The sequence below is a fragment of the Miniopterus schreibersii genome (assembly GCF_964146895.1).
Source record: "Miniopterus schreibersii genome assembly, chromosome: 4".
Classification (NCBI taxonomy): Eukaryota; Metazoa; Chordata; class Mammalia; order Chiroptera; family Miniopteridae; genus Miniopterus; species Miniopterus schreibersii.
This window is the reverse complement of record NC_138105.1, coordinates 20,005,728-20,290,188: the sequence shown is the minus strand read 5'-3', so window position 1 is coordinate 20,290,188 and position 284,461 is coordinate 20,005,728. Positions and strand designations below refer to the sequence as shown.

Sequence of the window (284,461 nt, the reverse complement as noted above, 5' to 3'; positions counted from 1 at the left end):
TTGTAATTAACCTAGTTATTAATGACAGGGAAGAAACAAAGGGAAGATAGACACATGCCTGGTAAAGTTGGGGGGCCTAGCGAAGGTGCTTGGCTGTCAGTCACACCTGGGAAGGAGTCATTGGCCAGAATAGGCGTGGCCACAGCAAAGGCACAAAATTTGGGATATTTAATCCCCTAGACACAGGAGTTTACTCTCTTGGTTTCTCTTGGTTGCTCTTGGTGTGTTGCACATGACTCCTGGCTTGCAGGGCTCTCTCGCTCCTGCTCCCCTGGATGCGCCCACATGGCCTATGGCCAAGTGGGCCCCTATACACAACGGACTAATGGACTAGCTAGCCTGATGCTGAATCGGACCTGGCTGCAACATGAAACAGAAACTCTGGACACTGGCTTTGCTTTTAGCTCTACTGAAGGGATATAATTCCACAGAAATTACGCTTTCTACCATAGCTCATCCTCCCGTGGGGGCCTCCGGAAATGCTTTCTCCAGCATTACCCCAAGAACCCCCACTCCCACTCACAACGGGGAAGGACCACCCACACTTTTCTCCGATATCATTTGGAACAAAAAAAATATTCTGTGTTAAAGTCCACAAAATGTTTTGCATTTTACCTTTCGGTGGCCTACAGGGAAGACCCAGGGCTCCAATGGTGTTCTGGGAGGTGGCTTCTGGCTTAGAGGACCGATTGTTAAATTTTCAGGAATTTTGCAAACTGGTTGTTAAACACAGTCATTATTAAAAATTAAATTGTAGTGGCGGGGGCTGTGTGGAGGGAGGCAAAGGGGTAAAATGGGGGACATCTGTAATACTGTCAACAATTTTAAAAAGCTGGAAAAAATTAAATTGTATAAACTTACAATTAAACAAATTATATTAAAAACAAAGATAACAAGTACTCAAAATTCATCACTTTCTAATTATTTTACATTTTACTTTATCTGTACTCGAGGCCAGTTACATCTATTGTTTCTATTATATGATAGAAATACTACATAGTGATGTGCTATTGTTCATCTCTTCCCAAGTCCATGTTGGTAGTTTAAAATCAGCCACAGTGAGAGTGTACCATGAAAATCAGCAAACACTACCAATCACGGCTTCTGTAACACCAAAGCCGGTGGTTAAACATCTACCACCACACCACTGGTTCAGAGACCCTATTCTGTCTGTCTTGTCATAGGCCCCCTCTATCTCTACTGCCATCTTCCGCTCTAGTCTTTATTCCAGATTTCCATTCCAGAAAGAGAGAAACCAAGAGTTGGATCATCACTTAAAAACTAATGAGATAATAGAGCTGGGGTTAAGGAAATGAAGGCACAGGTTGGCTGCAAATGATTTGTAGACTCTAGAGTGAAGTGCCTGTCTCTGGCTCTCCTCTCCTTCCAGGAAGCCCTCTGTCCACAATGAAGGGCTTTGACATTCAGCACAGAAGTCTCATGTAGACAGAGCCCTAAAGGACCTGAAGAAGGCATCCGTTGTCCTCCAGGTGTCTATCTTACAGGTCTATCTTGGTGGCCAACTGAAGGATTCACGGATAACTGAGATGATTCCCATGCTGACAGTTAGAAAAGACAATACTTCCCCCTTCCTGGAAATCTTAAAATTAGCATTAAAGCAAGCAGGAGAGCAGGGAAAATCTTTAGAGGTCGTTCAACATTCAACATTTCCCTACTCTCTCGTTTTTACGGATGAAGAGACTGAGTCCACACAGTAGTTAATAGCTTGCCCAAAGTCACACAAGAGATTAGTGGCCAAAGCCCAGGGCTCCCAACACCTGAAGCACAGGCCTTTCCTTAACATCTTAAATTCCTTTTAAAGAATTCATATGATCTCTAGAGAATCTGAGCAGGAGCGAGCAAGCACAAAGTTTGCGCACAAAAAGCACACTAACTTCCCCTCTGCTTCCTAGGAAACAAAGGAGTATCTTTATAGAACACCAGCTGAATGCCAGGGGCTAAGGGGGGACAAAGAAAAATAAGACCCAGTCGATCAAACACGGGAAGTGAATTTGGAGTCACCCCTAAAACTCTTTCAAGGTGTGTGAGGGGACCCCCTCAGAGCTACTGCTAACCCTGAGCTGACCCCACAGTAAGGGGCATGGAAATCAACCCTGCTGTCTTAAGAAGTGAGAGTAAGACACTAGAATCTCGATTGGGAATAGTAGGAAACGGGGGGAAGGGCACCAAGGCAAACTCAGGGGGCTTTTCCCAAGTGACGCAAGTCTCCCAACCTCTTCACCCCAAGGAGAGAAGCCCACAAGCAAGCAGAGGAAGAGCTTGCTGGGCTGAGGCAGAACTTTAGTCCATTAAGGACATTTTGCATTTTGTGATATTTGTACCCATCCTTCTAAAAAAAAAAAAAAAAAAAGAATACATAAAAACAGGAGTCCAAATTTCTTATTAGAGTCAACATATCTAAAATTACTCCATCAAATAACTATAAAAATTCCTAAATGCTTTTATTTCTGTACTTACCTTCTCAGAAGGATAACAGCTTGCAGACTGACACCAATCCTAACCCATACTTTGAGTGCATTGCCCTAAAAAGGTCTGAGGGCCCTGGCCAAGCAGCTCAGCTGTTTATGGAGTGTCATCCTGATACACCAGTATTGCAGGTTCTATCCCTAGTCAGGGGACATACAAGAATCAGTCAGTGAGCCCTGGCCAGGGTGGCTCAGGTGGTTGGAGCACCGTCCCATACACTAAAAGGTGGCAGGTTCGATTCCCAATCAGGGCACATACCCAGGTTGAGGGTTTGACCCCCGGTCGGGGCATGTACAAGAAGCAACTGAAGGATGTTGCACTCTCACATCAATGTTTCCCTCTATCCCTCCCTCTCTCTCTCTCAAATCAATAAGAAAAAATCATTTCCTCAGGTGAGGGTTTAAAAAATGACTACAAGAAAGAAAGAATCAATCAATGAATGCACAAATAAGTGGAGCAACGGGTCAATGTTTCTCTGTCTCTAAAATCAATCAATTAATGAATAAAATTTTAAAATTCAATTAAATTAAAAGCCAGCTCATGCAATGTTCTGGAAAAGAACATAATAAGTGTAGAAATGGATCCAAATTTTAAAAATAAAAAGGCCTGGGGACTCCCCGAGACTCCTTTGGTGAGGGGATGTCTGAGCTGCTTTTCTTACCCAGTCAGGTCTGGGAGCTGGGGAGTGGTCTGGGTGTCCACAGTCATGGGGCAAGGAGTCAGGACTGTGACTTCTTATTTGTATTTCTTCTGAATCTCTCTAGTCTGCCTTCCCCAGCCTTAGGAAAGTGCTTCACCAACCAAGGAAAAACTACCCTTCACTGTAATCCCCAGTTCTACCTAATGGTGCCTCCAGTCCTTATTAGAGGGGCCAAAATCTTTCATTCGGTCATTCATTCATTCATTCATTCATCCAGACATCTTCTTAAGCACTAAGAATACAAAGTGAATCTAAAAGACAGATTCCTGACTAAGGGGCTGATGTCCGTGAAACAAAGTGGTATCAGAAAGAAAGCCATCAGTCTTTTCAAATACAGCCCTGGGTGGTCCAAAGGTTGATTCCCACACATACAAACAGCTAACAGACTGGAGATCTAACCCTCAAATACAAAATGACAGACCTGTTGAGAATGAAAGAAATTCATCAGAGCTTACTTTGGAAGAATGTGCTAGAAGGGACTGTCGCAAAGATGATCTCTGCAGAGTTTCTGCTTCCTGGTCCCACAATTCCATGACTTTACAGTCACTAAGGGAGAAGGTAGGAATAGTGTACCCCCTCATTTGGGTAAAGCACAAAATTATTAACACCTTAGAGAGGAAGGCAGGGCAAGCGGTAGGGTCTTATTGACAGATAAGGGCACTGTAGCTCCAAGGGATAGGTGACCTACCTTCAGGGTTAGGAACCTCGCCTGCTCCAGGCTACAAGATTCTGAGAAATGAGCCCTCAAGCAGGAAGAGACATAAGTGACTTACAGAAGAAAGATACTTCCAGGGTATGGAAAGACTATCAGCAGGGAGGGAAGGGCTGGAGGGGCTAGAGGGGCGGGGTGGGGTGGAGCAGGGCGGGGTGGGGCGGCGCTTTCCTTGAGGCTTTGGGCTGAGTCCCTCCTCCCTGGTCCCCCATTGGGTCAGTGGTTCCAGCAGCTCTGCCAGTGAGGGACAAATGGGAAGAGCTGTTGATTTCCCCCTCTTGGTCATTCAGAATTTCCCCACATATATACTGAGAAAGACCCTGCCCTCTCTTCACTTTTTCTCTGGACTTGTCCCTGGGTTGAATCTGGTCCCCTAGGTGTGGGCAGGGCCATGGGGGACCTGTTCATGCTCAGGGTGGCTATGGGCATATGCTATGCCACCTTCAGTGCCTCTGCCTGGTAAGTCCTCTCCCCCACCCCTCACTCTCTGCCAGGGAAGCTCCCTTCTCTCAGCCCTGTTCACCAATGCCTCAATTTTTCTCCGTTTGGTAGGTCAGTGAACAATTTCCTGATAACAGGTCCCAAGGTAGGATGGCCTCTGGCTTCTGTTTTTACCCATTCAGCTCCCTACGTGAACTCTTGTGGGGAAGGAAAAGAGGGGAGGGGAGAGAGTGCCCAGAAGACCCTCACCCAGAGAAACCCATGACTGCTCCTTAATGGAGAGCTAACCCGTTTGAGTCCTGCCTGCCCCCCACACCCCAGATGACCTGATCTGAGCCAGGGCTGAAGCTCATGGCCCTTTTCCCTTTGCAAGGCCTATCTGACCTACACTACCAGTGTGGCCCTGGGTGCCCAGAGTGGCATTGAAGAGTGTAAGTTCCAATTTGCTTGGGAACGCTGGAACTGCCCTGAAAACGCTCTTCAGCTCTCTACTCACAACAGGCTGAGAGGTGGTAAGTTTGCGCACCTGTACAAGGAGGTATGTGTGCATGGAGGTGGGCTGGCAGTGTGTGTGTGTGCATAGCATATATGTGCACAGTGAAATGAAAAAGTTATCAGTGATCTGCTGACCTGCCACTTCCTGGCTGTGTGACCTTGAGCGAGTCACTTACCCTCTCTCAACCCCAAATTTGTTATTTTATCATAAGGCCATCTCTGTTCAGCTGACCAGGAGTACTGTAAGGTTTGAATGAGGTGAATACAAAGATATTTCTATACAAATGTATAAATTACTCTATTTTTTTAATGCATGCCTATATTTGTGTGTTTGTACACACTTATTTTACACTGATTTGAATGAAATAAAAATGGGGGGAAAGCGCCTGAGGGAGTTTCCCATCTTCCCAGTTGTCATAAAATCCCAACAGCAGAGAAGCTGAGAGGTCACATTGAGCTGTGCTTCGGGTGGGGGTGTATGCGTGTGTGTGTACCTGTGCAGCTGTTTGTAACTGTGCGTAGTAGTTTGCGGCATTTACATAGGAACTATAAAGAGTTGCCTGAGAAGAGTTGGAGAAAGAAGTAAAGAAGATGAAGACAGAAAGAAATATCTCCCGGGGGGTACACAGAAAGAATGGGGAGTATATGGAAATGAAATGGGACAGTATTTATAGAGTTAATAAGATACAAGCTCAGTAAGTGGTAGCCATGATCATTATGATTATTACATAGCTCTAGTTTTATGACAGAAAGAAGAAAAGGTCCTTCTGTTTTTCCTAAGACAGCCTCATGGCCCTGAGTCCTCACTGCCCGAGGACCAAAAGCAGTGGCTAATGCTCAGAGGCCTAGGCTGGACTTCAGGAGAGAAGAGCCCTGGTCCCAACACCACAGCTGGTGAGGAAAGTGGCCTTGGTCTCAGCACCCTTTTATCTCTGGGTTTTACTTTCCCTGTCTGTGGCATGGGGATGCTCATTCCTGCCTGAATGAAGTATAGATGAAGTAGAAGGGCATCCTCTTAAACCCAAAGCAGGCAGGGGACAAGAGAGAGAAACAGCATTGCTTTTCCAAAGCCTCTGATTTGGGTCATCAGAGTCCAAGTTTCCAGTCCCTTTTCTCTCTCCAAAGCCACCAGGGAGACTTCATTTATTCATGCTATCAGCTCTGCGGGAGTCACGCACACAATCACCAAGAACTGTAGCATGGGTGACTTTGAAAACTGCGGCTGTGATGAGTCAAAAAATGGAAAAACAGGTAAGCTGGGCTCTCTCGTGAGAGGTGAGGGGTGCAAGCTAAAGCCTTCTAAGGAAAGTCTAAGGGACACAGCTCCAGCTCCCTCAAAACCTGAGACTCCAACAGCAACTTTGTGGGTGGGATCTCTTGGACCTAGACTCTCCTGAGAGTTGAGCCTGGGTCCATGATTCCAGGAACAGCATGTAGCACAGAGCTCTAAAACTAATCTATGATGAAGAAGCCAAAGAGAGTTTAAAGCTGACCCTCCTATGTGAGGTTTAGAATGGCTCATCCATAATCCAGAGCACTCAATTATTTGTCACCTAAGAAACGCAGATTTGTCACTAATGAGGGAAGAGGTGACTCTAACAAGACTATTGTAGGATAAAAGTGGAGAATTCCAGAATGTTTGACCATTGATGAACCTTTGAGGTCATCTAGGCCATCCTCAGTATGCCTAATTTTACTGTGGGTATGGAGACTAATTCCCTAGATCTGGGAAGTACCTGGAGGGTCAACAGTTGGCTTTGGGAACAGAACTTCCTCCCACCTGCCTCAAGTACCTCCATTTTCCTGTCTCGCCTTCAGCTACAGCTGCACATGCTTCTAGGCTCTTGGAGGTGGCCTGGCTGTGTCAGCCAAGATGACCAGGACTCTTCTCCTGGAACTTAGTAGGAAACTGTATGCAGAACTTATTCTTTTCTCATGTGTAGGAGGCCATGGCTGGATCTGGGGAGGCTGCAGTGACAATGTGGAATTCGGGGAAAGGATCTCCAAACTCTTTGTGGACAGCCTGGAGAAGGGAAAGGATGCCAGAGCCCTGATGAATCTTCACAACAACAGGGCAGGCAGGCTGGTGGGTATAGGAGCTGGCCAGTCAGCCGTCAGGCTTGGTATTGGCAACAGCTTCATATCTGTACAGCCCTTCACAACTTACCAAGAGCTGTCTCCTATCCATGTTTCACCCTCACACCACCCAGCAGGTCTGGGATGGCTACTCCCATTCTCTCACCAATACCAAGGCCCTTAAACCCTTGAACATTCTAACTGATAAGATCTGAAGTAGGACCCAGGAAAAAATATTTTTTATGGGCTCCCCCAAGTAATTCCGAGGCTCTTCTATAATTTGATCTCTGTCCAGAGCAATTCTCTCATCTCTCTCCCTCTCTCTCTCTGAAGGCAGTGAGAGCCACCATGAAAAAGACGTGCAAATGCCACGGCATCTCAGGGAGCTGTAGCATCCAGACATGCTGGCTGCAGCTGGCTGACCTCCGGGAGATAGGAGACTATCTAAAGGCCAAGTATGACCGGGCACTGAAAATTGAGATGGATAAGCGGCAGCTAAGGGCTGGGAACAGTGCCGAGGGCCGCTGGGCACCCAACGACGCCTTCCTTCCTAGTGCGGAGGCTGAGCTGATGTTTTTAGAGGACTCACCAGATTACTGTATCCGCAATTCCAGCCTGGGCGTCTATGGCACAGAGGGTCGCGAATGTCTGCAGAACAGCCACAACACATCCAGGTGGGAACAACAGAGCTGCAGGCGCCTGTGCACTGAGTGTGGCCTGCGGGTGGAAGAGAGGAGAACTGAGGCCATCAGCAGCTGTAACTGCAAATTCCAGTGGTGCTGTGTAGTCAAGTGTGACCAGTGTAGGCATGTGGTGAACAAGTACTATTGCTCACGCTCCCCAGGCAGTACTTGGTCCCGAGGCAAGGGCAGCCCCCGATAACAGTCCACACAAACTTGCTTAATTGAATGATAATGGAGGGGGACACAGCTTCTTTCTTGGAGAGAGTAGATTGGAAAACAATTGGAAAATCACAGGATTGGTCTATAGTCCTCTTGCTATCTGCTACACATGGGACAATTAAGGCTCAAGATTATACAACATACTCTTGACAGAGCTGAAATTGGAGCCTGGGCCTCCTAATTTGGACAGACCCCATTTCATCTTCCTACAAGTGACTTCCCGGTCTTCGTGTCCGTACTTTTGCAGCTTCTTTGGTTTGGGATCCATGTCCACATAGACCTTCAAAGTACTTTTCCCTGTTAAGTTTCAGGCCACCTCCAACCTAGCTGTGCTGCTGAGAATCAGAGGGGATGGAAGCAAAAAATGAAAGAGTTCTGTCTGGACTCCTGAAGGAGCAGCCGTCCCCTACTGTGGCTAGCTCCAAAAAGACCAGCTAAAAGTTCATGCAGATGAGTGGGGCAGAGACCATATACCTTCCTAGTGGGAGGCTTTTAGGGTGTTGAATTTTTCACCTGACTATGCACTTTTGAGAAATTCTTCCCACCCAACCCTGGGGAAACCAGGACCCAACACAACCTGAGGACTTTTCCAGTTCAGAAACCATCTCTGGAGCCATGGAGAAGTAATAATGATCCCAGTAAGTGGACAGGTGACTACAGCTTATCCAGACAACCGCCAGCCCCCAAGAGAGATGTCCCCCCAAAGGGCTGTATAATGACTCTGTTTTGTTATTTTCCCAGATTGGGAACTCAACTTTATTTTGCAATAAATGCTTCTAGAATATATATCCAGCTGAGACCTTTTATCTCTCTCCTTGGAAAACTCAGGATCAGGCCTGGCTGGGCATGGCTCAGCGGTTGAGCGTTGACCTGGGATCCAGGCGATCTGGGTTCGATTCTCGGTCAGGGCATATGCCCCGGTTGCGGGCTCCATCCCCAGTCGGGGGTGTGCAGGAGGCTTCTCATCACTGATGTTTCTCTCTCTCTCCCTTCCTCTCTCTGAAATCAATAAAGATATATTTTAAAAAAAAAGAAAAGAAAACTCAGGATCAGAAAGGGAATGATGTGTTCCAATTATGCACAAGGCTAAGGGAGAAACTAGAACTATCCAATCACCTTGTTATCAGTGTTTGACTGATAATAATAAATAAATAATAAATAAATAATAAAACTGAGACTGAGGACCTAGCCAAGAGAAAAACAACCCAGACTCCCAGATTAAAAAGGTGTTATTTTAATGCAATCTAAGCAACTTGAGGAACAAGGAAGCCCTTTGAACTTGAACTATATTCAAAGTGTGTTTACTCTCTTAACTTGGGCTTCCTGGGGTGTCTGTACACCAAGGACCTGGGCCCCAGGGCAAGAGACTAGGAAAGTTGTGGATTCTACATTCCTCATTTGCACTTCTACATCTTCCCTTGGCAATCTTTGGGGGAGGAGGAGTTTCCCTAAAAGAGCCGCTGGTCTCCTAAATATGAGCATCTCAGCCTTGGGGGAGTCTCTCCTCTCTGCAAAGGCCAAGCATAAGTTATTGTTTAAAATGCCAACAGGATGTTGAGCCACTGTTGTCATGCCAGCCAGGGCTGAAAGCAGTTTAGCTACCGAGGGATTGAATGTTCTGAGGACATTCTCGACAATAGCTTAGTTCCTTTTTCAGGCTCATTTGCTTTTGCTTTTTTGTTGAATGATTCCAATCGTAAATAAAGCTTTTAATAATTTTGTGGGAAAATAAATAAATAAATGAATAAAATGCCAACAGGAAATAACGAAGTTTTTTTTTTTTTGAGTGAAAAGGAAGGTGAAATGTTCATTAAGGAAGTTGGCATCTCAGGAGAAACCATAAGCAGGTGCCTTGAGAGTCCACTCTGGTGCATTTAAAACTACCACAGATGCCAGAGACCAGAGACAAGAAGTCCATAAAAATTTACCCTACGTCAAGAAAAGGAGAAACATTTCCTCTACCTCCCTTTTTCTAAGGAAGGTCAAAAACTATAGTTAGCTACAGAGAAAGGAAGTGGCATGTGTGTGTTTGTAGAGGAGTGGAAGGGGGATTGGAAGAGATAGTAGCTAAGCACAAAATTGTGGTGAAGCAATAGGCAACCAAAAGATTATTTCCCCATGACTCAGAGAAAAACAAAGCAAAATTATCTGGTCTTGAGGTTAAACCTTCAATAAACATAGATGCCAAAGTACCCGTCATGAAGCCTGAGCTGTGATGCTGTGTAGGAAAGTGAACAACCTGGATTTTCTCCCTTTAATCCGAACTAAATCTCCATCCAAAGAACCCAGATACCAGATGCTTTGACATTTTCCTCTTGCTGACATTCCCAAATGATCTTAGGCGGGATTTTCAGAAACAAAACCACCCCTGCTACGCTGTACAAGCTGTCATTCTGTGTTTTCTGTGGGTTTATATCTGAGGTTTTCACTCATGAAACCCAGAGCAATTGGAAATTCCATGAAAAGTTTGTCAACTTCCCCCAAAAGCGCACAGTCCCACTCCTCCCAAGCCTCTTCCATCCTCATTCATCTTACCCTCGTGGCAATCAATCACATCGACCAATCTTCCCACATAGACCCTGGGCCAGAAACGAAAGGAATTCGAATTTCGCTACATCCATCACCTTCCTGTCAGGGATTTATCCCAAGGCATTGCAGTGTCATTCAGATTCATTAGTTACCGCCCTACACCCCTTCCCTTTTGGCTCATCCTTAACAAGCTGGCTATCATTAAGGTGACGAACAGTGAAACCCCCATGTTCAACAGGTTCAGGATCCATGACAGGAAGACTGGCCACCATCTGGTGACGGATTTGAAATGCTGCAGAAAACGGAATCAACTCAGTGGTGGAGACCTATCCCTGAGTCTATTCTCCTATCTCAGGAAACCCAGGCACTGTGCTTCACATCACCTGCAGAATAGGAGCCTGTACTTTCTCGGTCTAAGTTAAAGAGGAAAATATGTGTATGCTTGTCAGGCCCCTCCAGAGGCTGTCCGCCCTCGCCCCCTCCCCTTCTTCCTTTGTCCCATCTGACTCTTGCTGTGAGTAGAATGAGAGACTCCTAGGAAAATCCCGAGGCCTTTCCCGGCGTTTCCTATCGCCCCCTGCCAATCGCCTCAGGGCTTGCTGGTGGATTATCATACAGGTAAGGGTTAAAAGGGAGTAACTGAACACCTACTAAGTGCCACGTGCTTAATATATATTATCTCCTTTAGTCCTCACAACTATCCAATTAAAATGTTACAGTTATTCCCCTCTTACTACTGAGGAAACTGGCTCAGAGAAGTTAAGCACCCAACGTAAAATTAAACACAGGGAGAGGGATTTGAATTCAGACCTGCTGCCAACACTGCGTATGACTCCACTGACACTCTGGGAGCCCAGATAACCTTAACTGTCTTGACAGCTTTGTAGAGTGACTGCCATTCATATGCAGTGAAAGGTGTCCTCTTCCTCCCTCTTCTGCAAATAGAAGAGTCACGTTTCCCAGCCCTTCTCCAGAAGGAAGAAACCTAACTTTTGACTTGCAAAGGCCTTCCTTAGAATGATAAAGCAGATAGCCTGACTCCTGCTGACTTGGGAGGGCAGAATCCTGGTTCTCAGAGGATACTCAATGAAAAAGGCTAACCATTACGGTCTATATTGGAGGTCAAAGTTTCAAAAGGAATGTCAAAGGAGGGGTGTTTGTTTTAGAGAATAAAGGAAGAAAAAACAGGATCCAGAGAAAGACAAATTTCTAGCCTCAGATCACAAACTACTTATAATTCGTGGTCACAAAAGACAGTGACTTAGAGCCCAGATAAAGATGTTTGGGTTGGGAGAAAATGAAATGAAAGCAAGGACCAGAGCAAAGACTTCCTGAAGAGGTTAAAGACATTTGGGTAGGACTCGAGCTCTAAACCACCTAATTCTGGGGCATTCCCTACCACAGGAGGAAAGCTGGGTTTAGAGGAGGAAAGTACCCCACTCAGTATCACCAAGTGAAATAACTGAGGACATAATACTAGACTCAGGGGCCTGAACACTCTCCATGACTGGTGCTCTGTCCACCCTGTCAGGCTGCCCTTTTCATCAGGAAAAGGATGCACTGGGACCAATGGGAAGCATTAAGGAAATTAGGCCAGGGCTATAGGAAGCTTCAGACTCTACTTGGCCACTGAGGGAATAGGGAAGCTTTGGGTAATGAAAGAGAGGATGTGGGTCTGAGGTGGGTGGGATGTGGGTATGGGAAACGTCCAGTGGTACACCAGGAACTCAGCGATCCTGAGAGCTCTTGTCATTTCTTCACCAAGAACCTCCTTTTTTTTCTTTTAGGGGATCCAGCCTGCAACCTAGGTATACGCATGCGCCCTTGGTCAGAATCAAACCTGGGACCCTTCAGTCCATGGGCCGACCCTCTAACCACTGAGCCAAAAATGGCTAGGGCACCAAGAACCTCTTGCAGTCTATGCCAGATCACTTGATTCCATCACCCGGTCCTTAACAGGAGGGTTCCTAAGTCAAGGCTGAAGGAAGAGAAGCACATTGTACATGTTCTGAAAGACTGTCAGAAAGACTGTCGGGGAGAAGGAAGCCAGTCCTTCCGGACTTGGGAGCGCTTATTAGGATATTTGCTGCATGTCTAACTGCAGTCAGCACTGCTATATTTTTAAGCCTAACAAATCTTCTAGGACCTTTCATGGGTTCAGGCCTTCAAACACTTCTTTTCTCCAAGCTAAGTAACTCTAATTACTCCACTTTTTCACTAGTTCTCTCTCATATTCTCTTTCTTAGGCTGTCTTCAATGCACCTACTTTGAGTTTCTATACGGAGTTAAGTGGGGTGTGTACGCTTCTCAAGCCTCCACTGCCATAGCCTCTTTGCCCTCAAGGGTCTGAAGAATCTACCTACGCTTGACTGTCATAGAATTTTGATTGCCCTATCAGGCTCCAGTTGCATTTCTCCCTTGTTCAGGTTCATTTCTAACCTGTAAGAATTTTTATGAGTTTACTTGAGCCAAATTGACAACAATTGCTGGGAAGCAAAACCTCAATGGATTGAGAAAAATGCTCTAGAGAATGGCAGTTTTGTGCCTTATTTTATAGATTACAATCAAAGGAGAAGGCATACGAAGGGTTCCGTGAAGTTCATTAGTGATAGATGCGGAGGCTGTGCCCTGAGGGGCCTGGAGGAGGACAGTACTCTGACATTTCAAAGGTACGTTATCAGGTAAGTTACCTTAGATGCAACAAGTCAACAGGCAGGCTCAGTTAAGGTAAAGAATGACCTTTGGCAAGGAACATACCATCCTAGGATATGACTACTTGCCATCACTCGCTTTTAGTTAAGAAGTTTTCACTTCAGACCATCTATGTGGTTACTTTTGGTCTGTCATGCAGGCTTCCCCTGAGCTTGTCAGGTTTAGAATGCAGCTCCTTTTTCTTCCACACTTTCCCCTTATGGTCATAAATCAATCCAAAGGACGAATTGGTGACCAACCTTTTGGTTGGATAATGTGATCCCACGGTGCTAGGAAGGCTCACTCCTAGGAAGTCTTAGTGTCAGCATATGTCTTACTGAACAATGGACCATAGGGATGGGACAAGACCATAACCTTGGGTGGAATTCAAAGCCGAAGTTTTCTCAAAAATGAAAAGCAGGCAAATGGGAGGCAGTGAGGTCTTACGGGCCTTCACTAAGAAAAACACTTTGGGTCATTCTAACCTATAAGCTATCATGCTCCAATTATTGTTGTTTGTCTCACGTTTCTATATTTTGTATCTAGTATAATATTTACTTATAGTTTGAGGGCATACTATACACCTCTTCAGTTTTCATAATCTGACCATGAGATGAGTTCCCATTTACTATGGTCCATCTACTTCCCATTGGAAGCAGCACTCAAGTGCTATTATTAATCTGGTTCCCATTAATTATGCAATTGGAAGCTGTAACCTTAAGGTTTCATTAGGGCCGAGGCCATAAGAACACAATGCTATAATACATTTACCATCTAAAATTCGAGGGGCCAGCTCTGCTGGTGTGGTTCAGTGGTTGAGCACTGACCCATGAACCTGGCGGTCACAGTTGGATTCCTGGTCAGGGCACATGCTCAGGTTGTGGGGTTGCAGGCTTGATCGTGCAGAAGGCAGCCAATAGATGTTTCTCTCTCTCCCTCTCCCTTCCCCTCTCTGAAATCAATAAAAACATATTTTTAAAAAATGTTTAAAAATAAATAAAAGCCCTGGCTGGTTTGGCTCAGTGGCTAGAAAGTCAGTCTGTGGCTGAAGGGTCCCAGGTTCGATTCCAGCCAAGGGCACGTACCTCAGTTGCAGGCTCGATCCTCAGCCCCACTGGGGGGTGTGCAGGAGGCAACCAATCGATGTCTCTCTCTCACATTGATGTTTCTCTCTCTCTCTCTCTCTAAAAAGCAATGGAAAAATATCCTCTGGTGAGGATTTAAAAATAAAACAAAAAAAATGTGTCATAATAAATAATAAATAAATAAATAAATAAATAAATAAATAAATAAATAAATAAATAAATAAAAATAAAATAAAATTCCAGAGGCCAGAAGGACAGTGAGTTTTATAAGTAAATTTCCTGTGCTTCAGCAGCAGTTATAGAGGGACATATCTTTATAGCCATTTCAGCTTCCATCTGAATTAATATAGTTAGGAGTCCTTGTTGGGGTAAGTGCAGTCCCATAATTATGTTCTGGTGTTTATAGATACAATTTATTTCTTTTTTCTTCTTTTGTTTTTTCCATCTATATCTTCTCCCACCTACACCCACCCCCGCCCATAAAATTCCTTTCTTAATATTCCTTGTCCACTAACTTTCTACAACTTCCCTGTTCTTCTTAATGTGTCTCTTTTTACTCATTCAGAAATAACCAACTTATTAGGGCTAATTACTTCCTTTTAACTTCTCTTAATACACACAACCCTTTCCTTCCTTTTGCAATAGCATTTCTTCTAAATTTCAAAGTAGACTTTGGGTGGGGAGCAGATGTGGGGTGGAGGGGATCAAAGGGGTGGGAAATAGGGACATCTGTAATACTTTCAACAATAAAGATAAATTAAAAAAAATAAATTTCAAAAGAGAAAACATAAAAAGAGTATTATTGATAATACAATAGTTATTTTATGTACCTTCAGCAATTAACTATTGGGTTATACACACAAGGTTTGAGAAAGCTTAAAGAACAAGTATAATTATTATTATTATTAATATTAGCAGACAGGTAAAGACAATCAAACAAATAAAGTTCAACATTAATTTATAGGTATACAGGCCTTGTCAATAACTTACGGTAGCTATCTATCTCTGATGTAGGAGGGCTTCTCATCTTTGAGAAGTCTTTGATCTCCGCTGTAGGTGGAGGCAAGTATCAGAGACAGGGGCAGATGTCCATTCACAGTTAGGCATCTGATAAGGTCCTTTCCAATAATGTTGGAGGGAGTCTTTATTTTATTGTTATTATTATTATTAATCCTCACCCGAGGATATTTCTTTTCCATTGCTTTTCAGAGAGAGTAGAAGGGAAGGGGAGAGAAACATCATTGTGAGAGAGACACATCGATTGGTTGCCTCTTGCATGCCTGAACCTTGGCTGGAATTGAACCCGGGACTCTCCAGTCTGCAGACTGACGCTCTAACCACTGAACCAAATTGGCTAGGGCAAGAAATTCTTTAATTAATGTCTTTTTCAATGGACAAAATTCTCCTGGTTGTAAGTTGTGGTCTTTGGAGTCTTAGTCTCCCGGGAACACACTGTGAAATCAGTGTTACTAATTTATCAGTCCCTATAAGCTGGTTTTTAAGTCCTTGATAATAATGCAGAATTTCATCCAGCTGGTGTGCCTCAGCGGTTGAGCATCAACCTATGATCCAGGAGATCAAGGTTTGATTCTTGGTCAGGGCACATGCCCAAGTTGCAGGTTAGATCCCCAGTAGGGGGCGTGCAGGAGGCAGCCAGTCAATGACTCTCATCCTTGATGCTTCTATCTCTCTCCCTCTCCCTTCCTCTCTCTGAAATCAGTAAAAACATATTTTCTTAAATCTCTTAGATACTTTAAAATAATAATAATAGTGATGATGATGCAGAATTTCTCCTTTTAGTAAGGTTGGTTGATATGCCCCTTCATCCAGATTCATAGGGCAGCTGGTGACTATTTCATAGGAAAAAAGCTTTGTCTACCAAAAGAGGTACATTTCAGGTTGAGGATCAGTATATGGAGAGCTTTTGGCCAAGCGAGATTAAAAGCTTCTGAAAATCTACTTAGTTGAGTTTTAATTATACCATTTGTATGTTCCACCAGTCCAGAGAACTGGGGTACAACAAAAATACTATAGAATAGGCAAAATATTACAAATGGATTTACCCAGTAAAATGAGTCCCTCAGTCACCGTAACTCAGAGGGAATTTCCCAATTGGGACTTAATTTTTTTCTTTTTTCTTTTCTTTTTTTTTTTTAATATATCTTTATTGATTTCAGAGAGAGGAAAGGAGAGGAAGAAAGAGAGATAGAAACATCAATGATGAGAGGGTCATTGATCGGCTGCCTCCTGCACGCCCCCGACTGGGAACCGAGCCCGCAACCCAGGCATGTGCCCTGACCGGGAATCGAACCCCGATCGCCTGGATCCTAGGTCTAGGTCGATGCTCAACCTCTGAGCCATGCCCGGCAGGGCAAGACTTAATTTTTTTTCTAATAACTTACCTACCTGCAAGGGAATGCCCCAATCCATACAAATCATAGCTAACACATATTTGTATTCTTGAGATGGTGGCATAAAACCCAATTACCATACCTCAAATGGATCTAAAGGAAGTGGGAAATGTCCTGGGGACCCATGGAATGATTTTCCAAGGTTGTATTTAGACAGATAGAACATCTAGCTATACACTTTATGAGCTACAGTAGCAATACTATTGTTTACTCCATGAAATCATCTTTTAGGACTCTAATGTTTTAGCTCATATACATGTTAAAGTATAGGCAATTAAGCCCTATAAGTAAAATTGGTTTCTGATTGGGTCCAAGCCATATCTGTTCTCCTGAGAATAAGATTTCCCCTTTTTGTTGCCATATCCTCTTTTAATCTGCAGCTGTCCATTGAAACTATAAAAGAAAGTTTTTTAAGTAATTCAGTAGGAAGTAAGAAGCATTCTCAGGTCTGGATAATTTGGCTGTTTAATGTTGCCTGTCTAGCTGCAGCATTGGCTAAATAATTTTCCTTGGCCTCCATAATGGCAGCTTTATAGTGTCCTGGAATCTTTAGAATTGCCAACTGTTTCAATTTTTGTATGACATCTAATAACTCTGCAACCTATTTTCCATTCTTTATCGGCTGCTCTGAAAAAATCAAGAGGCCTTGCTACTTCAAAAACATTCTAGAGCCTCACCAAAGGCATAGCTATTATCAGTGTAAATTTTGGCTATTTGGTCTTTGACCAATTGACAAGCCCAAGTTAGAACAATTAATTTGGCTTGTTGGGCAGATCTTTAGAATCTTCAGTTATGTCCACCATGGAGATAATTGCATATCCAGCTCTGTAACATTCCTGTTCATCTTTCAAAGATGCATCTGTAAACCAAATTAAGTCAGCATTATCAATAGGAATTTCTAGTAAACTAGGAAAAAGAAAGTGGTCAGTAAGCAAAACACAATCGTGGATGTCTTCATCCTGCAAAGAAAGTAGCAAAGTTGCTGGGTTAAAACTGCTATGTGGGCCTGGCCCGGTAGCTCAGCTGACTAGAGCATCCTTCCGATATGCCAAGGTTGCAGATTCATCTCTGGTCAGGGCACATACAAGAATCAACCAAAGGGAATTCCATGATAGGTGGAACCACAAATTGATCTCTTTCTCTTTCCCTCTCTCTCTCTCTCTCTCTTTCCCTTCCTCTCTCTTTCTAGAAATAATAATAATAAAAACAACAAAAAACTGTTACATCAAGTTCAAGTAATATTAGGTGCAGAAGGCAAGAGCGAGTTGACTGACAGAAGTGTTGAATGTGATGAGATTTCAGTGGAGATTCAATAGAATGAGGAACATAAACAAAGGAAAGCCCACAGTTACCTTTTCTGTTTGTTTGCATAACACAGCTATAGCAGAGATGGCTATCATGCAGGGAGGGAGCTCTTTGGCTACTGAGTCTAGTTGCTGACTATAATAGCCTCTAGGTCTATGATGATCTCTATGTTTCTGAGTTAAAACTTCTAAAAGTATTTCCTTTATTTATTTATTTTAATATATGTTTAGTGATTTTTAGAGAGAAAGGAAGGGAGAGGGATAGAGAGATAGAAACATCAATGAAAGAGAACATCATCAATTGGTTGCCTCCTCCACACCCCTACTGGGGATTGAGCTCATAACCCGGGCATGTGCCCTGACCGGGAATCAAACGGTGACCGTCTGGTTCATGGGTCAACCCTCAATTACTGAGCGACACCAGGCCGGGCATCCTTTATTTTTAAGTATAAGAAGTTAAAAAGGTTATAATTAAGGTGTCCCAGAGTGGGAGCTTTAGTTAATTCTTTAGAGATTTTATAGCTTGGTTCCCTTCTGGGTTCCATTGAATTGGATCAGGTCAATTTGATTTTAATAAGACATATTGAGGATGGGCCATTAATAAAATTTGGAATCCAGTTGTGACAATATCCAGTCAAACCCAGAAACCCTTCAAGGTTTGTTGTTGTTTTTCAGGTTCTCAGAAAGCAATTCCAAAGTTAAAAACCAGCCACCCATTTTTCCTCCTGCCCTGCCACAGCCTGGGTTCTCTCAACCTTTAAAGTGCCTTTGGTTCCACCTTGAGGACTTTTTAAAAACAGCTCAAATAAAATCATGGCTTCTTACCTTAAAACAGGGAAGTCCAGAAATGCAAGCCAACCTACCCAAGTTCACCCAGTGCAAAATGAGGAGCTGGTGGGGCACAATGGGCCCCTGCTGGCACCTAGCACGGGTCCAGGTCTTGCAAGTGGGCCCTGGGTGGGCTTCTTTGGAGTCCTGCCACAGTCGCCAAGTAAATGCCAACATAAGAAACATCCAAACCTAAGAATTTTTATGAGTTTATTTGAGCCAAATTGACGACAATTGCCGGAAAGCAAACTCTCAACGGACTGAGAAACTGCTCCAGAGAATGGCAATTTTGCACCTTATTTTATACATTACAGTCAAAGGGGGAGGCAGAAGAAGGGTTACATGAAATGCATTCGTGATAGATTAGGGAGGCAGGAGAAAGCAAAGCAGGGAAACCTCTGGGACTGGATAACGAGTAAAATGAAGAAGTTGGCCTGGCCAGTTTGGCTCAGTGGTTAGAGCATCGGCCCGTGGACTGAAGGGTCCTGGTTCGATTTCCGCCAAGGGCACGGAGCTTGGTTGCAGGCTTGATCCCTGGCCCGGGTCAGGGTGCATTCAAGAGACAACCAATCAATGTCTTTTTCTCTCACATTGATGTTTCTCTTTCTCTCTCTTCGAAAAGCAATGGAAAAAATATCCTCAGGTGAGGATTAAAAATTTTTTTTAATTAAAAAACTTAATTTAATTTAATTTTTAAAGAGAGTAAAATGAAGGGACAAATACTTCTTCTACATTGATGAGTATAGGACAGTGAACAATTAACATTGACAGCACATAGAGATGGTGTTCGGGAAACAAGATAGCAATGGGGGGTCCATGGACTCCCGTTCTGTGTGGAGATTGTGCCCTGAGGGGTCTGGACGACGACAGCACTCTGCCATTTCAAAGGTATGTTGTCACTTATGTTGCCTTAGATGCTAACAGACAGGCTCAGTTAAGGCAAAGATTGACCTTTGTCAAGGAAGATACTGGCCTAGGACATGACTACCTGCCATGACTCGCTTTTACTTAAGAAGTTTTCATTTCAGACCATCTATGTGGTTATTGAGTATGTAAGGCCATCATGCAGGCCTCCCCTGAGCTTGTCAGGTTTCGTATGTGGCCCCTTTTTTGCCCACGCTAACCCCCCACCCCCCCTTTTCAGCCCAGCAGTCTTGATTCTCAGCTCCACTATCTGGGACCTCAGTCATCAAGGTCCTCCTGTGCTAGGGGCTTGAGGTGCTGTGGGGGCAAGAATATGAACCTGACAGTCAGGACACTCTTTCTTCTCTGCTCTCACCTGTGGAGAAGTTACATACTCTGAAATTCCAGTTTTATTTCTCCGCTGCTGACTCCCAAATCCCCATCCCTATGCAGGCTCTAAGCACCACACCCCTCATGTTTCGCTGGCCATTTCTACTCAAGTGACAGAACTGATTTTCTCTTATGACTTCTCTGCTTCCACCAGTGGTTTAACGAAGCTTTCAGCAACTGAGGCTTACTTCTGAGTCATCCCTGATTCCTCCCGCTGCTCTACTTTTCATATTTAGTCATTTCTTTGATTTGTTCTGCAAACCTATCCCCTCCCTCCATTACCTCTGCCTCCACTCTGAACTGACTACTGTACCTTATACCTGAATTTCGCACTAACTCAATAACTGGTATTTTGCCTCTCAACTCTCCACCTAACAGTGTTACCACACTTATCTGACTAATCTTGAAATGCCCTGGAGAATAAAATCCTAATTCTTTGGCCAGACATTTAAAGTGTCCTAAGCTTGATACTATCCTACAGTAAACATTAAAAAATGTTGTTCTATCAATATATGTTCTCATAAAAATTCAAACAATTTAGAAGAAAACAGACCAAAAAGTGAATCATCATCTTCATTCCACCCTTCCTGCAGCCCACTAGCCTTTCCAGAGGTAACTGCTCCTTGCTTGCTCTTCCGACTTTATTTCTTGCCGCCTTGGCTCCAGGCAGACCAGGTTACGACAGTTCCTTGCATACACCATTCCCACATAACTTCTGGAACCCACTTGAGACCGTTTCCCTCTCTGAAACATCTTTGCCCTACCTACCACCTCTCCAGCTCCAAACACCTCCTCCTTGAGGTCTATCTACTACTCCTTGACATTGCCTCTCTTTTGTTTGATAGAATACAACTATCACTGCCTTTGATCTCTAGGCATTATGCATTTTTCTGTCTCAACAATAGGGCTGACAGGTCTCCTCCTTGGAGGTAGGGCCACGTTACCCCTCTTGGTGCCTCTGCAAGCCTCTTACAACACTCTGCAGGTGGTGGATGATTAGTGGTCTCCTGACATTAAAGTCTTGCCCAAAGGTGGTGTGAGTGTACAAGTCATGAAATCTCAGAGAAGAAGGAAGCCTTAGAAATCATCTCCTACAATCTTCTCACCTTACAGAAGAGGGAAAACAATTTGCCCAAGGTCATTTGACTAGTTAAAGGTTAAGTTGAGGACAGATTTCAGGTTTCCTAATTCCAAGTTCAAGCAACCCCTAGGTCCTCTGCTTTGGGGGCTCCATACTACTCGTAGGACCAGCCAGCTGGGCAGTAACTCAGACAGGTACCTGATGGGGGAGGGCTTGGATGTGTTATATTAATAAAAAAAAATTTTAAAAAGGAAGAAAAGAGAAGAATATATGAGGTTCCCAAACACACCATTACCATTTAAGCCCTAGGCAAAGGAAAAGGTCTGCGCATTCCCCCAACTACACTACTCTTCACTGCATGTATCCATTTTTCCCTTCCTTGATGTACACCTTAACTTGGCTTCACCTGAAAAAAATGTTGTAGGGCACAAAGTCAGAGTCACCTTGACTTCTGATATCTCTGGAAACCCAGTGTTCTTTCTATTACTTCATGGTTTATGCCTGTTGTCCAAGTAGAACTGTAATTGTGCCTCCTTCCATTGTGAAAGTTGATAGCTATATGGTCCCCCTATTTATAACCTAATTCATCATCCATATATTTAATAAATATTTATTGAGAATCTGCTCAATAAATAGGCATAGAGATATATAGGCATAGATAGCTCTAATGTAAGGGGTGAGGAAGTTCATGACATACATAAGGTTTCTTCCCTCATGAAGGACATATACAAGTAAAAAAATAAGTTATTGCCTGCCCGGGTGTAGCTCAGCGGTTGAGCGTCAACCTAGGATCCAGGCAATCCAGGTTCGATTCCAGGTCAGGGCACATGCCCAGGTTTCGGGCTTAATTCCCAGTTGGGGGCGTGCAGGAGGCAGCCGATCAATGACTCTCTCATCACTGATGTTTCTCTCTCTCTCTCCCCCTCTCCCTTTCTCTCTCTGAAATCAATGAAGATATATTTTTAAAAATAATAATAAAATAAATTGTTGCCTGGCTGGACGTCGCTCAGTGGTTGAGCATCGACCTAAGATCTAGGAGATCGCGGTTTGATTCCTGGGCAGGGCATATGCCCAGGTTGCGGGCTCAATTCCCAGTCGAGGGCGTGCAGGAGGCAGCCGATCAATGACTCTCATCATTGATGTTTCCATCTCTCTCTCCCTCTCCCTTTCTCTCTCTGAAATCAATAAAGAGATATATATATATATTTTTAAATTATTACAGACTGAGTTAAGTGTCATGACAAAATAAGTGGGGTTCTTATAATAAGGCAGCAGCATCTTTTTTTTGTTTGTTTTTAATCCTCCCTCGAGGATATTTTTTTCCATTGCACTTCAGAGAGAGAGGGGGAGGGAGAGAGAGAGAGAGAGAGAGAGAAACACCAATGTGAGAGAGACACAGCAACTGGTTGCCTCCCACACCCTCCCCGACCGGGGCCTGGGATTGAGCCTGCAACTGAGCTACATGCCCTTGGCTGGAATAAAACCTAGGACCCTTCAGTCTGAGGGTCAGTCCTCTAATCACTGAGCCAAACAGGCTAGGGCAGCAATATCTTTAGAAAAAGTAGTCAGGGGCTCTCTGTAAAGTTGACACCCAAAGGATGAACAGAAACCAGTTACAAGAGCTGCAGGGAAGCATATTACAGAGAGAAGCATTAATAAGCAATAAGGCCCAAAGCAGAAAAGAGCTTGGAAAATTCCAGGAAATGATCAAAGTCTGATGTCACTGGAGCATGGTTTGCAAGTGGTGGCATGAGATGAACTTAGAAAATAAAGCAGGGCCAGGTTATGCAAGATCCAGTAGGTCACAGTAAAAAGTCAGAATTTTGTTGTAGAGAAATGGGAAGCAATTAAAGGATTTTAAACAGAGTAGTGATAGGATCCTATTTATTTGTAAGAAAACTCATACTGGCTGCTTTATGGAAAATGGACTGGAGAGAGGCAAGTGTGGAGACCTGAAGACAAAGATGCTATTGTATTAGGCCAGGCAAGAGCTGATGGTGGCTTAGACTAAGGTAGAGACAGTGAATGGAGAGAAGAGGAAAGATGAACAGTATGTATGTATAAAGTAGGTGGAACCAATAAAATTTGTTGATGGATTGGATGTGGTGGTTGAGAGGAGAGGGATCTAGGGTGACTTCCAGTTCCTAGCTTTAGTAACTGAATGGCAGGTGGTACCATTTATGGACATAGGCAAAATGAGAGAGGACCAGGGTAGGAACAATGGAAAGAAGGGAATCAAGAGTTCCATTTTAAGCATATTAATCTGGAAATTTTTCTGAGACATGCAAGTGAAGATATCAAGCAGGCACTTGGTTATAAAGTTTGGGAAAGCTGGATAACAAATTAGAGAAGAGCTTTGAGATGGAGATGCAAATTTAGGAGTCACTAATATAGAGACAATTTCTGAAGCCATGGTAGTAAATGAAATTCCCTAAGAAGAGTAGGGAGTAAAAGGAAGAGGGCACAGGTCCAAGGCTTTAGAAACACCGCACCTCTCTCATTAATATCCACAAGTGCCCAATGAGGAAGCTGAGCAACTGAACCTCAGTTTGATTGTGGGAATCGATAGGTACAGACTTCTGGCAGGTAGGGAAATAGATGAGCTAAGCGTTGGGGGGGCGCTCCACCATTCTATTCATTCAATGAATGCCTTCGATGGGTCAGGGACTATGCTAGGTTCCTGCTGGGGACATAAAGATGAAGGGACATAGGCCTCCCAATCAAGAAGGAAAGCACGCCTGTGCCCATAAGTATGTGGTGTGATAAACGTTCTGATGAAGGTAGGTATACAGGGGCAGTGGTAACACAGGGATCAAAGCAACCAGTGTCTGTCTGGCCCAGAGCTGAAGCGAACCTCATCCAAGTAGTGAGAGGAGCTGAACATTACAAGGGTGCTCTGAAGCCAGAATGGCTCCTCTCCACACACACTCTTGTTTGTTTGTTTCTGTTTTGTTTAAACAGAACTAGAATTACTGTAAAACCATGACAGATTGGTGGGGATAAAAATGAAGGCTTTGGTTTTCTGGCCATTGACAATAGAGAACTACCCTTTCCAATGAGCCTCAATCAGGGATGGGGTGGGAATGGGGGTTAGAGGAAACCATAGAAGAGAGTGGTTTACTGCTGTTCACACACACACAAAAAAGGCAATAAAATACTTTGTCCTGAGCTGCATAAGGGTCCTATGCAGTCAGTATGATAAACTATTATGTAACATGAGGAGGAAATGGAAGTTTCATTTCCTTGCCTTTGTGGCACCCCTTGAGTTGGGTTGATGACACTATTCAGTCAGCCAGCATGAGGCCTGCCTTACCAATTTTGTTTTGCAAAACAAAGCCAGTCACGGTCAAACTCAGTTGGTCAATTCCATAGATTAACAGGGTAGCAAGACAGCTGGGATAGCTCTGGCTGGGAAACGATGGGGTTAATCCTAGGCCAGCTTGGCAGGGAGCTGCATAAGATCTTTCAGGCCCCTGGCACCCTCCCTCCCACTCCTCGTGAGCTTCCCACACTCACCAGTGTCCTGGGATTGACTCTATTTTATTTCCAGAGTTTGAAGGACAGGGCTGGGCTGAGGGTATGGATGCATTTCCCCATGGTGCCATACACTCCTCCTTCTCAGCCTGATTTCTTTAGACCCAGTATATGGTGTTGTAGAAAAATCTGGCAGGAATCTATAGAAACACAAACTGGAAAGAATAAATTTTCTTTAGAAAATAATAATAATACAAACTTTTCCTTAAACCCTGGGCTCCAGTAGGTATACCTACACAACCCACAGCCTAAAGAAAACAGTGAGGATGGAAATATTGTTAAAGCTCTACTGAATCGCTAAGGATTTTTTGTTGCCTCTATGGCTAAGATATTAGAAAACTGATTTTCTTAGCAGATGATCCAAGTCCATTCTGATTCCTCTCCATGCCCAGAAAGGTCTGAGTGACTTGGGAAGGTGCTTACCTGTCAATCACACCTGGGAACAGGTCATTGGCCAGAATAGGTGTGGCTACTGCAAGGGCTTGAAACCTGAATATTTCAGTTTCTGAACAAAGGGAGTTTGCCCCCTCTTGCCTCTCCTGCTTGTCTGCGCTCCAGTGACTGCTGTTGCAGGGGGCATGCTCCCTTGTGCCCATGTGGCTCACGGCCATGTGGGACCCACACAATGGACTGATGGATTTTAATTAGCCTGAAAGCTGAACTGGACCCAGCTGCAACATGGAACGAAAGCTCTGGACACTGGCCCTCCTTTTGGCTCTATTGGAAACCCAGCTGCACCTTTTCTAGGACTGGTTTAAGGGGCATGGGACTTTACAACTCAAGGAATATAACTCCACGCCAATAAAAACCATTCATTCTCCCGTGCAAGTCTTAGAAAATTCATTTTATAAAGATGTTGTAAAAACCCCACTCCGATGACCAATGGAGAAGTTCGATTCTCTGGTAACAGTATTAGATATTTACAATTATTTCCCCCAAATTTTAAAATTATATTCTGAGACTCCTGACAGGCCTGGCCTTCAAATTATGTCCCATGCCAACTGCCATACAGAATAAATTAGAACTACTTTTGGTTTCTAGAAACAACGCCTGTAAAATAGCAACAGTCAAATGTTCCTCATGTACATATAGTCTTATGATTAGGTTTCACTAATTTGAACTTTGTGCTGAAGGAAGCTTATTTGTATATTTTAAAAGGGTTTACTATTTTATTAACCCCACAAATAAGACTGCAGGTTGAGTGGTTTTTTGTTTGTTTTTAAATATATCTTTATTGATTTGAGAGAGAGAGGAAGGGAGAGGGAGAGAGCGATAGAAACATCAATGATGAGAGTCATTGATCGGCCGCCTCCTTCACGCCCCCTGCTGGGGATGGAGCCCAAAACCCAGGCCTGTGCTCTGACCCGGAATGAACCACGGTGCTCAACCGCTGAGCCACGCCCGGCCAGGTGCAGGGTGAAGTTTTAACTGCTTCTCAAGGGGCTCCTGGCACAGTGAGTAGCATTCTGGATGTGAGCCAGGGACCTGGATCATCAGCCATTAGTTTGATGTGTGACTTGGGCATGTCTCAGCTACCCTGAGCCTTATTTGCTTCAAGTATAAATAAAAGGCTTGAATTAGGTGGTTTAAAATTAATTGGCAAAGCTTTTTTTTTAAAGTAGATGGGCAAGAGCAAGTAGTGATTAGGTGTAAAAGGCATCAATGCCTTTAGTAATACGGAGAATGAAAGGGATTTGGTGGAGCTTTCTAGTGATGAAGGAAGAGAACCTGTGGTTATTAGCCACAAAAAGCAGTAGCATAAACCGAGAAAAGCTCCCAGTTTACTCCGTTAATTTATACACAATAAATCCACGAAGTAAATAAACTCAATTTCTACACAACACTAAGTTGGCCCTATGAGGAAAGGGCCAACTTTCCCATGTCTGTGAAAAGTTTCCCATGTCCGTGAAAAAGCACCATGGAAATCATGGAAAGGCTTTAGGGCCAAGTATAATTAGTTGGAAACCCTGGCTCTAGCCCTAGCTGGTGTTGTTCAGTGGTTAGGGCATCGGCCCGTGCACCAAAGGGTTGCAGGTTCGATCCCTGGCCCAGGGTTCGCAGACGCAACCAATCAATGTGTCTCTCTCGAATCCATGTTTCTCTCTCTCCCTCCCTCCCTCCCTCCCTCCCTCCCTCCCTCCCTCCCTCCCTCCCTCCCTCCCTCCCTCCCTCTCCCTGTAAAAAAAAAAAAAGCAATGGGAAAAATATCCTTGGCTGAGGGTTAACAAAACAAAACAAAAAACCCTGGCTCTAATAATTCCTAGATATAAGCTCTACATCAAGCCACTTTAACCCCAAGGTTGTTTTGAGAATTAAGTAAGATAGCAGGTGAAAGTGCCTAACATAGTGCTTGGCACATAATAGATAATAACAGATAGTAATACTTCCATTAGTTATGGGAATATAACCCATATGTAAATAAGTTAAAAACAACTTATTGAGGTAAACAATTATAGCTAACATTGACCGAGAGCTTACTCTGTGCCACCGGACACTGTCAGGTACCCTTACGTTTATCATCACATTTAACTCTCCCAACCACCCCATGAGGTAGGCACTATCATTATACTCAGTTTATAGAGAAAGAAACAGAATGAGTAAGATTACGTAACTTTTCCCTGGTCACAGAGCCAGGAAGTCAGAGTTATGATACAAAACTGCTTTGCTGTTTCCAAAGCCCATTTCACCATATCGTCCACTACATTATGCCAAAGGAGTATATTATTAAGCCCTGAAGAAGTCAGAAATTAAGCACGAGGAATTCATAGGCACAAGAGATAGTCATGTATTAGAGCAAAAATACAGGAAATTATCTTCTAGGCTAGGGATAGTATAAACATAAAAGAGTAGGAAAGTCTTCCAGTGTTTGTGATGTGGGGAGGAGTAAGGAAAGAATGACTTTAGCAAGTGTGCAGAGGTAGAAATGAGCAAGGTGTGCATAGACCACTCGAGCTACAGCAGTGTCCGTAAAAGCAGGTTCTGCGGAGGTAAGTTTGGAAAGATAAGCACTGGCCATTCTGTGGGAGTCCTGAAAGCCAGGCTAACAAATACAAAATATTTTTTCACCATATTAGCTATACACTAGATACTCAGTAAGTATTTGTTGATTGTCACAAAGTAGAGAATTAATTTCAAACCTAGCTACCAAATGGAAGTAGGAAACCTGTTTTTGATACAGGCATTGTCCATTCAACTTGAGTCCCCTGGCCAACCAGAACATGAAGAAAGCATGCTAGCACACTCTGCGATGCGTTTCATAATTTTAAAATCTTTATAGCAGCTTATGTGGTCAAGCATACCGAACTTACCTGAAAGTAATATAATATTGTATGTCAATTATACTTAATTAAAAAATTGAACTAGTACAGTTTACGATTAATAAATGCAAACAAAAATGTAATGGTCTTAGAAAAAAAGATAAAGGGAAATGATCACGAAGAGGGCAGAAAAAGGTGAAGAGACTTGCAAAATAATAGAGCTGTAAAGAGGAAGAAAAGTATTATGAAAAGATGCAAGGGCATGGAATCCAGTGAAAAGGCCAGCTCGATGGCTCAGAAGAGCCCAGGGTCAAGCCTCAGAGGAGGAGCAGAGAGGAGGGCCTATAGGAAGGTGAAACAAAGGGTTTGGCTTCCTACATACAAGGAAGTGTCCAGGTTGGGGCCTACCGTATTAGCAACAGAAGAGGGGTGTAACAATGTGATTTCACCAAGAGGAAAATGCCCTAACAATATTACATTTTTACTTGATTTAGCAGATTGTTTTTCACCACAAAGATCACAGTGGTTTCAAATACTCCGTTTTCTCCCACATCCCTGAGAGGCATGAAGGAACTCATGGTGGTTTGCCATTTATGTGTTGAACCTGTGACTCTGAAAGGTGCAAATGAGTTAAACTGGACTCGAACTTGGGAATCCCATTAAATATAGTATTTTCCTTTCATTGAACTTTTGAAAGAATGAAGCTTTAAAGTCAAAAATTTCATGTGGGATGTTTAGTCTGTAGCCAGTCATCGGATGGTGAAAAGTTTGGCATGACCAATTCTTCACCGTCCATTTGCTAAATGACGCATTATAAAAACAAGCACCACCAAAAAGGATGTGCTTCTTTCCAAAGCTTCACCTTCTCTGTAGGCTGATTGTTTTATACTGGTCCTTGTCTAACCATTTTATGGGGCAAGAGGCTCTAAACCACATATATATGTTAAAGACTCCTTGAAACGTTCTCACACTGGCAAGGACCAGAAACACTAGATAAAGTCTAGAAAGGTTGTCATTTTGGCCCCAACATAAAGGCCACCCAGAAGGACCAGGATCTTACAATCCTGATTAAGATTTATTAGCCCCCAGATGCTTATTCTTATAAAATAGCCTAACTCTCTCCAACCCACAATTTAAACATTTGTGCCCAGATCCTATTAGAAGAGTTGAGAGTGCTGATTAAGTAAGCTCAGTACATATGCTCCAAAATAAAAGAGCTGAACATTGAAAGAGATCCACACTGATGACAGACAGTTTAAAGAAGGATCCAGAAATTGTAGTTTAGGTTAACATATTGTTGGTAGTTTGTGTCTTTCAAGGGCTTTGTCTATTTCATCTAATTTGTCAAAATTATTGGCATAAAGTTGTTGATAATATTTCCTTATTGTGCTTTTAATATCTGTAAAATCTGTAATGATTTGACAATATTGGGTTGAATGAGCTGAATTGGTTTGAGGAAAAAAAGGGAGTGGGGCATTTGAGGCTGCTTTGATAGACCACATGAAGCCATAATTTTCCAAGGAGCATTCCCCCCACTTCAGCCAAGAAATGCAGATGAGGCTAGTAAAAAAGGGGGGGATTTTTTTTTTTTTTTTTTTTTTATGATTCTAGCGACAGGGCTGTTGGTTTGATTAGCTTCCCATTTGTCTGCAAGCTGCTTTCTCCTCCCATTCCTTGCTCCCTGTCATCACCGCGCAGCTGCTGACCAGGAAGCCTGAGGAAGGGGCTCCCCCTGGAGCTGATGGCAGTGGCACTTTGGAAAGTGCTGGCAGGGGGTGGGCTATAAAAAACAATTTGGTCTGGCAACAAAAGTCATCAATCACAGCAGTGTCATCAACTCTCGATTTGGATGAGGGAGAGTACTTTCTGGGTCACCTGGAAAGCAGGAAAGGAAGAGACAAGATCATTTTACTTAGTCATCTCCCCTTTCCAATGGTCTAAAGGGTCTAGTTAATTCAATAGGAAAGCTATGCATGACGACTCCACAAGGATCTTTTTCTTCAGTCATGTGCTTTGGTGAGGTGAGAGAAAGCTATCTCATTTACAGTCTCTGTGTGAAGATGCCAGAAACCACTGGACTCTACCTTTAGTTAGTAAACTTCTCTGTAAGCCTGGGAGTTTCTGAGATTTAATTAACTTTTGGGAAGTAATTATGGATCTTCAGTGAAAGGTGCAAAGGAATGTCATTAGTGAGGGGACTAACAAAAATAAAGAACCCTGGAGAAGCGCCTGAAGTCACAGAAATAGTAAGAGAATTGAGCCATCTCTGAATCAAAAATCAAAGCTTAATCTAAATACTTCTTATAGGGAACTGCATAAGACAAACTGCAGTATTTCTGAGCTGGGAAAGTATTTCTCAAAAGTTATCTGACTCTTTCAAATCAAGCTAATCTGTGGCACACTTAAACCAGGGTAGACAGACTATGGCCCCGGGTTCTCTTCTTCAAGCATGACTCTACCCTTCAGAACCCCCAAACAGAAGCTGAGGTACAAACGCCCGGCTTAATCATATTCTGTATTTCTTTCTTTTTTTCTTTTTTTTATATATCTTTATTGATTTCAGAGAGAGGGCAGCAGAGGGAGAGGGAGACAGAAACACCAATGATGAGAGACTCATTGGGGATCAAGCCCGCAACCGGGGCATGTGCCCTCACTGGGAATCGAACCTCGATCTCCTGGATCCTAGGTCGATGCTCAACCGCTGAGCCACGCCCAGCTTGGCGATATTCTGTATTTCTTAGCTAAGTATAAGAAGACTGACAAGAGGCCTGGGAAGAGGGAGGCTTCACCCCAATCTAAACTTCTAAAGAAGTAAAGAAAAATCTAAATTTCTGCTTAGTTTCAAGTCATAAGAGAGCTGCATACTTGATTTCTTCTTTGAGTTCTTTGAGTACTGGAGAAAGGAGCTAAATAAAGTGATACATCTGCATTAACTAGTATACAACACCCAGTGTGAAAGAAACGCACTAAATCACCAGCATTTAACGACGACAAATGTGTGTACAGTACGGCTTTATGTCAGGAAGTAGTCTTCTCCCCTTTCTTGTTACCTAGTAAGTAAACAAGAAGGCAGTCTTCTCGTTTTCTTATGCACCATATGCTACACTTTTCAGTTCTGACCCATGAAATAATAACCTCAAATGTGTCCAAAATTAAATAATCCTGTGGCTAACTACATTATTTTCCATTTCCATGTATTTTTGTCTGTTCTAATTCCAAAATATATCTCAAATTAGTCTTCTTTCTCTATTTTTCCCTCCATTAAAAAACAAAACAAAACACAAATGGCAGAGATGACTTCCAGTATGGAATTTTTCTGCTATATACAATGCTACCTCTTTTTGCCATGAGAGGAGGCTCTTGTGGTGAAAGTGGCCTCCCATTGTAAATGGGAAATCCCATTGTAAAAACGATTTGCTTTTTCCTATAAGTTCTTGGCCATTGCTCAAAAAATAGCAATCTACTATTTATTGTTAAGATTTCAGTAACACTGGGGGAGGGTTAGCACTCTCTTTGACAAGGATGGAAGAGGCCTTTGGGCCTGACAACATGAATACTGTTGGTTTTTTGCAGGTTAATATTTTATAGATCTTCTCAAATCTAGCTTTTGGTTTCATTGATTTTCTCTGTTATTTAGCTGTTCTCATTTTTTGTCTTTATTACTTCCTCCCTTTGTGCTTACTTTGGGTTTAATTTTCTCTTATTTTTCCTAGTTTATGAAAGTGGAAGCTTAAAACATTAAAAGATTTCAGTTTGTCTTTTCCACACTGAAGCTGAAAGTGTTTTGAAATACAGCAGGCAGGCACACCAGTCTTAGGAGGATTATGTCCAAATATTCATATAAACGTTTTGGCCATAGAGAGCTTAAAGAGAGTCTATTAAAAAAAAAAGTGTTGACAGTCCTTTAGAAATGTACGTCTAGCCCGGCCAGTGTGGCTCAGCAGTTGAGCATTGGCCTATGACCCAGGAGATTGTGGTTCAATTCCTGGTCAGGGCACATGCCGGGGTTGAGGGCTCGGTCCCCAATAGGGGGCGAGCAGGAGGCAGCCTATCGAAGACTCTCATCGTTGATGTTTCTCTCTCTTTCTCTCCCTCTCCCTTCCTCTCTCCGAAATCAATAAAGACATATTAAAAATAAATTAAAAAAAAAAAAGTACATCTATTAGGACGTTTATCTTTTTAATCCTTAAAAAAACTACAAAAGCAGTAACACACCACGTATTTGATCAAAGCAAGAACACACTGTAAACATTCTTCATAATATGCTTTTTTCACTTAACACTATTTACCTTCCAAGGCAATACATTTTCATCTCATCTAGATTCAAATCTTCCCAGTTGTCTCAAAAATGTCTTTTGCAGCTTGTCTGCCTGAACCAGCATCCAATCTAGAAACAGGTATTGATTCTGATTATATATCTTGTCTCTTTTTAAAATTTATTAATTATTGTATTATTTTCTTTTTTACTGTTGACTCTTTTACAGATGTCCCCCATTTCCCCTTACCTCCCACCACCCTGCCCCCCCCTCCCCGGGCCTTCACCACATTATTGTCTCTGTCCGTGGGCTATGCATATATGCATACATAGCCTTGGGTTGATCTCTTCTTGCAGTCCCAACCCTCCTCCCCTCTGAGACCTGTCAGTCTGTTCCATTTATCCATGCCTCTGGTCCTAGTGTTACTTTGTTCATCAGCTTATTTTGTTCTTTTTTTTTTAATCCTCACCAGCGGATATTTTTTCCATTGCTTTTCAGAGAGAGAGAGAGAGAGAGAGAGGGAGGGAGGAAGGGAGAGAAACATTGATGTGAGAGAGGTACATCGATTGGTTGCTTCCCACACTTGCACCAATCAGAGCTGAGCCTGCAACGGAGGTACGTGCCCTTGGCCAGAATCAAACCCGGGACCCTTCAGTAGCTGGCTGATGCCCTAACCACTGAGACAAATAGGTAGGGCTATTTTGTTCTTTAGATTCCACGTATAACTGAAACCATGTGATACTTGTCTTTCTCTGACTGCCTTATTTGACTTAGCATAATAATCTCCAGGTCCATCCATGCTGTTGCAGAGTAAGAGTTGCTTCTTTTTTATGGCCATGTAGTATCCCATGGCGTAAATGTACCACAGCTTTTTTATCCACTCCTCTACTGATGGGCATTTGGGCTGTTTCCAGATTTTGGTTATTGTAAGTAATGCTGCTGTGAACATAGAGGTGACTAAGTTCTTTCTGATTGGTGTTTTGGGATGCTTAGGATATATTCCCAGAAGGATCTCTGGGTCAAAAGCCAGTTCCATTTTTAATTTTTGTAGGAACCTCCATACTGTTTTCCACAGTGGCTGCACCAGTCTGCATTCCCACCAGCAGTGTACCAGGGTTCCCCTTTCTCCACACCCTCACCAATCTCTTTTCTCATGATGCCAATTTGTTGAAAAGACCAGGGCAGCTGTCCTGCAGAACATCCTCTTCTGAATTTTTCTGGTTGCTTCTTTATGGTGTCCGTTAAGTGTGGTCACTGTACCTCCTATATGAAGGTAAACTGAAAGTTTTGCCTAATGGTTTGATAATTTTGAGGTATGCATTTTTTTGCTAGGACACATCAGTTTGTATCAAATCAAGAGCTATATGATATCTGTATATCTCCTGTCGTGAAAATTTGACCACTAAAGTTATAGTGATTATAGTCAAATCTTCACACCTTTTTTTTTTTAAAACATATCTTTATTGATTTCAGAGAGAGGAAGGGAGAGGGAGAGAGAGAGAGAGATAGAAACATCGATGATGAGAGAGTGTCATTGATCGGCTGCCTCCTGCGCACCCCCTGCTGGGGATCGAGCCCACAACCCGGGCATGTGCCCTGACCGGGAATCGAACTGCAGTCTCCTGGATCCTAGGTAGATGCTCAACTGCTGAGCCACGCCTGGCTGGGCTCTTTACGCTTTCCCCCCCAACTTCATTTATAAATAGTTTGAAAGTACAGCAAAATTGAAAGAATAGTACAATGAACATTCAGGTACCCTAGAATGAACAACTGTTAATATTTTGCTATCTTTACCTATACATGTATAAAAATATTTCTCACTGAACCATTTGAATGTAAGTTGCAAATATCAACAACTTTACCCCTAAATGTTTCAGAATGCATCACATTAACATAATGACATTCTCCTTTTATGGCCATATCATTTTGACCCTATGAAATTGAGCAATTATTCCAAAATATCATCTAATATTGAGTCCATATCTAAATTCCCTTAATTGTCCCCCAAACTTCTTTTAAGATTTTTTAAAACCGCCCAGCAGTGCGTGGCTCAGCGGTTGAGTGTCGACCTAGGATCCCAGCGATCAGGGTTCGATTCCCGGTCAGGGCACATGCCTGGGTTTCGGGCTCGATCCCCAGTCGGGGCTGTGCAGGAGGCAGCCGATCAATGACTCTCTCATCATTGATCTCTCTCTCTCTCTCTCCTTCTCCTTTTCTCTCTCTGAAATCAATAAAGATATATTTAATAAAAAAAAAAATTTTTTAAAACCAAGATTCAATCAAGATCTAATCATTGCATTTGGTTAAGATGTCTCTTTAGCCTCTTTTTTTAAAATGATTTTTTAATTTTTCAATTACAGTTGAAATACATTATTATATTAGTTTCGGGTGTATACTCAGGTGACTAGACATTACATAACTTAGTGATCATCCTGACAAATCTTGCACCCATCTGACACCATACATAGCTATTAGAATATTATTGACTATATTCCCTATTCTGTACTTTACATTCCCATGACTATTCTATAAACAACTAATTTGTATTTTTACTCCCTTCACCCTTTTCACCCACCCCCAATCCCCTCACATCTGTCAATCATCAAAATGGTCTCTGTATCTATGAGTCTGTTTCTGTTCTGCTTGTTCATTTTGTTTTTTAGTTTCAATTGTTGATAGATATGTATTTAATGCCATTTTATTGTTCATATTTTTATCTTTTTTTCTTCTTCTTCTTAAAGAAGATCCTTCAACATTTCATGTAATACTGGTTTGGTGGTGATGAACTCCTTTAGCTTTTTCTTATTATTTTAATCCTCACCTGAGGATATTTTTCTATTGATTTTCAGAGAGAGTGGAAAGGAGAGAGAGAGAGAGAGAGAGAGAGAGAGAGAAACATCAATGTGAGACACATCAATTAGTTGCCTCCCACACGCACTCCAATCTGAGGCTGGGGATCGAGCCTGCAACCAAGGTATGTGCCCTTGGCCGGAACTGAACCCAGGACCTTTCAGTCCACAGGCCGACACTCTAAGCATTGAACAAAACTGCCTAGGGCTCCTTTAGTTTTTTCTTATCTGGGAAGCTCTTTATCTGTCTTTTGCTGGGTAGAGTAATCTTGGTTGTAGGTCCTTGCTCTTCATCACTTTTAATATTTCTTGTCACTCCCTTCAGGCTGCCAAGTTTCTGTTGAGAAATCAACTGACAGTCGTATGGGTGCTCCCTTGTAGGTAACTAATTGCTTTTCTCTTGCTGCTTTTAAGATTCTCTCTGTGTCTTTAACCTTTGGCATTTTAATTATGATGTGTCTTGGTGTGGGCCTCTTTGAGTTCATCTTGTATGAGACTTTCTGTGCATCCTGGACTTTAATGTCTTTTTCCTTCACCAAGTTAAGGAAGTTTGCTGCCATTATTTTTTCAAATAGGTTTTCAATTTCTTGCTTTCTCTCTTTTTCCACATCACTATGATGTGAATGTTGGTACACTTGAAGTTGTCCCAGAGACTCCTTACACTATCCAAAATTTTTTTGGATTTTTTATTTTTGCTGTTCTGATTGGGTGTTTTTTGTTTCCTTACATATCAAATCACTGATTTGATTCTTGGTGTCATCTACTCTACTGTTGATTCTAAATTATTCTTCATTTCTGACTGGCCCTTTTTTATGCTGTTGAGGTTCTCACTAAGTTCATTGAGTATCCTTAGTTAAGTGTTTTGAACTCTGCATCTAGTAGATTGCTTGTCTTCATTTTGTTTATTTTTTTCTGGAGTTTTGTTCTGTTCTTTCATTTGGGACATATTTCTTTGTCTCCTCATTTTGGCAGCCTCCCTGTGTCTGTTTCTATGTATTAGGTGAAGTTGGTATGTCTTGGTAGAGAGGCCTAATGCAATAGGTGTTCTGTAGGGTCCAATGGCACAGCCTCCCAGATCACCCAAGCTGGGGACTTGTGGTACGCCTCCCCAGGTGGGCTGTTTGCACCATTCCCTTGTAGTTGAAGCTTGATTGCTATTGGCACATCAATGGGAGGGATTTATCCCCAGGCTGATCAGCTGCCAGGACTGGCTACAACCAACAACCATTGACCTCCAACCACTGTGGAGGATCAGCTGTGCAGGTGCCTGCCCCACAGAGCAGGACTTACTTCAGTGGGGTTCTGGTGCCCTCCGAGTCTGCCCCTTGAGTGTGTCATTTGTGGAGGTGGTTGGGTGGTGGTGCTTCGATGTGATCTGAAACTGTCATCAGGTGTGCTGGCTCTGTGGCTTCCCAGGAGGTGCAGGCCAAGGTCAGCCACTGCCTGTATTCTGCCTGAGGGCCACCTGGCATGAACTATGAAGCCATCTATAGATGGTTGCTACTTGTGTTGGACTTGGATGTGCCCAGGAGAGTCCAAGCTGTGAACCAAGGCCAGCTGCTGCTAGTGCTGGACCTGGGGCCACATAGTGAGTGGTAGGGGACATGCTGAGGACAGATGCTGCTTGTTTGAGAGATTTTAGGAAAATCTGAAGCATGAGCCAAGACAGGCCATTTGTATAGAAAAGACACCGGAAACAGCTTGGGTGGACCAAAAAGTTAGATGGGGAGGGCCCTCAGGGAGTCACCAGGATGGAGCAAACAGTGGCCAGGTTGATGGAGTCTCAGATATGGCACCAGTCTGATGGCTCTGTCGGGGGACGGCTTATCAAAGAAACAATGACCTCTGCCAGCACTTCTGTGAGAGAAAGCTGCCCTCCAAGCTCTTGCCCTGATGCCAGACAATTCAGTTCCTCTTGTCAATGTAAGAAACATTCAAAACTGTAGAGAATTTTTGTGAGTCTATTTGAGCCAAACTTATGATAACTGCCAGGAAGCAAAATCTCAACAGAGTGAAAAAATGCTCCAGAAAAATGGCAGTTTTGCACCCTATGTTATACATTACAATCAAAAGAGAAGATGTAAGTTGATTATGTGAAATCTATTGGTGATAGATTAGGGAAGCACGAGAAAGCAAAGCAGGGGAACCTCTGGGTTTGGATAAAAAGTAAAATTATAGACATATGCTTCTTTTATATAGGTGGGTACAGGATAGTTAACAGTCAACAGTTAACATGATAATAATAACAATGAGGGAATTTGTGGTCTTCGCTCTGGTGCAGAGCCTGTGCTTTGAGGGGCCCAAAAAAGGAAACTAGTTTGACATTCCACAGGTATGTTATTGTAGATGCAAAAAGACAATAATTTTTTTTTTTTTAAATATATCTTTATTGATTTCAGAGAGAGAAAGGGAGAGAGAGAGAAACATCAATGATGAGAGAGTCATTGATTGGCTGCCTCCTGCACGCCCCCAACTAGGGATCAAGCCCGCAACCCGGGCATGTGCCCTGACCGGGAATCGAACCCTGATAGCCTGGATCCTAGGTCGATGCTCAACCACTGAGCCACGCCTGGCCGGGCAATAATCTTAAATAATGTAAAGATTGACTTTTGTCAGGGAAGATTCTAGACCAGGACAGGACTATCTGCCATAAACTGCTTTTAGTTAAAAAGTTTTAATTGTAGACCATCCTATGTGGTTAATAATTTATTAATTTCTTTAATAAATAATTTCACAACATTTTTTTAAAACTACTACCTTGTCACCCTGGCTGGTGTGGCTCACTTCGTTGAGCATCATCCCATTTACCGAGAAGTCACTGGTTTGATTCCCAGTCAGGGCACATGCCCCAGTTGCAGGCTTGAGTCCCGGTAGGGGGTGTGCAGGAGGCAGCTGATCAATATTTATCTCTCTCATTGATGCTGTTCTCTCTCTTCCTCTCCCTTTCTCTCTCCCTAAAATCAATAAAAACATATCAAATAAATAAATAAATAAATAAAATTAGTACCTCGTCACAAAAACATAATTGGGAAACACTAATATAAGGTCTATTTGATAGAGTGACCAATCATTCCATGTTGCCCAGGAGTGAGGGGGTCCTCTGATGTAGGACTTTCAACCAGCAAAATACCATGCAAATAAGAATCAGTGACTGGTCACCCCTGGAGAGCTATTAATAATGTGGAGGAAATAGTTGTATAAATGATTGATTAAAATCATAACCTGGTTCTGCCCATTTTCATTATATCAAGTAATTGTTTATATACTTATACTTTTAAAACTAAACTGTCTGAACTGTACATTTATTATGCATCTAAATATAAGATGCATGCTTGGGAAAATATCGTAACTAAAATCCCATGTCTTAACTCCTCCAACTTAAAAAAATAATAATAGAGCAACATCTTACATCAGCCTTCTATTACTTAATGTTACATCATTGTAAAAAATCATACCCTAAACTGACAACCACTGCAATACATGAGCTATATAGAGACAGCACCAGGGCAAGTGAGGCCAAGACAGGTACTGGGTGATTTTGTGCCTCACTGAGGAAAAAGAAAACTAAAAATGGACAAAGGAGATCCTAAGAATCCGAGGAACAAAATGTCATTATATGCATTCTTTGTGCAAACCTGCTGGAGGAGCACAAGAAAAAGCACTTATGCCCGGCTGGGCGTGGCTCAGCAGTTGAGCATTGACCTAGGATCCAGGAGATCAGGGTTCGATTCCCGGTCAGGGCACATGCCCTGGTTGCTGGCTAGGCAGCTGATCAGTGACTCATCATTGATGTTTCTATCTCTCTCTCTCTCCCTCCTTTCCTCTCTCTGAAATCAATAAAGATATGTTAAAAAAAACACACAAAAAACCCCCCCAAAAAACCACTTAGATGCTTCATTTACCTTCTGAGCTTTCCGAAAAGTGCTAAGAGGTAAAAGACTATGTCTGCTAGAAAAAGGAAACTTTGAAGATATGTCAAAGGCAGACAAGACCCATTATAAAAGAGAAATGAAAACCCATAATCTTTCTAAAGGGTAAACAAAAAAGAAGTTCAAAGATCCCAATGCACCCAAGAGGCCTCCTTAAATCTTTTCATTGTTCTGACTATTGCCCCCAATTCAAAGAACATCCAGTTTATACATGGTGTCCCAAAAAATGTATACACACTGTAACAGCTGAGAGCTCAATTTTGAAAATAAAATGTATTTAATAAACACTGCTTTTATAATTACTCAAAGTGTGTGTATACATTTTTTTGGGACATCCTATGTATTGGTGATGCTGCAAAGAAACTGGGAGACATGTGGACTAACACTGCTGCAGATGACAAGCCATGTTCATAAGGCTGCTAAGCTGAAGGAAAAACATATTCTTGCATAAGGCTATGTGGCTAAAAAGGGAGTCATTAAGGCTGAAAAAAAGCAAGAAAAAGGAGGAAAAGAAGAAAGATGAAGAGACAGAAGAGATAAATAAGTTAGTTCTAATTTTTTGGTCTGTAAAGCACTTAACCTCCCTTTACACAACTCACTCCTTTTAAAGAAAAATAATGAAATGTAAGGCTACGCAAAATTTGTTTTTAAACTGTACAGTATCTTTTTTGGTATAGTTAACATACTACCAAATGAGTTCAATGCTAGCTAGCCCTGTCCTGGTGGTATTTTCAATAGCCACTCACCTTGCGTGTGGTATGGGGGCTGTAAACTGGCATTGAAGTTTAAAGCAGGTTCTTGTTGGTGCACAGGACAAATTAGTTATGTAAGGATGGTAGTTTTTCACCTTTATTTGTCTCTGATGCCTCTTATACGAATTAATTGCTGCTCTGTTAACTGTAATCCACCCCAAAAAAGTTGCAGTTGTTTTGACATTCTAAATGCCTATAAATAAATACAATTTTGTTATTTTAAAAAAAATCATACTCTAAATCTATATTTTTCCTTAGATAATCTTATCTGCTGCACAAAACACAATTATTCTTTTAAAATGTATCTTTAAGAAATAATTTATTTCACATGTAGTTACTTAAGCCTTTAGGAATTACAGTTTATTTGTTTTGAAGTAGAAGGTTGTTAGGAATTACAGTTTATTTGTTTTGAAGTAGAAGGTTAGAAGCATGCCTCTTACAATGAGACCTTTCGTGACTTGTTCTTTGGAGGAGTTTATTTTACTAAGGCTCTTCTACAGTTGGATGGTGACAAAGTTTAGGTTTGTTGGGATTATTTTTCAGCAGCCAATCGGCTAGCCAAATCTATGGAAAAAAGAAAAAAACCTTAACTTAGTAAACATTTAATATTTTCTTCAATATATAGTATATCAATTTAAAACTTAAACAGTTTTCAAAATCACTCTAAGAATAATGGGGGGAAAATGACCATGAAAAACTGAAACACTAAAGTTTACAGTATGCAAGGCTGTCAGGTACAGATCCAAACTGAAAGGAAGAAGTAAAACTATCTCCACTCACAAAGGACATGATCTATATACAGAAAACCCTAAAGGGTCCACAAGAAAGCTGCTAGAGCTAATAAATGAATTGGGCAAAGTTGTAGGTTACAAGGTCAACACATAAAAATCAGTTGTTTCTATACATTGGTAAGGAACAATCCAAAAAGGAAATTAAGAAATCACTTTCATTTATAATAGCACTGAAAAACAAGTATCTAGGAGTAAATTTAACCAACTTTATAACTGAAAACTATTAAACATAGCTGAAAGAAATTTAAAGACCTAAATAACTAAAGACATCCTGCGTTAATGGATAGAAAGACTTACAGCTGTTAAGATGTTAAGATAGCAATACTACCCAAAGTGCTATGCAGATTCAACACAATCTCTAGAAAATTTCCAGGTAATTTTTGCAGAAGTGGAAAAGTCAATACTCAAATTTACATAGAATTTCAAGGGGACTTTGAATAGCCAAAACAATCGTGAAAAAGAACAAAGTTGGAGTATTTTCTGACTTTGTTCTTTCTAACTTCCAAATCTTCCAGTTTGGATCTGTACCTGACAGCCTTGCATACTGTAAATCCAAGCAGTGTAGTTCTGCCATATAGATAGACCAGTGGAATAGAATTGAGAGTCCAGAAGTAATGGATCAACAACTGAAATATAAGAGCTAAAACCATTAAAATCTTAACACATTGTTTGTGGGTAGTTTTTATCGCGCGCTCTACTACCAGTCAACGTAAAACGTATAAATACGTTTCCCGTATACAATGTGTTAAAAGAAAACATAGGAACAAATCATCATGACCGTGGATTTGGCAACAGATTCTCAGATATGACATCAAAAGCATAAGCAATAAAATAAAAAAATAAATCGGCTTTCATCAATATTTTATTTTATTTTTATTTTATTTTAAATATGTCTTTATTGATGTCAGAGAAAGGAAAGGAGAGGGAGACATAGAAACATCAATGATAAAAGAGTCATTGATTGGCTGCCTCCTGCATGCCCCCTGCTGGGGGGATCGAGCCTGCAACCCTGGGCATGCACCCTGACCAGGAATCAAACCTCCATTTCCTGGATCATAGGTAGATGCTCAACCACTGAGCCATGCTGGCCAGGCTGAAGTGGAATTTTAAATCTGTGAGGAAAATATGGATTGTTCAATAAATAATTTTGGTTAACTGGGTAACCAAATGGAAAATAATATGTGGCTTCTTCTCTCATTCCCTATGGCAAAATAAACTCCAGATGATCAAAGATATATGTAAAATAAAGGAGACATAAAAAGTACTAGAAGGCAACATGAGAAAACGTTATTTATAACCTTAGAGCAGGAAATCTTCTTTAAATATGACTAGAAACCTAGAAGCCATAAAAGAGCTCCACTAATTCAGCTAAATTATAATTAAAATATATCATGAAAATAGTCAGACAAGTGATAAATTGAAAAAGTCTACTAAACCACAAAAGGTTAAATTTCTAAACATAGAGTTCCTACACAATAAGGATAAGATCTAGGAATTGCTCCCCCCCCCAAAAAAAATTGACAAAGAGCATGAGGAGGAAGTTCATAGGAAAGGAAATGCAAATGTCTTTAAGAAGCATATATGAAGACACACAGACTCACCCATAACAAAACAAATACAAATTAAACTATGAGGTACCATTTTTAACCTATTAGAATGGTAAAAAAATCCCACAAAGCATGAAAAAACATCAGGTACTCTCAATTATTTTTGGTAAGCATATAAAATGGTATGACCACTACAAAAGGTAATTTGGCAATATTTATCCAAGCTAGAAATGTACATATCAAAAACCATCAAAATAACATTCTTTTTGACTCAGTATTTCCATTTGTACAAATTTATTATGAATGAGGATATTCACTATAGCTGTTTGTAATAACAAAAGAGTATAAACACCCTAAACGACCATCTTTATGTGACTAATAAATTGTACAACATTCATACAACAGAATGTCATGAGCTGTTCTTTTAAAATAGGGCAATTTTGTTTGTGGAGCTATCTAATAATTTATTATATATTAAGTAAATAAAGTAAAAAGTTTCAAATAGTATGTTTAGGAGCTAGCATTTGTATGTGTATTTTTAAGTACACATAGATATATATGCTTAAACAGGGGTGGGCAAAAGTAGGTTCATAGTTGTAAGCGAAACACAGAGTTTATTCTTGTATTATTATTTATTCTTCTATGATATATTTTTCCATATGAACAACTGTAAGCCTACTTTTGCCCACTCTGTATATGCATAGGTTTCCTTATAAAGGTTATACTAGAGGCTGGTAACAGTGATTTACTTCAAGGAGCACAATCGGAACAGGAATGGCAAGGAGAGTTACTTTTCATTACATACCTTTTTGTGACTTTTGAATTATACTATATTCAAATATTACTTATTAAAAATTAATAACAATTAAAAAATAAAGCAAGTTCTTTAAAGGCCAACTTTTAAAATTTTTTTATGTTTTAAATTATAATTCTACTTTGTGATTTATTTCCAAATGAAATGGTCTCAATGTGTGAAAAGCTCAGATGTTTACTGGTACAGTATTTATAACAGCAAACAACTCTAACAGCAAAAAAGAATGAAAAAGGTAATAAAAGAAAAATTATGTAACTATTTAAATAATCTCTATAAAATATATATTTAAATATAGTGACATTTATGGGGTATATATTTTTATATAGTCATATTAAAAATCTGAGCAAAGGACTGGAAAAATTAGCAATACCAGCAGCTAATATTTGAGCATTTATGCACCAGATACTTTGACTAAGAATTCTGCATGCATTTATACATTTAATCCTAACAATATTGCTACAACGGATGAAGGTACTAAAATATCTACATTTTACTGATGAGAACAGAGAGACTCAGAGAGAGGTTCGGTTTCTGGAGTCACAGTTGAATCTAGGCAAAATAACTTCAAAAACCATGTTTAAGAAATAGAACCAAGGGTAGCTTTTTCCTCTCTTCTTTACATTTTTCAGTAGTTTTGGGTTTTTTACTAAATAAACATATTTTCACAATGAAAAAGTTGTTAAAGAAATAACTTATCTTTTCTTTTTGAAAGTGACAAAGTTGGTAGGAGAGATTAAATCTTTTGTTTTCCAAAGAATAGTAACAGAAGTTAGAGAAACTATTTTGGTAGGGCTTTACTAAAATAACCTACCCTAATTATCTCTGAGAATCTTCAAATGGGTGGGAGTACCTGTAAAGAAGGGACCAGGATAACATTCGGCCCTGGACAACCATCTTAGTTCCTCCTACCCAATCATTCTCCCCCTGACTAAGCAATGTTGAGGCACCTAGAGGTGCAAATAAATGTAAGTTTTCTATTTTAAAAATTTAGATATCATGAGAAACAAAAATGTTGAACAAAATTTAAGTAGATATGCTTTTATTATTTGATTATATAAATTATACAGAAAACAATGCTCAGCAACTGAAGAATGCAATAATTTAAAGTATATTTAGGAATAATGCTCTTAGAGTTAAAACACAGCAAGAAGAGAAGTAAGCCTGGCTGGGCGTGGCTCAGTGGTTGAGTATCAACCTAGGATCCAGGTGATCAGGGTTCGATTCCCAGTCAGGGCACATGCCCGGGCTACGGGCTCTATCCCCAGTTGGGGGGATGCAGGAGGCAGCCAATCAATGACTCTCTCTCAGCATTGATGTTTCTATCTCTCCCTCTCCTTTCCTCTCTGAAATCAATAAAGATATATTTTTTTTAAAAAAGAAAAGTAATCAAAAGTTATACACACAGAAGTATCTAAACTCTATATAAAAGTTTTAAAAAATGACTCTCAGTACTTACGCTGTTTCAAAGACTACAATGTTTGAGATATGAAAGCTATAGTCAATATTCTCTAGTGTGAATAAAAAGATTTCTTACACAAGGATCTGCTGGTTTTTGCTTACAAAGCTCTGTGAGTCCTTTAAGCAGAGTTGGTGTTACATGTAAATTTAAATAGTCCTTAGCAGCTTGTCCAACTGGAATAGGCTCAACAATCACTGCAAATACAAATGCATCCCCATTAAAGCCAACATAAATGATGAAATATTATACAGTCATTAAAAGGGATACCGTCAAAGAAATTTTAATGGCTTGAGAAATACTTCTAAAGTTTTTTAAGGGAACAGAACTAGATACATAGCATAACAGTTGATTCAAAAACACACAAGCACACATTAAAAAAATAAGACTACGTAAGACTGGCAAGAAACATCAAAATGCTAATAGGAATCATGTGTAAGATTCTGATTATGTTTTCAACTCTATCCTTTTCTGCATTCTCACTTCCATGTTTTTTACAGTAAATGTTATAACACACAATGTTATGAAAAAGAAAAATATGGTGCTCGTTTCGGCAGCACATATACTAAAATTGGAATGAAACAGAGAAGATTAGCATGGTACCTGCACAAGGATGACATGCAAATTCATGAAGTGTTCCATATTTATTAAAAAAAGAAAGAAAAATATGAAGAACATGTAAAATCAAGGAGATTAATTCATTCCAAAAATTCCTGCCAACAAAATGGCAGGCACTTTGCAAAGTGGTAGATACAACAATGAATAATAGTACATGTAGTTCTTGCTCTCTTGTAGACTACTGAATATATACATAAAACCTATGTCTGTCTATATAAAATGTATTCATATTCCTGCTCTTATTTTTTCAGGCTTTTAAAGAAATTGTTTTAAAACTTGGGGAAATTTTAATCTTTTCAGCCTTATTTGAACACTATGGAGGTGAATCAGACTTGCAATACAACAAAAAATATATTTATACAAGAAAGAATATGTTTTATAAGTCTTAGTAGGTCTTTTGAGGTTGATCTCCATCAAAGTGCCACTTAAAAATTTATTGACTTAAGAGAGGAAGGGGGAAAAAGAGAGAAACATCAGTTTGTTGTTCCACTCATCCATTGACTCATTGGTTGAGTCTTGTATGTACCCTGACCAAGGATCGAACCCGCAATCTTGGTGTACTGGGATGACGCTCTAACCAACTGAGCTACCCAGCCAGGGTTTCAGGCCCTATTTTAAAAATAAAAATCTAATTATGTCACTCCCATCCTTAAAATGCTTCGTTGGCTCTTCCTTCCATATATAGTCAAGACAGAACTCCATTATCGTGGCCCATAACTCTATAACATGTGATTTCTACCTACTTCTCCAACCTCATATTGTTTCTCTTACCAGGATCTTCTTTGTTTATAGTGTGTACCATGTTCTTTCCTGCTCATGATTTGAGCACATGCTACTCCTTCTGCTAGAACATTCTTCCCTTTACTCTGATTAACCACTACTTATTCCTTGGATCTCAACTAAAAAGTCACTTCCTCAGACAGACCTTTCTTACAGTCTCTCATCATATTCTATAATTGCCTGTATAGCACTTATCACAATAACTACACAATTATTTGGGTAAATCTTGTTTAATGGCTATCTTTTTTTAAAAAAATATATATCTTCATTGATTTCAGAGAGAGTAAGGAAGAGGGAGAGAGAGAGAGAGAGAGAGAAACATCAATGACGAGAGTTATTGATCGCTGCCTCCTGCACCCCCCCAACTGGGGATCGAGCCCACAACCTGGGCATGTGCCCTGACAGGGAATCGAACCTCAATCTCCTGGATCCTAGGTCAATGCTCAACTGCTGAGTGATGTCTAGCTAGGCAATAGCTATCTTTTAAACACTAGACTATAAACTCCATGGGAGCACAGACCTCATCTATGTTTTTATAATTTTAAAAAGTTTTATTGAGGTATAATTTACATATGATAAAAAGAGAAATATGGTGCTCACTTTGGCAGCACATATAAATCCACCAATGTATACAACTGATTTTTAATAAACTTAGTTGTACGATCATCACCACAATCATTTTAGAACACTTTGATCACTTGAAAATGTTTCCTTGTGCCCATTTGCAATTTCCCACTCCCACTCCTACCCCTGGAATTACTGAGCTTCTTTCTGTTTCTAAAAATTTGTCTTTTCTATACATTTCATATAAATGGATCATATAATATGTGGTCTTCTGTGCCTGGATTTTTTCACTTGGCATAATGTTTTGAGGTTCATCCATGTTGTAGCATGTATCAGCAATCAGTTCCTTTAATTGAGTAGTATTCCATTGTATAGCTATACTACATTTTGTTAATCCATTGATAGACAGTTGGATTGTTTCCAATTTGGGTTACATTAAATAAAGCTGATATAAAGATGCACATGTGTCTTTACGTAGATGGATATTTTCATTTCTCTTGGGTGGGTAGATTCTGCTAGGAGTGGAATTGCTAACAGAGTTACCTGGTAAGTTAAATATTTTAAGAAACCACCGAACTGTTTTTCAAAAGTGGCTGTGAACCCTGGCTGGGTAGCTCCATTGGTTAGAGCCTTGTACTGATACACCAAGGTTGCGGGTTCAACCCCCAGTCAGGGCACATACAAGAATCAACTGATGAATGCATAACTAAGTGGAACAACAAATCAATGTTTCTCTCTCTCTACAAATGAATAAATAAAATTTAAAAAATACAAAAGTGGCTCTAACATTTTACAATAATGTATGAGGATCCCAGCATTGCTATATCCTTACCATTGATTACAGCTATTCTAGTGGGTATGACATGATATCTCATCGTGGTTTTATTTTGCATTTCTCCAATGATTACGTTGAGCACTTTTTCATGTGCATATTAGCCATTCATATGTCTTTTGTGAAATGCTTATTCAAATCTCTTACCCAGTTTTTAACTGGGTTGTCTGTCTTATTATTGAGTTGTAAGAGTTCTTTATAAAGGATGGAGCAAAAGTAGGTTTACAGTTGTGAGTACATGAAACAGAGTTTATTCTTGTATTATTATTTATTAACTATTGTATTATTTTCCACATGAACAGTAAAGCTACTCTTGCCCCACCCTGTATTCCAGATACAAGTTCTTTATCTGATACATGATTTGTAAATATTTTCTCCCAGTCTGTGGCTCATCTTTTCATATTCTTTTTTTTTTAATCCTACCTCAAGGATATTTTTTCCATTGCTTTTCATAGAGTGGAAGAGAGAGAGAAAGAGAAACATCTATGTGAGAGAGACACATCGATTGATTGCCTCCTGCACTCTCCCTGACCGGGACCAGGGATCAAGCCTGCAACCAAAGTACATGCCCTTGGCCGGAATCTAACCCAGGACCCTTCAGTCCCAGGGCTGATGCTCTAACCACTGAGCAAAAACAGCTAGGGCTCTTTTCATATTCTTAATGATGGTTTTTGAAACACAAAAGCTTCTAATTTTGATGTAGTTCCATTTATCAATATTTTCTTTTATGGACCATGCTTTTGATGTCATATATAAGAACTCTTTATTCAACTTAAGGTCATGAAGATTTTCTCCTGTTTTCTTCTAGATGTTTTTAGCTCTTACATTTAGGTCTATGAAACAAGTGTCTAAGTTTTTGTTTGTTTGTTTGCATGTGGACATCCAGTTGCCATCTTGACAATACTGACTCTCCTGATCCATGAACATGGAATGTCTATTTAGATATTCTTTGATTTCTCTCAGCAATGTTTTGTGCCTTTCAGTGCACAAGAATTGCACTCCTTTAAAAAATGTATTCCTGCCCGGCTGGGCGTGGCTTAGTGGTTGAGCATCAACCTAGGATCCAGGCGATCAGGGTTCGATTTCCGGTCAGAGCACATGCCCGGGTTGCAGACTTGATCAATGACTCTCTCAACATTGATGTTTCTGTCTCTCTCTCCCCCTCTTCTGTTCTCTCTTTGAAATCAATAAAGATATATTTTTAAAAAAATAAAAAATAAAAAATGTATTCCTAAGTATTTTATTATTCTTGATGCTATTGAATGAAATTATTTCCTTAACTTCATTTTTGGATTATTTCTACCTCATCTATTTTTGCTGACCATTTATTATTTGTCTCTGGCACCTAGGGATGGATGAATTCATGAGAAAATAAAAGATTTTTTCATGTTTCTTATGTTGATAAACTTTCATTGCACTTTTTAATGACATTTATAATTTATATGTTGCATTGTAAATTTTCATAGACTTTTAAAATAAGATCATTTTGAGAACAGGGACATCTTACTTGACTTTATATTGATTAAGTTGGTAACTCAACGAATTTGTTGAATAAATAGAAGACAGCAAAGATTTACCAGCCATCCCTCTTAAAAGGGAAAGGGAAGAGCACTAATTTTTTCAAGTGTTTGGAATATGTATTTGAATATCTTTATAACTCGCTTTAGTCACTCATAATATAGGGTTGTGCACATAGTTATTGAATGACTGCTAAACAAGATGGAGCTCATACCACAGACTCTGAGAACTTACTCCAAAGAACTCCATATTCCCACAGCAAAAGATCTGCAGTGTGGTAGGTAATTAATCACTTATATTTATCCTACAACTGCTGCTTCTAACTATATCTCTTAAATTCATTAATGGGTAAAATAAAAGGCAATCTAAAATAACAGTTTAGGGATATAACCCTATGAGTAAGAAGAGCTTCCAAATACATCTTCTACTTAAGATAAAGTGAGTTTTTGAGTTTTTATCCTATTTTAGTTAAAAGCTAAAGAGGAAAAGTCTAATTCACTAGTAGGACTAAACCTAAAGTACTACCACATTTAAAAAAATCTGATGTTCATGATATGCTTCAAAATAATATGGTAGCAGAAGAAGTGGGAGCAGGGGTTATAGATGAAATAAGACTGACTACAATTGTTAAAACTGGGTGATGGGCTCATTAGGGCTTTGTTAGAGTATTCTACTTATGTGTATCTTTGAAATTTTACACAATAAACAGTTCTGAAGAAAAAGATACCTTAATACAATGGATATGTGACAGAAATTAGATCAGTAAGAATAAGTATGCAATGTTTCTGTGTGTACAAAATATCTATAAAAGTTTTTGTTTTAAATCAGGACTTTTAAATATCCAAGATAATTTTCAGTTTTCTTTGAATAATCTTCAGTATAAAATACTGAGGAATGTCTAAATGAGTTAGAAATAACATGCCAAATAAATAAATAAATTTAAAACTACCTGATGCTTTGCATTTTTTCCTTATAATGAAAATCACCAAATTTCCTTTGTTCTAAAATTATTGAAAACAAACTAAAAACCTCAGTGTTGTCCTCATTGTGCCCACTTCTAAAAGATGTATAACCTCCATAACAGGATGGAAACAAACAAAAAAGGCCGAGAATTATTAATTTCACAATTGCATGTTTGTTAGGCACACAGTAAACTGTTAGAGAAAATGGTAAATTGATCCTAATTTCCAAGGGAGATTCTTTTTTTTCATGTGTAACAAACCACACTGATACATTAGGGATAAATAAAAGGAATTACAACACAGAAGGAGAGAAACCCTAAATATATCTAGTCCAATAAAAAAGAAAGAAAAAAGTAAACTCTTCTCAAAAGATTTCCTAGAGGGCACAATTTAGTTTTGAGAATAATGTTGAGTTTTTCATTCTTGGCTTTAAGTTTTAAGTAACTACAACTTGAAAATATGACAAAATATATTGGAAGAAAAAACATTATCTTTTTCCCCAGTTACATCCCAAAATAAAACAAAAAGCAAACAATAAGGAAATGCAATTGACTGATTACTCATCTGTAACTCACCTTTGGGAAACATGAATCGAATTTCTCTTTCTGCTGCAGCAAAATCATTACTCCCATGAAGTGCATTCCTTAGGTCATCTGTGCCATAAATTGCCCTTAGACTAAAAGCAAGTTAGAGATGATGACCATCCAGCCTGACATCCTTCTTCTTACTTTTCACATATGCATTCTACTTAGATATTTTATAAAAGCTTTGCCACTTCTCACATATGGAGGTTTTAAGCTTGAACTTAAGCTTCAATCTGTCTAGCTGAGGGTCAAATATCTTTAAATCTTCAGGGGGGATACACTGGGAAAATAGGAGTTCTCTGGATGAAAAACAGGTGTTGTTTTGTGAGAAGTGAAAAAGCAATATATATTCAAAAGTGCAAGAACTCAATGTCTGCTGGTTTCCAGACATTAATGATAATGCTGAAAATCTGGATTTCTGGTCTTGTGTTATCAATATTCTTTTAAAATGTCACACCAATTTCCCATGAAAAATCCTACTTCAGTGGTAGTTTAATTCCAGGATGAGAGAATAAGGCTAATCAACCAAAAAGCAGACATTCCCTGAGGCCTTTTGTGCTATTTGCTATTTGGTATTAAGATAGAGATTTAAGTAGTTAGAATGTAAAATGGACCTCCTTGCCACCCAAAAAACCAAACAACAAAAAAACAGTTAAACTTAGGAAAACTTTCAAATAAAATTCCTATTACAATGAAATCAGGGGGTTTTTCCTTCATTTTCATAGTTGGATTGCATTTTTCCCTAGAAAAGTTACCTGTCTGGGTGTGTCTCCTTAGCTACTAAGCTATTAGTTGGTCCCAAAAGTTCTTTCCAGTAAGAGATGGCTTTATGTCTAGCTAATATCATGGTAACAAGTGGTCCAGAACTCATGTAAGCTGTTAAATTGGGAAAAAACATTTTCCCATACTGTTCCACATAAAAGTTACTACATTGCTCAGGGCTGAGACGTAGTTTTCTTCTCTATAAAAGAAACAAAATCAACAAAAGCATTTAAAATGACAGTTCAAGAATACCTCATTAAGTCATTAATAACCTGAAATTAGTACCAATCTGACTAAAACTTTGAGCTTTATTTTTGTAATATGAAAAAAGACAAGAAAATTAAATGTAGGTTGTAAATAAAATTGTAAGAATTATTTAACCTACTTAAGAAAAACTATTCCTAATGTTTAACAGTCTCCATCAACATATTCTTTGTTAATGACAAATTCATCATATCTCCTTAAAGTAAAAACATTCCAATCATCAGTATTTTGTTGATGTATACTTTGTATACATTAAAGTAACAAAATTGGACTTTGACTATTCAAATTCATTTTTCCTATTTGTGGCATTTTCCTATTTCTTCAGAAATTTCCCTATATTGTTTTAGGGAGTTGGTCTCATTGTGGTACTTAGAAATAACATGCTGCCCTAGCTGGTTTTGCTCAATGGTTAGAGCGTCAGTCTCTAACCGATGGTTAGAGGGAAGAATTGGAGGGGAGACATGGAAAAGTGGCAGACTGAGGGTCCCGGGTTCGACTGCCACCAAGGGCACATATCTCTGCTGCAGGCTCGATCCCCCACCCTGGGGCGTGCGGGGGAGGCAACCAGTCAATGTCTCTCTCTCTCTCACACTAATGTTTCTCTCCCCTCTCTTCCCCCTTCTACTGTCTCTGAAAAGCAATGGAAAAAATATCCTTGGGTGAGGATTAAAAAAAATAACATGCAGTGGTTTCAAGATGGCAGTGGAGTAGGTGGGTCTTTCTTGCACCTCCTCCCAGAACCAAACTGGAAATAAAATTAAATTGGGGAACATTCATCTGTGTTTACCAACTGAAGACCTGCTGAAGAGACTTTTTTTTTTTTTTTAATATATCTTTATTGATTTCAGAGAGAGGAAGGGAGAGGGAGAGAGAGAGAGAAACGTCAATTAAGTGTTTGCAGTAACTGAAAAAAAATACCAACAGTCTCAAAGTTCACTGATAGGGAACCAAGTAAATAAATTGTGGGTCATCCACACAGGGGGATATTACTCACAAGTTAGGAAGAATGAGCTAGATTCAGATGTAATGATCTGAAATGCGATCTGAGGAACTTTGTAAAGGTGGTCAAGGAAAGGGGATTGTCCTATTTTAAGGTGGGGGAGGGGAATGTTTGTGAATGCATAGAAAATCCTGGAAGAACAAAAAGTGTTCAGTGTTTGCCTCTCTCTGGAGACTGGGTCTTGGAGTGGAAAAGGAGGTAAAATAATTTCACTTCTCATTTTACATATTTTGAAATGTGAAAAAACTTTTTAAAACTATTGCATATAACTTTTATAGTTAGAAGAATAAACCTAAATTTAATGCTAAATACTATGAATCTAAATAGGTTAACACATTTACATAAACATGAAAAACAATGATCAATGAAAGAAAAGAACACAATCATTGTGCCCAGAAGTTACCTGAACAATGGTGAATCCAGATCTGAGAATAATATCTTGTATCTCCTCCTCTTTGTCAACAATATCTGGTTTGATAATGGCCAGGGTTCTTTCTACATATATCTGAGGTGGGTGCATTGATATTTCCATTCTGGCTTTTCCAGGTAGAATGTAAGAGACTCTTGACAGGTATCAACTGCAATAACACGCATCCCGCCCCCCCAATTAAATGTAATTGTGATTAAGAATGGCATTATTAGGCACTTGATTTTATTAATTTATAAAGTTAGAAACTGCAATATCTTTTTCTGTAAGCATGTACAGGCATACCTGGGAGATACTGCAGGTTCTGTCTCCAGTATCGCAATAGAGGGAGCAATAATTTTTTTTCCTGGTGTAGGGTGTTGCCTTCAGTTTGTAAAACACGGGATACCTGTGAAGCGCAGAAAGCGAAGTGCAATAAAATGAGGTATGCCTGCAATATGATTTCTACTCTGGGGTTGTGCTTTGGGCTTTCCTAAACACTTTTTGTAGAATTTATTTTTTCTATCACCATTTATTCCCTCTATGCCCCCTTCCACCTCTACCCACCCCTCCTCCCCGCAATCACCACACTGTTGTCCATGTCCCTGAGGACTGAGCAAAAAAGAAAAAAAGAGAGAGAGAGAATTCCTAAATACTTTCAACGAGGTAGAGGCCACAGGCGATCTGAAGGCCTGGGACTGGCGCAGACCCTCGGTGGTAGCAACAGGAGAGTGGGTGGGCAACTCTCAGGCTGAGCGACCCCGGCCCGCCAGGATGACTACACATAGGGTCAGGCCTGGTTGGAAAGTAGGATTCCCAGGTTCCTTGCACCTCTCCCAGCTGCATCCACCATTCCTACACGGGTCTGGGAATTTACCTCAGCGCTACTCCTCCAGTGCGTCCACAGCTTGTTGCTAGGAGACCCGAAGCCCAGGTTAGGGACGGTGGCTGCAGAGGGCCAATCCCAGCTGCTTGCTTCAAAGCCCAGGGAGAGCTCCTCTTAACCAAGAAAGGGAGCCAGCCGCCAGCATTTTTATTCCCGTTATGAATCTTAGCGCACTAGACGTTTTCTTACATTTTCCTCACAATTTATCTAATTTATCCTCCTACTCATTTGAAGTATGCTTCAATGATCTCCATTTCATAAATGATGATACAAAGTATAAACACTCTCCCTTCATCCCACCCCACCCCCCTTCCATGTCAAATACCTTCTTCATTTCACCAAATGATGCTGCCCCTCTATTCCCAGCTTCTGTAATCATTAAAAGGCAATGTCTCGCCCTGGCCGGTGTTCTCAATGGTTAGTGTTGGCCTGCGCCCCCCTGGTCAGGCGCATTGGGGAGGCAAACAATGTGTCTCTTTCACATTGATGTTTCTCTTTCTCTCCCCACACCTCTCTCCCTGTCCCCCTCTCCCTTCCACTCTCTGTAAAAATCATTAGAAAAAATATCCTCTGGTGAGAATTAACAACAATTTTGTGGTGACTCGGTTGACCATCGTCCCCAGCACCATGAGGTTGCCCCTGCCATTACAGGTCAAGGGCAGTTGCTGGGTGTGGGGTAGGGTGCACCATCCTCAGTAGGGGGTGTGCAGGAGGCAGCTCTCACATGGATGTTTCTCACTCCCTCCCCCTTTCCGTCTCTCTAAAAATCAATAAACTACTCTTAAAAAGAAAGGGGAAAAAGCAATCTTTGACTTGTGAATTAACATTTATTTATAGAGCAGTAATAAGAGGTTTAATCCAGTTACCTTTAAATTAAGCCTATGGAACAAAGATATGGGCAACATTTATGGCATTATCCCAAATCTCACTTTTCCCCTTCTTCTTTATATTAAGTCCACAGGCATCTTTAACTCCTTGGCTGTGAGCTAAGGTATTATTCTTATTAAAAAAGACAAGAGAAGTGGTAAACAAGTACTGGGTTAGAGTCTCAATAAGAGGTCCAAATTCCAGAAAAGGTCAGGGAGCAGCTCCAGGTTAACAAAACAGGTTTTCCATCATGCACTGGGTTTGTTGGTTGGTTCTCATTCCAGACTATTTAAGTTTCTTCTTTTGTCTAACCAAATACTCAGCACCTACAGAGTCAAGGCAGATAGTAAGTTATGAATCTTAAAAGCCAGAGGTTTGAATGCATTTTTATTTATTTTTCCACAATGCAATATAACTATCCTTTTTTCTTTAAAATACAATGTTTCCCAGAAAATAAACCCTCAAATGTCATCTTCTGGTTATATCTTATCCCCTATAGATGGGATAGTGTAAACATACATTAATATTAACATTAAAATGGCCAGTGACTCCAGCCTCTGCTTTGCATGGTTAGCCCTCTGGTTTGAGGCTCTGGAAGCAAGAGCTCCCATTACCATTACAGCTCTCTTAAGAGCCCTTCAGTGCTGTCTGCCTTCCTAGACTACTTTACTTCACTATTAAAACTGGTCCTACTGAGGCTCAGGATTTTCCAAACCAGCAGGTAAAAAAAAGTCAATCCTTGAGTCATCTCTAAATATAAACTCTGGAAACACTTCAACACTGCCCACCCTTATTCTCACAGACTTTCTAAAATCTCATTCCAGAGATTACACTCCTTTTTCTTGCAACTGTCTACATACAGTACCTGAATCTGCTCCAGGACTTCCCGCTGCATCTCCACAGCCATATGGTACACATGATGATCAGAGTCATTGTACATCACAGCATTTTGGAACATCAGCATCAGGTCCCGCTGGAACTGTGCCATGGTACGAATCCGTCCCTTAGACAGATTCCTTTTCAGGGTAGTTAAGTCCATGGGCCTACAGGTGGCCAAGAGAAACCAGAGGAAATCTAACCTTCATGTGGAAAATCTGGTGACATAACATGCTCTCTTGGAGAACTAATCAGCTTTTTTTTTTTTAATTGATTTTTAGAGAAAGAGGAAGGGAGAGGGAGAAAAAGAATCATGGATTCGAAAGTGAAACACTGATCTGCTGCCCCCTACCGGGGATAGAGCCCAAAACCCAGGCATGTATCCTGACAGGGAACTGACCTGTCAACCCTTTGGTGCATGGGACCATGCCCAACCCACTGAGCCACACCAGCCGGGGCAGTAACCAGCTCTTAATGAAAACGGTAGTAAATATAACAATCCTCATCAGATAATAAAATAACAACAGCAGTTAACGTTTGACTGCTACTACTTAAAACAGGCCAAGTGCTATGTTAGGTACTTTCTATATTAACTCAGTTAAACCTCCCAATAAACGTATAAGGTAGGTACCATTATTATAACCAACTGGCAATGAGCAAACTGAGATCTGAAGAGGTTAAGCACTTGCTCAAAGTCACACAGATTGGATTCCAATTCAGAGGCAGCCTGATTTCAGAACCTATATGTCCAGCCACTATACTATGGTAGGAGGAATGCTGGCCCCAGGTACCAAAGTTGTAAAGAACTCTAATGATCAGTTTGTCATATGGTAGTTATCGACTGATTGTTTACAATGTGTAGTCATATGTTAAGTATTTAATCTACTATTATTATTGCATAATCAAAAGCTAAGAATTTTTTTCTCCTTTCATGGAGATGAAAAGAGAATCAAGTGACTATTAAGACAAATAAATTATTAATGGGACACAGAGAGTGGGTATATATAAGAGAAGGAACAGCAGTATAAAAAGAGGACTGAAGTGAGAGGTAAGAATCTGGGGTTTAGTTCCAGCTCTGCTATTCACTGTTGATCACAGGCAAGTCAAGACCACCTCTGAGACTTAGTTTCCTTATCTATAGAATGAAGGAGTCTGTCTCCAAAGGTACTTTCCTGATCTTTCATACTCCATTAACACACTGGTTTCTGACAGCATTTTAGATGAAACATGCTATAAAAATCTAAAATACTGCAATCAACCAATATTTGTAACATCTTTGCCTGAGCATACCTATAACTGTTAGAATGAATACAGTGTTCCTTTTAAAATTTTGCTCCAAAAGAACAATGTCAAAAACTACTGAAGGCTAACGTAAGATCATAATAAATGGATCATATTACCTAAAATTTAACAATGAAAAAAAAGCCTATTTGTTCCCTCATTCCTTCTCAAATAAGGACTGAGCTCACCATAACTTTATAAACTTGTTCACTTGCAAAGTATATCTTAAGCTTGTAAGTAATATAAATGAAATAAATAATCTAATAGATGGAAAATAAAGTATGAAAAGACAGATATAAAAGCAACCAACCTTTCTTGACCCCTTTTCCACTGACCTTTTCACCACATCCTTGTATCCTGGTGCCTGCCTTTCTGACACAGGCTTCAGAAATGGACTGCTGAACCTGTTAGGGGCCAAATCCAGAATGGGTGATGAAACCATGGAAAGTCACTCTAAATGAGAAGAGTGGCTATGAATACCAAGAGTGGCTTGGAGACCTACCTGTGACTAGCAATCATCTTCCATACTGGCAGGAGAGTCTTCTTAAATAGTAAGTGATCCTGAACAGGGTCACTTTGGCTTAGATCAGACCTATGGGATAAAAAAATGACAGAAAAGAAACAGTAACTTCACAAATGGCATTCTGTCTCCCCTAGGTGGTAATGAGGTTTTCTCAAATAGTGCTCCTACTTAATATCTGAAGGAATATAAAACCATAAGAATGAAAACATGTTTAATGCTTCCATAAGGGACCACAAACTCTATAAATATTGTTTTACTAATCACTATTACCCAATGAAGTAGTTACCGTCTCATGAAGTATACTACAAATCTACAATTGCCCGTGCCTTTTGGTCTCTTTGCTGATTTGCTCTTTAGCACCTGTGACTCTAAAATACTGGTCTATGAAAGTAGTCTTTGTTCACTGATGTTTCCCAAGTGTCTGGCACATAGTTAGTGCTCAATTAAGTATTTGATAACTGAATCTGGTCCATTTTTATGTAGAAATATGCCACATTGTTAAGTACCTCTCCCATGTTTCCACATAAGTAAATACCTGGTTTCACATCCCAAAGAATTCTCACATTTCATCTGATTGCTGCACAACTTAAATATATTTCCAGCCCGGCCAGGCGTGGCTCAGCAATTGAGTGTCGACCTAGTATCTAGGAGATCAAGGTTCGATTCCTGGTCAGGGCACATGCCCGGGTTGCAGGCTCAATCCCTGGTGGGGGATGTGCGGGAGGCAGCTGATCAATGACTCTCTCATTATTGATGTTTCTATCTCTCTCTCTCTCTCCCTCCCTCTCCCTTCCTCTCTGAAATCAATAAAGATGCATTTAAAAATAAACATATTTCCTTTTCACTCTCTATATAGTAATCCTTAAAATACCTAACAAAAATTTATTTATTCTCATGGCCATTCCTTCTCTGGACTAAACTAATTTACTTAGTTTTTCTTCAGAGATGCAACTGTTCAATGTTTTATTTCTTTTTTTTAATATGATAGCTAACAGCAGTCACTTTTTTTAAAATATGCCTTTATTGATTTCAGAGAGAGGCAGGGAGAGGGAGAGAGAGAGTTGAAACATCAATGATGAGTCATCATTGATCTGCTGCTTCCTGCAGGCCCCCGACTGGGGACTGAGCCCTCAAACTGGGCATGTGCCCTGACCGGGAATCGAACCGCGATCTCCTGGATCCTAGGTCGATGCTCAATCACTGAGCCACACTCAGCTGGGCTCAATGATTTTTCTTTTCTCTTTTCTTTTCTATTCTTTTTTTCTTTTCTTCTTTTCTCTTTTATTTTCTTTCTTTTTCTTTCTTTCCTTTCTTTCTCTCTCTCTCTTTTTTTTTTTTTAAGAGAGAGAGAAACACCTATCTGTTGTTCCACTTACTTATGCATTCATTGGTTGCCTCTTGCACGTGCCCTGGCCGAGGATTGAACTGGCAACCTTAACGAATAGGGACAATACCAACTGAGCTACCCGGCCAGGGCTATTTCTTTTTATAATTTTCCAGGTTGGCAAGTTTTCTATTTACTCCAAAGTTAAACATCATGTTATACTTCCCACTTTATTCACTGTAGTATTTTCTCTAAATGAGTTCTCTTCACACCTGTTTTCACACCCTCATTTTGCTTTATGTAACTTATTGTATGCATCCATTTGAGTACAATTAACATCTCATGTTATCTTTCTCCAATTTGAGCAGCTTCACATAACTATTCATTTTCATGATGCAATAATATCTTACCTGCATCTAAATTATGTACCACAAAAATCAACTTATCCTTAAACACAGAACCCTATCAGAACAAGGCATTTAAAGACCTGTAAACAAGCCTCTACCTGTGTTTCTGATCAGTCAACCAGAATGAATAACTCCTCCTTGGTACTGGTGCAATTTTATTCACACATCCACACAACAGATATTTATTAAGTTTCCATTATAAGAAAGGTACTGCACTAGGTTCTATAACCTCATAATCAACTGCCTTTGCAATATTTTAAGAAACAACCCCTTGCTTATCTTTATTTCCATTTATTTAGAAATGCACGCCAAGCACTACAAGTAAAAGTGTGGGAGTGGGAAGGAGCTGCAGACTGGTAGTGATGCTCCAAAGGCTCTACTTCTCTTTACTCCTAAGAGTCAGTATAGACTAAGGGTGAAGCCAGAAAAGAGGGGCCTGGAGAATGTCTCTCTAAGTAGTTTTAAGCTTCCCAATGATATAGCACAAAAACTCATCTTTCTAGCTCCCCTTAAACTATCTGACCAAGCAAACTCAATTACTAGTATCTATTGCTTTCTAATAAAGATTTCATGTTTAACCTAAATCCTAAGATGAGTATAGAGTATGCCATGCAGGACACTGAAATGTCTTGAGATAAAATGTTCCAGAGTAGAGATTTCCTGGTATTTAGATAGTTATCACATGCCATCTGCCTGGTATGATAGTAGTTATCAAACTTACACAGGGAGTTACAGAAAAGCAAAGGAAGCAATTCTTCAACAACCTACGTTTTAAGCTGTATTCTTCTTCTTTAATATATTTTTTATTTTTATTTTTTTAAATAGATTTTTCAGAGAGAGGAAGGGAAAGGGAGAGAAACAGAAACATCAATGATGAGGAAGATTCATTGATCGGCTGCCACCTGCAGGCCCCTTGCTGGGGATGGAGCTGGCAACCCAGGCATGTGCTCTGACCAGGAATTGAACCTCGATCTCCTGGATCATAGGTCGATGCTCAACTGCTGAGCCATGCTGGCCAGGCATAAGCTCTATTCTGCTTGTATAATAAAAATTTGAAATCTTCTATTTAAAAAATATATATGCATGGTTCAGTTGTATACCTTAAATTTAAAAAGGCTAAAATAATTATTGGTTTGCCTTTCCAAAGACATATGGGTGGATCAGGAATGCAGTGAAGAAAAACACACACACAGTTCATGTTATCTTCTCTCAATAGATAGATAAAAGACCAAGCCTAGAAAAGGAACTATTTATTTATTATCATAACAAAACTAACTTTGTTTCTCTGATTTAGAAAAAATGCACTTTACTGAAAAAAAATCTAAAATATGCTCTTTCACCCCATAATTATTTATAAAAACATGAGACAATTATATAAACAATTTCCTAAGGTTTGTGAAAAAGGAACAAGGGAGATCATAACTTCAAAATATTTTTTACTTCAAGTTCATAGGAGCTTACTATTTTTAAATTTTTATCTATTTATTGATTGATTTGAGAGAGATCGATCAATTTGTTGTTCCACATATTTATGCATTCATTGGTTGATTCTTGTATGTGCCCTGACCAAGGATCAAACCCACAACCTTTGTTTATCAGGACAGTGCTCTAACCAATGGAGCTACCCGGCTAGGGCCTGTCTTACTTAATATTTTTAAAAGAAGTATAGTTTGTATAACATTAGATATGAGGGACAATCTGAATTAGCAATGCTTCCTTGATAAAAATCGTACTTAGAGAGAAGTGTGATTTATGAAAGAGATTCTTAATGTTGATAAAACAGACTTGTCTTACAGGAGGAAAACATATAGACTTCTATTTATACAGTGAAATTATATTTAATTCTATTTCTAGTGCATTCCAACTTTAATTTCCTTTTTTTTAATTTACAGAAGTAATGCATGTTCATGCTAACAATTCAAATAGGCATAAACAGAAGTAAAAGCATACATCTTAACAACCTTGGATAAACATCTATACTTACAGCTTTGAGGAAGTAGCATGGTTGAAAAGGATATCCACCAGAGGAGCCTCCTGAATGCTAGAGCCATCATCACACTCACCTGAGGAGGGCTGGTCTTCCATCTCTGACACATACCCTTCACCCTGGTCCTCCTCTTTGGATTCTTGCTGAACCTCTCCCTGAGAATGCCAGGAAACAAAGGAAACTTTAGAAAGAGATTTACTATGTGCAAGGTAATTTTAATGTTTTTTTATTGCTGAGAGAGAGGGAGAGATCGATTTATTGTTCTACTTATGTATGCATTCATTGGTTGTTTCTTGTATGTGCCCTAACCAGGAATTGAATCCACAACATTGGAGTATTGGGTTAACATTCTACCCAACTGAGCTACATGGCCAGGACCTCTGCATGTAATTTTACATGCATGGAGTAAATGAAAGCTGACCTTAAGGTGGGAAAAGGCCAATTATAAAAAGCTATAAAAAAAATTAGAGAAATGTGACTTAACTAGACCTAAGTCAATGAATTCTTGTTAATAATTTTGCTGGAGAACTTTGACTCTGTACTCCAGGAAAAAAATGCAAAAAGGCAATATACTCAGTTCTAGATGGATGCTGTTTTCTTTTAAAATTTTCATTATCATTTGTGGCCCTGGAGCTAACTAGTCTAGCTGGTCATATAATATTAATGATATTATAAATTCTGAATTTTACCAATTGCTTACTATGAGCTAGGCCCTATGCTAAATGCTTTCTATGAATTCTCATTTAATCTCACAACAAAACTATAAGGTAGAGAACTAATTCCATTTACAACAGAGAAAACTGTGGTTCTAAACTGTTCACTAACATGCTTAAGGTCACACAACTAATTGGTGCTAAAATCAAGATTTGGGCCCAGGTGGTTTAACCCTATGGAGTTGGCCTATGTGCTCTCACCACTCTGCTCTGCCTCCCTGTGCAGAGGACCAGACAGCTGGCTTAAGTTATTCACTTACCTCTTCACTATCTGTGGGTAGTCCCTGAGCTGCACAAATATCTGAGAGAGCTGAAGCCACCTCTGGCCTTCCATTTTCTCCCAGTGACTTCTCAGCTACCAATGGTTCTACCTTAGCTGAAAGCTCTTCAGGCTCTCTGCAGGGTTGCTCTTCTCCTTCAGTAGCTTCAATTTCCCTTTCCTTTTGTCTGGTATCAGATGAAGGGCAGCAGCCTTCACTTGATTCTTTGCTGCTAATGCACAATGGCTCCATTAAATAAGCTACCTGCAATCATAGTCTATTGTTAGATGCATAGGAACACCAATGGAAATCATCTACGTATCAATAATGCCACATGATTACATTTCCACTGTGACTAAGCCTGAGATGGCAAAAAGGTTAATTAACTCCATCAATCATTTAAAATTTATTAAATATCTTATATACACAGGCACTGTAATAGTTGTTAGGGTCCTACCAGTAAACAAGATACATATTGCTCTCGCCTCTTCAAAGAGCTTATGGTCTACATTTTCATCTCAAGTGTCAACTCTGATCAATTGGGATTGGCTAGCAAACTGCTGAAAATTTTGTCTGCCACAGACAGAAGTGGCAACATTTGGATTCTTGCTGATCTTGACCTAGGTTCACCTGAATATGTATAGTTGCTGCATAAGTATAAACTCTGTCCAATTCTGTTTATTTCTGGTCCTCAGCCTTTAACCAGGGTAATAACAATACTATAAAAATACTGCCTTAAAGTCAAAACATTATAAGCTTCAAGGAGAGTCTGGGCAAGTATGACCTTTCATGACTGAAAGAATAAATTGCAAGGATACTTTTATGGGGCAGTCCTGCATACAGGAAGTTCACTTCCTTTGACTCAGGGTCCTAATGACTGGGATTTTAGAATAGTCAATCAAAAAGTACACATTTGGAGCATATTTTGTGTTAGCACCAAGTGCTTAAGACACAGCAATGAACTTAGTCCCTGCCACCGTGCTTATATTTTAGTAAACAATATTAAGAATGGTAAAAATATATACTGGTAAGCATTCTCTTACAGAGTTGAGACTCTTCCAACTTTGGGAATGACTCCCCATTACCTCAGAGAGAAAGTGGAGGTGGTTCTGGTGGCTGACTTGCTCTGCCTCTTCCTGAGATTCCTCACTGCCTCCGTCCCCCATAAGCAGCTCACTAGATTCTGTCCCTGGGCTGCTTTCCTCTAGTTCCTCAGTCCCTGGCTCCTCAGTTTCCCTCCAGCTGCCCACATCAAGATCCAGACTGGAGTCCCATGAGCTGAAGAGGGACCTGCAGTTGTTGCTCAACTCAGAGTCATTGGGATAGTCTTGTTCAGAATCCAACCAAACCCACTCACGCCCCATCTGTAAATACACAGAAAAAAAAATGCATTAAATTCGCTCAAATCAATATTCCTAAGGCATTTGCACCTCCCAAGTTCAGTAGAAAGGGATCAAAAATTTCCTTCTACTCATCATTAGGAACAGTAAAAAGATAGCTGAAGTGAGACACCAGGAGACAAAATGACCTCTCTCACTGGGAATAAAGAAAAAGTTCCATGTCAAACAATATAATAAAGATATAACCAAATAAGTATTTTTTCCTTGGACTTCCTCATACTCCAAAAGAGAAAGAACTGGAGCATAAGTACAGCAAAGGAAATATAGTCAATAATACTGTAATAAATATGGTACCAGGTGGGTACTGGAAATATCAGGGGGAACACTGCAAGTATGATTGTCAAACCACTATGATGTACACCTGAAACTAATACAAAATAATAGATTGTAAACTGTAATTGAAAAATTAAAATAAAGAACTGGACCATAGTTAGCCAGACAGAACTCCTCTATCCCAAATCACTCTTAAAAATCAACTGCAAAGGCAATAAATTTCAGGGTTAAGTGTTATTTTCCTCAGTGTATAGACATTAACCTATCAATCATTAAATCCTCAAAGCACACTTTATCTGTGGTATCCTTCTGGTCATATCCAACTCACTTCTCAGAATGAGAACTGCAACATCAAGTTTTAAAAATACCTTCCTTTCCTTTTCATTAGAGTACTACGCTATCCTGATTCTTACCCCTTAGTCTTCTCCCTTTACAATTTTCAATAAACCCTTGCTATCTATGTGCTTGCTTGGTCCTCTGCTTCCTCATTAATAAAAAACAACATATATACTTTGAGGTTTCAACTCTGATGTCTTTTCAGGTGGCTCCCAAATCTCTTTATTTCTGATATGCACTCTGGTCTCAGTCTCCATGTACCCACAGGTCAATTCCCTTTTGGTGTCCTACCATCTGTTTCAACTGAGCATTTCAAAAACTACAATCACTTACCTTCCTGATTATTTCCAAAATCACTTGCTCTCCCCAATTTCATCATCCCCATGAATACTTGTTTTCTTGACACTGTTTTAACTCCTCTCCTGTATTTGGTAAGCATGTCTACTTCCCAATTTTCTTCCACAATATTTCTCAATGCCCATCCTTTGCTCCTCAGTAAATGCTATAGCCCCCTGTTCAGTTTCTGTCCTTAATCCAGTCTGCTCTCAACAATGTTCATGGCTTTACTATAACTATCCCTTCAATATAAATTTCTCAATCTGCCAAAGTCCTCCATAAATTGAGCCCTATTTTGTTCCCGTGGCCTGGCACCTGTACTTCATTATTCCTTAGTATGATGCCTGTTCTAATTACATGTCTCCTTATCTAATTATATGTCCCCACCTTCAACATCATCCCAAAATCTAGGTCCCTTTAATTGACTTCTTTGTCCACATTTTTCCAATTTTTACAGCTTCATTGCTTATATTACATGCATGCTCGTGCATTGCTTTGGGGATATACTGCCAGTTATTTTCCTGGATTGATTAAACACCTTTCCATCACCTCATAAAGAAGTATTCTTTTACTTTGTTAACATCCTAACAAGCTTTTAGTTTTATTTAAACCAAAAAGATCTGACTTCTAATTATCTTTCTTAAACCCAACTTTTCAAGACTCAAAGTACTAAGCAATACCCTATTAATCTCCATTTCTTTATAATAAAAGGCTCATAACTGCTTTCCAATGCATTAATGTTTATTTAGTAAGAGAAGCTGGAATAAACTCAGGTGATAAATTTGACAACTTTTAAACTCAGTTTAGCCTTCAAACATCAATGTTATGAATTCTAAAAAACTTAGAATCCTACATGTAGAAATAGATAAGGAAATAGTAATACGCTATCCTACAAATACCTTCTGCAAAGATAGTTTTAAGTACAAATGAATGAAATAAAGGTCAGCACTACCTATATCCATGCTCTAATCTTAGGATGATGCCATGAACAAAACTTAAAACCCGTTTTTCCAAACATTCAAAAAGCTGAATGAGTCCTTAATGCAACACTTTAAAACATTAATTATAAATTCAACCCAGGTTATTTACTTTCTCTGAGCTGTAGTAGAATAATTCATTTCATAAGACCACCTTCCCTCTCTAACAAATGACCTAAGTTATCATGCAGAAGAAATCACAGGTTTCATACACACACATACACACGCACACAGAACACACCAAAGACTAGAGTTTTCTTTCAGAGTTTATTGTGAACACACACACTTCACAGATTTTTTTTTTAAAGTCTGTACACTTCACAAGACAGTACAAATTAGCTACAATCTGCTAGTTACACATCAGGACATTAACAAAGCCCATGATTTCTGCCCTAAAACAGGCAATTGTGCTACTCCAACTCTCTGAGAAATTTTCCCAGCTCATGTCACATGGCCCAGGCACCTTCTCTTCTGTAACTCCCACTTCTGGAACTGGGCCCACAAGCCCAAGCTCTATCTTGTTTACTTCTTTTTCAGGTTCAGCTCAATGAGGGTTCTTTGAGACTTCACTTTTTCATCTTCATATCCGCTTCAATGGCACAGCGGCGCCCCCTGGTGCCCCCATCCTAAATGACAGGCAGACAAAGAAAGGGAGTATGAGTGAAGATGGTTAAAAGATAAGATAAAGTACAAGAATGCTGGGGATTTGGTTTCTTGGGGGAGAGGGGAATCAGCAGAAAAATCCAGGAAATGAGAAGCATATATGTCTTCCCATAGAGTGTGGTAAAAATCACTGGTAGCAGTTTGTGAGAGAATATACAGTACAGAGTATCTTGCTCCTGCCGACCAGAGAGGTTGCTGGAGTTCATCTGGGGGTCCCACAAAATGACTTTTTGTCATCCCACCCAGCCCCCGAATTATGTGCAAAGGAACAGGAAGAGTAAAAGAAAGGTGGGAGAGTCAGAAAGGGCAGTGGATAGTGAGATTCTTGGCTAACATACCTGTCCAGCTGTTTGTTGGTCCCTATAAGAAAGGCCTTTCCTGCAGACTGACCCTGGCACTAGTTCCCTAGCACCTCCTGACAGTTGTTTTCCATGAGATCAGGACAATCAGAAGGCTTCTTTCCATCTGCTGCTCTCTCCCTGCAGCCCAGATCCTTCCTCTTGTGCAATACACTGCTGTCTTCAATAGATAAAAGATCCTATTAACCAGCCTTGTAACAGCCAGCCAATTGCTTGGGGATCCAGAGTCACTGTTGCAGGCCAATAAAAAGAATGGAGATTACAGTGTTCTGTCTGTGGTACAGGCTGAGGCCTGTAGGCAAGATGAATGAACACTTTTGCTTGGCCAAGCCATTTTTACATTTCTAACATGCAAGAACTTTAAAATTTTTAGAGCTCATGAACACAAGTTGCCTTTGAGGCAACAGTAAAAATAGAAATACCATCTTGCATTTGTATAACACTTTAATTTTTTTCCCATACCTATTATTTCATTTTATATCCTCACAACATCCCTGTGAGGTAGGCTGGACAGGTACTTCATTATATTAGCTCCATCAGTCAGATGAGGAAAACAAGGCTCCAAGAAATAATCCAGTCAATTTAAGATCATGTTGTTTTTCTATCTACCCTGATGCCCTTTCCATTACATCATGTCTCAGTGCCCCAAAAGGAATAACACAGAGTCAAAGGTGTTTGATTCATGGAGGAAGGAACAAGTCTTTAGATTAGCTTTACTAAGCGTATCTCTAATTCCACAAGCCACTACTGTCTACAGTGGTCAGTTATTGAGATCTCTTATATTTTACTGAATGTCTGTGCATCAGGCATCAGTCTTGCAACTTCATATTAAGGGAAAAGATAAAAACTCTGTGCTGAGTATCCAGTACGAGGAACACTTTTTAAAAGCCAGCCAGCAGCTGCTGCTCTGAATAATCTTGTTTGTAAGAAAAGAATTGGCAAAAGGTGGAGTCAAGAAATGAGGAGCGGGTACATCCTAGATCCTTACCAATACCTCATTTCACACCAGTGAACTCATAAAAAGGTCCCTACCCAGCCCACACACACACACATGCAGAAAGACAGGAATGCAGAAAAAGAGACAGTTTCTTATTCAATGACTTGAATAAACAGAAGTTTGACACATTGATACAGTCTGCATGTTGGATTTCCCTCTGCCACCCACCCCCAGCGGGAGCAGAGAATCTTTGTGGCAACACCACCCCTTGCAGCCATTCAATACTTACAAAGAGAGAGAGAAGGAAGGCAGGAGAGCCCATGGGGACACTGTCCTGTTAGAGGACAAACAAACACTGATCAGGTTCCACAGAAACTCTCAGCCATAAGCACCCCAAACCTCAGGACAGAGACATAAGCACCACACACACAAAGACAAAATTTAAAAACTCAAGAACAAGAAGAAAGAGATGCAAAAGCAAACTGGCCATTATGCCTCTGGAACAGGAACTCATGGTCTGCAATTGCTGCGAGCTGTCATTTCTCCCACCTTGCTGAGCACCGAGTCCTCTCCCAGAGAAATTAGTAATTTGCTCATTCAGCTCTTAATTTCTCCCATGTGACTAGGCCTTCCAGTCACAGCAAGTTTCTTCTGTTTGGATGGGAGCCACCAACCACCAATCTAAGATTTGTATGTACACCACTGGAATATAGAAGCCCAACAATACCAAGCAGTACCAGAAGATTCTTTGGATGCTTCAGACTTCTACCACTGGAACAATGGCAAACAGGCTCTTTCGTGGTCTCCTCACCTTCTCTGAGGCATCCTGTTTGCGGGTAGAATCTCTCCCTCGAAGACTTTTAGCACTGATCCCAGACTCAGATGTTTGCATAATCAACTGTGTGGCCAGGAATTGCTGTAGAGAAAAGAAACACAGTTGGCCCCAGAGACCTGATCCAGTAGGGAAGAATTAGACACCTTAGCCCTAACCCGCTGCTCAGTGGTTAGAGCATCGGCCTGTGGACTGAAGGGTCCTGGGTTCGATTCCAGCCACAGGGCATATACCTCGGTTGCAGGCTCGATCCCAGCCCCAGCTGGGGTGAGTGCGGGAGGCAACCAGTCGATGTATGTCTCTCACATCGATGTCTCTCTCTTTCTCCCCCTTCCACGCTCTCTGAAAAGCAATGGAAAAAATATCCTCGGGTGAGGATTGAAAAATAAAAATTAAAAAAAAATAAAGACACTTAGACTTTGTAAATAGAATTTCATATAATACCCTTCTGCAATCAGCATTCAAATACAGTGGTACCTCAGTTTTCAAATGTAATCCGTTCCAGAAGACTGTTCGAGTTCTCAAACATTCAAAAGTCGAAGGATCAACAGCTGACAGCTAGGCCTCAGGATCTTGCACTCAGTGGAAGCTGTGTGGCATGTTCGACTTCCAAGGCATGTTTGAAAACCAGAGCATTTACTTCCGGGTTTATGGCGTTCATAAATTGAAATGTTCGTCAACAGAGACGTTCAAAACCTGAGGTACCACTGTACTTGACTGATTGTAAGTTTAGCACACCCTTTTAAAATACGTCTTTATTGATTTTAGAGTGGGGGGAGGGAGGGAGAGAGAGGGGGGGGGAGAGAGAGAGAGAGAGAGAAAAAGAAACATCAATGATGAGAGAGAGTCATTGACTGGCTGCCTCCTGCATGCCCCCTACTGGGGATCAAGCCCGAAACCCAGGCATGTGCCCTGACTGGGAATTAAACCACGGTCTCCCGGATCGTAGGTTGATGCTCAACCACTGAGTCACGCCAGCTGGGCTAGAACACTCAGTTTCAATTTTTGTTGTGCATTCTCAAGAATCTGAAAATGTCAAATGGCTCTAATTTTTTTGCTATAACAAAGGTTCAAAATCTCTATACTCCGAGAAAGAGAACAAAACTAGATGAACCAAAGATCATCAAGCAATTTAAGTAATTTGGCAGACTCTGCAGAGAGAGACCACATCCCTTAAAGTTCAATATCTCAGAGAGCCTGGTAATGCAATTATAGGTTAGAAATAGATTATCTGTAATGAAAAAGGGAGAAAGCTATTTGTTGAATTGTCTACTATATATATATGTACACACACACACCACACACCCCCCCTAACATAATCAAAACTATACACTCATCATTTTATAAGAATTTTATTTAAAAACTTCAGGAAAGCCCTAGATGGTTTGCTCATTGGTTAGAGAGTCGGCCCAAGGACTGAAGGATCCTGGGTTCAACTCTGACCAAGAGCACGTACCTGGGTTGCAGGCACAATCCCCCGCCCAGGTTGAGACATGCACTCGGGAAGCAACCAATTGATGTGTCTCTCACCATTGATGTTTCTCTCTCTCTCCCTCCCTCCCACTATTCTCTCACACTTCGTTTACCAAACCAACATGAAAAAAATAACATGAATCCAGCAAGAATAAAAAAAATTTTTTTTGTTAATTCTCACCCGAGGGTATTTTTTCCATTGATTTTCAGAGTGGAAGGAAGGGAGCAAGGGGGAGAGAAAGAGAGAGAAACATCAATGTGAGAGAGACACATGGATTGGCTGCCTCCTGAACTCACCCCCAAGGGCCAGGAATTGAACCTGCAACCCAGGTACATGCCCTTGACTGGGAATCAAACCCGAGACCCTTTGGTGCACGAATGGTGCTCTAACCACTGAGCAACACTAGCCAGGGCAAGAATAAAATTTTATGTTCCTGTGTCTCTGATAGCTCTCCCAAGTAAAAAAACAGCACCCCTTCCTGACTTCAATGTGAATCATTCCCTTGAGTATTTTCATTTCATCCTTGATAAAACACTGCGGGTCCTCAAAGTACCTGGATCTGCTCCAGGACATCTCGCTGCATCTCTACTGCCATGTGATAGACATCATGATCCGAGCTATTATACATTACAGCATTCTGGAACATCAACATAATGTCACGCTGAAATTCAGCTGTGCTGCGGATCAGTCCATTTTCAATGTTTTTCTTAATAGTTGACAAATCCATTGGCCTAAAAAACAAGACAAAACAAACGGGGGTGAACGGCAGCAGAGAGAAAAGGACTCAAATGGAGCCCTGAATGTATTACCACTACATACACACACTCATGCCCTCACCCAAGGATATTTTTTCCATTGCTTTTCAGAAAGTGGAGGAGGGGAGAGGGAGGGAGGAACATCAATGTGAGAGAGGCACATCAATTGGTTGCCTCCTGCATGCGCCCCGACCAGGACTGGGGAGGAGCCTGCAACCAAGGTACATGCCCTTGGCCCTTCAGTCTGCAGGCTGACACTCCAACCACCGAGCCAAATTAGCCAGGGCTATTACCACCATATATATCTTCTCACACATCCCTTCAATCCCAGATTCCAGGACCTAAATGCCAACCCCTCACCCTGAAATATGCACTGAACCCAAAAACCAGTCAGTCTGTATAATAAGCATTGAGAAAGGTAATAAAACGGTTTAATTCTTTTAGACTATCATTGGTGATCCAGCTGCTTAAGTAATTAGTTTAGCGGTTGGTCACCTTTACTCATATCAAAAACATTTCTTTTAAACTTACTGTCTAAAGCAAAAATCCACTAAGAATGGACAACTTGCAATGCAGGGAAGTTGGCATGCCGAATGGATTAAGGCTTACCTCTGCACAATGCTGTGGTAGCCAGGTGCTATGTCATCTGTAACAGGCTGCAGAAAGACATTGGCATACCTGTCCAAAGAGAATAAGGTGCAATTACTGGTTTACCCTCTGGAAGCACGAGTGAGAGAACTTGATCTAAGTGGCTGAAGGTTTAAGAGCCAATGCCTCCAGTCCCAAATAAGCCTACTCAATTTTTTTTCTAGCCACCAACCATGAGGAGGAGCAGGAGAAAATGTTCCTACTACTGGTAAAGCCCCCACTCACCTATGATTAGCTGCAGCTCTCCATACAAGCATGATGGCTTTCTTCCAGATTTTCTGTGCCTGAATAGCTTCCTGATCCTCACTACAGACAGAGCTAAAATAAAAGAAACACAGAAGTTCCACTAGGCATAAAAAGATAAAATTAAATTTAAAAGTCCTAATTACTTCTTGTCAATTACAGGCATACCTTGTTTTATTGCGCTTTGCTTTACTGAGCTTCACAGATGTTACATTTTTTAGAAACTGAAGGCAAAACCCTCCACCAGCAAAAAGATTATGACTCGCTTTACTGCGATACTCAGTTTATTGTGGTGGTCTGGAACCAAAACCGCAGTATCTCCGAGGTATGCCTGTATTTGTTCCAGGCCAAGAAAGGGAAGATGAAAAAGTAAGATTAAAGAAAAGATCCTCTCCTACTTCTCACCTTCACTGCCTTGACCTCAAAGGAAGAATCTTAGATACTCACAACTGTGAAGAAGCAGGACTGCTGGGAATGGAGTCTGCCAGTGTGTGCGACTGCAGCGTAGCATTGTGTATACTAAAGCCATCATCACTCTCGCTCACAGGGGGTTCATTATCCATTTCTGACAAATAGCCTTCTCCTTGATCTTCTTCCTTAGGCTCCTCAAGGCTGGCTGCTTCACTGACTCCATCTTCCTCCTCATCCTCACCTGGGGCATCCTTAGACACAGTGTGCTCATTAGCAAATGCAAGCAAAATTATCATGCAAAGCATCATTAAACATGATCTGCCTTTGGGTTAGATCAATTCTAGAAAATGACCTCACACTGCTTCCTGACTAAGCCCTCTAGCACTTAGACTACCATCTACCTACAGACACTGACTGATCAAGTAATTTAGAACCTGGGCAAAGCCAGGATCTTTTTAAAAGGAAGAAAAAAAAAAGCTACTTACTTAAGACTAAGCTAAGAGGCGTTCCTTCTTTCCCCTTGCTCTTGAGAGGAACTCTGACCCTGGGTACAAAGTTATCAAAAATAGTTTTTATTTTGTGTCTCATCTGATGGAGCAAGCTCACATCGTTTTAAGTCTGTTTGTTACTACTACTTTAGTAATTCTAAAAAGAAAACTCTGGTTAATTTTCTCTAGGTAGTGTAATTTAATATATGTTCTATGTTCTCCCTGGCTCTAGTATCCCCTCATTTAAAATCACCTTGGACATATCAAAAGCTTCTTTGTGCATCATATGCAAAGAAAGGTCTGTGTGATGTTCACTAACTTTCAGATGGGACGCACATGTTGCCATAGTACTCCCATATACCTAACTGTCCACTGAAGCTTTTCCCCATGCAACTCCTTAATCAGTCTCATCTCAGAGAATAAAAATACAAGTTTACTGAAATTCATTAAAAAGGTAGTGCTATAGGGAAATCTAGTCACACACCAAGAGGAATAAAGAAAAGTCTGAAATACCTTTATCTGGCTTCCAAAAATAGTCCCTGATTCTTCTTTCAATGAGTCTGCAGAGGAGAGAAAGACTACCTGAAGATTTTTCCGCCTTAGCCTTCCCCTTCTTATGGACAATAATTCCCTGCAGCTCTCCTTTCCATGCTGACCTATTCTACCTCTTCTACTTGCCCACAACCCACAATCCCTCAGAAGCCAAAGAAAATGATTTCAAGTTAGTTACAGAATACATATTTCCTGGCCAAATTATTTACCTGACATTTCAAATTTGTGCTGAGTCTCTGCCTCTAAAGAATCTTCAATGGGATTTGAGCCATGTGATGGAGATAGCATGCTTTCGGGGGATGCCTGAAGACCAAAAAGAACAAACACCCTAAGTATTGGTAAATCACTACTGCCTACACAATTTTATTCTTCAATGATAATGAGGTTATAGAAGCAATTCTAAGGCCTATCCATGTAATTTGATTCTGATATATACTTTAACAAAAATAGAATAAATATATATGTATAGAACTGATCACACCTTTATGCTTTAGACACATCAAACATGTTAGAACTTAGGAATGCAAAAAACCAGAGGCCTAAACTTTCACTTGTTTTGTTAATCTTTACCCAAGGATATTTTTTCCATTGATATTCAGAGAGGAAGGGAGGAAGGGAGGGGGAGAGAAAGACAGAAACATCGATGTGAGAGAGACACAATGATTGGCTGCCTCCTGCACATGCCTAAACCTGCAACCCAGGTATATGCCCTGGACCAGGAATCGAACCTGTGACCCTTCAGTCCATGGGCCAACACTGAGCCAGGGCCTAAACTTTCACTTCTTACCTAAGGTATAACCCTCCATTCTCCCAGGCCCTTATCTTAAATACCTCTGCCTTTACAGTTGTAAGTGAAGTCTCATCGCCTTTCCCAATGGCAACATCTACTTCAGCAATCTCTCCAGTTGCAGTACTTCTGGGTTCCTCATCTAAGTCCTGACTCCTGAGTTCTGGTGGCTCCATACATGTGGGTGGAACAACTCCAGTGACTATTTCGGCCCCTGAAATGCCTTGTTCTGGTTCTGCAGGTTCCATTTTGATCTCAACACTGGATTCCCTGATGTCTACCAGTTCATGGATTCCTTTGTTTTCGGATTCCTCAAAGTCCAACCTCTCTTGCTTGACTGTCAACTCTGGTGCAGAGAGAGGTACTGGCTTGTCCCGTTCCTGCTGCATAGGGTGCTCCCATGGGCCAGGCAGAGACTGAGGATCATCGTTCTCTTCACAGAACGACAATGCTGCTTCCACTGCTGCCACATCCAGCACTTCAGGATGATCATCTACCTGTCCCACAAAACATAAACTGTTGAGGTTGCAGAAAAAAGCCTAATTACCTCAATTTCTTAGCACCAAATGAGATGGCATAAATCTGCAGCTTCTCTCTCCATCTTCTCCACATAGTAGAAGCTACCAATGGACAGGCACCTGTCCTGTGCAAACCAGTAACATTGGGATGGCTGGGGAGATGACCAGTACGTCAGCACCAAAGGGCTCTGGGGCTACAGAGGTGGGTAGAAGCAGGAAAGCTGTTTATGTAATTGTTACAAGAAGCAAGGAGAGGCTGAGGAGAAAAAGCATGTAAGACCCATGAGATTCTTTTGGGATTTGCTAAATAGCTACCTTGTCCTCAATGATGGCAATGATGTCTCCAACAGTCTCAAAGTCCAGCTCTTCACCTGTGTAAGACACAGCAATATCCATCTTCTCAGCCAGATCTAAATCTTCTTTCCCATCTATGCTGGGAGCCTTTGAACCTCCAGAAGCCTCTGCTACCCCTGATCGGAAACACTCTTCTTTGATAGAATTGATGATCATGGAGATTTCACTGCTATCCATGGAAACAGTCACAGTATGTGGATCCCCCACAGCCTCCATGGGAACACAGGTGTCAGGCTGACTCACTGAATAACAGGAAGAGAAAAGCATCTCAGAAACTTGTTTAGAACCAAGTGACCACCTGGAGATCACACCAAGGATGTAGACAGAGGTCAAGAACCCATACACTAAAGCTCAGAAAAAGTTATCTTATATCTGCCTATGTTTTCTTCTCCCCAGTTTTATCTAGAAAGTAAGGTGAGAACATATTCTCAAGCCCGCTCCTATGTGTACACTTGGCCTTTCCCCCCAACAGATAAATGCCCACCCACCTCTTCTCACATTCTTGTTTTTCTAAGGATAAAGATGGCAAATGTCCATGGAGAACAGAACAAAAGCATCTGAACTGGAGCTGATGTTCCTGATAACCTTTCTCTAACTGAAGCTCAAGATGAAATTTTTTATCTAGCGGCTGCTCAGGGCGTGGGTCAGGGACGCACCTGGAGCTACACTCTCAGGAGTGGAGACAGCCGGAGCAGAGGATGGTGCTGGTAGCGCAGGCATCATGACAATGGTAGCCTGGGACACAGACTCTACAGGGGGTGGCACAAGTTTAACTGGAGGCTCACTGGCAACAGTAGTGAAGGAAGCAAGAGGTGTGGTGAACTGTGTAGGACCAGCTTCTAAAAGCCGGGAAAGAGTGGGAGCACCTAACAGACAAAGAGGTATACAAAATGAGGTAAGAAGGAAGCACGTGAACAGGGAGCAATAGCCACTTTAAGACGCAACCAAGAAAACTTTTAGTCTCAAAGGATGAAAGCAACTCCAGCTGAATAAGCTCATCACTTATACCCTTACTTTCTCCAAACTTAAGATCTTCTGCCAAGTTAAGAATGACCCAAAGCACTAGAACACACAACGTATATGAAAATGGGTGGTAATTTTTCCTCAGAAAAAAATTAAACGTCACTTTTGCTGAACTTAAGTGTGGAATAAATCACCAAAATTCAACACCAAATGCCTGTATCTAATGTCTGTTTGATACTTTGTAAAGGGCTTTTTTCTCCCTTACATTTTCTACTTCATTAAATTCTCACTACATTTTTATATATACATTGCAATTAATAAAAGAGGAAACTGAGGCTCAAGAGTTAAGTTACCGCCCAGACAGCATGGCTCAGTGGTTGAGCATTGGAGGTGATGGTTTACAACAATCTTAAATGTACTAAATGCCACTTAATTGTACCCTTTAAGGTGGTTAATTTTATGTTGCATGAATTTTATTTCAGTGAAAGTTTTCCAACCTAAAAATTTTAATTAAAAAATGTGGCTGCGCTCGGCCAGCATGGCTCAGTGGTTGAGCATTGACCTATAATCCAGGAGATCAAGGTTAGATTCCTGGTCAAGGCACATGCCTGGGTTGCAGGCTTGATCCTCAGTAGGGGGTGTGCAGGAGGTAGCCAATCAATGACTCATCACTGACGTTTCTCTCTCTCTCTCTCCCCTCCCCTCTCTGAAATCAACAGACCAAAAAAAGAAGTTACCTACCAAGGTCACAAAACACAAAACCAAAGGAGGTGTGGTAGGCCTGAAACTCAAGTCCAGTTCCCTGGATGTAAATCTCAACCCCCTATTCTATAAACTCAGGTATCCGATTTGCAAGCTCCAGAGAAACATCTTCACTATCAACTTCTCTATTCCTCTCATTAATATCTATGCTGTGGTCACCAGGGTAACCAATATTTTGAAGATGAAATAGATTTAAAGTCTGGGGCACTACAGGGTTTAATAGGTAAATAGCTCTAAGGCTGAGCTTTAAATCTAGGGTTAACAATTGCTTAGTAACAAAGGCTGGAAATCAAGGACCATCAATGACAAGTTCAACATCTCTAAAGCAAAGTAGATAATGGAAAAGTGGTGACTTACCTGAGGCAGCAGGGGAGGCTGCAACAGTGTTGGGTGTTTGCTGCATCTCCCCACCATGTATCATGGGAAGGACCCCGCCTACCTCCAGGAGGACACCTGTACTGTTCAGGTGGCCAGAAGCCACAGCCATTTCACTCTCATTGACCTACCAGGGAAGAATAAAGGTGAAGGCTACACTCAAGCTTACCTTTATTACCACTTCCCAAAAAAAACTCCAGCAGTTGACCAAACTTTACAAAACTAAAAGTTAACATCCAAAGAGAATTTCAGACCCAAGGGAAACTCTGTAATTTTCAAAACTTATTTAACAAGAGTTCTCTGGAGAAGAGAACCAAAATAATTATGGTTTCAAATACCTCAGGACCCAAGAAAACTATCAACTTACTGTGTTGGGTATTTTTTTTTCTTAATTAACATTTAACTAGGAAATCTCTTCCTCTTTTGAACCTTTTTTTTTTCCGTATTTTAGGTCCCAGGCACTCCCTTCCAAAGTACTAAATCACCACAGCTCTCAAACACCCACAGAAGTCTCCATACCAGTCTGGGGCTAGTAGGCAGGAGGCTGCCCTTCTTCAAGAGCTCTGACAGCAGAGGGGAGGGGGGTGGAGTTGCTTTCTGTCCAAGCATCTTTTTCTGGGGTGAATCATCTGTTACTGGGGTCATGGGGGCTTCTAAGGGTGCAGAGCCTGGAGGAAGGGTGTCAGGAATCCCAGGAAACGAGGTGACTGGGGTACTCGGCAAAGTCCCAGGGGTTACCTAAGAGACAACAGAGAACCTTTATCTGACTTCTCAAACTCTGAAAGGTTCCCTATTAATCTGGGTGGGTTAGTGTGTCTAACTATTACTTTATTAGTCCTGAGTGGAACTGCCCAGAAACCCTCCACCTTCCTGCTCTCAGCCACAACTTTCTTCCCAACAAATTTTTCTCTTACATCTACTCAAACCCACAATGACCCAACCCCATTCCACCCAACCTACCTTTTACAAACTCCTTACCCACTACCAATATTATATTTACAAAATAATTGTCTCTTATTTCAGCAGGAATTTCATAGGACTAATACACTTACAAACAATTCCTTGACATAGTCTTTTACCTATCTCTCAAAAGGTCAAAAGCCTCCATTTTTAGGTCCATCCTTATCTTAGAGCACAGAACAAGGTAAACTAAGTCTTCAGTATTCAGACCAAGAGAGGAAGTTGCCTCCAGGCCAAAAGTGGTTTCCTCATCACTCAGCTCTCTGCTGGCTTATTGCCCCTTTCCTGATTCATTCCTGCAAATAGAAATATACTCACCCCAGAGGTGGCCTCTTCCATAGTGGTTGCAGTCAAGTCCCCAAGTGGATAATCACTTCCAGGGGAGGCAGAATCTATAGGAGATCGAACCATCACAGTAGGCAACCTCCGAGGGGGTGTTTTTACTGCTTGACGAGCTAGAACATATAAGAGAACAATTTCTAAGTCTTCAAGATTAAGTAAATGAATCTAGACACTACTTGGCCATTATAAAGGACTAAGAGGGATATTGCATTACTAAAACAGCATTATGAGTTTGGATTAGAAAGCTTTCTTTAACACTTCTGGGAAATAAGAAAGCTTACCTAAGAGAAATCCTTACATTAAGCAAACATTTTTTTCTTAATTAAAAAAACTTTTTTGGGGGTGGGTGGAGGGGGAGAGAATCATCAAAGAATTTACATGCATATATGCACAACCCAAGGACACGGACAATGGTGGGGAGAGGGACTGGGGAGGGGGGTGGGACGGGTCATTGAGGAGAAAAAGAGACATCTGTAATACTTTAAACAAAATAAAAATTAACAACAAAAAATTTTTTTAATGTTTTTATTGATTTTAGAGAGGAAGGGAAAGGGAGAGATAGAAACATCAATAAGCTGCCTCTTCCATGCCCCCCACCAGGGATTGAGCCCACAACCTGGGCATTTGCCCTGACTAGGAATCAAACTAGCAACCCTCTTGGTGCATGGGTGGATGCTCAACCACTGAAACACACTGGCCAGACACATTAAGCTAACATTTAAACTATTCAATTACCCCAAAGATCCTTGGAGTAGGAAAGTGGTTTAAATATCCCTCAATATCCTCCTCAAAAGCTTGTTAAGATTCTACTTTTAACAAGAGGAAAAGACCTCATTGGCTCAGAGCATGTATTCTTAGAGTTGCAAATGCTTAAGTTCCTCTCCTTATCCAGTGACTGGATTGGTTATTCTCAATCTTTTTATAGGCCTTTGACTTCTAAAACCTTAATTATGTTCAATGTCTTTATTATCAAGCCTTTGTATCCTAAAAGGACATAAGATCTAGTGAGATCTGAGCAGAGCTAATTTTCTAAGAGTTCCTCTCTGGAAACAAAGGAATGTTTTTATTTTGGTAAAAGAAAAGATGACAAAGGAAAGTGTGCAAGTAAATCAGAATCAGTGGATTCTACATTACAAAATAGTTATCAGCTGCCATTAACATGCAATACTGTATAATCAATTGCTAAATAGTGATTAGGCTCAGCTTACCTTGATATGCAGCATCTGTAGCCTTCCTCTTTACTTCAGCCTCCTCTTCCTCCAATTTCTTTTTCCTAAAGAGTAAATGAAAGGTTAGATCCTAGCCAGCTCCAGCTCCTCCACAGTTCAAAATGCCTCACAAGGAAATTTTTGCCAGGCTAGTAGTTTCTGGAGTAAGGCCCTAAAAAGGAACCCTTAATCAGCAAAACAGCGAAATTTGAGTGTACTGCCTACTAGTTCTTCACCCACACAAACTAAAGCCACTTTTAAGTTAAAACTAAGTTATGGCCCTAGTCGGTTTGGCTCAGTGGTTAGAGCATCGGCCCTCGGACTGAAGGGTACCAGGTTCGATTCTAGCCAAGGGCACGTACCTTGGTTGCAGGCTCAACCCCCTGCCCCGGTCAGGTAGTGTGGGGAAGGTAACCAACTGATGTGTCTCTCCCATACTAGTGTTCTCTCTCTCCCTCCCTCCCTTCCACTCTCTCTGAAAAGCAATGGAAAAAATACCCAAATATCCTTGGGTGAGGATAAAAAAAACACAAAAAACTAAGTTATTTTTTCACGTTGAAATGTCTATCTCATTACCTTCTAGGACCCACCCCCTCAACCCTCCGCCCTCCAGTACCAGGCCACTCTGTAGCTTTCCCCTTCCAAAATCTCTCAAGTCTAAAGGAATGACAGATAGAGGAAATAAGCCAGATTACTTGAGGAGAAAAGAGGGTAAAAAGAGATAAAGGAGTATAGACAGAATAATAATATAACCCACATTGCAATGTCATTGCAAAGTTCATCCAGCCTGCTGTCCATGTGCCCAGCTTGAATTAGTTCTGCATCTCTTTTCAGTCGTCTGTAGGAAGAAAGAGAGGTAAGTAGACTGGGCTTTTTCATCTGCTACTTAAAATATTCTGACCAGCACTAGAAGTTAGCCCCTTTTGTGTCTCCAACCATTTGGCATCTCTCTGGTAAGTACCTATATTTTTCCTGGGTTTCCTTTATCACTTTCTTTAGTTCTTCAACTCGTTCAGCGGTCAGTTTCCGAACAATGACATCTTCAACAGTTTCTACCACTTCTCCCTTTTCACCTCGTTTCCGTCTGTGGAAAATTAAAACACGAATACATTTGAATAAGAGAACATTTGTTCCCACTCCCACTTGCTTTTTTTGAGCCTAACCACAGAAAACTTTTCCTATACTTTTATCACCCAATTATATAAATAGATATATACCAGGCTTCCTCAATAAACACTCTCCATTCAAGAGATTTAGCTTGAATGCCTGGCTTTATACTCACTTTGGGGTCTCAGTGGTTTCTAGAAGCTCGGAGTACTGAGAAGCACAGTGCTATGGGAAAAAAGTGAAAATATGATAAGCAAGCTGGTAAAGGAATGACCTTTCAAAGTTTCAACATATTAAACTAAGGTTTAGAGAGGGGAGACATGAGTGTTTCTATGAAAGCAAATTATTTAGCATGAAATCAGTTCAAGATAATCAATACTAAAACACTGAAATGGAAGTCTTCTGGCCTGAAGTTTGAGTATTTGAAAAAGACAACCTAAAAGGCAATATTTATAGCTAATATCTACTGAGCAGTTACCATATGCAAGGCACTCTGCTAAATGCTTTATAGTATTACCTCAACTGAATCTTCAAAACAATTCTGAAGCAACTTTTATGTCTATCTTACAAACAAGAAAACCAAGGATCACTGTACAAAGTTTTTAAGTGGAGTCATATTAAACCCAGATCTATTTAATTCCCAAGCTTGGGCTCTTAACTGTTATACCACGCTGACAATAAAAGTTTGTAAAATGAACATACATGGATGGATTAGCAAACAGCAGATAAAGAAAAGGTATTCTCAACTACTCTCTCCCCTCATGGTATGAAAGCCGTGTGATTAAAAGGCACAGAACCCACTTCACATCTCAAAGACTGCTCTAAAATAGCACTTGGCCCCGCCAGGCATGGCTCAGCAGTTGAGCATCAACCTAGGATCCAGGAGATCATGGTTCAATGCCTGGGTTGCGGGCTCTATCCCCAGTGGGGGACATGCAGGAGGCAACCGATCAATGACTCTCTCTCATCATTGATATTTCTACCTCTCTCTCTCCCTCTCCCTTCCTCTCTCTTAAATCAATAAAGATACATTTAAAAAAATTAAAATAAAAAACAAAACAAAACAAAATAAAATAATAAAATAAAATAATAAAATAATAAAATAAAATAATAAAATAAAATATAAAATAATAAAATAAAATAAATAAAATAAAATAATAAAATAAAATAAAATAAAATAAAATAATAAAATAAAATAGCACTTGCTTGGGAACTTACTTTTTGAGAGAACCAGTCTGGAGGACGGCCGGGTTCTGCAAATGGCTTGATTGCTCTACTAACTGATACCCTACAAAATGAGAAAAGTCTTATTACACACCAAATAAAAGAAAAAGAAAGAGAAAAAAAAAAAAAAGAGGAAAAGTATGCTGAGAGTTCAATGTTTGGAGTACAAACCTTGGAATAAAAAACTGCCACTGGAAAGTATAATATATGACTATAGAAAATGACATGGCTTGAAAGTCATTTAAAAGGAGTCTTCCTAGGTGATATATTTCTTGGGTGAAGTGAAGGTATTAGAACCTAATAAAGTATCATTACGGTTCATTTGGGGAAATATTTTTATGTTGAATTTGGTTTCTTCGGAAAGATTTGCCTTTTGAAAAGCAACCTGTAATATATTACAGGTCCCCAAATGTTCTTTTGACCCACTAATATAAATATAGCTCCTAAAAATGTAACATAATAATTTGCCTGGCCAATATGGCTCAATGGTTGGGTGTTGGCCCATGAACCAAGAGTTCATAGGTTCAATTCTGGGTCAAGGCACATGCCTGGGTTGCGGGCTTGATCCCCAGTAGGGGACGTGCAGGAGGCAGCCAATAGATGTTTCTCTCTCATCGATGTTTCTACCTCTCTATCCCTCTCCCTTTCTCTAAAAAATCAATAAAAATATATTTTTTTAAAAAAGAAAATAATTTAACAAAAGAAATAAGCACCAAGAAGAAAGTACCATGTAGATTTGATTAGACTGGTGAACAGTTAAGATTTTTCCTAAATGCCTGCAAGAGGATATTTAACTTATGGCACTTCAACTCTATAAAATATTAAACAGTCCATAAAAATAACTATGAAATATATGTGGTGATATGGAATATACTCATAACAATAATATTAACTAAAAAAGATGACACAATTTTCTGCCATGATGCAATTACACAACCTTTTAAAAAGTTGTAGGTATAAAGACAAAGAAACAGGCAAAATGAAAATAGTTGGACTGGAATGGGATCAAAAGAAAGTATAAAGGAGCTTCAACTATGTCTGTTTATTTCTTTTCGAGAACATGACAAGCCTGGCTGGTATGGCTCGGCGGCTGAGTGTCAACCCACGAACCAGACTGTTCAATTCCTGGTTAGGGCAAATGCCCAGGTTTTGGCCTTGGACCCCAGTAGGGCGCATACAGGAGATAACCAATCGATGTTTCTCTCTCCCCCTTCCTCTCTCTGAAATCAATAAAAATATTTTAAGAATGAAAACATGACAAAATATTAAGATTTGGCCCAACCAGAGTGACTCAGTTGGTTGAGCATTGTCCTGCGCACTGAAAAGTGTCTGGTTCGATTCCCAGCTTGGGTTGCGGGTTCAGTCCCAGGTCAGGACGCATACGGAGGGCAAGCAATCAGTGTTTCTCTCATTCTCTCCCCCTTTCTCTCTCTCTAAATATCAACAAAAAAAATATTTTAAAAAATATATTAAGATTTGTTATGTCCAGGTACTGAGTACACTGGCAATTTATATTTATTATTCTCCACACTTCTCTATGAAGTAGAAATATTTCATAAATTTAAAAAGGTTTTAAATTTTGTTTTGGGATAATAGTATCACAGAACTCTTTAAAGAAAAAGTTTAACATTGTTGTATGGATAGCTATAACCAAAAACAAAGTTTTATCCATAATTTACAACTTATACTAAGAAAAGTCCTAAGACCAAATATTTAAATGTTTAAAAAGTTTAACCATAAAAGTACTAGAAGTCATAGGAGAATTATTTTATATCTCAAACTAGGGAAAAACTTTCCATTATGACACAAAATCCAGAAGCTATAAAGGAAAATTACTAATAGCCCCAGCTGGGTTCGCTCAGTGGCTAGAGCATCAGCCTTTGGACTGAACGGTCCCAGATTTGAGTCCAGCCAAGGGCACTCAGTTGCACGCTCGATCCCCAGCCCTGGTCAGGGTAAGTGTAGGAGGCAACCAATGGATGTGTGTCTCTCTCACATTGGTATTTCTCTCTCTCTTCCCCTTCCATTCTCTCTGAAAAGTAATGGAAAAAATAACCTCTGGTGAGGATTAAATAAAAATAATAATAATAATAGAAAAGTACTGACACTTGATACAGTATGAATCTTGAAAGTATTATGCTAACCAAAAAAAATCCAGTCACAGAAGACCACAAATTATTATTTCACTTATATGAAATGTCCAGAATAGGCAATCTATTGAAACAGAAAGTAGATGACAGATAGGATGAGGTGGAAAGATTGTAGAGTCGCTGACAGTTGCACAACTTTGTGAATATACTAAATTCTGTGAACACACTGGGTTAATTTTATGGTATGTAAATTACATCTCAATAAAGCTGTTAAAAGAGAAATACTGCCTACAGTTCAGTATGACTAACTACAGTAATCCACTAATGTAAAAAAAAATTTAAAAAATCCAACAATTTCAAAGACCCAAGAAACCAGACATTCTAGATACCTTACCAGTTTTGATCTCCACTCCTCATGACGGAAGACGCTAAGCACAGCTTCTCTCGAATGGACCATGGTTCTGTGGGGCCACTACTCAACAGCTTGTGTTCTGAAAGGAGAGGTTTAGGAGCAACCACTTAGATACTCGGTCTATGCCCCAAGAGGAGGTCTAGAAGCTAACACAAAACATCCCCATTTGGCTCAGTGGTTAGAGCTTTGGCCCGGGAATACAGGGTCTCAGATTCGATTCTGGCCAAGGGCACATATCTCGGTTGCAGGCGCTGAGGCGACTGCCCTGCCTCCAATAGATGTTTCTCTCTCCCTAAATGGGAAAAATATCCCCCAGCGGGGATGAAAAAAACACACATACCAACTCATAAGGACAAAGTGAGCGACGATCACCAAATCTTGACTTTTTTTTTTTTCCCCCACCTCCCTAGTAAAAATATCGCCACTGGGTGGGTGGTACCTATTCACTGCATGCCAAATGCACTCAGTAGTTGGCAAAATACTGTATTTCTTCATGACTACTCTTTATAAAAATAAAAAAGATTGTGTCAGATTAAGATAAAGCAGTTCTCCCGAAAAACCGTTTTAAGAATACACACTTTATCCCAGTATGAACTCCACGGCTTATTTCCCAGGATTCCGAGCAGCCAGCCTCCCCCCGAGCCCCGCCTCCTTCTTAGCATAAACTTGTTTACTGCGTTCAGTAACCCTCACCCCCCTTGAGTTGCCGGACCTAAAAGACCTTTTCAGTCCACGAAACGGAGGGAAATGGCTGAGGTGCAAGAAACGCAATTTCCCCAGTGGCAGAAAAGGCTCCCGGTTAAAATATCCCATTTCTCTGTACGGGCCCACAAACGTTAGAGTGTGACTGGCTCTGAGATGCGGGCCACTCGATATGGCTCACAACTCGTCCCGAGTCTCTAGAGCCCCTTTATCGCTCACCCCACACAGCTCCCAAATACACACGGATTCGCCGAGCTGCTTCTCTCAAATCTCCGCAGCCTCCTTAAGACACAAGGCCCTACACTTCTCGACCCCCAAACACTGGCCTTCAACGACGACGCCGAGCCACAAAGTCTCTGAAGACCCTGGGCTCTCAGGAAAATCATTGCTCCTACTCCCTAAGTGCCTGGTCTCGGCCCTACAAAAGATTTCCACGCAAAAGCAGCGGAGATACTTACTGCCTGTCCCTGTCGCCATCTTGGCCCCCGTCTTCTACCCTCGCGCGAAGACCGCCTAGTAGGGCCGAATCCCGGGAACTCTGGGAAATAGTTCGCGGTTTCTCCTGGGAAGTGTAGTCTCCCACCCGAAGACGACCAAGCGTCCTACTCCAGTTGGGCTCCTGAGAAGAAAGGAGCAGAAGGACAAAGGATGGCGGCTGAAGCCTTAGGATTTCCTTTAGGGTTCTTGGAAAAGAAATGCTTAGGGTTGAAGAAAAAGTGTTAAGCGGGAAGAATTCCACGGTACTCCACTCGAAACTCCGACAGTTGGTAACCCGGACGCACATTAGAGTGGAAAGGTCAACCCGTAACAAACCGTCTCCCATTCTTACCCGCCCCCTTTCTTTGCGCTGATTGGTAGCTGCAGGCTTCTTTATCTGATTGGCGGAACGGAGGCAGCGCGTAATTTAAAACATTGTATCAGTAACAAAGGTGGACCTAGTGGGCGGAGTTGTGCTCAATAAAGGCCGAAGTCAGGGTTCGGCCGCGGGGGTGTGAATGGGCCGGGACCAGAGGAGGAACCAGTGTCGCGTATTCGAGTGAGTATGCGGTTGTGCTGGAGCCCATCTTGGGTACCAGCTATTTCCCTCGCGAAATAGGCTGTCAAAAAACGGAGCTGCTGCCATCACTTTTTTCTTAATACCTCTGTCCGCACTGTGGGCCTGGGAGCGAGGTTGGAGAAGGTGCCTAGAGCTACTAACACCACCTTCACATCACCGGTGGGCTAGTCACCTTACTTGGAGCGTGACCGTCTGCTTTTTGAGCCTGGTATCTGTTCGTTGCTGTACGAGGTCGGAAATGCCGCCTCAAACTGGATTAAATTATTAATTCCTCTCATCCCTTTTCTGCTGGTAGTTAAAAGGGGAGTAGGGATTCAGGCAGCGATACCAAGGTGTCCTGGGGCAAGGGAATTGTTTTTTACCTAGAATTTGCAGCCCTTTCTATCCTTAAGGTTCTCCTCCCTACTCACTTTAGTCTCTTTTTAGACCTAAGCTGCCTGAGCCGTTATGTCTCGAGGGATCCTTTCTCCACCAGCCGGATTGCTGTCCGATGAGGAGGTGGTAGTCTCCCCCATGTTTGAGTCCACAGCTGCAGATTTGGGGTCTGTGGTTCGAAAGGACCTGCTGTCAGACTGCTCTGTCATATCCACCTCCCTAGAGGACAAGCAGCAGGTAAAGGAGTTGGAGAGTGGTGGGAGCAGAAAGTGATATCCTTAGCCTACAGAGCAGTATGAGGTCGAAGACCAGCAATCCTCAGGGTCTGAGAGTTCAGTTCAAAATTAAGAGCATGACAAGTAAAAAAATGTAGCTGTGTGTCTGTAAGAACTATTGTTTGCATTGCATTAATGAAATACCCTTAAGTGCATACTATCAGTTAAGCCTTTGAGGAAGGATAATAGTTATCTCTCCCTGGCCGGGAAGCCCAGAAGGCCTTAAAGAATTTGCACAAGATCATACTGCCATTAATAGGTGGAATGTCACAATAGTATGGGGAAGGCCTGGGGGTGGGGTGGACACAGGGTGGAGGAGATCAGGGGAAGGGACATCTGTAATACTTTCAACAATAAAGATAAATTTTAAAAAAACACAAAATAGATGGAATGCACATTCAGGTTTTAATATCAACCATAGCTTCTATTTGTGGAGACTTTTTTCCTGCTAGTCTGGGGTTTCTCATTGACATTGTTTGTTTGTGGCAGCCATATATATAACGATGTATATTTACGACAAAAAATAGCCTCTGATTTCTGGCCAAATGGGCAATAATGTTGGGGGAAGGCTGGTTCTTAACACAGGGTCAGTCCCTGATTTATCAATGTCATGAAGCCTCTCTGTTTACCTCCAGAAACCTACTCGGTGGGCAGAAGGCCCTGTATTCTAAGCGGCTGGCGGGCTCTCATTGACATTTGGGACCAGATAATTCTTTGTTATATGAGTATGTCCTGTGCATTGTAAGATGTTTAGCAGCTTTCCTGGCCTCTACCCACTAAATGTTAGTAGCATCTTCCCACTCATGACAACCCAGAAACGTGTCCTGACATTGCTAAATGTTCTTTGGGACGGAAATTGCCCTGGTTGACAACAACTCTACTCAGAAGTCTCCTCTTTTATAGAGAAAGTTTTATCAGAGCAGGAGCCTTGATAATACCTCTTAGAGTTCATGGGCCTACTCTGATATCTTTTGAAAGAATGAAGTGGGTCCTATATTATTAACCCCATTCTAGATGAGGAAGGTGAGGCAAATAATTTAAAGAATGTGTTCAAAGTCTCATAGTTACTAAATGATGGAATTGGGACTCAAATTCAGGTGTGTCTGCCTCCAAGGTGCTTAACTACTGTGTTTTACTATAATATCACATGCTGATTTTCATGACAGTCAACCAGTTCTAACTCTAGGTGTGATAAGCCAGGTTCGCAGGATACTGAAGAGACAGGGAAGGTGATAAAGTACTAAAGAAGTCTATGCGAATTGGAATGATTATGGAACCAAAGAGTAGCTGCAGAGAGATACTTGAGGTGGAACGAGGGTAATGTTAGCATTATTCCCAGGAACTGTGCTATGCTTGCCCATCTGCTCAGAGATAACTGCTGAGATTAATCTGTAGTTCTGGCCTGGAATTCTGCCACAGGTTCCATCTGAGGACAGTACGGAGAAGGTGAAAGTATACCTGAGGGTCAGGCCCTTGCTACCTTCAGAGTTGGAACGGCAGGAGGATCAGGTGAGTTTCTGAGGAGGGAGGATTCAGTGTGGAATGATGCAGTACAGAAGAGGTTCTCAGAATGTTTCCTTCTGTGTCAACTGTGTTTTCCCCCTTCTTAGGATTGTATCCGTATTGAGAATGTGGAGACCCTTGTCCTACAGGCACCCAAAGACTCATTTGCCCAGAAGAGCAATGAGCGGGGAATTGGCCAAGCCATCCACAGGTTCACCTTTTCCCAGGTATGGAGGTGCTGGTCTGTGAACAAGGGACCGACATGTAGGAGCAACTTGATTCCCTCTTTAGAGGGAAAGCTTTCTACCTGACTGTGAATTTCTTATAGAGGGTTGGGGAAAAGCACTTTTACAATTTGTGATTATGTGAAACACAGAGTTTAGTCTTGTATAATTATTTATTAATTACTATATTATTTTCTATACGAACAACTGTAAACCTACTTTTGCCTTACCCTGCATATGCATGTCTACAGTTTTGGGAACCCTTATTATGAGCTAGTCAGTGTGTCAGGTACTTTGTACATTAATTCCCAACAACTCTTTTATAATTATCATTATTGTTCCTATTTTCCTGACGAGGATACTGTGGCTCACTGAATGTATGTTGCTGAAGCTAGTCAGTGGTAGAGTTAGAACTTGAATCTAGATCCATCCATCTCCACCAAAGACCATACTTGTGACCATTATGTTAACCCATTGTGTGTACAGCATTGGACTTTGTGGATAGCATTCCTTAGGTATTTGTTAATTTGGATGAAAGATGGACTGGCAGAGAGTGGTTGAGGCTTCAGTGTTTAGGGAGCAGCTGGCAGCACAGCAGGAAGAAGTTGCTTGAGTACTGTCCAGAGCCAGCCACCCAGGAGAAGACGTATCTGCTAGCTCTGCACAGGAGGCAAGTGGGAGATGAAAGATGGGCCTCTGAGAAACTGGATCTGTCCCTAGATCTTTGGGCCAGAAGTGGGACAAGCATCCTTCTTCAACCTGACTGTGAAGGAGATGGTAAAAGATGTACTCAAAGGACAGAACTGGCTTATCTATACATATGGAGTCACCAACTCAGGGAAAACCCACACAATTCAAGGTGAGTAGTAGGCCTCACAGAATTTCTGATGGCCTATAATGGAGTTGTCTTTGCCTTTTGATGCTCTCCATTGAAGGAGAAAGGCATTTGCCTCCGTTATCCATCTTTTACAATCCTCCAGGTACCATCAAAGATGGAGGGATCCTGCCCCGGTCTCTGGCTCTGATCTTCAATAGTCTCCAAGGCCAACTTCATCCCACACCTGATCTGAAGCCCTTGCTCTCTAATGAGGTAATCTGGCTTGACAGCAAGCAGATCCGACAGGAGGAAATGAAGAAACTGGCCCTGCTAAATGGAGGCCTCCAAGAGGTGAAGTGTTAGTGTCTACAGAGATGGGGATAGGGGGACAAATCTCTGGAAAGTTTTATACTTATTTTCTCCCTGGGCCCCTCCAGGAGGAGCTGTCTACCTCCTTGAAGAGGAGTGTCTACATTGAAAATCGGATAGGTACCAGCACCAGCTTTGACAGTGGCATTGCTGGGCTTTCCTCCACCAGCCAGTTTACTAGCAGCAGCCAGCTAGATGGTAAGTACTGTGACTGGGCTCAGTGCTAAGTAACAGTAAGAACCCACTCTCTGCTTTCAATACCTGCCAGGGGTACAGACCAGAGGTTGCAACCTGAGCTCTGCCTTCTGAGGACCCTGCAGGCCAAAGGGGAGATGGACTACTCAAGGGCTGATGCCCTGTACATGTGCTTCTTCCCCAGAAACAAGTCACCGATGGGCACAGCCAGACACTGCTCCCATAAGTGTACCTGCAGACATTCGCTTCTCTATCTGGATCTCCTTCTTTGAGATCTACAATGAACTGCTTTATGACCTGTTAGAACCACCTAGCCACCAGCGCAAGAGGCAGATTCTGCGGCTGTGTGAGGATCAGAATGGCAATCCCTACGTGAAAGGTATGGGAAAGCAGGGAGGCTGGCATGAACCCTGGAGGGAACTTGGACAGAGACTAGGAAAAGAGTTAGGTACTCCCACCTTATGTATGCCCTTCTCTTGGCCTCAGATCTCAATTGGATTCATGTTCAGGATGCTGAGGAGGCCTTGAAACTCCTGAAAGTGGGTCGTAAAAACCAGAGCTTTGCCAGCACGCACCTGAACCAGAACTCCAGCCGCAGGTTAGTGGGTTGTGAGAGCCAACCTTTCACTGTGTTCCAGGACATATTAGTCCTCCTCCTGGTCATGGAAGATGTGCAGTGAGTTTTTTCTTTTTCTTAACTTCTAGTCACAGCATCTTCTCCATTCGGATCCTGCACCTTCAAGGAGAAGGGGATATAATCCCCAAGATCAGCGAGTAAGATTTTCCATTTAGAAATTTGGACTTCTTGGCCATAAATGGGGGGGGGGGGGGGGGGGGGCGGCGGCGATGGAGGTCCTTGGAGGAATTACTTCTGTTAGATTCTTGTTCTTCCTTGGGTAGAGAGATTCTTGGTGGGTTTTCCCCTCCTCACAACTATATGAAGGGCTGGAAGTTCACAGCATATGGGGTCCTTATGTCAGATCCTGACCATCTTTCAAGGTTGTCACTCTGTGATCTGGCTGGCTCAGAACGCTGCAAAGATCAGAAGAGTGGTGAGAGGCTGAAGGAAGCAGGAAACATTAACACTTCTCTGCACACCCTGGGCCGCTGTATTGCTGCACTGCGTCAAAATCAGCAGAACCGGTGAGCTTTTGACTACAAGCCATGGGCTGGAATGGCTCAGAGCTCTGCAATTTACTAAGAAACTTCCTGGTCACCACTGGGGATGGAGTTCTGCTCACAGCTCTATTCTTCTGATTCTCTGCCAGGTCAAAGCAGAACCTGGTTCCCTTCCGTGACAGCAAATTGACTCGAGTGTTCCAAGGCTTCTTCACAGGCCGAGGCCGCTCCTGCATGATTGTCAATGTGAATCCTTGTGCATCTACCTATGATGAGACCCTTCATGCAGCCAAGTTCTCAGCCATTGCCAGCCAGGTGAGAAGTTGGTACCTTTGCAGTTGTAACTTTATTTAAGGAAGCCACTAGGAACTAGTAATGGATTCAATTAATATTTTCCCCCTCCCTGCTAGCTTGTGCATGCTCCACCTGTACAATTGGGATTCCCATCGCTACATTCATTCATCAAGGAACACAGTCTGCGGACATCTTCAGGCTTAGAGACAGGAACTAAGACAGACCCAGGCCTTGATGATGCCATTGAAAATGAAGCTGATATCTCCATGTATGGCAAGGAGGTGAGAATACAAGAAAGTTTTACAGCAGCTTCATGGCTACACATTTTCCATTCTGCATTGAAGATGGGCCTGTGCCTTTTAGAGGACATGGCCACCTGATGACTTCTGACCCGTGTGTCCCTCTTAGGACCTCCTACAGGTGGTGGAAGCCATGAAAGCACTGCTTTTGAAAGAACGGCAGGAAAAGTTGCAGCTGGAGATGCAACTCCGTGATGAAATTTGCAATGAGATGGTGGAGCAGATGCAACAGCGTGAACAGTGGTGCAGGTAGGAGCTGAGTAGCCCTCTTTGTCTGTCACCTGGACCAGAGGGTGGGAAGTAGGGACTCAGATGGAGTTGTGCCTCCAGATCTGTCCTCCAAGCTTACTCCTCAGAATCTTCGCTCACTTCTCTTTTTCTCCTCTTTCGGACAGTGAACATTTGGACATCCAAAAGGAACTGTTAGAGGAAACATATGAAGAGAAACTAAAGATCCTCAAGGAGTCACTGACAAATTTTTACCAAGAGGAGCTTCAGGTGAGTTGCCCCGAACCAGCCCCAACTGGCTAGCTTGCTTGAGGTAAACAGATTTTATAAACTCTGGTAGGGGTGGGAATATGTAACTCACTTTTCTCTAGAATCTTTTGTGCTTTGTATGTGCCATTCTGTTTGGTGAATTGATTAAAGGTCTGGTTGGCCAGGAACTGGTATACATGCTAACAAACAGGCTTTGAGGCTTAAGTATCGGGGAAGATTTTGTTTGTTATGCAGTCATCTGTTCCTGCAGTATTTGACTATGGATGGAATTGTGCCCTCTGCTTCCCTTAGGAGCGCGATGAGAAGATTAAAGAGCTAGAAGCTCTCTTGCAGGAAGCCAGACAACAACCAATGACCCATCAACAATCAGGGTCTGAATTGTCCTTACGGCGGTCACAAAGATTGGCAGCTTCTTCCACCCAGCAGCTCCAGGAGGTTAAAGCTAAACTGGACCAGTGCAGAGCAGAGCTAAATTCTACCACTGAAGGTGAGAGGGCAGGAAGAATAATAGTGGCCCAAGAAAGAACTATTCTCCAAACTTTGGCCTTCTGGCGCCAGCTCCAACATAATTTTCTCCACTTGGACCTACATTCCCCAAACTTTTCACTCTGGGATGCACATGGACTCACTTTTTATATTTGCTGAAAGCTACTGTTAACTCAGAGTAAATCCAAGGTTAGAAAGCCTACATATTGAAATTTCTTGTTTCCTTCCCTCAGAGCTGCAGAAATACCAGAAAATGTTAGAACCGCCACCCTCAGCCAAGCCCTTCACCACTGATGTGGACAAGAAGTTAGAGGAGGGTCAGAAGGTAATTATCTTCCTCTGTTACCAAAGCTCTTACCTAAGGCAATTTTCAACACTGTATCCCTGGTTCACATAAGGATAAGACGTTTTTTGTGCACTGTCCTGGCGAGTGGCTACTTCATTCAGCAGACCAGCCTTTCTAATTTTACTTCTCTTCAAGTGGCTATCTCACTCCTCCAGATCATTATCCTGGTTGGGCCTGGCCACAATTTGTTACTATTACTCCTTTTTCAGAATATAAGGTTGCTGCGGACAGAGCTTCAGAAACTTGGTGAGTCTCTCCAGTCAGCAGAAAGAGCCTGTTGCCACAGCACTGGGGCAGGAAAACTTCGCCAAGCCTTGACCACTTGTGATGACATCCTAATCAAACAGGTTAGGACAGCCTAAATATCCCCTTTTCTCCCATCAGCCCACTCCAGGGTTATGTGAGAAGGGGAATGAGGAGAAGAGAAAGGTAAAGATTTTTAGGCTAATCATATAATAGTGAGGGAAATTTCTCTTCCTTGCAAAATAAAAATAACCATTCACTAAGTATAAGGTACTGTGCTAATTTACAGGCATTTTCTCTGTTGTAACAACCCTAGGGAGGTAGATAGTATCACATTTCATCCAAGATGCTTAGATTGTAAGAAACCATTATTTTATGTACCACTAAGACAAAACACTAACAATTAAGCTATGACATTTGTCATTAGCAAATGCATCCTGATTCTAGATATTAATGTAAACAAAATCTTAGACTAAACATAGCACTTAGACTAAACATAGGCACTGAGGAGGTTAAGTAAACTTATTCAAGGCATATCACCTTATGTGTTAGAAAATGACATTTTTATCCAGTGCTGTTTGTTTGGGTCTTAAAGAAAATAACCCCTGCCCGGCCAGGCGTGGCTCAGCGGTTGAGCATCGGCCTAGGATCCAGGAGATCATGGTTCAATTCCCGGTCAGGGCACATGTCCGGGTTGGGGGCTCGATCCCCAGCCTGGGGCGTGCAGGAGGCAGCCGATCAATGACTCTCTCATCATTGATGTTTCTATCTCCCTCTCTCCGAAATCAATAAAGACGTATTTTTTTAAAAAAAGGAAAAAAAAAGAACCCCTGTTCAATTATAAGCTCTAACCTTAAAGAGTTAACCTTTATCAAAACAGTTTTAACTAGTAGTGAATGGCATGTATCACTTTACCCTTCTCGTTTCTCTCATATACTAGACGTAAAAGTTTTCTGACTTTATTAATCTTCCTTAGGATCAGACCCTGGCTGAGCTGCAGAATAACATGATGTTAGTAAAACTGGACCTTCGGAAGAAGGCGGCGTGCATTGCAGAGCAGTATCATACTGTGCTAAAACTCCAAGGCCAGGCCTCTTCTACCAAAAAGCGACTTGGTGCCAACCAGGAAAACCAGCAACCAAACCAACAGCCCCCAGGGAAGAAACCATTTCTTCGAAACTTACTTCCCCGAACACCCACCTGCCAAAGTTCAACAGATTGCAGCCCTTATGCTCGGATCCTGCGCTCACGGCGGTCCCCTTTACTCAAATCTGGGCCATTTGGCAAAAAATACTGAGGTTGTGGGGAAGGAGAGAGAGAGCAGTCCTTGTCCTAAGGTGGGTCAGCTACTCAGTGTAAGAAATGGGTCTCTTTTAAGCTTCACCATATACTTGGAACTCTATACAAAATGCAATATTCGGACACTAATTTCCCCCCTTTTGTAATATAATCACCTATGTAACCTCATGCTTTTTTACTTATATGGTTTCTATGCACACAAAAAAGCTATATTAAATAAAGATATTGTTCACAATTTTTTATTTGAATTTCAAATTTAGCAAAACCATTCAAATTTTAAAAGGGCAGAAAAACTGAAAATTAACATCACTCAGGCCCACAGAAACCTTGCCCAGGAATGGCAGTAGACACCTAAAGAAAGCTTGGTAAGAAATAATTCAAGGGACATTAGATATTCTAAACCTTCGTTACTATAACACGAAGCACCACATATTAGGAGGTGAATGGGTAACAAACTTGTTCTGGAAACATGAACACAAAAAGGCAGGTCCTGAGTTCAGAATAATCCATATCATCTACTGTACAAATTCATTACAGCATACAGAGTCATAACATAACATACTACCTCCTACTGAAGACACATGCACAGGCCTGAAACCCTCTAAAAGCACACTAACAATGATTCCCTTTACCTTGTCTAATCAGATAAAGCCTGAAAAAAATTCTGTTGGAGATAGAGGGAGGAAAAATAATTACATCAAAAATGTTAAAACAGACCAGCTTGAAATGAGTTTATTCTTGTCTATAATAACAAAAGTTATTCCCAAATGTCCATGAAATTATCTGTAATTTGCTTTAATGGGGGATATAGATAACTGTAGACATCTTTTGCCCTTAGTGGGGGCCTTCATGCTCAGTGAGATGATTTTTGCTCTTTTTTTTAAATCCTCACCTGAGGATATTTTTCCATTGTTCAGGAAGAGTGGAAGGGAGAGAGAAACATCGATTGGTTGCCTTCTGCACTCACCCCGACCAGGGGCCGGGGATCAAGCCTGCAACCAAAGGTACGTGTCCTTGGCCAGAATCAAACCCTGGACCCTTCAGTCCCTGGGCTGACACTCTAACCACCGAGCAAAACCGGCTAGGGCTGCCCCTTCTTTTATTCAACTTCCAATTTGAAATCTAGTAGACTCTTCAAACCGTGTTTTGGAAGAATGTTTCCCTAGAGTAAGAACAAATGTATAGTTCCATTTGAACCTAATCTGACATCAGAACAGTCATGCTCAGCAAATTCAAGAATGACAAGATCATGTCTATCCAGTGCCCCTACTGTCAGCAAAGGGTAGAGTCACAGACTTTTCTGCCTTCCGCACCTCTCTCAGGAAATCACTCCCAGCAGCATTAAAACTTTGTTCGTGTAGCCTTGCCTGTGCTAAAGTGCTATTACAGGGTTGTTTTGGGACGGGACGGGTAGGGAGAATCTGGGAAGGCCAAGATCTGTAGTTACTCTCTGAACATCAGGAAGATAGAAGTGCTTCTAACTGGCAAAAGACAATGTCTATTTCCTGCCAGGATTTTTCTGTCAGTCTACTCTGAAGGTGATTCTATAAATTCTCCCCAAGGAGCTGTTTCCATCTGTACACACAAGAAGAGCTAAGGTCCTTGGAAGAACAGACATGGCCATTTTTTGACATGGAGGTAAAGCTTAAAATGGGTCAGGCAATGTGCTATCTTGAAAATCAACTATGGTGTGACTGAAGATAGGTTGAGCGGAGAAACTCTGCGTGTAGGAGTGTTGTTAGCAGACAGTGATGCAGGGAGGAAAAAGGGAGCAGGCATCTCGGTGGAAGGAGTCTCTCCTTGGTTCCGAAGCTGCAGGATTTGCCGGAGCAAAGCTTTACCTTCTTCCCGGGTCTGAAACAAAGGCAACTATTTCAAAATATGTCCAAGGATATTTTCTTTTTTCTTTTTTTTTTTAAATATACCTTTATTGATTTCAGAGAGCGGAAAGGAGGGGGAGAGAGAGAGACAGAAACATCAATGATGAGAGAGTCATTGAATGAGCCTGCAACCCCGGGCATGTGCCCTGACCAGGAATCGAACCCCAATCGCCTGGATCCTAGGTCGACGCTCAACGGCCGAGCCACACCCGGCCGGGCTGTCCAAGGATATTTTCAAAAACACATTCTAAAATACTCATATGTAAGTTCCACAAATCAAGGTAGCCTTTCCAATTACCTTTTTATCCACTTTCCACCCCCAGATCATGGTAAAGATCATAGGTTTGAATCTAAAATCCAAACTCTTTGTTAAAGAACTATACTTACATCATTGAATGCACAACACTTTTGGGCACAAGTTGAAGCTTCATCCCACAGCTTGCACCTAAAATAGTACTGGGCCAGATAGCGGAAAGCTGTGCTCTCCTCCAAGTGTTCCACTATTTCCTAGATAAGGAAAGTAGGAATGACTGAGGTGATAACAATAAATAAGATCAGCAACCCAGTTCTCATATCAAGACACATACCCCACATGTATAGATATCTTGGATATATTTGATGTAACACTGTGCAGCCTGTTCTGATTCAGTCAACTGTTCATGAAGCCTACAAAAGAAATTGGTCGTTAAGTATGTATTAGCTCTCAAAGCCAAACTAATGATAAAAAGTAAAAGCACACGAATAAGACCAAAAAATGACAGTACAAAGGCAAGTACAGATTTCGACATAAATGGCACCCTGGGACCCAGAATAGTATTAGTGCCCAGATGTGACAGTTATTTTATCAAAGCTTAGAATCATTACTCTGCTACTGGTAATGGAGAGTTAGCAAATACTTAAGCTGAGTAACACAGCTTTGCAAAAACTCTCTGCCAATACCTTGAGTAAGATTTAAAAAAGATACCAAGTAATTCAGATTTTTTTCTAATAAACCAGAGAATAACTGGCAGGAATAAAATTGCATGTAAGAACCTCTTTGCCTTCTATTGCTGAGTTACTCCTTATTTTCCTAGTCCTTATTAGGAGATCAGTACTTAGTTTTCCTAGACTGCTCTGACATAAAAATTTCATTTCTTTTGATTCATTCTCCATCCCTTGCCTAATAGGAAAGCAATCCCCCCTTTATTTTTATTTTTTTAACATATCTTTATTGATTTCAGAGAGAGGAAAGGAGAGGGAGAGAGAGAGATAGAAACATCAACGATGAGAGAGCCATTGATCGAGCCCACAATCCAGGCATGTGCCCTGACCGGGAATCGAACCCCGATCACCTGGATCCTAGGTTGACGCTCAACCGCTGAGCCATGCCTGGCTGGAGAGCAATCTCCCCTTTAAAGAGAAGTAGCACTTCTATCAAGTCAAGTGGTTACATTTCCAGACCAGTACTCATACACCCTGCTACACCCCCACACTCATGTAGGATGATGGATAGGAGGCTATAGAGCATGCAGGACCCACCATACCAGAGAAGCCAAGAGAAATATCAACAGCGTTTTACTCCTTTCACTCACTTTGCGAGTTTCACCAGAGCCATTTTCTCCACATCTCCCACAGCATAAGCTCTCCAATAACACTGTCAAAAAAATAAACTAGTCACTGACTATTGCCCATGTGCCATGATTAATCACATAAAGACTCAAGTCCTGCATGCCTCCCAGAACTTCAGATTTGCAGGATGCAAGGCATTTTTACGAAATCTGATATGCCCAGGCTACATATTGACATTCCCACTGTTGATGTCACCTCAGCTTTGCTTTTTTAGCCTATGTACCTCTAAATATTCAGACTTCACTATGTAGAGATATCAGTGTGAAGTTAAAGAGCACAGATAGCCCAACCCTTCATCCAAGCAGCAGATTTCCGTTCAACTTTTCCAGAACTCAATTTCAGATACCTTTTTGGCTTCCACAAGTTGATTGAGTTTCTCATAACATTCTCCTAAAGCAACCAGCATACGAGAATCATTGGGCCTAAAAGAAAATAGGAGTAGCAGTCTAAGCAAAGACTTATAGATAACTAAACTCTGCAAGTTTTTCTCCCTTGAGGAACCACCACCACTACTGCAGTGGTCCCCCCTTATTTGAGGTTTCATTTTCCACAGTTTCAGTTACTGCAGTCAACTGTAGTTGGAATATATTACATGGAAAATTCCAGAAATAAACAAGTCATAAGTTTGAAATTGCACACCATTCTGAGTAGCATGATGAAAGCTCACGCCATCCTGCTCCTTCCCACCTGGGACATGAATCATCCCTTTGTCCAGTATATCCATGTTGTATACACTCACTACCAGCTACTTAGTCACTTAATAGCATCAAAAGAGAAAGAAAAGTATAAGTCCTTCCCACAACAAACACATTGTGACGTGGCCAGACTTACCGAAGCTGATGGGCCCGTCTATAATAATAAAGGCAGTAAAACGGCATCTTAAGGATTTCATAGGTTTGCCCAAGGCCGTACCAGGCTCTGTAGTCCCGCTTATTGACCTCAATGGCATGTCTAAGAAATGGAAGAGAGACTGGTAAGACAGTAGAATCAAAGTTAGCAACTTGCAGGCTCAGTAGAGGCTCCTAATGTCACGGCAATCTGCTTCACCTAACCCCACAACTAGGAACTCACCTGTAAGCCTGAATAGCAGCAGATGTGTTCTTCATTTCCATGTACTCATGTCCCATCAGTGTCCAGGCCCCAAGATACCGAGGATTCAATTTCAAGGCTCTCTGGAAATACAAGGCTGCTTTCTCGTGCTGAGAACGCAAACTATAATAATTGCCTGATTGAAAAACAAACAAAAAATATGAATTAGAAACATAAAAATAAAAGTCTACTCAAATAGACAGCATTCCACAGAGTGGGCATGAACCCATAACCCATTCCCTCAAAGTCCTTGCAGAAAGCCAAATTGTACACAAGGGAAATATCATTGCTCCCTTGGGAAATACGTATCATTTATCACACATTCCATTTAAAAAAAAAAAAGGTTCCCTAACTCTGCAAGTTTTTCTTCATTTTATTTCATCTGGATATAGCATTTATACACATATTTTCTTAAAGGGTAGGAAATTTCTAGAGTAATCTTTAGATTGGTGGTTTTCCAACTATATTCCTAGGGTTCTAAGAGGTACCTCAAGGGTGAAAAAGGTAGAGCTCTGGGCTTCCCTCTCCCTCAGGAATCAAAGCAGTTATATTATCATTGGTCTTGAAAAGAGCAAGTCAGCCCTGGCTGGGTAGCTCAGTTTTTTAGAGCATCATCCCGATACGCCAAGGTTGTGGGTTCAATCCCTGGGCAGGGCAAATACAAGAATCAACCAATATGCCCAGCCAGGCGTGGCTCAGCGGTTGAGCGTCGACCTGGGATCCAGGCAACTGGGGTTCGATTCCGGGTAAGGGCACATGCCCAGGTTGTGGGCTCAGTCAATGACTCTCTCATCATTGATGTTTCTATCTCTCTTTCTCCCTCTCTTTTCCTCTCTCTGAAATCAATAAAGATATATTAAAAAAAAAAAAAAAAGCAACCAATAAATGCATAAATAAGTGGAACAACAGATCCATGCTTCTCTCTCTCTCTCAAATCAATAAAATAAAATTTTTTAAAAGAGCAAGTCAGGCCCAGCTGGGCGAGGCTGAGCGGTTGAGTGTCAACCCAGGATCCAGGCGATCGGGGTTCGATTCCCAGTCAGGGCACATGCCCGGGTTGCGGGCTCAATCCCCAGTCGGGGGCGTGCAGGAGGCAGCCAATCCATGACTCTGTCATCATTGATGTTTCTATCTCTCTATCTCTCTCCTTTCCTCTCTATGAAATCAATAAAGATAAATTTTTAAAAATAAATAAATAAAAGAGCAAGTCAGCCCTGGTCAGTGTGGCTCAGTTGATTGGAGCATCGTCCTGTTCACTGCAAGGTTGCAGGGTAGATTCTCAGTCAGGGTAGATATGGAAGGTAACTGATCGATGAACCCCCCATTCCTTTCTCTCTAAAAAATCAATAAACACATCCTCGGGTGAGGATTAAAAAAAAAAGAAACAGCGTGGTATTGGCAGAAAAACAGACACACAGACCAATGCAACAGAATTGAGAGCCCAGAAATAAAACCACATATATATGGGCAAGTAATTTTTGACAAAGGAGCCAAAAACATACAATGGAGAAAAGAAAGCCTCTTCAATAAATGGTGCTGGGAAAATTGGAAGGCCACATGAAAAGGAATGAAACTAGATTACAGTTTGTCCCCGTGTACAAAAATTGATTCAAAATGAATCAAAGACCTAAACATAAGACCTGAATCAATAAATCACATAGAAGAAGACTTGGGCAGTTTGGTTCCAGAGTCCAAATCTTAACTTTGTTGTACTGTACTATATGCTCATACATACATACATATACACCTGCCTCTCAGAGATTGGAACTTCAGAAAAGATGCAGAAGGAAGCAATCAATTCACATCAAGACAAAGCAGAAGCAATGACTAAACAACTAAGAGATTCTTGTCATCACTCTATTCTTAAGTTGTTGAATTCTCCCAGGTCTTCAGTTTCCTTTTTCCCTCCACCCTTCTTTCTCCTTTCACTTCCTCTGAACATGCTATAATATGAAAGCTGAAGTATATTCTTTCTCCTTTCACTTCCTCTGAACATGCTATAATATGAAAGCTGAAGTATATTCTGTCATGTTTTAATGTTCCTTATTCTCAAAATTTAAGGTAGGTGGCATGAATTCAACAAACATTTATTGATCATATCTCAGGAACTTTGCCTTAAGAATAAAATCCAAACTTTTAGCAAGACAAAAGTTTCTTCAAGATCTGGCCCCTTTTTGTACATTCCCACCTCCCACACTGCGCTTCAGGATGTGGAACTATTTCCAGACAATGTCTGTTTCACCCTTCACTGTCTCTGCACTGCAATGCCCTTCCCAAGTCAATCCTTCGCCCTCAGGAACTCTTTCACTCCTACCTATTCTTCAGGCATCACCGTCCCTAATCTCAGGCTGGATTAGATGCCTTTCCTAGATACTCTCTTAGCATCCTATGTTTACATCAATCGAAACACTCAGCCCACTGTATTACAGTTGTTTTCTTATTGGCCTTCCTAAATAGGCAATTAGGGAAGGTACTGCAGTACAAAACACAGTGCCTGGCACTCAGAAGATATTTGAAGATGTTTTCTGAACAAATTGGAGTTCCATCCTCACCTTAATGGACTTTATTCATAATGTTTTGATACTGAAAAGATCATTTGTTCCTACTCTTACCTATGTTCCCATACGACTTATTACATTTTTTTAACGCTTATTTCCCAGGCCAGACTACAACTTCCTCAAGGGTTGCAAATATTTATTGAATGATTCATGAACTGAAATTCTATCAGTTTATTAACAACATCCTGACCTAGAGAGGTACAAATGCATGATCTTGATGCAGTGTCACCAAAGACCCAGCAACAGGTATTTCCCTTTCATCTCCAGGAAACCTAGGCTTTCAACCATAACCAACCAAGCTTACTTTTATCCAGGAGTGGCCATTCATCTATTTATGCCAACTGAGTGGCCAAATACATAGGACCATGGTTCTTAAACAGGGATGGTTCTGACCCCAAGATACTTGGCAGTATCTGCAAAATATTTTTTATCTAAGGGAAGGGAGCAGTGGGTAGAGGGAAGGGAGCAGTGGGTAGAGGCTAGGGATACTGCTAATACCCTACAATGCACAGGACAGCGCCCCACAAAAAGCTGTTAGCCCAAAATATCATTAGTGCCAAGACTGAGATACCCTAATACCAAGAAACAGGTACTCTCATCTCTTTTCTTAGGATTAGAAATTCTTACAGTTTTAGTAATACTAAAGTTTAAAATACATACACTTTGATCCAGTTTTTCACTGCTTATTACACAGAAATAATTGCATAAACATGCAAAAATAAATGTACGCATGCAAAGATGTTTCCTGAAGTATTTTTTATATTAAACAAAATGATGGCACATCTATATAATAAAATACTAAACAGGCATCAAAATAATAAAAATCTAGACATACTAACATGTTAAAAGTGGAAAAGATATATTAAGTTAAAAAAGCAGAAGTTACAGCCCGGCCAGAGTGGCTCAGTTGGTTGAGCGTTGTCCTATCCAATGAATGGTTGCCAGTTCAATTCCTGGTCAGGGCACACACCTAGGTTGCCCTGGTCAGGGCACGAACAGAAGACAACTGACAGATGTTTCTCTCTCTCCTTTCCTCTCCCTAAGCATGTCTTGGGGTGAGGATTAAAAAAAAAAAAGGAAGTTACAAAGCAGTGTATACAATGATGTAGTTTTTGCAAGCAAACTGTACACACACATTTTTTTATTTTTTGTTAATCCTCACCCGAGGATACTTTTCCCATTGATTTTTAGAAAGAAAAAAGATAACTTAATATATCTTTTCCATTTTTAGAAAGTGGAAGGAAGGAGGGGGAGGGAGGGAAGGAGAGGAGGAGAGGAGGAGAGGGGGAGAGGGGGAGAGGGGGAGAGAGAGAGAGAGAGAGAGAGAGAGATCATGGGCTGATGCTCTAACCATTGAACCATACTGCGCGCGCACACACACACATTTTTAGTATTCACACAAAAAACATTCTGGACTCTTGTTCACCAAACAATCTTGGTGATGGGATTACAGTAAGCTTTCACATTCTACTGTACATAATTTTGTTACCTTTGACACTTTTATATTGTTATTTTTATATTTGTATTATTTTGTATAAAGATAAATCTTAAAAGAAAAAGAATAATGACTTACCAATTACACAGCAAGTTTCCACACGATATTTATCAATCTCACAGAGGTTGTGAGCCAGATAACTCAACTCAGATTTCATGCTCTGGAAGAAAAGAAAAGGATGGTCTAAGTATGAAAAATTAATCGCTTAAATTATTTTTCTTGTAGCTAATGCAACTTGGGTGATAATCCAACCCAGATGAAAGCACAAAAGAGCTTAATCAAGTCCAAGTAAAGGAGCAGCTCACCCTGACATAAAGAAGGTTGGAAAATGTGTCCATATTCTCAATCCTGTAAGGGTCTTGTTTCCTTAACTCATTAAAAATAGAGAGGGCTTTATCAATATCTGCAGAAAGAAGATAGGTCAGAAAACAACACAGTGATACTTTTAGGGTTTGATGGATTTCATTGTCCTTATCACTTACCTCTGATATTGTGATAGGCAACTGCAATTTGGGAAACAATATACGAGCTCTTAGAGAAGCCCACATCAATGAGATTCTGATACTTTTGCAGGGCCTCCTCTATCAACTGCAACTCTGTGTATATATGAGCCAGAAAAAACTCTTTCATCCAGGTGTCTGGCAAAGACAGGAACTTCAGCTGGCAGCAGGAGAGAGAAGGACATACTTAATATACTTTGACCTCTCTTCCAAAAGAACATTGAGGAACTATTTTTATTGACTAAAGCAGCAATTTTCAACCAGTGTGCTGCAAGAATTTTTAAAACATGCAACAACTGACTATTTAGTCAGGGGCACTGACCTCTTTTCCCTTAGAGTGTCAAATAAAAAATGACAGCAATCAGCACAACAGACGCCCAGTGTAAATGAATCAAAAGTATATCTTTTTTCCCCCGTCAGATTGGCAAAAAATATTTTGGTGTGCTGCAGAATTTTAGTAATTAGTTTATGTGTGCCATGAGATGAAAAAGGTTGAAAATCGCTTGTCTAAAGGACTTATCACCAAAGTTTTATTACAGCACCTAATAATGAACACAGGGCAATTCAATTATACTAGGATTTATAAGCACAACAGGGAGGAAAGGCCCAGTTGAGGAAGGCTTCAAAGAATAGATAGGATCTGAGGTGTCTTGGAGGGCAGGTAGATTCGAATATAAGAAAAGGAGAGGAAGAGGAGAAAAAAGAGTGTTTTAGGCAAGGACAACATAAATAGAGGAAAAACAGTTGTGATAAGCGTGGTCAAAGAGCTTAGGGAAACTAGCTTGTTTGAGGGGAAGCTCTGTCCTGGGAAGTGGTGGAAAAATAAGACAGAACTGGTAGGGTGAGTCCTATAGTGTAATAGGAAATGGTATGCAACAGGAAACCACTGCAGTTTTTTGCAAGAGAATGACATGATGATATGGGTGTTTTAAGAATAAGTTTGAAAACGGTATGGAGGACAGCTTGGAAATGGGAATGTAAAGATGAGAAAGCTAGGTAGAAAGTATTTATTATTTATAAAAATCCAAATTGGAGATAATAACCAAGATAGCAAAGGAAGCCAAAAGAAAGAGATGCATACAAGAAGGAAACTCCAGCAATGTCTGGTGAATGAATAAAGGAGATATGAGAAAGGGAAGAGACAAATATGACTCTGAGGCATTAGGACTGCGTATCTAGAGAAATAGTGAGGCTAATGAGAGAATTTGGTAGGTAAGATGAGAGATCTGGTTTTGTGTATTTTGAATTCAGAGATAAAACAAACTTTCAATGCAAGTCTGGTAGGCAGTTAGAGATAGGTGAATAGAAGTGAACCAAGATAAGATTTCAGGCACAGACTTAGTAGCATACATCATTATTGGGAGAAATCAATCAGCCTTTGGCTCCTTAGAGCAAACAAAAGGAAATGTGTTGTCATTTCCATGAACTACTGTTATCCTCTAAAAATGACTAATAAAATTATTGCAATTTATAAAGCAATTTCATATACCTTATTTCCTGAATTAATGAATCTCTGTATCTTCACAGAGTCCTATGAGCTTGGCAAAGAGTTAAAATATGATTCTTGATATCAAAGGAACCTTGCCTATAGCATCTTTGGAATTAGGAGAGAAACTATAACAGTATGTAGTCTATAAAACAAGTTATAGTAAAACTTGAATGTGAACACATGAATATAAAAATATTCATATTCTAATACAACTGGATGCAAATCCAACAGCAACTACCAAACAAGAGCTAGATGTTCGTCTTTCAAATGAACACCTGAAAACAGAAAGCCCAACAGTGAAAGAGACCAGAGAAGGTGCAAAAAGCTAGCTATAATCGCAGGCTTAGCAAACCTCTCTTCCCCAACCCCATTATTACAGAATTACATAAAACTTGAAGCACAGGGTTTTTCACACAGCTCATCTCAATTTACCATCTCTTTGTCTGTAATCAAGTTACAGAGTTCTAGCCAGGCTCCCCAATGCAAAGGCAAAACATGAGTAGCCTCCACAAATACATCAATGGCCTCTTTCACCAAGTCCAGTTTTCGAAGCACAACACCATACCTAACAAAGAAGGAAAAAATCACAGAAGTTAATGTTCTATAATAGCTCTCTTCTACTCAGGAGAATATGTTATAGAAAGTTCCAAATTACTTTAATACTTACAGATAAAGGCCAAATCCATCAAGTTCCCGAGCCTGGTGCTTTTTGCTGAGCTCCACTCTCAATTCTCTAAGAGCCTCATTTTTTACTTGTCCTTTTTCCAGAGGGCCTAGGAAAGAAACAAAGTCTCTGATCTAAGAGAAGACAGCTTCCCTTTGGCATCAAACAGCTACACCTGAAACTTCTAGCAAGCACTCACAAGTGGTAGGTCAATGATATCTTACACAACTTGTTTATTTTTTTTCCAAAAATCACAACTGATAACTGGTCTGCAGTCATATTTTGTTAGGCTCACACAGGTTTTTAAAGTTCTGAATTAGTATCAACGTTTAAAAATCAGAAGCCTCAACTAAAAATCTGAATTTCTAGCTTCAGGTTGCAGGGAAGGGGGTAGGGCCAACGGAAGAAAGCCCTGACAACAGGAGGCCACAAGGCAGCCCTCAGCTGGAGCTGGGTGACAGTCAGCCAGTTGTACTATCTAATTTGCAGCAGGCCTCCTCAGATCACTTCACATATTTGTACTACCTGCCTGGCTCTTATAGGCAACAATCCCTGCTTTAATCTAAAAGGTAAGAAAAATAAACTCATACCTAGGCTATCAACTGTTTCATCATCCTTCTTCTTTTCTCCAGACTGTAAGAGAAAATCCACACATAGGTCCTTTTACCAGTTTATTCTGAACCTGTTCTAAAGCTAGAAGCTTGATTCTACCTAAAGGGCCCCAAACCAACCAAAATGGCCTCTACTATTGGTCACTAATTTTAAGTAACTATTCAGGGGCTCCCACTGGTCAAATCTGGAATAATTTGAGCACCAAATAATTAAGTACAAGAATTATAAACAATTAACGATAAAAGAATTCTTGATTCCATACTGATATTAGATAAATGGAAAGGGTAAGAAAGGCTCTTGCTTAGAGTAGAATGCCAAATGGTGAGTATATATATATATAAATGAGAGAGTGCTAGAGGGGAAAACCATCATTTTGGAACATCATAGTAAAAAATACATCAGGCAAGAATTAACAATGAATTTCTTGACTAATGGATATTTAGGTTGTTGACATTTGGGGAGTATTATAAAAAATATTTCAATGAACAGCCCTGTCCTTGTGCACATATTGAGGTACTTGCATTGGACAAGTTACTTAAAGTAGAATTGTTTGGTCATAGTATTTCAAATTAACATAATCTGCCAAAATTGTCTTCCAAAACGACTGCATGAACTTTTACTCCTAAAACAGGGGCCTATGGCCCCGCACCTTTATCAATAATGAATATTATCAACATTTTTAATATTTCATAGTCTTTTTTTTTTACTTTATATCTTCTTTATTACTGTCAAGTATTTATAAAGTACCTTCACCAAGTACGCTATTACTATGCTATTTAAAGATTTAACTTTTTCCACTTGGTTCTAAATATGTATACTTCACTGAAAGTAGAATGTCTTAAAATGGCCCTCACCAGATATCTGGAATACATGTACAGGAAATAGGCTTTCTTGCTATTGCAGCCATGCAGGAAATGTGCTGCCCGATCATACTCTTTTACATCAAAGTAGGCCTTGGCCAGGGTATAAGCATCCATATCCTGGGCATCCTCCTAGAAAAGACAAGTTTTTGTAAGTGGTTGGGAGCAGGGCAACAAAAGTTCAAATCCATAATGTATATTCATTAATTTCAAGGTGTAAGAAAAACAGTTTTTCCATCCTTCTCCTCCTCCCAAAACCTAAATTATGTGTCATATATATATATATATATATATATACCCACACACACACATATATTATTATTATTATTATTATAAAGTAAGGTCACATAACTTTTTTTTCTTCAAAATAAAAAGTTAGGGGGGAAAAATAAAAATTTGTAAAAAGTAAACCAACACACTCAGGAACTTGTATTATTTCTGCAAATGTAGTAGAAGTTGCATAGGCTTTAGTATTAAGGACCATATTCAAATCCTAACTCCAATTTCCTGTCTTCATGACATTAGTAGGAAAGTTATTTAGCTTCTCTGAGTATTCACTTCTTCATCTGTAAAATGGAGCCAATAATATAGATTTGACACGAGTAAAAAAGTGAAAAAGTCTTGGAAAATGTATGGCATTAATATTTGACAATCCCTTCCTTCTCCAGGCTTTTAAATTCCTACATAAATGCAATACACTGTGCAATTACTTATACTTTTTTGTACTCCAAGAATGTTTTGACATGTTAGTATTGCAAAAAGCATAGAATACAGCTATAATTCTCTATGTAAAAAAAAAATGAAATAATGCATATTGAAGTTAAAAACATACAGTCTGGCCCATTCCGCATGGTTCCGTGGTTGAGCATTGACTTATGATCCAGGAGATCACAGTTCGATTCCCGGTCAGGGCACATGCCCAGTTGTGGGTTCGATCCCCAGCAGGGAGCATGCAGGAGGCAGCCAATCAATGACCCGCATCACTGATGTTTCTCTCTCTCGCCCTCTCCCTTCCTCTCTCTGAAATCAATAAATATATATATATATTTAAAACAATTTTAAAATAAAACAACATACAATCTGCCCCCCAAATTCTAGGGATAAACTGATTAAAACTTTAATAATTTCAATCTCCTCATCCTTTTTACCCCAAATATTACCAGCACACAAAAAAGGAACCAAAACATATTCAGTGCTTTCTTCACTGGATAAACATGTTAAAATGTGGCTATTCAGCTTAGGATTCTGGTGGCCCTTTTCACACCCACTTACCACTTGCTTATTTCTTACCCTGCCCCCTCTCGCCTGCATTATACCTTTTTTAAAAATATGAGGGTTTTTTGTTTTTGTTTTAAATATATCTTTATTGATTTCAGAGAGAGGAAGGGAGAGAGAAACATCAATGATGAGAGTCATTGATCAGCTGCCTCCTGCACGCCCCCTGCTGGGGATCGAGCCCACAACCCGGGCATGTGCCCTGACGGAATCAACCCTTTCAGTGCAACCGAGCCACACAGGCCAGCGCTGCATTGTACCTTTTAAAGTAAAGAATATTCATTGTTTTTAAGTGGGGGTAAGGGGGAATCAAGTAACAAAATGGATTACGCTGAAAAGCATTCAAAGTACACAGACTATGTAAACGTATGTACTATAGATGACACGTAAACATACCCCAATCTCATTTAATTCCCTCAATATCCCCATAAAGTAAATACTATTACCCGCATTTCACAGATGAGGGAACTATGGTTCAGGAGGTTAAGTTGCCGAAAGTCACTAGTGTGTGTGTGGCTGAGTTTCGAACCCAGAACTGTGTGACTACAAAGCCGGTTTCGCACTGTTGTAAAAACCTTTGATTCTGCTCATCCTTATGAGTATCGTCTAGGCTGGGCTACAAAACCTAAAAAGTTGAAATCTTAAACCAGGATTGCTCACTTATTCTCTGCAGCTTAAGTAAAAGCACCACCAGATCTTTCGAAGCTCAACACAACAAGACAGATAAAATCGCTTAAAACACGCAGCTTTTTAAATGCTTGAATCCCCTCTACAAATATCCTTGCTAAGAAAGCAGTCCCCTCCAGTGACAGGTCACTCACTACCTCTCGGGTGGACGGGGCGCGCTCGCTGTGAAGTCCTTACCTCTGTAAGAGGCGGCGGCGGCTGCAGCTCGGCCAGAGGCAACGGCGGGAGGGAGAAGGCCAACTCCGCCGACCTGGAACACCCCGCAAACTGATCAGCTTCCACGAGCCCCCCAAGGCCAAGCAAGCATCCAAGCCCGCTCCCTTCCCACCCCGACATCTCACCATTTGCTACTGTGCAGCAAGCCCCGCTCCCGGGTGAGGCCGGCGATAAGTAGCAGCTGCTTTTTAATTTCCCGCAAATTTGAGAAATCGCCACTCGCTGACAAGATCGGTACCACGGGTGCCGTCAGGGCCACAGGGACTACAGAGGAGCTCGCGGCCATTTTTTCTGTCTCAGCCACTCCAGCCAATCACCAGCGACAATACTAGCTGTGCGCCGGAGCCCAAAAAGCTTACCTGTGATTGGTGAGCTCTTGCTCCCGAAAAAGCAATCAGAGGCCTCACTTCTCTCAACGTCACCAATGGGCCGGGAAAGAAGCGACAATGACATTCCCGATTGGCCAAGAGCTCCTGGGGCGGGAAAATTAGAAGTAGGTAAGTGGGGGAGAAACAGCCGCGATCTCTGGGCGTGGCAGAGAGAAATAAGGGACTGGGAAAGGTGCGCGGGGAAGCTGGGGGTGGGAGTCCGAGCAAGAAAGAGGGCAGAAGAGGGAGTGCCTGCACCTTTGGGGTGATGGGATTGGCGAGGAAGAGTGTTGTTTGTGAGCAGATCCTGATAACCAAGTGATGCATGTGTCTAGCGAATCCTTTCTGAACAATTAACATCTTTGTCTCCCCTACTCGGTAAATAAAACTCCGGGGTGACATGTTGCCTTTCCTATCTAGCCGCGCTGCTGGTGGTTTAGACTCTATGCACCAGACCAGTCTTCTTTTTTTTGCTAGGCATGGCCTAATAAACCCCCCCTTTTTTTTTTTTTTTAATGGTTTGAGAGAAACATCGATTTGTTGTTCCACGCATTGATGCATCCATTGGTTGAGTCTTGTATGTGCCCTGACCTATCAGGGCGACACTCTAAACAACTGAGCTACCCCGACAGGGCATAAACCCTTTCTTTTAAACTCTTTCAGCCTTGGAAGTTTGTTTTGTGTGTGTGCGTGTGTGTGTGTGTGTGTGTGTGTGTTAAATTTTTTTTTTATTGATTTTTGAGAGAGAGAAACATTGACCTGTTGTTCTACCCATTCATACATTCATCAGAGGTTGACTCCTGCATGTGACCTGACTGGGGCTGGAACCAGTAACCTTGGCAAATCAGGAGGACGCTCCAACCAACTGAGCTACCCGGCCAGGACAGAAGTTAATTTTTTTTAAAAAAAATATGTCTTTATTGATTTCAGAGAGAGGAAGGGGCAGGAGAGAGAGAGAGAGATAGAAACATCAATGGTGAGAGTCATTGATCGGCTGCCTCCTGCACGCCCCCTACTGGGGATTGAGCCCGGAACCTGGGCATGTGCCCTGACCAGAATGGAACCTAGATCTCCTGGATCCTAGGTCCATGCTCACCTGCTGAGCCACCCCAGCCGGGCAGGAAGTTAAATTTTTTTATTTAACAATGGCATTATAGGGTAGTGAAATAATACTGTTTGACTTGTTTAGAACTCTTACATTTTGCTCCTTCAAATATCAAATTATTTTTATAATTGTATGTAATTTTATTATTTTTATTTTTTAAATAAGAAAATAGAGATGATTTCAAGATGCTTTTGACAAGCACTGCTCTACAAACATTTTGGGTGTAGCCAGTCTTTACCCCCAAGAAATGAAAAGTTAAATTGAATATAATTGTCACACAATTTGTTTTTACAATTTTTAAAAATCATAGTTGTTCTGCCCAGCCGGGCATAGCTCAGTGGTTGAGGGTCGACCTAGGATCCAGGCGATTGGGGTTCGATTCAGGGTCAGGGCACATGCCTGGGTTGTAGGCTCGATCCCCAGTCGGGGGTGTGCAGGAGGCAGCCAATCAATGACTCTCTCATCATTGATGTTTCTCTCTCCCTCCCTCTCCTTTCCTCTCTGAAATTAATAAAGATATATTTTTTAAAAAAAGAAAAATCATAGTTGTTCTGATACTATCATTACTTTCTATTGTTTTTCTTTATCTAATGTTATATAATATTTATTCATCCACCATTCCCCCTCCCTGCTATTACATGGACTTCATAGCTTTCTATTTTATAATAAATTTTTTCTATTACAAAGTAATGTATGGTCAATACAGAAAACTTGAAGAATACAGTAACCAAAAAGAAAAATAAATATACCACTACACGCCTATTAGAATGGCTAAAATCCAGAACATCTTGCATTTTGCATTCAGCACTAAAAAGAAATGAGCTATCAAGCCATGAAAAGAGATGGGGGAAATTTCAATGCATTTTACTCAGTGAAAGAAGCCAATATGAAAAGGCTACATATTGTATGATTTCAACTATATGACATTCTGGAAAAGTACAAAGATCAGTGGTTGCCAGGGGTAAGGGGGGAGGATGAGATGAATAGGCAGAGCACAGAGGATTTTGAGGACAGTGAAATGACTGCATATGACACTATAATGGTAAATACATGTCATTATAGATTTGTCCAAACCCATGTACAGCACCAAGAGTGAATCCTAATGTAAACTATAGACTTTGACACATAGGTTCACCGATGAAAACAAACGTACCACTCTGGTGGGGAATGTTGATAATGGGCAACCTATGCATGTGTGGGGAAGAAAGCACAGAGAAATCTCTGTATTTTCCACTCAATTTTGCTGTGAACCTAAAATGCACTTAAAAATAGTATATTAGCCCGGCCAGCATAGCTCAGCAGTTGAGCATCGACATATGATCCAGGAGATCCCAGCTCGATTCCCAGTCAAGGCACATGCCCAGGTTTTGGGCTTGATCCCCAGTGGGGGGCGTGCAGGAGGCAGGAGGCAGCCAATCAACTCTCATCATTGATGTTTCTCTCTTTCTCTCTCCCTCTCCATTCCTCTCTATGAAATCAGTAAAGACATAAAAAATTGTTTTAAATAGTATATTAAATAAATAAGTGAATAAATAAAACATTACCATATAACTGGTTTCTGTCGGGTTTTTTCCCATCTATCTGTGTGCATAGCTTCACACTGTCTTGTTGCCCACATTCGTCACCTGGTAATTCACTCTGAGCATTTTCCTATGATAATAAATATTCTTCTACATCATATCCTTAAAAGTTGCATAGTAATTTGTTATATGTACCATAAGTATACATAACCAGTTCCTTGTATTGGACTTGTTTCTTGTAATCATAATTTTCATAACCATACCTGTTAAAGCTATATAATATTCAATTGAATGGAAATAATTTATAGTTTTCAAATTTTGTCATTGTCACATATTTATATAATTATTGACTTCTTTTTTTTCTTTTTTTAAATTTTTTTAAATATATCTTTATTGATTTCAGAGAGAGGAAAGGAGAGGGAGAGAGAGAGATGGAAACATCAATGATGAGAGAGTCATTGATTGGCTGCATCCTACACCCCCCCGACTGGGGATTGAGCCTGCAACCCGGGCATGTGCCCTGACCGGGAATCAAACCCTGATCGCCTGGATCCTAGGTCGACGCTCAACTGTTGAGCCATGCCCGGCCGGGCAACTTCTTATTTTTTTATTTTTTTATTTTTAAATTTTATTATTGTTTAAAATATTACAGATGTCCTTTTTTCTCCCCAATGACCCGTTCTACCCCGTTCCTTCCCCCTCCCCAGTCCCTCTCCCCGCCATTGTCCATGTCCTTGGGTTGTGTATATATGCATATACATTCTTTATTACTCTCTCCCCCTCCACCCACCCGCCCTCCTCCATCCCTCTGACATTCATCAGTCTCATCCATGCTTCCATGTCATTGAATCTATTCTGTTCATCAGTTTATTGTTCTTTAGATTCCACGTATAAGTGAGATCATGTGATGTTTATCTTTCGCTGCCTGGCTTATTTCACTTAGCATAATATTCTCCAGGTCCATCCATACTGTCCCAAAGGGTACGAGATTCTTCTTCTTTATAGCTGCGTAGTATTCCATGTGTGTAAATGTCCCACAGCTTTTGTATCCACTCATCTACTGATGGGCACATGGGCTGTTTCCAGATCTTAGCTACTGTAAACTGTGCTGCTTTGAACATCGGGGTGCATATATTCTTCCTGATGAGTGTTTCAGGATTCTTAGGATACATTCCTAGGAGTGGAATCACTGGGTCGAACGGACTTATTGTTTTAAATCATGATACATTCAGCATCTTGTGTACAAAGGGTTTTTTCTTTAATATTTAGGATTATTTCCATAGGACAGATTCCTTGAAGTAATGGTGGGTGTTTCTTTAAATTTATTCTGAAGTGTTTATTTTATTGAATGATTTGGAGGAAAGATACTTATGTATAAAGGTTACATTCTTGATTAGAATGCAAAATTCAAATGACTTTTTAAAATAATAGCTTTATTGAAATATAATTCATATACCAAAAAGTTTACGTTTTTAATGTGCACAATTCAGTGGATTTTAGTATAGTCACATAGTTGTGCAATCATCAGAACTATCTATTCTAGGAGATTTTCATCACTCCAAAAAGAAATCCCATACCCAAATCCCATACTCCAAAAAGAAATCCCATCTCTCCTGGGGCAGGAGAGAATGGAAAGAAATCACTTCCCATTCTCTCCTGTCCCAGAACCTGGCTATATTTTCTCTTTGTAACATTGCTTCCTGAAGCCTGAGAGATTTTTTGATGTGCTAGATAAGATTTTTTATTACATGAATGCAATTGACAAGTATGTGGAAGAGCACCTTCAAGCAAATTTGCAGAATTAACATTTGTAAGCTCCTCATTAACTTTCAGCATCAAGGTTCCTTATTTCTGGAATATTTAACCATTATCCATCACGGGTAATTTTTTAATGTATTTATGACTTAGAATAGAACACTACAACAGTCAAAATAACCAACGAGGCTCACAGTGTCCAGTTGAGTAAAAAGCTATTTCACACTCGTCTGATCAACAGGAACCACTTCACACCCATTCTTTCATTCCCTCAAGACTCACTGTTCCTTTTTTTCAGGAGGAAAATACTTAATTATCTTATTTGTTAAATGTGTAAAAAATGAAAGCCATAATCACCAACTTTAATAATATGGACTCCCAACACCTCTGTGAACCCCTGAACTCCATTTCTTTGCCCCCACCATCACCACTAATTTCAGCCCAATTCAAAGGTGTCTCATTTCCAAGCTGACATTAGGCATCTCTCCAAAAGTAGAATGGTGGTAATGATAAGAGTCCTTTACTGGGAAGCAATGGAGAGTAGAACTCAGGAATGTAGAACTCTGAGCCATACTACAAAAATTCAAACCCTAATTCCACTATTACCAGTGACCTTGGGAATATTGTTTATTCTATGCCTTTTAGCCATTCATTGATAAAAGGAGAATCATAATTCCTGCTATTCAGTTGGTGCAAGAACTCAATGAGATAATCCATGTAATATATTTATAACACGTTTTACCATATGATAAGCACTGGATCATGAGAGTTAATCTTGAACACTCACTCTCTACTAGGATCTTTACATATCTGATTACTAATCCTCCTGACAATCCTGTAAAGCAGGTATCATTATCCCTATTTTACAGAGTAGAAAATAGAGGTTCAGATGGTCAACTTATCTGAGGTGACCTCAAGTTCTGTCTAACTAAAACCCATATTCTTCCACTACATTCTCATAACGATTAAAAAAAATTAGTATCTTTCTTGTATGTTTTGCCATTATAAGTAATTTTCTTTATTTTTCAAATGTTATTGAATCCTGTGAAGAAGACATCATTTCCTTTTTTGGATGATAAGAAGATCTATATTTATAAAGTTGTTATGATGATTACAGATATGTGCACTTAGTGGGCACTGCTATTTCTACAAGGGGACAGACAGCGTGGTTTAGAGGTCATCCAGCCCTTCAGAGGTAAAGAAACCAGGACTCTGGGTTTCGAGTTTGTCTCTTCACTCATATACAGAGCTGCCACCTAGAAACAGCCTAGGCCCTGGCCGGGTAGCTCACTTGGTTAGAGTGTCGTCCCCAAAAGCCAAGGTTTTGGGTTCAATCCCAGTCAGGGTATATATAAGAATCAACCAATGAATGCATAGACAAGTGGAACAACAAATCGATGTGCCCCCCTCCCCCCTTCCTCTCTCACTCTAAAATCAATTAAAAAAGCAGCAGCAGCAGCCCAAGACAGGGATCCAGAAGAGCTGAAATCCACCATGATGTAAACATATCTGTGCAAATCTCCCCCTCTCCCACCCTTCTCCCCACTGGGCCTTGTTCCCCCCCCCCCTTTAAAAATGACACAGCTGGGAGTACACCAAAAGGCTGTGGGTTTGATTCCAGGTCAGGGCACATACTTAGGTTTTGGGACCCATCCAGGAGGCAACCAATCGATGTTTCTCTCTCTGTCTCTCTCTGTCTCTCTCTTTCTCTCTCTCTCTCCCCCTTCCTCTCACTCTAAAATCAATAAATATATCCTCCAGTGAGGATAAAAAATAAAAATAGCCCTGGCTGGTGTTGCTCAGTGGTTAGAGCATTGGCCCTTGAACTGAAGGGTCACAGGTTCGATTCCCGGTCAGGGCACATACAAGAATCAATCAATGAATGCATAAATAAGCAGAACAACAAATCGATGTTTCTCTTTTTCTCCCTTCCTCTCTCTCTAAAAAAAAATAATAATAATAAAAATTTTAAAAATAAAAGGAACAGAATGGAAGAAAGAATGTAAAAAAAGGGGGAAAGGAAAGGGGACGAAGAGGAGGAGGGAGCAAACAGATTGACAATGTAACTGTGTCACATGGGGGCTTCAAAAGAATTGATAATGTTCCATTTCTTAATCCGAGAGTGGGTCATGGGTGTTCCTTTTAATATTATTCTTTAAAATCTACTGATATACTGTGTGCTATGTATTAGTACAGTTATATACTGTATATGATATAATGTATCATGTTTCACAATTTTAAGAAAATAGAAAAGAAGAAAGCATAAGAAGAAAAGCATTCCATGAAAAATTAGAAATTGCTAAATACAACTCTAGGCCCTAACTTGTCATGCACAACAGCTTCGGTAACAGCTGCATCCAGCCACGTCCGGTCTCACCTAAGGTTCTCCGGCTGCCCTGGGAGGGTGTAGTGCAGCGGACACACCTGAGGCCTTCCTTGGGAAAAAGTGCATTGCCTTCTGCTGCGATCCCTGCTCTGGCCAACAGATGGAGCCATTTCCTCCCTCCCTGCTCTTCAAAACGCTTAAGCAGAAAAGCTGTAGCTTAAAAGCTATGTGGTCCACAGATGGGAGGACTGTGGCCATCACAACACTAGAGGCCAAAGAAGGGTGAGGACTGACTACTACCAGGAAGAATTTATTACAGATAAAGCCAGCGAGAACTGAAAGAACAGTCAGTTCCCAGCAGGGTTTCAGCATTCTTAACATTTTGGGCTGGTTAATTCTTTGTTGGGGGTGGTGAGCTGTCCCGTGCATTGTAAGATGTTCAGCATCCCTGGCCTCTACCCACTAGATGTCAGTAGCATGCCCCTCCCCTAAGCTGTGACAACTGAAAATGTCACGGACATGCCCAAATGTCTGGGGAAGGAGGGGCAAAATCACCCCTATTTGAGCACCACTGGTTTACAGCTACTAATGGCGCTGGGGAAGTGGTCTACATAGAATGCGAGATGTACTCTGAGTGCCACCTGCCCTGAAAGCCCAATTTCCAATGCTTTTAAGGGAAGGCCCTTAAAACAAGGAATTAGCCGCCCTCAACTGATGAGTAGGAAAAGCTAAGGATCACAAAAAGGAAGGAAAAGAGCAAATGTGGAATCGAAACCCGAATAGTTAGGATTTTTCTGTGAGGTGGAGGTTACTTTTATCCTAACTTTAAAGATAAAGAAACTGAGGCTCAGAAAGAGTAAGCAACTTGCCTAAAGTCAAACACCTAGCAAGTAGTAGAATTGGGCTTCCAATCCAGCACTATCTCCAAAGCCTTATGCTGCAATGTGGGGACTCCTGGAACCTTATTTTTCACTTAGTTATTCCTTCATCCATCCATCTGTTTATTTAACAGCTACTTACTTAGCTCCCACTATATGCCAAGCTCTGGGAATACAGTGGTGAATGAAACAGTAGTCAATCCCTACATTCACAGACCTTGTCTGTCTGGTGGGGATAAAAGCAATAACCAAACAATTATAAAAGGAATTATTTACTAACAGTTATGAGAAGAGCAATGAAGAAAAAGCTTAGGGAACTAAATGTGCAAGGATGTGGGCAGAATTAAAAAGTTGAAAATACAGATGGACATTAACCTGCCTCCCCGAAGCTTGGGAAAGGTTGAGTCATAGTCTTCTGGGGATGAATGATATGAAGATGATAGGCAGCCTAAGCACTGGGAAAAAATGTATTTTTAATAGCTGTGATGACCATCTAAGCTATTATGGCCCCATCTTCACTGATCTAAGCTCATACTTAAATGGAAATTTACTTGAAAAGCCCTTTCTTTGCATAATGGAAAGGCAGGCTTGTCCAATTCCATCTCCCCAAGGTAATAGCCCCAGGATGTAATGGGAGGCCTTGTTACCAGCCCAGCCCGGCTCATCAGGGGCTTGCAGCCTAGGTACCCCCCTTCTCAGTGTCCTTCATCCCTATTACTCAGTAAGGTCCCCCTAAGGATGCCTCACCTCCAAGGTCACTGTTGAAAACTGTTAGGAAGAAGGAGAATTGATCAGGCTGACATCATTGTGTTGCTCAGCCTCTTTATCTCAGGAAGATGTTCCAGAAGGGCTTCCACTGCAGGGGCAACAGGCTGAGCCTGATTGCAGCAGGCTTCCCAGAATGGTGGCTTCCCCCAGGACAACCACAGGACCACACACCAGGCTGCCCGTGGCTCCAAGCTGGGTGTGGCTCTGTCCTTATCAACTCCCTCTGTGTCTGCCGCACTGCTAGGCCGTACCAAAGGGGGGGGGGAGGTTTACATTTTTTAATTACTAAAGTGAATATTTACATAGAATAATAAAAGAAGTCATAACAAATGACGCATTTAAGAAAACTGTCAAATTGGACAAGCATTACAAAATGGGGGGGAACCATATGTTTTTATTAATTAACTGCCTGACATCTCAATAATACATTTTTTCCTACATTTTAGGCTACAAACTTTTTTTTTTAAGTTGAACCCTTTCACTTTACTAACCTTGACTCACAAGAGTTTCCTTTTGTTTTTCTTTTTTTTAAAATTGATTTTAGAGAGAGAAAGAGGAAGAGAGAGAGAGAAAGAGGAAGAGAGAGAGAGAAACAGCGATCGGCTGCCTCCCATACACACCCTGACCAGGTATCAAACCTGCAACCTGCCTATGTGTCCCGACTGGGAATCAAGCCCGCCACCTTTGGCGTACGGGACAACACTCCAACAAACTGAGCCACACTGGCCAAGGCACCTTTACTTTTCTTGTTCTTGTTTTTTGGTTGAGGGACAAGATGCATATAACAAAATGCGAAAAAGTACACGGATCTAAAGTGTACAGTTCAATGATTTTGTTACATACGCACATACTCATATAACCACCACCCAGATCAAGGTATGTGTATTTTTCACCTGCAGTTGGGAATACTTGTTTGTGGACAGCTGACCTAATTTTTTATTTCCCGGTGAGTTGGCACCCTTAACCCTTGCATTGTTCAGGGGTCAACTATAGAACATTTCTGACAGATGTTTACTCTTAACCCAGCTTTATTACTAATAATACCATTTTTTAACATTAACTCAAGTCCAGGTATTAGGCTAAGTGCTTTATGTGCATGCTATCATTTGATCCTTTCAACAAAGTACTACTATCAACTCCATTTTACAGGGATAGAAACTGAAGCTATGAGAATTTTAATGCCTTGCCAAAGGTCACCCAAAGAAGCAGGTGCCAGCATGGAACTTGAACCCAGGTCTGCCTGACTTCAAGGCCCACGTGCCTAACCACTGCCATAGCAGGGGGCACCTACTGGCATCACTTCAAAGTAACCTACTGTCTACCCCGTTTTTGTTTTATTTTATGTTCTCCAAGAACCTCTGGACTCTCCTTTAAAACTTGGGTGGAATAATCTCCACTCTCAGTATACCCCCTCCTGCAACCTCAGTGTCTGATTCCTGCCCCCTGAGGAAGACATTAGAGGACCCACATTTCTGGAGGCCAGTGTCCACTCTGGTGGGCTTGTGGGCACTCCCTGAGAAAACAGCAGAGCTCTCATTCTTGCCCAGGAGTCATGAGGGTGGAAAGTGCAGCTCAGACCTGAGAGTGCTCCTTATTTGGATTCAGAGTGGAAAAGTCATGGCCTTGGAGTCAGACAGTCTCTGATTCAAATCCTGCTTTGACCACTTCCTAGCCAAGTGATCATGCGCAGTTTCTCTGTTAGAATGAGAGTTCCCTCAACTGGAATAGGAGATTAAGCTTGCTCATAGGTGTGTTTTTTTAAATATGCTTCTATTGATTTGAGGGAGAGAGAGAAACATCAATGTGAGAGCGAGAAATCCATCAGTTCTCATTCCTTGAGCCACACTGGGAGTGTGGATGGGGAGTGTGCAGTAAGTAAGTGCTGACTGCTATGCCTAGTTTTCTCAACAATCCTGGGAGAACAGGATTATTTTCTTCTTTTCATATGTGAGGAAACTGAAGCTCTGGGAAGTTAACAGCCGTAACATGAAACCACTGTGTGGCTAACGCAGAATCCAAACCTAGGTCTATATCTAAAAACCTTGTTGTTTTAACTAGTACCTCTACATTTAAATTAGCCTTTTATAGTTAATGCTAATGTTCCAAACTCAGAGAAAAAGAAACCAAGGCTCACAGAAATTTAGCAATTTACCTGCAATCACACAATTTTTCCTTTGCCTCATCAAGTCTGCTAATCTCCCACATCCCTCTTGACTGCCCTCATGGAGCCTGTCATTTGTTGCCTCAGGTTGGAGCTGGTTGGGTAAGTATCCTGCCTTCCTGTTTGCTCTCCCACGGTGCCTAGTGTGTGCCTGGCGATTGGCCTCCATGCATAGTCAGTGCTTGCTAACTGAAACTAATCCCAAACGGCTGCCAGAGTCTCTCCTCAGCGCCTGCCTCTGGGGGTCCCTTGGGCTTGAAGAAGTGTGATGACCTCAGATTGGGCCAAAGGCAATAACCAGGAGCTGCAGGCATCCAGCTTCAGGTAGCAGCCAGAGACCCAAAGCAAGACTGATTTAATCCCATAATGGAATGTGACTCAGATAAGGTTTTTATCAATCTTTCCTGGGCTGTTTGGGCGGGGGTAGGGGGGGACTCGAACCTTCCCAGAGTCATAGAGGGATGCTTTGCACTGTCTTGGGGCTGTCCAAAGGTCTCCAAAGGCCCACTGGAAGGCCTAGGGTAAAACAGAGATATCAAGGGACACTCAGGGGTATTTGACTTAAATTTTCATGACTGAGCGAACAGGAAAGAAATCCATATGTTCAGGCACAGAGGACATAAAATTCTCAATAATACTTAAATTATAACAATAATAACAACTATTATTTATTAGGCACTGTACTAAGCATTTAAATGCATTCTCATTAGGCACTCACAAAATGCCTATACGGTCCATACCATTATTATCCTTATTACAGGAGAGGAAATCAGACCCGGGCAGGCGGTAGTAATTGCCTGCTCAAGGTCTCCCAGTTGCTAAAAAGGAAGAGCTGGGATTTACACCTTAATCGTCCTGGTTCCAACGCCCTCCAGCCTCTAGGCCTGGGCTCGCCTCTCTGGGGCTCTGATTGCCCACACACAATCACTCTTCCTCACACCCTCCTTCACCCCCTACCACTCCCGGAATCTTTGTTTGCCAACACCTCATTTGCTTCCCTTCTTCCTGGAAGAACTCCAGGAAGCTTTATGTAACCACAAGCTGTAGCCTCCCCATCACCCCAAAAGGGAAGTCATAAAGGATACAGCAAGGTGAGCTGACCAATCAGGAGCAGAGGGGCTATACACCCCCACCTCCCAAGCCCTAGGGGCAACCACACCAAAGGCAAAGTGAAGTCTGGCCTTCTGCCAACGCTTTCTCTGTCCCTCGGCCCCTCCACCAGCCCCAACCTTCCCACCCTCATTTCTCATTTTTTCTAGACCAACTTTACTTTCCAGGCCCCTACCCCATTGGTGTTCATCCAAGAACACTTCTAAGTACCCACTGTTAGCAATAGACTAGGGATTCGCCTCCCTTGCCAGAGAGGAACACATACAATGCAATATTAATAGTCATACCAGCTAACACTGAGCACTTACTATGTGGCAGACACTTTCCTTTTGAGCTTGAAGAACAAGCAGTAGCTTTATGTCAATTACAATGAGACTAAGTCAGACAAGGGGAAGGATTCAGATCGAGCCGCCCCAAGATATGGGCCATCCCAAGATGTGCGTGTCTCCGTGGTGCAGATTATTTTGAACTAAAGGCAACCAAGACCCTGCGGGCTCAAGAGGAACTTTCCCTGCTTAACTATCTAGAAGAATTTAAATTAGGAGCCTGGCCCAAGATAAGAGTTAAAACCAGAACTGACTTTTTACCTATCTAGATGGAAAGGTAAACTACTAATTACTGAACACGTCCCCTCCCTGCAATTACCTTGTAAAGCCCCTCATGCCTTGCTCAGAAGGTCATATATACCCATGTTCCCTTTCTGTCTCTGAACCTCTTGTTAATCTGTCTCATGTCTATTTGATTATTAAACCAGCAGGAAGAACCTTGAGGGTAGAGGAAAGTTTCTTCCTCCCCTACATAATTTTCCACAAGCTTCTCTATGTACTAAGCCCAGTACTCTCTCAGGAGACAGAGGAGTGTGGGACCGAAGAATATGGACTCTGGGCTCAGGCCAACTCCCATCTGAGGTCAGCTCCATCACTGACTAGCTGTGCATTTACAGACAAGCTAATTCTGTGTCTCGGGTTCTCCATCTATAAAATGTATATAACAACAGTTCTTATCTATTAAGGTTGTTGAGAAGAGTAAAGAAATGATGTATGTAAAGTGCTTAGCAAACTCCCTGACTCCTAATAATCAATCAGTGTATAGCAATTATGATTATTTATTACTATAACGCTAAAGCAAAATAGCTAAATAATTCCAAACATTTTTTTAAGCTCTTCATACCTAAGCAGAATTTTTTTTTTAATTACATGGTTGTAGATGATTGGACTTAAAACTACTGTGCTCCTTGCCCTAACTGGTTTGGCTCAGTGGTTACATCATCAGCCTGTGGAATGAAGGGTCCCAGGTTCAATTCTGGCCAAGGGCATGTACCTCGTGGTTGCGGGCTCTGCCCCATTGGGGTGCATGCTGGAGGCAACCTCTCTCTTCACCCTTCTCATCTACCTACTTTTCAATATGTCTACACCATTTAGAATCCTCTTAAAAATTGCCATTTTATTTTTCAAAGCTTTCAAACTGCTTTTCAGTCCTGTGATGACCATGCTGAGGGCTCAATGTTTATTCAAAAAACTGAATAGGCACTAAGCTCTGAGAAAACCACAGAAAGCAAGGCCCAGTCCCTAACCTCATAAGCCTACTAGGTCGAAGTGGATACCAGAGCATTTACTTTAATTTTAATTTAATTCTAGAGCATTTGCCTTTAAAATCTGGCTCCAGCAGCAAACCTTGTCATATCTTCGTGATCGTAACAGCTAATGAAACAGTTATAGATTTTAACCTACATGCCAAACACAGGACAAAGAATTTTGTATGCATTATTTCATTTAATACATCAGTGATATGAAGTGGGTGATTATCCCCATTTTTACTGATGGAGATAATAGACATTTAGAAACATACATTCTCAGATAGCCTTTCCCCGTTTTTCCCCTGCTTCTATAATTATTTCAGTGTAAGGCCCTTAACTCCACCCATCCTTAGGTCCTCAACATTCTTTTAAAAACTATATGATCACCCTAGCCAGTTTGGCTCAGGTTAGAGCATCAGCCCTCAGACTGAAGGGTCCAGGGTTTGGTTCTGGCTGAGGGCATGTACCTCAGTTGCAGGCTCAATCCCAGGCCCTAGCAACCAATTGATGTGTCTCTCTCACCTCTCTCTCTCTCTCTCTCTCTCTCTCTCTCTCTCTCTCTCTAACTTCTACTCTGAAAAGCAATGGAAAAATATCCTCAGGTGAGGATTAAAAGAAACAACAACTATATAATCATGTAATGCAATTTTCGAGAACCTCCAGGTGCTGTTGCAAATCAAACATTTTGGAACTTTCAATATAATGACAAAATATCCAAGAAACATGTTTTTTTTTTAAAGTTTCTCAACTAGGTTGTGGTTGACACTGCTTAATAACTGGTCTGACTGACTTGTGCTTACTAATTTACTGAGGTAAGGGTGTGCTTTGAGTATATAAGCTCATTTCTAAGAAGATCACTAGAGGTTTTTTAATGGCAGTACTAGTTCTGAAGTACATGATTCCTACAATTGATTAGTTCAGTTCCCAGCAGAGGAATCTGATTTGTCCAGCTTATGTTGAGTGTTCACCTCTGATCCCCATGTGGCCAAAGGGACAGGATCACATGGTACACACTTGGCTGTCCAGGCCTAGGTTTTTGACAGAGACTACGAGTGGGAACAATTCCTGGAGAAGTGGAGCATGGGATGACAAAGCAAAGCATGTATACTCAACAGTTCTGCCCTGGCTGGGTAACTCAGTTGGTTAGAGCATTGTCCCAATAAACCAAGGCTCCGGGCTGGATCCCCAGTCAGGGCACATATAAGAATCATCCAATGAATGCATAAATAAGAGAAAAAACAAATCGATATTTCTCTTTCTCTTCCTCTCTCTCTCTCAAATCAGTAAATAAAAAGTTAAAAATAAAAATAAAAACAGTTCTGGAGACTATAATGACCTAGTTGACCAGACTCCCTATTTTATTCCAAAACATTAGCTGGCAGAGAAATTTGTAAACTGGTTGTTGTTGTTTTTAATCCCCACTTGAGGATATTTTTGCCATTGCTTTTCAGAGAGAGTGGAAGGGAGAGAGAGAGAGAGAAACATCAATGTGAGAGAGACACATCAACCGGGGCAGAGCCTGAAACAGAGGTACGTGCCCTTGGCCGGAATGGAACCAGGGACCCTTCTGTCTGTGGGCAGATGCTCCAACCACTGAGCCAAACTGGCCAGGGTGGGTACAGTTTTAATAATGGCTACCATTTCTTAAGCTCTCACCCTAGTCTAATTTAATCTTCCTAATAGGCATTCCTGTTTTACAGATGAAGAACCTGGGGCTCAGGTTCTTCAGGCAAGCCACAATGAGCTAGGATTGCAACCTTTGTCTTTTTTACTTCAAGTCCTATGCTCTTAACTTCTAGGGGTAGGAGGCTTATGCTATTGTGCTGAAAAGCAGGTTTCAGCTGCTGCTCTCTAGCTTAAAACCATAATCTCAAATATATTTGTAAGGTCTACAAACTTCCTCAAATTGCATTTACATCAATGACTCATATGAGCCCCCAACCACCTGTGCAGTAGTCAGGGCAGGATCAATGAAGTGCCGTGTACACAGGTGGGACTCCCAGCCGCAGGGTCTAAGCTGTGGTAGCTGAAGACCTGATCTGCTTTCTGCAACTGTCAGTCATCATGGGCAGTTTCTGGCCTCCAGGTTCTCCAGAATCATAGGAGATTGTGTAAGTTAAGAAGCTCCTCTTCCCAACTCCCACCCCCACTCTAAAGCATCCACCCCCAGTAAACTTTGGCCTCTGTACTTTCTTTTACAGGTAATAAAAGACGGTACCCACCCCCGCCCCACCCCCTTTCCCATCAAGTTCAGAAAGGAAAACACAACAAGGATTCTGATTCAGGGAGGAAGCTACCTCCTTTACACTTGGCTTCTTTTCCATTAAGATTGAAAGTTGCAAATCAATCAGGAGAAAATTGCCCTCGGGAGCACTGAGCAGACATCTTCGTTCAAATCAGACCCTGTATGCGTGTGTCAAAAGCACCTCACACTCTCATTCATTGCCAGCCAAGTCTCTGGGGCAGTGCAATTGATTTAGGAGCATTCACTGCACACATCTTCTGTGTATTGTAACTGCCGAGCAAGCCATCTGATTACTACTTCTCACTCGCTCACTGGTCCAATGGGCAAGGTGAATCTACAATGTGATAAGGAGAATGCTAGGGAATGGAAGACAGAGCTGCTGTCCCCCACACTCCAGGATTACTGAACTGAGAAAATTGAAGTTACTAAAAATTCTCCAGATTTTAAAGGAGTGGAGGAAGAAGCTATCATTAAACATCTCCCACATGCCAGGTATTTGGCATACCTTAGTTTATTTAATCTTTACAACAACTCTAGTAGGTTGATGCTATTAATACCTTTATTTACAAGTATAAACAATATTTTAACTATGGAAAGTAGAATTTCTTAAACATAATAATAAATTATGGATAGGTTTTTATGAGTGGAACATTCTCTTTAAAACTAATTTCTCTTGCAGAAGAAGGGATCTGGGAAGAGGTCTCTGAGCAGGGTGGTTAAATGGTTATCACTCTTAGTGCTTTGCCCCCCTGTCATCTTCCATAAGAAACTTAAAGTGCACTTTTGTGGTCAGACAGATCTGTATTTCAATTATGGCTCTTCTGGTAATCAGGAAAATGAATTCACTCTCAGTATTTCAAACAGAAGGAATTTAATACAGATAATTTAACACTGTGGCCACTCAGGTAACGGAAAAATTGAGAAGCCAAACAAGGGGAAAGTGAGGTAACCCAGAGATTAGCAAGAGCAGGAAACCACTACCATTCCTGGTCTGGAGGCCAAAGGAAGGAGCTGCAGCCCAGAAGCCGCTGGAGGGAATTAGAATGAGGCACCTCAGGATGGGCCTCTGTGGTGGGCAGATTGTTGTGAGAGCAACCAAGACCCTGCAGGCTCAAGAGAAACTTACCCACCCCTTAACTATCTAGAAGAATTTAAATTAGGAGCCTGGCCCATGATAAGAGTTATCACCAGCCCTGCCGGTGTGGCTCAGCAGCTGAGCATCAACCTAGGATCCAGGAGATTGTGGTTTGATTCCCAGTGAGGGCACATGCCCGGAATCCAGACTTGATCTCCAGTGGGATCCCCAGGGGGCCATGCAGGAGGCAGCCAATCAATGACTCTCATCATTTATGTTTCTATCTCTCTCCCTCTCCCTTCCTCTCTCTGAAATCAATAAAGATATATATTTTTTAAAAAGTTATCATCAGAAATAACTTTTTTATGACTTATCTATACGGCAGGTCAAACTACTAATTACTGGACTCTCCCTGAGATTATCTTTTGAAGCCCCAAGGTGCCTTACCTCATCCCTACTGCAGAATGTCATAAAGTCCTCATTTTCTCTTTCTGTCTCTGACTCTCTTGTGTACGCAGGGCTCCCATGCATGTGCAATTAAATTTGGTCATTTTTCTCTTGCTAATCTGCCTCAAGTCTATTTGTTTATTAGACCAGCAGAAAGAACCTTGAGAGTCAAGTTTCTTCCTCCCCCACACTGCCAAGGCTGGGGGTATCCTGGCTCCTCCTGTCCTCAGCCCTCCAATCTTATGCCAGTGGCTCCCACAGCGAAACCCAGCGAAAGCCCAGATGAAAAGGAAGCTTGGGAAATGCAGCCTGCAGGGAGGCGGGATGGAGGTAGAGGGGGGGTGGCCCACCTGTGACACAGAGTACCAGAAGGGGAGGCAGTGGATCTGAGGTCAAACAGGCAAACGATGGGCCCAGCTCTTACTAATTTCAAATTTCTCCTTTATAAAATATTTTTATCTCACAGGGTTGTTGTGAGAATTAAAGGGACAAATCTAAATAAATGTTCGCGCAATCCCTGGCCATGTACTATGGAGGCAGCTGTTAAGTAATCTTCCCCTAGGTGAGAAAACCAAGATTCAGAAAGATTAGATGATCTGCTCGTCTTGGGCAGGTCCCTCCTTTCCTTTGAGCCTCAGTTTCCTCACCCTACCGACTCACTGGGCTGCTGAGGGGCTTTGTTCTTCCTGCAAATGTTTACTGAGCACCCGTCAGGCTTGGGGCTCTGTGGGTGCGGGGCAGGCCCACTCTGTCCTCGCTCTCCTGGAGTTTACAATCTGGCCGGGAGAAAGACGCGGCCAGAGAGCTGTAGAGATGACACCGTGATAAAGGCCATGAAGGAGAAGCTCTGGGAGGGTGGGCTACACAGTGGCCTGGCCTGGCCTGGTCGGGGGGGGGGGGGGGGGCAGGGCGACTTTCCTGGGACAAAGCCGCTGGACCAGAAGGCTGAGTGGGCGCGGGCCTGCTGAGCCGCCGCGGCCGAGCGCGCCCGGGAACAGCGAGGGGCGCTCTGGACCCTTAGACGTGGCCCCCCGCCCGCGAGGCCTCCCGCGCCCCACGGCCCGCATCGCGCCCCGCGCAGGGTCTCGGGGCGGCTCAGGCGGGGTTGCCCTTCTTCGGCTCCGCGTCCGGCCAGACCCGGGCGCAGCTCCCGCGCCCCGCAGCCCCGCGCCCCGGGCGGCCCCTGATCGCCCGCTAATGCGTATTGAATTTTTGTAGAATTGGTCCCTCCGCCCGCGCACAAAGCGCGGCGGCGGCGCGGCCAGATCCTCATAATTCCCTTTGCATCGATCCCGCCGTTAATGACATAACCTTCTACCCTAATTAACTGACGACTGCATTAGGCGGCGAGCCTCCCCCGCACGCCGCCCGCGGCTTCCCCACCGCGGCTCCTCCCGCGCGGGCGCGGGGGGCGGGACGCTGGGTACCCCCCTAAGTAACCCCGAGGTGCTGCTACGGGGCGGGTGGGAGGCCCGGGACAGAGTTTCAGGGTCTCCATGCCCCCGCCATCCTTACCAGTTAAAAAACGGCGGCCGCGAGGCTGCTGCCTACCGTGTGCCAACACCCCGCGCAGCGCCTAAGCCCCTTGAGCTCCCAGGCGCGGCCCGCGGCTCCCCCGCGGCGCGGAGACTGGCGCCGGCGGGCGGGGAGCTCACGCAGTCTCCGAGCGCACGCGGCGCGGCCCCGCGAGGCGCGACCCCCACCCGTCCTGCCCAAGCTTCTGCCCTTAACTCCTAGGCTACCTACCCTCCAGCGTGTAACTCGGACTCTGCTAAACATGAGACGCGCTCAATGCGAAGCGCTCGGCGGAGGAGCTGGCCCCTAACACACGCTCAGTGAAGTTTCCTGTGGCAGGATAACTTGGTGAAACACTGAGGCGGCTCTGCGCTCCTTCGCCTCCCTTCTCTTGGATGCTCATTTGAATCAACTGGCCAGGTTTTGTTAATTCAGCAGAGAAAGCAGAGGCAACTTGCCTGTGACCTCCTGCCAAACACAAACACAGGGTCCGAAACTTTGCATAGTTTACAAAGGCGTTCTTCTCCCTCACAGGCACAACTGGAACCAGGCCGGGACTTATCCTCGGTTTCATTTAAAAAACAGGAACACAGTGGTACCTCGGTTTTCGAATGTAATCCGTTCGGGGGGACAGTTGGAGTTCTGAACCGTTCGAAAACCAAGGTACCACTGTATTTCCTTTAGTTCTGTTTAAGATACATTTTTCTTTTTCTTTTTTAATATGTCATTAATTTCAGAGAGAGGAAGGGAGAGGGAGAGAATTGAAACGTCAATGATGAGAGTCATTGATCGGCTGCCTCCTGCACGGCCCCCACTGGAGATCCAACCCTCAACCTGGGCATGTGCCCTGACTGGGAATCGAACCTCAGTCTCCTGGGTCATAGGTGGATGCTCAACTGCTGAGCCTAGCTGGCTGGGCAAGATACAGTCTCTAACCCCTATTCCCGCGAGCATGATTTACCAGGGGTTTTGTGGTAATGGACCTTTTCACATGCATTACAGATTACTGAAATGATTTGGCTGTTGCTCTGATTCTGTTTTCACCCTAGTTTCCATGCCTTTATTTTCATTTGTGTTCGGTTGTATTATGTATATTGTATTGTGTATTTTTTATGTCACCTCAAATCTCTTCTGGGATAAGGCAAAATATGAAAAACACATTTAGAAAGAAAATAGATGAAATAGCAATTCAAGTGTCTGGCCAATATTCATGAAGTTGAATTGGCATTTGATGGTGAGGAAACTGAGGCTGGGATTGGTTCATGGAATTGTTCCAGAATGGGAACGAGACTTCAGGACTGAAAACTCTCTGTCCATGTCTTGTCTGCCACCTCCTCTCGTTCCTTCTACTTGCTGGCAGTCACCTTCCCACCCAAGTCCTGAGATCTCATACTGTCCACTTCCTGCAGGAGAAACCCAGATTTGACAAGTCCCTAACACCCAACACTGAAGTAAATATTTGGTCAGTAAACACCCAGCCAACCATTTCCTCTTTCTCTGACAAACCTATCAGATGCCACTTTTTAGCAATAGGGCCCATCATTTTCTAGATCAAGAGACTAAAGCATGGCAAAATTAAGAAATTTGAATTCACCCAGCTGATAAGGTACAGTGGACCCTTGAACAACACAGGTTTGAACTGCATGGGTCCACTTATGCATGTATTTTTTCAATAAATACCTGTGGGAGTTGCAGGGGTTAAGGCCAACTGTATGCATTTGTTCTACACCATTTATATAGGGGACTTGAGCATCTGTTTATTTTGGTGAGGGGTGGGGGGAATAGGTCCTGGAACCAATTTCTCTGTAGATACAGACAGGCAACTTAAGTTTATGGGGAGTCAAAAGTTATACCTGGAATTTTCACTGGGGGGGAAGAGGGGGCTGTTATTGTCCCTAACTGCCCCACCTTAATTCAAGGGTTAATTGTAGTTTTGCTGAGATTCACACCCAGATCAAGCTGGATTCACTTTCTATTGTATTCTTCTCACTACATGCTTTCATTGAACCAGAGGGCTGCATTCCCTAAGACATGACATGCAATTCCTGAGGAATTAAGTGTATTTGATTTGGCCCGAGAAGGAGTTCATTTCTGGGTCCCTTCACCACAAATTTCCCCCATGGGGAAGGGGGATGGTTGGAGAGCCAGCCTGAATCAGACGGTCTCTTTCAGAAGACACAAGGAGGCTTTGTGATGGAGACTGTTGAAAGGGCAGGCAGAATCTGCCTGGGGCAGTTGGGAAATGAGGCAACTCTCCTAAATGCCAAGCCCACCACCATTGAGAGGAAGGAATGAGATGGCCGCTTTTCTGACATCTCACTATAGGATATGCTCATCTCTCGGGCTTCCTTCCCTTCCTAAGAAACACTTCTATTGCCCGTCTCTATCTATGGGGCGTCTCTTTATCCTTTGAGATCTTACTCAAAGGTTGCCTCTTCCAGGAGCCCCCACTATGAATTAACTGCCCCTTCCTCAGGAGTCTTATAGGGCCTGGATCACATGCACTTTTACAGCATGCACAGGGCCTGCTTCAAATCCACTTGCCAGGTATTAGCTCTGTGAATTCAGGCAAGTTTAACATCTAGACATCTGTTTCTCCATCTGTAAAACGGGGACAATAGCGCCTACCCTCAGAGGGCCAAGAGGACATTTAAATTGAATTATGCATGTGTGATGAAAAAATATTACCTATATATATTCATGGCCTAAATCTGTCCTCTGAGGAGCATGGAGATGTTGGTGGCAGAGATGTTGATCATGTTCTGTTGACCGTGATTGTTAGCGATAGTTATAAGAATTATTAATCATGTTCTGTTAACTGTGATTGTTCTGTTCCAATTCGAAAAAGCACTTTCGCCCGGCCAGCGTGGCACAGTGGTTGAGCATCGATCTATGATCCAGGAGATCCTGGCTTGATTCTTGGTCAGCGCACATGCCCGGGTTGCAGGCTCAGTCCCCTGTAGGAGATGTGCAGGAAGCAGCTGATATGTGACTCTCTTATCATTGATGTTTCCATCTCTCTCTTGTCCTCTCTCCCTTCCTCTCTCTGAAATCAATAAAGATATATTAAAAAAGAAAAAGAAAAAGCACTCTCTAATCTGGCTGGTGGCTGTAGCCTTGGGACATGAAAGTTGACATTGAGAATGCAATCCACCCTGGCCAGGCGTGGCTCAGCGGTTGAGCATAGGCTTACCATCCAGGAGGTCACGGTTCGATTCCTGGTCAGGGCACACGCCTGAGTTGCTGGCTCGATCCCCATTCAAGGCTTGCAGGAGGCAGCTGATCAATTACTCTCTCATCACTGATGTTTCTATCTCTCTCCCTCTCCTTTCCTCTTTCTGAAATCAATAAAGATATATTTTTTTAAAAAAGAGAGAGAATGCAATCTATTCTTTTTATCATGGGAAGATAACCTTTTGTCCCAAGGGTGGAGTCTTGGAGGCACCAGCCCTTTTCCCCCTTTTCTTTTCTTTTTTTTTAAATATATTTTTATTGATTTCAGAGAGAGGAAGGGAGAGGGCTCAGTGGTTAGAGCATCCACCCGCAGACTGAAAGGACTTTGGTTCAATTTCCGGTCAAGGGCACATACTTTGGTTGCAGGCTCGATCCCTGGCCCCCATTGGGGTGCATGTGGGAGGCAACCGATTTATGTTTCTCTCTCTCTCTTCCACTCTCTCTGAAAAGCAATAGAAAAAAAATCCTCAGGTGAGGATTTAAAAAAAAAAATTGTGTCTGAGAGTTAGGAAGATTGAAGTTTGATTTCTGGATCAGCTACTTGTTAGTCCTGTAACCTTAGAAAAGTTGCCTGGCCTCTCTAAGACCCCTTGTAAAACAAGGAAAATAAAGCAGGATAGTTCTGAAACATAAATGAGATAATGTTCATTAAGCCATTAGCATGGTGCTTTGCACACATTAAGCTCTTAAAAAAATGTTAGCAATTATTGTTGTCTCTTTCTCCCACCCTCACAGCTACCCGCAGTATGTCAGATAAGGCCATGGCCAACTCAATATCCGAAGGTGGAATTTTATTCTAACCAATCTCCCATGTTCCAGATGTGAACAGGCTTCCTTCTGAGAGAAGCAGAGATGCTGAAAAGAGACTGGAATTTCCAAGAACCAGAGATCCCAAGAGAGGAATGAGACCGAGAGCCTATGGCTGTTGGTCAGAGGGGATACAGAGGCAAAGTTGGAGGATGATTAGACAAGGCTATGGCGATGCTTTTTTTATTGGGGAGGAAAAACCTTTTCCTCTGCCCTCTTAGAACTGGAGGTCTGTGAATGAAGCTAAGAAAAGAAAGATTAATTGGAGAAAAGGCACAATTTTTATTAATATTTACCTGCAGAAAAGAAGTAAAACTCAAATAAGACGGGGTTAGACTCAGAGCCTTATACACCCTTTTAACAAAGGAAAGAGTGTTTGGGCTCCAAGGGACAATAAACTGTGGGGAAATGCCTAGGAAATACATGGGGGAAACTAATGGGAGGTAAGGGCTATTTAAGTAATGTCCACTTATGCAAATTAATCTTGGTTTTGACTCTGTCTTCAGTTATGCCCTGCTTTCAGGGAGACAAGGGGTGGCAGAGAACTCTTTCTGCCCCTGTTGATTCTCAGTTGTCTTCAAGGAAAAATAATCCTTATGCCAAAGTGCATATTTTGGGGTGGCATACTCTGATCCTCTTCACTTTGCCTTCCTCTTCAACGACAAGGGCTGAAATCTAGCAAGGCCCACAGTAGCAAAACCTCCTTCTGCTGCCATAAGGAACCTCTCAGATCCATCTCCTCGAGTGGCTCTCAGACTCAAAGGAGCTGCAGCACCTGCCCTGTGTTTCTACATTCCCATCCCTTCAGGGCATCATCCAAGAAGGAAGCTCTAAGAAGACACTTCAAGGCCAGGGAGGAAGCCACACAAGAAGCAAATCTGGATCTCAGGTGATTAAGATCCATCCCAATTCCCTGACAAGAGTCTATGCCTCTGGGGGTACAAATGAGCCACATTGACTTCTCTGAGAACTGCCCTCCACTAATAGGCCTGGGATCCTGCAATTACTTTAGTAGCACATGGATCTGCTTTCTTTACCCAGCTGATAGGCCAGGGATGGACTCTCAGTCCAGAAAAGCCAATCTAGAACAATCAGATTTTCCATGAATTTGGAATTGGGATAGGAGGTCATTTAGCTGAAGTTGCTGGACCTGGAAGCTTCATGCAGAGGAAGTAGGTCTGCAGAGAAAATGAAGTAGATGGTCCATGATGTCTAGGCCTTCAACAGATAGGGCTCAAAACTGGTTCCTGACTTGCCAGTTGCAGCTCGCCTAAGGCCTGGCTGTACTTCTGGGATTGGGTTAGGTGGCATTCCCCTTTTACTAAGTAATTCCAATGGTTCTGTTACTTGCAGTTAAAAGACCCTTGGCTAAGGCATGTTCTTTGACTCCATGGTTTGTGCAAGATCACTCAGGGCCTGAGCTACAGACCCAGACCTCTGGCTTCCATCCTGGAGTTCAGACCTTGAATAGTGAGTCTCCCAGGGGCAGCCCACCTAGATAGAATTTAGCCCATTTGGAGGGAGAGCCAGCACCATTACTCACCATCATTCCAGGGCAGGGACTGGAATACATGGTACCCACAGATCCTCTCCCAGAAATAATAGCAATAGCTGACATTGATTGAGTGTTCATGCTGTATCAGGCACTATGCTAAGTGTTATAATTATTTCCAGTCCTCAGAACAACCTTGATTGGTTTTAAATATTTTTATGGAGATCAAAGCAAGCATAAATTCTTCATGCTTATAGGCTTTTATAGAAATAGGAAGCCAAAAAATTGCCAACTGAAACTATTAAAATTGACATAAACGTTAGTTGATATTGCCAATTAGTTTTTTAGCTGCAGTTAAATTGCTGATGTTATATGTATTAAAAACAAAGCAAACAATAACTGTAACCCTTTAAGTTAGGTATTCCTATTGGCATCCCCACTGTAGGTGAGGAAATAGTGAAATAGTGGCTTAGAGGGGTAAAGAATACGTCCCAAGATCAAGCAGCTGAGCGTTATAATCAACCAGAATAACTAATGAGTCCCAGCTCCCGAAACTGGAGGCCCAGCTGCCAGAGTCCTGGGCTGCCTCTTCACTGAAATGGTGGCTCCTGAATGGGTAGGGACAGATCTTGAAAAATACAGCCTGGCACAGAGCAAATGCTTGTTAAAGGTTTGTTGACTACTGAATGATTGAATGAGTGAATTTGAAGATAGTTGTTTAAAAGACAGTGTGCTCCACCCCAACTATGGAGAGGCCTACAATTCAGTACCTTCCACGTATCACTGCAGCCAGCAGCCCTTCCCACCTCATTACCCAGAAGCTAGTCTAATGGCATTAACCATCCCAGCCAGCCAGGATACCATTAAAAGCTCAGTCCAGCCACCGTGCTCCCACCCCCGGTCTTGGCTCTGGGCCCTGGGCTAGGAGAGTGGTCTGGTTGTTTACCAGGAATTTGGACCTTCTTCAGAGAAAAGCACAGATGACCTATTAGTGTAATTCAAGCACTTAGCAAGGAATGACTGTACCATTCACACCCCAGCCCTAGGCTAATGGAGCCAAAGCAAATGGAGAGGCCTTGAGGGCTCAGAGATCTTCCTGGGAGGGGAAGAAAGGGAAGGTCCAGCCAGTGCCCCCCTGGAGTTTGCAGGGAGGCAGGTTGTTTGGGTATTTCCTGGGGCAGAGTTGTCTATGGGGATACCAGAATGTACAGGGAGAGGCTTCCTTATTCCACCCACCACCCTGGCAGCCCCTCTGCACATCCTACCCCCAGTCACCTCCTCATTGCCTTAAGACTTGGGCCCTAGCTGGTTTGTTCAGTGGTTAGAGCATTGGCCCACCAACTGAAGGGTCTTGGGTTCGATTCCTATCAAGAGCACATACCTTGGTTGTGGGCTTGATCCCCAGCCCCAGTTGGGGCGCTTGTGGGAGGCAACCAATCGATGTGTTACTCTCACACCAATGTCTCTCTTTCTCCCTCTCTCTCTCTCTCTCCCTCCCACTGTCTCTGAAGAGCAATGGAAAAAATATCCTTGGGTGACAATAAAAAAAAAAATTGGGTGGAGAAAACTGGGAACACAAACAAATGCCCATCAATACAGAACTCATTAAATAAACTACACGTATAGAAATATGAATTCATACAAGTCCATGTTGTGCAGCTGATAAAAAGCTGATAAAAATGATGAAGTAGCCCGAGCTCTATTAATGGATGCTGAAAGGTGCTATGATTTACACTTTGATATGCAGTGTCTGCTTCTACTTATGTAAAAATTATACGTACCTATAGATTCTCGTGCGCACAGATATGCAGGGAGCCGGTTTGGAAGTTTGACAGTGAGACTTTAAAGGTTTTTAATTTCTTCTTGATAGTTATATCACCCAAAATTCTCTACAAAAACCTTATAATTGCTAACTTTTTTGAGTTCTTACTATGTGTTAGTCACAATGCAACCCAGTCACGTGCCCTTACTGGGAATCGAACCAGTGACCTCTTGGTTCATGAGTCGATGCTCAACCACTGAGTCACACCAGCCAGGCTACACACTGCATTTTTTTTATTGACTATCTTGTCTGTTCCTCTGCTCTGGTGTGTGAAAGGCTTGAAAATAGGATCTGAGTATTATTACCTTGGAATCTTCTGCACTTAGCACAGTGCCTTGCAGCCAGCACTCATCAGGTGCTTATGGAAAGAGTGAATGAGTTAATAGACAAATGTCCACAGCTCTGTAAATATATTCTTCCAACTTCTTCGCATTACGTGGCTGTTTCCTTATCCCAAGAGGATTGCCAGTTAGATCAGACCAGTAACACAAGCAGGTGCTCAATAAATGCTGTGGTTGAGTAAGGACCTTGCCCTCTGCTGTGGCAAATCCCAGGCAGTATCCCAGGAATGGCTGGAGCTTGAACAGATACAGGTCCTCAGCCTCACATAAGCTTTTTTTTTTTTTTTTTTCCAACTCCATGTCAAGCACACAGAGAGGCTGAGAGACTTGCCTGAGGCCACACAGCAGTTGGTGGCAGAGTTGATGTGTCTCCTGATCACTGGTCTGTGTTCTTCTGTCTGTAAAATCTCTAGTTCTGTATAAATTCACAATGTTAGAAAATAGAAAAAGAGCAAAGTTTTAAGTTAAAATGTTTAATTATGATCCAAGAGGTTGGGGGGACATTGAGACAGTAGCAGGAAGAAATCAAGGCCGAAATGCTCTGGCCCCTGATGCTCAAATGCTCTGTAGGATCTCAGGGCAGGGCAGGCAGCAGGTTCCCATCCTCTGTCCAGAGGAGACAAGGGGGCAGGATTCTTGCTCTGGCCTTCCTAAGAGGGAATGTGTTTCTAAGCTGCCTCAGAACACCCAGTCCTGACTACCTGGAGGAGGCAATAGAGTATGACTGATCTGTTAGAACCTGGTGATCCTGGTAGGAAGGGATCAGGAGAGAGCTTAGTAGAGTCAGTCACCACCAGAAGATATGGCTGCCCGGCCGGGCGTGGCTCAGAGGTTGAGCGTTGACCTAGGACCCAGGCGATCGATTGGGGTTCGATTCCTGGTCAGGGCACATGCCCGGGTTGCCGGCTCCATCCCCAGTCCGGGGCATGTGGGAGGCAGCTGATCAATGACTCTCTCATCATTGATGTTTCTATCTCTCTCCCTCTCCTTTCCTTTCTCTGAAATCAATAAAGATATATTTAAAAAAATAATAAAATGCCTAAAAAAAAAGAAAAAGATATGGCTAACCAGGGTGACCAGTTTCTAAGGAGGGGCAGCCCAAGTCTGAAGTGGAGGGAATGGGAACATAGCCAGTCAGCTTCTACTGTGTGAATGTGCAGTGGTGGGGGCGTCAGGGTTGTTATGTGGTGTACTGCACCTCCTTCTTGATGCTGTCCTTTCTTCACTTCTTGTAGGCAGCAGGTCAGGCTGGGTATAGTAGGAAGGAAGAGGGCCCCCAGGGAAGTCCAGCTACCAGAAACTTGGGAGCAGAATCAAGGTAAGTGTGCAGGAGAAAAGAGAGGGCATCCAGGGCCGTGGCCTCAGAGCAGGGTTTGTGTTCTGTGGAAGAAATGTAATGGAGTCAGCTCCACCCACTTCACCACCTCAGCCTCAGTCAAGGCCTATTCCCTTCCCCTAAGGTGTCCATTAGAGGTCTAGAGTATTGGTGACAACAAGGAGGTCACCGCCTCCATCCCCCTGTCTGCCTTTTCTGGGATTCCCCCAGATGGTTCAGTAAAGGTATGCGGAGTGCCATAGCGGGGGCCTTACCTGGCGTTCCATCACGGGTAAGGTAGAGTCCGCTGGGTCCTGGGAGAAGAGTTGGCTATGCAAACGCATCTTAACTGCAATGGCCTCCACTGAGGAGAAAAGAGAAGGAAGTCTGGAAGTGTACAGATGCTGGAGACTTCTCAGGCTCCCAAAGAAGGAAAGGGAATGTCTCAGGGACCCTGGGATATAGGAGGGTAGACCGGTGGCAGGTGGGAACGGGATATTGCCTCATTCTGCTTGTTTATTCCTTGGGCTGAACAGTGTACAGTGTCCCTGGGGCCCAGACAGTGTGAACAGGCAGCTTGGAGGTCACTCAGGGAGCAGGAGAAGGAAGAAAGGCCCAGGCTGGGGGATATAAGCCTTTTCTGAGGAGAGGGCTGCTCTGTCTGCAGGAGATAGACAGAGCTGACCCTTTTCCTCTCCCTGCGTCCAGATGACCTGGCCACTGGGGAAGGAGTAGAAGGAGCACACTCACTGAGACAGGGGTTGTGGGAAAAAGACTCTTCCAGCCGCTCACACTCCTCCTGCAGGTTGCCACTGCCTCGGCAGGTACAGCTTAAGGCAACACTGGCATTGACGTTGCTGACGAAGTTGGGGGTCATAGCAGTTCCTGTGGGATGAAAAGGGGATTGTCAGGGCCTAGGGCAACCCCAACTCCAGCTCCTACCCTCTCCCACCTGTCTCAGGAGCACTCCATCTGCATTCAGTAGCCAGAGCATTCTCACCCCAAGGCCAACCTGTGGGCTCCCAGCACATATCCCCTAGCCTCACCAATCAGCCCCATGTACGCTTGCAGACATCTGGACTGCTCCGTAGCACAGGTCCCTAGGATGTCCATGGGATGGCAGTGGGTCTGAAAATCGGCCAGGCGTGATCTGGAAGAAGGAAAAGTCAAAAGTTTCTTTTAAGAGTCTGACCTTAAAAGCCTTCACCTTTGCTGCCCCTTTAACTGACATTCCCCTTTAGGATCTTCATGCCAAATCCTCCTCTGCCTTTATAGCCTGGCCCAGTGAAGACTGCTCCTGTCACAATTAAATGCACTGTCACCTCAGTCCCCACAGCATATCACTCTGAATTTGGGCTCCACAATCTCTAGTTATAAGATTTCAGGCAGCTTCTTCAACCTCAGTTTCCTTGACTATAAATAGAGATCGTCCCCACTCAGACACAAACTCCTCAAAGGAAGAAACATCTAGGCATTAGATGAACATCTTTATCATCTAGGCCAGCACTGCTTGTTATGTAATAGTAATAGCTACCAGCACAATAACAGGCATTAAGGAAGGGAGCTTAGAAGCACAGTCCCCAGGCCAGACTTCATTCCAAACCTTATTAACAAACCTGACTTACTACCTGAGTGAACTTGACCATGTTCTTTAAACTTTCTCTGCTGTGGCTTCTTCATTTTTAAACTGAGGATGATAAAAAATAAAAATAGCATCTAGCTTACAGGGTTCTTGTGAGGTTTAGATGAGTTAATTAAATACATGGTAAATATGAAAACAATATCTAGCCCATAGTAAGTGCTCAGTAAGGATTAGTATTATGACTATCGAGAGCTCTGACTATGTTATATTTTGCAGAAGAGAAAGTGGAATTCGGAGGTTAAATAACTTGCCCAAGGTTATAGAGAAGTAAGCGGTAGAACCAGGTTGCAAGACAAAGTTGGTGTGACTCCACTGTCAACAAATGTCACTTGAATGGCTAATAGCTTCAATTAGGTGAGTGTTTTGTCCCGAGAAGGCAGAGGAAAGCCAGATCAGAATTTGGCTGGAGAATATATATCAAACACCTTGCAGATCTTCACGCCCTTTGATTTCTACTTGAAGCAACACATCCTAATCAATAATTAGATTTGTGCACAAAAATTAATAAATAAGAGCGATGCTTATGAAGCATTATTTAGAAAACAACCTAAATATTCAACAATAAAGAATGATTAAATAAAGTATGGGGCATCCATAAAAATGGAGTACGGTGTAGGCTCTTAAAAATCAAGTTGTCAAAGAACAGTAGATGATAAAATAAGCACCACCATTTATTGAGCACTTACTTTGCACCAGCAAGTTAAGCACTGTACATACATTATGTACTTTAACTCTCACCAAAATCCTGTGAGGCCTGCATTATTATCTGTATTTACAGAGGACTAAGTGGAAACCTGGGTTAAGTGATAGAATTGTAGGTTAAGTGATGGGCTCAAGGTCACAGAGGCCCAGGACTTCAATTCAGATCTGACTTCAGAGCCTGTCTTCACCACTATTCCATACTGCCTCCACTGGAAAATGCTCATAAGATATGTACCATAAATGAAAAAAAGATACAGGATATATATTCCCAGAATATCAAATTTTGTTTATCCATATACAAGAATGACTAGAAGAAAATGCTCTCCAAATATTGGCAGATTATTGGCAGGTGATGGGTTTTGAGTGATATTTTTATACATTTTTATATTTTCTGAAAATGTTTTACACAAGTATTTTACTATCTATTCTTTTTGAGAAATGAGTTTCATAAAATATGGAAGGATAGTTACATTGTTAAGTCCATCCACAGTCCCTGGGGAGTCAGACCCAGCCCTGCCCCAAGGCGGCCTGGAGGGAAGGGTGCGCACTGTGTCCCTGTGTACCCCGCCCACCCACACCCAGCCCCCGCACTTGCACAGCAGGTCTGAGAGGCAGAGGCGCCGCAGATCCAGACAGTTGGGGGTCCCAGAGGGCAGAGCGCAGCTGGGGGCGATGGTGTTGCGCCGGCGCTGCCCGCAGCGCAGGTCGGAAGGCGCGCACGGGCACAGCAGCAGGCCCTGCGCATGGGGCTCCGACGCCTTCTGGAAGAAAGCACGAAGCTGCTGCAGGCAGTTGTGGCGCTGGCAGTGGAGCCCGGAGGAGCAGGCCTCCCCATAGGCCTTGCGCAGCCGGTCACACTTGTCATTAAGAGTGCACAGCATGGCGAACTTGAGGCAGAGGTCTGAGTCTGTGGGAAGAGCGGCACCAAGCCATCAGTCCTGCAAACCCAGCTTCCCTAGGAACCCCCGCAACGCTCTGATTTCTTTTTTTTTTTTCCAGAGAGAGAGACAGAGAGAGAGAGAGAGAAACATCTATCAATTGGTTACCCCCACGTGCCCCAACCCAGGTCGGGGATGGAGCCTGCAATCGAGGCACGTGCCCTTGTCCGGAATGGAACCCAGGACCCTTCAGTCCGCCGGGCCAACGCTCTAACCACTGAGCCAAACCGGCCAGGGCAACCCTCTGATTTAACAAGCATGGTAGTGCGGGTAGGAAAAAAGGGGCTGCCCTGAGTAAACCCCTCCCAATCCAGGGCTTTTCCACTGCGCACGAACGATATCTGGTATTCGGGATATCTGGTATTTCCCATTCTACTCCTCAGCTTGACTAGGTTAAAAAAAATAAAAAATAAAAAAGCCCTGACTGGTTTTGCTTAGTGGGTAAAGCGCCTACCTGCGGACTGAAGGGTCCGGTTGCAAGCTCAATCCCCAGGCTAAGTCGTGCACATGCAGGAGACAGCCAATTGACATGTCTCTCTCACATCAATGTTTCTCTTTCCCTCTCCCTCCCTTCCACTCTCTCTGAAAAGCAATGGAAAGAATATCCTCAGCTGAGGATTAAGGGGGGAAAAAAAGTGCCCGGTTGAGCACAGACCTATGATCCACGAGACCCAGGTTGGATTCCAGGCAGGGCCCATGCCCAGGCGCAGGGTCCATCTCCAGTAGGGGGCGTGCAGGAGGCAGCCGGCCAAAGACACTCTCCCGTCACTGATGTTTCCATCTCTCTCCCTCTCCCTTCCTTGCTCTGAAATCAATAAAGACATTTAAAAAAAGTCATGTACACCTAAAGCTAATTTATCTAGAATTCAAGCAGCCAGAAATCTCAAACCACCAAAGCCCTTTCCTCAACCCTGTGCATTGAATGAGATCTCGGGGTGGAAAGAAGCTAGCAGCCCTACAACAATTTAAAGCACTTTCTGAACTGTCTGACAAATACAACCAGATTCTACTTAGGATTTTTGTTTTGTTTTATATCTGTCTATTCCACTCAGTATTAATATCACCTGCATGTCTTTCATTGGTTGACGCATACATAAAAGTTTCCCATACTCTTGAGTCTTAGGAAATTATGGTGATATTTCTATTAACAGAATATTCCAGCAGTCAAAACATGGCATAACTGGAACAGGTAAATTCCTGGATTTCTTGTCACTAAGAGTTTATAAACCTATAGGCTTTTCTCTCAAAATTCTAATATATTGGACTATATAACAAAACTCACATCTTTCTCAAAAAGAGTGTATGTGTGTGCATTCCCTTTCAATGAACACAACTGCTTCACTTTCCTGAAAAACATGCATCATAGTCCTTGCCAGACAGATGGCTCCCCACCCTGAGCACCCCTAAGGAGTCATGCTCTCTCTAACCATTTTTCCCTGCCCAGCACCACACCTATCCCATTAGAATGGTTGAAAACAAGCAATTTCCTATACTTCAGGGACAAAAAAAACTTTTTTTTTTTTAGAGAAAGAGGAAGGGAGAGCAAGAGAAAGATGGATTTGTTGTTCCACTTATTTATGCATTCATTGGTTGATTCTTGTATGTGCCCTGACCAGGGATCAAACCCACATCCTTGGTGTATCATGACGATGCTCTAACCAACTGAGCTACCCAGCCAGGGCAAAAACCTACTTTTGTGGCTGCCTCAAATGAGGGTAAATACTCCATTTCAAAACATTTTTTTTCTGGGACTGTGGACACTCCCACAAACCTTTTACAGAGACCTGCCTTTTGGAACCAAGGAGCCCTAATAGGCTCTCTTTGTTGTTGTTGTTTTTCAATCCTCACACCGGGATATTTTTTCCATTGCTTTTCAGAGAGAGTGGAAGGGGGAAGAGAGAGAGAAACATCAATGTGAGAGAGAGACATTAATTGGTTGCCTCCCATACATGCCCCCATGGAGGCCAGGGATCGAGCCTGCAACCCAGGTATGTGCCCTTGACCGGAATTGAACCCAGGACTCCTCAGTCTGCAGGCCAACACTCTAACCACTGAGTCAAACTGGCTAGGGCTCTAATGGGCTCTCTTTGAATGCCTCCCTAATAACTATTGCTCTCTGATGACTCTTGTGAGACCAGACCATGCCCCACAACTCAGGCTCCCACCCTACACAATACTGCTTTAGTTACCTGGCAGGTAAGGCCTCTTCCCTCACAAGCCCCCCAGCTTGTGTTCCCCACCAGGGCCCAGGCCCAGCCCCCAAAATACAGTCTCTGCTTGCCCTGCACACCTGGTTTGAGTATGTTCAGTTTGCTGAGATTCATTTTCCAGGGTTTTCTGGTCACCGTGTCTTCATAGGGGGAGACATCCGGCTCATAGTCACCTAGAGACAAGGTGGGGAGCACCAGAGTCCTGAGGACTGGGCTGGGGGCGGGAGCAGGAGGGGCTGAGGCTGCCGAGTCAGGCCTCAAAGCCCCGTGGAGAAAAGGAAAACAGTCTCTTCCTCACTAGCTGTAAGCTGTGCAGAAGTGGGGAAAAAGCAGGACCATAAAGGTATAGGGTAGGCTTGATGAATAAACTAGGTTTAATGATAAGAATAGTATGTTGAGCACACTGTACGCTGGGGACTATGGTATAAGTGGGAAAAAAAATATATATATATATATATATATACACATATATTCCATTATATAGTTTATCTCATTTAATCCTGCTAAGAAGCCTTTGGGCAGGTAAGAAGAAACAGGATGAGAGAAGTTAAGTTACTCGCTCAGGCTCACATAAGCTAAGAAGTGGAGCTGGGATTTGAAACCTAGACTATCTGGTTGCAAAATCTCTGCTCTTAACCAGTAGATATATAGCCTGAGGGTCCATGAGCAGGCAATGGGACTCTGCCCTGTTTTCTCCTCCTGTTGGAGAAGGGGCAGTGGTAGACTCTGTTCCAGGCCTGACCACCTGGCTACGGAGAAGTGCATGCTGAGGAGATGGCAGTGAGGCCAGGTCCCAAATTGAACCTGAGGGAGAAAAGCAGAGAAGAAACAGTGATCTTGAAGGAAACACATCTCTCTCAGTCACCCCTATGGAGCTGTGGGCTCCTTAAGGGGGCTTACTGGGTCTTACCAAATCACTGCATAGTTCATATACATGGTAGATACGCAGTAAATGTTGGTTAATAAATTTTGCTGGAAGAGAGAGAGGTGAGCTTGCAGGTTTGTCCCCCATTAAGCCTCTGTGAATGCATCTTTAGGAGGCAAGGGATATGGATGATGTTAGGCAAACAGGAGAGGATAGTTTGGATACTTGGAAAGACCTGGTATTTCAAAGGGAAAAGGGGAGGCGAGAGGATTCCAGAAGTCTCAGGGGAAGTTCTGAAACAGAAGGGGTTAGGATGAGGAGTGGAAAGCAGGAAACAGGGAGTGTGATAAATTGTATTACTGTTTCCAGTTACTTGCTATCCGCCCTGGGGGAAGATCATACACCTCCACCTATTGCCATGTGACTTTCCCGTGGCCCCCATCCCACTGCCAGGCTTGGCCATGTGACTTGCTTTGGCCTCTGCATTGTAAGCTGAAGTGATGTAAACCACATCTGAGCAGAAGATTTAAGAACCATCGCCTGGTTCTGCTGTTGCTCTCCTTCCTCTGCCAGCCTGGAGCCCTGAACAAGTAGGACAGGTAGAGCAAAGACAAAGCCAACTCATGGAAGCCTGCAGCGGACATGTAACATGAGCAAGAAATACATTTTTGTTGTTGAAAGCCAGAGATTTAGGGATTGGTTGGTTGTTGCTGCAGCATAACCTAGCAAATTCTTATTAAAAATGCAATTGGTATCTGGAAGTGGAGTGCTGCGGGAACAAAAAAAAGTCTAATCTATGGTATTGGCTTTGGGACTGAGCAGTGGGTGGTGAACTTGGAAGAAAGATGATGTACTGAATGATCTTGTGCTTTGAGGGGAGAAGCTAAGAAGCGGAAGATAACTAGTATGTCTTCATTGCTATTGGCTGCATTTGGCAAGGAAGATATAAGCTCAGAGAAGAACTGGCCAGGGAAACAGAAAAGGGAGAAATCAGAAATTCCAGGACTTGAAGGATTAAGCATTGCAACTGCTTCTCATATTCAAATGGTAAAAGATAAAATCGAAACATGCTTAGAGTATTAAAGTCTATATTACAACTCAGCCTCGGAGCAAAGACCAAATCAAGTTTGTGGTTATCATGCCCTTTGTAGGGATCTCTCATTGATTATGATGGTGTCCAATAAAGCCTGCCAGTTAGACAAATGAGCTCAATGTACTGAATGATCTTGTGCTTTGAATAAGGTAGAATAAAGTAGTGGCTCTCCCACAGAAGCCTGATAAGGGCAAGGTACTGCTAATTCAGTCTAGAAAGAGATGCATGTTTTGAAAAGAGGTGACAGAAATCAAAGTATAAAAAGAAATTACGTTTTGAGAGAGATGAACTGCTAAGAGCCATCACTTTGGATTAAAAAAGACTCTTTGAGACTTAAACATTCCTCAGATAGGAAGCAAGCTGAGAATGCTGCCCAGCCCCCAAGGAGGTCAGAGTTTCCACGCCCTTTTCAGATGTTGCCAAAGAAAATACAGCAGGTCTTTGAATAATGTCATTTAGTTCTACGATGTTTCATTGTGACCTTGAAGAGGGGGAAAAATTGATTCCCCTCAGAGCAACTGTCTGTATGGAGTTTGCACATCTCCCTATGTCTGCGTGGGTTTTCTCTGGGTACTCCGGTTTCCTCCCCCATCCCAAATATGTGCATGTTAGCTTAAAGTCACAGTTTTCAAGAATTTATCGATGACATTAAGTGAGGACTTACTATAATGGAAAAGGAAGGATCTCCCAGAGAGCCGGAGAACAATAAATAGATCAACTCTCCCATGGAGCAAGAACATTCCCTGCTCCCGAGGAAGATGGCCCTGTGATACTTGCTAGCAGGACTTCAGAGCTGCTATGAATCAATGTCTGCTGCATGCCTCCCATTCCTCCCCTTTCTTACTGACAGTGTTTGTTCTGGTTTTCCTGTCCCTGTTCCATTACTGTATTTTGAGTATGTATGGGAGGAAGATGACTTGTTGTTTTAGTCCGTAAGTTTCTAGATCAAGAGGAGCCACACCCAGACCTAATACAGAAATAATCACGAGATCCTAGACTTGGAGCCTGATGTCATGTTTGGATAGAACTCCTGGGGCATGTTCCTTGGGAAGTGTATAGGTATATTTTGCTTGTGGAAGGGAGGAAAATGAATATTTTGACAAAGTGGTGGACTATAGAGGTTGTATTGTTTCCAGTTAATTTTGCCCTCACTGTAAGATTATATATCCTCACTTATTGCCATGTGATTTTCAATGTCTCCCTGCGGGAGGAGTATACTTCCCTTCCCCAGTGATGTCAGGCTTGTCCGCCATGCAATTTGCTTTGTCAGTGGAGTGTGAGAAGTATTTTGTGTAACACCTGAGTAGGAGATTTTAAAGCCATAACATGTTCCTGCCATTGTTCATTTCCCTCTGCTATAAGAAGGGAACATCCCATATAGAGCTATTCCTTCAGCGTGGATCCCAGAATGAAGGGGACACATGAAACAGCCAACATGGAACATGAACAAGAAGTAAACCTTTGTTTTGCAAGTTATTTGTTTTACAAGTAAACCTTTGTTACTACAGCATAGTCCAGTAAGAGCTGACTAATACAGAGAGTCAGAGGAAGCTCTTCTCTTTGGCTCTTCAGTGCCGTCTCTCTTTTACCATCTACTGCCTGGCTAATGGGTATCCTTTCTGTTAAAGCTGGACCAGTACACTGACTACCAGTCTCTGAATTTATGGATTGCATTGTATTTGGAGCCTGTTTATAAGGTAAGACCATTTTTCTCCATCTCCTCTCCATATCCTTCTGTTCCAGCAGCTCCCCAGGCTGGGCCTCAGTCTGGTTCAGATCTCTGCCAAGAGGCAGCTACATGTTGTCAGGTAAGAGAGCAGGAAGTAGGGAGATGAGAGGGCAATGTTGGGGGACCCAAAAGGATACTCCAGTCCCTCCCTCCACTTCTTACTGATGTCACCTGCAGAGCTTCATTATCATCCCTCTCAGGATCTACCACGTTGTTCACATGCTGAAGGATTAAAAAACAACTAAGAGCCATCTTCCCTAGCTTAATCCACTCTAGGATGGGGACCTCACCAAGGCTGCGGGCAGGGTGAACGGTCCAGTAGATTTCCAGGCAGACAGTTTGGTTCTTCATGCGCCGGTGGCACGTGCAGCTCATCAGAGAGCTGTTCCTGAGGTGCTGTGCTGCCTCCAAGCAGTCTGCAGAAACGGAAGGCACCTCTGCAGGTGATGGGGTGCTTATACTAGAAGTGCAGGAACTCAAGTGGTGGTGGTAAGCAGCATTGCAAGTGGGATCGGCCTGGCATTTCCTCCTGGCCTGGATACAGCTGTTCATAAGCCGGCCCTCTGTGGGGAGAGGGTCCCCTGTGGAGGGAGAGAGACCAAGTGAGGCTCACATAAGGTCAAAGTAGCTGCCTGGGAGTACCAAGTCCTCAGGTAAGGGGGGGATTCAGGTGAAGCCTTGATCAGGTAAGTCTTGGGGTAGCACAAAGGCCTTTAGGAATAAGTGTGGGGAGAAGGAAGCCCTGCAGGAGTGAACAGATCAGGCCCAACAAGAGGTGGGGGTCTGAAGAGACGCTGCTCAGCCTCCTGGGAGGGGAAGGGGGACATTTGTTTAAAGCTGACCTTGATGACCCTGCCAGGCATAGGGAGGAGGGCCCTGCGTAGAGCTATGCCCTGGGTAGGGCTAGCATCATAACCAGAGAGTTGAGAATGTGCATGGGCATGCTAAATGAGAGTTAGCAATAATTCTGAGTCACTTAAAATACCTTACAGTGGAAACTGGTTGGGGTTAGGGTGGGGAGCTTTTGCTGATTCTGTCACTCACTCAGGAATACCAAGGCTGGTCATAGCTCAACTCTGGAAGAAGACCCTGCATCCTAGGACTTAGGGTCCCTACCAAGGGATAGCAGAACATCATCATACCCCCAGTTTTTCAAGGCAAAACATGTAGGAGTCATTTTTAATTCTTCTTTCCTTCACATGCTATGTTCAATCTAACAAGTCCTGTCAACTCCACAGCATATCTGGAATCCGTCCACTTCTTTCCACAGCAATTACTGCCTCCTTTGCTCTAGTCTCCATTAACTCTTGTCTGAACTACTGCCAAGACTCCTGATTGGTCTCCCTGATTTCATCTTCCAAATTCATTCTCCCAAACCACTCACCTACCCTTTTTTGTTTTCCAGCTTTTTTGAGATATAATTGACACATAACATTGTGTGTTTTAGGTGTACCACGTGATGATTTGATACACATATATACTGTGAAATGATTACCACAATAAGATTAGTTAGCGTATCCTTCACCTCACACAATTACTATTTTATTGTTGTAGCCATTTTTTTTTAACATATGTCTTTATTGATTTCAGAGAGAGGAAGGGAGAGGGAGAGAGAGAGAAACATCAATGATGAGTCATTGATCGGCTGCCTCCTGCATGCCCCCTACTGGGGATCTAGCTCAAAACCCCAGCATTTGCCCTGACCGGGGATCAAATCTTGATCTCCTGGATCATAGGTCAATGCTCAACCACTGAGCCATGCCAGCCGGGCGCAGCCACATTTTTTAATGAAATTTTTTAATTGGAAAACTTTTACTGAAATAAAATTCATCCTACATAAAATTAACCACCTTAAAGGTTACAATTAAGTGGCATTTAGTACATTTAAGATTGTTGTAAACCATCACCTCCTTCTAATTTCAATCCATTTTTATCACCCACACCCATTAAACACATTTTACCTTCCTCCTAGTTTCAGCAACCACTAAACTGCTTTCTGTTTCTACAGATTTTCCTAGGTATTTTATGTAAATGGAATCATAAAATATTTAATCTTTTATATCCGGTTTCTTTCACCTCACATACTGTTTTTTGAGGTTCATTCACATTGTAGCATATATCAGTCATTCATTCTATTTTATGGATGAATAATATTTCATTGTATGGATATACAACATTTTGTTTATCCATACATCAGTTGACAGACGTTTGAGTTGTTTCCTTTTGGTTACTGTGAATAGTGCTGCTGTAAACATTCCTGTACAAATATTTGCTTGAATACTTGTGTTCAGTTCTTTTGGGTGTATACCTAGGAGTGGAATGCTGGGTCATATGGTAATTCTATATTTAACTTTTTGAGAAACTGCCAAATTATTTTCCATAGTGGCGGCACCATTTTACATTCCCACTAGGAATATACAAGGATTCCATTTTCCCTATATACTTGCCAACTCTTGTTTATTTTATTTTTTAAATAGCTATCCTGATGGGTATGAAGTGGTTTCTCATTGTGGTTTTCATTTGCATTTCCCTAATAACTAATAATGTTGAGCATATTTTCATTGTAGCCATTTGTATATCATGTTTGGTAATAAATTTTTTATTGAAGCATAACACACAGAAAAGTGCATGAATAAAAAATGTACAGTTTAATGAACTTCAAACTGAATACACCTGTGTAACCAGACCCCAGGTGAAGAACCAGAACATTACCAGCACCCCAGAAGCCCTCTGCCAGTCACCCGCCCCCCCAAGGAAACCAGCATCTTCATTTCTTTCCTTTTCTTTTTTTTTTAATAACTTTTAAAAAAAATCCTCACCAGAGGATATATTTTGTTTTTTTAAAAGTGATTTTAGAGAGAGGGAGAGGGAGAGAGAGAAAAGAGAGAGAAAAACATCAATCAGCTGCCTCCCACACACGCCCTGACCAGGGATCAAGCCCACAACCTGGGTACGTGCACTGACAGGGAATCAAACCCGAAACCCTTTGGTGCATGGAATAACTCTCCGACCAACTGAGGCACCGGGCCAGGGCTAACATCTTCATTTCTAACATTAGAGATTAATTTTGCCTGTTTTTCAGTCATATAGCGTGTGCTTTTGGTATCTTAGTTTCTGTAGCTCAATATGTTTATGAAATTCACCCACACTGTTAAGTATACTTGTAAATAGCTTATTTTCGTTGCTATATAGGATTCCATGTATGAATGTAACATAATTCTTTTAATTTATTTTATTATTATTATTTTTAAAATATATATATTTATTGATTTCAGAGAAAGGAAGGGAGAGGGGGAGAGAGTTGAAACATCAATAATGAGAGAGTCATTGATCAGCCGCCTCCTGCACATCCCCGACTGGGGATTGAGCCCGCCACCTGGGCATGTGCCCTGACTGGGAATCGAACCTCGATCCCCTGGATCTTAGGTTGATGCTCAACCTCTGAGCCATGCCCGGCCGGGCTTATTATTTTTTATTTTCACCCAAGGGTATTTTTTCCATTGCTTTTCAGAGAGAGTGGGAGAAAGAGAGATATCAATGTGAGAGAGACACATCGATTGGTTGCCTCCCAAACACGCCTCGACGGGGCCTGGATTGAGCCTGCAACCAAGGTACGTGTCTTTGGCCACAATCAAACCTGGGAGCCTTCAGTCCCAGGGCTGACGCTCTAACCACTGAGCAAAATCAGCCAGGGATTTATTTTATTTTATTTATGTTTTAATTTATCTTTATTATTGAAAGTGTAACAGATGCCCCTTTCTCCCCCCATTGACTCCCTCCACCCCACCCCCACCCCCAAATGCAACATAATTCTAATGCTGATTGGAATTACATAGGATCATCTCATTTCTCTGCTTAGACCCCTCCAACTGCTTCCATTGCACTTAGGTTAAGATCTAGTTTATGTACCCTGGTTTACAAAGCCTTGTAAGACCCCGTCCCTGCCCACTTCTTTAACCTCACCTCCTAGTTTTCTTTTCCCCTCCCACTTCCCTCCATCTACATTGACCTTTTTCTCTGGTTGCCATTGGACAAGACAAGCTTGTGTCCACCTTGGGGTTTTTGCCCTAGCCTTTCTTTCTGCTTGGAATGTTTTTGCCTCTGCTCTTCACATGGCTGTTCCCTTCTGGTCATTCAGTTTGCAGTTTATTTTATTTTAGTTCTGAAGATTTTCTATTGATTTTTAGAGAGAGAGGAAGGGAGAGGGAGAGAAAGAAACACTGATATGTGAGAGAAACATTGATTGGCTGCCCCCTACTGGGGAATGAGCCCACAACCCCGGGCATGTGCCCTGACTGGGAATTGAACCAGCAACCTTTTGGTACATGGGACGATGATCAACCAACTGAGCCACACTGGCCAGGGCCAGTTTGCACTTTAAATGTCATCTCAGAAAGGCCATTCCCAACCAATCAATGTAAAATAACCCCCTAGCTGCTCTAACACATTATTACTTCAATTATCTGCATAGCACTTGATTTCTGATTATCTCCCCATCTAGACTTCCAAGTTTATCTTATCACTACTCTGTCACCAGTGCCTATTCTTTATGAGCTCCTTCTAGTCAAGATAACCAGATAACAGAGACAGTCTGTGACCTACCTCTATAACTTCTCTGGGTCCCTTCCCTCTTATAATCAGAGTCCCAAAGTAGGAGGGGCCTCAGAGTTTAGTTAGTCCAACCTCCTCTTCCAACCACATAAAAAATCAATTAGATTCCTTATTAAAATGCAGATTTCTGAGCCCGATCCCAGAATTACTGATTCAGAATCTCTAGTGATGAAGCCTGGAAATCCAAATTTAAAAAAAAACTTTAATTCTCATCCTAAATTTTAATGATTTTTAGAGAGGAAGGGAGAGAGAGGGAGAAAATTCTATGTGAGAGAGAACCATCGACTGCTTGCTGCCTTATGAGCCCAACCAGGGATCAAAACCGCACCTAGGTATGTGCTGACTGGGAATAGAACCAGCAACCTTTTGGTGTACAGGATGACTTTTCAACCAAGTGAGCCACCTGGCCAGGGCGGGAATCCAAATTTTAGCAAGTTTCACTGGAGAGTAATATGCACCTTATAGTTTAAGAATCAGTGTTATATCCAGTGCATAAAGACAGGATTAGTATTACTGATTTTTCCTTTGGCTTCAACCCCCAATATTCCTCAGCATGACATTCTTAGTCTTTTAATTTAAATTTTCAGTATTTTGTTCATCATGGATTTTTTGGGATTAATTTTGATTTTTAAAAATATTGTATTGAAATATTCTTTATCTTTTTTAAAAATATATATCTTTATTGATTTCAGAGAGAGGAAAGGAGAGGGAGAGAGACATAGAAACATCAATGATGAGAGAGTCATTGATTGGCTGCTTCTTGCAAGCCCCCAACTGGGGATCGGCCCACAACCCAGGCATGTGCCCTGATCGGGAATTGAACCCCGATCGCCTGGATCCTAGGTCGACGCTCAACTGCTGAGCCACGCCCGGCTGGGCGAAATATTCTTTATCTTGACTACTGAGTTTCTGGGAACCCCCTTCACTCACCTCACCTTAGTCCCAGCCCTGCATAGGATTATTTAACCCATTTTCTGGACCTTAGTTTCACAAATGTAAGATGAAGGGATTGGGTTAAACCAGAGTTTCTCAATGGAGGGGATGAAGGAGAAAGAGGTTAGGCCCCTTTTAGGGATATATCAGAATTTTCAAAGGGAATGTGTAGTTCAAAAAAGTTTATTTTATAATTTTATATGTGGAAGATAAAAAAACAGCTCTTGAAATTTCAAAAAATATTTAAGAAAGGCACGAGATCTTAATTTTTGTCCAAAAAATGAGACATAAACTTAAGAAGTCTGAGAAATACTAAATGTTTAAGATGTTACTTCTGGTAGGTACCCAGTAAGTGTTTGCTGAAAGAAATGTAGCTGGTCCAAGTCTCATTGCTTTAACTGGACTAAATATTGAGTTGTAACAATTTTCAAAAGTAAACCTCTCTATGGGGAGGGAGCGGGAATGGGAAGAAAGGGGTCAAGGGGGGGGAGGGGGCCATCTGTAATACTTTCAAGAATAAATATAGCCCGGCCAGGCGTGGCTCAGAGGTTGAGCATCGACCTAGGATCCAGGAGATTACAGTTGGATTCCCGGTCAAGGCACATGCCCAGGTTGCAGGCTCCATCCCCAGTGGGGGTGTGAGCAGGAGGCAGCTGACCAATGACTCTCTCATCACTGATGTTTCTCTCTCTCTCCCTCTCCCTTCCTCGCTCTGAAATCAATAAAGACACATTAAAAATAAATAAATATAAATTTTAAAAAAATAAAATAAACCTCTCTAATTCCTTAGCTGATAGTTCACTAAATCTGAGCAGTGGTGGATTTAGGGGCATTGCAGCTCAACAGAAGGTGGCGGTAAGGTGTCCTGTGTTTACCCTGATCCTGACATGCAGCCGTACTGTCAGGGTTAGTTGAACTTCCTGGGCAGTCAAATCAAATTGGTGATGTCTTGCTGCCCTGATATACTGATGGAGTCAGTTCGGACAGACTAATCCTTTCCCTCCTTCCTTCTCTGTCTGTCTTGTGGCCAGGATTGCATTTCTCTAGTACTTACCTTGTGGACAGAGGTCACCAGTCCATGTGTGGTCCTTGTCTCACTGAGTATTCCCTCCACTTAGGCTCTGTGCAGGAACCCCACGATGAGATTCCAAGCACCCATCCCACTCCCAAAGGCCATGGGACCATTCCCTGAGATATTGGATCCCAGGCTGCCCTTCCTTAGGGCAATGGCATGGCTCTAAAACCAGGTCTTGAACTACATATTCCATAGAACACCTATTGTGTATCTATAATAGGGCAAGGCATTGTGCTGACAGATTGCAGGGAAAGGCCATCTTGCCCAAGAGCAACTTTCTCCTCTAATTAAAAGAGTAACAAAAAGTATATCCTTAAGGGGAGTAGGTTGGTGGTGAGCAATATTCTCAGCAATACAACAAATAATGATATTAGCATGTTCTGGCAGCAGTTTACAACCCTAACTTGTGAGAAGCCACTTCTTACAAAAACTTCTCTTCATCTGTACCTAGTGGCCACTTCCCCAGTCCTTACAGGGGATAGAAGAGATGATGCCCACGTGGAGCAAATGGAGTTCTCCCCACCTGCTAGGGATACTGTTGAGGAAGTTGCCTGGCTGCTGGTTCTGTGCCGGTGCAGATGCACCACAAAAGAGGAAGGGGAGAACCAGAGCTAGGAGATGCTTAGGTGTCCTGGCCATTGCATGCAACTCCATCTACAATAGTTAAGACACTTTATTGGCCATGGAACCCAGCCCCTTCCTGGCACCGGGCTCTAGTTCCCCAGGCTCGGAGGAACAGATACCCCAGACCAGGTGGCGGTGCGGTGTCAGAGTCCTCTCCGGGCAGTGCCGACGGGGCTCTGCCTACACACTCCCCTCCTCTCTCCTCCTTTAACACCCTGCCCGGAGCGAGTCGGGTAGGCACAGAGGACACTCACCAGCTCCGAGCAGCAGCAGTGGCGGCGGCAGCAGCAGCAGTGGCAGGACGACAGACAGCGCCAGTAGCGGGTTCGCAGGGCGCGCCATGGTGAGGTGCGCACGGTGGTGCTCGCCCGGGGCGCTCTGCCCGCGCCGGCGCCGCGCTCCCCTCACTCCGGGCTCCGGAGCTCTCGCCGCCGGGGGCCTCTTGCCGGCGCCTCCCACAGTTTCCTCCCGCCCCTCCCCGAGCGCAGGGCGCCAACTCTCCCACTAGGGTCCTGGGCGCCGCCCTCCAACTTCGAAGCTGGCAAACGCGTGGCTTCTTCTACTGGACGGAAAGCGCCGGGGTGGGGGCGCAGGAGGGCTAGTGCCCTGGGAGCGAGAGGGGCGTGAACGACCATGCTCCACCTGAGCCCGCCCACCTGCGGTCGGCTCCTGGCTGAGATATTGGAGAAGCTACCGCTGGAGACCCACCATCTGGGGGGCGGGGGGTTTCCAATGTCTTTCCAAAAAGCACTCTTTCTCACCCCCACCCCACTACCACCAAGGAACAACCATCACAAATGAAATCTTGTAACAAAACTTGAACAAACCAGCACCAGGGCACTTGCATTTCCAGTATATTTTTTCTTAAAATTTGCACATCTATGATTTCATTTTTCTCTCGTATCTTCAAGGGTAAGATTCGGTCATTGTCTTTAACCCCAAGATCCTGCAAAGATGGGTCCCCGACAGCTGGAAGCAGATCTGGTGCCAGATCCCAGGACCTTCGCCAGACTAGACTCCTTCAGCCCCTTTAGCTGTTAAACCTCTTAGAGTAAGTAGCAGAGACAAGATCGCTGAGGATGGTGGCTGGAGAGAACATTTAGGAGCCTCACCACTTTCAGATGACGTTTCAGAGAGCAAGCTACTCTCCCAAGATTAAACAGCTAGGTAGAAACACAGCTGTGTCCAGAGCCCAGGATTTCTATCCATAAAGGCAACGTACTTATTGGCCTAGGGCCGATTCTCACCTGCTCGCAAGGTAAATATAGAGGCAGAAGGACCAACTAAGCAGTGCTTAGAAAAAGAGAAAAAGAGGGTGATGAAAGGAAGTAGAGGGTTTCATACGCTAACCCTCCAACCAAGCCCTCTCCTTACTTCCATAGCCGGCCTGGCAGAGGGCCAGGAGGGAGGGTATTGAGAAGTGCAATATAAACCTCTGAGATTTATTGGCTGCTGCTTCTGAATATGGCCATCCTGCTGTGGCCTCTGGGGGGCTTTTGCCAATGTAATCAGCCCAGAAAGAGAGTCATTCCAGCCAGGGGTGTAAATCACCCTTCACAAAGCTAGGAGAGAGACATGTGGCCCTAGATAAGGAAAGAGACTGATGAGGCCTCTTGTGCCCTTTCCTCTCTTCTCCTGCCCAGGGGGAGCTGGTTCCTGAGCTGTAATGCACTTTAAGTGGAGTTTGTGCTTCTTTTTAATCTACATCTGCCCTGCCAGTTTTACAGGGAACTGTGAAAGTGAACATCTGGCTACTCAGCTTTTGCACAAGGCCTGTTTTCCCTCAGCTCCACCCTACATTGAATGTATCTTTCCCAAGCCCTCCCCTCCGGTAAGGTTAGAAAACCTATAGCTGGGGAGCTTATTATAGCCCCCCTTTTCCACCCCACTCTGGTAACAATCTCTGAACAGAATTCACAAAGCCAAAGGTAACAATTTCAGGTGTTTGGGAAAAGGCTGACACCTACAAATTAACAAAGATGTGGTGTGGTCAAGGGGTGTCACCTCTGCTGTCCCTCTTCTTCAGCAGCAAAGCCAAAACAAGTTTGGGGTAGGTTGGGAAAAGGCATTTGCCCAGTGCCTACTGAAAGTGTCTACTAAATGCTATCCTCAAGGAACAGACAGGAAGGCAGCAACAAGGTCAAACTGATGGGCTAAGAGCAATACCCAGTTCTACCTCTAAGAGGCCAGGCTTTTTGTGAGAGTAAATGAGATGCCTGGAGCATGGGGGTGGAGAGCTTGACATCATTGGACCTTTAATGATGACTGATAATCAAAGCTAGGAAAGGGTTGAGGAAGCCTCTACAAATAAATATGACTCCAAGACTAATATTAACCGCTCTTCCAGCATACCCTCTCCCCAACAAACATGTCCTCTATGACTGCCAACACCTGCTAGATAAGGAGCATTGCCGCTGGGAATCTTGTGGATAGTGATAAATGAGCCAGTCCTTTCTACAAAGATGATGTTACTCAGCCATCATTCAATTCAATAATGTCTTTTGAGGCTGATTATGGGTCCAGCTTTGTGCCAGGTGCAAAAATGATTCAGACACAAACCCTGTCCTGGGAGAAACTGCAACCCACTGATTGGGACTCCAAGGTCCAAAGACCCCGTATCTTACTCCACTTTTTTTTTTTTTTTTTTTAAATCCTCACCAGTGGATATTTTTTCCATTGCTTTTCAGAGAGTAGAAACGGGGGAGGGGAGGAGAAATAGCAATGTGAAAGAGACACATCAATTGGTTGCTTCCTGCATGGGATAGAGCCTGCAACCAAGGTATGTGCCTGTGGCCAAAATCAAACCTGGGACCTTTCAGTCTGCAGGCTGACGCTCTAACCACTCAACCAAACCAGCCAGGGCTTTTACTCCACTTTCACTTGTAATATTGGTTCGGCTTTCTATCAAGTCCTCTCTCACTGATAAGCTTTAATTCCCGCTGCTACCCTAACCCAGGATATTAGCAATATAGTGAATAATAGTTAAGAGCACAAGCTTTACAGACTGCCTGGGTTCAAATGACATTTCCAACACATGCTGGGTGACTTGAGCATGTCACCTGATTTTTCTGTGCTTTAGTTTCTTCACCTGTAAAATTAGTAATAGTATCTACTTCGTATGTATAACAGTTGTGAGGATTAAATAGTATATATAGAGTAAAGGGTTTAGCATCATGCCTGACACATAGCAAGCACTGAATAAAGTGATATCATCCCAAGTGGCATGCCGGAATTATCTGTGAACTTGATCAGCCTCCACCATCTGACTTGCTACTTTGGAGCTAGAGACTACATATAGTTCTTCCTTTTGCCAAATATACTAGTAAGCCAGGGAAGGGAACAAAAAGAATCATTTTCTATCTTGTCAGTTTTTTGAGGGCCGGGACTGTGTCATATTTGAATATCTGTGGTACTCAGAATTGACAACCCCAGATGTATATGTTTAAAGAAACTGGTGTTTCATTAATACTTGCCTGAAAGAGAATCCTATAAGCTTCCCATTTTATACTCCAGAGAAGGAAAGAGAAATGCTCCTTACTTTTTAAAAAATTTTTAAAATATGTTTTTACTGATTTCAGAGAAAGGGAGATGAAAACATCGATTGGCTGCCTCCTGTACGCCCCCTACTGGGGATAAAGCCCATAACCCAGGCATGTGCCCTGACAGGGAATTGAACCGGCTACCTCAGTGCATAAGTCGAAGCTCAACCAGAGCCACACCAGCCCGGCTGCTCCTCTCTTCTTTATGGCAGAGCTCAGCCAGGTCCTAGGTTGAGGCTGACAACCAGAAGCAGATTTTAGGCCAAAAAGTTTCCATGCTTTCTTACTTGACTTCATGATGAATGAATACTAGTTGTGCAAGGATACCAGTGCAGAGCTAATCCCCAAATAGCCTTGTGCTGAGGTCTGTGGGCTGGGGTCTCAGTGCCTACTCTTAGCCTCATCTTCAAAGCCCAAACAACCCTTATGGCCCTGACTTCTCAAGAACCTACAATTAAGGCTTATATATTTAACACACGATACAATACCAGCTCTAGAAAGGCACATTGTTCTTTGATGAGGATTTGGTAACAGCAAAGTCCATTAAGGGTACAGACTCTGGAACCATACTGAGTTCAAATCCCAACTCCACCATTCACTAGCTGTGTGACCTTAAAATAAGTTAATTTCTTTATTTCTAAAATGTGCATAATAATCAGTACCTGCCTCACAGAAATATTGTGAAAATTAAATTAGTTTATATATACACAAGTTCATAAAAAAATCTTGCATGCAATAAGTACCTGAAATGTGTTAGCTACTATTATTGTTCCTGAAAAGAACATGAATCAAATCACATGGTACCTATAGAGTAGGAGAATGTTACAAAAAATTATATGGAGCCCTGGCTGGTGTGGCTCAGTTGGTTGGGTGTTTTCCCATGCACTGAAAGGTCACTGGCTCAATTCCCAGTCAGGGCACATGCCTGGGTTGTGGGTTCGATCCCCAGTTGGGTCTCATGGAGGGGGCAGCAGATTCATATTTCATTCTCATGTGGATGTTTCTCTCTCTCACTCTCCCTCTCTAAAAATCAACAAAATAACTAAATACATAAAAATTAAAAACTATGTGGGAAAATGTTGCCTTCTAGGCAAACATAACTCTTCACAAAATAGATAACTAATTAAGCCCTGGTTTTTTGTTTTGCAACTCAAGATTTCCAGTTAAGATTACGAAAATGTGAACACATGTGTACCGGTCTCTTTGCAGGTGGGGGCTTGGTTCTATCTTTCTGGGGAGAATTATCAGGAAATGACCCACTAGGATAGGTAATGAGTCAGGGGCCCCTCCTCACAATTGAAAGTGGAAGTGCTTCAAGCAGTTTCCTCCTTGGGCTACTAAAAGTTCTTGCTTGGTGGGCTTAAGAGTGTGGGGGTGGGGCAGCAGGTTTTTTTCCCTCCTTTCCCCTTCAGGTCATCTAGCTGTGAGCTCAAGGGCTCAGGGAGACCAGGGATGTATTTTCCCTCTGGCCAGATAGGCATTTGCTAGGAGTGGAAGCTGCAGGCTCCAGTGGCTGGCTTAGAGAATACAGCAGTGCCCTCTGCTGTGAGGCATGCACGGCACACTCCAGGAGAACACTTGCAAAACCTTGCAAAAATCAGTCCAGTCCTTCCTTCCACCCGCTTACTTTTAAAAAAAGTTTCCCTGCTCCAGAGCCTGGGAGCCTATCTCAGCCTAGGCTTCAGAGACCTTTGTGCTTTTTTAGTCCTGGGCTAGCACTACTACTAGGTTAATGCAGGAAAGTGACAATGTTTATAGTCAATTCCACTGCCACCCCAGGCCAAATAGGGCTGTATCTCATTAAGTAGACAAAAACGTCAGGTCTGGGGTTAGATTCTTGGTCAAGGGTATGTACCTGTTGAGGCAACCAATGGATGTGTCTCTCTCACATCAATGTCTGTCTGTTTGTCCCTCCCTCCCTTCCACTCTATCTAAAAGCAATGAAAAAATATCCTCAGGTGAGGATTAAAAAAAAAAAAGAAAAGAATGAAGAATGCAGTTAAAAGGTCTTCTTTGCCCTGGCTGGGTAGCTCAGTTGGTGAGAGCATTGTCCCAATGTGTCAAGGTTGTGGATTTCCTTGGTCAGGGTACATACGAGAATCAACCAATGAATGCATAAAAAAGTGGAACAACAAATCGATGTTTCTCTCTGAAATCAATAAAATAAAAGGTCTTCTTTAAGTCTAACTGATCTTGCTTGGTACTTTATTTTCTCTTATTCCACAAATGAAAGAAATATAGCGCAAATCTCTACTTTCAGCCACCTTAAAACTAAACTTTATTTGTGAGCTGTGGAGTGGAGAGTTTGGGAAATGGAAAAAGTCAAAACTCCATTGAGGCTGTACACAAGGAACCTTTAGAGCCAAAATGAACCTATCACTTGCTGTAGAGAATGCCACTCATCTGGTTTTCTGAGCCTAGATACCAGAGGGCCGAGTCTGGGACACACTTTCATTAACTCATACCATGGAAAGGTCTTTAGGAAAGGAAAGCCTACAATATTGCTTAAGAATGCACTTTAAAAGGTTATTAATTCCACAGCAGTGGATTTCAACTCTTGGCGTGCATCAGAATCACCTACAAGGGAGATTTTTAAAATTCAGATTTCTAGGACCTAACCTCAGAGGTTCTGATTTAGTAGGCAGGTCTGGAGTGGGGCCTGTAATTTTGTATTTCAAACAAGTTCAGATGATACTGATGGTCCAGGGTCCAAACTTTGAGAACCACTAGTCAATCTAGAGAAAAGCACTCTGGTCTAAGCTCTGAATTAGGGATGGTTATACCTTTATGTCTGAAGGAGTCTAATTTGGTGATCGCTTCCTCATATAAATCTTCTAGGAGCAGATTAAGTTCACAATCATATCTCTCATTCTACAATGTTTATTTTTCCATCTAAGAAAAAGAGAAGAGAGGGAAACAAAGAAGGAAAATACAGAGAAAGAAGGTGGGCAACTCCTTTGCACAGCCAGAAGCTCAGAGGGAGAAAGAACTGGCTGGCTTGTGAGAAGAGACAATTAGAAAGAGAATGCAAACACTCTCTGAAGCAACACACATGGCAGTACAACCCAAGGCTACACCTCATAGAGCCAGCTCCAGGACTTCACCATCAGCCAGCAGCTCTACTGAAATCTAACCAATGCCCAGGCCTAGTATTGCATCAGTTTGGCAGCCTGTTGTTTGCAGTTTAGCCACATAGAAGATATGGCCTCTTTCTGCCCAGGGTTTCTACAGTGTCTTTTGGTGATTCCTAGGCAGCCAGCAGCTGATCTATTATCATGGGTTCACATCCTTCACCAGTAAGGCAATCTGCTCCTGCAGTTGCCGCTCCCCTTCCCATGCTTTGCTCTGGCTTCGACACCTCAGCAGCTCCGCCTTATGGTCCTGGTGATGCATAGGGCAATAGCTCTGCGGTTCGCACAGCACCTGAAAGGTCAGGGACAGAGTAAAGGATCCTCTAGGTTCCTGAACTGTGCCTACCCAGCATAATAGAGAGGTTGCTAAGGACTAAAGAGCAGCAGTTTCTTCTCAGAGGGCCTTGCAGGCCCTGGGAGTTGCATGCTAAAGTTGGCTTCCCCAAGTCTGGGCTTGCTCCCCCATTGCCCACCCTTTACCATATATTCTGGAAAGAAGTCTCTGTAGCCCCCTTTGAGGATATACAGCTCTGGGTAGTACAATGCAGGATACTGGTTCAGGGCCCTGTCCTCTTCTCTCAGAGAGCGGCACCTTTATAGAAAACCCAGAGATAGGTGGGGTGAAAAGAAACAAGGTCAGGATTCCATGGGCCACTCAATGGGGAAGGGGAGAGAGAATAGACTATTGCTAACCCCATAAGGACTTCCAGATCTCATTATTTTTGCAAAATAAGGTCTAAGTAGCACCATTCTTTCTTTTCTTCACTGATGCCTAACTAATTCCCAATCCATTTTCCTTTAGAGCTCCAAACTTTTGAATTGTAGAAACCCCCTTCTTACACCTCCCTACCATTCTTTGAACTGTACAGAGCATTCACTCATTCAGTCTGCGAAGGTTCCCTGTGAGTCCCAACTCAAGCTCAATTTCCATTCCCTGCCCTACCCCTTATAGACACTCACATTCGAGGGCCCCTCTCTGAGGAGAATTCACAGTGGAACACAATGATTATTCTTTTCTGGGTATCCAAAGGGACAATAGGCGTCTTCAGAAAGAAGTTATACAGTTCTTCCTGACTGTACAAGTTTAAGGCTCCCTGTAGAAAAATTTTAGTAAGTATTTCTTCAAGGGCCCATGGAGAGTGCCAACACTTAGAAATACTTGGGATACCATACCACCTTGGGAAATTTGGGCCAGGAAGGCTAGACTATAAACACTTTCAAAGAGACCTAATCGTATTTCTGTGTCTACCCCCAGGGCCTGGCATAGAGCTTGGTATGTAGTAGTTGCTCAATAAATGCTCATAGAACTAAAGTGCCTGCAGTGTAGGATCATTGTGAGGCATGTCTATGCGCAGTAAATGTTTGTAAAGTGATTCTCATTCCTTGGATTAATGCTTTCATTTCCATATAAGAGTCCTTGGCTCCTACATAAAAGAAAGAGATTGGTCTAGGAGGGAAGGGGAAAGTAAATTGCTCAAGGTATACAGAATTAGAATAGTAATGAAGACTTAGAGCTTTGATGTCCTCCACATGTATATCTGCCCTGGTTCTAGAGTTCACAGGACCCTTTGTCCACAGACTCTTCTTAAAAAGAGCTGTCTCCAACCTTTCCCCTGCTAATGTCCCCATGTAACCTCACCTGGATGTGTCCTCCCAGGTACTCATATGGATAACGGCAATCGATGATATAAAACTTCTCAATCAGACCCTGGAATTTCCCCAACAGTAAGGCAGCCACCTGCACAGAAATTATGACTGAATACCCTGCTCACTGTCCCTCTGAAGGAGAAAAGAGCCAGTCACACAGATTCTGATTTACACTCCCTTTAGTCACCCAGGATTCCACTGTATGCCCAGCCTCCAAAGTCCCCCTATTTTGAAATGTGGCAATGGTTCAGCCCCACCCCACATAAGAGGATGGAATAGGAAGTGGCCACTTTAGAGAACCAAAATAGCTGATATTGCCAGGATACCAGGGAAAACCATACTGAAGCTACTCATCTTAAGGCAGGGAATCAGTCTCTCAGAAAACACACAAAGACTTCTGCAGAGGCACAGGTAGCAGCTGGAGATCCAGATTTGCAAAAAGAGATGGGAAATGGTACCCCACCCTCCAATATAAAGGAAGAAAGCAAGTCTTATAGAGAAGAATATAGAAGAAAAAGTTTGACACCCAGAGGAGGGCACTTAAGTTGTAGGAGTATAAATTGGTTCAACCTTTCTAGAGGGAACTTTGTAAATACATATAAAAATAAATGTAATTACACTTCGACTCAGCAATTTCTTTTCTAACATCTTAAGTAAACAGAAAAGTACACAAAATGTGACACAATAATATTCATCTTAGCACTGTTTTAGGTTTCCAAATAAATATTCAATAATAGGGGTTTGGTTAAATAAATTACATGTCCGTATAAGAGAATATTATAGAGCCATTAAAAGGGCAACAGAGCAAATCTTTTTTGATATAGAAAGATGTTTACAATGTCTTACTAAGCTAATTATAACACTACATGTTCATCATAATCCTATTTTTATAAAGCATATGCCAGAGTAAAATTTGGAAGGCCATAGGAAAATATTACTAGTAGTTGTCTCTGGTGGCAAGATTATGAGTAGAGTGACCAAATTATTATTGCACAAACTGGGACACTTTTTAGAGTGAAAGAACAGTGTTAATAATCACCCTGTACTAGTAGGCATAAATGAAATTATAACATGTAAACCAGGATGTAAGGTCACTCAAATTTTTCCTTTTGGGTGTTTTTTTCTTCTTTAATTTTCCTTTCTTTCCTTCCCTCCTTTTTTGCCTTCTTCCTTTCATAAAAATTATATATCATTTGTTTAATTAAGGTGACAGAAGAAGGGGATAAAAGTAAGTCCTTTAATACAGCTTCAGTTGCATAAGGAATCTGTTAGTGAACACGGTGAAAGAAATACAATTGGAAGTGGGGATTTTAGGGACAGAACACACCAGATGGTAGCTTATGTAACCAGTTACCATCTCCAGAAATCTGCTTACTGTTTCTGGGTTGATGTACTTCAGATCTTGGTGTCTCCCTGACACGGTTGGCAGCGCACATACCTAGAAATACCAAAGAGCTAAAATAACAGCAAGATTTCTATACACAAATTTGAGATCAAACACCCATATGTTGTCCTTTTTCCAAATGACCTTTAAACCTCCCGATGCCAGATGCCTTAAAAAAAAATACAAAACACAATGGTCTCTATAATGTGCATTCCATTTCTAAAAACGACAGCAGTTCTATATCTAAGAACTGATTCTAAGAAACTAATTAAGAATGTGTATAAAGTATTAGATTTAGCTACAACTATGTTCATCTTGGTATATACTTCACAAGCAAAAATTATACAATATTCTAGAAGAAGAGATTTATCAAGAAATTATGGGTTGCCAAAAAAATAAAATACTGTGCATTTAAAAATGATAAAATGATGAAGCAGAACTCTTTATTAACATGCAAAAATGTTCCTGATTTAATAAATGAGGAAAAAGAACCCCAACAGATCACAAAACAGTATAAACAGTTTTTGTGGAAAACCAAAAAATGTATGTGTGTATGTACATGTGTGTTTGTGAAAACACATAGAAAAAAGTCTGGAGGGATATACACCAAGATGTTAAAAGCACTCACACTCTGACTGATAAGATTTGGGGTAGACCACTGTTTCCTTGCTGATTTTCTGTCTGGAAGATCTATCTATTGATGTCAATGTGGTATTAAAATCCCCTACTATGACTGTACTACTGTCAATCTCTCCCTTTATGTCCAACAAGATTTGCTTTACAGCCCAGCTGGGCCTGGCTCAGCGGTTGAGCATTGACCTAGGATCAGGAGGTCACGGTCCGATTCCTGGTCAGGGCATATGCCCAGGTTGCAGGTTCGATCCCTGGTGGGGGGCATGCAGGAGGCAGCTGATCAATGACTCTCTCTCATCATTGATGTTTCTCTCTCTCTCCCACTCCCTTCCTCTCTCTGAAATCAATAGACATATTTTAAAAAAAGAAAAAGATTTGCTTTACATATTTAGGTGCTCCTATATTGGATACATAAATGTTTACAAGGATTATATCCTCTTGTTGGATTGCTCCCTTTATCATTATGTAGTGTTCTTTGTCTCTTAGTATAACTTTGTTTTATAGTCTATTTTGTAAGATATAAATATTGCTACCCCAGCTTTTTTTTTCCATTTCCATTTGCATGAAATATCTTTTTCCATCCTTTTAGAGTATTATGCTAAGTGAAATAAGCCAGTCTAGAGAAAGACAAGTACCATATGATTTCACTTATATGTGGAACCTAATGAAAAACACAAACTAACAAACAAAATAGAAACAGACTCAGATACAGGGAACAGACTGACAGCTGTCAGAGGGAAGGGGAGGGGGCGCTGGGTGAAAAGGTGAAGGGATTAAACAAAAAACAAATAAAAAATTTAAAAACCTCATAGACACAGACAATACTATGGTGATTACCAGACAGAAAAGAGGTTGAGGGGATGCAGAAGAGGGTAAAGTGGGGATAAATGGTGATGGAAGGGGAATTGACTTGGGGTGGTGAACATACAATATAATATACAGTTACTGTATTATAGAATTGTATACCTGAAACCTATATAATTTTAACCAATGTCACCCCAATAAATTCAATAAAAAAATTAAAAAAGAAAAAGAAGCCGCCCTAGCCAGTTTGGCTCAGTGATTAGAGCATAGGCCTGGGAACTGAAGAGTCCAGGGTTCGATTCCAGCCAAGGGCATGTACCTTGGTTGCAAGCTTGCTCCCTGGCCGTGGTTGGGGTGCATGTGGGAGGCAACCATTCAATGTGTCTCTCTCACATCAATGTTTCTCCCTCTCTCTCTCCCCCTCCCACGCTCTCTGAAAAACAATGGAAAGAATATCCTTGGGTAAGGATTAAAACAAAACAAAACAACAAAAACAAAAAAGAAAAGGAAAAAGAACCCTGGCCGACGTGGCTCAGTGGTTGAGCATCGATTCCCAGTCAGGGCACATGCCCAGATTTCGGGCTCAATTCCCAGTAGGGGGCGTGCAGGAGGCAGCTGATCAATGACTTTCTCTCATCATTGATGTTTCTATCTTTCCCTCTCCCTTCCTCTTTCTGAAATCAATAAAAATGTATTTTTTTAAAAAAAATTAAGCCCGACCGGGTGTGGCTCAGCGGTTAAGCGTCGGCCTAGGATCCAGGAGATCGGGGTTCGATTCCCGGTCAGGGCACATGCCCGGTTGTGGGCTTGATCAATGACTCTCCTCATTGATGTTTCTGTCTCTCTCTCTCCCTCTCCTTTCCTCTCTTTGAAATCAATAAAGATGTATTAAAAAAAAAATTAAAAAAAAGAAAACGAAAAAGTTATAAAAACCAAGACTAATTTAGTAACTAAAAAAGGGCAAAAAAACCTTTAATATTTCTTTTTTTTTTTAAATCCTCACCTGAGGATATTTCAGAGTTGCTTTTCAGAGAGAATGAGAGAGAAGCATCAATGTGAGAGAGACACGTGATTGGTTGCCTCCTGCATGTGCCCTGACTGGGGATAAAGTCTCCAACCGAGGTACATTCCCTTGGCCGGAATGGAACCTGGGACCCTTCAGTCCGCAGGCCAACACTCTAACCATTGAGCAAAACCAGCTAGGGCAAAAAACTTTAATATTTCTAACCAATGTCATTAGCAGACTATGATTTTCAGATGTGAGTTCATTCTTTGTATCAACAGAATTCACTAGTGCCCTGGCAGGATCGCTAAGCTTAACCAAGGTTGCAGGTTCATCCTCAGTCAGGGCACGTGCAAGAAGCAATCAGTGAATGCATAAATAAGCGGAGCAACAAATTGATGTTTTTCTCTCGCTTGCTCCTCCTTCCTTTTTCTCTCTAAAATTAATAAATAAATAAATAATAGTTTAAAGAGAGTAATCTGCTCAGAGCCTAACAAATTTCCTGTACCATGGCTTTTCTTAGGGGAAAACAAAAACAAAAAATGACAAAATTAGAACAAAACAAAAATAAGAACAAAATCTGAGCAACTAATTTGCTACATAGAGATAAATATGGGAAAAAAAAATGCCTCTAAGATTTTAAAAAATGTTTTGACATTTTTCTGTTTGGGATTTCTAAAGATCAATTAGTTCTTTGGTTGATTGGTAGCCTTGACTTTTGTATTGGGTAAAACAATACAGTACATGATACCTACATCACCTATTATAATATGACAGTAAAGTATTCCCACATTCAGAAGCTTAAAATTTACAGAAAATAAATTAACCTTCCATTTCATATGAACATAAAAATTTGTTAATTTGTACATTTTTCCAAAACTGTAACACATGTAACTAATTAGTTGTTCTATTTCTAATGTTTATATTCAATAAAAGAAAGGAAGATGGTGATTTAGAGTAGCCTACAAGCCTGGCCGGCATGCCTCAGCGGATGAGCATCGACCTAGGGTCTAAGAGATTGAGGTTTGATTCCCGGTCAGGGCACATGCCTGGGTTGCAGGTTCCACCCCCAGTAGGGGGTGTGCAGTCAATGACTCTCTCATCATTCATGTGTCTATCTCTCTCTCTCCCTCTCCTTTCCTCTCTCTGAAATCAATAAAGATATATTTATAAAAAAAAGAGTAGCCTACATGACAAAAATGGAAATGTTTCATTAAGCTAAAGAAGTGGTAATAAAAGGGATAGCCTTCAAATGTCCCTTTTCATCTACTGAGATTAGTTTTGTGTGGCTAATGGAATAATGTTTGCTAGTAAACAATAACAACAACAAAAACAAGAACACAGATTCAAAGGGAGATCTTCTTAATAACTTGGTAGTTAAACAACTGAAAATGTTTGTTTGATTTGTTTTGAAGAAACATATTTCTTAACTGCTATCTTGTGGTTTTGATTTGTTCATTCCAAATAAATAAAAGCTACTTTGTTTTTGGTGTCTGGAAAAAAAAGAAAAAAGATATGGAGTAGATTTCATTTTCTACCTTTTCTGTAATGACCAAGTATTATTTATATAATTTAAACTTTTTAAAAATTGATTTGAGAAAGAGAGAGAGAAAGAGATGTCTATTTGTTGTTCCACTTAGTTGTGTGTTCACTGATTGCTTTTTGTATGTGTCTTGACAAGAGATTGAACCCATGGCCTTGGAATATCGAGATGATGCTCTAATCAACTCAGCTACCTGGCCAGGGCCTAATGACCGAGTATTATTTATATAATTAAAAAATATATTTTTAAAATAAGTAAAAAGATAATAAGCCTCATAATTTCCCCACTGTTCTGGATTTTCCTAGAATGAATAGGAATACTTTTTCACTGGAAAGGCTTAGGCAGGGCTGGGGAACATTTTTCTGCCAAGGGCCGCTTGGATATTTATAACATCATTTGTGGGTCATACAAAATTATCAACTTATAAATTAGCTATGGAAAAAGCTCCTAGATTTATTGAATTTTGAGTCCTGTCTGCAGCTGCCTTGGCAGAGCCAAACCAAATGATTACAGCCCACTGGCCAGACGTTCCCCACCCTTGGTTAGGATCTATATCCATCACTACAGACCTTCAGATTATCACAGTGTACTTGGTAAGAATGCATAATTATATCTAGTGTGCTCTAAACGCAGAGAAGAAAAGATTCAGACCCAAAATGACTCACTGAAATATAGAAACGGTACACCCACACTCACCTTGGAGAAATCACCAGCCAGGTACCCGTGGTTAGAAGCTTCCTCCAGCATCTGAGTGGTATTAATGTCAGAGAGAAAGACTGTCTTCTTTAGACCTAAGCCCTGAAAATGACAAGATTCCCTATACCTTCAATTCTCATGTTAAAAGTTTAAAAAACGGGATGGAAGAAGTGGACAATCATTAAAAAATTGCATATCCTTTGTTCTAATAATTCTACCTGTTTTCCTAAGGAAATAAAGATATTCACAAAAAATTTGACTATAAGGATGGATATTTTAGCATGTTTATGATAGAAAAAATTACTAATAAATTAAATGTTTAATAATGGTATTGGTTAAACAAATCATATACCAGATATTATAGATTACTATTATACAATGGAAAGTATGCTGTAGCCCAGGTGGGCGTAGCTCAGCGGTTGAGCATCGACCTAGGATCCAGGCGATTGGGGTTCAATTCCCAGTCAGGGCACATGCCTAGGCTGTGGGCTTGAGCCCCAGTCGGGGGCATGCAGGAGGCAGCCGATCAGTGATTCTCTCATCATTGATGTTTGTATCTCTCTCTCCCTCTCCTTTCCTCTCTCTGAAATCAATAAAGATATATTTAAAAAAAAAAATTTGGGGAAAAAAAAAAAGTATGCTGTAGATTAATTTCATTAACATGAAAGTAAGCTCATGATATCATTAAATAGGTAAGAAAAATACTTTGTAATATCACTTTAATAAAGGGAAAAAAATAGCATAGAAAAGTTTCTAGAAGAATATACATCAAGTTTATGGACATTTGCAAGAACTTTTTTTATTTGCATTTTCTACACTATCATATACTTATCTTATAAAATAGCCAAATATATTTAGATTTTTTTTTTAAGGAAGGGTATTTTGTATACTGAGAAGTCATCACCATTTCCTCATGGCCTATACACTCCTCAGCACACAAAGGCCCACTACTGTCTGCACCACTCTATACCTCTTCTCAAGGTCATCAACAATCTTCATGTTGCCACATCTAACAGTCACTTCTTTACCCATATACCTTTCTGAACCTCACAGAGGCTTCTACTGAGTTGGCTAATCCCTTCTTCCTTGGTTTCAATGGCAAAACCCCCTAGTTTTTTAGTTTAGTTCTAATTTGGGAACCCTTATATTCAAAAGGGTGATGCTTCTACTTCTCTGTTGCTCCTTCTCAGTTTTTGTTGGGCCTCATCACCTATCGGATTTCCAATAGATGCTGCATTCATCAGGGTTAGGTCCTGGTCCTTTTTTGTTGCTGTTGTTAATTCTCACCAGAGGATATTTTTTCCATTGATTCCTCGGAGAGAGAAAGAGAAAGAAAGAGAGAGAGAGAGGGAGAGGGAGAGAGATGGAGGGAGATATCAACTGGTTGCCTCCAGCACGCATCCCAAACAGGGCTGGGATTGCACCTGCAACCGAGGTATGTATGTGCCCCTGGCCGGAATCAAACCCAGAACCTTTCAGTCTGCGAGCCAATGCTCCAATCACTAAGCCAAACTGGCCAGGGCTCCACTGATTTTTAGAGAGAGTGGAAGGGAGGGAGAGAGGAGGAGAGCGAGCGAGAAAGAGAGAAACATCAATGTGAGAAAGACACATCGATTGATTGCCTCCTGCATGCGCCCCACATGCGCCCCCTGACTGGGGCAGGGTATTGAACCTGCAACCCAGGTATGTGCCTTTGACCAGAAATGGAACCCATGACCCTTCAGTGCAGGGTGGGGTGGGGGTGCTCTAGCCACTCAGCCACGCCACTAGGGCGGTCCTGGTCCTTTTTTTATCTCTTCACTCTTGCCATAGGTGATTTTTTTTCAACCCATAAATTTAAATTTCTCCTCTATGCTCTCAAATTTCTATTTCCAGTCAAGACCCCTGCTCTTACTTCCATATTCACTCAACAACTTTTTTTTTTTTTAATCTTTACTGATTTCAGAGAGGGAGAAGGAAAGAGAGAGTGGAATGACTCTCAATGATGAGTCATTGATCGGCTGCCTCCTGCATGCCCCCAACCGGGGATCAAGGCCGCAAACCAGGGATGTGCCCTGAAAGGGAATAGAACCCCGATCTCCTGGATCCTAGGTCGGTGTTCAACTGCTGAGCCATGCCCAGCTGGGCATCTGCTTAACAACTTTTGAGCACCTACTAGGTGACATAGCAGTGAATAGGAGAACAGAAGAGACAGACAAATAAATATACTCTATATTTATATATAGTGATAAATGCATTAAGTAAAAAATAAAGATTAATAATATAGAAAAATATTAGGGTTGGAAAGGCCACATGTGGAAAAATGAGGCTGAAATGACGAGAAAATTATGTGTTGCCTAGGGGATGAACTAATGTTCCAGGCAGAAGGAACAACAAATGCAGAGATTCTGGTGAGAATGGCAAGATCAAGAATGGCCACATTTAATTTGGTACTATCAGCTCCAAAACTAATTGAAGCAATACTATAAAACAACTAGACCTAACAGACATCAATAGAACATTGTACCCAACAAGAAAAAAATATACATTCTTCTCAAATATATGTGGAACATTCTCCAGGATAGACCATATGCCAGGTCATTAAATAAGCCTCAATATACTTTTTGGGTTTTTTTTAATATCTTCATTGATTTCAGAGAGAGGAAGGGAGAGGAAGAGAGAGAGAGACAGAAACATCAATGATGAGAGAGTCATTGATCGGCTGCCTCCTGCACGCACCTTACTGGGGGATCGAGCCTGCAACCCAGGTGTGTGCCCTGACCAGGAATCAAACCATGATCTCCTGGATCATAGGTCAATGCTCAACTGCTAAGCCACATCGGCCGGGTGCCTCAATACTATTTATTTATTTATTTATTTATTTATTTATTTTAAATATATCTTTATTGATTTCAGAGAGAGGAGAGGAGAGGGAGAGAGAGATAGAAACATCAATGATGAGAGAGTCATTGACTGGCTGCAGCCTGCAACCCAGGCATGTGCCCTAATTGGGAATTGAACCCTGATCGCCTGGATCCTAGGTCGATGCTTAACCACTGAGCCACGCCCGGCTGGGCTCAATACAATTTAAAGTACTGAAATCAGACAAAATATGTTCTCTGCCACAATGGAATAATTAGCAATTAATAAGAGAAAAAAAAAATCTGGAAAATTCACAAATATGTGGAAATTAAACAAACTACTAAATAATCAGTGGGTCAACAAAGATCACAATGGAAATTAAAAAATACTCTTTGAGATAAATGAAAATGAAGACCCAACAAACCAAAACTTACAATATGCAGCTAAAACAGTGTCTAGATAAAAATGTATAGCTGTGAATAAATGCCTATAATAAAGAAGAAAGATCTCAAGTCAATGAGCTAACCTTCAACCAAAGAAAAAACTAAATCTAAAGCAAGCAGAAGGAAGGAAATAAGAAAGTTTAGAGCAAAACTTAAAGTAAGAACAGAAAAACAACAGAATCAAAAGTTGGTTCTTTGAAAAAATCAACAAAATTGATAAACCTTTTAGCTATACTGACCAAGAAAAAAGAGAGAAGACTCAAATTACTAAAATCAGAAATGAAAGAGAGGACATTACTACCAACCTTAAAGAAATAATAAAAGGACCATAAGGGAATACTATGAACAACTATATGCAAATAAATGAGAAAACTTAGATTACATGGGCAAATTCCTAAAAAGACAAAAAGTACTGAAACTGACTCAAGAAGAAACAGAAATTCTGACTATACCTACAAAAAAGTAAAGACATTGAATTAGTAATTTAAAAATTTCCAACAAAAAAAAGCCCAGGTCCAGATGGCTTTACTTGGTAAATTGTGCCTAACATTTAAAAATAAATAAATAAGTTCATTTCTGGTTCCATGCCTGGGCCAGGGCACATGCCCCAGTTGTGGGCTTGATCCCCAGTAGAGGGCATGCAGGAGGGGGCCGAATGATGTCTCTCTCTCATCATGGGTGTTTCGCTCTTTCTTTTTCACTTCCTCTTTCTCTAAAGATCAATAAAAACATATTTAAAACAAAACAAAACATTAAAGATCAGTAATCTCTACCCTGGCTGGGTAGCTCAGTTGGTTAGAGTATGGTCCCTCTATGCCAGAGTTGTGGGCTTGATCCCCAGACAGGGCACGCGCAGGAGTCAATGAATGAATGAATGAATGAATGAATGAATGAAATGACAAATCAATATCTGTCTGTCTCTCTCTCTCCCCCTTCCTCTCTCTCTAAAATCAATAAGTAAATTTTAAAAAACAGATACAAAAATTCCCAACAAAATTTTAGCAAATCAAATGCAAAAGTATATATAAAAATAATAAAATACCATTACAAAATAAGGTTATCACAGAAATGCAAGGTTGTTTTATCATTCAAAAATAAATGTATTCACCATATCAACACGTTAAGAAAAGAAAAGTCATATGATTATCTTAACTTTGCTAACTGGCAACTTTGAGCCAAAACTCACCCATGGGGCCATCTACTTTTCCGCACTCGTGACCGGTCAGCAGTAAGTGTTTAAAATTACTTACGCCTGGCTGGGCATGGCTCAGCGGTTGAGCATCGACTTAGGATCCAGATCACGGTTTGATTCCAGGTCAGGGCACATGCCCGTGGTGCGGGCTCAATCCCCAGTCGGGGGTGTGCAGGAGGCAGCCGATCCATGACAACTCTCTTATCATTGATGTTTCTCTCTCTCTCCCTTTCCCTTCCTCTCTCTGAAATCAATAAAGATATATTTTAAAATATATATATAAATAAATACATAAAATAAAATTACTTAATTTAAGTGCAGACAGGAGTTAACTCGTGACTGTGACTGGCCAGCAACATTTGGACATGGAAACACGTGTATACTCACGACTGGTCAGCAAGGTGTTAAGAGATGCAAAGTATTTGATAAAATCTAGTATCTGTTTCTGCTAAAATCTCTCAGCAAACTAGGAATAGAAAGAAACTTTCCTCAACCCCATAAGTGGCATCTCAAGAAACCTATAGCTGCCCTGGCCAGGTAGGTCAGTTGGTTATAGCGTCATCCCAATATGCCCAGGTTGCAAATTGAATTCCCAGTCAGGGCACATACAAAAATCAGCCAATGGCCCGGCCAGAGTAGCTCAGTTAGCTGAGTGTTGTTCTGTGCACTGAAAGGTTGCTGGTTCAGTTCCCAGCACATACTTGGGTTTCGGGTTTGATCCCCCCGGTTGGGGCAGATACAGAAGGCAACTGATCAATGTTTCTCTCTCACATCGATGTTTATGTCTGTCTCTCTTCCTCTCTTTAAGTATGTCCTCAGGTGAGGATTAAAAAAAAAGAAGAGTCCCATAGTGACTTGACACTCTATCAGTCAGATGCCATTAGAGTGTAGAGACCATGTCTTCTTGATCTCTGCAGACCTACCACTTTGTACAGTGACTGCAACATATTAGATATGCAGAATTGTTCATTTAAGAATGAAGGAATGAAAAAATGCAAAGATATAATCAGAGAGCACTTTACCTTGGCTTCTTCTTGATCTTCCAGGGAAAACTCCATCAATTCATCTGAAATCTCCTCTGCCTGGTCTTTTCCTAGTTTGGGATTTTTATCCAATTTTGGAACTGTAGTGATGGGACTGTCCAGACATTTCATTTCACTTTCTACCAAGTTTCCATTGTTCTGCCAAGTATATTGACAATATTATAAGTTATTCAGGACAGTTACCTTACATCATATAAAAATATTAACTCAAAATGAATCAAAGACCTAAACTAAAAGAGCCAAAATTTAACTTTTTTTTTTTTAGTTAACCCTCACCCAAGGATATATTTTCCATTGGCTTTTTTTAGAAAGAGTGGAAAGGAGGGAGGGAGGGGGAGAAAGAGATAGAGAAACATCGATGTGACAGAAACACATTGATTGGTTACCTCCTGCATGCCTCCACTATGTGCCCTGACCATGGGCAGGGATAAGACGAGCAACCCAGGTATATGCCCTTGATGGGAAGTCAAACCTGAGACTCTACAGTGCACAGGCCGACCCTCTAACCACTAAGCCATGCCAGCCAGGGCACTAATAATTAGTTTTATAAAACATTTTACCTATCTAATTGGCAATTTTGAAGAAAAAACCCCCAGCAAATAATTTATCCACATGGGCTAATGGATTGCTCATAAAAACATGAACTCTTGCCCAGCCAGTGTGGCTCAGTGGTTGAGCACTGGCCTATGATCCAGGAGATCAAGGTTCAATTCCTGGTCAGGGCACAGCCCTGGTTTCCTGTTCGATCCCTAGCAGGGAGCATGAAGGAGGCAGCCGATCAATAACTCTCCCTGATCATTGATGTTTCTCTCTCTCTCCCCCTCTCCCTTCCTCTCTCTAAAATCAATAAAAATATATTTTTAAAAAAGTAAACTCATAACTTTTTTGAAAGGAATTTGGCAATATGTATCAAAAATCTTTAAAATATTTATACCCTTTAATGCAGTGATTATAATTCTTGGTACTAAGCTTAAAGAAAAAAATCTGAAACGTAGGCAAAAATTTATTCTCAACAACTTACAGGATAAGCATTATTTATAAAAGCAAAATTTGGATACCATTAAGGGTCCAATAGGGAAGTACATATATAAATTATGATCCATTTATTAGAATAAAAACATCCATTAAAAATTAATGTTTTTAGCTCTGGCCAGGTAGCTCAGTTGGTCATCCCGTACACCGGAAGGTTTCGAGTTGATTCCCAGTTAGGGCACAAACCTAGGTCACAGGTTTGGTCCCCAGTTGGGGCAGGTACAGGAGGAAACTGGTTGATGATTCTCTCATGATGTTTCTCTCTCACTTTCTCCCTTCCTTTATCTCTAAAATCAATAAACATATCCTCAGGTGAGGATTAAAAATAAATAAATAAATAAATAATAATAATAATAATAATAATAATAGCCCCGCCAGCATTGCTTAGCAGTTGAGCATCGACCTATGTTCCAGGAGATCAAGGTTCAACTCCGGGTCAGGGCATATGCCTGGGCTGCAGGCTCGATCCCCAGTGGGGGTCATGCAGGAGGCAGCTGATCAATGAATCTCTCATCATTGATGTTTCTATCTCTCTGAAATCAATAAAGATATATTTAAATATATACTTTTTATTGCCCTAGCCAGTTTGGTTCAGTGGTTAGAGAATTGGCCTGTGGACTGAAGGGTCCCAGTCTCAATACCAGTCAAGGGCACATACCTCAGCTATAGATGTGTCTCTCTCACACTGATGTTTCTCTCTGTCTCTCCCCTTCCCTTCCACTCTCTCTAAAAATCAATGGAAAAAATATCCTTGGGTGAGGATTAACAACAACAAAAAATTAAAATATATTTTTGTTGATTTTTTTTTTTAATCCTCACCCGAGGATATTTTTTCCATTGCTTTTTCAGATAGAGTAGAAAGGAGAAAGAGAAACATTGATGTGAGAAAAACACATTGACTGGTTGCCTCCCGCACGAGCCTGCAACTGAGGTATGTGTCCTTGGCCAGAATCTAACCCAGGACCCTTCAGTCTGCAGGCCAATGCTCTAACCACTGAGTCAAAGCAGCTAGGGCTGTTTTTATTGATTTTTTAGAGAGGAAGGGAGAGGGAGAGAAACACTGATTGGCTGCCTCCTGCACGCTCCTTACAGGGGATGGAGCCTACAACCTGGGCATGTGCCCTGACTGGGAATCAAACCGGCAACCTCTTGGTGCATGGGTTAACGGTCAACCACTGAGACACATGGGCGGGGCAGTAACAGATTTCTGTCCTTAAACCAATCAACTGAACATGAGTATAATGATGACCTACTGTGCAAGACTTAGAGCTAGGTTTCTGTTCTAGGGTTAAATCTTAAAGAGAAAAAAACAAAAACAAACCATAAAGAATTTTTATTTTCTATATTGATGCTGTCTGTCTAGCATATTGAGGCATAACAAGCTCTAGGTCTCATGATACTGATGACTTACTCCACTCAAAGGAAGACAACTGCTAATGTAGCTAGGTTTCAATTAAACACTCACATTTTCTTTATTTGTGGATGAGCTACATATTGCATCTTTCTTCCTGTTGCCATGGTCCAAAGTCTTCGGAGTGCTACAAAGCAGCTGTGCCTACAAGAGATGGTTTTCTGAGAACATCCAGTAACCTCCAGCTACAGGTGAGCTGGAAACCCCGTCTTCCACATGAGAAACAAACCCAAAACCAAGAAAAAGGAGCTACTCACTGGGCTGCATTTTATAAGATGCTGGTGATGATTCCTGCAGGTCCAAAAAAAAAAAAATTTCCAGTCAGTTTAGCCCCAAATACTGTTTGGTTATTCATCAGTGGCTGCAGGCATCCTAGCTTTTCTTTTTTGCATTCTAGGATCCCTATACATAGTTGATATGTCTCTTCCAATAACAATAGGTAGGGTGATCTCTGTGGTAAATACTAAGATGTTGAGTGACAATCTGGAGATAAGGCCCTTATTTTACTTGCATAACCATATGTATATATAGATATGCATCAAAGATGATGAATTTGTCCTACATCTTATGTACACATAATTTATAAGTTACGGATTTTCCAGCACTGACTTTTGAGAGCTAATATTTATTTTTGTGTGCATTTCTATCACCCTGCCCAGGAGTTCATTTGGTCTACATGGGTTAGGGCATTTTAAGCAATTCAAAGAAAATACAAGCAATACAAAGTGAATTTTCACATGTACTGATAAAAATAGTCATGAAGAGCCTTCCCTATTGCACTAAAGTGGCACCTAACTCACCTAAACATCGAAGGATAAAGTTCTAAAAAGATTAAAACAGTCATATAGAAAACTCACAATAAGTTTAAGAAGTTGAATTAGAATTATTTTTCATTCCTTGAGTATTCCCTGACTGAACACTTTAAGATATCCAAAAGAGAATCTTCATGAGTAATAATAATAAATACTATAAAATGCTTTGGCAGGTGCTGTTAAGGATTAAGTGAAAATTTAATCTTTACAATAGCTGTTCATAAGAAGTGCTATTCTTATCTTCATTATCATTGTTTCATTATTATTAATAAAGAAACTGAGGTGCAGTGAAGTTAAGAAACTTGTTAGAGTCACAGTTGGTAGAATCCAGTCACTCTGATTCTAGAGCCTATAGCAAGCACTTTTAAGTACTAAGATAGTCACATGCAGGTAATAGCCTATGTCTAAGTGAAGGATACCATTTTCCTCCATTTTTAAAGATAATACTTGATTGTGTGTGATGGTTAAAATAAATAGCCTTCATTTTCACAACATTCTGGGAAACTTAAAAACCTTTCAAGGAAAGGATCTAGGCCTCCAAAGTGAAATGTTCTATACTCTGCAGTTTGCATAGGATAAAATCCCTATGTGCCATTGCTGAAAGGCTTTAGCATGAGGTTCATTTAGCAAAAGAATTTACCTCTGAGCTAACTGTATTTCCTGAGGTCCTGAAGAATCCAAAGGACCTGCAATTAGATATGAAATTATTCTTGTCCATGCATCCTGTTTTTCCTCCTGATTTTCTTCATTAACAGTAAGCCATATTAATTTCAAAGCTGCCCTTCTGAACACAAAGGGTCTTGATAGGTACCAATTTCATGGTACAAGGTACAAGTTAATAGAATCTGAAGAATTTACAGGTGTCACTGAAAGACAAACTGCTGGGAAACAACGCACTAAGTTACAAAGATTTTTTTCATGAATAGAAAAGAATGCTTATCACTCAGGTAATCTGAAATTAGAACAAATACTAAAATGGTTGACTAGTAAAACACATTCCTTTAGGGCTCAGACCCTATAAAAACAAGAATTAGCTGACAAAGTATTTATTTATGTTGGGTTTTTTGCCTCTGCGGATATTAGACTAGGTCATAAAACTTCTTAATTACTACTTTCACTTCCATCATTCAGTGAGTTTCAATTCATATAATCAATCAGCCAACAAAATATTCCTTCCTAAAATTTTCAAATGCAAAGTGACTCCTATTAATGTTATTATTTTTCTCTTCCCATTGGCTTGATCATTCCCTCAAAAATCCTATAGGTACCGACAGAATTCCAACTTCAAGGCTCTCTACCTACTTTTACCACGTTCCATATCTATCTTACTACCCTGACCTCTCCCTTAAAAGTTAGTCTTTCCCTTGAAGCCTTTATCACCCTTCTCCCTACCAGTTCCATCAGCGTCTGCAGGAGTGGTAAGCTGAGTGGCAGATATCTCCCCACTAAGATTCGAAAGATCAAGGCAACATTTTGGGGTTCCTCTGTTGAGACATAATAGTACACCAATATTCACTTTAGGATGTAATATCCTTAAAAGGCAAAGATCACGCTATCCTCAATTTGAAACACCCCTCAATGATTATGACATAATCTGAACAGTGCCCAAATAAATCAAATTGCTTTGGAAATATCTCAGACCAGGCTGAGGAAAACCTTCCCCCTTTTCTCTACTCCAAAAATCTGTACCTAATTTTCTCCTCACCAACATACTGAGACATTATTTTTTTTTAAATTGAGGTCCAAAGTTTATTGACTGAGGTGGGTCTTGACCCCACATCTTCTGCCCTATACACCATAAGCACACAGATTTGATTTCTCCCTGGAGTCTCTAGTACTTCTCAAGTCTATAACTCTTCAACTTTGCTAGCTGAGGCATTAGAGCATTAGAGCATGGCACGGTCAAAATTTAAAGTACAATAACACTAATATTAATACTAATAAAGTGACCAACTCATATAACGCAATAGAGTTTTCAAAGACTTTCCCCAGACATCACATCATTTAATTCTCACAAGATCCTAGTAAGATAGGAAGAGGTTATTTCTATGTCATAAAAAAAGAACAGGGAAAGTCAAAAGGGTCACACAGTTAGTCGAGGGCTAAGATTTGCACTCAGATCTTTGAGCCAGGATAATTTTTTTAAAAACTCAAAAACACTTGTTTAGAAAAGCAAGGTAGATAAGGTGTGAAAAGTGGATTTACCCAGACAAAATGCTTAGGTTTGCAGAATCACCAAAGAGTTTGTCCACTGGAGTTCTAGGGAGATCTGGACAGATGGTGAAGGAAGCGTCTCTCTCCAGGAGCAAGTTTAATATCTTCCTCTGATGGGACCTAAAACTGGGTCCTATGCCAGGACTTCCTTCCTCTCTTGTGGATGAAATGAGTTCTGCAGACATAGTCTCCGGGTACTCACTAAGAAATAAATAAAACCTAGCTAAAAGGAGAACGTCATCTATACAGGCACATCGCAGATGGTCCAGCTTTCACAACCTCCTCCACCCTTCCCAGCAGTGGCCAAGTGGATCTTAATGGAGGATGGGCACCCCAAACGGTGACTCGCAGCTTGGCTTGGAGGTTAAATCGCACTTGCTCGAAGCGGCCTAGCCTTTTGGTCGGAACCTGAACTTACCGAGAGGAAACCCCAGGACTTTAAAGCGGAAATAAAAAGAAGGCTTTGACTAGTTCCAGGCCACAGCTCGTGACTCCTGACCTGAAGGAACTCAGGTCTCCTAACTCGTGACAATACCTTAGGTCCCCTGAATTTCCGTTTGTGGGGCTCTGATTCCGGCGGAGACGGCTCCGGTCTTACCTCAGGTTTGAGTTTGAGATTTACCTTCGGGAGAAAGGGAAGTGGGAGTCAGTCACAAGTGAAGATTGAGGAGAATTAAAGGAAATCTGCGGAAAGGAGGCAGTTAACAAGACTACACTTTTGTTTCTCGACTGGATAGGCCGGTATCAGGCTTTGCAGCTTTTCTCCTCAGGAGGTCGAAGTTGCGGCCGGGCAGCAGGGGAGCAGAAATATCAACAGCTACAGGCCTTGACCATTCAAACCTTCCGCCCTCCCAATAACCTATCCCGCTCGCCTCTAAGCTGCGTTAGCCAATCTCCGCGCGCCCGCCCAGAACCCTCTAAGCCAATCGTTTGGCTTGTACATCGCCCGGGGGCGTGAGTTTGAGCAGAAGGAGCACAACTTGCCCCGCCCCGCAGCCAGAGCAGGGTGCCGATTGGCCCATCAGCGTTTGGCAAGCCGCTTAGTAAACCCCGCCCCACACGAGCCTGGCGCACCATTGGCTTTACCTGTGGCCAATCGCCTCACCCTTCCTGAGCCTTCCCTTCGCTCAGCCCCTCCGACCCCGGGAGATTTAAATTGCACCTCCCTGGCCAGGTCCAGTTGTTAGGTTAATACCTGGAGGAATTAGTTTGGATAGGAGGGTGTTTTAGACGTTTCTTTTTCTTGCTTCTTTCTCGTGTATTATACGGACTTTCCGCTTAGTTTGCTAGGCTTCCGCTGGAGATGGAGCATTTGCTGCGGGCGTAGCAGACGATGTGGAGAGGCAGGTGTGTGTATTTATGCTACGCGGCATTGGCGCCTTTCAAGAGCTTTCCTAGTAAGAAAGATCTCCCTTTTAGCGCGCAGCATCTCTAAGACGCTAGGTTACGTGAGTATAGGAAGTTCCATTTCAGGGAAAGCAGGGGAGTTGAATTATCTCTTGGCATAATTCTCATCACAATCCAAAGGTTCTCAAAATCTGGTTGTTTATGGAAATTTGAACATTAATTAGGTGATATTAAGAATTTTTTCTTAATTTAGGGGACTTGCTTTTAAATAATGCTGTGGGACTGGTGGTGGGTATAGATGAAACAAGATTGGCCATGAGTATTGGGTGATGGGGTAGCTGGGAGGCCGTTATATCTGTGTTCTCAAATTTTAATCTGCATTCTAATCACCTGGAGATCTTGTTGAAATGCAGATTCTGATTCAGTAGGTCTAGGTTGAGGCCCAAGATTCTTTACTTCTAAGAAGCTCCCAGCTGATGCTGATATAGCTGGTACAGGGACCATACTCTGAGTAGCAAAGCATTATGCTATTCTCTTTACTTCCCTGTATATTTGAACTTTTCCATAATAAAAAAATGCTTAAAATAACCATGGAAGCTTTTTAAAATACAGACCCCCCAAAATGATGATAATAGGTCTAGAATGGGGCCCAGTAATGATCAAGTTCCCTAGGTGCTATCCATGCAGATGGTTTGCAGACTGTATTTTGAGCAACAAATCATAAATGCAACCTTTATCTTTGAAAAACAGTAAATCAGAAATGCAACCTTTATCTGGTGTCAAGATCTTGGTGATAGTAGTGGCTGAGAGATGCAGTGTAGTCAGTGGGGTACTGTCCTAATACCCCTTTCATCTGTAGAATTTGCTTCCCCAGAAAGGAGCTGTGTGAAGAGTCTTTGCCCTGTAAGATAGAGATGGTGAGTGTGGGAGTCAGCACAGAGCCCTGCCATGCCAGGTGAGTTTGAAAATCAGGCTGGGGATTAAGGGGGTGTGGGATGAGTTGTTTTCTGCTTTGATAACTATAATCACACTTCAAGTGGCCACTATATACTTCCCCGCAGGTGGGAGGTAGAGACAGATGAAATTGTCCTGCAGCGGCGGCAAAAGCAGATAGATTATGGCAAGCGCACACCTGGTTACCAGTGCTTTCTGCAGCAGGTCCCCAAGTGAGTGCAGTTGTGGGTAGTCACAACAAAAGTCTCAGTCAAGTGGCTTTAGTTCAATGTCAGGTGATAAAAATTTACTAGAATCTCAGTGCTCTCACAAACTTGTGGAATTACTAAAACAAATTCTCCTGCAATCTAACCCCAAGGTTAAGTTTCCAAGATTTTTTTCAAGTGGAACAAGACTTACTTAGCCCATAAGACTTTTTTTAAGCCTATCTCTCTTTTTTTTTTAACAAAACAAAACAAAAACCCTATCCATGTTTGCTAATGAAGTTTTTTCTTTCCAACCATTTTTACCTCATGCCTCCAGCTGACTTGGCTACCTGCAACATATTTGCCTAATTACATGTAAGTTTACATATATACATACAGACTAAAGGTATGAAAAGGTAGAATGTATTTGAAAAGGATGCCAAATACTGTCTTTTATATCTATCTTGACTTCTGAGGGAATTGGAATATCTAATTTACCCTTGTCAGAAGAAAGAATATTGGGGAAGTGTGATGTTTAATCTAATTTGAAGATTTATTTTTTCTGTTGGATTGAGGGCATTGATCATACCTTATTCTCAGAGAATCCCTAACAAATCTCCTGATTCACTGTGATAAGCAGTGAGCTGTGCCACCTTCACCTTGACCTCAGTCTGACTCATATTTGTTGTTGCCAGGGCACAACGACAGCCAGGACTTCATCCTCAAACACCAAACAAAAACAGAAGGTACAGCCGCCGCTCCTGGGATGCCCAGATCAGGCAGTGGAGAAAAGCCCTACATTCCTGGGACCCCCCCAGCCAGCCTCTGCAGGGCAGGAGGGCTGAGGAGTATGTGCACTATTCTTGATTCCTTTCTTGAGTGGTGGATTGAGCCCTACCTTCCCATTTTTCAGAGATTTAAATTTCAATGGCTGAAAAGGGTGTCAGAATGAGGTGTGTGTTCCTTCGACTCTGCTGCCTTCCTAGGCAAGGAATGGAGAACCTCTTAGAACCAATGGATTCCACCCCTTTGGATGACCTCCTGGATGACTGGCTCCAGCCGCTGGAACCCTAAGAGAATCTGGATGGAGACCAGAAGGGAGCCCAGGTAGTATCCTCTGCTGAAACCCACTGGAACAGGGTCAGAGATGGGGTCTGGTCCATGAGGTCACAATGAAGATGGGGTTCAAGTGGTACTTCAAGAAAAAAAGAAGGAAAATGGGGCACCAGGAAAAAAATACCATGACATGAGTAAACTAAATTGAACTAAAAGTAGCATAAGGATATTTAATTATAGTTTGTAATGGGGGGAGTTGGGCTGCACTGGAGGATATTTTATACTTGATGAGAGGTGTAATCTTCTTTTGAAGTGAAGCTTGAAACCTGACTTGCAGGGTTTGTTATTTTTTTAACTCAATTTCTTTCAATGTTTTGCAAATGAGCCAATGCCAACTTAACTTCTTATACTCAATCATTTAACTTTGGTAAGCATGGTTAATAAGAAAAAGGGGGATCATCTAGTGGTGAAGACAAAGGGTTTTAGAGCCTCAGACTGCTTTTTAAAAAAATATGTCTTTATTGATTTCAGAGGAACGGAAAGGGAGAGAGAGAGATAGAAATATCAATGACGAGTCACTGATCCAGTGCCTCCTGCACGTCCCCTACTGGCGATCAAGACCGAAACCAGGCATGTCCCCTGATGGGGAATCAACCACTGAGCCACACCTGGCTGGGCCAGACTGCTTTTTTAAATACTACCTTTGTCTATCACATGGATACTCACTTAACCTCTCCAGCCATTTCATCTACCAAATAAAGAGCTTTTTTCCCATCTGATGACTGTAAACAAAAATGGGAATACATATCTAAAGCATGTAGCATGGTGCCTGGCACATAATAAGTGCTCCACAACAGCAATTATTGGAAACCATGTCTCCTGTAACTTCATGGCCCATGCCAGTTATTTTGCCAGGGAGAAATGTGCAGGGCAAGGAAATATGAAGTGCATCTTCCCTTCACCCCATTTTCTTGTTAAGTACCTAACTTTCCCTCTACTTTTCTTTTTCATTTTGCAGACTGGGTGGCTCCTGACTGCTCTCTTCCCAGGCTCTGTGAAGATGCTTACCACTGGTTCTGCTTTCTAACTGATCACAGTTACTTATCTGTCCCAGACTTGGGTGGGGTACAAAATATTTAGGGTAAACAGGTATCTTTCAGGAGACTTGTTGCTAAGTGTAGTAGTGAGGATTTACTTGCATGACTGTTACTTTCCCATCGATTAAAAAAGAAATCTGAAATTCTGCCCTACAAAGAGATCACAACACAATGGCATTGTTTAAAAACCTCTCCTTTTCCAATGTTTTGCCTGTCTGTCTAAACCTTCTTTGACAGATGAGACTCAAATTTACATAAGAACCAGAAACCATCTCGCTGTTTCCCAACCTCTTCACCTACATTCATTCTCTTCAAAAAGGACTTAAACTTTGGCTGAGGTGGGAGGTGGTGGCAGTGGTGGATATTTAATAAAAGGTGGCTTACTCTACCTAAAGCGGAAATATAGCACCATCAACATCTTTTACCCATCTGCTTTTTTCCTCCCTCCCAGTCTTAAGGAAAGTGGTCCAGCTGTAACCACCGTACTCCCCCCCCCCCACCCCCACGCGAGCTACTGAACCGCCTATGATGTCATAATCACAATCCCATTACCTCATCCTATTGGGGGGGGCGGTGCGTAGAGGGAGGAGAAGGAGTGAACAGCCCTGGGCCCTCCTCAGCTTTACAAAGTGTTTTGGGTGAGGGCTAATTACAGAACCAAACAGGAACAGCACCCCAACTGTTTTAAGTCCCGGATTTATAAGGTTCGAGCCGATCCGGCCGCTGGAAGAGGGGCTCCTGGGACTTGGAGCAGGCCCTAATCGGCTCTTGGACTACACTTCCCAGAAGCCTTCACGCCGCGGACGGGTCCTCTGCTGGGGGAGGGGGGATTCCTTCAGAGAGGCAGCGGTAGAAGGTGGGACCAGAGAGCAGGTGAGAGGGACCTTGGCTAATTCTTTTAAGCGGTCCAAACCGATTAGAAGGCTATACTTGGGCCTATGTAGAACTGGAGGGCAGGAGCGATGGCTTTGTTTACCTTCGTCTGACACGGCTTCCCCCGCGGCTTTCGCGATATGCCTCCAACTGGGCCTGTCCACCTTCTGCGATATTTTGGAGGGGGTGCCTCAATAGTGAGGAAACCGCCCTCATCCTTAAATCAAAGAACCGGGCTCCTTCCTGACACCACTACCTAAGGAAGAGTTTGAGAGAGAAACAACGTGGGTCTCGAACCTTCTCGGACAATTCAGGGGGACTCTGTGAACAGGAGAGATTCCCCCACTCTCCTGAGAGGCTTGGTGGTTTGCGCCGGCGGCTTTTAAGGGCACCGTGGGGTGAACGGAGCGCTCAGAGCTGCTCCGGCCGCGGCCCTGGGAGCTGGAGGAGCCGCGGTAGGTGGCGGAGGGCAGGTGGCGCTCGGGCCTCGGGGCGGCCTCCTCAGCCGTCCCTCCCTCTTTCCTTCTTTCCCTTCCCCCAGCTCGGCCGCCCGCGCGGCAGGGCCTCGCTGGCCGCCTCCGCGGGGAGAGCACGGGACCCGGTGGGGGAGGGGGTGGCGGAGTGCTAAGTCCCAGACCCTCTGCATCCCCTGCGTCTTGAGTTCGCGTCCGGGGCCAGATGATGGAAGCTAATTGGGAAGAGAGGAGGGACAAGCCCCCTGAGCGAGCCCTGGCGCCCCCGCCAGGGGCCAGCGGACGCCCCATGCCCCACCCCGCGGGGACAGGCAGGGCAACCCAGGGAGAGGTAGAAAATTGAAAGGGGGCCTAGCCTTTTGCTTCTTCATCGGAGTGGGGGGAGGGGTTGGCCCCACTTGTCACCCCATCCCCACCAGAGCCATATGGGGGAAGAGCATTCAGGCCCCCACTTACCTGTTCATGCACCTCCCTGCTTCCCTCATGTTTTTCTTAAGTCTCCCCCAGAGGTTTGGGGCTGGGACCTGGGGGAAGGTCCCCAGAGGACTTGTGACTCTCCTCCCCCTTAGCCTGACTTGATCCTAGGTTCTCCAGGTTTCAGCACAACCTCAGCATCCCTGAAACCCGAATGTCAGGGGTTACTACCATCCAATAGGAGATGGGGTGAGGGTCCAACCTTTATTTTAGGGGGCCGATGGTGGAGGGAAAGCCTGGATTGAGAGTTGGGCCTGGTGGGGTTGTGGGGAGGGCCTAGCGGCCTGCTGCTGTGTGCAAGGCTGAGCCCCGTGCCAGTTAGGCTGAGAAGTTTTAACTTGTTTAGTGAACATTCAGGGCTGTCGCTGCCCCTCAGATATACAAAATGGAAGGGAAAGGAAGGCGGCAAGAGAGGGCTTCTTACACTTTTTTCTATGCCTGCCCGAGAAAGAGGAGGCCCCTCGCGGATCTGGTTTGCCTTCTTTTGTGTCCTGGTTTGATTCCTTATGGCTTCCGTTCTGTTCCCCCTCTCAGCCTGGCCTGTTTTAGGAAACTCAGGCCGAGAGTATCAGTTGCGTGGTGGTAGTTGCATTGTTCCAATTACCGCCGTGTGTGGCCACATCCCAACAATTAAAATGCAGAAAAACACGAAATCACTCTCTCCACTTGATCCCAGAGAGGGCTGGGAGTTTGCTGTTTGGCCAAATGCCTCATGAAAAGCTTGAAAGAGTTTTGCTTCACTCTCTGCTCCTCATGACTGGTCAGCCTGAAGCCTGGGGTCTCTGGGGTAAAAGCCTGCAAGTTAGGTTCCCTCTCTGGTTGATTTTTGAGGGTAGAGTTAAGAAACCAAGAGCAGAAGTGATATAAGCTTTAGCTTCTCCCACAAGAATATAGGGGAAGCAGCTGAAGGGAGCTCTCAAGAAGGTGGAACTTCATTCAGGGTTGTAATAATTATGCATGAAAATGATAGTTAACTATAATGATGATTGACTTCTCCCAAACTTTCTTCCAAAAACTCTAAGTTTATCCGTGTGTATTTCTTTGCTCTTCCTTGTGGCCTGCCTCCCTCTGAGGTAGGAATGGGATAGAGATGATTCCCTCTTTTTTGTAAAAGTAGAAAGTGGTCTTGCCCCCAAGGTGACAGAAGAGCCCATTTGGGCTTCTCTTGGTATTCAGGTGATGGACGTTGTTATCTAATCAAATAGATAAACTGGTTGCCTTCTTCTTAATGATACCATCACTTGTGGCATCCTGAGGCTTTGTAGAGCAACAAACAGGAGGGGTGAGAAACAGCCTATGTGGACTCCTGGTTTGTACAGGCCAGATGGTATGCTTTTTATATTTTGGTATTGTGTGTTATATGTGACAGATTAAGATTATTCAGCCTGTTTTACATGGGTAAACTGAGACCAAGAAAAATTAAATGATTTGCCAAAACCCACAGCAAATAGGATCAGGATTTAGATTTCTTGATAGTTTGTTCTCTACTAGCAAATGCTACGTATAACTTCTGGTAAGCAGTCTGCCTGCTAGTCATTCCTGGGAATAGGCAGAACAGTATGGAGACACTAGGTTAACCTCCCTTCCTCCCTAGAGTAAGGCCCCTCAGGCAATTATGTGGGCCTAAAACCTGTTGTCTGATAGAATTAGTTTGTTTACCAAAATTGACCTGAGAAAGAGTCTTGATTAATTCTATTTATGGTTTTTGAGTCAGATCAGGCTAAAAACTTAGTTGAATTAAGTCACAGAATTGTTTGTAGCATCTATAGAGTTGAAATGGAATTACCCTGGTACCATTTCCTTATCCTCTTCTCATTTTATAAAAGAATATATGCAGTATCTGTTGGAAAACTATAATACATCGTCTGGTCAGGCTAAGGAAGAACCGAAAACCTTGTTTACTCTTGTCTGAAGCAGAAAGTCATTCCTGCAACCACTGCTTCTCCCTATTCCCTATTATTATTTCTGTAGTGTAGGAAAAGAGTATCTCCCTTTGCTTCTGACTGGAAGATAAAGAAAATATTGGGATAACCAGGATGGAAATAACTATTAGTCATCCTTCTCTCACTTGAGCCGTTTTCTAAGTGGTGCCTGTATTCTGGGTAGATAGCAGAGCACGAACCAGGTTAGGAGTGGCAAATAGGTTTCAACGTGCTTGCCAACTCCAGTTCATTTTACTGGATATCTGGACTGCCAAGCTTAGAATGTGTCTGAGGCTATGTTTAGGCTTAGCAGGAATGAGCTCTGATCAATTAATGATGTCTGCCAGAGGCCTGGCATAAGGATGCTGTGGTATGTGTGCCATGCATTTTCCATCTCTGGACCAGGTACATCTCTAATATCACTTGGGGCTGGTCCCTCTAATTGGCAGACTCAGCAGGCATGACTGGAGAGGGAAGTCCCAATGGTGCTAGAGTGGTGCTGCAGTGGCAGAAGACGGCTCACGAGTGAGGTCTGGAAGAACAACAGGGAAGACATCCATCATTTGCTCCAAAGTGTGCAAGTCAGATCCTGGGGAGAATCATGATAACCCTGATCACTGAGCAGCTACAGAAACAGACTCTGGATGAGCTGAAATGCACACGCTTCAGCATCAGTCTGGTAAAAGACCAGTATTCCTGCTTCTCCACGATCCCCTTCCCCTTTTTTCAGAGGCTGTTTGTTGCTACTACTTCACCCTTGTCCTATGCTGTATGAGTCATGGTACTTTTACTGGAAGAGTCTACTAAAAGCTCAAAAAAACCCAGCCTAGAAGGAAGGGGACATTTTTCCATTGATAGAGAAGGGACACCAAAACTTGGGTGGAGAAGGGTTTGCGATATTGGAAGATGTGCATTATTTTACTCACTAAGTCAAGAAGAAAACATTTAAGAGTCCCTAATATCCCTATGGCCCAGGAATCGCAGGGGTGAGCTGAACAGGGCTTCTTGGAAGTCTGTGTCCTGATCCTGAATCATGATGGATATTTTCTCTCTCTTAGCCTTTGCCTGATCATGCAGACATCTCCAACTGTGGGAACCCTTTCCAGCTTGTGCCTGGTAAGGTATTGTGTATGCGTTTATGTATATGTGTGTATGCCCATGTTTCCATCCATATTTCTTTCATTGGTTTCCAGTGACCAGGACTAGGTAGCCTACTTCCACAATTTTCTTTCCAGAGTCACCTTCTGAGATGGCACTTGTTTCTATTTTACATATCATTATGTAATGTTGAACATTTCCTTGTTTTATATCACTGTATATTATTGCACTGTAGGGATATACCATAGTTTATTTAACCAGTCTCCTATTAATGTACATTAGGTTATTTCCAAATAAAACCATAGTGAATAGCCTTGTACATTTGTCATTTTACACATGTGAAAATGTATCTGAGGTATAAATCCTAGATTATGAATTATTCAATCAAAAGGTCTGTGATCATGGGGGCATTTGGATAGAGGCGCGTCGCTATTGTACAACCAGGACTTTAACCCATGCTGCTAGGCTGTTGTGCAGTTCACTTTCTTTTCTGGAATACCTGGAAAGGGAAGTAAGTTGGCAAAAGCATCTTCATTCAACTTCTTCTGATTTATAAAATACTTGCTAAGAGCCAGGTATTGTGCTCTAAGTACAAAATAGGACACATGGTCTCTGCCCTCATGGAGGTTAGTAGGGGGCAGAACTGTTGACCAAAAATGTTAAGTGTGGGTTTTCTCCATCATCAGGTATGACTTCATATACTTTTCAGTTGTTCCAAATATCTAGCACCTGCAGAATTACAGTCAGCTAGGCAGAGGAGCTTGAAGTAGGCCCTTTGACCCTTAATGAGCTGCCTCCCAAAAGTCAGAGTTTTGGTTAGAATTCAGTGAGGACCATTCCTTTTAGTCCATTTCCCCTTCTACCTCTTGGTCTCCCAATCAAGCTTTGGATTTCAGAGCAGGCCTGGGGGAAGGCAGTCAACGTAGTTGGGTAGCCAGACACAGGAACATGAGTGGCATAAAGTCTTACGGTTTCCGAAGCAAAATTCCACTTTTATTTTTTTAAATATATCTTTATTGATTTCATAGAGAGGAAAGGAGAGGGGTAGAGAAATAAAAACATCCATGATGAGAGAGTCATGGATCAGCTGCCTCCTGCATGCCCCTGACGGGATCGAGCCTGCCACCCAGGCATGTGCCCTGACGGGGAATCGAACCCCTATCGCCTGGATCCTGGGTCGAGGCTCAACCGCTGAGCCACGCCCTACCGGGCACAAAGTTCTACTTTTAAAGGCCTTTCGCATCCTGTTTGCGCTCCTTAGCAATAAAAGTAATCTCTTACCTGCTTGATTACCTCTTACTCCTCAACAGCCCTAACTCCTGTCTTGGTGCTATTGATGGATTAGAAAGGGGAAAAGCTAAGGAAGGAGAGGATAGGCCTGCTTTTCACAACCCACGGCTGGGGAGTTGGGGAGCAAAGTAGGTTTAGATTGAGTAGAGTGAGGGATGAGCATGGCACACCACACACAAAGTTTGTTTCTATTGTTTTACTTTTGAGGGAGTGGCAAGGCGCTACTTTAGTGTATATTTTCAACTTCATGTGGTTCCTTATAATGGAGGGAGAATAGCATAGTGGTTAAAAGACCTAGCCTTAGAGTCAGACAGACTTGGGTTTGAACCCTCCTTTGGTCATTTGATAGCCACATGACTTTGGGCAAGTTATTGGACTTCTCATCTGGGAAATGGGCATAATAATAGTATCTGCCTCATGAGGTTTTTGGGAAACCTCACATAAAGTGCTCATTACATTATGGGGCACATAGTAAGCTCTTAAGAATATATTAACTATCATTAATATTATTTTTATTATGAATGCCTTCCAGAAGGTGCTTCCTGGAGGGGCCTGCCCCACTGTTCCTGTGCTGAGTTCCAGGACAGCCTCAACCTCAGCTACCACCCCTCAGGCTTGAGCCTGCACCTCAGACCACCCAGCCGGGGAAGTTCCCCACCGGAGCAGCCCCTCTCCCAAGTCCTAAGCCCTGAGCCCCCTGACCCAGAGAAGCTTCCTGTGCCCCCTGCCCCTCCATCCAAGAGGCACTGCCGCTCACTCTCAGTGCCCGTGGACCTGTCTCGCTGGCAGCCAGTGTGGCGGCCTGCCCCCTCCAAGCTGTGGACTCCCATCAAACACCGGGGCAGTGGTGGAGGGGGTGGGCCGCAGGTGCCTCACCAGAGCCCTCCAAAGCGGGTCTCCAGCCTCAGGTTCCTCCAAGCTCCCAGTGCCTCTTCTCAGTGTGCCCCAGCCCACAGACCCTACAGTCCCCCTTTCTTCAGCCTGGCTCTGACCCAAGATTCTTCTCGACCCTGCGCTGCCTCCCCGCAAAGTGGCTCCTGGGAGAGTGATGCTGAATCCCTGTCACCTTGCCCACCCCAGCGCCGCTTTTCCCTGTCACCCAGCCTGGGCCCTCAGGCAAGCCGCTTCTTGCCCTCTGCCCGGAGCTCCCCCGCATCCTCCCCAGAGCTGCCCTGGAGACCCCGAGGCCTCCGAAACCTTCCCCGAAGCCGCTCACAGCCTTGTGATCTGGATGCCCGTAAAGCTGGTGTGAAGCGGCGCCACGAGGAGGATCCCCGGCGGCTGCGGCCTTCCTTGGACTTTGACAAGATGAATCAGGTGGGACCAGCCAGGCTAAGGAAGCTTGAATGGGAGCAGAGGAACTCTGTTCTGTCTCACTTTTGAGCTGCCCTAGTTCCATGCCCTCCTGGCAGGGCCTCCCCTGGAGCTCCTTTCTGTCCAGGCTTTAACTAGCTATGATCTACCATCCCAGTTTGCTCAGGACTGTTACCGTTTTAGCATTGAATCCTGAAGTCCCATGTCCTGTGAAATTCCTCAAACAGGTGGGGGTGGGAGTGGGGATGGGAAGTACTTCTGGGATCCTACAACAGGGATCCCAGATTATTTTGCTAGAGGCACTTTCCCTCCTCTCTGAGAATGCATAAGCCACAAAGTGCCATCATTGCTCCACCTCCTTGTGCTCAAGGCTAGTTTTGCCACTTGCCCTTCACTCCTTTAACTGGGCCTGGGAGAGCTTAAAACAGACTGCTGCAACATTCATCTGTTCAGCAAATGTTTTTGACTTCCCAGTGTGAGTGCACTTGCCCACTTTTTCATATTCTTCCTTCTATACCACTGGGTCACAAACCTCTTTACGAACTTACACACTTATTCACAGTCATCCATCTAACCAACAGGTTGGCAAACATTTATTGGACACCTACTATGCACCAGGCCCTGTCTAGGCCCTGGCAGTACAGTAGTGAAACAGGCAGGCAATATTTCTGCCCACATGAAGTTTATAAATGAGCCTTTAATCTTGAATCTGATAGAAACTGTGAGACCTTTCCTCAAAGAAATGTACATGTGCACTGAATTTTCAAAATTTTATCAGGGAGTTCATAAACCTTACCCTGAAGCCTAGGATTCCTGCCTTCAAGGGTAACTAAGGGACACTTTGAAATACAGCTTGAGCCAGGGTGCTCTGGGATGTTATCTTTCTTTGCTTTCTTAACTTTGTTGTTTGTTTGACAGAAACCATACTCAGGAGGTGTCTGTCTCCAAGAAACAGCCCGGGAAGGCAGCAGCATCTCTCCGCCTTGGTTCATGGCCTGTAGCCCTCCACCCCTCTCTGCTTCCTGCAGCCCCATTGGGGGTTCCTCCCAGGTGCTGAGTGAAAGCGAAGAGGAGGAGGAGGGGTCTGTGCGGTGGGGACGGCAGGCACTGAGTAAGCGGACACTGTGCCAGCAGGACTTTGAGGACCTGGACTTAAATCTGATTGAGGAGAACTAAAACTGAGAGGCTACTTCCTGGGGCCGCACAGACTGACTCTTATGGCTACTAACAAGTGTCGAGGCCCCAAGACTGGGGGCCCAGCCTGGGAATGGGGATGAGTGGAGGGCTCCGACTCAGGGCAGCCGGAAATCTCGCTCCAGGAAGCTCGACCATGCCGAGAGACTGGCCGGGACAAGATAAACAGAGCTGGTGGCGGGAGGGACAGCCCCAGAGCAGACCCTTCCCATGGCGGCCCTGAGTGTGAGTATCCCTGCCACCGAGAAAGCAATGGGCAGGGAAGGAAGGGGTCTGCTGACCCCAGCTCGGGGAATTTCACTAGCCCCTTTGCTTCAAAGGGCACTTGTGTCTTAGAATTTGGCCAGGGTGGGGGGTTCATTCAACCTCCTCGGAGAAATTGTGTGAGAGTGTGTGTGTGTGCTTGGGAGTAAAGGTGTAAAGGTGTGTTTGTATAGCCTTAGGGAAGGAAGGCAGTTGCTCCCTAACAGTAGAGCATCATGATACCCCACTCCCCTCCAGAATCTTGAGTTTTCACAGACAGTGGGCTTGTTCAAGGAGTCAGAAGGAAGGCACCAAGTTTTTCTTTTTCCTAAGTAGCTCTGGAACCAGGCTTATAATCCATAAGCATCACTGGCTCTGCAAAGGATTCTGTTTGGGGGTACTGCAGGGTCTTTTAAGTGCTGTGACTTCAGCCAATGGTCTTTTCCTCAGGCCCATCCCCTTCCCCTAGATAGTTTTAGTATTGGGGCTGGAGAGGGCTCTTCACGTTGATTCTGAGCTGGCCTTTTTTTCTTATCAGATTGCCTAGGCTGTATACAACCTGCCTCTCTCACTCTCTAAGTAGATGCAAGCACATGTGGGTAACTGAGGCAGGGTTGAAGGGCTTCATCTCTTTCTTTCCCTCTTTACTGATGGGACCTTTTTCCCCTCACCCTCTGACCTTCGATGCATTTGGACTGCTGACCATTTAAAAGCAGCCTGTGATTGCTTCTTTTGTAAAGCAAGCAACCTCCCTCTACTTTAGCTGTTTGACTATTTGGATTTTCACATATTGGGCTTACCCAGAGTGGAGCGCACCTCTAAAGGGCTGTGGTTGACGCTGGGTAGACATCTGCATCTGTGTTGTGTGTGTGGTGTGGCTGACCAGTAGGTGAGTATTCCTGCGTGTGTGAGTGAAGCCACTCCCAGGCTGGTGCTCTCCTCCTGTGCCCGGTGACTGCCCAGTGGCAGCTCTAGCTGCCCTTCACTCCCACCTGCTGCCAAAGTCCCTGTGCTAATGGGATTACAAATACAAAAAGTGGAAAAAAATTTTTCGTAAACTTTGTTTTATATTAAAAAAAATCCATAAGTCTGTGTGTGTGTTAAACATGAGGTCCTGCCTCTGTGGCTGTGTTTGAAAAAATAAAGTTTTATTAGAATAATCCATTTTCCCAAGCAACCTTGTGTACTACAGTGTCTTCTTCCCTTCTCCAAAGAGAAAGGCAATGAGGAAGCAGAGAGAAGGCCACCTAACTCTTCTAGCCCCTTCCTCTACGACATGGCTAGGCCTTTGCCCTTCAAAGGTAGCATCTGGTCCCTAGGTCCTTCGTGGCCACAGCAGTCATATCCTATGGCCCAGGCTTCTGTTAAGGCCTTGGTTATTTCTGGCAGTCAGAATTGGTCTCTGTTTCCCTGGTACTTACACTGGTCTCCTCTTTACTGTCACTCTCAAGTCAAACAGGTTGAAGTTAAGTATTAATGCATTCCAGCTTCTTGAGAATGCTTGATGGTGTAGGCAGGGATTTGTCTAGACTTGTTTATAGGCTTTGGGGAGTGGGGAGAAGTCATGATGGGAAACTTGACCAGGAATCTCTTTTTTTAAAAGTTTTCACATGTTATGACCTAGAGAGATGGAGATTTAATCATCAGAATTCACATTTCAAAGACAGGCAATTTCTGCATCCTAAAAAATACTGCTTTTGTAAAATTATCCTACCGGCAGAGCTTCTCTTTTGCCCTAGAAGGTGGTATTTTCCCTAATGCTTCAATTTGGAATGTTCATTTGCTGAAAGAAGCTGTGTGGCTCACTTTCTTTAGACCTTTCTATTCCACCCTTTCTTCCTATGTTAGCATTCTTCCAATGTGTGGGTGAAGTGTAGTTGCTTAGAGATCCAGGCAGGAGCCTCTGTCCCTAAGGCATAGCCTTTCTTTACCAGTTCGGTGCTGACTTGCCAAGCAACAAGAAGAGTCAAGTTGCTTAGCCTTCGTCCCAGTTTCCTGCTTCAAATTGGTGGCACTCATCATTGAATACCAATGAAGTGTGCAAGACAACAGGATTGGCTTGACTACCTGGAGCAGGAACCTTTGAGGGGATGAAAACACAGTCTAAAAAGAGTGGGAGTTGTCACCTGCCCTGGAAACAAAGGGAGGGGCTTAGAGGGGGTGAGGCAATGGAATGTAGTTCAAGAAGCTCAGCATTATAGGTTTTTCTTTCTTCTAAACTGCTGTTTTGTTTCATCTGCTGTTTGAGTTAAAGTTTGGACATCTAAAATGACCTCCCCCAACCATTTTCTTCTCTGTTCAATTTTTCTGTTGTTTTTTTTCTACTGTTTATTGACTGAGGCCAAATGTGATTTCATTTACCATTCCTGAAGTCCTAATGTAGGAAAGAATGTAAACTCCCTGAGGGCAAGGGTTTTGTTTTATTTAGTGTTGTGTCCCCAGGACTATGAAAAGTTACTGGCACGTGAAAAGTGCTTGCATATTTGTTGAATGAATTTCACATCTTTGCCTTCCCATGCCTGAGTTTAGAGGCACGTTTCTGTCTCTGGTCCTGTGAGAAGCCAGCTTTGAAACGGGTAGTAATTAGAGCTCCACATGGGAGAAAATTCCAGTGTTGAATTTTGATAGAAAAGCTGCAAGGCAGCTAAATCCTGTATGTATTCACTCTTATTCCCACCTACTAACTACAGCTTGTGGCCCATGGGCTTTAAGTGGTGTCTCTTGGCCCAGGAAAGCATTCTTGGGCCTCAGGTTGGCTATGGCAAATGGAAGTTCCAAGGAATAGGGAACCCTGCTCCACAGGGTTAGTTTTAGACTCACTTCCCTAGCTGCTTTGTACTATTACTGAAGTCAATAGTTGGTGCCCACTCCTCACCCCTGCTACCAACCTTTGCTACAAGCAAAGTAGGTCAAGGGTAAAGTCAAGGTTATGGACAGATTACTGGGTAGGCTCATTAGTCTTGGTGAAAGAACCAGCTACTGCTCTTTCCTGTATGTAGGGCAGATCTGTGAAAGAAATTGCCACTTTTACGGTAACAATCATGAATTATTACTAGATGCTTTATCTTTCTGGTTTTTATACTCAGTCTTTGCATTCATAAGACCATAGAACCTGTGCTAGTCTCTGACATTACCAACATTAATGATTGAGGCTTCCCATTGCCTGATGTGAAAACAACCTAAGCAAAAAATTCAGTATCTCTCCACTACAGCCACCCTTTTAACAGGAGCTATCGATCTCCCACACTTAACGTGAATTCATATTGAAGTGGTGTTTTCTTTGTCCTCGGTCCCACTACTTCCATGGTAAGATGAGGTTCTATTACTGAACCAGAAAAAAGAATCTCTGCTGTTAGTCCCTTTCCAATTCCCCTAAAAGTTGAGAAACACTTGGATTTAATAACATTGGCAAACTTGGAAGGAGAAGAAGCTCTATGGGTTTAAGTCAGAATACCAGAATACAGGGTGTTGGAAGCTCATTGGCCTTCAGCCAGTTTCAGGAGTGGCATTATCACATCCAATGGATGTAACACATTGGTCAGTTGGAAAGGAACCCTGGTAGTATAGAATGGGATGGTACTATGTTATGGGCCAGTGAGAAGAAAGATATTGTCTAATGGACCAATGGGGAGAAAGTTTCCTAAAAAAGAATGGCAGAAAGGGTAGTGCATGTTTTCAGGATAGGAAATCGGTATTGAGTGCTAACTTATCAGCTGAAAACATTCACTCTTTAGGTACCTTGCCCCTCAGCCCCCCCACCCCAGTAAAAAGTCTTGGGTGTCCGAGGAGGGTAAGCTAAAACCTCCTCTGATATGGGACCCCCTGAAGGAAGGTTGGGACCTGGATGGTGCCCTGGGGACTGAAGGACCCGCCCAATTCTCCACCCCTACCGAAACTGCAATTCCCCTCCCTGACGCAGGGGGCACTGCAGGCCCCGGGGAGGTTGGGGCGGAGCGCTGCGAGGGGCCCGGAGCTGCCACCCCGCTCCGGAGCGCGGGGGGCGCTGTGCGGGGCCCAGGCTGCGGGTCCGCTCCCGGCCACCGGGGGCGCTGCGCGGCGCCGGTGGTTGGTGGTGGCTGTTGGGGGGGTGGGGTGGGGGGGGAGCCGCGGCCGCGGGTGGTGCGGAGGGAGGCCTTGCGGGCGGATCGGGCGCTCGGCGGCGAAGGTGGTGGGAGGCGGCGGGCGGGAGCGAGGGTCCGGCCGGCCCTGGCGATGGCGGACGCAGCGGCCTCCCCGGTGGGCAAGCGGCTGCTGCTTCTGTTCGCGGACACCACGGCCTCGGCTTCGGCCTCGGTGCCCGCGGCGGCGGCGGCGGCGGCGGCAGCGGCGGGCGGAGATCCGGGGCCTGCGCTGCGCACTCGGGCCTGGCGGGCCGGCACGGTGCGGGCCATGAGCGGGGCGGTGCCCCAGGACCTAGCGGTGAGTGACGGCCGAGGCGGGCACTTGAGACCGGGGCTGCGGGGCCTGCGGGCGGCCTCCCCGGGGGCCTTTGTGAGGGGGCGGTGGGGTGGGGGTGACCCAGTTCCGCGCCCCCAGATCTCCTCAGCGCCCCCCACCGGCTTCTCAGCACCCCGAGTTCTGGCCAGCATGGCTTCCGCGTTGGGGTGCGCGCCCCGGTTTCCCTCGGGGGCGGCCAGGGCGCCAGAAGCTGCTGCCTCCATCCGGCAGGCCCCGCCTCCTGAGCGACCCTTTTCCAGCCCCCCCCCTCCAACACGCCTTCGGGGCAGGCTCCAGAACCCTGGGCTCCCGGGCCCCTCAGAGTTCGGTCGGTGCTGCCGCTCCCCCTGGAAGACGCGGACCTGTAATTCTCCAGGCTCTTCCTGAGGACCTGCGCCCTGTTCCCCTCCTCCTGGAGCCCGGAGTGGGGCGGGAATGTGGGCAGTTGTGAGAGGCACAGAGGCTGCAGTTGGAGCTGCTCCGGGCTTTTTTATCTGGCAGTTACTTCCTCGTCTGAGCCGAGCTCGGCCTGGCGGTTTCCAGAAAGGCCAGCCCTTAGGATTCTGTCGGGCTCCACTCTCTTTGCCCTTCTGGGTGACAGGAGCTGCAGTTTTTGATAAGTTTGAGATCTGTCTTTGCTCTCAACTCGGCTACTCCCGCAGCCTTGGAAGAGGTTTTATTTTGAAACTTTGCGTTGGGGCTTGGCCGCTTTTGAATACTTGCCTTGGTGTATTTTGTGATTAAAGTTGTTCAGCAATAGAACTTAACAAGCATTCGGGACCATGATGTGCTATTTTTGTTAATGTGGTGGTAAAAATACTGTCTTTGAGCTTTGGCAAGCCTCTTGAGTTCCTCATTTTGATAGCGGCCCTAGCTTCTCTGTTGAGATAAGGCCGTGAAAAATAGGAGGATTCTTTGGGAATGTAATAGATAAGGCAGAAGGTAAATTTTCTTGGTGAACTTGCTTCTGCAGGTTTTGTTCGCTATAAACGCAGATGCATTTTCTGAGATTCAATAGTTATATTGTGAGTTGCTGTTATTAATTTTCTTTTGATCAGAGATGTTAGCTCCCAATATGCAAGATTTATGGGTTGACTTGTGGCCGGCTTAGGCTTTGCTTCTGCTGCTTGAGTTCACTTGCTTTGATCTTTCTCCATGCTACGTAAGAAACGGCTGCTTGGACATTTATGAGACTTCAGTGGGGCAAATTTGTACAAGGATATCAGGAATATAAGGGTGTGAGGATGGTAATTAAGGAGATTTCCATTCTTTAGTAGATTGCTTTTTAGATTGGGATGGGGGAGAAGTGTCCCTCTTAAATCAAGTAATTTATCCCCTTGAATGTAAAACATACTTAAGATCCACCATTATGTGCAAACTTTGATGAAAGGCCTAGCTTTTCATTCTGGATTTTATATTCTAGAAGTTGTTTCCTCCATTACATGAATTGCTAATGAGCTCTGCACCTGAAATGGCTACCCATTCACTTTGTTGTTTGCTGGGCTCCCTAAGGGCAGAGGTTTTTGAAGCTCACTGAGATGCTGGACACCTATTACGCTAAATACTGAATAATTTTACTATTGGGCCCATGGAATTTGTTTTTCAGACCAAGTAAAAGTTGCAATGATTATTGGATATTGAAGTTTTGTATAGAGCTGTATGCATATAGAAACAGGCAGATTTGGGTATTGAGAATACACTATGCTTGTATGTACAGCAAGGGACATAGATGAGAAAACAGTAACACCAAAACTTAGTCTTTAGAAATTTTCACCAGCTTGCAGAATTGCTCAAGAATTGCTGTTGCTATGATGAGGTCCTGTTAATAACAATGACTAGTACAGGATCAGAACTGGCCGTTTGTTTTGCTTTTTCATTAAAGAGCTTTCCTTTGGACCCTAGACATGTGGGCCTTTCCAATTTGCACCACACACCGTAGTAAACACAACCGCCTTCCAATCAAAAGTGTTCTTCCTGTACTCAAGGGTGGAGTTTGCAAGCAGCTGGCCTGCGATTGGGCAGATCTTCATTCAGTTATGTTTAAGATGTTTTCAGGCATGCTTGGTTTTGAGTAATGCATAGCAGGGCGCCCCCTGTTAAGGATGAGTAATCGAGGGTTGGATAAATGAGTTTTTGAAGTGATTGAAAACACTTCTCAATTTTAGGTTCCATTAATATCCTCTTGCTCAATACTTTTTGATTCAGAAATCTTTCAAAATATAAGCCTGATCCATTTAATGAACACTTTTTTGGAAAACAATATCAAAGCCATGTGCTACTTTAAGATGAAATATGAAGAAAAGGAGAGTGAGGATCCTGTTGATTGTGAGATTTGTTGATAAGGGTTTAATAGGTGAGCATCTTCATCATCAAAGCCATGCTGACAACTACTAAGATTTTTAGATTAAGTATCTAAAACAGCCCCACCACCACCTGAAGAAAAGCTTTATTTATATTTCAAAATAAGCCTGTTGGGTTTTTTTTTCTTTTTAAAGTTTTGTTGCAAAATTAGTTTAATGGATTTATATGTATTTATCTCTAATTCTTCTAACTCAGTGTCCTCTTTGTGTTCCTCAATCATTATTGGTCCATGTAAGTTCCATAGACCTTGAGACCTTCACAATGTTGGTATGGTTGATTAAAAAGCTACAACAAAACACACCAAAAAAAGGTGGATTTTCCTTGTATTGTTATAAAAGCAAAATTTATATTTTGCAAAATGTCAAACCAAAAGTATACCAGGAAAAGCCAACAATATTCATCCTAACCAACTTCAACTTACCGAAGAAGTCTTTGCTCATTTTTCTTAATACTGGTACAAAACATACAAAAACATTCATTTATATGCATAGGGTGTTTTTTTTTTTTTTAAGCAAATGGTATATTATACAATATCTACAGCCTGCTCCCCCCCCCATTTAACATTATATTATGGGCATCAGTACCTATAGATCTTACCCTTTTAGATAACTACATTATATTCCATAATATGGCTGTACCCATAACTTATTCAATTGTTCCCCATTATGATGGACATTCAAGTTATTTAAATTTTTTGGCACTACAATCAGTGTTGTGATTAATATACTTGTACACATCTCTTTATGTAATCACAGTTTTTGTTTCTGTAGTTCAGCTATCCAGGAGTGGGACTGTTGGGTTAAGGAGTATATGTATGTATTTTTTTTATTTTATTAGGTAATGCCAGGTTATTTTCCAATAACATTACAGTATTTTATACTCCTTCCAGCAGAGTATGTAAGCGGTGCTTATGTCCCTTAACCCTTGCTGTCATCGGTGTCATTGTCTTTGTCATTTTTGGCAATCTGATGGGTGAAAAATAGTATCTCGCATTTTCATGACCACAAGTGTTTTTCTGTGTTTATTGGCCTTTTATATTTCTTTTATGAGTTATTTATGCCTGGCTTTTGTACATTTGAAAAAATGAGTGTTGTCTTATCACTCTGTACAACTTCTGTGCATGTTAGTGATATTAACCCCTTTACCTGTCAAGTTTGTTGCAATTATTTTCTCTCATTTGTCTTTTGACTTTTTTTTTTTTTATCATCATCTGAGGATATTTTTTCCATTGCTTTTTCAGAGAGTGTGGAAGGGAGAGAGAGAGAGAAACATTGATGTGAGAGAGACACATCAATTGGTTGCCTCCTGTCCCCACCAGGGCTGGGGATGGAGCCTGCAATCAAGGTACATGCCCTTGGCTGGAATTGAACCCTGGATCCTTTAGTCCTCGGGCTGATGTTCTAACCACTGAGCCAAACTGGGCAGGGCTGCCTTTTGACTTTTTTTTTATGGGTTGCTTTGCCACACAGAAAAATAAAATTTTATATCACCATTTTTATTGTTGTTGTTAATCCTCACCTGAGGATATTTATTCCATTGATTTTTAGAGAGTGGAGGGAGTGGGGAGGGAGGGAGAAAAACTGATGTGAGACACATTGATTCTACTGGCTGCTTCCCAAACACACCCCAACCAGGGCTGGGGATGGAACCTGCAACCAGGTACATGCCCTTGACCAGGAATTGAACCCTTGACCGTTCTGTGTATGGGTTGACGCTCTAACCACTGGGAACACTGGCCAGGGCTATATCACCATTTAAAAAATATATGTTTTTATTGACTTCAGGAAGAGGGAGGTAGAGAGTCATTGATTGGCTTCCTCTTGCACACACCTTCTGGGGATCAAGCCGGCAACCTCGGGCATGTGCCCTGACCTGAATCAAACCGCGACCTCCTGATCAAGGGTACGTCCTTGGTTGCAGGTTCGATCCCCAGCCCGGGTTGGCAAGCAGTGTGTCTTCCTCATGTCGATGTTTCTCTCTTTCTTTCTCTTTCTCTCTCTCTCTCTCCCCCCCCATCCTCCCTCCCTTCCACTCTCTCTAAAAAATCAATGGAAAAAATATCCTCGGTGAGGATAAAAAAATTAAAAAGTAAAAATACCAAAAGTTAAATAAGTATCTGAATGATATCTGAGATCATGCTGTTTATTAAAGTAAATAGAGTATGTTTTCGTGGATCAGTGTACAATTTGGAGAACTTCAAATAATGAGATTTTAGAAACGAATATTTAGCATTTAAACTTGAACCCCTCTAAGCACACTTTTTATCTTAACTCTTACAGCAGGAGGGTCTGTTTTTGTTTTGTTTTGTTTTGTTTTTAGGAGGGTCTATTTTTGAAACATTGAGCCACCACTGGGTTTTTCAGCCACTCAAGTGCTTCATATAGTTTTTTTGTTTGTTTGTCTTATATGTCTGTCTAATTTTTAATAGCTCTATTTTAATTTGCCTTTGCATTCTGTTTGTTTCAGCACTGTGCACATTATACACTGGTCATCTTGTCCAGCGTCCTCTCCCTTTATGAACAATCAGCTCTTTCCTCCTAATTGCCCATTTATTTCTCAGTTGCTTCACTAACTCCCCACCTGCCAGGGGCTTCTTTCTTTAGCACTTCCTTGGTTCTCATCCCCAACTTGTTCTGGTTGATTTAGTTTTCCCTCTACCCTCCTAAATGGTGGGGTAAGTAACATGGCTTTTTCTGTTAGTGATTTTCTCAGCAACAGCTGAGGTGGGCTCCTGCAGGCTTTGCTTCCCCAAGTCCCTGGGGACACAACACCTGTTGCTGATTCTCAATTTTACACTGCCTTTGACAGGCTGGTGGTTTTTAAGCACCCCCTGTTCCCCACTGTCCCTACTGCCAGAGTGTCTTTTACCCTCGTCAACTCATATAGTGTGATTTCTCGGTTTTGCAAGGTCAGAAACTCTGTTTTGTGTGTCTTCAGGGGTAATCAGGCCCTAGGAGACTGAGTCTCACAAACCAAACTCTCTGGAGACTGATTTGTAAATCCACATGCAAGGTTATTAATTTACAGTGGGAAATACACCTATCCAGAGATCTACACAGAGCCCCCTTATGGTCTACTCAACAGACCAAATTACAGATAAGAAGGATCCTTGATGTGCAAAGAAATCAGACAAGGAAAATTGGGTGTTGCCAAAAGGATATCTAGAACAAGCTGCCCTGATGTGGTGACCCTCCATTTCCTAGTACTCTCCCATTTCCGTTGCTTCGTTCCCCCTTTATCCTCTGCTTTTAATGTCCTCCATCGAAATCCTACAAAGAGAAAAGACAGCCTGTCTATTCTAGGTTCCACTATTTCTATAAAGCTTTTCTGAATCCCCACTGTTGTTATTTTTTTTAATCTTTATTGTTGAAAGTAAACGTGTTATTTTTTTCTTTGCTCTTAGCACTTTGTGGATACCTGGTTTTGAATATTTATCTAATTTTTTTCTTGTTATAAATACATAACAAGATATATAACTTATCTCCCCCACTAGGTTGTAAGTTTATCAAGAACAGGGAGCATAGCTTTAGCCATTTGGCTCAGTGGTTGGAGCGTCGACCCGTGGACTGAGGGGTCCTGGGTTTGATTCTGGCCAAGGGCGTGTACCTTGGTTGGAGGCTAGAGGCAGCCAATCCATGTGTCTCTCTCACATCAGTGGCCTCCCCTGCCCCGCCCTCTGAAAAGCAATGGAAGAAATATCCTTGGGTGAGGATTAATGAAAGAAAAAAGGGAGCACATTCATTTATTACTAGTTTGAAAGGGCTTCTCTGATCACCCTAACTTAAAAGGTAAAATATTTAGAAGCCAGTATTAGGTTAACTTTTATTTCTGATTTATTATAGAATTTTTACTCGATAGCCCCCAGTTATGTTTATGATTGATCTTTAAGCTTTTTTCTTTTATATATTTTTATTAATATGGACTCACTACTAACTTTTTTGTCTTGACATTATTGGAATCATATTTGGGACCCCAACCCAAGGTACATTGTCCATTGGTTTTTGTGATTTACATCTGGGTTGTTAAATTAGAAGCACTAGATGTTTTGTTTTTCTGATTCTGGAGTAATTCATGCCTGTTGTACAAAATGTACAAGTTATTTTAGTAACAACAAAATATTTCCAGTAGTGTTACAACTTATTACAGACTGTTGTTTATATTTTGATACATATTCTGCTCATCTTTTTTTTAGAATTGTTAAAAGGTGAATTGTATTTTCAATTTTGAATTTTGCTTTTTCACTTAATGTGGCAGTTATTTTCCTGTACTACTAAAAGCTTTTGTATTATGAGTGATTTTCATTTTCTTGGTGCTTCTGTATTTTCCACAGGTAACATGTATTGCTTTTGTAACTAAAAGGAAAACAATAAGTGCTCTGTAACAAATTCTTATCATTTTTTATGCCTGGATAATTTATTTAACTGTTCCCTTTTCATTGGATGGTGAAATTGTTGCAGATATTAGGCTTTATCAATAATTCTGTGATGAACATTTTCGTGAAGAAAGTCTTTTCTATGTTTAGGGTTATTTCCTAGGATTAATGCCAGTAGTGGTATTATGGAAACATACACACACATTTAGGATTCTTGATATAGTAATAGCAATTTTAAAAAGTTTTTTTCAGTCATACCAATTTATAATCTGACTAGTAGTATGAGTTTGCTTAAGGAATGCTTGCTTATCAGGAGCCCATGGTCTGCTAGGCATTTTGTGCTTTAATTTAATCCTATGACAATCCTTTGAGGTACTTAAACTGTCCCTATTTATAGGAAAGGAAGTGAGGCTCAAAGAGGCTAAAGTAACTGGTTCCTGGCTATAAGCTAAGACATGGGGAAGTTAGAATACAAATCTAGATCTTTATGATTCACAGCCCCTAAAAGCACTATATATGCTTGAGTTTTGATTCAGGTTATCCCTGTGCTACTCAAGTACTTAACATTTAATTTATTGAGGATGTTAGCCAGTAGAAAAAAATGGAGATAATTGTTAGAAAGCACTCTCTTTTTTTCTCTAAATGTACGGTAATGAAGATGCACTCTCAGAAAGCTATCTTTTGATCAAGAAACCATGGAAAATTATTTTTATTTGAAAACAGCAGTATTCTAGAAATGCATTTATTCTCCACCTTGGCTGCAAAATCATAAGAAAATTTAAGAAACTTAGAAGTTAGTCTTCCATTTCCTTTCCCTCTCACGATCATCACCATGTTCAGTTATTTTTATCTCTAATTTCTAAAATACAGTTTGCTTTTTATTCATACAGTCTTATTGATTTAGGTCTTTTTCATTTCTTTCCTGGACTATCATTGCCTTGTAATTGGTCTTCCTGCTTCAGTTTCTTCCCTCTATAATTTATCTTCCAACCTGATCCCAAAATTAATTCTTCCTTTTAAAAATTTTAATTATGAAAGTAATATGTGAATACATATTTTAATGGAAAAAAAGGAGGACTATTTACTGTTAAGGCCTAAAAAGTATTACCCCTTGCCAACTGATGGTCATTGGTGTCAGTTCAACACCCAACAGGAATCCCAAATTTAGAGGTGCAGTGAAGAAGGAAACTTCACTTAGTGTGGAACAGCTTTTCACTTTGGTGTTTCAGTTCAGCCAACGAGAGCGGTCCACGGTAGAAAAGGAAATTGCGCTCTCCTAGGTTGGGGGGGGGGGGGGCGGGATTACATGGACAGCAGTCCCTGCCCCTGGCTCCTGATTGGTTCATCTTCATGCAAAGGAGGACTCCAAATTCTCACAGTTTGATTGGTCCAAAGGGCACTGTCCTGATTGGTTTTAAGAGAGCCTCTCTGATTGGCCAGAGCTGCACAACTCTGATGGGATGGGGAAAGCCTCAGTCCTATTGGTTAAAGTAGGATTCCAGGAACTCCTTTATAAGGCCGGGCTCAGATGGCAGAAACATACTGCAGGCCGGCAGTTCAGTGCAGGCTTCTCCGTGAAGTGCAGTTTGTGTGCAGAAATGGCTGCTAGGCTGGTTTGGTTTTGCTTGTTTTTAATTTGAGTTCAGTTAGCCACCAGGATCCCTTTTTTAGTAGGTGTCTTTTTTACTCCCCTCACTTCACATCCTCCTGTCTCAGTCCTCCTCCTGTCCCCCAACCGCCCTCTTCTTCCCTAATAATCTGCAACTTGCTCTTTCCCATATAATATATCTTGGAGGTTTTTTTACATTAGGCTATTAGATATACCTCATTTTTAAAAAGTCTCTTATGTTACTCCATAGTATGATTAAAGTCTCTTTAGCCTTTCACCTAATTATAAAAAGTACTTTGTAATTTCTATTTTGATTTCCTATTTAAACAATACTGAGAAGTTTTTCCCCCCAGATGGCAGTATATGTCTATAACATATTTTACCATGTTTTTCTCCCCGCCCTTAAAACTATTGGTGGCTTGCCCTGGCCAATGTGGCTCAGAGGTTAGATCGCGGGTCGGACGACCAAGGGGGTCACTGGTTCCTGGGTTGCAAGTTAGATCCCTGGCCCCAGTTGGGGTGTGTGGGTCAGGGGCGTCCTGGAGGCAACCAGTCAATGTCCATATTTCCCTTCCTCCCTTCTACTCTCTCTAAAAAGCAATAGAAAAATATCCTCAGGTGGGGACTGACCAAAACAAAATCCATGAGTGGCTCTTCCAGGGCCTGTAGCAAGCAACATAAACTCGTGTGTTTTCAGGCACCAGGCTTGTGAGGCACAGCTGGGTGACAGACCAAAGACTGTAAGGGGGATTGACAACTGGAGAGTATAGACACTGTCTACAGATGCACATTAAAAATAAATCAACAAAAGAAAACACTCTGCTGGCTGAACAAGAGACCTTTGCCACCGGTTTTAATTTAATATCTTTTTAACATGCCAATCAAAGCCTTTACAGCTTGTTTAGTACTCTCTTCCTCCTCCTAGAGCACTCAGTCTGCCTTTATGTTTCTCTGCCTTTGCACCTGCTGGAAAGTCTTTCTTTACCTTCTCTGCCAGAATAATGCAGCTTGTCCTTTAAGACCCAGCTTGTATACTACTACTTCCTCTGAAACTTTTCTAGTTTCCCAAGGCAGGTGCCTTTCTCTAGCCTAACAGCATATTCAAATCTTTATTATTGCCCTCATTACATAGCTCTGTAAAAATGTCTGTACCTCTCTGTTGACTCATCTAGGTTGTGAGTCCCTCCTGCCAAGTGCTACCTTATTCACCTTGATATTCTTGGTGCTGCACAAACATATAGAAGAGGCATTCTGTTTTTGTTGAGTGGGTGAATAAAATAATTTTATTAATTGTAGTACGAATGTCCTTAGGGAGAACTAGGATCCAAACTGATGATAACATGATTACATAATAAACGTGAAGGCCTATATTATTCTGATTATTGCCATCTGATTTTATCAAACTTAGGGTAACTTATTGACTTTTAAAGAATTTATTTGAGCCCTGGCTGGTGTGGCTCAGTTGGTTGGAGCATTGTCCCATGCACCAAGAGGTGGCAGGTTTGATTCCCTGTCAGGGCACATACCCAGGTTGTGGGTTAGATTCCTGGTTGGGATGCGTGTGGGAGGCAACCAATAGATGTTTCTCTTTTATATCAATGTTTCTCTCTCTCCCTTCCACTCTCTAAAATGAATTTTTTTAAAAGTTAACAAAAGAAAAGGAATTTACTTGAGTTTAATGTCACTAAAATGGATGTAAATCACATAGACCAGGAAAGGAATTTTGAAATGAAAGCAAGAGTTTTACCACTAACTCTCCTTAACTAATGAAATATTTTATATCTTGTCCATGGGTTTTAGCTGTAGCATGAAGTGCTATTTGCTACTTCTCTAATAGAAAAAAATTTTAAGACTTAAAAAAATTTTTTTAATTGATTTTTGGGGGGGGGGAGAGAGATCGACTGCCTCCTGCACACCCCCTACCCAGGATCGTCGAGCCCGCACAACCCAGGCATGTGGCCTGACCAGGAATCAAATTGGCAACCTTTTGGTGCATGGGGACAAACACCTAATCAGTTGACTGAGCTGGAGCTTAAGGCTTTTTAAAACCAGCCAGGATTTAAGACTTTAAAAAAATCAGTTTAAACTGTTTTAGTCCTGTTCTGTTCAGATTATCAACTTGCCTTGACCATCTCTGACTCAATTCAACCACTACCATTGAATTTTGTTAGTTTATAACCCTTCTTCCTGTCCTGGGGTCTGGCCCACTGCCATTGTACCAGTTTGTGTTCTCTGTGCTTTGCTCTGAAATGATTCTTTACCTTACATGTTCTAACTCTTTTCATTACTCTAGTTGGACGTGAGGCACAGTTCTAGGGCCAGAAGTAAGCCTTATTGTTGGGAGAACATGTTTACATATATCCACATTCCATATTGCTCTCAAATTCGTATTGTTAGCCTGGAGCTGTTGTTTGATCCCAGAGCAAACAGTACTGTGGTTGTTGTCAAGTTAAACACTTTATTCCATATCCTTTGCCCAGGCAGGTTAAGAGATAATTACCCTTAAATTAGGTGAAATCTGGCTTTCAAATATTTCAGCTTTTCCCTGATGTTTTCAGATAGGTGATGGTAGGATTCCTGAATATTAAGTTTTTTCATGTTTAAGTACAAAGAATAAAAATTGTGACAGTTTTAGTACAATGACTTCTTTTAGTGTTGTTCTTATATTTGTGTATTGATATGATTTAGAATTTTGTGACTCATATGTTGACTTTTAAAGTGGTTGGCAGATTGGAACTGTAGCATGGCACCTAGCTGTTCAGTCACCATGGAGCCTCAGCCTCTGGTTTTCTAAGTGATACTCAGTAGAGTACTGTCAATCTGGGTCAGATTCAGCCTGGGCATTGAACACTCCATGTTTCTTTTCATGGCTTGCAAGGCATCTGCCTTTAGCTATTACCTCTGACATCAGTTATGTAATGGCAGTACTGTTTCCTAGTCTCTGATTCAAAATCCAAGTAATTTTTAAAATTTCCCTTTTCCTTATATCCAGACTGTTATCAGGTTTTGATAGGACTCTTGGATTCTCAGGAGCAGGAGACTGCTCCCACTCTAGGTCATGCATGTTAAGAACACTCCCTAGGGGGTGCGGGGGCAGGTGGAAAAGCGTAAAAAGGGAATAAATGGTGACAGAAGGATACCAGACTATGGATGGTGAACACACAATACAATATACAGGTGATGTATTATAGACTTGTACACTTGAAACCTATTTAACTAATGTAACCCCAATATAGTCAATAAAAAATTTATGAAAAGAAAAAACCCCACTCCCTATTTCCCCTCCCCTCTAATCCATCTACACTCCCTGCTAGCTAGCTGAGTTTTCCTATAACCAACTGCTCTGTTCATATCTTGACCTCAATTTGAACTTATAATGGCAGTTGCATATGTACACACTCACACACACACATGTCCCATTGGCAGCTGGATGAAGCTCAGTGTTCTTTCCCATTGACTCAGTCTTTTTGGCCTCAGCTCCCTCCCCTTCCCCACAGTATGTGGTAGCTCCTGGCCTCCTAGAACTTGCTGGGACTTTTTTTGTCCCTCCGCAGCATCAGTCCCTCTGCACACCTGAAGTGATCTCTCCTGCCTCTGAAATTCCCCCACACTTTATTTGACTTTATTTCTGTTTATCTTATGGCATATTATAGTCCAAATACTGCTTTGCCATTCACCAAATTGCTTTTGAATCCATTTATTTAATTCTCACAACCAGTCTATGAGGTAAGACAGGTGTGCCTTATCACAAGGGAGGAAACCAAGACTTAAAGAAGGAAGAGTGACTTGTCCAAGTTTTGTAATTAATATAGCGTGGAGTCAAGATTCAAATCCAAGCCTCCTGGATTATAAGCCCCAAGCTTTGTTCATTGTGCTACTATGGGACTGCCTTTCTTGGTGCCTGAGTCTGCACTTAAACACCACTCTTCTAGTTGTCTGCCAGTTACTTAAGTTGTATTTTATTCTCTTAGAACACATATGTATGTATTATATTAAATATATTCATATATTAAATACAGTGCAGTTCAGTGTTCTCTTTCTCTGAAAAAATCATGCTTCTTTCTGAGCCTTGTTTCCCCATCTTTTTTATTTTTTATTTTTTTAAGTAGAAGTGAAGCTTACTTAGTATATTATAAATAATAAAACTAGAGCTTTATATAATGAATTTAATTTCTGGGATAACTTTTTAGCAGTGCATTTCACAAGTATTTATTTCCTGTGATGAAATTAAGCCTTGCTAGGCTACTGAGCAATGAATGGCTCCACACTTTTAAAATATAAATATCCTGAATTTCCATATAGCTGTAACTAATTTTTATGTTGACTGGATGAGAACATATATACCAACAAGAGCTATTATGAACTCAGTAACAATTTTAATGGATTTGAATTTTATTCATTATATAATCATATGTGGAAAATAATATTACATACATGTACAAGAGCTCTAGTGGTCAGTCTGTAGGAAATGCTTTGTGCCCTTAGTACCTACAGATCTTCTGGTAATTCCGTGGTTCCCAGTTGGGAGTCGCTGCTTTGGGGATTCTGACGTTGTTCTACATCACTCATTGTTGCCTTAGGAAACTCCATGTGAGAAATTTCTTAAGAGAGCCAAGTGGTTGGGAAGGGGTTGCTTCCCTGAGTAATTGCTTTATGTTTCCCTTTTAGACAGTGAGAACTGCAGCTGACCTCTCTGTTTTCAGATTGGCCTTTAAAAAGAAAGTTCAGAGCCAAATTTATTATTTGATTATATAACTGTAGAGATCCTTATTGCCTGCTTAAGTTTTCCCTTTTTACACTTTGGCAGTTGACTTCCTGATGTAATTTGCTTGGCCCTGATTTTTAAAATTTGTTTTATCATTTTATTGCATGTGTTTCCCAAAAGCCAACTGAAATTCTTTGAAAATTAAGTGGAATATAAATAAATACTTTAGCCCTTCTTTTGTTACCAGGTATATTTTAGGCACTGGACTTATCTATTCTAAATATTGATGTCTATATGCATATGTACTATTGCTTATAAATAGCATAAATATATGCTATTTATTCTGTATTTGTTGAACATTCTCTTAAGTCAGAATTTATATGGAAAAGCCAAACCTAAGCATACTATTTATTAAAAAAATGTGGTTTCATGTAAAAAAAAAAAACACACAAACTTACAATGCCTACTTAAGTGTATCTCAAAAAGTGGAATGTCTCTTCTGGGAGGAAGCAAAGCATCATTGTGACAGCAGCATGCCTCTGCTGGCAGAGGTACTTTATTTTATTTTTACTTGTTTTAAATATATCTTTATTGATTTCAGAGAGAGGAAAGGAGAGGGGGAGAGAGAGATAGAAACATCAGTGATGAGAGAGTTATTGATTGACTGCCTCCTGCACGCCCCCGACTGGGGATCGAGCCCTCAACCTGGCATGTGCATTCACTGGAGATCGAACTGTGATCTCCTGGATCCTAGGCCGATGCTCAAGTGCTGAGCCATGCCCTGCTGGGCTGGCAGTGGTACTTTAAAAATCCAGAACTAGGAGGGCAACTTTTTTCTGTGTTTATCCTTTTCAATTTTGTATCATGTGCATATATCACCGTTCAAAAAATTAATAAAAGAAGTTCATAGTCATTGTCAGTAGAAGTGTAAAAGATTTCTTCCTAACTTTTAGACTCTGAGTTCCTTGAGACCAGGAAATGTGCTAGATTTCTCTTTGTATTCCTGAACCTATGGCAGTGCCTTATACATAGTAAGCCCCCAGCTAGTGTGCATAGATGTGAATTGGAAATTTAAGAGTTACAAATTTCAGTAGGATCATAGCTTAAAATTACTAACTGTGGATAACGCATGCCTCCTTCATTTTTGTCCCCGCTTTCAGAGTGAGACTGAGACTAGCTATCTGGCTCTGAAGTAAGATTGGTTTTTATTGAAATCCATGAAAAGAACTTAAAAACAGTTAGTAGAATTTTTCATAGTTCTTGAAAATGGGATTTATGTTTGTTTATATATAATAGTGTGGGATTTTTCCAAGTGTGACCTCCAAACTGCTTTTTATCTCTTTTTGCAGATCTTTGTAGAATTCGATGGCTGTAACTGGAAGCAACACTCCTGGGTTAAAGTTCATGCTGAAGAAGTCATTGTGCTTCTGCTGGAAGGCTCTCTAGTATGGGCACCCCGAAAGGACCCTGTCCTTGTCCAGGGCACTCGAGTCTCAATTGCACAGTGGCCAGCCCTGGTGAGTGACTCTATTGACTAGGAATATATTTGGACTTTATTCTATACTGTGAACTATGGTTGAACTCTTCTTAAAAAAAATCCTTACCTGAGGATATTTTTTCCATTGGTTTTCAGAAAGAGTGGAAGGGGGGGCAGGGAGAGAGGAAAAAAAAAATTTATGTGAGAGAGACACATGGATTGGTTGCCTCCGCCCTCATGTAGCCCTGCAACTGAGGTATGTGCCTTTGGGTGGAATCGAACCTAGGACCCTTCAGTCTATGGACCAACTCTAACCACTGAGCAAACCCGGCTAGGGCTAGTTAAACTCTTTAGAATTGCCCAAACACCAGGCTTTTAACACACTTTTATTCTGAAGTTACCAAAGCAAAAATTGGGAGAGATCTTTTCTCCTGTGTCTTCTGAAACTTTTTATATTAGATAATACTTGATACTTTTTGTTTCTAAAAAATTTTTCATCTTTAGTGTTTTCTCATAGTAAGGCTATGAAACAATGTTTATAATCCTTAAAGTATTCTTTTCCCATAGAAACTATTTTATTTTTTTCCAGCTTTGTTGAAATCTGATTAACATATAACATTGTATTGTCCTGGCCAGTGTTGCTCAGTGGTAGATCATCTGCCCTCGCACCAAAGGGTCATGGGTTCGATTTCCAGTCAAGGGCACGTACCTGAGTTGCAGGTTGATCCCAGACCCCGGTTGTGGCGAGTGCGGGAGGCAACCAGTTGATGTGTCTCTCTCACATGGATATTTCTCTTTCTCTCCCCCCTCCCTTCTACTCTCTAAAAACCAATGGGGAAAAAATATCCTCAGGTGGGGATTAAAAAACCCCCACTGTATTAAGTTTGTGTATAACATGATTTGATATACATATATATTCTGAAAAGATTACCACAATATTAGTTAACATGGCCATTGACTCACATTGTTACCTTTGTGTGTGTGCTGAGAACTTTTAAGATTTATTCTCTTTGTAACTCTAAAGTATACAATACAGTATTGTTAATTATAGTCACCATTCTTACATTAGATTCCCAGAACTGACTCATCTTATAACTGAAGTTTATACCCTTTGATCACCTTTACCCATTTCTTCCACTCCTCCCACATGTAGCAACCACCAGTCTACTTTCTGTATCTATGAGTTCAATTTTTTTAGATTTCATGTAAGTGAGATCGTACAGTGTTTGTCTTTCTCTCTCTTATTTCACTGAGCATAATACCCTCAAGTTTCATCCATATTGTTGCAAATGGCAGGATTTTTTTCTTATTTATGGCTGAATAACACACCCACACACATTCTCTTTATCCATTCATCCCGTCACTGGACACTTAGGTTGTTCCTGTGTTTTGGCTATTGTAATAATGCTGTAGTGAACATGGGGGTACAGATATCTTTTTGAGATACTAATTTAATTTCCTTCAGATGTATACACAGAAGAAGGATTGCTGGATCATATGGTAGTTATATGTTTAAATTTTGGGGGGAACCTCTATACTGTTTTCCATAGTAGCTGTACCAGTTTACGTTCCCACCAGCAGTGCACAAGGGATCCCTTTTCTTTGCATCCTCGCCAGGACTTGTTATCTTTTATCTTGATGATAGCCATTCTGACGGTCTTGAGGTGATCTCATTGTGCATTGATTTGCATTTCCCTAATGATTAGTGATGTTGAGTCCCTTTCATGTACCTGTTGGCCATTTGTATATCTTTGGGAAAATATCTATTTGGGTGATTTGCTGAATTTTGAATCAGATTATTTGGTTTTTTTTCTATTGAGTTGTGTATGAGTTTCTTATATATTTTCAATATTAACCCCTTATCAGATATATGATTACAAATATTTTCTATTTTTTATATTTTTTTAGAGAGAGTGAAGGGGGGAGGGGAGAGAAAGAGACATTGATATGAGAGAGACACAACAACTGGTTGCCTCCTGCACATGCCCCAACCTGGGCTGGGGATCGAACCTGCAACCCAGGTATGTGCCCTTGACCAGGAATCAAACCTGTGAGACCCTTCAGTGCTTGGGCCAACGCTCTAACCGTTGAGCCACATTGGCCAGGACATCTCCCGTTTCTTATGTTGCCTTTTCATTTTGTTGATTATTTCTTGTGCTATGCAGAAGATTTTTTATAGTTTGGTATATTCCCACTTGTTTACTTTTACTTTTGTTGCTTGTGCTTAAACTTTTTTTAAAATTATTAAGTTTTGGTTTTTTAAGTCAGACAAAATAGTGCTATAAAAAATAATTCTGAGAGTATCCATTTGTTTGTATCTATCCTTGTTGACAAAGTATTGGCATAAATGGTTACTTTTTTTTAAAATCTAAAAAAAATAAATCTAAATTCTGTGGCTAACCAAATTAAATAAATAATATTCAGAACAAATATTTTTTACCTGTTGATTATATAACATGATCACTTGCTACACTGTCTTTTTTCATTTGTTTTTAAGACCACTTTCCAATTGAATTTTTAAAAGAAGTTCAGACCAGATACAGGTCCCTGGGTGACTTTGTTGGCTATTTATTTATGAAACAGTAATGAATTTACTCATGCATATTTATACCAGTGATTATTTTAGAAATCTCACAAAGATTTCAGGAGTTCTAGAGATGATAATGGCGTAACTTTTTTTTTTATGCAGATTTTTTTAATTTTTTTTTTTTTTTAATTGATTTCAGAGAGAGGAAGGGAGAGAGAGACAGAAACATCATTGATGAGAGAGAATCATCAATTGCCTGCCTCCTGCACACCTCGTACTGGGGATCAAGCCCGAAACCTGGGCTTGTGCCCTGACCCAGAATTGAACCACGATATCCAGGTTCACTGGTTGACATTCAACCACTGAGCAACACTGGCTGGGCTGGTGTAACTCTTTATTGTGGGAATTTAATGTTAAGTTAGCCCTCGTGAAGCCAGGCTTCAGGATTAGTCAGATCCCTGGAGAAAAAGAGAAATTTCTCATTCTTCCCCCTTTAGCTGTAAATATACACGCACATGCGGACTTTCTGCTCTGGTTTGCTTTCTGTGATTATTTGAGGGGCAGATGTTAGGTCCAGAATGTTTCCAAAGACTTATGCTTTAGCTTATCTGTATTTACTAGTGTGAAAGATCTATTAATAATGGATATTTTTTCTGAAGTTAGAGATTTGGTTGAATTGTTATTTTCTTTTCCAAGTTCTAATCAATTTCTTATTGTACTTCACAGACTTTCACTCCCCTGGTAGATAAACTCGGTTTGGGTTCTGTGGTTCCAGTTGAATACCTTGTGGATCGAGAGCTTCGTTTCCTGTCAGATACTAATGGGTTGCATCTGTTCCAGGTACATAACGCTTGCTCTAATCCTAAACTTATTTCTCTCCTTGTTAATTTCTTGTTGGTTATAAATAAGGTGTTTCCATTTTTCTTTTAGCATTAAAGTACTTCCCCCCAATAGTTCCCTGTGCCTTTTACAGTTTTTCTGCTTCCTTGAAAAATACATTTGATAGCTGAGGCTTCTTTCTTCTGCACACCCCACCCCACCCTAAAAAGACTTTGCACTTAAGACCACAATTTTACAGGCTTCCTCAGAAGAAAGAGGTGGCTTCCCAGAGGTGGTTGCTTCTATAACTTGAGTCTGAGGAGGCCTACACTTGTGTCAGTGACAGGGCGACTGGGAGTTTGTGCTGATTCTGAGCAACATTAAATATTGAAGAGCTTAGGTATATCTTTAGTTGATAGTTTAAACAGACTAGAATCTGAGTTAGAGTTTCAGAATTTATGGATGCTAATATTTATTTCTCATTAGTAAGGGTTACTGTCTGAAGGTTAAAAATTAGGAGGCTTCTAGTTTTGCTATCTTACTGAGGCAGCTAAGAGAAGTATTTTCTAAACTCTGTTCTGTGATATGTTAATGATGATTTTTTGTTGATAGGTTTTTCTCCCTCATTAGGCCTCACTCTCTTTTATCAACCTTGCTTTATCACATCTTTGTAACCCTAGTGCTTATATATGGGCAGGCACTTAGTGTATGTTGGATAAATATCAAAATAAGCAAAAAGATTTATATGCAATAAAATGTTTTGTGGTCAAATAAGTATGACAAATACTGACCTAAACAGATTTTTTTTCTATTTGTCTTCTTAGAGCCTTTCATATGCTGTTGTATGTAGAAAGATAGAGTATATAATGCTTCCTAAACCTAACTGATCTTAGCATCTTTATTTTTTGCAGACATCTCATGAGACTAGGGTTTTACAGACATTCTTTGACAAATGTTGATATAAAACTCCTCGGGGGTATGATTTTTCTCAGCTGGTTAGATATTATTGCTATTCATTGTAACATTCAGTTGTTTTCTTCTCTTATCTTTACCAGATGGGAACAGATAGCCAAAACCAGATTCTTTTGGAACACGCTGCACTGAGAGAAACAGTTAATGCTTTGATCAGTGACCAAAAGCTACAAGAGATATTTAGCCGAGGTAAGAACAGGTAGTCTTCTATCCCTGAATTCTGAATCAAGTGTATGGTCATTGCTGAAAGTGATAGAGTGGGGAGGACACTGTGCAATTCTAAATATCTGAACTTGTCTTCTTTTTGTGGGTAAAGTCAAGAGTATCTCCAGTTAGGTGACTCTTTAGAATAGATTAGAAAAATAGGATCTTGCTCAGACTACTGTTTCCTCTTTGTATTAGGTTTCATAATACATAGTTTTGTTGTGAGTTTTGTTTTGTTGTTCTTTTCTTAAACATCATTAAGGACTGACCTTGTAGACAAAATGTTAAGGTACTGGTGATATAACTATGAGCTAGAAAATCTCTGCTCTTCTTGAGTTTACTGTCTATAAGGATCTCAAGAACTAAAGACTATTGACAACAACAGATAACAACTTAGAGTGCAAGATTAATTCATAAAGGAAGGTATCCACAGACTCGTTCACATTAAAAACATGTTATTTTTTTAAGAATGAAAACAGGAAAGAATTATTAACCTTTTTTCATGTTCAGATACATTTTCCCCAAGATTCTCCACAAAGGGTAGACTTGCTCCATTTATCCTTCCCTTCATGTTATACCTCCACTCTTCTTTCTTTCTGAACCTCATCATGATCATGATTTTCAGTGAAGTATAGTGTCTTTGGTTTTCTTTTGTCAAACTAAATCTAAACAGGTAAAGGTAGGAATAGGTACACTGGCCTATTTAGGGAAAAAGAGTATCAGGATAAAATGATGTTTAATAATCAAGGAAAGGTATGGGGAAGAAAGAATGTGAGGAAAAATTGATAGCAGAGAGAAGAAAATTGAGTGGACAGAATGAGAGGTGGAGATGTTATATGAGTATGTATAGAAAAATAAAGGAAGCTTAATTATAGCTCTGAGAGATAATTTAAAATAAGTAATGATTTAGCTATATAGTCTCAAATGTATAAGATAAGCAGGAGAGAGGAACTGTCCTCCTTTCAGGGTTAGCTGAAATTGCAGGGTAATGTTACCAGTTGATAAAGTAATATCTTTGAAACTCTGTTCCTAGGAAGACATGTTCTATATTTGTTCAGACTATTATTAGTGTAGAGGTTGGAAACCTCATAAATTGAATTTTCTACCTACTGTTATTGAAAGTCAGGTAGCAGAGTGTAAATGGTTATGTATCATTCATATGCTTACTTAACAAAATAGTCCATTCAACTTACTGGCCTCCCACTTTTTTTTATATATGTGTCAGATCTGAGTACATTTTCATACTACCTGTAATTTTTTCTTTCTTTTTTAATCCTCACCTGAGGATATTTTTTCCATTGGTTTTTTAGAGAGAGTGGAAGAGAGGGGGAGAGACAGAGAGAGAAACATCGATGTGAAAGGGACACATTGATTGGTTGCCTCCCACATGTGCCCCGATGGGAGCCAGGGATCGAGCCTGCAACCAAGGTATGTGCCCTTGGCTGGGAATCCAACCCGAGACCCTTCAGTCCTCCGGCCAGCGCTCTTAACCCTGAGCCACACTGGCTAGGGCCTACCTGTAGTTTTTGAGTTATAAGTTTCCTTTCTCTTCCCTGTAATCTATAATGGGAAGATTGAGGTAAGGTGAAATCAGAGGCCTGGTAGGATCTAAGAAATTTCTAAATAAACTGAATTTACAAAGGTCACTGGGGAAACTATTTATATTGTGTGTTTTTTAATTACTAAGTATGATAAATCTGAAATTGCTCGTTTATTCAACTCTATAGGAGAAGACTGAAAGTGCCAGTTATTTACACCATATAGCGTTCCTTCTGCATTTAGAAATAATTATGAAATATAGCTTAGCCAAAAATATTTGAAACTGACTGATCTCTCTTTTAGGTCCCTACAGTGTTCAAGGTCACAGGGTCAAAGTATACCAGCCCGAGGGGGAAGAAAGTTGGCTCTATGGTGTTGTAAGCCATCAAGATTCCATTACTCGTCTTATGGATGTTTCTATAACTGAGGTAAGGCTTTGTGTTAGGTGCTATTTCATCTAACAGGGAGGTGTAGAGAAAGGGTGCACTTCACAAGTAAGAAGATTTGGGTTCCATATCGGATTATATCGTTTAATGACTATGACCTTGAGAAGAAAGGCTTTTCAACTTTCTTAACCTCATTGTTGTCATATGTAAATTAGTTAATTAGGTATTACCCCCCCCACACACACACACTGATCTCAGCACTGTTGGGAAGTGAGATAACGTATTTGAAAGTGCTTTGAAATCTGTAAAACAACATACAAATGCGAAGTGCTATTATCATTTTATCATATAAAGGTTAATAGTAGTTAAAAATCTAGTTAGCATTTGCTTTTGTAATACTTATGCCCCTCTCCCTTAGATACTGGAAAAATTGTTTCTAATGAAGTAAACAAAAAGCATAGCATCTAGAGCTACTTGGAGAATTGTAGGAAAAACACTGGATGAGTGCTTTGAAGCAAACAGATTTGTGTTTATCTTTGAATTGATTTCAGATATGCCCTTAGCAGTCATGTGTATATAAGCATGTGATTTTTTTAATTTATTTGAGTTTTTTTAAAAATATTAAATTAATTAATCTTCATTTTAAAATTTCAAACAATAGACATATATAAAGTAGATATCAAAAGCCACCCCTCCCCCTAGGCAAATATCACTATCCATAATGGTAACCACCATTAACTGTTTGGTATATATCATACATTCTTCTATAATTTACTTTTTTTACTTAATTGTAAATTTATGTCTTTCTGTGTAAATATATATAGAAATCTGCCTTGTCCTTTTAAAATAGATGCATATTATTCAACTGGATGGATGTATTATGACTAACTTAATCGAAAATTGATGGACATTTAGATCATTGCCTGTATTTTCAATAATACATATAATGCCACAGTGAATATCCTTGAACATATAGCATTGTACACTGTTTCACATTATTTATTGGGATAAATTCCTAGGTGTGAAATTGCTGTCAGAGAATATGCACATTAAATCTGACAATGTCAAATTGGTCCCTTCCAAGAGCTTTTATTACTTAATAGTAGAGTGGTGTTTTGTTATTTTTTTTTAAATATGTCTTTATTGATTTCAGAGAGAGAAAGGGAGAGGGGGAGAGAGATCAATAGAAACATCAGTGATGAGAGAGTCCTAATTGATCAGTTGCCTCCTGCATGCCCCTTAATGGGGGTCTAGCCTCAATCTCCTGGATCCTAGGTCAATGCTCAACCGCTGAGCCATGCCCAGCTGGGCTGTTTTTGTTTTTATAAATATATTTTTATTGATTTCAAGAGAGAGGAAGGGAGAAGGGAGAGAGAGATAGAAACATCAAGGATGAGAGAGTCTTTGATTGGCTGCCTCGTGCATGCCCCCTGCTGGGGATCAAGCCTGCAATCCCGGGCACGTGCCTTGACTGGGATTCGAACCTCAGTCGCCCAGATCATAGGTTGATGCTCAACAGCTGAGCCATGCCGTCTGGGCTATAGTGGTGTTTTTAATGATTATTAGTTTGGAAGGTTTTTGGTTTCTGTAATGTACAGAATAGGAAGGTTTTAGAGATGCAGAATTTGAAATTAACATCCCTAAAAGAGAACCAAATACTTGAATGCTTACCATAGTCCAGACCTTGTTTGAGATGTTATCTGGCACCGAGTAGGACAGTAAAGATCCCTACTCTGGTAGAGCTTTTATTCTTCTATGGGAGTAAAAATACAAAGATAATTACACAGATTAGAAAAATACATAATTTTGTCTTTAGTGAACAAGGTATTAAATCTTTTTTCTTCCTTTTCATAATATCTGTTATCCTGCTTCTACTATAGAGTGGTGAGATCAAATCTGTAGATCCCAGACTGATTCATGTGATGCTGACGGATAATTCAACGCCTCAGAATGAGGTACAGTAATGGACTGAGTCTCTGAGCAGACTCATTAACTTACATTATTATGTATATTTCTTATATGTGTATTGCCCATGGATACCCTTTGGATTTCAGCTCTGGCCACTGTGCATTTCTTGCTTTTCTTATGGTCTTGCCTAGCTAAGGGAGAATAGTCTCAAGAAAGAGACCTAGTCTGAGCAAACCCTTTTAATGATAGCTATGTTGCCTAGCAGTTTTAAAATCCATAGCCTAACTATTTCTTTTTACATTCTGTCATGACAGATATATTTGAAAGATACAGTAGACAGTGAAAGCTGTAATAAGTAGTAGTAATATTCATGACCTACCCAGTAATAAGAAATAGAGGAGAAGCTACATTCTATTTTTTTTCCATTAGGTGGTAGTGAGCTCCAAGGGAGTCTGATTTTTCATATCCTAAAAAGATCAATTAAAACAGGTTCCTAGTTTAGTGCTCAGCACACAGTGGATTACTGTATAATTACTTTGAACCAGTCCAACTCTTGGTTCATTCAAAATTATCATAGCCCAAAAAATATACATTATAAATCAGTGCCTGAACCAATCAAGGAATCCTGTGTGATTTTCCTTTAGAACATTGACTAGGATGGCCAGCTGTCCACATATTCCTCATAGTCTCTTAGCACCTCTATAACATTGCTGTCTTGGCCACTCTTGCTAAGTCTAAGTATAGTTCTTCCTCATCTTCTTTATTCAGTCATTGTTGACTTTATAAAACAAGATGAGGGTAGGAAAAGAAGAATCAGCATTAAAGTTAATAGCTTTTTACTACATATTACCACAAATAGGAAAGTCTCCTTACTGTGTTTTCATGGCTGAAAACACCTGTTACTTTGATGGTGTATTGGGCCCCCTTTTTATTCCCTTCCTTATTTCATTTATTCGTTTATTATGTGCCAGGTACTGTTCAGCTGGCCAGATATATAGCTGGAGAGTACTGGTCTCATTGTCCTAGGCTGTCTACTCACATGTGAGTAGCTCACCGTAAGTAGGACATACATATAAGTTGTTGCTCAAGGATGTTGCTGTGAGCCAGGCTCTGCAAGTTGGCCAGATGAATCAGAGGTGAGATCGATCTATGGTTTTCAGCAATAGATGTTGATTCTTTCCTTTTCAGCTTTGCCATGATGTTCCTATCTTCTTAGCTAGTAAATCATAACTATTATTGACAGTTCTACCAAGTTTTACAGTGACCCTTCTTAGAGATCCATGGTCACCTCATCTCTTGAATGGGCAAGAAAGGAGAGATTTCATTGATCATGCTTCTGTAATTTACAACAGTGAAAACTGGGTGGTGATAGAGGTTGAAGAAGGGCTAAAAAAGTTTTGGAAGGACCAAATGAAAACAATTTTTAGCAAACAGAAACAGCTCTTAAATGAAAATTTAGAAACTTAGATTAATATTACCAAAAGTATGGGTGAAACAGAAAGAAATCTTGGGCTTTGGTTAAGAACTGAAGAAGGAAATTAAAGGAGAAAAGTTGGAAATGAAGGGAAGGAAGGAAGGAAGGAAGGAAGGGAGGGAGGGAGGGAGGGAGGGAGGGAGGGAGGGAGGGAGGGAGGAGGGGAGGGAGGAGAAGGGAGGAGAAGGGAGGGAAGGAGGGAGAGTGAAAGAACAATACAGGAACTAGAACTGGCTAAAGATATATAAAATTTGAAAAAGTTTGTTATACCTATAATAATGATTACAACAGAGATATAGATCTGCACAAAGAATCTATAGATATTCAAGGGCAATAAGAGTAGACTGATTAAGTTAGATAATATTAATAGTTAAATTGATTAAGTTGGATAATATTAATAGTTAACTAACTGTTACTAGCTTATTGCCACCCTAACACATGTTATCGTCAAATTAAACTATCTGAAAGTTATCTGAATAAAGCTAAAATAAATACCTGCTTCTTGCTGGGATACCAGTCTAAGAATATTTCAGATACAAGTCCTTGCTGCACGAAGATGGTATGAAAGAACGTTAGCCGTGTCTCAAGCCTCTCTCCTTTTGTTCTTCTCAGGGGAGAAGATAGGAATTGCCCCTTCTAACCTGTATCTTTTAACATTATTCGGCCTCTCAAATAAGGCACAACTAAGATTTCATGAGATAGGCTGAAATTATTGAAAGAGCTAAGAGATGTGACTGTTTGGTCTATAGTAGCCTGCCTTTTTTTGCTTTCCTCTGTCTAATGCTTTGAAATAAGATCTGGAGATTGTTTGTAACTTTTTAGTGTCTATAGGAGTAATCCAAACCTGTCTCTGTTGGGCTCACTTTTCCTTTGGCCACAGTCTCACAAATGTTGGTTTTCCTATTGTTGTGACCAGTTTTTAGTGACTTCTGGAGGAGGAGATTTTATATTTCAATATTTGAAATGCCAGTTTCTGTCAAACAAGGAGATAAATATGAAATAAAGCTGATTTTTTCCATCAAGGGGCAAATGAGCTCCCAGCCTAGCTTTGGCAGTCTATATTGTAGAAGAAATTCCACAGATTTTTAAAACCTTCCTTCATTTGAGGAAGTAGTACATTTTATTTAAGGGAAGGTTTGCCAAGTGAGTAATCTCTAGTGAACATTATCTTGAATATATATGTGTAAATTGAGTCACAGGAAGATTAGAGCTTTTCAACAAAGGGAATGTCTTAGAGCTGGCATTGGAACTTGGCAGTCTGTGCGTGCTTTGATTTTTCTATTTCTAGAGATGGGAAAGAGCTAATGGTTTATGGTTTTCACAAGATGGAAAGTCCCTTGTAATAAATCTTCTTTGAATTTTGTTTTGTAGGGGGGTACGTTAAAAGCAGTAAAATCTTCCAAAGGAAAGAAGAAGAGAGAGAGCATAGAGGGGAAAGATGGCCGGAGGAGAAAAAGTGCTTCGGACTCTGGGTGTGACTCTGCATCAAAGAAATTAAAAGGAGACAGGGGTGAAGTAGACAGTAATGGGAGCGATGGAGGTGAGGCAAGCCGAGGGCCCTGGAAAGGAGGGAATGCCAGTGGAGAGCCAGGACTGGATCAGAGAGCCAAACAACCACCGACTACATTTGTCCCTCAGATTAACCGCAACATTCGCTTTGCCACTTACACCAAAGAAAACGGCAGGACTCTGGTGGTGCAGGATGAACCTGTAGGTGGGGACACAACTGTACCTTTTACTCCATATCCTATAGCCACAGGTCAGACACCTTTGGCCCCAGAGGTGGGTGGAGCTGAAAGCAAAGAGGCAGGAAAAACACTGGAACAAGTTGGTCAGGGCATGGTAGCTTCAGCAGCTGTGGTCACTACCGCCAGCTCTACCCCAACCACGGTGAGGATCTCAGACACTGGCCTTGCAGCAGGGACTGGGCCGGAAAAACAGAAAGGCAGCCGGTCGCAGGCCCCAGGAGAGGTGAGTTGTTTCAGGGGCAGATTTGCAAGATTTGGTTTCACTCTTTCACTCTACTTTCTTTCTTGGTAGCACATTAAAAGGCATCTCAAATGCCCCAGGGAAGGAGTATTTCTGAGATGTGCTTGAATTGAACGCTGTGGATGGACCTTTACTGCTCATTGGGCAAATGTGTATATTTTCATAACTATTAGCTCTTAAAAGTCACCTGAACAATTAGACTAATCAAAACTGATTATGCAACCCAATTTAATGAGACGTTAAGATAGATCTTTTAATTCAATTATCTATTTAGTTCACGTAGTGGTTGAGCTGCCACCAGGCCTGTGAGAGACAAGGTTAATGAATTATAGTGTTGGTAATAGTAACACTATAATTAAGGCTTTGTGAAAGCCACTATTACCAACCCATGTTTTCAGTTAATCATTTTCTGTATTTTCCCTTGAAGTTGGGCTTCTTTCCCATGATTAGATATGGCCATAAAATTTCCTTTCCCTATCTTTATCTTTTATTTTTATTATTTATTAATTGATTTTAGAGAGAGAAACAGCAATTTGTTGTTCCACTTATTTATGCATTCATTGGTTCATTCTTGTATATACGCTGACTGGGGATCAAACCCATAACCTTGGTGTATTGGGATGATGTTCTAACCCACTGAGCGACCCAGCCAGGGCCTAACTTAATCTTTTTAAGCCTAATCTGGAAAATTTGATGGAATTAATCACAGTAGTATCCAGTTTACTATTTTCTTCCTTTTTTTTTTAATCCTCACTCAAGGATATGTTTTTTCATTGCTTCTAGAGAGAGGAAGGGAGAGGGAGAAAGAGAAAGAAACATCAATGTGAGAGAGACTTTGATTGGTTGCCTCCCTTATGTGCCCCAACTGTGGACTGAACCCAAAACCCAGATATGTGCCCTGACTGAGAATCAAACCTGAGACCCTTTGGTGCACAGGATGATGCTCCAAACAACTGAGCCACACTGGCCAGGGCTAATTAATATTTTCTTTATCTGATATGCATGTATTGTTGCCAAAGTGGAATTTTTGTTAAATACAAATTAACGTTAACTTGACTCCCCAATCATATTTAAAACATATTAAAATCAGTTCTCACCATCTTTGGACTCTTTTTTGGTCACCAAAGTATGATTTATGATGCTAGTCATAGTTTTTTCAAGCTGGAATATAAAATGCTGAAATACTAAATGATTTTTTAAATTATGTATAGGAAACTACTGTGTGCTAAGTACCATATATTATGAACAAAAAATTGAAATCCCTATTTGAAGGAGCTCACATCCTAAAATGGAATCATTTTAGGTATCACAATGCCAGGTAAAACATGGCATATACATTTCATCTGATTTCTTCCTCCCTAGAAAATGCAATTTGTTAATTCCTAGTGTGCAGGGATGAGGAAGGAGGTGAAATGTCCAGGCAGAAGAGAAGAAGGCCTGTAGATGCAAATTTCACACTGTTCATGGTTTCCCCTCTATTAGTTGATCAGCATTCCCAAGAGAACTAGGTGAGGATCTTATGTGGATTTCCAGATTGAATATCATCATATTGCCTAAATTCATTAAAATAAATGTCATGTCAAAGGCAGTGTGGATGAAAATGGGGAACTACAAAATACACTAAATTTTACATGCCACTGAATGCTGTTATTCTTAGTAGCAAAGCCGAATAGGTGAAATGTGGATTCCAAACAGGTTGGAGAAATTTCTGTCACTACATCAGTAATATTGCTAAGGTGTCAGCCTTTTCTCCTTGGGGTAGGATTTAAAAATACAGAAAGGGATGTTTCCATTACGATGTCAGATCTAAATAAGGACACAGCCCCCACCCAGGCAACTTCTTGCCCTAAAAATTGAGTTGAAATCAGCTTATCATCACTTTCGTATAAGAAAAGGATTTGGAATTTAATCATTTGAAGAAAAATAAAAGACCATCCAAATTGTTCTTCATTCATGTGTGTATTTACTTTTAAAGGGTAACTTTAGTAGTGAAACCTTAGCTACCTCTGCTGGCTCCTTGCAGTCATGCAGGTGTCAAGGCTCCTGGCCAAATACTGCTAGTGAAGGAATTGCAAAGCCTCAGGGCTGTGTCTGTCTGTTCTCTTTTTTGTTGTTGTTGGAGGGGGTTTAAGTCAGTGATTTTTGGTTAGTGGGAAAGAAAAGAAAACAGAATTATGAACTAAATGCCCTGAAACAGTCTCTAGCAAATATCATCGGAAGGCAAGCCATGGGAGCCTGTCTGGTTCTCATGCCTCTGTGCCACCCTAAAGGAAAGTCCTAATGTAGACTCCTCTTGCATATTTAAAGAATACCTTAAGTAAATTGAAACTCTCTCTTTTTTTTCTTTTTCCTTTTTTTTTAACATAGCCCCTTCCTATCTGGAACATTTTTAAAATTGTGGTAAAGTAACATATAACATAAAATTTACAGTTTTAACCATTTAAAGTGTACAGTACTGTGGCATTTAGTATTGCCACAATGTTATGCACCCATTACCACTGCCTAGTTCCAGAAATTTTCATTATCTCAAAGGAAACACTGTATTTATTAAGTGGTCATGGACTAATGTATTTCCAGTGTTTTAAAGTAAATGTTCAGGGTTATCATCATCTGCTACCTGAAGGTTAATTTTTTTTTTTTTTTAAGTAATCTGTGGTTTGTTAGTCAAGTGCTAGGATCTGGGTTTTATTAAATTAACAAGTATTACGTAAGTGCTCATACCTACCTGTAGATGTTTCTGTGTATGTAAATGGGTGTGTAATATATATGAAAGTGATACTACTCTTCTTTATGCACACACAGAAGTTAACATTTTTCAAGGTAAAAAACAAGGAAAGTATTTTTTTATTGTCCAATTTGTTATGCTGGATGCTTTTGTTTGGTAGGCATATCAGTATCTTTACTTTTCCTAGTTGGAGACTTGTTAGATCCTAATGATAGCATAAGTATTTGATAACTAGTGTGCTTTTTAAAAAATATATATATATATCTTTATTGATTTCAGAGAGAAGAAAGGAGAGGGGGAGAGAGAGAGAGAGAAACATCAATGATGAGAGAGTCATTGATCGGCTGCCTCCTGCACGCCCCCGACTGGGGATTGAGCCCGCAACCCTGGCATGTGCCCTGACCAGGAATTGAACCCCGATCGCCCGGATCCTAGGTCGATGCTCAACTGCTGAACCACGCCCGGCTGGGCACTAGTGTGCTTTTTTAAATTTAGCATCTTTAGGTTTAACTTTAATTGAAACAATCAACTTTTAGGTTGACTTGGACCCATAACTAAATGGCCAAGTTTTAAAAGGGTCCATCTTCAAGAGTTTCAGATTAATAAAAGAATACTTTCCCTTAATGTATAATGGGCTTGTTATGGGGCTGAAATCACTTTTTTAAGATGGGAAATTGTAATAGCTTAAATAAATCAAAACTTTAACAATAGCCTCTAAGGTCATTGAGGTAGATTAATATTACATGGTCACTTGGTATGTTTTAAAGTAAAAGCTGATATCTGTTCAAGAATCCTTTTCACCAATTCCCTGAGAGAGTCATTATTTCCAAATAGATACCAAGAAACCTACACGGACTCCTAGTGCTATAACAACCAATTGGCTGGCAACCAAGGGAGTGGCAGGGTGAATGACATCTTGCTATCTCTAGCTCCCCTTGCTAAATATGCCCTCTGTGTGGTCTGTGGCATGTTTCTTCCCTAATGCTGATAAAATCTAGTTATAAGAGCAGTTTTCATGGAATTGTAGGAGAGAAAAGTTGATTGACCCATACATAAGAAATGTTGGCGTAAGTCCAAGAAAGAGATCATAAGGTTGTCAAGAGAAGTCAGCATCACTAACTCAGGCTGTTTTTGTTTTTTTGTGTGTTTTTTTTTTTTCAGAATTCAAGAAATTCTGTTCTGACCTCTTCTGGATTTGGAGTGTCTCTCCCAAGTTTATCACAACCTTTGACTTTTGGAAGTGGAAGGGTCCAGTCCAATGGGGTTCTAGCCACAGAGAACAAACCTTTGGGCTTCTCTTTTGGCAGTAGCTCTGCACCAGAGTCTCAGAAAGACTCTGATCTCTCCAAAAACTTGTTTTTTCAATGCATGCCCCAGACTTTACCCACCAGTAACTACTTCACTACCGTTTCAGAGAGTTTGGCTGATGATTCCTCCAGCCGAGACTCATTCAAACAAAGCCTTGAGAGCCTATGTAAAGGCAGATCCACTCTTGGAGCTGACACTAAATCAGGCTCTAAGGCTGGCGGCTCTGTGGACCAGAAAGTGCCTACAGAGTCCATGCCCACCCTCACACCAGCCTTCCCTCGGAGCCTCCTCAATGCCCGCACCCCAGAGAGTCATGAAAATCTATTTTTACAGCCCCCTAAACTGTCCCGGGAAGAGCCCTCTAACCCTTTCTTGGCATTCGTGGAGAAAGTTGAACATAGCCCTTTCAGCGGCTTTGCATCTCAGGCATCATCAGGTAGCTCTTCCTCTGCTACCACTGTCACCTCCAAGGCAGCACCCAGCTGGCCCGAGTCTCACTCCTCTTCAGATTCAGCATCTTTAGCAAAGAAGAAAACTCTCTTCATCACAACTGACTCCTCCAAACTGGTGTCTGGTGTTCTGGGCTCAGCTCTTACCACCGGGGGTCCAAGCCTCTCTGCCATGGGAAATGGCCGCTCCAGTTCTCCCACCAGCAGCCTCGCCCAGCCCATTGAGATGCCTACTCTGTCCTCCAGCCCCACAGAGGAGAGGCCAACTGTGGGGCCTGGGCAGCAGGACAATCCCCTCCTCAAAACCTTTAGTAGCGTCTTTGGCAGGCACTCAGGCAGCTTTCTGTCCTCCCCAGCAGATTTTTCACAGGAGAACAAAGCTCCTTTTGAAGCTGTGAAAAGGTTCTCACTGGATGAGCGAAGCTTGGCTTGCAGACAGGACTCTGACTCCAGCACCAACAGTGACCTGTCAGATTTGAGCGACTCTGAGGAGCAGCTGCAGGCCAAGACTGGCCTGAAGGGGATTCCAGAGCACCTGATGGGGAAGCTGGGCCCCAATGGGGAGCGCAGTGCTGAGCTGTTGCTGGGCAAAGGCAAAGGGAAGCAGGCCCCCAAGGGCCGGCCTCGGACTGCACCCCTGAAAGGTGATCCTTCTGGGGCTATACAGGGGCTTGGCTCTGGCACTAGCCTTGAATGCCTGTTGTGCTCTTGGACAGCAGAGGCTCTTCCTTTGATGGAAAATTCTATAATCTCAGAATTTTATAGCCTAATAAAGACCCCTCACTAGACCTGTTTCAGGGCACAATTGCTTGTAAATCAGCATTGTAAGAGGGGTATCTGTTAGTATAATGATTCCCACAAAAGGAGATCCTTGACCTTCCTTAGAAACCTGTCTGTCAAAGCGCCCTTTCCGTGTGTTCTCATCCTTTCTGCTCCCCTCTGGCCCATCAGTATTCACCCCTCACATTGCTTCTCTCTGGCACATATATAAGGTCCAATGCCTTTTCCAAAAGCCATTAAATCCTGTGGTGTGAGGTTTGGTCCAGAAGTGTGTAAGAGTTGATGGTTAAAAAAAAAGAAAAAAGAAAGTCTGGTGGTAAAGGCACCTGTTGTCATTAGGAATTGGTATCCCATGGGAGCTCGATTAGAACAGTCTATCCTGAGGGGCCAGAGACAGGTGGCTGCTACCTTCTGCCTTCTTGGGTTTTCCTTCCTCATGCCCAGTGTTGTTTCACTATAATGGGGCACTTCTCTATGGTCCTTAGCTCCCAAGTGAAGCCTTTTTGCTCCTTCTGCTCCCTTTCCGTCAAGGATGGACCTGATAGGCACATTCCCAAGCAGTGCAAAGAGGAGCAGCCCAGGTCAGAACAAGTCTCTATCCCCAAAAGGATCATGTTATTGAGTCTCATTTATACCTGTCACGAGCAACCATTTCTCCTTTCTCCCTTGCCACAGTTGGCCAGTCAGTCCTGAAAGATGTAAGCAAAGTTAAGAAGCTGAAGCAGTCCGGAGAGCCCTTCCTACAGGACGGTTCATGCATCAATGTAGCCCCTCACCTGCACAAGTGTCGTGAGTGCCGCCTGGAGCGGTATCGGAAGTTTAAGGAACAGGAGCAAGATGATTCCACTGTGGCCTGCCGCTTCTTTCACTTCCGGAGGTACCCAAACTTCTCTCTGTCTCCTTCCCAGTTCCCATTAGTGATACATAACTCCCACTGTTGTTCTAAAACTGTAAATACGTCTCACCGTTTTCTTTTGTTCTCCTTACACCTTTGCTCTCAGAGTCTGTGCTGAGGCTCTGCCAGTCACTACTTACTTGTTTGGATTGTGAAATGACATGTGGCTTTGTCCTTGGAGAACTGAAGTTGAACGGTCTCAGCTGCCAGCCCCTGATCTGTGTTGAGCTGTTCCTCACTTGGGGTCCATTTGAAACCAGTGGTGTAAGCAGAACTCCATGTTGGGTTATGAATCTGCCTGACCACTTACTCTGCTCTTCAGGGCTAGAGTGACTAAAGCCCCATAGAAAGAGGGGACATACGATTAGAGGATGATATAAATTGTGTTTGAAATAGAGAAAACTGATGAAAATCCTAGAAACATCCCCTGTTTTTACCAGACAACAGCTATTTAGTCACTCTCTTCTGCTTGATACATTTGAAGAGGAATTTCTTTTATTTTTTTTTTAATCCTTACCTGAGGATATTTTTTTCCATTGCTTTTCAGAGATAGTGGATGAGGGAGGGGGAGAGAGAGGAAGAGAGAAACATCGATGTAAGAGAGGCACATTGATTGGTTGCCTCCTGCATGCACCCTGACTGGGGCTAAGCCTTCAACTGAGTACGTGCCCTTGGCCGGAATCGAACTTGGGACCCTTCAGTCCATCAGCCAGCACTCTAACCACTGAGCAAAACTGGTTAGGGCAGCAATACGTTTTGAAGATGATTTTCTGATGGGTTAGATGTGGAATGTGAAAGAAAGAAAGGAATCAAGGTTAATTCAGGATTTGGCCTGAAAACTGGTAGAATGGAATTTCCATTTACTGATGAAATTTCTCAGGGAAAAGCAGGTTTGGGAAGGAAAATTAGGAGCTTTAATTTGGGTGTGTTATATTTGAGATGCCTGTTAGATTTCCAAATGGAGATGCTGAAAGGGCAGCTGGACATACAACTCTAGAGCTGAGAGAAGAGGTCCAGCCCTAGCCAGTTTTGCTCAATGGTTAGAGCATCAGCCCATGGGCTGAAAGGTCCCGGGTTCGATTTTAGCCAAGGTCACATACCTTGGTTTCAGGCTCGATCCCCGGTCCCTGTCGGGTGCTTGAGGGAGGCAGCCAGTCAATGTGTCTCTCTCATGTTAATGTTTCTCTCTCTCTCTGAAAAGCAATGGAAAAAATACCCTCAGGTGAGGATTAAAAAAAAAAGAGGTCCAAACTGGAGATAAAAATATTTGGATGTCACCAAGTATTTAAAACTATAAGTCTAATTAGATCACTTAAGGAATGTAGATAGAGAAGAGAAGGAGCTTAAGGACTGAGTTCTAGAGCTCTCTAGCGTTTAGAGATGGGAAAGATGAGGAGGAACAATAAAAGAGGCTGAGAAAGAACAGCCAGTGAGGTAGCCTAGAAGACAGCTGAAGAAAGTTTCCAGGAAGGAGTAATGAACTGTGGCAAATGCTGCAGACTGGGTCAAGTAAGCTGTGGGCTGGATGTGACCATTGGATTTAACAAGGGAGGAATGACCGTGTCAAAAACAGTTTTGGTGGATTGGTGGGGGAAAGCTTGATAGGAGTGGATTGAGAGAGAATAAAATGGGAAAGAACTAGAACTGACAACAACCAGTATAGACAACTCTCTTAAGAGCTGTTCTAGCAAGCAAGAGGGTGTGGGATCTAGAGGACTTTTGAGATATAAATTGTTAGAGGATTTTCGAGATGGCAAGTTCAAATACTGACTGATTCAGCAGAGGAAAATAGACGATGTAGAAAAAACTTGTGGAGGGGTGTCTAAAAGATGATAGGATGTCGAGCATCGGTGGAGAGGTTGGTCTTCGCTGGGACCTAGTTCATTCATATTAGTAGAAGATCAGATGGTGTACATGGTCCCAGTTGCAGGAAGGCGTGGGGGTGAGAGTTTGTGGGAGTTCTCTTCTGGCTCCTTGTATTTTCTCAGTGGAATGTTTAGGAAGGTCCTCATGGGGAAAATAATATTGGAGGAGGTTTGAAAAGAAGAAAGAGATGAAACAGGCATCTAGGAGAGGCTACCAGGTAATATTAAGGACTCGCCTAATGAAGGTAGACATGAATTTAAAAATATATTTTATTGATTTCAGAGAGAGGAAGGGAGAGGGAGAGAGACGGAAGCATCAATGATGAAAGAGTCATTGATGGCTGCCTCCTGCACACTCCCTACTGGGGACCGAGCCCACAACCCAGGCATGTGCCCTGACCAGGAATTGAACCTCGATCTCCTGGATCATAGGTCGATATTCAACCACTGAGCCACACCGGCTGGGCGATAGGCATGAATTTAAAGTGTGACAGCATGGCTCTGTGTTTTTCTCTGGTCACATTTAGTGGTGGGGGCATAGATGGTAGAACAAGTGGATGGAGAAACTGATAGGCATTTCTTAGGACAGCTTTTTAAAGAACTAGTAAGTATTAACAAAATTTCTTATTAATGCAAAGAATGCATACTATGTTGGTCAAATGTGATGAAAATTCTTAACTCAGCCTAATTCCTGTCAAGTCCCATTTAATTTCTTTTAGGTCCTAGGATTTTAGGTTTGTGTTAGTTTTCATGGCTGCTGCTATTTACTATGTATTTCACTGTCTGCCTTGTCTCAGGCTGATCTTCACTCGAAAAGGGGTACTCCGTGTGGAGGGGTTTCTGAGTCCCCAACAAAGTGATCCTGATGCCATGAACCTGTGGATTCCCTCTTCCTCCCTAGCAGAAGGGATAGACCTAGAAACCTCAAAATACATCCTGGCCAACGTTGGGGACCAGTTCTGTCAGCTTGTGATGTCCGAGAAGGAGGCCATGATGATGGTAGAGCCACACCGTAAGGCACCAATGCGTCTTCCAGGCATTCCTAATTGAAACTTCCATTTTTATTTGCTTAAGGGGAGGAGTGGAAGGAGTGGCAGATGGCATGTTCTGTAGATGAATTAAGACTGATAAGACTTCTCTGTAGCAAACTATATATATAGCTGAGGCCCTAACAATATACAGCAGACCTTATTTTTTTAGTCTTTGAAAGTTAAAAAATCAAAAACTCTTGCTTACCGTTTTCAGTTTTGTAGCATAGCTTCCGTAATAAGCATTTTGATCTCTCCTTGGGTTTGGTTCACTCTGAATATTTTCAGCTTGCTTTGAACCAACTTGTATTAGTAAACGATATTCTATGCTATGTAAATAGATTTAGTGCTACTGCGTGCCATATTTCACACCTAGAACCCATATTATTCAGATGCATGTGTTATTTCCCTGTCTATGAGATACCGGATCCTATTTCTAGGGGATGGTAAATTGTACTATGAAATTATTTCCTACATTTCAGGAGAAGAATCCTTTTTCAAACTCCCCAAATTGAAAATTTTACAGTATCTTAAGTAACAACATATTTGGCATTCTTCTCTCTATTGCCGCTTGTTCAGAAATATTAGAAATTCCGTGTATTTTGTTTCTCTTACAGTTATAGAAACAGACGCTTCATGAATCTTTGAGCTTTATTGCTGGACAAAATGACTTGAGTAGGAATCAGTGTATCTGGGCTGGGATCTTCTGCTGTTGTTGTTCAGGATGGTTGATGCCAACAGTATTTCTCTTCCTCTTCCCACCAGAGAGAGTGGCATGGAAGCGAGCAGTGCGTGGTGTACGGGAAATGTGTGATGTATGTGAAACAACTCTCTTCAACATTCACTGGGTTTGTCGCAAGTGTGGATTTGGGGTCTGCCTTGACTGTTACAGGCTGAGGAAAAGCCGTCCACGCAGTGGTAAGCAAATACTGTCCTTTATAGTTCAAAAGGTAACCTGTCAGTGGAGGAATGGTACTTGGAAATTGAAGCAAGAATGAGTTTGTGCTCTCTCCTTAGTCACTTAGCTTCATTCATTATAATTGCCAATATTTCAGCATCATTGGGAAGGCTAAAATAAGCCAAGAAGGGTTATTGTTCATCTTCTCTTGTTTTGTTTTGTTTCTAATAACATCTTTATTGAGATACAATTTACATGTCATAAAACTCACCCATTTAAAGTGTATAATTCAGAGGTTTTTAGTATATCCTCAGGGTTGTGCACCATCACCACTATCTAATTACATTTTCATCATTTCATCACCCCAAAATGACTTTTTGGGGTGATGAAATGACTTGTAGCCATTGGCAGTCACTCCCCATTCCTTTCTTCTCTCAGCCCTTGGTAACCAGTAATCTATTTACTCTATTTACTGTCTCCCTAGATTTGCCTGTTCTGTACACGTCATATAAATGGAGTCATACAGTATTTGACCTTCTGTGACTCGCCTCTTTTTACTTAGCATACTGTTTCAAAGTTTCATCCATGTTATAGCATATATCAGTAATTCATTCATTTGTACTGTCAAATAATATTCCATTGTTTGGGTATACTACCTTTGTTTATTGATTTATCAATTGGTGAACATTTGCATTGTTTCCACTTTGGGCTATTACAAATAGTGCCTCTGTGAACATTTTTGTATATAAATTGTGTGAACATATATTTTTCATTCTTTTGCGTATATACCTAGGAGTGGAATTGCTGGGTCATATGACAGTTATATTTTAACCTTTTCAGGAACTGCCAAACTATATTTCAAAGTAGTTGTACTATTTTATAATTCTACCAGCAATGTATGAGGGTTCTAATTTTTCTACCAACACTTGCTATTGTCTGTGTGTTTTTTTATTATAGCCATCATAGTGGCTATGAAGTAGTATCTTGTTATGTAGTATTGATTTGCATTTCCCTGATGACTAATGATGTTGAGCATCTTTTTGTGGGCTTGTTGGCCCTATGTTTATCTTCTTTGGAGAAATGTCTGTTCAAATCCTTTGCTTCTGTTTGTTCTTGCTTTTATCTTATTACATGCCAAGAATCCTCCTTGCTCCTTCACCTCCTCCTTCTTCCACTTCAGAATACATTGTAACCATTGCAACAGTAGCTTGGGCTATTAGGATGTGAAACCACTTCCACATCTTATTATACCAACTATGTTATCTTTGGCTAGTTAAGCCCTCAGAGCCTCAGTTTCCTTATGTATAAAACAAAGATAATATGAGTACTTCTCTCACAACACTGTTGTGAGGTTTAAATGAAATAATGTGGGTAAAGTGGTTAGCACTGGGCCTGACACCCACTAGGTACTACTTGTCAAGTAGCTGTTAGATATTCCACTCCTGCCCATGAATAATTAACTGCTACATGAATTGCCCTCCTGTCATAAACAACAAGAAAACCAGACAAAATATATGAAACCGTTTTTTCAGACATTGGACAACGGGCAGCATAAGTGTATGATCCCTATGAGAAGGGAAGAAACAAAGGGAACCCTACAATTGCCCCAGTTTAACGCCTAGAGGCAATTTCCAGACTGTAGCACAGGGAAAGGCAACTAAAACAGAGCTTGGCAACCTCACTGAATTGAAAAAGAGATCAGAATCTGAGACGAGTCAGGCAGAGTACTGAAGAAGTCACAGTTGAAGAGAGAACACCAGATAGCTGCAAAGAGATCATCTCAATTTTTTTAAAAAATATATCTTTATTGATTTCAGAGAGAGGAAAGGAGAGGGAGAGAGAGAGAGAGAAACATCAATGATGAGAGGGTCATTGATCAAGCCCGAAACTGGGCATGTGCCCTGACTGGGAACCAAACCCTGATGGCCTGGATCCTAGGTCGACACTCAACCGCTGAGCCACGCCCGGCCGGGCTCAATTTTTTAACTCTATAATGATGTGCACATGCGTGAGCTGAAACTCCTCAAGGCCCAATAAAGAACCTTCAGAAAGCAAGTGATTGAATAATTTACAGAATTCAAAATTTATGTTCCCACCAACCAAAGTAGAGAGATACTGGATAGAGCCCAAAAGGGCCACATCTTAGTAGTGGGACTAATTTAGTCCCAGATTTAAGGCTTCTCTGGAGCTACCATAAAAAAGTGTAAAGCAAACCTTGGAAGGATCAAACTGATCTGTAAGTTACTTAACTACCCTCCAGACAAAAACCAAACGTTCTTTAAAGTATTATAACAACAACAACAAAAATGGATTACAACAAAATCCAGTATTCAGAAACACAAATGTCACAAAGCTCTGTGTTCAATCAAGAATTATCAGGTATGTAGCTGGTTTGGGTATCAGCCTGTGGACTGAAGGGTCTCGGGTTCAATTCTGGCCTAGGGCATGTACCTCAGTTGCAGGCTTTTTGGCTGCAGGGTCAGGAGGCAACCAATTGATGTCTCTCCCCCTCTCCCCCTCCCCCTCTCCCTGTCCCTCTCCCTCTCTCCTTCCCTCCCCCGCTTTCTACTCTCTCTGAAAAGCAATGGAAAAAATGTCCTCCAGTGAGGATTAAAAAAAAAAAAAGAAGATAAACCTTTGCCCAGCTGAGCGTGGCTCAGAGGTTAAGCGTTCACCTGGGATCCAGGAGATTACGGCTCAATTCCCGGTCAGGGCACATGCCTGGGTTGCAGGCTTGATCCCCAGTGGGGGTGTTGCAGGAGACAGCCAATCAATGACAACTCTCTCATTATTGATGTTTCTCCCTCTCCCCTCTCCCCTCTGAAAATCAATAAAGACATGTTTGAAGGGAAAAAAAAGATCAGGTATGCAAAAAAGCAGAGTAATATGACTAATAATTGGGGAGGGGGAGTCAATCAATAGAAACAAATCAAGAAATGGTGATATTGATAGAATTAATGTAAAAGGACCTTAAAGCAAACTATTATAAAATCTTATAAATATGCTTGAAGACATAGGAAAACATGAGCATGACAAAGAGAGAAATAGAAGACATATAAAAAACCCAAATGAAACTTCTAGAGATGAAAAAAATCACCAAAAAAATTTTAACAATAGGTGGAATTAGCAGCAAATTAGACACTGCAGATGAAAGAGTGAACTTGAAGATATAGCAATAGAAACTACTCAAAACTAAGCACATCCCTGGCTGATGTGGACCAGTTGGTTGGAGCGTCATCTCATGCACCGGAGGTGGTAGGTTTGATTCCTGGTCAGGGTGCATGGGAGAGGCAGCTGATCGATGTTTCTCTGTCACATCAATGTTTCCCTCTCTCTCCCCCTTCCTTTCTCAAAAATCAATAATAATAATAATAATAACCTGCCCAGCTGGCATGGCCCAGTGGTTGACCATTAACCTATGATCCAGGAGATCGAGGTTCAATTACCAATCAGGGTACATGCCCGGGTTTCGGACTCAATCCCTAGTAGAGGCGTGCAGGAGACAGCCGATCAATTACTCTCTCTCGTCATTGATCTTTCTCTCTCCCTCTCCCTTCCTCTCTCTGAAATCAATAAAAACATAAAAAAAGAATAAAAATTAAAAGAATAAATTTAAAAAAAACAACTGAGCACAGAAAGAAGTAATACTTTAGTTTATAATTTGATGAGTGTCTTGCTGAACTACAGGAAATACCAAACTTATAATTGGGGTTTCATAAAGAGAATGGATGGGAGTTCAGAGACAGAAAATAATTGTACATTTGTAATACTTGGCTTTATTAGCCAAAAAAATTCCAAATTTGATGAAAATTATAAAACCACAAATCCAGCAATACACCTCAAACAGAAAAAAGGTTAAGAAAACCACACCAAAGCACATCATAACCAACTTACTGAGAAACAGCGATAGAAAAGAAGCAGCAGATCCACACAACAAAGAAAGTTAAAGGTAGTCATTCAGGCAGTAGAAAATGATAAAATATGGAAATTTGGATTTACACAAAGGAATGAAAAACATTCTAATGGTAAATATGTGGGCACATATTAAAGACATTTTTTCTTATTTTTATTCTTTTTAAAAGGTTAAAGAAAAATAATAAAGTATTACGGAGTTTATACTGTACATAAAATTAAAATATGTAATAACAGCACAAAGGAATGTAGGGGAAATGGAGGTATAGTTTTGTAAGAGTTTTATTTACTTTGTATGTGAAAGGTTATAATATTTGAAGATAGACTGTGGTAAGTTAAAGACATTGCAAACCCTAGAGTAACCACTAAAAAATAAAGAGGTTTGCTCATAAGCCAAAGGTGGAGACAAAATCAAACCAAACAATATTCATTTCAAAAGAAGGTGAAAAAACAAAACACAAATGGGAAAAATAGAAAAAAACGAACAAGATACTAAATTTAAACTCAACAATATCAATAAAAATATGAATAGAGTAAACACTAATTAAAAGATATTGTCAAATTGTATTTTTAAATTTAAATTTTATTTTTTATTTAAAAGCTCTTTTATTTTTAATTTATTGATTTTAGAGAGGAAGAGAAGGAGAGAATTATCTATTTGTTGTTCCACTTATTTATGCATTCATTGGTTGATTCCTGTGTGTGTCCTGATCGGGGATTGAGCCCACAACCTTGGTGTATTGGGACAACACTCTAACATACTGAATTACCCAGCCATGGCCCAAATTGTGTTTTTTAAAAGATCCAATTAAAATATTGTCTATAAGAAACCTTCAAATATGAAGACAGAAGTAGGTTAAAAATAGAAAGATGGAAAATACTACACCGTGGCTTACACTATTCAAAAGAAGGCTGAAGTACCTCTATTAATATCAGACCAGGTAGATTTCAGAGCAAAGGACATTAGTAGATATAAGGTGGATCGTTTCTCCCGGCCAGCATGTTGAGTATTGACCTATGATCCAGGTGATCACAGTTCGATTCCCAGTCATGGCATGTGCCCAGGTTTCGGGCTCGCTCTCCAGTAGGGAGCGTGCAGGAGGTAGCTGATCAGTGACTCTCTCATCATTGATGTTTCTCTCTCTCTCTCTCTCTCTCTCTCTCTCCCCCCCCCTCCCTTCCTCTCTCTGAAATCAATACATATTTTTTTAAAAAACAAGGTGGATCATTTTGTAATAATAAAGGGATCAATTCATCAATAGGATATAACAGTCCTAAATATGTTATGCACCTAATATCAGCTTTAAAGCATATAAAGAAAACACTGGTGGAACTGAAAGGAGAAATGGAAACATCTCAACTATAATTGGAGGTTTCAGCCTATCTTAACATTTGATAGATCAGATATACAGAAAATCAGTAAGAATATTGAAGACTTAAACAACATAACATCAATCAGCTTGACCTCATTAACATTTCTAGAACACTCCACTGAACAGCAGCATACACGTTATTTTTGAGTGCACATGGAACACATACCAAAATAGACTATAAGGACTATATTCTAGGTTATAAAATAAGTCTTAATAAATTTAAGACGATATAGAGTATGTTCTCTGACCACAAAAGAATAATTTAGAAACAGAAGGATATCTGGAAAAATGCAAGTATTTGTAAAGTGAACAACACAATTCTATTTTTGTTTGTTTTAAAATATTTTTATTTTATTAATTTTTTTAAAATTCTCATCCAAAAAATAAAATAAAATAAAATAACATTCTCATCCAAGATATTTTTCCATTTTTCAGAGAGTGTGGAAAGGCAGGGGGAGAGAGAGAGAGAGAGAGAGGGAGGGAGAGAGAGAGAGAGAACATCAATTGGTTGCCTCCCACACTCGCCCCGACGGGAGGTGGGGAATCGAGCCTGCAACTGAGGTACGGTCCCTTGGCCAGAATTGAACCCAGGATCCTTCAGTCCACGGGCCGACACTCTTAACAACGAGCCAGACTGGCAAGGACTGTTTTTATTGATTTGAGAGAGAGAGGAAGGGAGAGGGGGAGAGAGGAACATCGATGGAAGAGAGAACATTGATGGAAGAGAGAAACATCATTCTGTTGCCTGCAGCATACCTCTGTACCACGGATTGAATCTGCAGCCGGGGCATGTGGCCTGACTGGGAATCGAACCAGTGACTTTTTGGTGCAGGGAACGACACTCAACCAGCTAAGCCACACTAGCCAGGGCAGCAAAACACTTCTAAATATATCCAGTGGATCCAAAAAAAAAATTACAAGAGAAATTAGAAGATATTTTGAAATAAATAAGGTTAAAACACAGCACATCAGCATTTGTGAAATACAATTAAAGAAGTACTTAGAGGGAAATTTATAGCACTAAGTACCTATATTAGAAAATAAATGTTTCAAACACCTAAACTTCTTCCTGAAGAAACTAGTAAAAAAGTGAGAAGTGCCTTGGCCAGTTTTGCTCAGTGGTTAGAGTGTCAGCCTGCAGACTGAAGGGTCCGGTCTCAATTCCAGCCAAGGGCATGTACCTCGGTTGTGGGCTGAGTCCATCCTTTGGGTGTATGTGGGAGGCAACCAATTGATGTGTGTCTCTCACATCGATGTCTCTCTCTCTCTTTCTGTCCCCCCCACCCCCACTCCCTTCCACTCTCTGAAAAGCAAGGGAAAAAATATCCTCAGGTGAGAATTAAAAAAAAAAAAATGAGAAGATACAATTTACCAATATTAGAAATGATAGGACATCACTGTAGATCATAGTGAAAAATTTGACAACTTACATATAATGGACAAATTTCATGAAAGACACAGACCATCAAAATTCCCTCAAGAAATAGATAAACCTATATAGCCTATATTAAGAAGTTGAGTTTGTAGTTCAGAAAATCTTCCAACAAAGAAAACTTTAGGCCCAAAGTTATACCAAACATTTAAGAAGGAAATAATACCAATTCTACCAATAACATAAATTCTTTCAGAAGATAGGAGGAAACACCAACTCATTTATGAAGGCAGCATTACACTAATATCAAAACCAGATGAAGATATAGCAAGTAAAAAACTACAGACCTAGTGTTTCTCATGATGTAAAAATTTTTCATAAAATTTCAGTAAATTTAAATCTAGAGATACGTAAAAAGAATACTGCAGCCCAGCCGGCATGACTCAGTGGTTGAGCATCAACCTATGATCCAAGAGATCAAGGTTCAATTCCTCGTCAGGGCACATGCATGGGTTGCCGGCTCCATCCCCAGCAGGGGCGTGCAGGGGGAAGCTGATCAATGACTCTCTCATTATTGATGTTTCTGTCTCTTTTCCTCTCCCTCTCTCTGAAATCAGTAACGATATATTTTAAAAATAATAATACAACATGATCAAATCCGGCTTATTCCATTAATGGAAGGTTGGTTTAACATGTGAATATCAAATGCATTTGACTTATTAATAGACTAAAAAAGAACCATATAATTATCCCAAGAAATGTAGAAAAATAATTTCTTAAAATTCTCAAACTAGACATGCATTTTCTGCAGGGTTGAAAATTGGTTCTTGGCTCAGGACAGTGAGGATCCTAAGATAGTACAGTGGTTTGTGCCTTTCTAGATGTCCACAATATATAAACAGATACATGGTATATTTTCTATTAAAAATTTTAGGGGTAGGATGCACAGTTACCCCCCCCCCCAAAAAAAATCTAAAAAGCTTCTCTGGCAGGGGTAAGGTGGTATGAAGAAATAAAGGTAGGGCCTGGCCAATGTGGCTCAATGGTTGGGTGTAGACCCATGAACCAAGAGATCGAAGGTTGATCATGCTCAGGTTGCGGGCTCCATCCCCAGTAGGGGCATGTGGGAGGTGACTAATCAATGACTCTCAGCATTGATGTTTCTATCTCTCTCTCTCTTCCTCTCCCAGTAAAAACATTTTAAAAAAAAGAAAGGTAGAAAAACAGTGAACTGGTATAGATAGGAACATCTTACATAATTTTCTCCTTGAGATCAGGAACAAAGTAAGGATATCTACTTTTCACAACTTCCATTCAACATTGTAGTGGAGTTGCTAGTCAGCATGAAGATATAGAAGACAAAAGCATAACCAAAAAAATGAAAGGCATATACATCAAAAGGAAGTAAAATGGTTTTTGGTCTCAAGTGACGTGATCATTTATATGGAGACTGGGAGAAAAGATTTGTCTATCACATATTTGCTAAAGGACTTTTATCCACAATAAAGACCTTTTACAACTCAGTAACAAGAAGTCAAATCAACCCAGTTTTTGAACGGGCCAACAATTTGAATAGATACTTTATCAAAAAAGATAGATCACTGGAAAAGGAGCACATAAAAAACAAATCATTACTTATTAGGGAAATGCAAATAAAAACCATAATGACAAACTACTATTCCCACTAGGATGGCTAAAATTTTTTTTTTTTTAATATATTTTTACTGATTTCATAGAGAGGAAAGAAGAGGGAGAGAGAGAGAGAGAGAGAAACATCAGTGATGAGAGAGTCATTGATTGGCTGCCTCCTGCACACCCGTGACTGGAGGTCGAGCCCACAACCCGTGCATGTGCCCTGACTGGGAATCAAACCCCGATCTCCTGGATCCTGGGTCCACGCTCAACCGCTGAGCCGCGCCCGGCCAGGCAGGATGGCTAAAATTTTAAAAACACAGTACCAAGTGTAGTGAAGATGTGGAGGAACTAGAAATCTTAAACACTGCTAATAGGAATGCAAATTGCTTCCATCACTTTGAAAAACAATAGGCAGTTTCTTATCAATTTCAACATAAACTTAACATAAGACCCAGCATCTCACTTCTAGGTATTTATAAAAGAAATTAAAACATGCCCATACAAAGACTTGTACTTGAATATTTATAGCAGCTTTATTCATAATAGCCAAAAATTGGAAACAATTTAAATGTCCACCAGCTGATGAATGGGTAAAAAAATACGGTACATCCATACATACCCTGGAATACCACTCGGCCACCAAAAGGAATGAATTACTGATACATGCAACAGTATGGATGAATCTCAAGATCATGATGCTAAATGAAAGAAACCCAGCACAAATGACTACATACTGTATGCTTCCAGTTATATGAAATTCTAGAAAAAGCGAAACCTTAGTATTAGAAAGTTGATTAGTGGTGGCAAGGGGTTAAGAAAGGGGTATTGACTGCAAAGGGCTCAAGAGAACTTCAGAAAGGGAGATGAAAATGTTCTATATCAAATTGTAGTGTTTATACAACCATATACATTTGTTGAAATTCATTGAAGTGCACTTTGAATCAGTGAATTTATTGTGTATAAATTATATATCAGCGAAAGTTAGTTATTAATCTTCTTTGGCCCATGACAAAATTGGCCTTTAAGGTCCGAAACTCCGACTCACTGAGAGGGATATATCTTGTGACCTCATAAAATAAGTGAAGGCATTTCATTTGTTTCAGAAACAGAAGAGATGGGTGATGAAGAGGTTTTCTCCTGGTTGAAATGTGCAAAGGGGCAGTCCCATGAACCAGAGAATCTAATGCCCACACAGATCATCCCTGGCACAGGTAAGGAAATTCCCTTTTTAGATTTGGTGAGGGGGAAAATGTTTAGAGAAAGAATTTATACATCATAAAGTTGGTGAAATAGTCAGTCTGATATTTTTTTAAGCTTTCCCAGATTTCTCTGAGACGTTGAATCTTTAGAGAGGTGTTAGAGTGTATGCAGCCACTGCATACACTTTGCTTCACCTTTCTGGTTGGAGAGGTTACTTTTCCACATATCATTTTACATTCCTATGGTTGGCAGGATCAGTCCCATGCTTTCAGACCTTTGGTTTTAGGCTTGTAAAAATCCAGCTGAAGCTAATCCAAACCTCTTGAATCCACGAAGGAAGTTTAACAGTAGGAATAATTTCATGTTTGTGTCATAGCCCTAGTTTACTTCATTGATTCCTCCAGTCAATCTGTTCCCAGCTTGCGCACTTCCACTAACAATGCATTAAAGATGGTGAATCTGCAAAATGACTGCCTTAACAAAAGAAAGCTTGGGGGGTGGAGGCGTATCCCTGTGTTCTTTACCCCAGTGCTTCCAAACAGAAGGGCTCCCTGAGTGCAGTGGCAGGATGCCTGCTTCCTGCTTTTCCAAGCATTAATTAAAGGTTTGTGTAAAGTTTACATTGGCCTTTTTTATTTTTTTCCTCACTTTTTCTAGTTTTTTGGGGCTTTTTTTAGGTATAATTTACAGTACATAAATTTCAAGTGTACATTTCAAAATGTTGCCCTGGCCAGTGTGGCTCAGTTGATTGAGCGTTGTCCTGTGCACCAAAAGGTCCACTGGTTCAATTCTTGGTCAGGACACATGCCCAGGTTGTGGGTTCGGTCCCCAGTCAGGGTGGGTGTGGGAGGCAACCTATTGATGTTTCTCTCTCACAGTGATATTTCTCTCTCTTCCTGTCCCTTCCTCTCTCTCTAAAATCAATAAAAACATTTTTTTTTAAAAAAAAAAGCAAAACAGTGTTCACATACTCTTCAACATTGAAGTAAACAATTTAAGGTCTTTAGCACAGTACCTGGAACATATGGGCATTCTAATGTTAATTGTTAATATGGTTGTCTTTTTTCCAGCTCTTTATAATATTGGAGATATGGTACATGCTGCCCGGGGCAAGTGGGGAATTAAAGCAAACTGTCCTTGTATTAGTCGGCAAAACAAATCTGTGTTGAGACCTGCTGTCACCAATGGGATATCACAGGTAAAGTGGTGTGTGTGGGTATAACTGAGTGAAGCTTAAGTTCTTAGTACCAAGAAATGCCCCATTTTTATCTCTGTTGTTCCAGGCTACTATAGGATTCCTGGGGAATTAGGAGAGAGGGAAGCATTTTTAGAATGAGCTTAGAAGGAGTTACTCAAGGGATTTTCCCCTGACTGGTACAAGTTTGTCTTGATGCATCTTTAAAACCAATTCAGGTTTTAGTTGACATATAGCACTAAGAGACTCTTTGCATCTTGTCAAGATTTATACCTTAGAGTCCAGTGTAGGTGAAGAATATAGAAAAGGTTACTAGAACTATAGTTCTCTCTGTGTGCATGGTTACTGTCCTTATGTTGGTACAGGGGACAAAGATATGAAGATTGGCCTGCTGAGCTGGGATCATTCTACCCTGAAAGCAATCCCCAGCCTCAAGAAAGTCAGTGGTTTTCTCATTGCTGTGTCAGAGGTAGAGGGCATTCTTGCTTGATTGTGACTATTTTGAACAAGAGGCTGTTTTTGTTTTTTTAAAAAATACACACTCACACATTTACACAGCTAACAGCTTACATTTGGAGGCCCTTCCAGGAATGCTACTATTAACACATGGTCAATAAGAGACTCAGGGATTAATGCTGAGGGACCTCAAGATATATTTTCAGCCTTGCCAGCGTGGCTCGGTGGTTGAGCATTGACCTATGATCCAGGAGATTGAGGTTCGATTCCTGGTCAGGGCACATGCCCGGGTTGTGGGCTCAATCCCTATAGGGGGGCATACAGGAGGCAGCCGATCAATGACTTTCTCATCATTGATGTTTCCCTCTCTTTCCCTCTCCCTTCCTTTCTCTAAAATTAATAAAGTTATATTTTTAAAAATTTTTTTAAAGATATATTTTCAGTAGAGTTGCCATATTAGAGTAAAATCATGTGGAAAATTCAATAATAGAATAATAAACATTTATTGAGTTTATGTGTGCCAGAAAATATGCTAAGCTCTCTGCATATACTATCTCATTTAATCTTTAGAACAGCTCAGTGAGGTCAAGTTTTGATCACCAATTTGCCATTGCTGAATTTGAGCCTCAGAGATTGCTAAACAAAACCCTGTTTTATTTTCAAGTCTTGTTCACTGCTCTTTCCACAGAACGTAGCAGTTTCTGTCACATTGTAGGACTCAATAAATATATGTTGAATGAATGACTGAATGTACAATTTATGGGATAGTTTCAGATTGTTTTCCCAGACCTATTTAGTGTCAACTAAATGGGTCTGTGTAGGCATCACTTTTGTTCCACAAGGACAGCACTCTGACTATGTTGGCCTTCTGTGCTTTAGCTTCCTAGCATAAACCCTAGTGCCTCTTCTGGAAGTGAAGCCACCTTCTCAGGTGGAGGAGGAACTGCAGCGGTAACAACTCCAGAGCCCGATCCCAAAGCCGACAGCACTGACATCAGAGCCGACGAGCCTCCGAAAGCAGACAGTTTGGCATCAAACAGCAATAGTGAGCTAAAAGCCATCAGGCCCCCTTGCCCTGACACGGCCCCACCCTCCTCTGCCCTGCACTGGTTGGCGGATTTAGCAACTCAGAAAGCTAAAGAAGAAACAAAAGGTGAGATGCACAGAAGCCTCTGCCCTGCCTGTGGGTGGAGCACTTGAGTTTATTCTTGGATTCTTCAGGTTCACACATTACCATCTGCATTTATGAAACATGCCACTTGCTTTCTCTGGCTGATCACATAAAGGGAGGGAATCTCTTTGCTTTCTTTCTAGAAGTGGAGCTTTTTATTAAAAAACACATGCCTGGTCTCTACCCCAGACCTCTAGTCAGAATTGATGTGAGATTTTTAATAAACTTCCCAGATACCTCTGTTATGCAGCCGGGGTTGAGAGCTAGACAGTTTTCAATGGGCACAAGAATCACCTGGGGAATCGTTGAAAATGCAGATTTCTGTGCCCCACCAGAACTATTAAATGAGGATCTCTTAGAGTAAGACCAAGAATCTCCATTTTTAACAAGCACTCCAGGTGATTCCAATACATGTGTTCTGGAGACCCACTTGAAGAAACACTGTCTTAGAAAGTGAGGGAGACGAAAGATGGATGGGAACAAAAGGAAGTTTGAAATCCAGATCTGGAAAAGGAAGGAAGAAGTAGGAGAGCTTCTCCTTGGCCATGAGACCTACCATAGTCATAGCTCATCAGGCTTGGCCCAGACAAACCGTACGTAGTTTGGGGGGCAGGGGAGGGGTGAGTCTTTCCTCCTTCCCAGTTGGCTGATTTTTAGGAGTCATTTGCCTGCTGGGTGTTCCTTATTGTGCCTAATGCTATTCCCGGTTATGTTCTTACAGAAGCAGGGTCCCTGAGGTCGGTGCTCAGTAAAGAGTCTCACTCACCCTTTGGGCTGGACTCGTTCAACTCCACTGCAAAAGTCTCTCCGTTGACTCCAAAGCTTTTTAACAGTCTGTTACTGGGTCCCACTGCCTCCAACAACAAAACCGAAGGCTCTAGCCTTCGAGACCTCCTTCACTCCGGGCCCGGAAAGCTTCCTCAAACCCCCTTGGACACAGGCATACCCTTCCCCCCGGTCTTCTCTACATCCTCAGCAGTAAGTGTCCTCTCTACAACTCTAGCCTTTGCTGCTTTTCCATGAAAGAACCATCAGAGATCTGATAACTGGGTTAGAGGATATGTGGGTGACTTGTGTTCTCTACGTTTTCTGTCCAGCCAACAATATCTTTCTTTACATTAAGTTTGGGATCCTTTTAAATAGTGAACCTCTGGTGCCATGTTAGGAAGTCAGTGGAAATTGAGACATTGACATTTTCAATCATCAGTAGAAACTACTTTGTTTTCTTGACAGACATCAATTTATTTATTTTTTTAACCTAGGCAATACATTTGTATTGTATTCGCTTGGATATCTAACAATCTAACAGACGCCTCAAACCTAACACTTCTAAGACACTCCCGACCTATAAGCCTGCTCGCTCCTTCTTTAGTTTTCCTCTCTTGGTCAGTGGCATCTCCATTCTTCCAGTTGCTCAGCCAAAACTCTTGGAGTTATTTGGGACTCCCCTCTCTCACATTTCATAACTGATCTGTCAGCAAATCCTTTCAGTTTGATCTTCACAATGTATAGAGTCAACTCATTTCTCATCAGCTCCACTGCTTTCCCTCTGGTCTGAGCCAGTGTCCTCTCTTGCGTGAATTTTTGCAGTAAATTCCTTATACAGGTCCTCTTTATTTCTTCCCTTTCCTCTTTGCAGTCTAGTTTTCACAGCAGCTAGATAATCCTTTTAAAATAAAGGGCACGTCATGTCACCGCTGCCTAAAATCCTTCATGGGCTTCCTGTTTCTCTAATAATATAAGCACAGCCCTTTCAGTGGACTTTACAGCTCCACCCTATCTGTGTGTCTTCCCCTCACTCCTCTAACTTCAGCTACCCCCCCCCTCGTTCCCCCTCTTCCGGCCACACACACCTTCTTGCTGTTCCTTGAGTGTGGCTCAACATGCACCCTCTTCAGAGACTTTGCACTTGTCCTTTCCCCACCTAGAGCTTTCTTGGGTAACCACATGACTTGGGTCATCAGCTTCCTCTCCTGTCTCCCAAAATGTCTCCTCCTCAGTAAGGCTTCTTCTTAGATCACCTATTAAAAAGCCCATCCCACCCCCATCCTCCACTCATATCTGTTTTCTCTACACTTACTATTTTACCGTAGCACTTACTACCATTTGACTTACTGTGTGTTTTATTTATTGCGTGCTCGCCTCTCCTTAAAGGCATTTTTGACTGATTCACCACTGTATCCCTAGTGCCAGAGTTTGATACATAGTAGGTGCTTAGTAAGCATTAACTGAACAAGTGAATTCACAAGCTACGCATTTTTAAAGATACAGTGAAAAATCTCCTTCCCCCGGTGTCTCCCAGCCACCTGTTTCCCTTTCTGGGGGTCACTATTATTTCATGAGTGTCCTTTCAGTGATATTATCATATGTAGGTAGCTTTCCCCCCCCTTTTTACACAAATGTCCCACACAGTATTTTTCTGTTTTCAGTTTGTATATCTTGAAGATCATTTCAAACAAGTACATAAGCATGTTTCTTATTCTATTTTATGATTAACGGCTGAAATTTGATGAGCTGTGGGTGGCTGAGCCTTGTACACTGTGGGTTATTTGTCTCTCTTGGATAAGTGACTATAAAGAAATTACTTTGGCTCTGTTTATTTTTTATAGTTGCTCCGAGCCCCAGTTTTTATTTTTATTTTTAAATTTTCCCAGGTTTTATGATTATAGGTACTCTATAGAGATAATAGTAACACTTCAGACATAGCAAGATTATCAATTTTACTAAGGCCCAAGTATTGTGGCCCGTGGGCACTGCAGCCAGAAAAAAGTTGATAACCCTCCAAGTAAATGATCATTTTCACTCAGTTACCGTGTTTTGTGATTCCTCTGATCTACATGCAAATACTTAATACAGATTAAGGGCTGAATGCAAAGATATTTCTTAGCTGTCAAATCTCTTGAGGCAGAGGGGATCTTTCTGTACTTTTCTTTCATTAATGTAAAGCAAATACGAAGGATAGGGAAATTTAAGATACTGATTTAATGGGTTCCCCCCTCCAATTACAAAAGACTTTGACTCTTCTGAAATCTAATCAGGTAGATCAGAACGCCTTCTTGTGAATCCAACTGTTAGACAAATGTTTGAATGCTCTTATGCTGCCGCAGTCAGACTTACTTACTGGATTTGTGTCTGGCAGGGAGTGAAGAACAAGGCCAGTCTGCCCAACTTCCTTGACCACATCATTGCCTCAGTGGTAGAAAATAAGAAAACCTCAGACGCCGCAAAGCGGGCCTGCAACTTGACTGATACCCAAAAGGAGGTGAAGGAGATGGTGATGGGATTAAATGTGCTGGACCCCCATACCTCTCACTCCTGGCTCTGTGATGGGAGACTTCTGTGTCTCCATGACCCCAGCAACAAAAACAATTGGAAGATCTTCCGGGAGTGTTGGAAGCAAGGCCAGGTAAGCAAGAACGAGCAGTTCCCTGGGCTGCCTGCCTGGCTGCCTCTCCACCACAGCTACTAGGAGAGCTGCAATTCTGGGAGATCTTTGGCCAGGGAGATTTAGACATAAGTAAGTTCATTGTTGACAGTCTTGCTACTTTGAGTTTTCTTTGATTTTTAAAAATCAAACGATTCCTGAAAATACCTTGTGGATTCTTTTATTTTTTAATCTTTTTTTTTTTTAAATATATCTTTATTGATTTCAGAGAGAGGACAGGAGAGGGAGAGATAGAAACATCAATGATGAGAGAGTTATTGATCGGCTTGCCCGCAACCCGGGCATGTGTCCTGACCGGGAATCGAACCCTGATCACCTGGATCCTAGGTCGATGCTTAACTGCTGAGCCATGCCCGGCCGGGCTTCTTTTATTTCTAAGCTGTGTAGCTCTGTGTTCTTAATAGGGCAGTTGAAATTCCTGTTAGGTGGTGATCTGGCATTAATGACACCTCTAGGGGAAAATCCTTAAGTGCGATGTGTGGGGTGAGACAAAAGTGGGTGGAAGTGGGTGGTACTTTTCTAGGTAAATATTTCAGGGCCATACAAGTTTTCGTGATAGTGTGATAGCACTGCCTAATTTTTATACTTTAGCAAGTGCTTGAGGAAGGGGGAGGTTGTGGAATTGTCTGGATTTTTCTTTTCATTCTTACTGAGGAAATATTCTGAAAGGCGCATTTGTCAGCTTTTGTCCTCTCACCTCAAAATAGTGATAGATACCAGGGCAACACAAGTGATTTCTATGGCATGCTCCCAGGGTGAGAATCAAGTGTAATGGAGTAGGAGTAGTTTTCATTTGCTATAGCTGACGGGGTGAAATCCATAGATTCTGAAACTGGGAAGGAACGATAAATCATCATGGACAAGAAGAGTTAGCCCCCAGGAAACCCTTCTGTTCCGTCCCTTAACCCTGAGCTGAAAGTATTTCCTAAATGGAATATTTTTGTTTCCATAGCCAGTGCTGGTTTCAGGGGTACATAAAAAGCTCAAGTCTGAACTCTGGAAACCAGAAGCCTTTAGCCAAGAATTTGGAGACCAGGATGTGGACTTGGTGAACTGCAGGAACTGTGCTATAATTTCCGATGTGAAAGTTCGGGATTTCTGGGATGGCTTTGAGATCATATGCAGTAAGTAGCTTTTATATCTAGTTCAGTAATGGCAGGCTGGGAAGTAAGCATCTCTGTGTTCAGCCCTGCCCATGGAATAACAACTTACAGCCTCTTGGCAGGAGGAACATTCTTTCCTGGTGCCAGCCAGGTAGCTAGCATGGCAATCACATGACTCCCAGTGCATATATGAACTTAAGCATGTGATTCCACAGTATGTGTGGAGCAAACTTGAACTCTAAGGAAGGGGGGGGATAGAATCTCTCTGAGGTGGAAAATAGAGCATGTACTAAAGCAGTGGGTGAGAAAAGCAGCCCATTTAGTCCACTATGGGAGTTTACAAGTCTGAAAATAAGAGCTTAGTCTCCTAAAACTTGTAGTCACTGGAAAATCAGGCAGCAGCTAACCCAGCAGATGTTTGTAGGAGTGTTTCTGTCTTCCAGAGCGATTAAGGTCAGAAGATGGACAGCCAATGGTGCTCAAACTCAAGGACTGGCCTCCTGGGGAAGATTTTCGGGACATGATGCCAACTAGGTTAGTGAATGACAGTCGGTTATCTTGAGACTTGCTGAAGCCATCACAAAGTCATCACAGAAAAATGAACTTTACCTCTTTCTCACCCCTCCCCCCCAGTATCAAGTTAAGTCATCTTTCTTGCTTTTCTGTAGGTTTGAAGATCTGATGGAGAACCTTCCTCTTCCAGAATATACAAAACGAGATGGCAGGCTCAATCTGGCCTCTAGGCTACCCAGCTACTTCGTAAGGCCTGATCTGGGCCCCAAGATGTACAATGCATATGGTATGAAAACGAGCCCGTGTTGCCTTTTTGAGCATTACTGTTCCTGTTTCACCCATCAAGGGCGTATAGAGATGATAAGGGGCAGTGTCGGGATGGGGAAGTTAATAGTATCCAGGATGTTTTTAATGTTTGCCTTTTTTTCTAATCCTCACCTGAGGATATTTTTTCTGTTGCTTTTCAGAGAGAGTGGAAGGGAGAGAGAAATAGAAACATTGATGTGAGAGAGACACATCGATTGGTTGCCTTCCGCACACGCCCAGGTTGGGGCCAGGGATTGAGTTGGCAACCGAGGTACATGCCCTTGGTTGGAATCGAACCTGGGACCTTTCAATCCACAGGCTGACACTGTAACCACTGAGCCACACCAGCTAGGGCGTAAGAACATCTTTGAGTATGTTTTCATTTGCAGTGTCTATCTGGATTCTTCAAAATATTCTCTCTCACCTTGCATATCTTTTGCCTTCAGGTTTGATAACAGCAGAAGATAGAAGAGTTGGCACAACAAATCTTCACTTGGATGTGTCTGATGCAGTTAATGTGATGGTGTACGTTGGGATCCCCATCGGGGAGGGTGCTCATGATGAAGGTACGATCTCTAGAATCCACTGCTTCAGGATGGTGAGGCATGGCCTTGGGAGTAGAATTGGGTGTCTTCCCCTCAGTCAGGGCCAGTGACTTTTTCTTTTTTTTTAAAAAAAATATATCTTTATTGATTTCAGAGAGAGGAAAGGAGAGGGAGAGAGAGAGGTAGAAACATCAATGATGAGAGAGTCATTGATCGAGCCCGCAACCCGGGCATGTGCCCTGACCGGGAATCGAACCCCGATCACCTGGATCCTAGGTTGACGCTCAACCGCTGAGTCACTGGCCGGGCCAGTGACTTTTTCTTAAATCTCTACCAGGCCTAATATGTAGTAGGTGCCCAGTGGATGTTGCTAGATGAAGGGAGGTTTTATCTGACCAGTCATTCTCCTGGGAATGCCACCCTTTTCCATTGAGTGTATAGCACCGCAAAGAGGAAAGAAGGAATGGCAAACCGGCCTGTTGGTCATCAGCCAGATCAGCTGTGGGAAGACAGGTCACTTGCACAGAAATGAAGCATAAAAAGGATATTTTGGTGCATTTACACTCCCTGCTATCTCAGTGTAAGATTAATACATGTTAATTATGGAAGTTTTAGAAAACAGAGGCAATTTTAAAGAAGAAAATAAGTAACTCAAAATCTCAAGGTTCAGGGATAATCAGTATCATTACTTTGGTATATTTCCTGCCACACATTTGCTTTTGAGGCTATGCACTTACAGATCCTTCCACTGTTTTGTCCTTTGGGGGATTATAATATATAAGCATTAGAAGCTAGCCGTCTTAACTTGCCAGAGAAGCTTTATGCTTTGTGGCCTTAAATCCATAGACTCCACAGAGTTTTTGTTTTTTTTAAATGTGTTTTTATCGCCCGGCCAGTTGTGGCTCAGTGGTTGGGCATCGACCTATGATCCAGGAGATCTTGGTTCGATTCCTGGTCAGGGCACATGCCTAGTTTGCGGGTTTGATCCCCAGTCGGGGCCAAGCAGGAGGCAATCAATGACTCTCTCATCATTGATGTTTCTATCTCTCTCTCCCTCTCCTTTCCTCCCTCTGAAATCAATAAAGATATATATTATATATATATACACACACAGACATATATATACAGATATATGTATATATATTTTTATTGATTTCAGAGAGAGGAAGGGAAAGGGAAACATCAATGATGAGAGAGTCATTGATCGCCCTGCTGGGGATCGAGCCTGCAGCCCTGGGCATGTGCCCTGACTGGGTGGGAATCAGACCAAGATCTCCTGCATCATAGGTCTATGTTCAACCGCTGAGCCACACTGGCCAGGCAGAATCCATAGAGTTTAGAAGAGGTCTTGAGAAAGGATAGAGTTCATCTATTTGCAGCAGGAAATAATCAGAAATTTGAACATAAGATATTGCCATACAGTTTGAACAGGAAATATGTTTTAAAGGAAAACTATGCCTCTAGAAATGCTGTCTCTCTTAAGAAAGATTAACCTTTATCCGATGAAAGGGAACTTTAGTTCCTGGCAAGGAGTGGGTCCCGCTGGCCGAATTTAAATGCTGATGGAATTTAAAAGCCGCCTTTTAAAGGTTAAATACTCAGAAACCTAAGCATATACGTTCTTTTTTACAGGCAAAAGAAAAGAAACCATTATTTGTACAGTTGATCCTGGAAAATATATGGAGTTTGTATGATGCTGTCTTTTAAATGCTGTCTTTTAAAGGTTAAGGTGGCTCCTCCTATGTTTAGGAAGCTTAGACCTATATGAGTTTTGATTCTTTCATTCTACCTCGTATTACTCCAGAGAAACAAGGGTAGTGGAGACTAAACTTGTTTGAATTAGGCATTTTGCTTCACTCAGAGGTACTGAAATGTCTGGTTACATTGAAAAGTGACATTTTGCTCTTTACAGAGGTACTCAAGACAATTGATGAGGGAGATGCTGATGAGGTGACAAAGCAGAGGATTCACGATGGAAAGGAGAAGCCCGGTGCTTTATGGCACATCTATGCAGCCAAGGATGCAGAGAAGATCCGGGAGCTGCTCCGAAAGGTATGCCCCCAGGTGGACTCCCAGCTCACAGATTAAAGGTCTGGGGGTGCAGAGACAGCCTGCCTAGGGTCTCTTGTGTGGAGTCCCTTTGCATTAAAGACCTATACCTCTTGTCAAAATGCCCGAAAAGCCTGAATCTACACCTAGAGGATGTTGAATAGAATAAAGCAGAAGCTTTGGCCCACCCAGGGACATTGCTGCAACAAGTTGGATTATTGCTGGTAATAATTTATTGATTTATCTGTCTTTGTATTTTGGTCATGGCTTCAGGTTGGAGAAGAGCAAGGCCAAGAGAATCCCCCTGATCATGACCCAATTCATGACCAAAGTTGGTACCTGGACCAGACCCTCCGTAAGCGACTCTATGAAGAGTATGGCGTGCAAGGCTGGGCTATTGTTCAGTTCCTGGGAGATGCTGTCTTCATACCTGCTGGAGCCCCACACCAGGTGGGTTCCATCTCGGGAGTTGGGCCTCACAGTCCCATGGGCTTCCTTATTTCTCTCTTGCTGATCTGGCAATAGCTATAAATGGCTGGATTAGGCAGATTGCTCTTAAACTACAGTTTATTTTTGGATTTTTAATTTTCTTCTATGTAATTTTAAATGCTCAATTAAAAAATTTTAAAGAATGGAGACTATTGCCCTAGCCCATTTGGCTCAGTGGTTAGAGTATCGGCCTTCAGACTGAAGGGTCTCAGGTTTGATTCTGGCCAGGGGCACTTACCTCGGTTGCAGGCTCACTCAGTCCCCAGCCAGGTCAGGGCGAGTGTGGGAGACTACCAATCGATGTGTCTCACGTCAGTGCCCCCCCCCTCATAAAAAGCAATGGAAAATATCCTTGCTTGAGGATTAAAAAAAAAAAAAAAGGAGACTATTAAAGAAAAAGTGAAAGCCTCAGCTTGGCTCCCCTACCCCTTTTCAATCCCCTAATCCTGTCTTCCTACTGTTAACAGTTTGGTGTATATAAGTATTTCTAAAGTTTTTTAAAACTGTATCATGGGCATTTTGCATGTGTTACTAAATCTCTAATGCCTGATATTTTCCCTCTGTACTTTTTCCTTCCCAGGTGCACAATCTTTACAGTTGCATAAAAGTAGCAGAAGATTTTGTATCTCCAGAACACGTAAAGCACTGTTTCCGCCTAACGCAGGAATTCAGGCATCTCTCTAACACTCATACAAACCATGAGGATAAACTGCAGGTAAATAGCTCCTCCTTACCCCCACTCTGTCTTCTCATCTCCTACTTGGCTACATACACAGGAGGCACATTCTGTTTCCTGAGGGCCTTCTCTGGGAGGTAAAACTATAGAGAGGTGATAAAGGGAACCATGGCTGGGGGTATGGAGTCCTCCTCCCAGGAAGTATTTAATCAGTCCTCCTCTGGTTTGGTGTAGAGAATACTCATGTTTTAACCTAATCATTTATGGTGTAACAGTCTTCTCTTTCTCTGCCCCTGGGAGATAGAATGTTTCAGTGTTAGTAACTGTGACTAGACTGACTTCCCCAGTCAGGTGGGAAAAGCACTGTGACTGTTCTGAAAATGTTTCCAAGAAGGGATATTTCTCTGAAGCAGCTTCTCACAGCAAATTTCTGTGCAGACTCAATTCCTTAGAGCTCTGCTAGGGACTGCAGTCCATGGCCCTGAGAGCAGTGGGGATTGTTTTCCCCTTATATAGATCTAAGCCGGACAATCATATCAGGTTTTTCTCTACACCTGAAGTGGATTTGAACTTTAAAAGCAGAATTTTACTGTTAATGCACTTGGGTGCTTTAGTAGTATATAAGAAGTAAGAATAAAGAAGCAAGATTGTCCAGGCAGAACTTCAGCAATCTGAGTACACAGCCCAGCCTGTCACCTGTGGCCCATTTTGCTCTATCATGCCTGTGGCTCAGGTGTGTCTCCTTTGGTCAATGACCAATGAGGTTGGAGATTTTTTTTGGTTGCTAGTAGATTCAGTCACCTTCAGCCTTGTTCCTTTTTCAAAATTAAAGAACATTTCAACTGTGAAATTCTTATACAAAGTACATTCACATTGATAAATAGGTAATATCGACATTATAGACGTAGTGCCGATATTCAGGCATACGTACTTCAGACCCCACGTCCATTGTGTCTACTTCTAACAGGTCACCTCCAGCACTTCCCATCCTCTGTCACTGCTTTATTTCTTCCTATTGTATTTTTTACTATCTAACATACTTTGTGTTTTATCTGTTGGTTTCTATCCCTACTAGAATATAAGCTACTTAAACTCTACAAAGGCGGAGATTTTACTGTTTAATTCACTGCTTTTCCCTAGCCAATATTGGACGTATAGTAGGTACTCAGTAAATATTTGTTGAATTAATACAAAAAATTTAGTGGAAACCAGCTGGTGTGATTCAGTGGTTGAGTGTCCACCCATGAACCAAGAGGTCGCCCAGTTCTGTTCCGGGTCAGGGCACATGCCTGGGTTGTGGGCTTGATCCCCAGTGCGGGTAGTAGCCCATCGATGATGTTTCTCTCTCATCAGTGTTTCCCTTCATCTCTAAAAAAAATCAGTAAAAACGTATTTAAAAAAAAACAACAAAAAACTTAGTGGAGAATAGCACAAGGGAACTTGTGTGCACATCACACAGCTTAAGAAATGGAACATCGTATATGTACATACACATATGTCTCCATGTACTCTTCCCGTTCCCTCTCTCCACTTTCCTTCCCCAGAAATAATCACCATCTTGGTTTAAAACTGTCTTTAGGCAATTCACTTTCTTTTAATAGCTTTTACTATATCTTCCTACTTCACACATAATATGTGTTCTTTTAGACAGATTAGAAAATACATATAAGAACAAAAGGAAAAAGTACCCGATAACCCTACGTGCTCACTTGGTTTGCATGCATTCTTAATCACTGCAGGACCTAGGCAAAGTTGTTGACCATGGCGCCTGATTTCCTTAGTTTCCTACTGTAAATTGAGGAATAATAATATAATCTATAGATGAGACTGACGAATGTCAGGGATGGAGGAGGGCGGGTGGGTGGAGAGGGAGAGAGTAACCAAAGAATTTATATGCATATATGCACAACCCAAGGACACAGACAATGGTGGGGAGAGGGACTGGGGAGGGGGAAGGGACGGGGTGGAACAGGTCATTGGGGAGAAAAAGGGACATCTATAATATTTTAAACAAAAATAAAAATTAAAAAAATAAAATAAAATCAATAAAAACATTAAAAAAATAAAAAATAAAATAATACAATCTATCTCACAGGGTCATAGTAAGAATTAAATGGAAATCCACATAAAGAGCTTTTAGCAGTAGTGCCCAGCACATAGTAAGCACATAGATGGTGGTGATTATATGACCTTTCAAATGATTTCATCATTCTTAATATAGACGTTGTATCCTTTGTGACTTGTAAGTCAGCTTTGGGTTGGATTTGGGAAGTACGCAGTCCTGGTTGAGGGGTTTCCTCATAAGCAATTGGCTTACAGGCAGCATAGAACATACATTTTCATTTGCAGAAGACAACATAGGGCTGCCGTGAACTGACTGTGCTGTCTCCTCTCTCCAGGTGAAGAACATCATTTATCACGCTGTGAAAGATGCTGTTGGCACCCTCAAGGCTCATGAATCCAAACTGGCAAGGTCTTAGGCATGGAGGAAGTCCAAACTCCCCTGTGAAGCAGGTCTTTCACTCACACACCTACTGGAACGGCAGGGTTCTCTGCTGGAGCGGAGGCGCTTCACTCAGAGCCAGTGTGGTCAGTATTACAAACTCCAGCCTCTCTTCTCTACGCTGCCTCAACACTGAAGGTTGACACAGGAAAGTCGCACTGTTCACACACAGTTTCAGACTCCAAGCCGAGGGTGCCACATTCCTATCCTGCGGCCTTCTGGGACTCTGAATTGCCTGAACATCACTGGGCTTTCCTGCAGTCTTGTGATCTGGAATATGTGGAAACCAGGAACGTGGGCACGACTTTCTTTTTTTTTTCTCTCGTGCCTAGTTAATTGGGAGTGTTTGGAGGTATGGGGAATCACATAACTGGTACAACTTAGGGGCTAATTGCTTAAACATGCCTGGTGGAAGCCTGACAGTGTCTCTGCACGTGACCTCTGACACAGCCCATCCCAGGAGACAGGGTGAAGCCATTCCCCACAATCTCTCCCATGAACACTGGAGTCTTGCAGGACCCGGGGAGAACCCACTGCTTTTCCCAGGAGGCTCCAGGATTAGGAAACGTGTGTATTTAGTGAAAAATAGGTTTGTAGTGAAATAGTTACTATTTCATGAAAGTAGATATTTTTAGAACTTTTGAAATACCACAGTTGTTTTCCTGGATTATGAGGAAAGGCACATTACATTTAGTCTTCCTTTCAATAAAACTTCTTTGAAGAAATACGATTTTTAGAAATCAACTGTCCATTATAGCACAAAATCAGCCAAAGCAGAATTTAAAAGGATTGGCTTTTTAGGGTTCTTTTAGTTTCTCCCTCTCCCATCTCAGTCCTATCAATCTTGAGGGAACAGCCATCTGAGAAAGAACTTTGTCATGTCTGAGCTGTGGTGTGTCCCACACATACACACACTGGTGACTCCAGGAACCATTTCCACCTATTACCAGCGTTCCCTTGGGACTTCTCTTAACAGTTCCAAATTCGAAGGAAAGTTTGATTTTCCTACATGAGGCTTTTTGTTTTTTGGGTTTTTTGTCCAGAAATATTTCCAGCAAAACTTTCCAACTCAGTGGAGTTTTATTAAGAATTTATTTGAAAATAATGGAATTTGTTGGCCCATGGGTACATTGGAAAATGTATCTGTCTTCTTTCCGCTGTACTGTAGTGCCTGCAGGCTTGTTTATATGTTCACAGTTACTTTTTTTTTTTAATAAAAGTCATTTACTGTAGAATACTTTTAATTTCACTTTCTGTATTTTAATTTTGTTGAAGGGCTGATTGGGATTTCCATGTTCTTATTAAAAATCTAACAAATCTGTTTGGAGTGGAGTAAATTCTTTGCCAGCCATTCTAAAAAGCAAAGTCAGGAAGAGGGTGGGGTTGGAAGTAGAGGGTGGCTCGTTTTCAGATCTTCATTATTTTGCTGCATCTGATTATTACCCTTTGCTTCCAAATTTGTTCCCTATTGGGAGAGGGAAGTGCCAGGTCATTGTGGTTTGAGGGCTTGGGGGTTAGAGGAAAGGAGCCACGTAAGTAAGAGGATGGGAGGAGAGATATGTTTCCCATAGTTTTTACTCAGTGAATGGAGTGGGAAAAGTGGGGTCCTACCTTCCTGGGGCAGTCTTGGGGGGAACTCATGGAGGGTGGCCCGAGCAAGGTTTTGGGCAGTCAGTGGTGGAGTTCCTCAGAGCAGGAGGCCTGGCTGCCCACATGAAACATGTGGCTCCAGATTCACCTTGGAGCTGGTGGGAGAAGACCCAAATGGGGGCCCTAGCCAGGTAGTTCAGCTGGTTAGATCATTGTCCTGCCACACCCAGGTTGCAGGTTCGGTCCCCAGCGAGGGCACGTGTACGAGCCAACCAATGAATGCATAAATGAGTGGAGCAACATATCAGTGTTTCTTCTCCCTCTCTCGAACGTCAATCAATAAAATAAAAAGACCCAAATGGAATTTATTTTTATCAAGCAGCAATGCAAGTGGCTTGAAGACTTAGGACAGACTATGCTCTAATTAGAAAAGGTCTTTTGAAGAGGAAGTTGAAAAGAATAGCAAGAGGGGTCATCAGAGGCCACTTCTCTGGAGCCTGTTGGAAAATATCTTCCAAATAAGCCTGGAAATACAATTATCAGGGTGGAAATAGGTCACTGTGTGGTTCAAAGATACTGAGTTTGAATAGGACCATAACAAATACAGAGCTCTGAGCACGTCCTTTCTGCCCGATGGGCACAGGTGGATGCTGTGATCACCAGGAGGATGACACCTCCACATAAAGGGTAGACGAATGCAGAAGCTTTGAAATAGGAAAGGAAAGGAAAACAAAGGGGAAAGGGGAGTTGTGGCGGTTGGAGCGTTGTTGCTTTGGTGGAAATCAGGAGGCGGGCGAGGGCTAGCCTACATTCTGGATATAAATGTCTTCAGAATTAGGGCATACAGGGCGCCAGTGCTTGCTGATGGGGGTGGAACTGGAGTCCCTGGATCCACCTCCGACCTGGATCCCAGGCCTTCGAAGGTCTGACTCCCCTCCCCAGGGTATTAATCACCTTGAGAGCATAGGGCTCTGCTGCAAAGCCTAGGAACTGACAACCCTAAAAAAAATAAAGCAGGTCAGATTGGGGGATTTTCTTCCAACTGGGGTGTTGGTGGTGGCTGAGAAAAGGCGGGGTGGACAGGTGCAGCTGTACCTTAGACTTGAGGAATTCTTAGGTGGGTGTCTACAGGGCCTGTGACGGGGGGGGGGCGGTTTCCGAGTCACCGGTTGCGAGAAGCAGCCTATTTAAAGTAGGATCCCTGGGTTCATACCTTAGCTGCATGACACAGTGGTTTTGTGACACTTGGCAAATTATTTACTTGAACCTCCGCAAGCTTCGCGTTTCCTTATCTTTGAAATGAGGGTAATTATAACCTGCGCCTTAGCGAAGGGTCCCGAGGACTCGCAGAAACGATGCTGAGGCTCCGCGCGGGGCCCGCCCGCCGTCAGCGCGGCCGCAGCGGGCCGGGCGTCGGGGTGCAGCCGTGAAGGCTTCGGAGGACCTCGGCCTGGGCGTGGGACCCAGGACAGGTGAAGGCGGGGGGGGGGGGGGGGGGCGGCCCCGAGGGTCAAAGGCGCATGCCCGGCCGCAGCAGGTGCGGGGGGCGCGGCGGCCTCCCCTTTAAGAAGCGCCGCCGCCCACAGCCGGCGCTGCGGCAGGACCTCCCCTTTAACGGCGGCGGCTGGTTGCTCCGCGGCCCCGCGGCGGCTGCTGCTGCTGCTGCTCCCGCGGCTCCCGCGGCTCCCGCGGCTCCCGCGGCTCCCGCGGCTCCGGCTGCGCCGCCGCTCGACCTCCGGCAGCTGCATCCTCGCGGGCGGGTCCGCGCCCGCGCCCGCGCCATGGTGTCCTGGATCATCTCCCGCCTGGTGGTGTGAGTGCCGCGGGGGGGCCGAGGGGTACCGCAGCTCGGGAGCACCCCTGCGGGCTTCAGACCGCAGTCACCTCAGGACACGTCGTCCCTGTCTGGGGTCCCCAGAGACCTGGGGGTGTGGGACCCAGGACGGGGTGGGGGGAACACTGAGGAGCCTGGCAGGCCCGGCTCCGCACCCCTTTTATTTTTAATTTCCCTGCCCCTTCGCCGCGCGCATCGCAGGGGCTGAGCGTCGCGGGTGGGTTTTCGGGGGGAGGCGGGCGTGTCCCTTCCCCCGCCCGGCCGCTCAGACCCGGGCCCGCGCCTCGCTGCGGGGACCGGGCTGATGGAAGTGCGGGGAGCAAGCCGGGGCCTCCTCCGAGGGGCCGGGACCCCCTCCCTGCCACCGGCTGTCGGGGGGGCGAAGGCACGCGCTCCGGCGGCCCCCCGAGGGCGGCCTCGGGCGTGGGGAAGCGGAGGAGCTCGGAGGGCCCGGGAGGGACGGCGCCCAGCCGGGGCTGTGGAAACCCGGAGGGAGGGCGGGAGCCGGGGCACTGCCGCCTCCCCCAGGCTCCGGGAGGGAACCCTGCGCCCACAACCCCCATCCTTGAGGACGCCACCCGCACCCCGTCTCCACAGGCCAGCTGGGAAGTGTGCCGCTTCCACCAGGCAGGGGGTCCATGTGGGACCGGCGGTACCCCACACTTCAAGGGGCCGGGCCTCCCCCGGCTCCACGCGAGCCTCAGCCAAGCCCTGCCCCCTCAGGACGCTGGCCCTCAGCTTCGGCCCCGGGGGACTGACACCCAGAACCCCCTCCCTGCTGCCTTCTTCCCAGTTCTGCGCTGTCATGGGCTTGCGTCCTGGCTGCCTCCAGACCGGAATCTCCTTCCTCCCCCTCCCATCCCACCCCAGAGGGAACCAGGGGCCTCATTTCATGTGGCCTTGGGAGCGGCCGCTTCTCTCCTGTCTGGATGAGCCCCGGAGGAGCGAGTCCTCTGAGCGCCTCCCCTGAGGCCTGCATGCGCTCGCTAATGGCATCACCACCAGGTCCACTCCTGCCAGGGCCTCGGGTCCAGGGCCCTCCCCGAGGCTGGTCCCAAGAGTGCGCACATGGGGGAATAAACCCCTTTCCCCTCGCGGGCCTCCTGCCCCATGCCCTCTGCTCCCCAGGGCTCCAGCGGTGCCCCTGCCTGCCAGGTGGAGGGCCCTGTTAGACAGTGTGGGCTTCCCCTGCAGACCTGGCCCTTCCCGGCATGGCCGTGAGACAGGGAGGCAGAGGGTAAGGGACATGGCCTTTGGAGAAGGAAGACACCGTCAAGGCAGCGACTAGACCCCCACTCCCCGTATATGTTTGTGCATAACCAGGGATCATGGCCGAAGGGACCACATTGGACCCTCTGGCCTCTGGGTCTTTCTGTGTCTCAGGGTCTGGAGAAAAAACCAACAATAGAGGGAGGAAGGGATATCACCTTAGCTGGCTGTGACTTCCATGCTTGTGCATCTTCTGAGTCCCGAGTTCATCAATCCAGCTCCTGTAACCTACCCAGGGATTGATGCGGAGCTGGGAGGGAGAGGCCACTGCTCTTGGCCGAGGGGCCCAGTAACCATGCCTGCCTTTCTAGGCTCATCTTTGGCACCCTGTACCCAGCCTATTCTTCCTACAAAGCCGTGAAGACAAAAAACGTGAAGGAATATGTGAGTGTATGACCCTTCAGCTCCCATCCAACCCATGTGGCAGAGAGAGGGGAGGACAGTGGGTCACATTATAGATAGGGGGTGACTTTGTACCGATGCTTTTGGCACTAATGAGACCCTGGTTCAAAGGAGATTCCTGTGTGTTCCTTTCCCCCTGCCCGGGTGTGACCCTCAGGCAAAGTTGAGGTCCTGAGTGTCCCTTCCCCTCAGAACACCCAGCATAGTTGGCAGCAGAGGCCCCTCAGGCCCCAGCCAACACTTGCCCTCTGCACCCTCAGGTGAAATGGATGATGTACTGGATCGTCTTTGCCTTCTTCACTACAGCTGAGACACTCACGGATATCGTGCTCTCCTGGTGAGGTCCAGCATCCCCTCCCTGCATCTTGGGGTCCAGGGCCTCTGGCTTTCTCCGCCCAGCCAGCCCAACAGAAGATTGAGACCCAGGGTGGAGACCACAGTTCTATGGGTTTCTGGATGCCACATCCCCACCCCATCCAGGCCTAGCTTGATCAGCAGAATATCTTTCCGGTGGCATCCAAAGCACCACAGTAGACTTCAGGAAAGCTGTTTCTGCCAGACTTCCTGTGACCTTCGGCAGGTCACAGCTCTCTAGGCCTCAGTTTCTCTATTTGTAAATGATTCAGTCCTATACACATTGGATGCTTGTACTCAAAGGCATTTTCCAGACACTACTAGACTACATAAGAACACTGTGAGGACAAGGGAGGGAATGTCTTAATCATCTATATATTCACAGCAGGAGCTCAAAAATGTTTATTGAATGGGCAGGTGCGTCTTGTAAGAGACAACTAGCATAGCGCACACAGCGCATTGAAAGTCAAGAGAAGAGAGTTTTAGGGAGAGGGAGAGATCAAAAGATGGTTGCGATTGTAGATTACAGTAAGCCTCACTTAACATCGTGGATAGGTTCTGCAACTTTAAGTGAAACCAGCTTTACCACAGGCTAATTGATATAACTAAGAGTTAAGTTTCTACAGCAGCTCATCTGCATTATAACAAAACAACGTTGAGTGGAACAATGTTATTCCAGGACCTGGGCCTATGAGAAAAACAGTTTTAGCAGGGAAGGAAAGTGGGTTGAAAACTGAGGGCAGTGAGTGTAGATGCCTCTTCACTAACACAGGCAAAGGAAAGAGCTCTGATGGAGGCCTTGTGAGGATGTCAGAGACATGCCTGAAGGAGTTTGTGACCTGAGAAGGGGAACCGTGGCGAATGGAGAATAATCCCTAAAAGCAAGGGGCATGTCTTGGCAGCAAGGGATAGGATCCAGAGCACAGCTGGGGAAGGCCCTGTCTTCATGGGAGGAAAGGGAGCGAAGGGGGTGAGAACACAGTAGGCCCAGAAGGTTAGGGAGCACGCCTTGGTGTTGACCCCAGGACAGAGGAGTAGGGGCTCTTCTGTCAGGGTGACAGGGCTGGGAGCCACTGCTGAGGGAACTCCCACTGGGCTCACTTCTCACCTTCCCATTAGAATCTCAGCTGAGCCCCCCGGGCGTGGCTCAGTGGTTGAGCATTGACCTAGGATCCAGGACATCAGGGTTCGATTCCCGGGTGAGGGCACATGCCCCGGTTGCGGGCTAGGCAGCTGATCAATGACTCTCTCATCATTGATGTTTCTATCTCTCTCTCTCCCCCTCCTTTCCTCTCTCTAAAATCAATAAAGATATGTTAAAAAAAAAAAAAAAAAAAAAGCTCAGCTGAGCTTCTCAGTCCCCTTGAGATTCAAAATGACCAGTCTCCCAAGCCACATGGGGACCCCAATGCACTGGGGGGTGGGGGCTGGCCAGCGTCATGCGGGGCATCAGCACACCACCTGACTCCCTGCCCCGGGCTCTGCCACTTGCCTCTGTCCCCACAACAGGTTCCCCTTCTACTTTGAACTCAAGATCGCCTTTGTGATATGGCTGCTGTCCCCTTACACCAAGGGCTCCAGCGTGCTCTACCGCAAGTTCGTGCACCCGACACTGTCCAACAAGGAGAAGGTTTGCCCCCACTCTGCCTCCCAGCCCACCCCAGGCCAAAGTAGCCCCATGCCTGCAGCCACATACATTCCTGGCCCCCCAGAACCTGAGGTGACCTGGCCGGGCCCTGGCCTTCTGCAGCAGGCAGTGCCTTTGTCCAGGTGTGAACAAGGGCAGGGCAGGGCCTGGCTCAGAGGGCCTGCCCCACCTCCTTCCCCTTCCTCCTTCCCCTCTGACCCCTCAGGAGATCGATGAGTACATCACACAGGCCCGAGACAAGAGCTATGAGACTATGATGAGGGTGGGCAAGAGGGGCCTCAACCTGGCCGCCAATGCCGCGGTCACAGCTGCTGCCAAGGTGAGATGGGGGCAGACCCAAGCTCCTGGGGCCCCACCTGTTCATCTCGTCCCCCTGGTTAGGTCCTTCTGCTTCCACCTGTCCTCAGGGCTGGGAAGGTTTGGGGCTTGTGCAGCTCGGGGTTCCAATCCTGGCTCTACCACACTCCAGCTAAGTGACTTCCACTCTCCGAGCCACAGTTTCCTCATCTATCCAAAGGGAAAGTATGGCCCTAGCCTGTCAGTACCACCTTAGAACTGGATGAGAATAGTGTGGGGAAGGCACTGAGCCCAGTGGCTTCCCAGTGCCCCCCCAGTGCCCCATGGTGACCTCTCTCTCCACCCCGCCCCTTCCCCTGGTTGGTTCTCCCCGGTGCGTGGTGGTGATCCTAGGGCCAGGGGGTGCTGTCAGAGAAGCTGCGAAGCTTCAGCATGCAGGACCTGACCCTGATTCGGGCCGAGGACACACTGCCCCTGCATGGACCGGACAGCCGCCTCCGACCTGGCCCTGGCAGCCTCCTGGACACCATCGAGGACTTAGGTACAGGCTGGGCAGTGGGGCATGAGGGCAAGGAGGTGACCAGGTGGGAGGGACACCCCGACCCCTGTTTTCCTTTCCTCCCCACACCCAGGAGATGACCCTGGCCTGAGTTTAAGGTCTAGCACGAACCAGGCAGATTCCCGGACAGAGACCTCTGAGGATGATGGGGGAGACAAGGCCCCTAAGAGGGTCAAATCCATCAAAAAAGTGCCCAAAGCTGAGGTGAGAGCCGAGAACTTGGGGAGATGGGGAGGGGGTTGTGGCTCCAGGCTGAGCGCTCTCTTGTCTTCCTCCCTCCTCCCATAGCCAGTGGCTTCCAAGACGCTGAAGACCCGGCCCAAGAAGAAGACCTCTGGCGGGGGTGACTCGGCTTGAGGTCCCGACCCCCCAGGCTGCAGAGCCCCTGCTCCACACTGTGCTCATAGCCCATGCGTCTCAGACCCCAGGGCCCCTCAGATGGCTGTTTCTGGTGCCTGGCCAGTGGCCACTTTCTGGAAGGGGTTGGAAAAGAGGAGAGAGCCCTGCTGGGGGTGGGAGTGTGTTGAAGGTAGAGGCTGGACCTGGAGCTGAGGACTGAGTCACCCAAGTAGGTGGGGGCTCCTCAGAGCCTGAACTGCCGTTCTCCCCACTCCAGTCCTGTTTGCCCACCCAGTGCCTTGCTGAAAACCATGGCCATCCGCTTCTCTGAGGTCCTAACGTGCACCTACTGCTCTCCCTTGGTTTGGGGTGGGGGTGGGGGGGCAGTCATAGGCCAGATGGACCAGAGACAGGCCTGAAGGTACCTGGGGGAGGGAGGGAGTGGGGAAGGCCTCGGGGAACCTGGGCAGGGGCTCCAGGCCACAGCTGTGAGTGGAGCGCAGGGCTTAGTGTGTGCTTAAATGACCAGGGTGGCCAGGCTGGAACTGTAGCTGGGGACATTGGATGAACTGTGTGCTACATGTCCCCACTAAAAAGAGGTGGGGTTCCAGGGGTGTGCATATGAGTGTGTGTGTGTATTTCTGGGGCTAGGGCTGGGAGGATTTGGGGTAAAGGACTTTCCCTCCAGCAGTGATCCCCCACCCTCAGCCCTCCCTCCTCGTCTCTGAGCCTCAGAGGACTACAGCCCACAAGGCAGTGGAGCTCCCGAGGGGCTTCTCACCTCCTCCTCTGTCCTCAATTCTTTTTTGCCTCTTTCCTTTCCTGCCCTGTCCGTGCACTGGGCTCCTCTGCCCCTCAGGGCCCGCTATAGAGGCCCCTGCTGAGCCAGCTGCTTTTCTCCACACCCAGAGGCCGGTCCTCCTTTCCCCCAGGGTCCTCTTCCTGTGCCAAGCAGACTAGGCCCCATGTGAGCAGACCCATGAGAGCCCAGCCTCTGCTCCACACCCTGCCCCAGCATCTGCCGGGATTTCAGTCAGAGCCAGGAGGAATGTGTGAAGGAGAGAAGGCATTTAGGAGCCAAGGGGCTCCCAACTCAGTGGAGAGTGGATGCTCATTGGACCTCTGGCACTGGATGAGCCAATAAACCAAACTCGGGCACTTCATTAACTTCGGCCTCTGTGCTTTGTTCTTGCCCCACCCCGATCTAGGTGGGAAGGGCCTGAAGTGAGAAGCAGGGCTCAGCTGTGGGAGGGAGGGGACAAGAGGTCAGAATGTGAACACCAGGAGCTCTGGGGAAATGGTTTTGGGTTCAAGACAGAGTCAGGGGACCAGCAGGGGTCAGAACTTAAGAAGGGGTAGGGGCCTCAACCTTCTAGGGCCTCCTGCCCTGAGACCCCTCCCCAAATCGATTTTCTGGTACCTCCTGCCAGGTGTAAGCTCTGGGGACAAAAGCCCTATGAGGCCTCCCAGGCAGGGCTGGAAGGTCAGATGGCCATAGGCTAAAAAATGCTACAAAGGCTAAAAAATGTTAGAGGGGGGGCTGTAAGCCAGAGACTCTGAAAGGAGGTGGATTGAGGAAAGGTGACAATGGGAACCAGCCCCAAGGTTCATCTCTGACCCTGGGAACCAACCAGGAGACAGGTACCCAAGACTGGGGCTAAAGAAGCAGTGCATGTGGCCCCATAAGGGAGGGGCTGTGCTCTGAGCTGCTGGGCTAGGTTGGAGGACAGGAGGGAGACTGCAGGACATGGGGACTGAGCCCTTGAGAGGCAGAGCCAAGGCCATCAGCGACCAAGGGGTACAACTGGCTGGGATGAGACCCTGGAAGGCAGAACTAGGGAGAAGGAAAAGAATGGCAGGGGCGTTGAAGCAGCATCAGAAGAGAAATAAAAGGACAGAGAGGGAGAGATCGAGGGGAGGAGGAGGGAGGGAGAAGGGAGCAGAGAAAGTGCAGCTCAGTCTCCTGGAAGGAAAATGGAGGAGGCAGAGCATGGCTGGAGTGGGGAGTGCGGGGACCTAGCCCCAGCCCCTGGCCCCAAGGTTGGCAAACTGCCCCTGCACCAGGCTTTTCTCTTCCTTTCCTGGTAGCATAGGGGTATGTCCAGCCACACGTGAGCCCAGCTCAGGAAAGTCAGGACCGAGGCTGCAGGGCCGGTGAGGTGGGAAAAGCCTTTTTCATCTTCCCTGGAATCCCCCAGTGAACAGTCTTTTCGCCATTGGCCTCTGAGCAAATGTGCCCCTTTATCAGAAAGGAGAGGAAGTGTCAGGGTAGAATTCAGGGGGGAGACTCTCTTGTTCTAGATCTCCAGAGAGTAAGATGCTACAGTCTCATGCTAGCAGCTACTAGCCATATGGCCAGTGAGTTAGGCCCTCTCCAACCTAAATCCCATTTACTGCATTACACACACACACACATACACACACACACACACGCACACAGTGACTGGTAGCTAAGGAGGTCACCCCAGATTCTGCACTGCCAGGCTCTCCATGCGCATCTGGGTTTCCCTGTGTCAACAGGAACATGCTCAGATTTCTAAGCTCATTGGTCCGTTGCCATGGAAACAATCATTCTCCTAGAACTTGGCACAGGGCCTGGCCACTGTGGTGCAGGGGAGGAGAAGAGAGATGGAGGGTGACAAAAAGAATGAGTGGGAAGTCTCTCCGGAGGAGGCTGGTGAAGCACGTCTGGGTCTAGGTGAGCCCTTGCCACCTCGTCCCCTGGGACCACCTGCCCTCTCCCCTCCGTCTCAGCAGATCCCTCCAGGCAAGGAGAGTGGGGTCGAGAGGTCAGAACAGAGGTGTGTGGCTAGAGCTACGTGGAGGGTGCTCAGTCACTGCCTGCGTCCCCAGTGGGCACTGAGGGATCATTAGCTTTGGAGTGGGGGCTGAGGTCTAGCCCTGTCCCACAGCCAGATCACCTTGGGGACCCTGGGCAGCCCTCCGGGCCTGAGGTTTCCGGCTAGAACAGCCTCAAGCCTGGAGCTTCTTCAGCTGTCTCCCTCTCCCTTCCTTCTATGTGTCCCTCATCCGGAGAACCTGCTTAAAATGGGATTTCCAGGCTATGACGTCAGAGGAAAACCAGCAGCCTTAGCCTGTGCCAGCTCTTTCTTGATTAGTAGAGCTGACCCCAGCCTTGCTCAGCCTCAAGGAAAGAGGGGTAGGCAGAGGAGCAGGGGCCCTGGGCCATATGTGTGGCACCCATATCTGTGGCCATAACGGGGAGAGACTGTTTCCAGGCCGAAGTCCACTGCTGGCTTCCCCACTGCCTCAAATTTCAGCCAGTACGTGATCATCTTCCTCCCAAATTCCCTCAGTTTTTTCCTGTCCGAGCTGCGTCAAGCCTGGAGGACGAGGGCAGGTCAAGCCTTAGAGCCGTTTGGGTTTTGCCTGCGAGCTTGCGGGGTATCTAGGCTACGGGCAGCGACGCGTGGGAGGAGCGCCTGCAAGGAGGAAAAGGCCCACTAGGTGGCGCAGCTCCCTCCCAGTGTGGGATTCCCCGGGCCCTGCAGGGAACAATCTCTCCCGCAGCCCGTCCGCTTGAAACACGGTGAGCACTGTGCCTCACTCCCTGGAGTTGGAGGTTCATGAAGAAAGCATTCTTGTGGGTATACAGGCCAGCTATGGATTCTGAAGCAATCGCATCTAAGCCCAGCCTGTGTGCACACCCCGTGCCTACTGCCCACAGGAGGTGAGACCAGAGGGCAGGTCCTTCCTTTGGGTGAGGATAGGCCCCTCCTGAGAGCTGGGAAATTGCCAGGCTGACCCAGGAAGGGGCCTTGCAGCACAAGGGACCCAACTGAGCTTCTGAAATGGCATCTAGAGAGGCTGTTGGAGCTGATTTCAGGGTCAGGTGAGGAGAGGGACCCAAGAGGTGGCAAGGGGTAGGGAACTTGGGAGGGGCAGGGTGGGCCCAGAGGAAAGGAAGCTCACCTGGCTGTAGGATTTGATGGGTATGGTAAGGTATTTTTGCAGGAGCCCAGGCCGGGGCCCTGATCCTTATTAATCTACCTTTTCCTGACCCCACCAGCCTTGCATCCCTAATGAATTACTCTCTCCTTTTGTCCCAGCCAGATGAGTGATCAATAAGTAATGCTGCCTGAAATATTGATGGTGAGTTTTACACCAGGATCCCTTAGCTGTGCCTGTCATTGGGGAACTCGAGAGCTGACAGAGAAATGCATGGCCCCCCAGAGGGCTCTTCCCTGTCTCTGCCAACAGAAGGTCTTTCTTTGCCAAGATTTCAACCTGTTCCCATCTTAGTCAGAATCATGATTCACTTCTATCAAGTAAGAAGAGGAAAGGTCCCCCAGAGACCCACTCAGCCAGCCCCCAGGGAAGGATGGGGTAAGCTAAACCAAGCGGAGACCCTCCAGTGCCTCCTGTGATGCGACTGAGATCCCATTTCCTCTGTTTCATGTCCATCTTGGACCTGCCAGGTCCAACTTCCTGAGTGGTGACTCAGAAGGAGACCTGCAACTTCCCTGCCCCACCTCGAGCAGAAGGGACTTAGAGCTCCCAGACTTCTCTGGCCTAGATCACTCTCATCTGGTTTTATTTTCCCTGGAAGATGGGGAGGAAAGAGAAGGAGGTGAACACTTTTGAGCCCTCTCGAGCTCACCTTGCCCGATGCCAGTGCCCTTTGCAGAAGCCTGGCCTACTCAAATCTTTGCATGCACAGTGCCATCTGCACAAGCACTCTTGTTTTCCTGCTTCAGCATGGTCAAGTCCTGCATGAGCTTCAAGTCTCAGCTTAGTTGGGACTCCCCCACTCCACTCCCTCCAGGCCCCTGCGGCATCCTGCTGTTCCTCCCTGATGGACCCTGTTTGGTCCTTGCCTGTTTCCCCACCACACTGAAAGCCATGTAGTAGGCCATGGGCCTACCTGGTTCCCCACTATTTCCCCAGCACCTGGTATGGAGCCTGGCATACAGTAAGCACTCGGCACATTTTTGTGGAATGTTTGAATGATGTCCCTGCAGCACTCCTGGAAAAACACCAACCTTCAAACCTCAGAATCCCTCTGCTGAGCTGTTTGCCTACACCTGAGGATGGTACAGCTGCTGCCCAGATCAGCCCCCTCCCTCTGATTGCCCGGCATGTGCTCAGGCCCACTTGCTCTCCTTTTCTCTCTCTCTCACACAGATGGGAGTCAGCTTTCCAGCCACATTCAGTTCTCACTTTAATTCAAAAGCTAAATTGGGAGGAAGAGCAGCTTCACACTCCCAATTTAGCCTGGGAGAGAAAAAGAGAGACAGCCTGGATGTTGCCAGGGAAAGGAGAAAGTTGGGTTTGGGGTGGGGAGTGATGACAAACATACCCAAGAGAAGACTAGAAACCCCCACCACCCAGCTCCTAAAAATAAACCATATAGAACCATGGCCCCAGAGTGACCCCTATAAAGCCTCTTTCCTATTTCAGTGCAGCCATTCCAGGCATTATCCCTGTCTAGGGGTGGGGTTAGGGGAGGCAGAGGAAACTCTGGTTATCAAAACTATCCAAAGAGGGAGATACTGCTGCTTTGGCCACTGGTAGTAAGAAACCAGGAAGCCCTTCTTAAATCTAACTTTAATCTCTCTTGTGATCGCTGAGAGGATCATGACAGAGCCCACAGACAGATACTTTCCCACTAATATTCATAACAGCATCATTCACAGATGTCAATAGGTGGAAATAACCCAAACGTCCATCAACAGATGAGTGGATAAACACAATGCGGTATATCCATATGATGGAATATCATTTAGCCTTAGAAAAAAAGGAAATTCTACCACATGCTGCCACATGGATGAACCTTGAGAACGTTATGCTAAGTAAAATAAGCCAGTGGCCAAAGCACAAATATGATTCCACTTATGAGGTACCTAGAATAGGCAAATTCATAGAGACAGGAACTATAACAGAGGTTGCCAGGGGCTGGGGGGAGGGAGCAGGATGGGGAATTAGTGTTTTAGCTACAGAGTTTTTGTTTGGGGTGATGAAAATAAAAAGTTCTGGAAAAAGGATAGTGGTGATGGTTGTGCGACACTGTGAATGTGCTTAATGCCACTGGATCGTACACTTAAAATGGTTAAAATATGCTATGTCTATTTTACCACAATAATTTTTTTTAAAAGACACTGAGTCCAATGTCAGCTTTAAGACAGTCATCCCGCCATGATGGCTCTGTCTGTGACTGAACCAGAGGGGAACTGGGTGCTCTAAGTTCCAAGGATGCCCTCCCTTTGCGTGCTGATAGGAATAGAAGTGCTGCCTTGCCCGGCCGGGCGTGGCTCAGCGGTTGAGCATCTACCTAGGATCCAGGCGATCGGGGTTCGATTCCTGGTCAGGGCACATGCTTGGGTTTTGGGCTCGATCCCCAGTTGGGGGCGTGCAGGAGGCAGCGGATCAATGACTCTCTCATCATTGATGTTTCTCTCTCTCTCTCTCTCTCTCTCTCTCTCTCGCTCGCTCGCTCGCTCTCCTTTCCTCTCTCTGAAATCAATGAAGATATATTTAAAAAGAAAAAAAAGAAGTGCTGCCTCAGCCCAGAGCAAAGCCAAGACCCCTCTGCGGATCTTCCTAGGGAGAGGCGCTAACTCTCCCTCCCTCTTATCACCGCTTGTCAGTGTGATAAGCTGGATGGAAGCTCTTCCTCCTGCTTCCAGGCCCCGGCTTCCTCTTCTGTCACTCACTCTGATGTTGCTCTAAAACAGGGCTTCCACATGGCTGGAGTGGGGGGGTGGCTGGAGGAGGAAAATGAGAGGACCCCCTTCCACCCAGCCTCTCTGACTGTCCTACTGCCACTGTACCAAGGAAATGGATGCACCTGGTGCAGAGCTGCCTATCAACAAATTTGGGCATCAGGTTTTTCTTGCTCTCTGCCTCCGACGGGAGGCCCCTGAAGGGAGCCTGTGAGAACTGGTGCTGATGCGTCCAGCCCTTGCCCTCTCTCCTGGACTATTGCATGGGTTCCTGGCTGGCTCACCACCAGTCCTTCTCCACCCAGCCTCCTGCCGTGATTTTAAAATGGCAAGTTGGCTTTCTGACTGCCTGGGAACCACTTCAGTGGGTGGGGCTGGATTAGGGGCTCCCATTCTCACCGTACTTCCCCTGTGGGAGCATGGATCACACTTTCGCCCTTGCCTGTTTGCTAGTCTTGTCTCGCCCGCGAGGCTGTGAACTGCAGAAGGAATACCCTGCTTACTTTTCTTTGCATCATTAATGCCTAGAGCAGAGCAGAAGTTTGATAAATAATTGTTGAATGAGTGAATTGAAATGATCTGTTCACATGTCTGTCTCCCCTATTCCACTGGACTCAGGAACCCCTGTAAGGCAAAAGCTTTGTCCAACTCATTCTGGAACCCCAGAGAACAGTTTTTGGTATGAGGTGGGGTTCAGCTAGAGGGTTCTGAAATCAGACTGTCTGGACTGGAATCCTGGCTCCACCTTTGCCCGGCTCTCTGACCTTGAGCAAGTCACCGGCCTCCTCTGAGTCTGTTTCCTCATCAATGAAATGGGGGTGAGTATGCACTGAGGCACTGTGAGGACAAATGCCTATTGTGTCGAGTGTTTAGCACAGAGACTCTCAGATCTTCAGTGTGTCTGGGGAGAGGGGTGTGTGTTAGAGAATTCACCTAGAGATCAAGGAAAATCAGAGGAAACACGCACCACCGCTGATGGCTGCATTCTCGTGTTTGGAGGTGGGGGTGGGGAGATGAGGGCAGGACCAGAACAAGGCAACCCCAGGGGCTGCCTGCCCCTCACACCAGGTCTGCAGAGTCCAAGCTCACCCGCCATGAGCTGAGCAGCCCCGGCTCTGGGCAGTGGTGAGGGGCCAGAAATAACCATGGTTGCTATTCCTGCCTTTCTGGGCTGGATGGGAACACTGCCTTTCTAATCTAAAGGCTGCTCTAGACTTCCTGCACATCAGTGGGCTCTTATGTAACACTCCCCTCCCTCTGCCTGCCCAAGGAGCTTCCAGAGATTTCTGCAGTCAGCTTTGCCTTTGCCGCACACTCAGCTCAGGTAGGGGAACAGAGAATTCACCATAGGCTAGATTGTCCTCTAAGCCCAGGGTCCTGCCAGCACCGGCCTGGGAGAGAGGCCACTCGGCATAGAGAAGAGGGACTGATGTCCAAGGACAGTAGTTGCTTTCTGCATCTGCAGGGAACTCTGGGACAGAGAGGACCGGGGGAGCCTTCCCTAAGTGTTCACCTACCTCCACCCACTCCCTCTTCCCTTAACAGGCCTCTGTGCCACCTCCCCAAGTCATTATGCCCCAGTGCCTTCCACTTCAGGCCCAACCTAACTCTGTCTGGCACATGACCCCTCAGACAGACTCTGAGGACAGCAGCCCAGACCCCAAATCTCTCAGGCAGAGCCCCGGCCCTGGGCCAAGTCCTACATGGTCTCTTCCCTACAGCCGCTGGGTTCCATCTGGAGCCTGCCGGGGCACCCTCTTCAGAGCCCAGGAGATGCCCTCTGCATCAATTTGCATGGGTCCTTTCCAGAACTGGTCTCCAGCTATGCTAGGACTCAGGTTCCCCTCTGGCACCCAGTCCCCCATCTGTAATTGGAGTAGATGAGACGGCTTCACACTCCAACACTCCAGATGATTCTCTCTCTCATCTCCCCTGCCTTTGTCTGTATCTCTATTTCTCCCCACCTTCTCCGTGAACCTTCTGTCCCACCCTCTACCTGGCCTCTTCAGGTTTCTTCTCGCCCCTCAAGACCCTCCCTGGGGTGGGAGCAAAGCTGCCCCACCCCCACTGGAGACCAAGCCCTCCATGTTTCCGTCAGAGCCCATCAGCCATCGGAAAGTGTGACAGGCACCCCAGGCAGAACCAAAAACAGAGTCACTTCCTGAGCCCCAGGGCCGGCCACAGCCGTGGCAAACCACAATCTGAACAGCACATGTGGGTGCTGACGTAGCCCGGGTTTGGGGAGAAGGAAGCGGCAGTGGAAAAAGGGGCTTGTTTTTCTTTGAGAGCTGCAACCTGCTCTGCCCTGGGTTGGGGTCTGAGACAGGATGGTTCCTTCTGGCTTTCTCCTGGAGCTCCTGCTGCATGGACAAGCTCAGTCCCTCCCTCACCTCTGCCTCCTCCGTCTCCCGTTTGCAAGGAAAGTCTGAGCAAAGACAGCAAGCAGCTCAGACGTGCAGATCCTCCGCGGGCCTCTCACCTTTCCCAGGACTTCTGGATGAGTTACCTGGTAGCCAACGTCTGAGGGTCCCAGACTCATCCCTAAACACATCTTGAGGCCCCATGGGTACCCAGACCAGGGTGCAGGAGTGGCTCAGAGCTTTCCTTACCCTCAACTTGGTTTCCTTTAGGCCCCAGGCCAGTTGTCCCATCTGGGCTGTTGGTCACAAGTTGGGTGCTCATAAGCCCAACCTGAGACCTGATTCCTTGGAAGAGGACAATTCTTTTCACCATGTTACCTCCCCTTTCTGTCTCCTAAGTCACAGCAAACAGGAGTGTGCCACTGGCCAAAACACAGACCAGAGGAGTGGGGGGATAACTCAGATGCCCCCAGCCCCGCTGCTGAGACCAGCAGCATAACCCTACCCAGGACACGGGCTCTCAGGCCTTCCCTTTCACTGGTTGCCCCATCTCAGAGAGGGCTTAGGTCTGGGCTGCATGTAGGGGCTTTGAGCCAGCTCCTCTCACTGCTCCTGGGCAGAAACTGCCTTCCAGGATCATACACCACGGAGACTGGGCAGAGTTGAGAAGGCCACCTTCTCTTCTGTATGAGCTGTAGAGGGCAGAGCAAAGGAGATGAGAGTGGAGGGGTACAGCTGAACCCTAAACATTCTCACTGCCCACATCTTAGCCTGAAGCTCCAGACTGATCATGGCCAAACCTCTCTCCCTCCTGAGGCCTTTACACAGCTGTCCCCTTTGCCTGGAATGCTCTCCCAACCACAGTCCTCTACAGAGTTGGTTTCCTCTCATCCTTGATATCTGTATAAATGTCACCTCCTTTGAGATGACTTCCCCACCTCTCTAGTATGTTGCACTTATCATAATCTGAAATTATCCTTTATATTTATGTAGCTGTTTAATTCCATTTATCCCACTGAATGGTAGTTTCCAGAAGGGCAAAACTGTATCTGTCTTCCCCACTCTGGAATCCCCAAGACTTAGCACTGCATCTAATACAAGCAGTGGCCGCTAAACTTTTTTTTAAATGAATGTTTTCTTCAACCTTACCTCCTACTACTTCCCAGTAGGAGCCCTCTCTACGCCAGCCCATTTTCCCCAGATAGACAACACATGGGCTCTCCTGGCCACCCCCACCCCCACCCTGGCCTGAAACTACCTCTCACTTGGCCCTTCTCACGTTCTTTCTCCTCCAGAACCTCATCATCCCTGCCCTACTCTCAGTCCCCTGAAACAACTTCCCCCCCACCCCCTACGTCCTTTGGTGTAACTAGCTTTTGGTGGCTGATGGGGCCGCTTCCTTTTTTTTATTATTATTGATTTGAGAAAGAGAGAGAGAGAGAGAGAGAAACATCAATTTGTTGTTCCACTTATTTATACGTTCATTGATTGATTCTTATATGTGCCCTGACCAGGGATCAAATCCACAACCTTGGCATATGGGGACGACTCTTTAACCAACTGAGCTGCCCGGCTAGGGCTTGCTTCCTAGTCTTAATTCTCATGTAACAGAACCCAGACTTCCACCCAACAGTAAATTCCTTAGAGACAGGGGCCTATGCCTTAGGCCTTACCCAGGCCTTGCCTACAGTTAGTCCTCAGAAAGGTTGCTGTGGATAATGGGTGTATTAATCAGAACCTCCTGGGTTGTGAGAAACAGAATTATTAAAATGAGCCTGTTTTATTTTTATTAAATAAAAGAGGAACTCAACTGGTCTGCATAACTAAAACTCCCAGGCTTTATCCAGAGACTTACTCTCTGTAGGTAGGTCTTTTCTCTCTGATTTCCACTGCACTGGCTTCATTCTCAGGCAGGCTCTCCAGTCTTGATGGCAGGATGGCCTCCAGGCTCACATTCCATTGGCTGAGTACCACCAGGGAAAGAGAATTCCTCTTTTTCGAGAGTCCCAGAAGTGATTCTCATTGGCCTGGTTTGAGTGATGTGCCTATCTGGACTCAATCTCCATGACTAGGAAGATGGAATGCTCCGAGGCTGGACCATCCCTAGATGGATGGCCTGGCATGGGTAACATACCCACTCCTAGGTGTGGGATGGGGTTAACTTCCCCCAACCACATGGACTGGGGTGGCTCCTCAAAGGAAATTGCTGGCTGGGGAGTAGTTCCAGAGTCCAGCTTAAGTGAGGACCTTAAGATACCTTAGGTCAGCTTGCACATTAGAATCATAGGAGAACCAGCTTGCCCTGCTTGGAGAAGAAGGATGTGCTCTTGGGGTCCAGGCAGCTCTCCAGGGACAGAACAGGGATCCTAGGGTGAGCTGCCTGCTCAGTTTTGGAGCTCACAAGCTCAGAAAGATTATGATTCAGTTGGTCTAAGGTAAAACCTTTCTTTTTCAGAGCTCCAGGGGTGATTCTGCTGCATAGTCAAGGTTGAAAAATTCTGCTCTAGGAAATGATGTTCTGCAGCAAGAAGGATTTAGATTAGCTGTACGGGACAATGTCCCATGTTAGAATTGGAATGTTTCTTCCTCTCTGTACCACTGGTCGGTCAGAAAAGGGTCACTGGGGCTTGCCTGGAGTCTGAGGATGGGTGGGTGAACTGTGGGTTACCCTGTGGATCAAAAGCCCCTGAAAACAACAACAGTCACTGTTTATTGAATGCCAACTGCAAGGCAGGCACTGTGCTTTGGGACTTCACAGATGGCAGTCCAAGTAAGTTTCAGTCTTCATGACATCCTCCGTGTGGGTGACATTAACATTAACCCTATTTTACAGTTGAAGAGAGATACAAAAAGCCTGGGGTAGGTACCCCACCAGGGAGTGGCAAAATGGACATTCAGACACAGAACCATAGGACCCTGCCTGGCTTGGCATTCCTGCCCTGCAGGAGGTCTCAGACAGGTTCATCACTCCTGCCCCTAAATGGACAACTCGTTAGGTAGGTAGGTGGTGGGAGTGGGCCTTCTTCCCAGCCCTAAGCACTTGGGATGGGGAGCTCAGACCTAGGGCAGAGAGACAAGGGAGTCCTGGTTCATTGCTGGATTCCTCAAGCAGATTTTTATAAGAAAATGTCAGAGTGTGTGTGTGGGGCGGGGCGGGTAGGAGGGTGTTACAGAGGGATGAAGCCCAACGAAGAGAGTTAACAACCCCCCTCCCTCCTCCCCCCATTCAAACTCCTTGACCCCGACCTCCTGAGGCTGTTTGGGTTCCTGGAGACCTTGACCTGCCGTCTTCCCTCCAGGTGTCATCAGCATCCTCCTTCCACACACATACCTTCTGCTTTCCTTTTAAATTCAGAAAAACAACACCTCCCCTGGATTCAGAGCTAGAGCCGGAGTCCTCCGCACCCGTCATCCCTGTCGTCTCCGGGGCTCACTGAACTGCGGACGGGGAAGGGCTTCCCTGCTTGCGTCCAACTCCTGGGAGACCTGCGGTAACGGTTCCCGCCCACACACCTGCCCCCCGCTCAGGGAGGGGAGCGGCAGCCCGCCCCGGGTCTAGTCGCCGCGGCGGCGGCTCCCCCGGGACTGCAGGGAGAGCCCCGGCGGCGGCGCCTGCTCAGTTCGAGCTCACTGCGTCTAAGGCTCCCCACGCCTGGCTGGGCGCCCAGCACAGCAGCCGGGGGGGGGGGGGGGGGGGGGGGGGCAGGGACCGCTCGGCCAGGGGCTCTGGGAACCGAGCTGGAGAGGGACCTCCAGGGGGCAGCACCGAACCGCTAAGCAAGTCCTCTCTAGGTGCCAGCCAGGGGTCCCCAGAACGCCCATAGGGAAGCCCCCTTTTCAGATTCACGCACTGCCCACCCCACCTCCGCCTGTTCTGGATAAACATGGGAAAGTCTCCCACCACTACAAGGATCACCAGCTCCTGGTGGGAAAAGGACTCAGGTCTCCCCTAGGTGAAACAGGTTCCCTCATCCGGTCACCCAAAGGTGGTCTCTTTCCCGCAGGGGACCAGGGAATAGCCATTCGGTTCTGGGTGGCGCAGAGAGATCCCCAAGCTCCAACATCTCACTGGAAAATGTCGGAGCAGCAGGCGTCCACTGCAACGCAGAGGAACCCAGGAACCATGTGGTTATCATTTCCTAGCCTCAGTTTCCCCGGCGACACCCGGAAAGGCACCTGGTCGCTCGTCTAGGCCCGGGGTCAAGGCCCCGCCTCTCCTGGGCGGCCTCTGACCCGGCTGCCCAGCCGCTCCTCCCCCTCGCTCCCGCCCCGCTCCCACGGTCCCTGAGGTGGGCGGGCGGGCGCTGGATGACGGCGACAGAACCCAGGCCCGACTCGCCCTCGCCCCCGCCGCGGGCCGGGCTTCCCCGGCCCGGTCCCCGCCGAGGAGCCGCCTGCGCCGCGGTGCGCCCGAGCCCTCCTCGCCTGGGCGTCCCCCGCTTTCGCGCGCGTTCGGGCTCCCGGCTGGTAACCAGGGAGGAGGGAGGGAGGAGGGGAGCAGCCAGCGGGACCCGGAAACGCCATATAAGGAGCAGGAAGGATCCCCCGCCGGAACTGCCCTTATTTGGTCAGCGCCTTATTTGGAGCGGCTCGATATGGCTCGGCCGCTTCCGGCCCGGGAGGAGGGGAGGAGGCGGGGGGAAGGGGCGGAGGGAAGGGGCGGGGGCAACGTCTGGAACTCCGGGGCAGCTTGGACGCGGGAGTCCCCAGCCGCGGCTTGAGCCTTAGGCTTTCTCGCGGTTTGGGCTCCCAGGGTGCGGGAGGCGGCGTGGGGCCCGGGGTGCGGGATGGCGGTGCCCACCGTCTCGGATGCGGGGGGGCTTCACGTCACTCTGGGTCCTCCCGGCCGGTCTTGCCATATTAGGGCTTCCTGCTTCCCATATATGGCCATGTACGTCACGACGAAGGCTGGCCCTCGCGGGTCCAGACCCTTCAAATAGAGGCGGATCCGGGGAGTCGCGAGAGATCCCAGCGCGCAGAACTTGGGGAGCCGCCGCCGCCAGCTACCGCCGCCGCCAGCTTCCGCCGCCCAGGACCGGCCCCCGCCCGGCCTCGGTAGCCACGCCGCGTCCGCGCCGGCTGGCGGCGAGGGCTAAGCCTGGGAACCCCACCTGCGCTCTGCACACTGTGCCCGAGCCCCGCATGTGACCCGGCCAGGTCCCCGAGAGTGTGTGTCCCCCGCATCTCCAGCCCCGGGCTGCGCCCACCCGCCCCAACACCGGCTCTCCAGCCCGCCCGTCCGGGATGGCCGCGGCCAAGGCCGAGATGCAGCTGATGTCCCCGCTGCAGATCTCCGACCCGTTCGGCTCCTTTCCTCACTCGCCCACCATGGACAACTACCCAAAGCTGGAGGAGATGATGCTGCTGAGCAACGGGGCTCCCCAGTTCCTCGGGGCCGCCGGCGCCCCTGAGGGCAGCGGCGCTAACGGCAGCGGCAGCAGCGGGGGCGGCGGAGGTGGCGGGGGCGGCAGCACCGGCAGCAGCGGCAGCGCCTTCAACCCTCAAGGGGAGGCGGGCGAGCAGCCCTACGAGCACCTCACCTCAGGTAAGCGGCGGCCCGCGCCGGGGAATCGCCCCTTCGCCACCGTCCTAACGTTCGGCCCTTCCCCGTGGCCTTGGCAGCGCCCCCCCCCCCGGCCGTAGCAGCGCTGCTGGACCTCAGCGATGCAAGTGGGGTTTCCCTTCTATTTCTCGCATCCCCAGGGCCCCGTGTTAGAGGGGTGCCTGGGGGACATCCACCCCCCACCCCCCCCCTTCCCCGTCCCTAGCGGTGCGCAGAGGAGCGGGCTTTTGTTTTGGATGGAGAGCTCTGGGGCTGCGTGGGTGGGTGGGGGTGGGGGCGGGCTTGTGTTGACCAGCAGGACCGCGAGCCCCCCCCCCCCGAGGAGCCTGCCTCGCCAGCCGCCGGCCCCTAAGGAAGGGCTGCGATGCGGGGCCGGGGGGTGCCCCGGCCCCCCGGGTGGGGGATGCGCACTAGCGAGGCGGAGGGGTGCTGGCGGGAATCCCGGGGCCGCGCGGCCGCCGCGGCGGAGCGCCGGGAGCCGCAGCGCAGGGGGATTCTCGTGTTTGCGTCAGCTGTTGTTGAATCGGCTCCGCCGCTGGCGCGGGCCCAGGAACATTGCAATCTGCTGCGATCAATTATTAACCGGCGCGGCGGCGCGCCGACCTCTCGGGCCGGCCGCTCCGCTCCCCCGCGTCCCCCTGCGGTCGCTCGGCGGTAACCAAGCCTCCTCCCTCTCTTTTCCCTTGCCAGAGTCCTTTCCTGACATCTCGCTGAATAACGAGAAGGTTCTGGTGGAGACGAGCTACCCCAGCCAGACCACGCGGCTGCCCCCCATCACCTACACTGGCCGCTTCTCTCTGGAGCCCGCACCCAACAGTGGCAACACCTTGTGGCCTGAGCCCCTCTTCAGCCTGGTCAGCGGGCTCGTGAGCATGACCAACGCACCCGCCACCTCCTCCTCGGCACCGTCTCCGGCGGCCTCCTCCTCCTCCTCCTCCTCGGCCTCCCAGAGCCCACCCCTGAGCTGCGCGGTGCAGTCCAGCGACAGCAGCCCCATTTACTCAGCGGCGCCCACCTTCCCCACGCCCAACGCCGACATCTTCCCCGAGCCGCAGAGCCAGGCCTTCCCGGGCCCCGCGGGCACCGCGCTCCAGTACCCGCCTCCCGCCTACCCGGCCGCCAAGGGTAGCTTCCAGGTCCCCATGATCCCAGACTATCTGTTTCCACAACAGCAGGGGGACCTGGGCCTGGGCACCCCAGACCAGAAGCCCTTCCAGGGCCTGGAGGGCCGCACCCAGCAGCCGTCGCTCACGCCCCTCTCCACCATCAAGGCCTTTGCCACGCAGTCGGGCTCCCAGGACCTAAAGGCCCTCAACACCACCTACCAGTCCCAGCTCATCAAACCCAGCCGCATGCGCAAGTACCCCAACCGGCCCAGCAAGACGCCCCCCCACGAACGCCCCTACGCCTGCCCGGTGGAGTCCTGCGACCGCCGCTTCTCGCGCTCAGATGAGCTCACCCGCCACATTCGCATCCACACCGGCCAGAAGCCCTTCCAGTGTCGCATCTGCATGCGCAACTTCAGCCGCAGCGACCACCTCACCACCCACATCCGCACCCACACGGGCGAGAAGCCCTTCGCCTGCGACATCTGCGGGAGAAAGTTTGCCAGGAGCGATGAACGCAAGAGGCATACCAAGATCCACCTGCGGCAGAAAGACAAAAAGGCAGACAAAGGTGGTGTTGGTGTGGCCTCCTCAGCGGGGGCCCCGTCCCTCTCTTCCTACTCGTCACCCGTGGCTACCTCCTACACCTCCCCGGTCACTACCTCTTACCCATCCCCAGCCACCACCTCGTACCCATCACCTGTGCCCACCTCCTATTCCTCTCCGGGCTCCTCGACCTACCCATCCCCTGTGCACAGTGGCTTCCCCTCGCCCTCGGTGGCCACCACATACTCCTCGGTTCCCCCTGCTTTCCAAGTTGGCAGCTTCCATTCCTCAGCTGTCACCAACTCCTTCAGCTCCTCCACGGGGCTTTCGGACATGACAACCACCTTTTCTCCCAGGACAATTGAAATTTGCTAGAGGAAAACAGGGGAAAGGGAGAAAAAAGAAACACAAGAGACTTAAAGGACAGGAGGAGATGGCCCTAGGAGGGCTTCCTCTCAGGAGGCCAGATGGAGGTTCTCAGAGCCAGTCCTCCCCCTCTGCTTGGCCCCAGGGTCAGCGTGGAAATTCTGTTGGCCAACAATCCTTTCTGCCCTCTTCCCCTTCCTCCTCTGCTCCCTTTGACTTCAGCTGCCTGAAACAGCCATGTCCAAGTTCTTCACCTCTACCCAAAGAACTTGATCTGCATGGATTTTGGATATATATCATTTCAGTATCATCTCCGCCGTATGCCTGACCCCTCGCTCCCTTCAACGCTAGAAAATCAAATTGGCAGAAATGGGGTTTGGGCCCCTCAGAGCCCAGCCCCGTACCCTTGTACAGTGTCTGTGCCATGGATTTCGTTTCCCTTGGGGTCCTCTTGATGTGAAAGATAATTCGCATATTCTATTGTATTATTTGGAGTTAGGGCCTCACTTTGGGAAAAAACAAAAACAAAAAAAAAAGAAAAGCCAAGCAAACCAATGGTGATCCTTCATTTGTGATGAGGCTGTGATTAAGTTTGAAGCCTTTTTTGAAACAGTCCTTGGTATTAATCAGAGCATGTGTCAGAGTGATGTTCCGTTAACCTTTTGTAAATACTGCCCGACTGTACTCTCACATGTGGCAAAACATGGTTTGGTTTTTCTTCTTTTTTTCTGAAAGTGGTTTTTCTCGTCCTTTTAGTTTAAAAAGTTTCAAGTCTTGGTGCCTTTTGTGCGATGCGCCTTGCTGACAGCTTGACATGTGCCAGTTTAAGGGACGTGCTCACCTCTAGCCTTAAGGGGGGCAGGGAGTGATGACTCGGGGGACGCTTTTGAAGCAAAATGAGGAAGAGGGCTGAGCAGAGCCTCGGTTCTCCAGAATGTAAGAAGAAAAAAAAAAAAATCTAAAACAAAATCTGAACTCTCAAAAGTCTATTTTTTTAACTGAAAATGTAAATTTATAAATATATTCAGGAGTTGGAATGTTGCAGTTACCTACTGAGTAGGCGGCGATTTTTGTATGTTATGAACATGCAGTTCATTATTTTGTGGTTTTATTTTACTTTGTACTTGTGTTTGCTTAAACAAAGTGACTGTTTGGCTTATAAACACATTGAATGCGCTTTCTTGCTCATGGGATATGTGGTGTATATCCTTCAGAAGAATTAAAAAGAAAAATAAAATAGCGGTGGTTGCGCGTTTCTTTCCTGGACTGGGGGTGGGCTCTGGAGTCTCCCTCCCTGTTGAGGGGTTTGAGGGGCTTTTATAGAGACAAGGATATTCCCCACCAGAGTTACGGGGGCCACTGTGTGTCATTGGAGTGAATTCTTTTTTAAAAACTGACTTTAGAAAGGGAAGAAGGGAGAGTGAGAGAGACACATCGATCGGTTGCCTCCCGTTTGTGCCCCAACCAAGGATCGAACCCGCAACCTAGGTTTGTGCCCTGAGCAAGAATTGAACCTGTGACCAACCATCCAATGCACGTGACAACAACCAGCTGAGCCACACTGACCAGGCTGGAGTGAATTCTTTATGAGGACTAGGTGTAGATCTCCTTGATTGTGGGCCTGTTCCTCCGCAATCCGGTTGGGCTGCAGCCTTATCTTGGTTAGTTAAAGCTAAAGAAGGCCAGAGATTGGGGTGGAACACATGTAGTCAGAGGCAGTGCTATTCTCCCAGATGTTCAGCCAGCCCTGCCCCCCCCCCATCTCTACCATGGGCTGGGAAAATCTATGTCCTTGGGAATTCTTGCCATATGCACTTGGCAGGAGTTAAGGGTTGGGCACAGGGTTTTGGGAAGCAGTAAAAGCTGGAGCTGACTCAGCCTCTCCCTCCCATCCTCCATGTCCCCAGAAACCTGAGGGTGTTGAAGAAACTTAGGAGAGACGAGGGCCAGTTCTCAAGCCAAGAATCCTTCCAGGAAGAAATCTCATTACTTGCCAGCTGGAACTGCCATCCTTGGCAGCTTCCGGGGACATGAGACAGAGTGAGCAGGAGGCTGGCCTGGTGTTTAAGGTTCCCATCCAGACCAAGTCTGTACCTGTTTTGTAGGAGGCCTGGGATGCTAGGTTCCTCTGGCCCCACGCCATGAGGGTCCACACTCAATGACTAGAGCAATCCTTCGGGCTAGTGAGCATCTGTCTATTCTGAGAGGCCACAACAGCAATGCAGATTGTCATTTGGGGAGACAGAGAGGTAAGCCAAAAATTATAGCACGGTATTATGTTATATAATATGGTTAATCATGGGGCTCTATGGGAGCACAGAGGACACCCAACCCACCCTGGGGCGTAGGAAAGGTGGAAAAATTGAGTTGGGAAGGGTAAGTAGGAGTCAACCTGATTGACTTGCTTTGTGCATGAGGCAGGAAGGGTGTTGGCTGAGTCTTTGCCTGGGAGAGCAATGGATGGATCACTGAATGGAAGCATTACCTCCAACCCTGAGTCTTCTGTGACTTGATCAGACACCACCATCCATTGGTCAGATGGGTACAATAGATTTGGTGTCCTGGAGTTCCCAAGCTTTGGCTCCCCTTCCATTTCTGACCACCCAAAATTAGGGACAATAAAGAATCACCTGGTATAGTTCTCCCTACCTGGTATAGTTCTCAGGCCCTGAGTGAAGTTAAGGTCTCACCTGCCTCCACTCCTCTTCCCTCTGAGGGTCTCTTCTCTCCCGGGTTACCAACAGACACCGTCTTCTGGAGCCAGGGGAATTCCAGCAATCCCCTGGAATTGGCCCAGTTCTTCCTCTCCCATTCTAGCCTTCCCAAACAACACCGTTGATCTCTGCCTTTTCCCATGATACCTGACTCCTCAGCCTGGAGCAGGGGGAACCAAGCCACATTCTCTAGCAAAGGGCATATCCTTGTGAGCCTCCAGGCAAAATTGCCAGGTCCTGATGGGACAATATTTGCGTTGGCACACCTCTTGCCAGCCCCACCTACCTCTCCTCATCTCACTCTAAGGCCAGGAACACAAGTCTGTGCCTGTTACACATTCTTAAGAATTTCTCCCACATACTCCAAAGAAACAAAACATGGCAAGAATAAAATATGAAAGAAAGAGCAAAGAGAATCTGTCCCCTTAAAGCAGAGGGCCTCCTGTGTTATCACAGTGCATCAGAATCAGATTCCCAGATTATCTGGTTCTTGAGGTCTGGGATGGGGTCTGGGAACTGGCCTTGCTAGCAAGCCCC

The 284,461-nt window shown here is 43.2% G+C and overlaps 12 protein-coding genes across 35 annotated transcripts; 7 read left to right on the top strand and 5 right to left on the bottom strand.

The window, feature by feature from the left end:
- Positions 1-4,150: 4,150 nt before the first annotated feature.
- On the top strand, positions 4,151-7,793 carry WNT8A (Wnt family member 8A; the record flags this gene model as incomplete). The annotated part of the gene is made up of 6 exons (XM_081135785.1): positions 4,151-4,358; positions 4,452-4,485; positions 4,714-4,852; positions 5,961-6,086; positions 6,779-6,921; positions 7,245-7,793. Exons 1-6 carry the CDS (start codon positions 4,291-4,293, stop codon positions 7,791-7,793), a joined length of 1,059 nt encoding a protein of 352 aa, XP_080991911.1. The 5' UTR covers positions 4,151-4,290.
- A 32,120-nt stretch (positions 7,794-39,913) lies between these two features.
- On the bottom strand, positions 39,914-53,441 carry NME5 (NME/NM23 family member 5). Of its 3 annotated transcripts, none has more exons than XM_081136083.1 (7): positions 53,388-53,441; positions 52,817-52,919; positions 52,508-52,682; positions 50,834-51,039; positions 50,070-50,170; positions 44,299-44,417; positions 39,914-40,176 (listed from the first exon to the last, which is right to left on the bottom strand). In XM_081136083.1, exons 3-7 carry the CDS (start codon positions 52,634-52,636, stop codon positions 40,096-40,098), a joined length of 636 nt encoding a protein of 211 aa, XP_080992209.1. In that variant the 5' UTR covers positions 52,637-52,682; positions 52,817-52,919; positions 53,388-53,441; the 3' UTR covers positions 39,914-40,095. The 3 variants fall into 3 exon arrangements, with proteins under 3 accessions (XP_080992209.1, XP_080992210.1, XP_080992211.1); XM_081136084.1 differs by having other exon boundaries at positions 53,167-53,393; XM_081136085.1 differs by having other exon boundaries at positions 39,922-40,176; positions 44,325-44,417.
- A 765-nt stretch (positions 53,442-54,206) lies between these two features.
- LOC308555651 (bromodomain-containing protein 8-like) lies at positions 54,207-64,375 on the bottom strand (the record flags this gene model as incomplete). The annotated part of the gene is made up of 8 exons (XM_081134031.1): positions 54,207-54,589; positions 55,129-55,306; positions 56,756-56,824; positions 56,923-57,012; positions 60,659-60,816; positions 61,635-61,898; positions 62,720-62,998; positions 64,367-64,375. 8 exons carry the CDS (start codon positions 64,373-64,375, stop codon positions 54,539-54,541), a joined length of 1,098 nt encoding a protein of 365 aa, XP_080990157.1. The 3' UTR covers positions 54,207-54,538.
- An 834-nt stretch (positions 64,376-65,209) lies between these two features.
- On the bottom strand, positions 65,210-84,662 carry BRD8 (bromodomain containing 8). 13 transcript variants are annotated; one of them, XR_013998580.1, is made up of 22 exons: positions 84,581-84,662; positions 83,403-83,499; positions 80,913-80,982; positions 79,870-79,919; positions 79,549-79,671; positions 79,345-79,425; positions 78,588-78,652; positions 77,356-77,492; positions 76,597-76,815; positions 76,060-76,204; positions 74,634-74,843; positions 73,939-74,219; positions 73,150-73,602; positions 72,528-72,621; positions 72,280-72,326; positions 71,315-71,529; positions 70,850-70,942; positions 70,586-70,654; positions 69,775-69,952; positions 67,653-67,831; positions 67,205-67,249; positions 65,210-65,582 (listed from the first exon to the last, which is right to left on the bottom strand). XR_013998580.1 is itself a non-coding variant. In XM_081134070.1 (22 exons), the coding sequence occupies exons 1-22, from the start codon at positions 84,597-84,599 to the stop codon at positions 65,523-65,525; spliced, it is 2,856 nt and encodes a 951-aa protein (XP_080990196.1). In that variant the 5' UTR covers positions 84,600-84,662; the 3' UTR covers positions 65,210-65,522. The 13 variants fall into 13 exon arrangements, 10 of the variants coding, with proteins under 10 accessions (XP_080990196.1, XP_080990201.1, XP_080990200.1 ...); XM_081134070.1 differs by having other exon boundaries at positions 67,727-67,831; XR_013998581.1 differs by lacking the exon at positions 74,634-74,843.
- A 408-nt stretch (positions 84,663-85,070) lies between these two features.
- Positions 85,071-93,756, top strand: KIF20A (kinesin family member 20A). 2 transcript variants are annotated; one of them, XM_081136940.1, is made up of 19 exons: positions 85,071-85,158; positions 85,606-85,791; positions 87,249-87,338; positions 87,440-87,559; positions 88,277-88,415; positions 88,537-88,724; positions 88,811-88,940; positions 89,122-89,316; positions 89,424-89,535; positions 89,643-89,711; positions 89,937-90,080; positions 90,206-90,371; positions 90,467-90,631; positions 90,759-90,898; positions 91,045-91,147; positions 91,439-91,634; positions 91,867-91,958; positions 92,189-92,326; positions 93,199-93,756. In XM_081136940.1, the coding sequence occupies exons 2-19, from the start codon at positions 85,627-85,629 to the stop codon at positions 93,517-93,519; spliced, it is 2,673 nt and encodes an 890-aa protein (XP_080993066.1). In that variant the 5' UTR covers positions 85,071-85,158; positions 85,606-85,626; the 3' UTR covers positions 93,520-93,756. The 2 variants fall into 2 exon arrangements, with proteins under 2 accessions (XP_080993066.1, XP_080993067.1); XM_081136941.1 differs by having other exon boundaries at positions 85,092-85,158; positions 85,595-85,791.
- CDC23 (cell division cycle 23) lies at positions 93,745-108,756 on the bottom strand. 2 transcript variants are annotated; one of them, XM_081136942.1, is made up of 16 exons: positions 108,580-108,755; positions 108,416-108,488; positions 106,271-106,408; positions 105,395-105,437; positions 104,808-104,913; positions 104,573-104,705; positions 102,634-102,811; positions 102,457-102,554; positions 102,230-102,311; positions 98,081-98,234; positions 97,841-97,960; positions 97,356-97,431; positions 96,973-97,034; positions 95,989-96,067; positions 95,789-95,908; positions 93,745-95,375 (listed from the first exon to the last, which is right to left on the bottom strand). In XM_081136942.1, exons 1-16 carry the CDS (start codon positions 108,738-108,740, stop codon positions 95,205-95,207), a joined length of 1,794 nt encoding a protein of 597 aa, XP_080993068.1. In that variant the 5' UTR covers positions 108,741-108,755; the 3' UTR covers positions 93,745-95,204. The 2 variants fall into 2 exon arrangements, with proteins under 2 accessions (XP_080993068.1, XP_080993069.1); XM_081136943.1 differs by lacking the exon at positions 108,416-108,488 and having other exon boundaries at positions 108,580-108,756.
- A 26,704-nt stretch (positions 108,757-135,460) lies between these two features.
- On the bottom strand, positions 135,461-178,922 carry GFRA3 (GDNF family receptor alpha 3). Of its 6 annotated transcripts, XM_081136555.1 has the most exons (14): positions 178,821-178,922; positions 178,640-178,726; positions 178,096-178,305; positions 177,283-177,374; positions 176,531-176,576; positions 175,336-175,369; positions 175,133-175,222; positions 172,615-172,773; positions 167,117-167,218; positions 162,429-162,491; positions 161,046-161,144; positions 160,367-160,500; positions 159,887-159,998; positions 159,030-159,698 (listed from the first exon to the last, which is right to left on the bottom strand). In XM_081136555.1, exons 3-14 carry the CDS (start codon positions 178,287-178,289, stop codon positions 159,549-159,551), a joined length of 1,275 nt encoding a protein of 424 aa, XP_080992681.1. In that variant the 5' UTR covers positions 178,290-178,305; positions 178,640-178,726; positions 178,821-178,922; the 3' UTR covers positions 159,030-159,548. The 6 variants fall into 6 exon arrangements, with proteins under 6 accessions (XP_080992684.1, XP_080992681.1, XP_080992683.1 ...); XM_081136557.1 differs by having other exon boundaries at positions 167,117-167,167; positions 178,640-178,922; XM_081136556.1 differs by lacking the exon at positions 178,640-178,726 and having other exon boundaries at positions 178,727-178,922.
- A 346-nt stretch (positions 178,923-179,268) lies between these two features.
- On the top strand, positions 179,269-182,743 carry LOC308556857 (uncharacterized protein). Its single transcript, XM_081136562.1, has 5 exons — positions 179,269-179,451; positions 180,326-180,406; positions 181,286-181,438; positions 181,577-181,697; positions 182,665-182,743. Exons 1-4 carry the CDS (start codon positions 179,438-179,440, stop codon positions 181,662-181,664), a joined length of 336 nt encoding a protein of 111 aa, XP_080992688.1. The 5' UTR covers positions 179,269-179,437; the 3' UTR covers positions 181,665-181,697; positions 182,665-182,743.
- A 1,234-nt stretch (positions 182,744-183,977) lies between these two features.
- FAM53C (family with sequence similarity 53 member C) lies at positions 183,978-192,784 on the top strand. The gene is made up of 5 exons (XM_081136561.1): positions 183,978-184,071; positions 186,935-187,164; positions 187,544-187,601; positions 189,406-190,190; positions 191,106-192,784. The coding sequence occupies exons 2-5, from the start codon at positions 187,087-187,089 to the stop codon at positions 191,361-191,363; spliced, it is 1,179 nt and encodes a 392-aa protein (XP_080992687.1). The 5' UTR covers positions 183,978-184,071; positions 186,935-187,086; the 3' UTR covers positions 191,364-192,784.
- A 2,958-nt stretch (positions 192,785-195,742) lies between these two features.
- On the top strand, positions 195,743-257,613 carry KDM3B (lysine demethylase 3B). 2 transcript variants are annotated; one of them, XM_081136553.1, is made up of 24 exons: positions 195,743-196,043; positions 210,458-210,625; positions 213,839-213,952; positions 214,987-215,092; positions 216,950-217,074; positions 218,913-218,987; positions 221,786-222,385; positions 226,290-227,529; positions 228,341-228,542; positions 231,223-231,437; positions 232,219-232,371; positions 241,747-241,854; positions 242,914-243,041; positions 244,374-244,647; positions 245,387-245,643; positions 247,805-248,071; positions 249,063-249,234; positions 249,657-249,747; positions 249,882-250,012; positions 250,479-250,598; positions 252,490-252,629; positions 252,900-253,076; positions 253,696-253,830; positions 256,191-257,613. In XM_081136553.1, exons 1-24 carry the CDS (start codon positions 195,837-195,839, stop codon positions 256,269-256,271), a joined length of 5,286 nt encoding a protein of 1,761 aa, XP_080992679.1. In that variant the 5' UTR covers positions 195,743-195,836; the 3' UTR covers positions 256,272-257,613. The 2 variants fall into 2 exon arrangements, with proteins under 2 accessions (XP_080992679.1, XP_080992680.1); XM_081136554.1 differs by lacking the exon at positions 221,786-222,385 and having other exon boundaries at positions 195,781-196,043.
- A 1,659-nt stretch (positions 257,614-259,272) lies between these two features.
- Positions 259,273-265,751, top strand: REEP2 (receptor accessory protein 2). Of its 2 annotated transcripts, none has more exons than XM_081133864.1 (8): positions 259,273-259,697; positions 261,299-261,371; positions 261,650-261,726; positions 263,253-263,373; positions 263,597-263,710; positions 264,088-264,229; positions 264,321-264,451; positions 264,536-265,751. In XM_081133864.1, the coding sequence occupies exons 1-8, from the start codon at positions 259,405-259,407 to the stop codon at positions 264,602-264,604; spliced, it is 1,020 nt and encodes a 339-aa protein (XP_080989990.1). In that variant the 5' UTR covers positions 259,273-259,404; the 3' UTR covers positions 264,605-265,751. The 2 variants fall into 2 exon arrangements, with proteins under 2 accessions (XP_080989990.1, XP_080989991.1); XM_081133865.1 differs by having other exon boundaries at positions 259,482-259,697; positions 264,082-264,229.
- Positions 265,752-278,589: 12,838 nt separating this feature from the next.
- On the top strand, positions 278,590-282,431 carry EGR1 (early growth response 1). Its single transcript, XM_081136720.1, has 2 exons — positions 278,590-279,174; positions 279,883-282,431. Exons 1-2 carry the CDS (start codon positions 278,874-278,876, stop codon positions 281,217-281,219), a joined length of 1,638 nt encoding a protein of 545 aa, XP_080992846.1. The 5' UTR covers positions 278,590-278,873; the 3' UTR covers positions 281,220-282,431.
- Positions 282,432-284,461: the final 2,030 nt, after the last annotated feature.

What these genes read in the sequence shown, in the direction of transcription:
- KIF20A (XM_081136940.1), top strand. Translation starts at nt 85,627, where the DNA reads ATGTCTCGAGGGATCCTTTCTCCACCAGCCGGATTGCTGTCCGATGAG. An exon ending in TAGCAGCAGCCAGCTAGATG is followed by an intron (nt 88,941 to 89,121) that starts GTAAGTACTGTG and finishes CTTCTTCCCCAG; the next exon opens with AAACAAGTCACCGATGGGCA. An exon ending in AACCAGAACTCCAGCCGCAG is followed by an intron (nt 89,536 to 89,642) that starts GTTAGTGGGTTG and finishes CTTAACTTCTAG; the next exon opens with TCACAGCATCTTCTCCATTC.
- EGR1 (XM_081136720.1), top strand. Translation starts at nt 278,874, where the DNA reads ATGGCCGCGGCCAAGGCCGAGATGCAGCTGATGTCCCCGCTGCAGATC. An exon ending in CTACGAGCACCTCACCTCAG is followed by an intron (nt 279,175 to 279,882) that starts GTAAGCGGCGGC and finishes TTCCCTTGCCAG; the next exon opens with AGTCCTTTCCTGACATCTCG.
- REEP2 (XM_081133864.1), top strand. Translation starts at nt 259,405, where the DNA reads ATGCCCGGCCGCAGCAGGTGCGGGGGGCGCGGCGGCCTCCCCTTTAAG. An exon ending in CAAAAAACGTGAAGGAATAT is followed by an intron (nt 261,372 to 261,649) that starts GTGAGTGTATGA and finishes CTGCACCCTCAG; the next exon opens with GTGAAATGGATGATGTACTG. An exon ending in GGACACCATCGAGGACTTAG is followed by an intron (nt 264,230 to 264,320) that starts GTACAGGCTGGG and finishes CCCCACACCCAG; the next exon opens with GAGATGACCCTGGCCTGAGT.
- KDM3B (XM_081136553.1), top strand. Translation starts at nt 195,837, where the DNA reads ATGGCGGACGCAGCGGCCTCCCCGGTGGGCAAGCGGCTGCTGCTTCTG. An exon ending in GATGATGGTAGAGCCACACC is followed by an intron (nt 231,438 to 232,218) that starts GTAAGGCACCAA and finishes TCTTCCCACCAG; the next exon opens with AGAGAGTGGCATGGAAGCGA. An exon ending in AGCTAAAGAAGAAACAAAAG is followed by an intron (nt 244,648 to 245,386) that starts GTGAGATGCACA and finishes ATGTTCTTACAG; the next exon opens with AAGCAGGGTCCCTGAGGTCG.
- GFRA3 (XM_081136556.1), bottom strand. Translation starts at nt 178,289, where the DNA reads ATGTCTGCAGAACTCATTTCATCCACAAGAGAGGAAGGAAGTCCTGGC. An exon ending in GAAATACAGTTAGCTCAGAG is followed by an intron (nt 175,370 to 176,530) that starts GTAAATTCTTTT and finishes TTGGACCTGCAG; the next exon opens with GAATCATCACCAGCATCTTA. An exon ending in AAGATCAAGAAGAAGCCAAG is followed by an intron (nt 167,219 to 172,614) that starts GTAAAGTGCTCT and finishes TGTCATTTTCAG; the next exon opens with GGCTTAGGTCTAAAGAAGAC.
- BRD8 (XM_081134070.1), bottom strand. An exon ending in AGCCTCCCCTGCTGCCTCAG is followed by an intron (nt 74,844 to 76,059) that starts GTAAGTCACCAC and finishes TTTGTCTGTTAG; the next exon opens with GTGCTCCCACTCTTTCCCGG. An exon ending in TTGCCATCATTGAGGACAAG is followed by an intron (nt 73,603 to 73,938) that starts GTAGCTATTTAG and finishes TTTGTGGGACAG; the next exon opens with GTAGATGATCATCCTGAAGT.
- LOC308556857 (XM_081136562.1), top strand. An exon ending in ACAGAGCCCTGCCATGCCAG is followed by an intron (nt 180,407 to 181,285) that starts GTGAGTTTGAAA and finishes TGTTGTTGCCAG; the next exon opens with GGCACAACGACAGCCAGGAC. An exon ending in CAGGGCAGGAGGGCTGAGGA is followed by an intron (nt 181,439 to 181,576) that starts GTATGTGCACTA and finishes CTGCCTTCCTAG; the next exon opens with GCAAGGAATGGAGAACCTCT.
- CDC23 (XM_081136942.1), bottom strand. Translation starts at nt 108,740, where the DNA reads ATGGCCGCGAGCTCCTCTGTAGTCCCTGTGGCCCTGACGGCACCCGTG. An exon ending in GGAAACTTGCTGTGTAATTG is followed by an intron (nt 98,235 to 102,229) that starts GTAAGTCATTAT and finishes TTTTTCAATCAG; the next exon opens with GCAATTATTATAGTTTGCGT. An exon ending in AAGATATCTATACATGTGGG is followed by an intron (nt 95,909 to 95,988) that starts GTATGTGTCTTG and finishes TTCCTTATCTAG; the next exon opens with GAAATAGTGGAACACTTGGA.
- FAM53C (XM_081136561.1), top strand. Translation starts at nt 187,087, where the DNA reads ATGATAACCCTGATCACTGAGCAGCTACAGAAACAGACTCTGGATGAG. An exon ending in CACGCTTCAGCATCAGTCTG is followed by an intron (nt 187,165 to 187,543) that starts GTAAAAGACCAG and finishes TCTCTCTCTTAG; the next exon opens with CCTTTGCCTGATCATGCAGA. An exon ending in CCCTTTCCAGCTTGTGCCTG is followed by an intron (nt 187,602 to 189,405) that starts GTAAGGTATTGT and finishes AATGCCTTCCAG; the next exon opens with AAGGTGCTTCCTGGAGGGGC.
- NME5 (XM_081136083.1), bottom strand. Translation starts at nt 52,636, where the DNA reads ATGGAAATATCAATGCACCCACCTCAGATATATGTAGAAAGAACCCTG. An exon ending in AAGGAGACACACCCAGACAG is followed by an intron (nt 50,171 to 50,833) that starts GTAACTTTTCTA and finishes ACTTGCTTTTAG; the next exon opens with TCTAAGGGCAATTTATGGCA. An exon ending in AAAAACCAGCAGATCCTTGT is followed by an intron (nt 40,177 to 44,298) that starts GTAAGAAATCTT and finishes TTTTTTCCATAG; the next exon opens with ATTTGGCTAGCCGATTGGCT.